This window comes from Dendrobates tinctorius, unplaced genomic scaffold, assembly GCF_039654945.1.
Source record: "Dendrobates tinctorius isolate UK_male_01 unplaced genomic scaffold, ASM3965494v1 ptg000226l, whole genome shotgun sequence".
NCBI classification, from domain to species: Eukaryota; Metazoa; Chordata; class Amphibia; order Anura; family Dendrobatidae; genus Dendrobates; species Dendrobates tinctorius.
The window spans coordinates 1567901-1810037 of record NW_027361893.1 but is presented as its reverse complement, the minus strand read 5'-3'; the positions used below and the strand labels follow the sequence as shown (position 1 = coordinate 1810037).

Sequence of the window (242137 nt, the reverse complement as noted above, 5' to 3'; positions counted from 1 at the left end):
TTTGAGGCCGAAACCCGACAGTTCAGATCTGCCGGATACTTGAGAAGACTATCAGTGGCAGCAATGGCTTCCTGCTCCGTTCGTGCACACAACAAAAGATCATCCACATACTGAAGCAGTGTGACCTGGAGGTGATCTAACAGCCAGGGCAAAAGACACTCGCCCATGTTTTTTGCAAACTGGTTGGGACTGTTTTGGGCCCCTTGTGGCATAACTGTCCATGTTAACTGTCGCCCTGATAAGTGAATGCAAACAGAAACTGGCAATCTGGGTGTAACGGAATGCTAAAGAAGGCATTGGCAAGGTCAATGACTGTAAACCAAGCAGCATCCTGGGGTATTTGGGACAAAAGAGTATGTGGATTGGGCACCAGTGGAGTTTCCAGAACAGTAGCTGCATTAACTGCCCGTAGATCTTGTACCAGCCGGTACACAGGGGGCTGGCCAGGTGGGGTCTCTTTCTTAATGGGAAACAAGGGCATATTACATGGAGAAACACAGGGTACCAGAGCACCATTATCAAGCAACGTTTGTATTTGTTCCTGGAGGCCCTGCCCCTGATCATGTTTCAAAGGGTATTGATGGACTTTGGGAAAAGGGGCATCAGGTTTGAGAAACACTTTTACTGGTTCTACAGGCATTTTCCCTATAAGATATGGCCCTTTTGACCAAAGTTTAGATGGTATCTCTGAGAGGTATGGGGTGAGTCGTTGATCCTCAGGCAATATTGGGGGTGGATCTGGGCCTATCAGGGCCATCATAGCCGTGGGAAGGGCATGGAGAATACAGATTTCCTCACTGTCTTCATCTGCATAGGTATTATATAACGTAAGAACCATCTGACCATCATCTTGGAATTGTATCCTGGAGCGGAACTGTAAATCTGCCCCTAGTAAATTTACTGGACATGTAGGAGAGATCACGAACTGAGCAGTAACCTCAGGGAAGGGTCCCACAGGGATAGGTTTTGTAAAAGTATGTTTATTGGGTCTGCCATCTACTCCAATTAAAACAAGATCTTGATCTGAGAATTGAATAGGGATATCCATAAGTACATCTGATGACTTGATTATAGAATTGGCCACCCCAGTGTCTACCATGAACTTAACAAGGGTGTCCCCTACAGGGAGCGTGACAGATGAGCATGCCCCAGGTTTGGTGGAGGACATTGTGATGGCAGACCCTGGTTGGCCACACCTTCAGTATGGACAATTATCAGGATTTTGGGGCTGTCCGTATCCTCTAGGGTTCTCAGTATTTAGGTTACGATTGGAAGGGGGAACTTGAGGGTAGCATCTATCAGCGTGGGTGTGATATTCTCCCTGAAAGTGACCGAGTCGGCCACAGCGCCAGCATTGCAGATGAGAATTGGTGCAGCAGATCTGGCTGTGGACCTGGGGAGTAATGTTCCCAATCATAGGATTGTAAGAGATATTGGAGTAGGGAGCCGAGTTTGTGTATGGTTGGAGGGTGGAAGCTGGAGTTTGCTGTGTGGGCCACTGATAAGGTACTAGTTGTGTGCTCGCTGCTGTGGTGGGGGTTGGAGGCTGCTGTGTGGGTTGAAGGGCACACTGATAAGGGACAAGCTGTGTGCTTGTAGCTGGGGGGGGCTGTTATTGGAGGACCTGGAGCTGCTACAGCTGCAGCTGCTGGCTTGTTTTTTGCTTTTCCTGCTGATACAGAACGGGTTAAATTCTTCTGTAAACTTTTTACTACTTTTTTTTTTAAACCAGTTATTTTTATTTAGGTTTCAAAAGATTTTAAACAATAAACAGTGGATATCAATATACATGTAACAATTCACATATCTTGTAGTAATACAATCAAAGCCATCCCCCCCTCCCCCCTCCCCCAATACTCCTTATGCCGGGTATACTTGAGAGTCTTAGCAATCATATCACCGCCATCCAGGCGGACCATATTTTTTCGAAAGTGCTTTCACCATGCCTTCGCCTGTAAATGCTTTCCTCTAAATGCATTACCGTACGTGTCTGAGCAATAAATTCCCTCCTAGTGGGGGGTTCCGAATCCTTCCATTTTCGTGCTATTAGTTTGCGTGCCACATACAGCAACCTCGCTATTGCCACTTTGTAATGTTCTGAGACAGGTATCCCATCCACCTCCCCCAAAACACACAGCACTGGATTCCTGTCGAGCGTACATGCATAAGCTCCTTTTTACTACTTTTAATGCATCGTCCGGAGTGGAATTCTTAACGTCAGGTCTAACTGACATTATCACCTCTTGCAAGTCGGGTTTGAGGCCGGACATCAAAGCTGCCACAAAAAGTTGTGTATGGGCTTTATTATACAATGAGAATCCCAGATCTATAAATACCACCATAAGACGCCCATAGAACTTCTCAGCAGTCTCCCCCTTGTCCTGTGTGACATCTGTGAGAGAGGAAGCTTGACTCACTAGTCTATCTTGTGCCCAAACCTTTACAAAGCATTGCAGAAATCGACACCACTCTCATAGGTTCCCCCATCCAGGTTCACATTATACATTATGCCACCCTCAATAATTGGATGTGTAATAGATCTCTTCGGGGAGTGGAATAAATCTCTCGATTCGCTGCCATTTGCCTGTAGAAGGCTATGGGGGAAGTCTCTGGATTGAGTAATTGATTACAAATGGTGTCTATTTGGGATGGGGTAAAGGGGTTATACTTTGAGCTGTCAGGAGTAGTTTCCACATTATCCTCTTCAAATTCAGATATTACTGACTCGGGGGGAGGAGTTGGGGGTAGTACGGGCACAAGAGGCATCTGCTGTGGAAGCTGGCCAGGAGGCTCTGTTACAGTTAGAGATTGTATTGCTTGATGAGCTGTTAGGTGGCTGTCGAGGACAAATCGGACCTCCTCCAATTTTATGGGGTTTTCCTATATACACTGCTCTATTGCTGATACTATGACCATGGCAGCATCCTTCCTGGAATATTGAAAGATACCGGCAGAGAGTAATGGTATGGCCACTGTACATTGAGGCATCGTACCGGGGGGGACAGAGGAGGCATACAGGATTGCGTTCTGGACAGCCTCAGTAAGCAATTGTTGGGACTTAGGAATGTTGGTAGGATCATATCGTGGTCCCACTGCATGTATTACATATTGACACGGCAGCTGTCCTGCTCTGGTTGCTGCGACCTGTCGTGTTTCTACCTGGCCATACGTTTGTATATACGAATCAGATTCTTCCTGCATCATGGGTCCGCCTTTCTGTGAAATTTTTGTGGCCAGTCCTCCAGCATGGTGGAGTTGATTGTTTGCAGCATTTACTATGGCCCCAATGTGCTGCTCCGTGAGATCCCCTGTCCCTATCCTAAAGAGCACATCATGACGGTGGGGTCCAGGAATAACATTGGAATACATTTCCTGGAAATCTTCTATCTCTTCTGTGTATCCTGTCTCTGACCGAGTGACTAAAGTGGGAGGGGGTGGATACTCATAGCTAGCAATACTAGGCATAGCAGGGACTGAGGCTGGTGGTGGCTGATAATAGGTACCTGTTATGAATGGGAAACCGAGGAGGAAAAACAAGACAACAAGCTAAGTCTCAGAAAACCAGAGAAGTTGGTAACTGTGCAGATTGCAGATCCCTGATCTTAACCGCACAACTAGCAGCAGTCGTGGAGCGTTCCTACGTTGGTTCTAGACGCCTTGTCACAACTGGAGAACTACGTAAGCCTAAAGTAGGAAAAGAGGAAAACTAACTGCCCCAGAGCAGACCCCAAAGGAAATACAGCCCCCCACATGTATTGACGGTGAAACAAGATGAAAATACAAACAAAGGCAGGAAAATAGGCTGAGCAAACGATGGGGCCCGGCTAACTAAAAAGGACAGAAAAGACACTGTCTGCAATCTGCCAAAAACAACCTACAAAAATATTGTCCAACACTTCTGATAGCAAAGTTAACCCTGAAGTCACTAGACTTCTAAACCTATATCAGCACTCTGAAATATTCTGAGACAGAGCAAAAAATTGGCCAATCTAATAAGGGACAAAAAAGCAGATTGGCAAATACTGATTAATAGGAGTGGAATTTCAGCATAGCCCCAGCAGGGGCAGGCTGATTACACAACAAACTGAATTGACCAACAAGCGCAAGTGTGAAGAAGACTGGAAGAGAGCTGAAGTCCAGGACCTGAGAAGCAGACTGAATCACCAGCACCCGGATAGGGCGCCGGCTGTCTTATATCCAGTCTGATACTCCAGAGATCCAATCGTTATCTTCCTCATCAGGTGGCAGATCACTACCACTTAAACCAACCGCACTACCTCCTGTCACCACCTGAGGGAGAACGGAAGGGGAACTCTCAACTGGTGGAGCAGAAAATGAGTTCATGACAGGTACCGTCAGCGTTTAGCAAGGGAAAGGTGGGGGCTGCCGCGACTCTGGGTCTCCTCGCTCCACATTTGTAACAGACCTCTCTCCACTGAGGATTAGTAACTCCGCATACGGCACAAATCCACTCGGCAGGATCATAGGGTGGGGGCGCACTGACTTTTGGTAGCCCAGGATATATTGGTGCTATGGGGTTAAGAGGCATAGAGCTTACAGTCGGGAGGAGAGGCTTGATTTCCTGGGGAGGGACATTATCATCTAGCAGGGAGACCTCTTGTTCCAAATCATCATTTTTAACTGTCTTCCTGGCACATTACTGTCAATCACATTCTTAATTCCTTCTTCAATAATTTTCCCAGTTACTTCTTGCACCACAAAACATCCAGTCTTTGTCAGAGTGGTAGACAATTTGACTTTTTCAACATAACAATAACAAAAACAATCAGAATTTACTTCCTCTTCAACTTCCACATAACCTTCATCACACAATTCATGTGCCAAGCCACGGAATTCTTCAGCGTCTTTAAGTAATCCATCATCAGTCAACCTCCCTTTACTCTTTCTAATGCCTTCGTCCCATAGCGTAGGCTGTAGCCTCCTGGCCTTGGAGAATCCCAGAATCGAAAATATTTTTACTGCATTCTTAACAGATTTCTTTCCTCGTCTTTGAATCATAAGACTAACAGTATCTGATCCGTCACAGGAATCCAAACTCTTCTTTTTCTTCCACAGAAACATGATTCTCTCCTTTAGAGCTAAATATCCTTGCTTCAGTTGTGCACAATACTGGAGCGGCCGTACAGTCTGTTCCACAGGGTCTATCCCCCTCTGGGATGCCCAAAATTCCTACGCGGCACTCATTGAAAGGAGGAGGGCGTCTTAGACTATCCCTCCAGACACCTCTGGTTATATATATTTATATATATTCCTGAGTTACGTATCCTACCCAATCTTCGATTTCCTCACCACGCCTGATTTCAGGATATTTTGACGTAAAGAGAGCCACAATCACTGATCAATCCGGGGTGTCCGTCCCTTATGAGGTAAGGTTCGAACACTGGGCCCCCAACGGGACTACACCTCTATATGATTCCACCCAAGAATCACCCCACCATCGGGGACAAACCTCAGATCCTCTTTGCAGCAACAAGCACGGGAAAAAGCACACCAAGCGGTCAGTTTGAACAGTATAACTGCCAGCTTACCGTGGTTGTCGTGTGGGATGATCCGTCCCCATTTTCCAGCGCTTGTGTCCGGTCCGAGGGTCCTTTGTCTTGTTGTCCTCCGGGGCAGAGGCCTCCTTGTTCGGGGGCCTCACGTTGGGTGCCAGCTGTCGACGGAGGGCTAAATTAACCCTTCATGGTTGACCAAGTGATTTCCAAATTAATTCACAAGATGTTGCTAGCAACGGAGAATGACCAAACGGAGATGTATCTCTGTATGGGTGGATCAAAGCAGATCACTAACCCCGTTTATTGAATCTCACATTACATAGCATTCTGCTTAATTATGCAAAGTATACAGCTACCAATAGAATCGTAACACATTTACTTTATAAGCCAATAGTATTGCAAGAAAATGTCCTTAGCTACGTGACATGGAAAGTTACAGAACTTCATGAGCCAAGGTCACTATACAAGACCCCTTTCTTCATACTGATGCGAACTAGTCATAACAGCTAACAGAATTTATCTCGTAAGCACAAAAAGAATGAAGCCTTCAGTTTGATTTTTAGTTTAACCCTTCACATCTCCACAATGCTGCTTTCCACTTTCCTTCCTTTCCAGCACTTCACAGTCAGTGCTCCAGGCCAGCAGCTGCAAATCCTGTCAGACAATGGGTACAGTCCGCTTCTTTGATCCTATATAGCTGCCTTTCTGGTGAGAATAACTGGTAATTTTGCTGTGGCCCATAAAGTGGTCACAACAGTCAGCTTGCTTGTTGAGTTCGATGTACACTCCACTAGGCTAGGGGCTGAGACCCTTTTGCGACCTGGTTTTTCCTCCACCTGATGTCCGTTATCGTGGAATGAGGCCCACGGGGAGCATGTTTTACCCGTGCCTCTGAAAGAACCCCTTTCCTCCTCAGGGAGCTTTCTGTCAAAACCAATCCGTCCAGCAGCTTCTACTGCCAGGAGCTGCTCCAGACACGTCCTGTCTCCTTCCCTCCCTCTGAGGGAACTCTCTCACATCCTGCAATTCTCCTGCTCTTCCTTCCTACACTCCACCCACCTCCCAACACCCTTCGTGTACCAAGCAGGGGCCATAAAGGGTGCTCTGTTATTCTATGTGGGTATGGAATGCGGGTGTTGAATGTAGTCAGGTGTCTCCATCTTACCTGGTCGTGGGATACCACACCTCTGGGTGAGGTGCAGTACCTCTGTGGCGACTGAACCCTCAGGGGCACCACACCAGCAGATGCCCGGGCCCATCCGATGCCAGGGCCCACCGGAGAATTCTCTGATTCTCCGGTGAGCCAGTCTGACCCTGATGGTGCTGGATGAGGGGAAGTTTATGTGTGTAGTCAGGAGGGGTTTACAGGGGGGATGTAGCAGAGGCGTGTGTGTACGAGGTGTATGGAGCGGAGCCGTGTGTGTATGGAGCCCTGTGTGTGCAGAGCTGTGTGAGTGTGGAGCTCTGTGTCTTTACAGACCTCTTTGTGTACAAACCACTGTATGTGTGAATCTCTGTGTGTGTATGGACTCCTATGTGTGTACGGAGCTCTATGTGAGTACGGACCCCTTTGTGTGCGGAGCTCTGTGTGTCTGCAGAGCTCTGTATGTGTACGGACCCCTGTGTGTGTGGAGCTCTGTGAGTGTACAGAGCCCTCTGTATGTGGAGCTCTGTGTGTGTACGGACCCCTGTATGTGTGGAGCTCTGCGTGTGTACGGACCCCTGTGTGTGCAGATCCCTGTGTGATTAGCAAGCGTACATGCTACTGGTTTCCTCATTCCTGTCCATGTGCTTTGCATAAACCATTTCTCTACAGAAAAGAGACCTTTGTGAGACAGGATACATTTTAAACCACCACAGATAAAGTCTATGGATGCCAGACTGACTCCGCTCTGTGTTCAGAAGCATAGACTGCAGCGCCTCTATTCCCTCATCCTGAGGAATGTTCGTATAGAGGTTCTCCACGTCTATAGAAGCCAACGTATAGTCCTCCTGCCGGCCAATATCCCTAATAGAATTCAAAACATCGCCTGAATCCTTCATATATGAAGGCACGTCCTTCAGGAGCCAGGCCACATACTGCGACAGGGGCTGAGTCAGTGAACCCAACCCCAAAACTATTGGGCGACCCGAGGGGGGAGAGGGAAGTGACTTGTGCAATTTGGGGATGTGCTATCAATATGGGTTTTTTTTAAAAAGGGAGTAGATTTTCAGTTCTTTTTCTTGACAAGACTTCCAGTTGTACCTGCTGGCATAAGAAGGTGCAGTGTGGGGTCCTCGCTCAATGGCGTATATGTACTACTATCTCCCAATAGTTTTTCTGCCTCTTGAATATAATAATCCTTTCTCAAGAGGACAATATTGCCCCCTTTGTCCCTTTCACAGTTCACCACATCCGACCACTCACGAATTCTGTTTAGAGCCATAGGTTCCTCCTCAGAGAGATTTCTCAGGTTAGCTTGGTAAATTACCGCCTCTACATCCTTAGTCACCTGGTCACGGAAAGCGTCAATCATGTTAATGGGTTAAACAGGCGGCATGTAAGAGGAACATACACCACCTGTAATGGGGGAAAGGTTCTGTGCCCCCATCCTTTGGTGACTGTGGGATCCAATTTAAACTTAACAGGACCTCTGCATCATCACGAACATTAGAAATGGAAGTATCATCTACAGTGACTACCCTGAAACCCAGTGGGACGATGGTAAAAGGACTTTACCTTATGGTGGAGACCATTTACTTGTAACAGTGAAAATCTTGTACAAATGAGTTTTACAGACAGCCTTAAAGAAGTCACTTCTAAAGTCAACGTCAAATTTTCCAGAGAAATTACCAAAACAGAAAAAAACATTTAAAAATTGTTTGCGCTGCTGGAAAGAAGCCTCTTTCTGCGATATTCATTAGAAGATTCTTTATTGGTCACTACGCGTTTCAATGCCGTACTGGCATCTTTATCAAGTGTAAAAAAAAAAACAGGTTTTTGATAAAGATGCCAGTACAACATTGAAATGCGTAGTGAACCTTCTAAAGAATATCGCGGCACGAGTCTTCTTTCCAGAAGCGCAGACAATTTTTAAATGTTTTTTCTGTTTTGGTAATTTCCCTCTGGCGGATCATTCCCCGTTCATGGGACAGCGGCAGCCGCTTATCTGAACCTTTATAGGGGTTGTGTCTCCACACAACCACCTACGGTGAGCAAACCATTTTTTTCACTGTCTCCTATATTAGGGTTTTACCCTATTGTGTGTTTCTCCCTTCACTGTCAGTTTCTTCAGATTTTCCAGGGAGAAAGAACCCCAAACCTTTGGATAACACAGATACACAGACATCGTCCAGGGCGTGATCTGTGAGGTTGACTACTGTTTGGGAAAGGGGTTTCACCCTTTCTAATATCTACGTGAGACCTGTTTCTGACCTTGATTTCCCCACCCCTTCTGCCCCTCCATGTGCACCGTCTAATGGAAGCGTGACGTTGGAATCTGCATGTGGAGGCCTGTGGGTCGCGTCCATCATGAAAGCCTTTATCATCTGAAAGGCTTGAATCAGAATCTGTGGTTCAGTATTCACGTTGAGGTCTCCTGTTCTTGTTAGACAAATCACTTTTTGATCTAGGCAGCCTCTGTCTTTTTTGGTTGATTTTTATTTCATTATATGTGAAAACCTGTCAAGAATCAAAATCACCCTTGTCCCTGATAAATTGAGGGGGCACTGGAAGAAGGCGGTCTTGGCGAAACAGCGCAGTCAGGGTGGTAGTTGGTGTACATTAAGCCAAGTGCACACTGCTGTAAGTACATGGACAGTCATGTGTTGGCTTTGCAGTCTTTTTTTTTCTTCTATAATTTTAACACTTGCCTTATAACTTTTTCTACAGCATAGCACTTTGCATTTTGCTTGTAGTCCAGATTTAATACTGAGTATGTGTCACGCTCACGCCCTTACTGGTGGGAGTGAGCCAGGGGGTTGTGGCCCCTCTTTGTCACAAACCAGACTACCCTGGAAGGGGCGTGACTAAGACAGCTGCCTTGGTTTTCACTGGAGCCTCTGATGGTGAGATCAGACTTGTGTGGCAGGCAGCTGCCAGGATCCACTCCAGGGTGGTATGTTATGAATGGGTCACCGAGGAGAGCGCAATAGGCTATGCCACCAGAACACCAGAGAGGTTGGTCGCTCAGCGGATTGCAGACCCCTGATCTTATCAACACAACTAGCAGTAGCCGTGCAGCGTTCCTATGTTGCCCTAGACGCCTCATCACAGCTGGAGGACTAACTAAGCCTAAAGACAGAAAGGTGATATCTAAACAGCCCCGGAGCAGATCCCCAAAGGAAGAGACATCCCCAAACATATATTGTCGGTGAGACAAGATGAAGCACAAACACAGACAGAAAATAGACTGAGCAAATGATGGGGCCCACACTGACTAGCTAGGACAGGACAGAAAAGACACTGTCTGCAATCACGCAAAAACCCTAATAATTCCAACACGACTGTTGTACAAAAATACTGAGGTTTGAACAACCTCGCCCCCACTATATCAGCACTCAGGTGTAAACTGGCAGCTAGCAACAGGCTTATACAGCAGGGGACTGAGCAAACACAAGATACAAAAATACAGAGCAGGAGCCAGCAGCCCCAGGGGGAGCAAGCTGACCCCTGACAGCAAGGCAAAAACAGATGCAAAGGGTTTAGCAAATGACACTTGAAAGGAGTATCACCGGCAGTCATTGAGAGAAGTCTGCTCTCTTATGTAGTCCCAGTCACTACCACCACTCCTCCAATTATCTTCTGCAGCTGTTGGGTTAACATCATGTTGACCAGCACCACTACCAGCAGTATCCACCAGAGGGAGCCTTGCTTCAAAAGTCGGATCAAGAGACCAATTAGGCTGATGGCAACATATGGTGATGAACACCACAAGTGATCATGATCTTAGATAAGTATTTAGACAGCAAATAGTAAAGTTGTACCATAATATACCAAGAAGGATTACTCTAGAACATTGAAACTGCATTACTGCCATAGGAAATAGGAAAAAGAGCTATATAATGTACATATGAAATATTTATCTGCAAAATTTATCTGAAAAAAAAAGGAAGGTACTTGCGCATAGATTGGTCAATATATGTGAGCCCAATTGCCATGTCAAGGCGTCCTTCGTAAATTGGGTCCCTGTCCAGATAGGTCACATCTCCTGGGCAAAAAAATTACAATTTATGGGGAAGGAATGGACCAGCTAAAATCACCTGTGGCTAATGGGAGTGCACATATCCAAAAGACTATGATTCATTAGAAAAAAAAAGGACCAGCACATCTAAACTAGTGTGAATAGGCGCCAACCAAAAAAAGTATACAAGCTTTTTGGCAATTGGGCTCACATATATTGGCCAATCTATGCGTGAAATGTTTACATAGCAATTTTTTAGATAAATATTTCATGTGTACAATATATATTTTTCCTATGGCAGCAATGCGGTCTCAATGTTCTAGAGTAATCCTTCTTTGTACATTATGGGGCAACCTTACTATTTGTTGCTTATATGCTTTTCTTAGATAAGTATTGGGGGATCTTGAGCATTGATGAAGATCTAAAGGAAAGCGTCAGCACAAAACCTCAAATTACATTCCGATGGAATTGGACATTTGGGAAAAGAATAGTAAAAAGTCATTTTACTATGCCAGATGAGGACAAAATGTGGCTACCGGGAAGACCTAAAGGCTGCTTTATATGCAGTGGATGTGCGACCTGTCCAAATCTGAAAGTAACCAAGTCCTTCTCTAGCAGTGTTACAGAAGCTTTTGACATTGAGAGCTTTATTAACTATAGGACTAAGATTATCATTTACAAAGCCACGTGTATATGTCATAAACAATATGTAGGAAAAATGATACGGGAAATTAGAAGAAGGATAGGAGAACATCTGAACGACACTATAAATTAGAGAGAGTGGAGGTAGCCCCTTCTAAGGAGAGCTAATATCGGCTGAGATATAAACTATCGCCAATATCTCTGCCATTATTGGTTCAAATTAAAATGAAATATAATAAATACAATCTATCGGAGGCAAGAAAATCACACACAGCCAGTGTCCGTCAGTGTACAATTCTTTGCTGGTTCTCAGATGCCCAGTCACAAGTCTCTATTACAACCACCGAGAAAGTGGGAATTACTTCTCACATTTCAGTTGGGAAAAACAAAATTATGGATTCTGTCAAAATTCCTTTCTCACTGGTTCTAACCAGCTTACTATACTTTCAGAAATAAAGAGGAATGTTTAACACAAAGACACCTCTATCTCAGAGACAACTCCCTGTGTTATTGCTTTTATGGATAACACTTATAAAGCTAATACTAAAATACAGAATTATCCAAGATATATAGTTAGATTTAATTCAATAATAATGAAAGCAAAGTATAAACATTACATCTCCTCCCTCATTTCTGTCTATCGGCCTAACCGACCGCTGCGCTCTGCAAATGACTTTCGACTAACCTCTGCCCTAATCCGTACCTCCCACTCCCGACTCCAAGACTTCTCCCGTGCTGCGCCAATCCTCTGGAATGCTCTACCCCAAGATATTAGGACCATCCACAATTTGCATAGTTTTAGGCGCTCGTTCAAAACACATTTGTTCAGAGCGGCCTATCACATTCAGTAATCAAAGTCATGTTATGTTTGTGTGTGTGTAGCCCATTCACTATCTCCATCTAACCCCCACCCCCTGAAGATGGCTGGACCGTCATTGTAAATACATCATTGTAAATACAAACCTGTGCTTTGTATCTCCCCCACCTCATTGTAGATTGTAAGCTCCACGAGCAGGGTCGTCTTATTTTGCTTTAATTATTGTATTGTTAACGTTGTTACTTATGACTGTTGTGTTTGAAACTGTTCAACTGTAAAGCGCTGCGGAATATGTTGGCGCTATATAAATAAAGATTATTATTATTATTATTATTATTATAAACATTCACCATAACAATTCCTCCCTTTTTATTATTACAGACAATTTATCCATCAGCTACTTCCCCGTGCTATGAGAGCCTGGGGGGGGGGCGAATCCCATTCACCGACAGACACCTTGTCTATAAATCTCATCATATATGTTTAGCGGAGGAGCTCTGTGATATTTTGCAGATGTGATAACTGATGGTCTATGATGTCTGATCTTGCTCTCTTTACAAAGTGGTGATTTCGGATGTGTTCAATGAGCTCATCCAGAAGCACCGCGCATAAAGCAGGGGGCGGCGCTTTGGGCAGAGCGGGTTATCCCTCTCGACCAAAGCGCTAGGAAGACGGTACGTGGAAACGTACCCTTAAGCATCCATTGCATGGGTACCAAAAGACACAGTAATTAGCCCCCCCGGCGATTCTGTTGGCCACAATATCTACAGTCTCATCCTATCATTTCTGCATAAGGCAGGGGTGTCAAAAAGGATTCAAGATTTACATCAAGTACAAAGACTACAGGGGTCTCTGTGTTTTCATACTATCATAGATTACACACACAGTTCTATGTCTATATCCTTTGATTTATCTTCACGCATTGAGATACAGGAAAGATCTTTTTAGGCTGGTTTCACATTAGCGCTTTTTAAGCGCACGCACGGCCGGGGGTAGCTCCGCCCCCGAGCCGGCTCTCTGCCCGGCGTGCCCGCCCCTTGCTTGTAGCGCCGCCTCCTAGCGCACAGCGGCGCCTGCGATCAGCGCACCCTATCTTTAGCATAGGGTGCGCAGATCGTGCGCAGGCCGTGCGCTAGTTGCGCTTTGACCTGCGCTGCGCACTTTTGACGGTGCGCCGTGCGCGCCAAAATCGAACTTTTCGGATTTTGGCGCGCACGGCGCACCGTCAAGAGTGCGCAGCGCAGGTCAAAGCGCAACTAGCGCACGGCCTGCGCACGATCTGCGCACCCTATGCTAAAGATAGGGTGCGCCGATCGCAGGCGCCGCTGTGCGCTAGGAGGCGGCGCTACAAGCAAGGGGCGGGCACGCCGGGCAGAGAGCCGGCTCGGGGGCGGAGCTACCCCCGGCCGTGCGTGCGCTTAAAAAGCGCTAATGTGAAACCAGCCTTACCGTGTTAGCCAGTAGATAGAAAAATATTTAGAATCTAGAGTCCTCAGTGGTTGATGCCTTTTAATGGCTAACTCAAAATATAGTAACAAATTGCAAGCTTTCAAGACTACTTAAGGTATAGAATAATGCAAAATCTGAAGAGTCACATATTTATACACAAGACAGAAATAATGCAATAGATAAGACAATTGACGTGAAGCAGACCTATCATTATGGGAGAGGGAGAAATAGTTGTGGCCATAAATATTGGAACAGTTCATAGATAAGGAATGTAAAAGTTTTATTGTCCTCTGATTGTGGTCTGGTTCTGTGTTGTGATGCCTCCACAAGATCTGAGGAGCAAATTCTTTAATTGATGTAAAAAGACATAAATCCATGCGACACATTCATTCCTGCACTGATTGCCTCAAAGGTTGTCATGAGTTTATACTTCCAGACTCTTCTGTCTGAGATTTGAATACAAATTTAAAAAAAACTGACTGTCACATCCAAACAAATCTGAAAATTGAACTGCATTACTGCACTAGATATATGAAAAATTAAGAATGCTTAGTGCATAAATTGGCCAATTTATGTGAACCTGGAAGCCACGCTAAGGCAATTCTCATTTCCAGGACCTAACACTGCCAAACCTGTCTTAGAAAAAAGTCTTCATGTGTATGGGAACCTGTGAATCCTCTCTTGGACTGAAATCTATATCTCTGTTGAGGGGTAGGGTCCTGCTGTGATTAAAAATGCCTGAGGCTAAGAGGCGGAGTGCTCACTCAGAAGGCTAATGAATACTGACCGTCACATCCAAGCATAGACTAGGTGTGAACAGGTGCTTACCTACAGTCACCAACTCACATATAATACAATAAATAGGGCAGCACTCTGTAGCACTATAGCTTGCAAGCATGAAATATGAGAATTGAACTGCATTTTTTCACAAGAAATATGAAAAATTAAGAATGCTTAGAGAATAAATTGGCCAATTCAGTCGCCTTAACGTGGCTTCCAGGTACACATGAATTGGCAAATTTATGCGCTAAGCATTCCCAATTTTTCATATTTCAAGTGCAGTAATGCAGTTCAAATTTTCTTATTTCACGTTTGCAAGCTATAGCGCTACAGAGTGCTACTTTATTTTATTATCTCTGAGATTTGAAGTTACATTTTATTACAAGTAATTTCGTGCCCAGGCTTCTTCCCTGTGTGAGTTCTTTGATGTGTAAAAAGAGCTGATTTATCTGTAAAACATTTCCCACATTCTGAACATGAAAAAGGCTTCTCCCCTGTGTGAGTTCTCTGGTGGCTATCAAGATGCGCTTTCCTGTTAAAACATTTCCCACATTCTGAACATGAAAAAGGCTTCTCTCCTGTGTGAGTTCTCTGGTGCCTATCAAGATGCGCTTTCCTGTTAAAACATTTCCCACATTCTGAGCATGAAAAAGGCTTCTCCCCTGTGTGAGTTCTCTGATGTTTAAAAAGAGCTGATTTATCTCGAAAACTTTGCTTACATTCTGAACATGAAAAAGGCTTCTCCCCTGTGTGGGTTCTCATGTGCCTATCAAGGTCTGTTTTTAAGTTAAAACATTTCCCACATTCTGAGCATGAAAAAGGCTTCTCCCCTGTGTGAGTTCTCTGATGTTTAAAAAGAGCTGATTTATCTCGAAAACTTTTCTTACATTCTGAACATGAAAAAGGCTTCACCCCTGTGTGGGTTCTCATGTGCCTATCAAGGTCTGTTTTTAAGTTAAAACATTTCCCACATTCTGAACACAAAAAAGGCTTCTCCCCTGTGTGAGTTCTCTGGTGGCAATCAAGATGAGCTTTCCTATTAAAACATTTCCCACATTCTGAACATGAAAAAGGCTTCTCCCCTGTGTGGGTTCTCACGTGCCTATCAAGGTCCGTTTTTAAGTTAAAACATTTACTACAATCTGAACATGAAAAAGGCTTCTCCCCTGTATGGGTTCTCACGTGCCTATCAAGGTCCGTTTTTAAGTTAAAACATTTCCCACATTCTGAGCATGAAAAAGACTTCTCCCTTGAATGGGTTCTCTTGTGGCTATCAAGATGCGCTTTCTGGTTAAACCAATTACCACACTTGGAACAAGAAAAGCTATTCTTTGCCGTGTGAATTTTTTGATGTTTAAGAAAAGACTTTTCGATGGGAAAACTATTTCCACATTCTGAAAATGAAAATGGCTTCTTTGCTTTAGTTTGTTTTTGAATTCTTATTTTGTGACTTTGATTTTCCTTAGTAGTCGGTAATGAATCAGAAGACAGGACCTGTTTCAAAGGATCAGATGACAGATCTTTGCTGTGAATGGATGATGGTATATCTGGAGTAATAGTATTCAGTTCAATTGTATCCTGTGGAATCTCAAGATCATCCGATTTAAAAATTGAAGATGTCAGCTGTCCCTCTGATCTTCTGGTACAGTCATCTGCCAAGAATAAAACCAATATTTATTTTTGAATAAAATATCCTTAAATTTTATAATTTTGAACATTTCTGCTTAAACTGTCAGTAAAAATATCAAGTTATGTAAAAATATTGAATTATTCACCAAGACAATGGCAGTTTACAGTCTAATAGGAAACTTAATAGGATGAACCAGTAGGGCATGGGGTTCATCTTTGTTCATTCTGCCTCCCAAATATGGAATAAAAAGCCACAAAACAATGTTATGTAGGTGAAAATAATACCAATAAAATCTTGTACTCATCTCACAAAAAACAAGCCACCCACTCAGGTCCATCAACTGTAAGTGGAAAAACAGAGGTTTCTACAATATTAGTGGTTCAAAGGCTGTTGAAAAGCAACATGGCTTCCATAAATCAATCCAGCAATATCCGCTCTTTCAAAGTCTAATCTCCCCCTCACTTCTGAGCCTTGAATTGCGCCGAAACCACATTTAGCATCCATGAATTTGGCATTGCCATAGTGAGGAGAATCCACTTAATTTATGGTGTGTGTCTTTCTCCTGAAGCACAATCTGGGCACTATGTGTTGGGTAATAAAACTGCAAATGTGCAATTTTCACTCTCCAACATCTACTGATTGCTAATATGCGTAAAGTGTCTTTGTAGTCAAAATACTCCCTACCTCTAAAGATTAATTAATTCAAGGTTATAATTCCCAAAATTGCATCACTCTATGTGAATTTTGTCATGATCCTAGTGCAGGTTTTGGACCTGCACGTCAGGGGTTAATGGTTGTGGCATCTCTTTGGATCAGGGAGGTCTTCTTATAACCCTGAGAAGCTCCAAACGCTGTCAGTTATACTTTTGCCCTCAGCTGAGTAGTTTGACCCTTGTGTGCTTGTGCCTGCTCTGTGTTTGATTCCCTGTTGCAGATCCAGTCCGTCCTCCCATCTTGGTTTGTGTCTAGTGATTCTGTACTGTTTACTGCCTGCCTGGTACTTGACCCCTGCTCTGCTCTGACTGCCCGCTTCATCTTTCCCTCTTGTACCTCGTCTGCCCTCCACGGTTCTTACCCCTGGCCTGCATCTGACTCCTCTTCTGTTATACTCCCTTTGGTACCGTTGCTGCCCTCTCAGACCCTACCTCGGCTTGACTGACCTTTTCCTGCCAGCACTCTCGCCTGCCTCCCCATTGAGTCACGGCGGACTCCGCCCCAGTCCCGCCTCCTGCGGTCACGTGCCGCAGGTCCTGTGACCCTGTGGGTACGCTCACTCCCAGCAGCCTGCAGGGTCTTCTGCCCCGCTCGTCTCAGGCTTAACCAGATCCATGCTGTGTGCACATCACCGGTTAGTGCCCGTGACAAATTTCTATTGCTCTAGTTTTCTGCCCCTTTGTCACATTAGGTCTTCTGCACATAGTGTGTCCCATCTCCTCTTATCTGCTCTTGCTACGTCTGTTTCTGACACCAGGAGCCACATTATTCATTCTGCAGGCAGCGCTGGTAATGGAGGAGACATGGGAACCAGAAGATTCAAGAGAATTTAGGGAAGTGAGAATCTGGAATTCCTTGCCTGATGAGGTGATGATGGCAAACTCAGTTGAGAGGCTCAAGATAGGCCTGGATGTCTTCCTGGAGCGTACCAATATTGTATCTTACAGTTATTAGCTTCTTTAGAAGGACGTAGATCTGGGGATTTATTCTGACGGAATATAGACTGAACTTAATGGACAAAGGTCTTTTTTCGGCCTTGCTAACTATGTTACTATGTCCACTTGTTTCCTATTATTCTTTATGAAGAATTTCAAAGTTATCACCACATAAAGTGACACATGTCAAATTTGAAAAATGGGCCCTGATTAGGAACACACAACTGGCTGGGGGAAGTGGTTAAATCAGAGTATTTTGGACACTATTGCAGTCAAAAACAGTATAGACAACAACACAGATACTGAAATGATGAAACATATTAGTCTTAATCAGTAAAAAATGCTTAAGTAAGGCTCTCTCACCGATAAAGCCTGTAACTCCCCTACACGCCTTGCTGTAGATATGGCCACCAAGAATGCTGCCTTGCACGAGAGGAACTGGGGAGTACAAGACAGGGGCTCGAATGGAGGACCTGTGAGGCCCCTGAGAACCAAGTTTAAGTACCAAGATGGGACAACAATTTGTCTCGAGGGATATAATCTGATTGCTGAAACCATGAATCTCTTTATCCACCGATGGCCAGCTAGATCCTGGTCAAAAAAGGTATTTAAGGCGGAAACCTGAACCTTTAGCGTACTTGGTTTAAGACCCAGTTCTAGTCCCTTTTGCAAAAAGTCCAGTATTTTCGACATGTTTGGGTGGAAGGGATCAGGTGTATTAGGGTGACACCATGAGGAGAACTTCTTCCATACTTTATTATATATGGCATTGGTAACAGGTTTCCTTGACTTTTGTAAGGTGGATATTACCGATTGTGAGAGCCCCCTGGCTCGTAATACTTGGGCTTCAGTAACCTGGCCACAAGGTTCAGCATTCGAGGCTTTGGGTGACAAAGAGGACCCTGTAGAAGGAGGTCGTGTGACAGTGGCAAGTGAACTGGCCCGTCCAACTGGAGCTCTATAATGAGATTGGAACAGCTCCTTTTCAGCCATACCGGGGCATCCAGGATAGTCGGTACCTGATGGTCCCGAATCTTTCGAAGGGTCTTCGTGAGTAATGGTATCGAGGGGAAGACATATGCCAGCCGAAAACTTCATGTGTGGGCGAAGGAGTCTACTTCCTGAGAGGCGTCCCTGGGATTTAGGGAAAAGTAGGCCTCGACTTGTGTATTCTGGCTTGAGGCCAATAGGTCGACCTCTGGTAGGCCCCATTTGTCTGTCAATATCCTGAAAACTTCCTTCTTCAGGCACCACTCTCCTGGCTGGATCTCTCAGTGGCTTAGAAAGTCTGCCTGTTGGATTTCGGACCCCTTCAGGTGTACTGCCGTCAAGGAGAGGAGATGTCTTTTAGCCCAGCAGAATATCTGGCCTGAGAGCCCTCTCAGACTGTCGAATCTCATGCTCACTTGATGTTTGAGATGGGCCACAGAAGTCATATTGTCTGAGTAAACTCGGATGTGTTGCCCTGGAACGGAAAGTGAGATACCACAGCCCCCAGCCTCTTCTGCTGGCATCCGTGGTCACTGTCACCAGGGTGGATTGTACCCAACCTACGCCTTTGCGAAGGTTTGCTTGATTTGACCACCAGGCTAGGGAGGCTTTTACACTTCCTGTTGTTTGGGTCCTTCTGGCTAATGAGTTGGGATTCCCATCCCAGTTTTTTAGATTGTGTGCCTGCAGAGTTCAGGAGTGTGCCTAAACCCAAGACACCGATTGTATGCAGGCCGTCATTGAACCCAGGAGAGACATAGCTGTCTGTAGGGTGACCTTTGTTTTTTGAGGTTCAGTACCTTTTCTATCAGATTTTGGCGATGGTCCTCTGGTAAGAATGACATTTGCCTCACCGAATCCACAAGAATCCCCAAAAATCTTATCGACCTTGAAGGCTGGAGTTGGGTTTTTTTAGGTTGAGGACCCAACCGAGGTTTTGTAGAATGTCCAGAGTTCTGGCCACATGGTCTCTGAGGATCTCGGCGGAAGGACCAATAATTAGTAGGTCGTCCTGATAGGATACGATGGAAATACCTTGTCCCCGTATGTACGATACTGCCTCCGCAGTGACTCTGGAGAAGACCCTTGGGGCCGACGAAATCCCAAAGAGGAGCACATTGTATTGACAGTGCATTAACCTTTGGTTCAGCCGAACAGCAAATCTTAAATATTTCCTGTGTTGAGGGTGTATAGGCACATGGAAATAGGCGTCCTTTAGGTCAGTAGTTGCCATAAAGGAATGCGGGCCTATCAGGAGGATGGCTGATTTTATGGATTCCATCTTGAATTTGAGGTAAGTGATGAAACAATTGAGAGCCCTTAGGTTTATGATAATCCGGGCCTGTCCTGTGGGTTTCTTTACCATAAAAAGACAGGAATAATGACCTCTTCCCTGTTCGTTTTCTGGAACCGGGGATATCGCTCCTGACACCAACAGCTCCTGAAGCCCCGACATCATTAGGGCCTGAGACTATCGAGATGGAGGGGAGGTGACTCTCAAGATCTGGGGAGGGGAAGCCTCAAATTCTATTAGAAGGCCCTAATTGATGACATTGAGAACCCAGCGGCTGCTGGAAATGGCCTGCCAACTGTTGGCGAATCTCGAGAGCCCCCCCCCCACACCGGATCGGAGTCATTGCTTTTCCTGCTGTGGTTGCTGGGGAACGAGAATATTTTTGGGCTTCCCCTTGGCATAGCTCCATCTCCCAGTTTTTCCCTTTCCCTTGGGCTGGGAGGGCCGAGATTGGGAGGGCCGAAAAAAACGCTTCCTAGGTGGTCTTTGCTCAGAAAAGGGCTTTCCTTCTATCCGTGGCCTTTAACAGGATCTCATCTAGTGCTGGTCCGAACACATACTCGCCCTTAAAGGGAATAGAGCATAGTTTTATTTTTGAGGTTACATCTCCGCTCCACATCTTGAGCGAGAGTTCCCCTCTGGCCGAGTTAGCCTGGACCAATGGATTGACTCTATAGAAGTGTCTGCCAGGAAAACGGTCGCCTTCTGGAGAATCAGCAGCGAGTCTAGCAAATCCCCTCTAGGAGTCCCCTGGGAGATGTGATTCTCCAATGCATCCAACCAGCAGAAAAGGTACCTGGCTACACAGGTGGATGCAATATTAGATCTGAGAGCAGATGTGGAAGTTTCCCAGGATATTTTTTAGAAGACTCTCAATCTTCCTATCCATGGGATCTCTTAACTGGGAAGAGTCTTCAAAGGGTATGGCGGTTTTCTTTGCCACTCTTGCCACCTGATCATCCACTTTAGGGATACACCACTTAATACGATCTTCATTGAGAGGGAACCCGTTTGAAGTGTGAGGGGGTGGTTAGCCGCTTTTCTGGAAGCTCCCATTCCTGATTGGCTTTCCCATACATAAAAGTATTGTGGATATGGTCAATCTGTTTATTTACATGTAACCAACTAAACAATTCGTCCTGTATGGATTGAGGGACGGGTTCTTCCTCCAACCCCATAGTGCTCTGTACAGCACTCACCAATATGTTCAGAAGAAAAAAAAGATATTTCCTGACCTCAGAATTTCTATGGGCTACAAAATCTTCCCATCTCCCTGACGACGACTCGTAAGAGATATCTGAATCTGAATCAGAGGCCTCCACTTGAAACTTTCTCTTTTTTGGGAGAGATGGACCAGGCCAGGGTGGCGGTGGGGGAGGAGTAAACGTGGCCAAAGAGGTCTGCACCTCCTGTTTGACAAGCGTACGTATCTCCTCAATTAGAGAGGGGTGCTCCACTCTGATTACTTTATCTGTACAGGGCTGGCACAGCTTTTTCTCCCATCTTAGGGGCAGCTTTAGGTTACAGATGACACACTTGGTGGGTCTTTTAGTGGAGGCTTTATGGGTAGACTTGTCTCCCTAAATGGAAGTAGGGGAGCCTATAATACCCAGACCGATTGGCGCGTACAGGAGGGAGAGACGCCGGAGAGCTCAGGGAGGCCTCTGGGAAGGGGATCACTGGCCCGCTTTACCCCCGCAAGGGGACGCAGGTGGGCCAGGAAAAGGTCCCTGAATCCACCCGAAGGGGAGACGAGAGCATGAGGGAGGAGAAAATCAGAGCCCACGACCACCACTGCCTGGACGAAGGTCTAATCTCTAAGGTACTACTGCAGTCGCCGGCCACGCAGCATACCTGGAACCTGTCCATGCCCCATGGCGGACAGGAAAGACACTGGCTAATGGGAGATGGGATGTGTTTTTAACCTCTTTGTGTTTACTGTCCCCCATTAGGGTATGGAGACAACCTCCTACGCTGTCGTGGAAGGTGTCTAGAGAAAAAAAAATTTTTCCTCACCCTCCCGGGGCCAGTGCCGTGTCTTCGTGACAGTTCCTGGTGCCTGTCATTGTTTGCAGTGCTCAAGTCACGTCTATAACACTGCAGCCAGTCGGGGAACTCAATGGCCATGACGACTCATGGCGTCAACTCACATGAAGCTGCTGAGCTCAGGTATTGGATCCAGTAGTGTTGATATGACATCAAACAATAACAGGCACCGGAATCAGTGGCTGAACCTAGGATTGGAGAGTAAGAGCTAATTCAGATATACCGTATTTTATGCATTATAAGACGCAGTTTTTTCCCCCAAAATTTGGGGGGGGGAATGGGGGGGGGTCTTATAATGAGGATATACCTTACCGGTACTGTTGCTGCAGGCTGGGATGAGGGGGCGCCCGGCGGTGCTGCTGGGGTGCTTGGCGGTGGTGCTGGGGTCACTGGTCCAGCGGGTTGGCTCTGCCGACATTTTGTGAAAGGCCAGAGCCCCCCCGCAGTTCCATGGTTTCCTGTGCAGTGGACGCCAGAAAAATGGTCACCGGGGTATGGCGCACGCGCAGATAGAGATCTTGATGCGACGATCTTCATCAGAGCATGCGCCGCCCCCCGGCAGCCATTTCCCGGAGTCCTCCGCACAGGAAACCACGAAACTACAGGGGGCTCTGGCCTTTCACAAAATGTAGGCAGAGCCCCCCGCAGCACTGGAGACCCAGGCAGCAGCGCCGCACACCTGGGCAGCAGCGCCGGACATCCCAGCACCACCGACGGCCACACCCGCAGCACTGGACACCTGCAGCGGCGCACTGTACATCGGATACCCCCTCATCCCAGCCTTCAGCAGCGACCCAGGGACCCCGCTTCACCGCAGCCACCACCCCCGGTAAGCAATAAGATGCATGGATTATAAGAAACACCATAATTCTATTTAAATAAAAAGTTTTTCCTATTTTTCTCTTCAAAATTTGGGGTGCGTCTTATTTTCCGGAGTGTCTTATAATCCGAAAAATAAGTTTTTCTCATGTATCAGAAAAACAATCCTTGTTTCATCAGTGATTCTGTTCAGCATTTCATCAGATCTTCCGCAATGTCAACATCTCATTTGCGTTTGGTCTGAGATTCATCCATTTTATTCCAATGAGAAATAGGAAAAGGTAGAGAAACTTACTTATCTAGCAGCCGATGAAATTTGAGTGCTATCCGATTTTTCCAGGACGTCCCTCCTGACAGCACCAGGGACGACGTACCTCGCCTCCTTGCAAGGACAGGAAGAGCACACAAGAGGTTAAAAACCAGTCTCCATCCCCATTCCCTCAGTGTTTCTTCCTGTCCCTGCACGGAGGGACGCCCCCGCGCTGAAACCCTCCTGGGTGGGGATCCCTCAGCCACAGAGATCAGGGGAGGGACGAGCCCCCTGGGTAGAGCTGCTTCCTCCCGCAGCGGAGGCTCTCAGCTCCGACGCCAGCAGCGCGGGGACCGGAAGTCGCGTGCAGAGAGACCGCAACGCACTTCCGGTGACATCAGAGCGCTGCAAATACAGGCCGCCGGCGGGCGCGCTGAAGGAGCAGAGCTCGGCATCAGCGAGACAGGCAGCACCCGCCTGTCCTGATCTTGCAGAGGCTCACAGCAAGGATGGAGAACCAGGGCAGAATCGACCCGGACGGGGTAAGTGTGCATAGCGCATACCAACCGACCGAGACCCGGACTGCCCAGATCAGAGCCTGACTGTCCCTCTCTTGCACTATGCAGGAAAAGGCACAACCGACAGCGCCCACTCCCACGACCGCGGAGTAAGACCCAGGGAAGCCCAATAAGTGTCCCGTATGCAGGGTTAAGCTCCCCAGCAAGCACAAGAAGTTGCTGTGTGACACCTGTACGGCCAAAGTAATGAAGGGCGAACAGCCGTCCCTCCTATAGGAGATGAGATCGCTGCTTCGAGAGGAGGTCTAGGCTTCCGTGGCCACCCTGTCCCAGCCCCAGCCAGCCAGTCCAGGCCCCAGTGCTAAGCGAACCAGACAGGAGGTGGAGCCTAGTTCAGAGGAAGGTTCCTACTCCTCGGAGTTGGATCAGGAAGAAGGCGAGCTGGGCACTAGTGAACCGGAGTATGGGAAAAGATACCTCTTTTCCTCGGATGATACAGACAATCTGGTACAGGCGGTCAGAGACACAATGCAGATTGAGGAGGTCCAGAATCCTCAGTCCAGACAGGACATGATGTTCGGGGGCCTTAGGGCGCAGAGGAAAGTAGTATTCCCAGTGAATGACCATGTGCGAGCTATGGTCCTGGTGGAATGGGAGGCAGCGGAAAAGCGTCTCGTGATATCTCGGGACTTTAAGAGACATCTCCCCTTCGACCTGGAGGACATTAAAGAATGGGAGGTAGTTCCCAAAATTGATGTCAATGTGGCAAAAGTGGCCAAGAAAACAACGATCCCCTTTGAGGACGCGTCTAGTCTGAGGGACCCCATGGATAGGAAGACGGATAACCTACTAAGGCGGGCCTGGGAAACATCAGCAGCCTTAATTAAAACAAACGTAGCAGCTACTTCGGTAGCAAGGTCTATGTGTTTATGATTGGGGCAGTTAGAGGAACACTTAACTAATAAAACCCCAAGGGAGGAAATTATAGATTCACTTCCGATCATGAAATCAGCCACAGCCTTCCTAGCCGATGCATCGGCAGAATCCGTTAGAATTTCTGCCCGGAATGGCTTTTTGTCAAATTCGGCACGCAGAGCCATCTGGTTAAAGACCTGGACGGGTGACGGAGCCTCTAAAAACAAGCTCTGTGCCCTTCCCTTCTCTGGGTTAAATGTCTTTGGCCCAGCATTAGATGATATATTAGAAAAAGCATCTGATGTAAAGAAAGGGTTCCCAGAGGAAAAGAAACCTAGGGACCAGCCCTTTCGTAGACCTGGGGGATAAAGAAGACAGCAGTACTATAGATACCAGGGGAGCTCTCAGAGGGGTTCCTACGGTAGCACCCACTCTAGAGCTGGAAGATCTAGAGCCCACCCTTCTGGATCTCGTACTAGATCCAGAAGAACATGACTATACCAACATAGTGTGTCGACTCAGAGAATTCAGTTCCCAGTGGTCTCAGATCACAAAAACATCAGTGGGTACTGAGAACAATAGCAGAGGGTTACCAAACAGAATTTTCATCCCCTCCCCCCGAAAGGTCCATTTCTCCCCGCAGAATAATTAACGACTCCCAGATGTGGGTCGACGTGACAGAACTGGCAAACTCACGTGTGATAATTCCGGTTCCCCGGGCAGAAATTGGGGCGGGCCACTATTCGTCCCTATTTGCCATCGTGAAGCCATCCAGAGAATCCCGTACCATTATAAATATGAAACCCTTAAATGCCTGGGTCATGGACAAAAAATTCCGAATGGAGTCAATCAGATCCACAGTCCATCTGATAGACAAGAATGCCCTGATGTGTACCCTGGACCTGAAAAGTGCCTACTATCAGGTACCAATTCACCAAATGTCACAGAGATTCCTGAGGTTTGCAGTAAGACTTCAGAATCGGACCTGCCACTTTCAATTTCAGTGTCTTCCGTTTGGTCTGGCCTTCGCGCCTCGAGTCTTTACGAAGCTAATCGCGGAAGTGGTGGCGTTCCTAAGAAAATCGGGGCATAATCATCATTCCATACCTAGACTACTTCCTCCTGGTGGCGAGGTCAACAGAGGAACTGCGGCGACACAAGGAGAAGACAATAGAGGTTCTAGAGTTCCTGGGCTGGATCATAAACAAAGAAAAATCGGACCTAGTACCAGAAAGGAGAAAAAAAATTTTGGGAGTACTACTGGACTCCAGAAGCAGAACTTCCTTCTTACCACCAGAAAAACAGACAAAGATACGGGACAGCATGAAGGAACTTCAAAAAGGCCGCGTTTCCATCAGAGTAGCAATGCGCGCTCTGTGCCTCATGACATCCTGCATCCCTTGTATCCGATGGGCACAGTTCCATGCGAGAACCCTTCAAAAAGAAGTACTTGCCACCTGGAATCATCACCAGACCTCCCTAGACAAGAAAATGGCCTTGTCTCCAGCAGTAAAAAGATCCCTGGTGTGGTGGATGCAGCGACAAAACCAAAGGAAAGATGTCCCCTGGATCACCTCCCCATGCATCATAATCACTACAGACGCCAGCAAATGGGGCTGGGGAGCTCATCTAGAAGGCAGAATTCTTCAGGGAGAATGGCCGGCAAACATGCGGTCCACTTCCTCCAACTACAAGGAACTTTACGCCACATGGGAGGCCCTAAGAAGTAATCAGGACCGACTAAAAAACCAACACGTCAAGATTCTATCGGACAATGTGACAGCGGTATCCTTCCTCCGGCATCAAGGAGGAACAAGGCATTATGCACTCCAGGACCTGGCAAAAAAGATTTATTCCTGGGCAGAAAATACGGTTCTGTCAGTAACAGCCGTCCATCTCGAAGGATCACAAAATACTGTGGCAGATTATTTAAGCAGGCAGATGATCTGTCCCACGGAGTGGGAGCTGAACACGGAGATCTTCCAGAACTTATGCCAGCGCTGGGGAAGACCGCAGATAGACCTCTTCGCAACCAGAAAGAATACTAAGACGTGCAGGTTTTTCTCTCTGAATCCGCTGGACAATCCAGAGGGGGTAGACGCCCTAAGCCAGAAGTGGGGGCAGACTCTCTCATACGCATTTCCCCCGATAGCTCTCATTCCAGCCATCCTCAGGAAGATTCAGGAGGATCAGGCAAGAGTGCTACTGATGGCACCTTATTGGCCGAAAAGGAGCTGGTTTCCACTCCTGGGGATTATGGCAGAAGATCGACAACTTCTGCTGCCACAGAGGGAAGACATCATTCACCAGGGGCCGGTTCTTCACCAAGATCCAGGAAGACTTCACCTGTCAGCCTGGATCCTTAACGGCAGATCCTGAGGGCTCGAGGCCTGTCAGACCAGGTCATATCGACTAGTCAGGCCCGCAGAAAACCCGTAACTTCTGCGATATACCACAAAATTTGGAAAAGATTCTGTCTAGATTGTGGCAGGCCCGACTCAGCGGAAGGAAAACCAGACATCCCAAAGAAACTAGATTTCCTTCAGGCAGGCTTTAATAGAGGACTTAGGCCTAGCACACTGACGTTCCAGATCTCGGTATTAAGCGTCTTTCTTGATTACCCCTTGGCCTCCTATCCCTGGGTAATAAGATTCATCAGGGCAATTCAGAGGTTACGTCCCACAATCAGGAGGTCAGTCCCCCCCATGGGATCTTAGTCTTGTCCTGCGGTCCCTTTGCTTAGATCCCTTTATACAGAGCCAGGAGATGCCCATTTCACATCGAACCATGAAGGTAGCATTCTTAGTGGCGATCAACATCGCAAAACGGATAAGTGAGATACAGGCGCTATCTATCCGAGACCCATTTCTCCGAATCTGGGAGGATTGAATAATCGTGAGATTAGACCCCACTTTTTGCCCAAAGTTGCGTCAGTCCAAAACTTAAACCAGGAAATAATTTTGCCTTCCTTTTGTGAGAACCCATCAAATGACAAAGAAAGGGCCCTGCACGAATTAGATGTACACCAGGCAGTTATTGATTACATCAAGGCCATGCAGGGTTGGAGACAGGACCATAACCTGTTTCTACTCTTTGGGGGGGAAAAACAAAGGGAAAAAAGTCTCAAAAGCCTCCATCGCGAGATGGATAACATCGCTAATCAGTTTAGCCCATGTCTCTAAGGGGGTTCCTCCCCCAGAAGGGTTAAAAGCTCACTCAACGCGAGCATTATCAGTTTCCTGGGCAGAAAGGGCAGGGGCTTCAGTAAACCAAATCTGTAGGGCCGCAACCAAGTCCAGGTTGGAAACATTCTGTAAGCATTACAAATTAGATGTATTATCTAACCAACAGACTGCTTTCGGGAGAATGGTTCTCCAGGCAGTCATCCCACCCTAAGGGGATACTTTGGTAGTAATCAAGGTAGGGGACCACCAGAATGTCTGATTCACGCAGATGGGCCATAACCTCGGCTATAACCTTAGTGAATACCCGGGGGCAACTGCAATGCCAAAGGGAAGGGCAACATATTGGAAATGCTGAACTGACCCATATAAATGAACCGCCACTCTAAGGAATCACTGGTGAGCTGCATGGATGGGTATATGGTAGTAGGCGGCTTAACTCCAACACCACCATAAAGCAGTTTTCAAACTACAATTTTATCGTGGAATTGTTTCCATCTTGAACGGGCGTATGACCGGAAACTCATTGAGGGTTTTAAGATTGATTATAGTCCTAAAGGAGCAGTCTGGTTTACGGACAAGGAATAGAGGGGAGTGAAAACGTCTGACCCTTTCTGCCTCTGGTACTTCTGTCAGGACCTTTTTGCTGCATAGGTCACGGATTTCGGTCTCCAGGGCAGCCTGCTCCAATGGGGAAGACCTGAGTGGGGTGATACTAAATCTGTGTTGGGGGACACAGGAGAATTCTAACCGTACTCCTGAGGCTATCAACCCCAGGATAAGTGAACGTATATTTCCCTATAAAATTGAAATTTATTAATCTCAATTTAAAAAACACACCAACCCAGTGAAAAACTGGTATATAAAAAATACCATAGGATAAAAACCCTAGCCTAGAGGATACCCTACAATAGAACTAAGCTTTATTCCTCCCTGGCCGTGGAGGTTGGCACCATAGTAGGACAATTTTGGCGCCCCCACTCAACGTAGGCTTTCCCTCACTCCCCTATTTCACCCTAGCAAGAAAGGTGGGAAAACAATGTCCAAAAAGGGCAGAGGTGAAGTAAGCCTTGAAACTAGATGGGTACCCAATAGGTATAGCATAAACCAAAGTACATGACCATTTTTGTTTCCCCGTAGATGGTACGGTTCATCAGAAGGTAGTACTCAAGTGAATGCTGGCTGCCATAGTAGATGATGACGCGCCGCAGCCCCACACATGGTGGACTTAAATAACCACCACCAATTAGTTGGCCCCGATAAGCTCCGCCCACCCTATCGCGGGCAAATAGACCGGGTTACACATTATGCTGCAGACAGATGTCTCACCTCCCCCCCACCCCCCATAAACGAGCGCCGCTTTTTTCTCCTTCATTTCCGGTTACTCATACTGCCACGCTCAGATCAGCGTGGCTCGGGTGTCCAGGAAGTACCCTGTGCTCCCAGATAATGGGAGCGAATGTCACATCCGCCCACTCCACCGGAAATGTCCTGCGCTCCAGACAGTGGAACGCAAACAGCGCTCACTTCCTCATTGAGATCTCATACCAACAATAGAAACGGATCACATGATTTAATCCAAATAATGGGAGATCTCAAAAGCGCTCACAAGATGCAAAATCAATATTACACCTTCTTGGGGGATAAAGCAGCAGTTTAATGTATCATATATTAATATATCATAGAAAAATCAAACAAAGCAGAAAACATATTTGCATTAATCCAATAAAAAAGGCCATAATAGGGGCATGTACAAAACATGCATGTAGTGTGCTGTCTAAATCACATATATCCTATCATGTTGTGGACTCCATTGAAACACAAAAGGTATATATTTTCTCAAATGAAACATGCATAAGAGAGGCATTCATTTAAATCTTTTGGAGATCTGATAAATCCTCTCCGACTGTATTAGGTTTATCAGGTCCTTAAAAAGCATTGGGGGATCCCTCTTGCAGACCCAAGTGTCAATAAATTCATCTCAGCCAAACCAGGTGTGAAGTACAGGAAGGGCCGGTCTATTGGTGATCGTTTGGTCCATAGTCTTTATCAGAAACCCGCTGGGACTGGTACATGGCTTGACAGAAGACCTATTGGATTCTATAGATGTGGCAATTGCTCCAGATGTAGTATGATGGCTCAAGGAAAGACCGTCTGTAGTGCAGCCAATGGTTTTTTCAATTAGAGACTTTGGGAATTGCAGGTCCATAGAGATGGTATATAAGGCCACCTGTACCTGTCCCCTGGACTATATTGGAAAAACCAAGAGAGAGCTGAGTGTGGGGGAACACCGAAATGACATTAAACACAGGAGAGATACACCACTAGCCCGCCATATTAATGAGACTCATGCAGGCCGCTTATTGGAGTTATCTTTCACTATGGCGGAGCTTGTGAAGCCTAAAACGAGAGGAGGAGATTTGGACAGACTAATATTAAAACGTGAGGCTGAATGGATATTTAGGATGCAATTCCTCTCTCCTAAGGTTTAAATGAATGCCTCTCTTATGCATGCTTCATTTGAGAAAATATATACCTTTTGTGTTTCAATGGAGTCCACAACGTGATAGGATATATGTGATTTAGACAGCATACTACTTGCGTGTTTTGTACATGCCCCCATTATGGCCTTTTTTATTGGATTAATGCAAATGTGTTTTTTGCTTTGTTTGATTTTTCTATGATATATTAATATATATATGATACATTAAGCTGCTGCTTTATCCCCCAAGAAGGTGTAATATTGATTTTGCGTCTCGTTAGCGCTTTTTCTATTGTTGGTATGAGATCGCAATGAGGAAGTGAGCACTGTTTGCGTTCCACTGTCTGGAGCGCAGGGCTTTTCCGGTGGAGTGGGCGGATGTGACATACGCCCCCATTATCTGGGAGCACAGGGTACTTCCTGGACACCCGAGCCACGCTGATCTGAGCGTGGCAGTATGAGTGACCGGAAATGAAGGAGAATAGCTTAGTTACTCACCGATAACGGTGTTTCTCGGAACCCATGACAGCACCACGGAGAGAGGGGATCCGCCCTTCAGGGACAGGAACCTACAGATAAAAAGGGCGGTACCTCTCCTCCGCCTTCAGTTGGTTACAGAGCATCAGAGGGTCTCCAGGTTAGTTAGACAACAGAAATATATGCACAACATTATAATATTGCTTATCAGAAGCACCGTGCCTTAACAGAAACACTCTACTAACAGTAAAACGTGCCCACCACACTCGTGAAGGGGAGGGGAATAAGCGGGTGCTGTCATGGGTTCCGAGAAACACCGTTATCGGTGAGTAACTAAGCTATTCTCTCTCACCCATGACAGCACCAGGGAGAGAATTTCAGAGATTGGTAGCTTAGGGAGGGACCACCGCCTGAAGGACCCTTCTCCCGAAGGTCAGGTCAGATGTAGAGGCTAGATCTAATCTATAGTGCCTAAAAAAGGTCGAAGGTGATGACCAGGTGGCCGCCTTACAGATTTGTTCTTGCCAGGGTACTCTTGGATGCTTTGAGCCCCTTCCGAGGACCCTGGAAACATACAAAGAGAGAGCCTTCCTTCCTACACTTTTTGGTGGCCTCTAAGTACTGTACTAGGCACCTTTTAACATCTAAAGTGTGGAACTTTTCTTCCCCCTTATTTTTTGGATTTGGGCAGAAGGAAGGAAGGACTACCTCCTGGGACCTGTGAAAATGTGATGACACTTTGGGCAAATAGGCTGGGTCAGGTTTTAAGATAACTCTATCCTCTAGAATTTTTGTGAAAGGAGGCCCCGCTGACAAGGCTTGAATATCGCTTACTCTTCGGGCTGATGTTAGTGCCACCAGGAGCACCGTTTTAAGAGATAGGACTTTTAGGGGTGCCGAGTGAATTGGTTCAAACGGAGGGCCTGTCAGTGTTGAAAGTACAAGATTCAGGTCCCATGATGGTAATCTTTGACTGGCTATTGGCCTCGATCTGGTTGCGGCTTTAATAAACCGTGCTACCCAGGGGTCACCTGCCACATCATGGTTATAGAGGGCGCCTAATGCCGCTATTTGTACTTTTAATGTGTTGACCGCCAGACCCTGTTCTATGCCCACTTGTAGGAATTCTAGGATTTTATCAATCTGAACCCCGTCCTGAACCTTTGCCCTAGAGGTGGATAGAAATTTTTTCCATATTCTACCATAAGCTCTCATTGTAACTGGTTTCCTACTCTTTTGTAGTGTAGCTATCAGGTTTTCTGAAAAACCCCTGTCCCTCATCAGTGCCCTCTCAAATTCCATGCTGTTAAATGGAGGTTCGGTGCCTGAGGATGTAGCACTGGGCCCTGCGATAGCAGGTCCGGGAGATCCGGTAGGACCCACGGGTCGGTTACTGAGAGCATTCTTAGCCACGAAAACCAGGTTCTTTTGGGCCAGAAGGGGGCTATCAGTATCATTCTTGCCCTGTCCTGCCTGACTTTCTTTAGGACTGCTGGAATGAGCATGATTGGGGGAAAGGCATATGTTAGATTCTGTGTCCATGGGAGCATAAATGCGTCCAGAGTTAGAGGATTCCCCCTGGGATCTAGGGAGCAGAAGGCGTCTACTTTTTTGTTTTTGAAGTCGGCGAACAGATCCACGTCTGGGGTCCCCCACATTTTTACAATCTGCCGAAAAATGGACTGCTTTAGTACCCATTCCCCCTGTCGCAATTGGGTGTGGCTCAGAAAGTCTGCCCTTTGATTCTCTGTACCGCGGATGTGTAGGGCTGTCAGAGATAATAGGTTTGCCTCCGCTAGTTTGAGGATTTTGGCGGATGTGTCCATTAGGGTTCGGGACCTGGTTCCCCCCTGATGGTTTATATAGGCCACTGTGACCCGATTGTCCGAAAGGATACGGACATGGTGGTTCTGGAGTAGGGGTAGGAAGTGTGTTAGGGCATAGCCTACTGCTAGAAGCTCCTTTTGATTTGAGGAGGCTCTTAGTTCTTGATTTACCCATTCGCTCTGAGTCACCTCGTTGTTCATGTGCGCTCCCCATCCTGTAGGACTGGCATCTGTTGTCACTACGTGTGTTATCTTTGGTGCCCAGGGGATCCCTTTGGACAGGTTCTCCTGGTTTCCCCACCAAGCTAGGGAATGAATAGTGCTTGAATTTAGGGTAATGCGACCCTCTAGGTGTCCCCCTACTACTGCCTGGTTGGCCAATACGTCCCACTGGAGATTTCTCGTGTGTAACTGAGCCCATTGAACTGCTGGTAGGCAGGCAGATAGTGAACCCAACAGTGACATGGCCTTCCTTAGTGTCATGGAGGGATTTTGGATTGCTCTTGCTGTAATTTGAGCGATCTTCTCCTTTTTGTGGTTTGGGAGGCGACACTCCTGAATGTTTGAGTCTAGTGTTAGGCCCAAGAATTCTTTTACCCTGCTCGGCTCCAATCTTGATTTTTTTAGATTTAGAAGCCAGCCCAGGTCTTGTAGAGTGTTCATCACCCGGTCTCTCTGTTCCCTGCATTTTTGAGCCGAGCTGCCCGCTATTAGGAAATCGTCTAGATACGGGATTATTATTATATCTTGTTCCCTTATATGAGCCATCATTTCCGCTACTATTTTGGTGAATACTCGCGGGGCTATCGATATTTCGAACGGCAGGGCTCTGTACTGGAATTCTTTGACCTTGCCTTTTATTGAGACGGCTAACCTCAGATACTTCCTGGAGTCTTTGTGGATAGGGACGTGATAATAAGCGTCGCTGAGGTCCAACACCGTCATGTAGCAGTTTGGGAACAGGACTTTGGTGGTAGATTTGATCGACTCCATTTTGAAGCTCTGGTTCTTGACGTATTTGTTTAGCTTTCTCAGATTTATAATTGTACGAAAGGTGCCGTCTGGTTTGGTCACTAGAAAAAGAGGGGAGTAGAACCCTCTGCCCATATCCTGCAGGGGGACCTCCTGGAGGACTCCTTTTTTTACTAGGCCTAGAACCTCGCTTTCTAGCGCTTCCTGTTCTCGCATGCTGGATCTCAGCGGCGTTGTTACATATTTTTGAGGCGGGAGAGAGAAAAAGTTTATCCTTAGGCCCTCCTGGATTAGGTTTATTATCCAGGGGTTTGTTGAAATCCTCCTCCAGGCTGGAAGGAAAAAGGATAACCTTCCTCCCACCCTTGGCGTACTGTCACTTGGAGGGCTTTTTGTCCCGGGGAGAGTTATTAAAGAAGAAGCCTCTATCTCTTCTTTTATCATCCCACTTTTGTTCCCTTGGTGGTCTTCTCTGAAAAAACCTCCTATTCCAAAAGGGTCTTTTAAATGCCGCTGGCCCCCCATTTGGGAATCATTTTTTCTTGTCCCCTGCTTTCTGGAGGATGTCAGCTAACGTTTCCCCAAAAAGGAATTTTCCTTCACAGAGGATGGAGCATAATTTCATTTTGGTCTGAAGGTCCCCTGGCCAACTTTTAAGCCATAGTGTCCTTCGGGCCGCGTTTGAAAGTGCTGCTGTTTTGGACGACAGTCTGACTGAATCGGCCGATGAGTCTGCTAGGAATGCAGCCGATCCCCTTATTACTGGGATAGAATCTAGAATTTTATCTCTAGGTGTCCCTTCCTTCAGCTGTTTCTCAAGTTGGTCCACCCATACCATTAGGGCTCTTGAGGTACATGTGGCCGCTATCGCTGGCCTGAGGTTACCGCCTGCAGACTCCCAAGCCCCCTTTAGAAAAGTATCTGCCTTCTTATCTAGGGGGTCCCTGAGGGTGCCCATGTCCTCAAAGGGGAGGGCGAATTTCTTTGAGGCTTTAGCGACTGCCACATCGAGTTTCGGGGCTCTGTCCCAAGACGTGGATGCCTCCTCCTCAAAGGGATATTTCCTTTTAAGGGAAGGGACTGTAGTATTTTTCCTGTCTGGCTTGTCCCATTCCCTTTTGATTAGACCCTTGACGATTTCGTTTAGCGGAAATACTCTCCGTTTTTTCTGGCCTAGCCCCCCGAACATTATGTCCTGGACTGTGTTATCCGGCCTCGGGTCCAATACCCCCATGGTAGATCTTACAGCTTTCACCAGTTTGTCTACCTCTTCTAGGGGAAAACAATGTCATCCTCCTGTTTCCTCGTCTGAGGATGAGGAGCCGGATTCTGAGGATTTAGTCGAGATTTCTCCCGATGTGGAAGAGTCTGACTGGGAGGTTTCTACCGTGTCTTTTTTCCTCGTTTTATCCTTATGTTTAAGGGATTCGAGGGCACTCTGGACCTCTGATTTAATTGCGGCCCTTAGGTCAGATGCGAAATCCGGAGTCTCCTGACAAACAATTTCTTTTGTACAGGACTCGCATAGTTTTTTCTCCCATGATACCGGTAGGGGTTTAGCGCAAGTGGGACATTCCCTGTTCTTCTTTTTAGCCTTCTTCTTTCCCTAATAAGGGAGAGGGATTGCATTACAAGGGTGACATTCACGAAGATCACTTACCCCAAAAAAAGGCGCACGGCTGCAGGTACCGGTTCGGGAGATGGAGTCAGGTCCTGTATAGGCTGATCTCCTGGTGGCATTTTGCTCCTCGCTACTGACGTGCTACGCCGCGTGGAGTGACTGCTGGAACGGCACTCTGTGTTTCGTTCCTTTTGTCGGTGGTGGTGTTGGTGGTGCTGCTGCTGCTGTTTCAGCTGCTGCCTCTGCTCCTGCTGCTGGTCGCTATCCTCCATTATTAGGATCGCTTCCAGCCAGGAGTTTCTGCACCTCACCTTTTTTAAACTTGGCGCCGCGTGACGTCACCGCTCCCCCTGCACGCGCTGGTCGGGAAGCGCGCTCCTGCGCATGCGCCCGGTTCCGGGACCCGGAAGTCGTTGGTCTACTTCCGGGGCAGCGGCCATCTTGGTACTCTCCGTACCATGGCGCTGCCCACGCTCCACCGGGTCCCGCTGAGCCCCAACCTCCTTTCCGGAGCGGCGACTCCGGTGTCTCTCCCCCCCGCTCACTCGGCAGCCCGCATCGGCCCCGGCGGTGGCGGCTTCGGGCACCGCACCTGCCGCGACAGGGGCCTCCCCACTGCCGATACCCGGACAGGCCGGCCCCGGACTCCTCACAGGTACGCCGTACCGTGGGTCCCTCCGTCAGGGACAGGAACCCAACTGAAGGCGGAGGAGAGGTACCGCCCTTTTTATCTGTAGGTTCCTGTCCCTGAAGGGCGGATCCCCTCTCTCCGTGGTGCTGTCATGGGTGAGAGAGAAAAAAAAGGGGCGCTCGTTTATGGGGGGAGGTGAGACATCTGTCTGCAGCATAATGTGTAACCCGGTCTATTTGCCCGCGATAGGGTGGGCGGAGCTTATCGGGGCCAACTAAACAACGGTGGTTATTTAAGTCCACCATGTGTGGGGCTGCGGCACGTCATCATCTACTATGGCAGCCAGCATTCACTTGAGTACAACCTTCTGATGAACAGTACCGTCTACGGGGAAACGAAAATGGTCATGTACTTTGGTTTATGCTATACCTATTAGGTACCCATCAAGTTTCAAGGCTCACTTCACCTCTGCCCTTTTTGGAAATTGTTTTCCAACCTTTCTTGCTAGGGTGAAATAGGGGAGTGAGGGAAAGCCTACATTGAGTGGGGGCGCCAAAATCGTCCTACTAGGGTGCCAACCTCCACGGCTAGGCAGGAATAAAGCTTAGTTCTATTGTAGGGTATCCTCTAGGCTAGGGTTTTTATCCTATGGTATTTTTATACACCAGTTTTTCACTGGGTTGGTGTGTTTTTTAAATTGAGATTAATAAATTTGAATTTTATAGGGAAATATATGTTCACATGTTTGGTTTATCATTTCCTAAGAGATCCTTACTTGAGCTTTATCAACCCCAGGATCCATTTGCTATTGGAAAATTAGGGACGAGGCTGGGTAGAAGGCAGCTAGCCTACCTCCTACCGGAGCAGCTGGTCATTGGGGTGGTTTCTTAGCTTCACGAGATGCTCCTTCCTGGCGACCCCCTCCTCCAAACATAAATCCTGTATCTCTCCTTTTTTCATCCCATTTGCCTCGATCTCCAGACAACCTTCTACCAAAATATCTTTTCCTGGTGAAGGGACGTCTGTAAGAAGGGGTCAGCAGACTGGGAAATTTCTTTTTATCGTCCCCAGCTTTTTCCAAAAGTTAATCCAGAACTGGGCCGAACAGATATTCTCCTTCACACGAAGTGGAGCAGAGACGGGATCTGGCCTAGATGTCCCCTGGCCAACATTTCAACCATAGAGCCCTTCGTGCTGCATTTGACAGTCCTGCGGCCTTGGCAGTCATCCTTGCTGAATCTGCCCAAGCACCGGCTAGAAAGGCTGCAGCATTCTGAGTCATTGGCAGGGTCTTAAGGATGGATTCTCTCGAGGCTCTGTCTGCTAATTGGGATTCAAGCTGGTCCAGTCAGACCATCGTGGATCTGGCTATGCAGGTAGCAGCAACCGCTTAGGGCGCCAGCTGACATTTCCCAAGTGCCTTTCAGAAATGAGTCCGCTTTCTTATCCAGCGGATCCTTTAAAGAGGCCATGTCATCACAGGCATAGGTCTCATTCCTCCCGATTCCCGCGGGACAGACTAGATATCTAGTCCTTATCCCGCCGTCCCGGCTGGGAAGCTTTCTGTCCCGTGATCGCGGTGTATGACCGCAAAATACAGCAGAGGCCGCACACAGTGCGGGGATCGCCGCGTCACATCCACAGGGAGCACAGAGCTCACCTCCAGCCCAGCCCCAGGAAGCAAGAACCCGGAACTACAGCTACCGTATATCACCAAGGAGACGCGCCCCCATCCTGCCTCAAGTGTCCAGAGAGCGTGTGGTGCTGTGAGGACGCGGTCAGGCGCTCAGGTCCACGGAACAGGCTGAGTCTGGGGGGGGGGGGGGAGACAGTGGAGTCTCGGGGACAGAGAGGAGTCCGGAGGGGACAGAGGTCTGGAGGGGACAGTGGAGTCTAGGGGAGAGAGAGAAGTTCGGAGGGGACAGAAGGGACAGAGGACTATAGGGGTCAGATGAGTCCAGAGGGGACTGAGGAGTCTGAGGGAGAGAAAGGAGTCCAGAGAGGACTAGAGGGGACAGAGGAGTCTGGGGTGGACAGAAGAGAACAGAGGAGTCTGGGGTAGACACAGGGGTTTGGGGTGGACAGAGGAGTACAGAGGGGACACAGGAGTCTGGGGTGGACAGAAGAGAACAGAGGAGTTTGGGATGGACAGAGAAGTACAGAGGGGACACAGGAGTTTGGGGTGGACAGAGGAGTACAGAGGGGACACAGAGGTTTGGGGTGGACAGAGGAGTACAAGGGGGAAAGAGGAATCTGTGATGGACAAAGGAGTACAGAGGAGTCTGGGGTAGACACAGGAGTTTGGGGTGGACGGAGGAGTACAGAGGGGACACAGGAGTCTGGGGTGGACATAGGAGAACAGAGGAGTTTGGGGTGGACAGAGGAGTGCAGAGGGGACAGGAGTTTGGAGGGGACAGAAGAGTGAGGAAAAGGTGTGTGTAAATGGGTGTGGCTTAAAATGGGTGTGGCTAGGGGCATGGCCTAAAACTTGACGTGGCGCGCTAAGCGCGCCGCCGCCTTTATCCCTCTTTGCATTCTTCAAAAGTTGGGAGTTATGGAGGACTTTTTGGAGGCTTTAGCCACCGATGCATCCAGTTTTGGGGCTTTATCCCATCTGTTCACCAAGGGGTCCTTGAAGGGATATTTCCATTTGAAGGCCGGTGGTAGGGATCCCCTTTTCTCTGGCTTCTTCCATTCTCTTATTTATCAAGTTTTGCAATTTGCCATTTAGTGGGAAAGGTTTGCGTTTCCTTGGGTCTAGGCTGCCGAACATCAGGTCCTGAGCTGAAAGTTCCGGCTTCATGTCAGCTACCCCCATGGTAGACCTTACTGATTTGACCAATTTGTCCATTTGATCTAGGGCGAAGCAAAACCGGTTGGAGGAGTCTTCATCCAAAGACGATGCCGAAGAAGAGGCAGAGGCCTCTGAAGAATATTCGCCCTTCCTAGGGGCAGCTGAGGAGTCTGACCCCGAAAAACTTGCTCCACTTCTGCTTTTAGAGGATTCCCCTTGAGACAGGGATTTTAGGGAATCCTTTACTTCTGTCCTAATAATCTCCCTCAGGTTTGCTGTGAAGTCAGGGGTTTCTTCCACCACTACCGTTTCCCCCACTTTTTTTTTTACCCCCTACTGTCTGTCGCACACATGGCTGAGGCTGGTTTCACACTTGCGTTTTTTTGCGCAAAAAAAAGCATGCGTTTTTTTCCCCTATACTTTACATGGGTGCGCATACACATGCGTTTGTACACGCATGCATTTTTTTGTAGTGTGTGCTCGGTGCACAAAATGCATCTTGTTGCATTTTTTGTGCATCCAACTTTTCCCAAAAAAACGCATGCGCACGTAATGTGTTTTTTTTCACCCAAACACCCATTATAGTCTATGGGTGCGCGGACGTGCGCATGATAATGCGCACGTCAGCACAAAGAACGCATGCGTTTTTAAAAAGAAAAAAACATGCTCAAAACCGCAAAAAAACGCACACAAACGCATGATGCGTTTATGTGCGTTTGCACTGCGCAGTGCAAAAAAACGCAAGTGTGAAAGTAGCCTGACAACTTTTTAGGGTAGGCGTCTGGCAAGGGAAAACTGCAAAGGGCAAATTCCCTGTTTTTCATTTTACCAGAGCATTTCTTCCCCTAGAGAGAAAATATAAGGGTACATTCACAAAGCTCTCTTACTCAAGCAGTAGAAGTAGGTACCGGATCATGGGGTGGGGGTGGGGGGCGGGCTGAATCCTTTAGCCTGGAGGAACTCTTTTGGCTGGACTGACCACTTCGTCCTCGGTTTTTCAGCTGGGGGTTTGTACGGGGCCTCTCTGAGGTGCTCTCCTGCCCCTGCTCCTGTTCCAACTGGACCACGGGAGCTTTCGACTCATCCATTGCTGCAATGGGCAAAAAGCAGCCCTGCAGTGTCTCTGTGGCCTTTTTGTAGTCCTCCCCTGGAAATCCGGGTCAGCAGGGCTGTGGCCAGGTGCGTCCCCCCCCGTTCGGGGCGTCTCCTGGTCTACCCCACTGTGCCCCGCCCCCGCGCCGCCGCGACCCGGCAGCGCACACAGGAGAAAAGCCAGCTGCCATCCCTCTTCCGGCCAGGCGTCCCCGGTCGCTTGACTTCCGGCGCTCGAATGAACGCGCAGCAACGCGCCGGAGGACAGCGGCGTGCACCATGGCCCGACCCGGTACGACCCCAGCTCTGTGAACGCCATGCCGGCCAGTGCCAGGCAGAGGCCCGGACCGCAGGACAACCCGCACCAGGATGGACCCGGGGGGGGGAGAAAATACTTTCCGGCGCTGGCTCTGGAGACGGCCATCCTCCGGACCCCGCTCCGCACACCATCGTGGAGCCCTGCCCGGACCCACCGTGGCGCTTCCAGGGATCCTGTACTGAGACGAGGTAGGAGACCCCCCGCTACATGTGGTGGTCAGCTGGCCTGGGAATCCTGATAATCGAAGATGGACGATCTGTAGGGAATCCTGTCCTCCAGTAACAGGAAACCAACTGATGCCGCCCTTTTGTATCTGTAGGTTTCCTGTCCCTGAAGGGCAGATCCCCTCTTTCAGATGGTGCTGTCATGGACACTCGAATAAGTATTGCTGGAAGGTTGATTTTACAGCCATACAGGACACTACATAGCTAAACTATCTGAGTAAGGAAAAACTGCCTAGCTAAATAGCTAAAAACTACCGTAGCTGCTAACAGTGCCGGCATCAGGAGCAGCCGCTCTGCGCTGTTAGGCTACTGTCACATTAGCTTTTTTTAGCGCTGCGCTTCGTGCTCAATAGAAACGCATGAAAAAAAACGCATCATGCGTTTGCTTTTTTTAGGCGCATGCATTTTAACCAGTTTCTAGCCATGTTAACTCTTAAAATGCATGTGATTTTAAATGCAGGCGTTCGTTCCCATAGACTGTAATGTGCTTTGTCGCATTCCATGCGTTTGACACAGGTTGGACGGACCAAAAATGCAACAGGTTGCGTCCGGCGCGCCTAAGCATACACTACAAAAAACTCATACTAACGCGTGCAAACGCTAGATCATGTGCCCCCCATGTTAAACATGGGGCGCATGCGCATGGATGCGCACGATGCGCTGCACTAAAGACGCTAATGTGAAACCAGCCTTACAGTGTCAAAATGTTGCTAAAACAAGTTGGCCGCTATTGATATGCCGAGGGACATGTGATTTCAGCAGCTAATGACACAAGCCGTTGGGTCAGGACATTGTGGATGTTTCCGGCGCCATGATTGGTTAGCCACAATGTGCACACAAAGTTAGGAGAAAAAAAAAAAAAAAAGACTGTTTACAAGCACGCCGCGCCTCTGAGCTCTGTAAACCCCCTCCCCTCATCAAACACGTGCCCCACACTCATGATACACCACCATTATAGTTACAAAAGAGCTGAAAATACTTTTGTGGCAACACACATTTTCCTGCACTTTTTAATCACATGTTTCCAATTTTTTTTATATCTTATCAAATTTTGCTCACGTTTACGATCACGAATCCGAATGTTCCATATTTGTGCCGAATTTATGCCTGGCGATCGTTTTCTGAAAAAGTGTGTTCATCATTATTACTCACCTGGGTAGTCATATGTAGGAATCTCCTCTTCACACTGCTCATCATCTCTTACATATGTCTCTGTAGCATTAATATGGGTCAGATCTTCACCCTGAAACAAATATTATAAAAGTCACAGACAGATGGAGAAGTCACATCTATGATCAGCTCTAATCCTGCCATCTCCACAGCTCTCATTACACAAGTATAAAACATATAATACTGGTGGATAAAACAAGACTGAGCACAAGACCCTCACAGCCGTCTACACATCACAGGGGAGATCTCATGTCACCTTCTCTCCATCTACCTGATGATCCTGAGGAACATTGGGATCTCCTTGTTTACAGTCCTGTGGAAGAAGAGGACGGGGACATCTCTCTGGTGTTGTCCTCTTACTGGATAGATCTGGAGGAAACACATACAGGGACTGAATTCATTCTTTACATACAGATAATTATAGGCCATGTGTATTCAGTCCTGTCTATTACCTGGTGATGTGAGGGGCTGGGGAACCTCCATCATGACATCTTTGTACAGATCTTTGTGTCCTTCTAAGTACTCCCACTCCTCCATGGAGAAATAAACAGCGACATCTTGATACCTTATAGGAACCTGACACATACAATGATACCGTCATCCCCCCGATTCCTTCATAGTGTTACTGTATAATGTCCCAGCATTCCCAGCAGTGTCACCTCTCCAGTCAGCAGCTCAATCATCTTGTAGGTGAGTTCTAGGATCTTCTGGTCATTGATGTCCTCATGTATCAGGGAGTGAGGTGGAGGCCCTGTGATTGGGCTCAGGGGTCTTCCCCATCCCTCAGACACAGGGTCCTGACAGCGCTCACTAGAGGTCTTCTTCACCACTGTGTAATCCTGGTTATGGAGAGACACAGTAATAAATCTCACTACAGACATTTCCAGAGTCCTCACCTCTCCAGTCCTGTCCATCTGTTATTCCCATAGATAAGAATGATGTAATGTGACGTCATCAGAATCTCTCACCTCTCCAGTAAGCCGGAAGAGGATCTCTAGGGTGAGGTGTAATATCCTCTCCGCCGTCTTGTCTCTGTCCATATCCATCCTTGATGGGTAAATCAGGAAAATTTTCTTATGTAGAAGATCTTCACTGAGAGGATCCGATATTGTAGAGACCTGAATGAGAAGATGAGCCGATGTAACATCATAAAATCATGTGTAATAATACAATTACTGAAGATAATAAGGGGAACATATGAGGAGATTTATTATTTTACAGTATGTAGCGTAAAATAAAGACAACTGGACTTGAAGAAGGATTCATGGCAACTTTTGACGTCCAGGGCCAAATATATCACAAGATAGGTCCGATGCTTCCTGTAGCAAATCAAGACCCACTTTTACAAGTTTACTGTTTGGGAGATGAACAGATGCGAGCTGATCGACATTGTGAAGTTATACCTGAGACACAAAAGACATTGTTTTGAATTTGCAAAGATTTTTTTCTTCAACACAATCAGTTAGTAACCCTTTGTAGAGCGGCCTTAGAAAGAATGCCAAGTGCGGAATACCAGGCTATAATAACAGCAGACAAGACACCGGTTGGGGAGCACAAAAGGAGATTTACGTCTCACAGTTTTAACGAAGTAGCTACTGTAATGGTTGGATGGGACTTTCTAAGCCGAGATATAATTATTCAGCGACAAAGGGAAACTCTTCGACGTAGTCACATAGATCATATGATGCTCTGCCATATCCGATAATATTGTGGAATGTCCAAGATGGCTATCACTATAATCTAAAGCAGGCTGATCCCAACACTGCTAGGCCAACCAATAAAAAATATAACATCCAATGACGCATTATTATTATTATTTATTTATATAGCACCATTGATTCCATGGTGCTGTACATGAGAAGGGGCTACATACAAAATACAGATATCACTTACAGTAAACAAGCTAACAATCACAGACTGATACAGAGGGGAGAGAGGACCCTGCCTTTTCGGGCTTACATGCTACAGGATGGTGGGGAAGGAGACAGTAGGTTGGTGGGTTGCAGCAGTTCCGGTGTTGGTTGAGGTGATATTACCGGTAGCGGTGAGACAGAAGGAGGTAATGGGGTCATTGCAGGCTGTAGGCTTTCTTGAAGAGGTGGGTTTTCAGGTTCCGTCTGAAGAATCCGAATGTGGTTGATAGTCGGACTTGTTGGGGCAAAGAATTCCAGAGAATAGGGGCAGTTCGGGAGAAGTCTTGCAGGCGGTTGGGTGAGGAGCGAATAAGTGTGGAGAGAAGGAGGTCTTGGGAGGACCGGAGATTACGTGAGGGAAGGTATCGGGAGATTAGTTCAGAGACATATGGGGGAGACAGGTTAAAGATGGCCTTGTAGGTCAGTAGGTTATGAATGAGTCACCGTAGGAGGCAAAAACAGAAATACTAGCTAAGTCCAGAAAACCAGAGAAGTTGGCAGCTATCGGATTGCAGACCTCTGAACCCATCAACAACAACTAGCAGTAGCCGTGGGGGGTTCCTACGGAGCCCTAGACCCCTCGATCACAGCCGGAGAATTAAATAGCCTAAAGACAGAAAGGGATATCTAAACTGCCCCAGAGCAGACCCCAAAGCAATAGGCAGCCCCCAACATATAATAACGGTGAAGCAAGATGAAAAGACACTCACACAGATAGAAAGATAGGCTGAGAAAATGATGGGGCCCAAGCTAACTAAATAGGACAGGATAGAAAAGCTGCTGTCTGCAATCCGCCAAAACCCTATCAAAACAAGAGCCAACAGACTGATAGGGAAAAAAGCTCTGAAGACGCTAGGCTTCAAAAAGACTATCAGTACTCAGGTATTTTCTGAAGACAGAGCAAAAAGGAATTCAGCTCACCCCAGCAGGGAATGGTAGAAATCCAGAAAAACAAGGCAAAACAAAGCCAAAACACAAATGCAAAAAGCAGAGCAGAAAACTTAGCTTTTGAGAAGCAGGAATCAGACTGGTCTCCTAGAATCCGTCAGAGCAATTACTAGCAAGGCAGAAGGGCGTCGGCTGCCTTATATCCAGTCAGCAATTCCAGTCACCCAGTCATCATCCTGCTCAGGTGCTTGGTAATCAGCCTCACTACCTTCCTTCACCAGAAGAGGGAGTTCATCAGACCTCAATGGTGAAGGGGAAAATGAACTCACAACATCAGTATTAGCAATTTGAACTGGATACGCTGAGGGAATGGGAGCCAGTGAAGAGATTTACAGAGGGGAGAAGCGGAGGAGTAGCGAGGAGAGAGATGAATTAGTCGGGCAGCAGAGTTAAGGATGGACTGGAGAGGTTCAAAGGTGTTAGCAGGGAGACCACAGAAAAGGATGTTGCAGTAGTCGAGGCGGGAGATGAAGGCATGCACAAGCATTTTAGTAGATTGAGGGTTGAGGAAAGGACGGATTCTGGAAATATTTTTGAGCTGGAGGGGACAGGAGGTAGAAAGAGCTTGGATGTGTGGTTTGAAGGACAGGGCAGAGTCAAAGGTTACTCCGAGGCAGCGGACTTCCGGTACTGGGGAAAGTGTGAGGTCATTAATTGTTATAGCTAGGTCGGGTAAGGAAGATCTGTGAGATGGAGGAAAGATGATGAGTTCAGATTTGTCCACATTGAGCTTGAGAAAGCGAGAGAAGGAGGATATGGCTGATAGACATTCTGGGATTCTGGACAGCAGAGGTGACATCTGGGCCAGAAAGGTAGATTTGAGTGTCATCAGCATAAAGGTGGTACTGGAATCCGTGGGACTTTAAGAGTTGCCCCAGACCAAGTGTATAGATTCAGAAGAGTAGGGGTCCTAAAACAGAGCCTTGGGAGACTCCAACAGAGAGAGGGTGGGATGAGGAGGTGGTGTGAGAGACGCTGAATGTGTGGTTGGAAAGGTATGAGGAGATCCTGGATAGGGCAAGGCCTTTGATGCCGAAGGAGGAGAGGATCTGTAGTAGGAGGTAGTGGTCAACTGTGTCGAATGCAGAGGACAGGTCTAGAAGCAGGAGTAGAGAGTATTGTCCATTTGATTTGGCTGTAAGTAGGTCATTAGGAATTTTGGTCAGGGCTGTCTCAGTGGAGTGATGGGGGCGGAAACCAGATTGTAGATTGTCAAAGAGCAAGTTCGATGATAGGTGGGAGGAAAGTTCAGCGTGGATGTGCTGTTCCAGGAGTTTGGAAGCGAATGGGAGCAGTGATATTGGGCATGAGACGGTTAAGCCATAAAATACATAGCCTTTATTGATATGAAACATCCAAAACATTTAAAATGATTTAATAGGAGATATATGTCCAATATACATTTACAAGGTTCATATGTAAATATGCTACCGTTGTGGCCAAAAGTATTGACACCCCTGCAATTCTGTCAGATAATACTCAGTTTCTTCCTGAAAATGATTGCAAACACAAATTCTTGGTATTATCTTCATTTAATTTGTCTTAAATGAAAAAAAAACACAAAAGAGAATGAAGCAAAAAGCAAAACATTGATCATTTCACACAAAACTCCAAAAAAAGGGGCCAGATAAAAGTATTGGCACCCTCAGCCTAATACTTGGTTGCACAACCTTTAGCCTAAATAACTGTGACCAACCGCTTCCGGTAACCATCAATGAGTTTCTTACAATGCTCTGCTGGAATTTTAGACCATTCTTCTTTGGCAAACTGCTCCAGGTCCCTGATATTTGAAGGGTGCCTTCTCCAAACTGCCATTTTTAGATCTCTACAGGTGTTCTATGGGATTCAGGTATGGACTCATTGCTGGCCACCTTAGAAGTCTGCAGTGCTTTCTCTCAAACCATTTTCTAGTGCTTTTTGAAGTGTGTTTTGGGTCATTGTCCTGCTGGAAGACCCATGACCTCTGAGGGAGACACAGCTTTCTCACACTGGGCCCTACATTATGCTGCAAAATTTGTTGGTAGTCTAAAGACTTCATAATGCCATGCACACGGTCAAGCAGTCCAGTGACAGAGGCAGCAAAGCAACCTCAAAACATCAGGGAACCTCCGCCATGTTTGACTGTAGGGACCGTGTTCTTTTCTTTGAATGCCTCTTTTTTTCGCCTGTAAACTCTATGTTGACGCCTTTGCCCAAAAAGCTCTACTTTTGTCTCATCTGACCAGAGAACATTCTTCCAAAATGTTTTAGGCTTTTTCAGGTAAGTTTTGGCAAACTCTAGCCTGGCTTTTTCATGTCTCGGGGTAAGAAGTGGGGTCTTCCTGGGTCTCCTACCATACAGTCCCTTTTCATTCAGACGCCGAAGGATAGTATGGATTGACACTGTTGCACCCTCGGACTGCAGGGCAGTTTGAACTTGTTTGGATGTTAGTCGAGGTTCTTTATCCAACATCCACACAATCTTGCGTTGAAATCTCTTGTCAATTTTTCTTTTCCGTCCACATCTAGGGAGGTTAGCCACAGTGCCATGGGCTGTAAACTTCTTGATGACACTGTGCATGGTAGACACATGAACATTCAGGTCTTTGGAGATGGACTTGTAGCCTTGAGATTGCTCATGCTTCCTCACAATTTGATTTCTCAAGTCCTCAGACAGTTCTTTGGTCTTCTTTCTTTTCTCCATGCTCAATGTGGTACACACAAGGACACAGGACAGAGGTTGAGTCAACTTTAATCCATGTCAACTGGCTGCAAGTGTGATTTAGTTATTGCCAACACCTGTTAGGTGCCACAGGTAAGTTACAGGTGCTGTTAATTACACAAATTAGAGAAGCATCACATGATTGTTCGAACAGTGCCAATACTTTTGTCCACCCTCTTTTTTATGTTTGGTGTGGAATTATATCCAATTTGGCTTTAGGACAATTCTTTTTGTGTTTTTTCATTTAAGACAAATTAAATGAAGATAATACCAAAGAATTTGTGTTTGCAATAATTTTCAGGAAGAAACTGATTATCTGACAGAATTGCAGGAGTGTCAGTACTTTTGGCCACAACTGTATGATGTATTAGACAGGGACTATAAAAGGAGCATAGGGCATACATTATATGCAAGTGCTGAATAATATAACAGTAAAATACCCGTGCAGAAATAATGACCTGCTCAGCAGATGTGCACATAGCCTAAGTAATTTTTCACCATGTGCACATAGCCTTAGAGTTAAAACAGTGCCTTATATATACTCTGCATTGATGGCCAAAATAATGAGAGCACTTGAAGTATCAATAAAGTTTCCCACAAAAAATTTTATGATAATCAACAAAAATACACTAGAGTCTACACATGTAAAGCAGTGCTCACATAGAGAAAATATATATATAACATGTAGATGCCAAAATGAATCTTACACAGGGCTAGTATGATTGTATATAAACAGTAAAGTGCCTGGAAATACAGTTAGGTCCATATATATTTGGACAGAGACAACATTTTTCTAATTTTGGTTCTAGACATTACCACAATGAATTTTAAACAAAACAATTCAGATGCAGTTGAAGTTCAGACTTTCAGCTTTCATTTGAGGGTATCCACATTAAAATTGGATGAAGGGTTGAGGAGTTTCTGCTCCTTAACACGTGCCACCTTGTTTTTAAAGGGACCAAAAGTAATTGGACAATTGACTCCAAGGCTATTTCATGGACAGGTGTGGGCAATCCCATCGTTATGTCATTCTTAATTAAGCAGATAAAAGGCCTGGAGTTGATTTGAGGTGTGGTGCTTGCATTTGGAAAGTTTTGCTGTGAAGGAAACTGTCACGACTGCGGCTGCAAACGCGGCCCAGCAGGCGCCTCCACGCCGACGACGAGGGGGTGGGCGTCCCCTGGGGAAGCAATATGGACCCTCTATACCACAGAGGGGGACCCGGGCCTACCCGAACTAGGGAAGGGCAGCGACCGGGATTCTGTGGCAGCTGAGAGTGTGGACAAGGACACGTAGGACTTGATGACACCGCACAACTTCAGGTATAAAGAAAGTAAAGTTTTCTTAAAGTAAAGTCACAGTACGTAAACAAAACAGGGCTAAGCCAGGCTCCTGATTTCACACCTCCCAGAAGGGTACCACCCAGAGGACCCCAAAGCACTAACGGATCACCGAGGCACACATAAGCGGGACATCTGGACACAGGCCGGACATCGGGGTACACGAGGTAATCAAGACTCAGGCAGGACATAAGGATAAACGAGGTCATCAGGACAATCAGGGTCACCCACAGGACATCAGAGTCATCGGCAGACATCAGACAGGAGTCGTTTGGTTCCGGACATCCAACACGACCTACAGGCACCATTGCAGTCATCAAGCTACGGGCAGCGGTCATCAAGTTACAGACTGTGGTCGTCAGGCTCTGGGCATAGGATCTAGGAAGGAACTCAAGCGTGATGGTGCTAACACCGCAGGATTGCTGGGCCTGCATGGAGCTAGCACCGTGTGGTAGTCAGAGCACAGGATAGCAGCTGCTCAGCAGTAACACCGGTTACAAGAGTCTCAGAGTCACTGGTTGCGGGGCTCCAAACACAGAGGGATTCCAGGTACATAACACCGCAGACAGTTCAGACATGGTCAGGTACGGGACAGGTACAGGATCAAGGATTCAAGCCAGGATACACCGCCTCCAAGGCAGGGTGAATTTAGACAGGGTCAGGTACAGGACAGGTACAGGATCATTGATTCAGGCCCGGATATACCACCTCTGGGGCAGGGCGAGGGAACAGGACAAAGCAGGAATCAAGGCAGGAAATTTGATACCAAAACTGAGACAGACGAGATCCAGGGACACAGACACGAGACACACATGGCAAGGTTCAGGAGCTTTGTGAGTAGCTCTGGTCCCGCCCATAGTGAGGGTAAGTTTATAAAGGAGCTGCCCCTCAGGAATTGGCTGGGGACAGCATTTCAAGTACACACACTAACCCTGATAAAAGCAGGGGAGGTGTGGCCACGCACGCCCTAAGCACAAACAGAAACCATTGCAGCACAGTCCGTGCAGGAACTGCAGCTTAGAGCACCTGGCATCGTCTGCAAGCCTAGACACACGTGGAAAGTCATTCACCAGCTGCAAATGACCTCGCAACCCATGGACAGCTTCCACAGCGGCAACCAGGGACCGCACATGCGGATGGTCAAGCAGCAGGGCAAAGACCTAACAACACATGTGCAGCTACGCAGCAGAGCAGGGAACTGAGCAGGCTCTATACAGGTAACAGCCAGCAGTATCCCAGCTCAATTAGGAGGAAAGGAGCAAAGGGTTAAAAGCAAAGACATGCATTGTCACGCCGACAACCAGATACAGATAGAATGGCGTGACAGAAACATCGGTCAAAGGAGCTCTCCATGCTGGTGAAACAAGCCATCCTTAAGCTGCAAAAACAGAAAAACCCATCCGAGAAATTGCTACAACATTAGGAGTGGCAAAATCTACAGTTTGGTACACCTGAGAAATAAAGCACTGGTGAACTCATCAATGCAAAAAGACCTGGGCGCCCACGGAAGACAACAGTGGTGGATGATCGCAGAATAATCTCCATGGTGAAGAGAAACCCCTTCACAACAGCCAACCAAGTGAACATCACTCTCCAGGAGGTAGGCGTATCAATATCCAAATCTACCATAAAGAGAAGACTGCATGAAAGTAAATACAGAGGGTTCACTGCACGGTGCAAGCCACTCATAAGCATCAAGAATAAAAAGGCTAGACTGGACTTTGCTAAAAAGCCATCTAAAAAAGCCAGCACAATTCTGGAAGAACATTCTTTGGACAGATGAAACCAAGATCAACCTCTACCAGAATGATTGAAAGAGAAAAGTATGGCGAAGGCGTGGTACAGCTCATGATCCAAGATCCAAAGCATACCACATCATCTGTAAAACACGGCGGAGGCAGTGTGATGGCTTGGGCATGCATGGCTGCCAGTGGCACTGGGTCACTAGTGTTTATTGATGATGTGACACAGGACAGAAGCAGCCGAATGAATTCTGAGGTGTTCAGAGCCATACTGTGTGCTCAGATCCAGCCAAATGCAGCCAAACTGATTATGTTTTGGGTCATTGTCCATCTGTAGTATGAAACGACAACTAAAGCCAAAGAAACCCAGGAGTTTATTAAAGCAAAGATGTGGAATATTCTTGAATGGCCAAGTCAGTCACCTGATCTCAACCCAATTGAGCATGCATTTCACTTGTTAAACTTGTTTCTTAGACTAAACTTCAGACAGAAAGGCCCACAAACAAACAGCAACTGAAAACCACCGCAGTGAAGGCCTGGCAGAGCCTCAAAAAGGAGGAAACACAGCGTCTGGTGATGCCCATGAGTGCAAAACTCATTGCCAACAAAGGGTTTTCAACCAAGTACTAGAATTGAACATTTTAATCTGTCCAATTACTTTTGGTCCCTTTAAAAAGAGGGTGGCAAACCCTTCATCCAATTTTAATGTGGATACCCCTCAAATGAAAGCTTAAAGTCTGAACTTCAACTGCATCTGAACTGTTTTGTTTAAAATTCATTGTGGTAATATCTAGAACCAAATTTAGAAAAATGTTGTCTCTGTCCAAATATATATATGGACCTAACTGTATAGCCCTGATCTAACTCATGTGACCTAGGTATAGCACAAAGTGGCAAATAGTGCAGTCAGCAATGACCCTACTAGTGAACATCGCCAATACACATATGATAGGAATGGCAGCTGACAATAAAGTGCAGAGTGCATGTAAATGAAAAGCATACAACCTTGTAAAGCATTAGTCCCCGATGCGCGTTTCGCACTAGCTTCGTTTCAGGGGGGGTAAAGGTGATTCTTGTGTAGACTCTAGTGTATTTTTATTGATCATAAAAATTTTTGTGGGACACTTTAGTGATAGTTCAAGTGCTCTCACTATTTTGGCTATCAGTGCAGAGTATATATAAAGCACTGTTTTAAGTCTAACTGCTGAACAGGTCATTATTTCGGTCATTGTCCTGTTGAAAAAGAAATGATGGTCCAACTAAACGCAAACCGGATGGAATAGCATGCCGCTGCAAGATGCTGTGGTAGCCATGCTGGGTCGGTATGCCTTCAATTTTGAATAAATCCCCAACAGTGTCACCAGCAAAGCACCCCCACACCATCACACCTCCTCCTCCATGCTTCATGGTGGGAACCAGGCATGTAGAGTCCATCCGTTCACCTTTTCTGCGTCGCACAAAGACACGGTGGTTGGAACCAAAGATCCCAAATTTGGACTCATCAGACCAAAGCACAGATTTCCACTGGTCCAATGTCAATTCCTTGTGTTCTTTAGCCCAAACAAGTCTCTTCTGCTTGTTGCCTGTCCTTAGCAGTGGTTTCCTAGCAGCTATTTTACCATGAAGGCCTGCTGCACAAAGTCTCCTCTTAACAGGTGTTGTAGAGATGTGTCTGCTGCTAGAACTCTGTGTGGCATTGACCTGGTCTCTAATCTGAGCTGCTTTTAACCTGCGATTTCTGAGGCTGGTGACTCGGATGAACTTATCCTCCGCAGCAGAGGTGACTCTTGGTCTTCCTGTCCTGGGGCGGTCCTCATGTGAGCAAGTTTCTTTGTAGCACTTGAAGGTTTTTGCCACTGCACTTGGGGACACTTTCAAAGTTTTCCAAATTTTTCGGACTGACCTACCTTAATTTCATAAAGTATTGATGGTGACTCATTTTTCTTTACTTAGAATTTGTATTATGGCAAGAAAAAACAGCTAACAGTCTATTCAGTAGGACTATCAGCTGTGTATCCACCTGACTTCTGCACAACACAACTGATGGTCCCAACCCCATTAATAAAGCAAGAAATCCCACTTATTAAACCTGACAGGGCACACCTGTGAAGTGAAAACAATTTCCGGTGACTACCTCTTGAAGCTCATCAAGAGAATGCTAAGTGTGCAAAGCAGTAATCAAAGCAAAAGGTGGCTACTTTGAAGAACCTAGAATATAAGACATATTTTCAGTTGTTTCACACTTTTTTGTTAATTATATAACTCCACAAGTGGTAATTCATAGTTTTGATGCCTTCAGAGTGAATCTACAATTTTCATAGTCATGAAAATAAAGAAAACCCTTTGAATGAGAAGGTGTGTCCAAACTTTTGGTCTGTACTGTATATACAATAAAAAATATAATCCATGGACTTCTATGCCTACCAAATAATGATCAGATAACAATGTAGGCAACATTTTCATCAATTTATTTGATATGTATGCCAAGGTGGAAAGTGAGCGTGTTCTGTCCATACAGCTGAAGTAAGAAAAACGTAGAGCGGATGAACACATTAATGTAAGAAATGCGATTGTCAATTATGGCAACGTGGTGGACATTGGAGAAATGCCTATTTTACCGGCTACATTTACAGGAAGTCACAGACATATTCATGAGTATGCGCATGACAACATGACGTGTTCGGATATACGGCCATTCTGATTTGTTTATTACAGTTTCGTGTAATCCAACTTGGCCTGAGATAAGGGAAGGGAATTAACATTATTCAAAGTGAACCTGACAGCAGGATTGTGCACAGTAACCTACAGACAGTGTCAGGTCAGCGCCGTCATACTGATTACAGTGATACCTGGTGATGAAATCCGTCTTGTGGTTGTTTTATCTTTATTTGCAATTTTCAGGTAATGAGATTCTCGTGCTCAGGGGCGGGGCTGTGGTCGGATTGTGAGCGGGGCTCTGTATGTGCTGCTCTACTTACATATTCATCTGTATGGCTTATGACAGGTCACTGATCCCTCAGGGACCTGCCCCCTATTTTACATACTGAATATAATATGTTTTAAAAAAAAAAATATTAATTCACATTCAGCAGGCAAGTGCCGGTGGTGGTGCCTGCACTGTAGCATGATGATATCTATAATGTCTATTTAATAATTTTATTTGGTGTTCAGGAACACAGGACATACTCGGGTACAGGATCACACAGGTCCAGGTTTAGACTGCACTGGTGAGGGTAGCGGTATAGGTGCGCACAAGACAGATCAGGTTCTGTTAGATGCAGGATGGGGTCAGGAGTTGGTTACAGAAGAATACACATGATCAGGTTCAAACAGGGCAAGCATGATGAACAGGATCAGGTTAAGGGAGCACAGGTACAGGGACCTTACAACTAAGTAGCAGAAAGCACACTGATTACTACAATTGCTAAGGTACCTCCCAATAATGGAGGGTGCCTTAAATATCAAACAGCTCTATCATGTAACATGAAGGAAAGGCTAAGTGCAACATGAAGGGACAAGGGAAAGAGAACCAAACACTAGGGAAGGGAGGAGTGAAGACCCCTAGACAGATCTAGCATCACCCTGTCTGCCCTATTGTCCCTACACAGGTTCCGCACCTAACGCTGAGCAAGATACCTAATCCCTGCCTGACCCTGGCAATAAGCCCTGCATCGGGAAGGACAGGATGCGCGCTAGTCAAACCCCACTACCGCTAAAGACAGCTAGGATGCACAATACAAGGGGATACTTAGCTTGTGTAGACTCAGAGAGAAACACGGTCGTCCTTCAAACTCCAAAGAGGACGCTAGCTGCCTGCTGCAGCTCCAAGCCTCAACAGGGAAGTAAAAATAGAAAATATCACCCAGCAGCAAGTAAACCAACACTCAGGTCCAGGTGTGGCCATTGGCACCTGGGTAGGTGGCCACTCGTCTGCAAAGCATACTACTGAGACCTTCTGCAAATGGATGCAGTGCAATGGTCTGCTGCCTCTGACACATCCGTGACAGTCTCGCTGCTATTGGCTGAGGATGTTTTCAGACATGCAGGTGCTGCCCCTTTAATAGGCAGGGAGCGCGCGCCTGGAGCAGACTCCCAGGAGACCGGCGTCACACAACCGACTATAAAGCATCTCAGCATCCATCTAGAAAATGGACAAGTTTATTTCACTACCAGCAATGCAGAGGAAAGAGCGGCTCGACCACTTGACCCTACATAACTTTATATGGAGGCGGACGGCTCGATCAGCACGAGGATCACCCTGAATCTAGCGCTCCTGGAAACTCCCGTCTGTAAGATCACTGATGGCTCAGGGAAAGATAAAGGGTATGTGCACACGTTGTGGATTCTGTGCGGATTTTTCCCCATGGAATCTGCAGAATCCGCAGGTAAAATGACCTGCGTCCTGATTTACTGCAGAATTACTGAGAATTTTGTGTGGATTTGGACTGCGGATTCCTATAATGGAATTGTCATAGTTTGAACAGGGTTCTTGCCCTGCACTCACAGCGTTAAGTGTTCGTGGCCTCTTTCTGGATCTGGTAGGGGTATTTATGCTCACTCTTTACCAGGGTTGTCTGTCAACTATACTGTTTGGGTGTGCCTGACCCCTGGTGTGCGTGTATTCTGCGTTGCTTGTTTGCTTCTCGTGTATGACCCAGTCTGTTCCCTCACTCTGTACTCCGTCTCTCGTTTTGGTATTATTGTCTTTCCTGGTTCTGACCTCCTGGCTTGGCTATCGTTACTCCGTTACAGTTTGTCCCTGTTGTACCGTCTATTGCCCGTTCTGGTTTTCTGATCTATTGCTACGTCCTGACTATCCGCTCTGTCTAACCCTTTGGTACTGTATTGCCATCTTGTGCTTTGACCTCGGCTTCATCTGGTTTCTATCTCTGTCTATGCCCCTTGGTAACATTGTCTTGTAGATACTTTTCTAGGAGTTTCCCTGCAACTCCTGGCTCTATGGAGCTGAGGCCACACCCCCAGCAGTCACGTGCTTCAAATCCTGTGAGACTGGGGCATGCATTGTCACCACTGATGCCCCGCTCTGCAGATATCTTTGTGCACAGTCTTTGTACTCAGGACACGCGCATTGGCTCAGTGAGCAAGTGCAGTGCGGTGTTCTTGACAGGAATGGGTGTAAAAACCCTCACCCGCAGAGCAGCACTCCACAGAGAATAATGGAGCCTCTGGCACCGACCTCCACCCGCACTCCACATAGAGAATGGAGCAACCGGCACCGACCTCCACCCGCAGGGCCGCACTCCACATAGAGAATAATGGAGACTCCAGCACCTACCTCCACCCCCAGAGCCGCACTCCACATAGAGAATAATGGAGCCTCCGGCACCAAGCTCCACCCACAGAGCCGCACTCCACATAGAGAATAACGGAGCCTCCGGCACAGAGCTCCACCCGCAGAGCCGCACTCCACATAGAGAATAATGGAGCCTCCGGCACCGACCTCCACCCGCAGAGCCGCACTCCACATAGAGAATAATGGAGCCTCCGGCACCGACCTCCACCCGCAGAGCCGCACTCCACATAGAGAATAATGGAGCCTCCGGCACCGACCTCCACCCGCAGAGCCACACTCCACAGAGAATAATGGAACCTGCAGCACCGACCTCCACCCGCACTCCACATAGAGAATAATGGAGCCTCCAGCACCGACCTCCACCCGCAGAGCCGCACTCCACATAGAGAATAATGGAGCCTCCGGCATCTACCTCCACCCGCAGAACCACACTCCACATAGAGAATAATGGAGCCTCCGGCACCTACCTCCACCCGCAGAGCCGCACTCCACATAGAGAATAATGGAGCCTCCAGCACCGACCTCCACCCGCAGAGCCACACTCCACATAGAGAATAATGGAGCCTCCAGCAGCGCCCTCCACCCGCAGAGCCGCACTCCACATAGAGAATAATGGAGCCTCCATCACCGACCTCCACCCGCAGAGCCACACTCCACATAGAGAATAATGGAGCCTCCAGCACCGACCTCCACCCACAGAGCCACACTCCACATAGAGAATAATGGAGCCTCCAGCACCGACCTCCACCCGCAGAGCCACACTCCACAGAGAATAATGGAGCCTCCAGCACCGACCTCCACCCGCAGAGCCACACTCCACAGAGAATAATGGAGCCTCCAGCACCGACCTCCACCCGCACTCCACATAGAGAATAATGGAGCCTCCAGCACCGACCTCCACCCGCAGAGCCGCACTCCACATAGAGAATAATGGAGCCTCCGGCACCGACCTCCACCCGCAGAGCCGCACTCCACACACAGAATAATGGAGCCTCTAGCACCGACCTCCACCCGCAGAGCCACACTCCACATAGAGAATAATGGAGCCTCCAGCACCGACCTCCACCCGCAGAGCCGCACTCCACATAGAGAATAATGGAGCCTCCAGCACCGACCTCCACCCGCAGAGCCACACTCCACATAGAGAATAATGGAGCCTCCGGCACCGACCTCCACCCGCAGAGCCGCACTCCACATAGAGAATAATGGAGCCTCCGGCACCGTCCTCCACCCGCAGAGACGCACTCCACATAGAGAATAATGGAGCCTCCAGCACCGACCTCCACCCGCAGAGCCACACTCCACATAGAGAATAATGGAGCCTCCAGCACCGACCTCCACCCGCAGAGCCACACTCCACATAGAGAATAATGGAGCCTCCAGCACCGACCTCCACCCGCAGAGCCACACTCCACATAGAGAATAATGGAGCCTCCGGCACCCACCTCCACCCGCAGAGCCACACTCCACATAGAGAATAATGGAGCCTCCAGCACCGACCTCCACCCGCAGAGCCACACTCCACATAGAGAATAATGGAGCCTCCAGCACCGACCTCCACCCGCAGAGCCACACTCCACATAGAGAATAATGAAGCCTCCAGCACTGACCTCCACTCGCACTGCACATAGAGAATAATGGAGCCTCCAGCATCGACCTCCACCCGCAGAGCCGCACTCCACATAGAGAATAATGGAGCCTCCGGCACCGACCTCCACCTGCAGAGCCACACTCCACATAGAGAATAAAGGAGCCCACAGCACCGACCTCCACCTGCAGAGCCACACTCCACATAGAGAATAATGGAGCCTCCAGCACCGACCTCCACCCGCAGAGTCACACTCAACATAGAGAATAATGGAGCCCACAGCACCGACCTCCACCCGCAGAGCCACACTCCACATAGAGAATAATGGAGCCTCCGGCACCGACCTCCACCCGCAGAGTCACACTCCACATAGAGAATAATGGAGCCTCCAGCACTGACCTCCACCCACAGAGCCACACTCCACATAGAGAATAATGGAGCCTCCAGCACCGACCTCCACCTGCAGAGCCACACTCCACATAGAGAATAATGGAGCCTCCAGCACCGACCTCCACCCGCAGAGCCACACTCCACATAGAGAATAATGGAGCCTCCGGCACTGACCTCCACCCACAGAGCCACACTCCACATAGAGAATAATGGAGCCTCCAGCACCGACCTCCACCTGCAGAGCCACACTCCACATAGAGAATAATGGAGCCTCCGGCACCGACCTCCACCCGCAGAGCCACACTCCACATAGAGAATAATGGAGCCTCCAGCACCGACCTCCACCCGCAGAGCCGCACTCCACATAGAGAATAATGGAGCCCACAGCACCGACCTCCACCCGCAGAGCCACACTCCACATAGAGAATAATGGAGCCTACAGCACCGACCTCCACCCGCAGAGCCACACTCCACACAGAGAATAATGGAGCCTCCAGCACCGACCTCCACCCGCAGAGCCGCACTCCACATAGAGAATAATGGAGCCTCCAGCACCCACCTCCACCCGCAGAGCCGCACTCCACATAGAGAATAATGGAGCCTCCGGCACCGACCTCCACCCGCAGAGCCGCACTCCACACAGAGAATAATGGAGCCTCCAGCACCGACCTCCACCCGCAGAGCCGCACTCCACATAGAGAATAATGGAGCCTCCAGCACCGACCTCCACCCGCAGAGCCGCACTCCACACAGAGAATAATGGAGCCTCCAACACCGACCTCCACCCGCAGAGCCCCACTCCACATAGAGAATAATGGAGCCTCCAACACCGACCTCCACCCGCAGAGCCGCACTCCACATAGAGAATAATGGAGCCTCCAGCACCGACCTCCACCCGCAGAGCCGCACTCCACATAGAGAATAATGGAGCCTCCGGCACCGACCTCCACCCGCAGAGCCGCACTCCACACAGAGAATAATGGAGCCTCCGGCACCGACCTCCACCCGCAGAGCCGCACTCCACATAGAGAATAATGGAGCCTCCAGCACCGACCTCCACCCGCAGAGCCGCACTCCACATAGAGAATAATGGAGCCTCCAGCACCGACCTCCACCCGCAGAGCCGCACTCCACATAGAGAATAATGGAGCCTCCGGCACCGACCTCCACCCGCAGAGCCGCACTCCACACAGAGAATAATGGAGCCTCCAGTACCGACCTCCACCCGCAGAGCCGCACTCCACATAGAGAACAATGGAGCCTCCAGCACCGACCTCCACCCGCAGAGCCGCACTCCACATAGAGAATAATGGAGCCTCCAGCACCGACCTCCACCCGCAGAGCCACACTCCACATAGAGAATAATGGAGCCTCCGGCACCGACCTCCACCCGCAGAGCCGCACTCCACACAGAGAATAATGGAGCCTCCAACACCGACCTCCACCCGCAGAGCCCCACTCCACATAGAGAATAATGGAGCCTCCAACACCGACCTCCACCCGCAGAGCCGCACTCCACATAGAGAATAATGGAGCCTCCAGCACCGACCTCCACCCGCAGAGCCGCACTCCACATAGAGAATAATGGAGCCTCCGGCACCGACCTCCACCCGCAGAGCCGCACTCCACACAGAGAATAATGGAGCCTCCGGCACCGACCTCCACCCGCAGAGCCACACTCCACATAGAGAATAATGGAGCCTCCAGCACCGACCTCCACCCGCAGAGCCGCACTCCACATAGAGAATAATGGAGCCTCCAGCACCGACCTCCACCCGCAGAGCCGCACTCCACATAGAGAATAATGGAGCCTCCGGCACCGACCTCCACCCGCAGAGCCGCACTCCACACAGAGAATAATGGAGCCTCCAGTACCGACCTCCACCCGCAGAGCCGCACTCCACATAGAGAACAATGGAGCCTCCAGCACCGACCTCCACCCGCAGAGCCGCACTCCACATAGAGAATAATGGAGCCTCCAGCACCGACCTCCACCCGCAGAGCCACACTCCACATAGAGAATAATGGAGCCTCCAGCACCGACCTCCACCCGCAGAGCCGCACTCCACACAGAGAATAATGGAGCCTCCAGCACCGACCTCCACCCGCAGAGCCGCACTCCACATAGAGAATAATGGAGCCTCCAGCACCTACCTCCACCCGCAGAGCCACACTCCACATAGAGAATAATGGAGCCTCCAGCACCGACCTCCACCCGCAGAGCCACACTCCACACAGAGAATAATGGAGCCTCCAGCACCGACCTCCACCCGCAGAGCCACACTCCACATAGAGAATAATGGAGCCTCCAGCACCGACCTCCACCCGCAGAGCCGCACTCCACACAGAGAATAATGGAGCCTCCAGCACCGACCTCCACCCGCAGAGCCGCACTCCACATAGAGAATAATGGAGCCTCCAGCACCTACCTCCACCCGCAGAGCCACACTCCACATAGAGAATAATGGAGCCTCCAGCACCGACCTCCACCCGCAGAGCCCCACTCCACATAGAGAATAATGGAGCCTCCAGCACTTACCTCCACCCGCAGAGCCGCACTCCACACATATATGGCTGCTCTGTGCGCACAGGACCTGTGATGAGGTCACAGGAGGGGAGGAGTCAGGGGTCACATGATCAGGGGCCTCAGTGTGTGCAGGACTCTGCTGTGCTGGTTGTCATGGTGCTCAGTGTCGGACTGGAACACCTTGGACCCTCCAGAGAAAATCATTCTTGGAGCCCACTATGTAGCTACATAGAGATGAATACAAGACCACCAACTGTGCGGTAAAACGCGCTAATATCCAGGTATAATATAAGGTAGTACAAAGCTTAATTATGTAGCAGCAGTTGGGGCAGCCCCCTCATATAGTATAATGCAGCCCCCTCATATAGTATAATGCAGCCCCCTCATATAGTATGATGCAGCCCCCTCATATAGTATAATGCAGCCCCCTCATATAGTATAATGCTGCCATCTCATAGAATATAGTGCAGCCCCCTCATATAGTATAATGCAGCCCCCTCATATAGTATAATGCAGCCCCGTCATATAGTATAAAGCTGCCCCCCTCATAGGGTATAATGCTATATATAGAGATAGATAGATAGATATAAATATAGATAAATAAATAGATATAGAGATAAATGGAAAAAAATCAGGCCGCGCTCCAGTTCAAGGAAAAGTTGTGGCCTTTAATCCAGCACCAAGTGGGGCAACGTTTTGACCTCACAGCACGGTCTTTGTGCTTTACCACTTGGTGCTGCCTGATTTTTTTCCATTTATATTTTGCGTTGGACAACCGCATTACTCAGGAAGTATTGCCCCCAAAATCGGCTCAAGTTTGTGCTGCTGTCTGTTTTCTATTTAGATATAGAGATAGAGATATATATAGAGATATAAAAAAACAAACAATACTCACCTCTAGTGTTGAGCATTCCGATACCGCAAGTATCGGGTATCGGCCGATACTTGCTGTATCGGAATTCCGATACCGACTTCCGATATTTTTTCAATATCGGAAGTCGGCATCGGAATCGGAAGTTCAAAGTTGATTGACAGCCTGACGTCATCATGATGCGCCGTCATTTCGGGCCTTCCGGGGGTCTCTGCCGGCCTGCCGGGGGGCTGTGCCGGCCTGCCGGGGGGCTGTGCTGATGTCCGGGGGTCTGTGCAAGCATCGTCCGATGGGACTACAAGTCCCATCTGGCGATGCCTGCTACCATGACAGTGATTGACACATTAGCCAATGATGGGACAGTAGTAGTCCCATCATCCGGCTAATGTGTTAAATGTTAAAAAAAAAAAAATACTACATGCATGCTACATACATACTACATGCTACATACATACTACATACATACTACATACATACCACATACACTCACTGGCCACTTTATTAGGTACACCTGTCCAACTGTGTGTTAAGACTTAATTTCTAATCAGCCAATCACATGGCGGCAACTCAGTGCATTTAGGCATGTAGACATGGTCAAGACAATCTCCTGCAGTTCAAACCGAGCATCAGTATGGGGAAGAAAGGTGATTTGAGTGCCTTTGAACGTGGCATGATTGTTGGTGCCAGAAGGGCTGGTCTGAGTATTTCAGAAACTGCTGATCTACTGGGATTTTCACGCACAACCATCTCTAGGGTTTACAGAGAATGGTCCGAAAAAGAAAAAAAATCCAGTGAGCGGCAGTTCTGTGGCCGGAAATGCCTTGTTGATGCCAGAGGTCAGAGGAGAATGGGCATACTGGTTCGAGCTGATAGAAAGGCAACAGTGACTCAAATTGCCACCCGTTACAACCAAGGTAGGCAGAAGAGCATCTCTGAACGCACAGTGCGTCGAACTTTGAGGCAGATGGGCTACAGCAGCAGAAGACCACACTGGGTACCACTCCTCTCAGCTAAGAACAGGCATCTGATGGCTAATTTCAGCAGGATAATGCGCCATGTCATAAAGCTCGAATCATCTCAGATTGGTTTCTTGAACATGACAATGAGTTCACTGTACTCAAATGGCCTCCTCAGTCACCAGATCTCAATCCAATAGAGCATCTTTGGGATGTGGTGGAACGGGAGATTCGCATCAGGGATGTGCAGCCGACAAATCTGCGCCAACTGTGTGATGCCATCATGTCAATATGGTCCAAAATCTCTGAGGAATGCTTCCAGCACCTTGTTGAATCTCTGCCACGAAGAATTGAGGCAGTTCTGAAGGCAAAAGGGGGTCCAACCCCTTACTAGCATGGTGTACCTAATAAAGTGGCCAGTGAGTGTATATACTACATACATACTACATACACTCACTGGCCACTTTATTAGGTACACCTGTCCAACTGTGTGTTAAGACTTAATTTCTAATCAGCCAATCACATGGCGGCAACTCAGTGCATTTAGGCATGTAGACATGGTCAAGACAATCTCCTGCAGTTCAAACCGAGCATCAGTATGGGGAAGAAAGGTGATTTGAGTGCCTTTGAACGTGGCAAGATTGTTGGTGCCAGAAGGGCTGGTCTGAGTTTTTCAGAAACTGCTGATCTACTGGGATTTTCACGCACAACCATCTCTAGGGTTTACAGAGAATGGTCCGAAAAAGAAAAAAAAAACAGTGAGCGGCAGTTCTGTGGCCGGAAATGCCATGTTGATGCCAGAGGTCAGAGGAGAATGGGCAGACTGGTTCGAGCTGATAGAAAGGCAACAGTGACTCAAATTGCCACCCGTTACAACCAAGGTAGGCAGAAGAGCATCTCTGAACGCACAGTGCGTCGAACTTTGAGGCAGATGGGCTACAGCAGCAGAAGACCACACTGGGTACCACTCCTCTCAGCTAAGAACAGGAAACTGAGGCTACAATTTGCACAAGCTCATCGAAATTGGACAGTAGAAGATTGGAAAAACGTTGCCTGGTCTGATGAGTCTCGATTTCTGCTGCGACATTCGGATGGTAGGGTCAGAATTTGGCGTAAACAACATGAAAGCATGGATCCATCCTGCCTTGTATCAACGGTTCAGGCTGGTGGTGGTGGTGTCATGGTGTGGGGAATTTTTTCTGGGCACTCTTTGGGCCCCTTGGTACCAATTGAGCATCGTTGCAACGCCACAGCCTACCTGAGTATTGTTGCTGACCATGTCCATCCCTTTATGACCACAATGTACCCAACATCTGATGGCTACTTTCAGCAGGATAATGCGCCATGTCATAAAGCTCGAATCATCTCAGATTGGTTTCTTGAACATGACAATGAGTTTACTGTACTCAAATGGCCTCCTCAGTCACCAGATCTCAATCCAATAGAGCATCTTTGGGATGTGGTGGAACGGGAGATTCGCATCAGGGATGTGCAGCCGACAAATCTGCGCCAACTGTGTGATGCCATCATGTCAATATGGTCCAAAATCTCTGAGGAATGCTTCCAGCACCTTGTTGAATCTCTGCCACGAAGAATTGAGGCAGTTCTGAAGGCAAAAGGGGGTCCAACCCGTTACTAGCATGGTGTACCTAATAAAGTGGCCAGTGAGTGTACATAACACATATATACTACATACATACTACATACATACATACTACATACATACTACATATATACTACATGCATGCTACATACATACTACATGCTACATACATACTACATACATACTACATGCATGCTACATACATACTACATGCTACATACATACTACATATATACTACATGCATGCTACATACATACTACATGCTACATACATACTACATATATACTACATACATACTACATACATACTACATGCATGCTACATACATACTACATGCTACATACATACTACATATATACTACATGCATGCTACATACATACTACATGCTACATACATACTACATATATACTACATACATACTACATACATACTACATGCATGCTACATACATACTACATGCTACATACATACTACATATATACTACATGCATGCTACATACATACTACATGCTACATACATACTACATATATACTACATGCATGCTACATACATACTACATGCTACATACATACATGCTACATACATACTACATATATACTACATACATACTACATACATACTACATGCATGCTACATACATACTACATGCTACATACATACTACATATATACTACATGCATGCTACATACATACTACATGCTACATACATACTACATATATACTACATGCATGCTACATACTTACTGCATGCTACATGCATGCTACATACATACTACATACATACTACATGCTACATACATACCACATATATACTACATACATACTACATACAATACATTCATACAATACATACATAGACATACAGTACATATAACATAGAGTAATACTTACCAATACTTGTCACATTGTTCCCCGAAGCCATTGTCTTTTACGGAATAAATATTAACATAACAAACCACAAAAATACTCACCCACGATCCGAAGCAGTCCACGAGTGTGTCCCACGACGATCTTGAGTAGAGAACTGCAGCATCAGCTGTTGCTGCCATTCTCTACGGGCTGCAGGAATCCAATGACGGAAGGTAGGTATCCTTCCGCACTGTATTCCTCCGCCACTTAAAAAAAAAAAAAGTCCCTAGTCTCACTTTATGCCATTGCTGCGTGGGAATTTCCCACACAGCAATGGCATAAAGTGAGACTAGGGACTTTTTTTTTTTTAAGTGGCGGAGGAATACAGTGCGGAAGGATACCTACCTTCCGTCATTGGATTCCTGCAGCCCGTAGAGAACGGCAGCAACAGCTGATGCTGCAGTTCTCTACCCAAGATCGTCGTGGGACACACTCGTGGACTGCTTCGGATCGTGGGTGAGTATTTTTGTGGTTTGTTATGTTAATATTTATTCCGTAAAAGACAATGGCTTCGGGGAACAATGTGACAAGTATTGGTAAGTATGTTACTCTATGTTATATGTACTGTATGTCTATGTATGTATTGTATGAATGTATTGTATGTAGTATGTATGTAGTATATATGTGGTATGTATGTAGCATGTAGTATGTATGTAGTATGTATGTAGCATGCATGTAGCATGCAGTATGTATGTAGCATGCATGTAGTATATATGTAGTATGTATGTAGCATGTAGTATGTATGTAGTATGTATGTAGTATATATGTAGTATGTATGTAGCATGTAGTATGTATGTAGCATGCATGTAGTATATATGTAGTATGTATGTAGCATGTAGTATGTATGTAGCATGCATGTAGTATGTATGTAGTATGTATGTAGTATATATGTAGTATGTATGTAGCATGTAGTATGTATGTAGCATGCATGTAGTATATATGTAGTATGTATGTAGCATGTAGTATGTATGTAGTATGTATGTAGTATGTATGTGGTATGTATGTAGTATATATGTAGTATGTATGTAGCATGTAGTATGTATGTAGCATATATGTAGTATGTATGTAGTATGTATGTAGCATGCATGTAGTATATATGTAGTATGTATGTAGCATATATGTAGTATGTATGTAGCATGTAGTATATATGTAGTATGCATGTTGCATGCATGTAGTATATATGTAGTATGCATGTTGCATGCATGTAGTATGTATGTAGTATGTATGTTGCATGTAGTATATATGTAGTATGAATGTAGCATGTATGTAGTATGTAGTATGAATGCAGCATGTATGTAGTATGCATGTTGTATGTATGTAGCATGTAATTTTTTTTTTTTTTTTTTTTTTACATTCAACACATTAGCCGGATGATGGGACTACTACTGTCCCATCATTGGCTAATGTGTCAATCACTGTCATGATAGCAGGCATCGCCCGATGGGACTTGAAGTCCCATCGGACGATGCCTGCACAGACCCCCGAAGCCTGCACAGCCCCCCGGCAGGCCGGCACAGCCCACCGGAGCCTGCACAGCCCCCCTGGCAGGCCGGCACAGCCCCCCGGCAGGCCGGCACAGACCACCGGAGCCTGCACAGACCCCCTGGCAGGCCGGCACAGCCCCCCGAAAGGCCCGTACAGACCCCAGAGAGGCTGTACAAGGGAAAAACAGGATTTTTCTTATTCCGATACCGGAAGTCCCATAGACTTGAATGGGACTTCCGGTATCGGAATCGGCGATACCGATACTTTTTTTTAAGATCGGCCGATCCATTCCGATCCGATACTTTGAAGTATCGGACGGTATCGCTCAACTCTACTCACCTCTCCTCTCTCCCAAGCTGATTCCGGTGGCGGCTCTGCTTCAGTGTCAGGAGCTGCCGTCTGCCAGACACACAGCGGGTGCACTATGAAGTGACGTCATTGTACCGGCTGTGAGTCAGGAGCAGAGGGGACTGATGGGAGAGCTTCATCTGACGCTCTCTCTTCCATTACAATTGAGGGCAGCGTCGGCCCTGACTTACTGCCGCATATCGGCTGCCTGGTCTGGGGGAGTTGGGGGCCCTGGTCCCCCGGCCCTGATAGTGGGCAGTGTTAGCCGGCTGCTGCGGCCAACACTGTGTCACTGACCGGAGACCGCTAAAGTGAAATGATATTCACCCCTTTCCACGCCCATGTGGGAATGGGGAGCAGTGAATATTCATTTCTGTTTTGCAGTGGGGACCGGGGCTCCTGCCTCCTATCACCCGCTGCTGCTCCGCTGGCACAGGTCCCCCATAGCAGTAATTTTTCATGACGTTGTATAAACTTGTTATTCAAGGACGTTGGGGAATTTAGGCTGTCCCATGCGGTTACCAGTAGTAATATGGAAAATGCGAAAAACCAAAACATTATGCCCCCTTTATTTGTTATTGGCTTGTTTGACCAGCATGCAGTGCGATGCGTGGATCCAAGTCGGTTTTCCTTCTAGCTTCACTGATGTAGGGGTGTTGAGGAGGACTTGATAGGGACCGTCATACAAGGGTTCTAGTCCGTGCTTTCTGACATGCCTTTTCACGACTATCAAATCACCAGGCTATGACAGGTGTCGGTTTCTGCTGAATCTGGAAGGGAAGAGGAAACTAGAGCATGGGTGTTAGCAAGATTTTTACTAAGCTGAAGAACATATTGAACAGCACGTTCAGTTTCTTCTCATAACTGCTGAGGCTGGAAACTTGCAACTGGGGGCCTGGCACAAAACGATATCTCATATGGGGACAGGTCATATTTTGCAATAGGAGTAGTTCGAATGTGTTATAGTACAATGGGTAGGAGCTCTGGCCATGGAGCCGTAGTCTCCTGCATCATTTTGGTCAATTGTGCCTTCAGTGTGCCATTCAACCTCTCAACTTTCCCACTGGTGGATGTGGATGGTATGGAGTATGGAGAGCTACAGTGGATCCAAGCATTGTCAGAACTTCTTGGTACACATGAGAAGAAAAGGCCGGACCTTGATCACTTTCAACAACTTCTGAAACCCCATATCTGCATATGACTTCCATCACCAGTTTCTTCGCTGTGGTTTTTGCAGTCATGTTGGTAACAGGGAATGCTTCCGGCCAACTGGAGAACAGGTCAACAACATCCAAACAGTATTCATACCTTCCAGACTTAGGTAACGTGATATGGTCCACCTGGAGCCTTTGGAAAGGATAGTCGGGCTTAGCAAGGTGCTTCGGTACACATTGAAGTTGACCGGGATTGCAGGTCTGACAGATATTACAGGCACGGTTGAGCGCTGTCAAAACTGGAAATTCCCGGGGCCCAGTAGAATTTTTGCACCAGTGCAAGGGCCTGATTTTTTCCTCGATGTGTAGGTCCATGTGGCAATAGCAGGGTACATCCACTTAGGGAGACACACGAGTTGGTCCTTTTTCCAGAGACCATTATCCATACGTGCCCCATCAGTCTTCCATTGCTTCACCTCTTCCTTTGGAGACATTCTCTGCATCGCCATTAAGCGGTCTCGCGGGGTCCGACAGAAAACTTCAGTCTGTTGTAGATCATCAGGTTCTTGTAGGGTCAATGCTTCTTGTAACTGTTTACGCTGAGAGCGTGTTGTCACCATAGTTGGTATGGTTGGTTCAACGGGTAAGAGAGCGGCGGCTTTTGCTTGCATATCCGCAAATGCGTTGCCAATTGCCTGTGGACTATTCCTAGAACCGTGCGCCTTAACTTTGATAATGGCCACCTGAGTAGGTAATTTGATTGAGTCCATGAGGGTTTTAACAGCTTCAGCATTTTTCGCTGGGGTTCCGGCAGTAGTAATAAACCCTCGATTGGCCCATAGAGCCCCAAAATCGTGAGCAATACCAAATGCATACCGTGAGTCCGTATATATATTAAAAAAAAGAGAAATTAATCCAGCTCACCGCACTGCCTTGCTGGTAGGATCCAGATCCTGCGCACGGATTTGACTAGGCAGTCAATCAATAATAGGAAAAAAAAAAGAAGTTCCAGCGCCAGGAATGAAAAATTAAAAATCCATTTTATTGTGCCATTGCATATTAAAATTCCAGCAGGTACAGCATATCTGTCGGATGACTACAGAACAACGCGTTTCGACGCCTCAGGTCTTAGGCTAGTTTCACACTTGCTTTTTTTTGCAGCGCGTTTTTCCCGCAAAAAAACGCATTAAAAAAACGCATACAAATGCATACAAACGCTGCGTTTTTTTCAAGCATTTTTATGCGCATGCAGGAAAAAAACGCAGCGTTTTTGCGCGTTTGTATGCGTTTTTTGTGCGTTTGCGTTTTTTTACAGATTTTGGAAAAACCCCACAAAAATGAAAAAACAACCATTCAACAACACACAAGACCAATGGGACTTCATTGTGGGTGTGGTATGTTAATATATAGACCCTGTCTACAGTATTCTTCACATTTGCTTGATTCTTCTCGTGACCATGGATCTGCGCTGGAAGAGTTTTCACTTCAACTTGGATTTGGACATCGCGATGGCTCAGGCGTATGCAGTTGCTTGCCATGAACAAAGGAAGAGAGAGAGGCAGCGAAGACGGCGGCGTATGTGGATACATCCGATTGTTGAACTCCGGGAGAGCCGTGGGGCATACCACACCCTCTACAGCGAGCTACAGGCAAACCCGGAGAAATTTACAGATTATATCAGGATGTCCCACGAAAGTTTCATGGATTTGCTTGCTCGTGTCCAACAATCCATCCGGAGACAGGACACACAGCTCCGTCGTGCGATTCCTCCTGAGGAACGGCTACTGGTGACATTACGGTATGTTTTAAAAACCAAGGGGTGCGGTCTGATGGTTTTTTTTTAAATTTAGTATTCAAAACCTTGGGTAATTAGTTTTCGTGAATGTACTAATATTTTATTTTATAGTTTTTTAAAATAATATACATAAATATTAATTTTACTTCTTTGTCTGTTCACAGATTCCTGGCGACTGGAGAAACCCTATCTTCACTACACTTCCAGTACCGTATTGGAATCTCTACCTTGTCTGGAATTGTTGCTGACACCTGCCGGGCTCTCTGGAATGTTCTTTGCCCAGAATTTATGCCCCTGCCCACCGCTGAAAAGTGGATGGAAATTGCTGACAAATTCTGGACAGTATGCAATTTTCCCAACTGTTTGGGAGCTGTTGATGGTAAACACATACGGATCATCAAACCCCAAAGAACGGGATCTGAGTACTATAATTACAAAAAGTACTTTTCAATAGTACTCATTGCGATTGCGGATGCCGGATGTATGTTTGTAGCAGTGGACATTGGAGCATTTGGCCGTGGTAATGACTCACAGGCTTTTAAAAACTCAGACATGGGCCGGAGGTTGTATGGCAACCAATTTAATTTCCCTATGCCACGGCCTCTTCCTCACACCGAAGCTCCGCCACTGCCCTTTGTAATGGTTGGCGATGAGGCTTTTCAAATGTGCGGAAACTTACTGAAACCCTACTCCAGCCGGGACTTGGACCACACCAAAAAAATATTTAATTACAGGCTGACCAGGGCCAGAAGAACTGTCGAGTGTGCTTTTGGGATTCTTGTTTCCAGATGGCGAATTCTGGGCACGGCCATTAATCTTAAACTTGAAACAGTCGATGAGGTGGTGAAGGCCTGTGTGGTTCTACATAACTTTGTGATGGCTAAAGAGCACCCGACCTTTGAACTGGACGATGATGCTCCTAACCCATTGCCTGAATTCACTCAGCACACTCTCAGGTCATCCGTTGAAGTTGGCCAAATGAGGGACCAATTTGCGGCCTACTTTATTTCTGATGTAGGACGGGTGCACTGGCAAGATGAAATGGTGTAATGTTTTTGTTTGTTTATGGTAATAAAAAACCTTATTTGATACCATTACTGAGTGCAATATATTTTTGAAACTCCAATTTAATAAAAAACTTCCCATGTATAACTGAATTTTTTGATGTTCACACACCTGGGCAGGTAAATACACATATGAGTTAAAATGCAGCATTGCTAGTCTGCGTGAAATATATTGGAACGAGCAAAGCTGCAGGCCATGAATCAGGAAACCATTTTTTTTCAAGAGAAAATTGTGCAACTAGTTGAAAACAAAGTATGTGATTTTCTCAAAACACAACCCTCAAAACCCAACCCCAATGAAAGTCCATGGGGAATACAAGTCAGCATTGAGTGGATGAATGTAATCTGCTCCATGTAATCTGCTCCATTCCAACTTACAAGTTATTACACTAGGCCTTGGAATGACTATACTAGGCCGTGGTATTTCAAATATGAGTATAGTAGGCCTTGGGCCTACTAGTATAGTCATATGTGAAATACCACGGCCTAGTATAGTCATACCAAGGCCTACTGTAATAACTCGATTTTTAACAACTAGCATCTTGTTTCACAAAAAACAAACTGGTGAAACTAGAAAGAAACTTATTTTTAAGACAAGTTTCAACAGTTTGTTTTTCATGAAACCAGATTCTAGTTGGTAAAACTAGAGTTATTACACTAGGCCTTGGTATGACTATACTAGGCCGTGGTATTTCACATATGACTATACTAGTAGGTCCAAGGCCTACTATACTCATATTTGAAATACCACGGCCTAGTATAGTCATTCCAAGGCCTAGTGTAATAACTCTAGTTTTACCAACTAGAATCTGGTTTCATGAAAAACAAACTGTTGAAACTTGTCTTAAAAATAAGTTTCTTTCTAGTTTCACCAGTTTGTTTTTTGTGAAACAAGATGCTAGTTGTTAAAAATCGAGTTATTACAGTAGGCCTTGGAATGACTATACTAGGCCGTGGTATTTCAAATATGAGTATAGTAGGCCTTGGGGCTAGTAGTATAGTAATATGTGAAATACCACGGCCTAGTATAGTCATACCAAGGCCTACTGTAATAACTCGATTTTTAACAACTAGCATCTTGTTTCACAAAAAACAAACTGGTGAAACTAGAAAGAAACTTATTTTTAAGACAAGTTTCAACAGTTTGTTTTTCATGAAACCAGATCCAAGTTGGTAAAACTCGAGTTATTACACTAGGCCTTGGTATGACTATACTAGTCCGTGTTATTTCACATATGACTATACTAGGCCTTGGGTTGGTTTTTAACATGTATTTACCCATCAGTGTGTGTGAGCGGCGCAAACAACATTAATGAAACTTAGTAATGGTGAACCACAAATGTAAATTTATTTTTTATCACAAAAATAAACCAAAAAATTATTTTTTCCGGCGTTTGGGGGCAGATGGTTTCAATTTGGGGGTGTGCAGGGAATATGCAACACTTGCTGTTGAAGACGGTGTTTGAGGGGAAGGGGCAACAAAACTTGTGGGGGAAGGTAGTCCAGTTAAGGGAATCAAACTAGGAACACTTGGAGGAGAGGAAATCTGTTCAGGTACATTAGTTGTAATGGCATGTCGCCGTAGGCTTGTGTGCCTGGACCGACTTTGGCCCAATGCCCGCCTTGATAGATTTCGCCTTGAACTAGGGGCAAATATTGAGTGTAGGTCCCCCGTCTGCAGGTGTGGCTGCTGCTGCTGCTGAGGTGGCGGCTGCTGCTGCTGAGGTGGCGGCTGCTGCTGAGGTGGCGGCTGCTGCTGAGGTGGCGGCTGCTGCTGAGGTGGCTGCTGCTGCTGCTGAGGTGGCTGCTGCTGCTGAGGTGGCTGCTGCTGCTGAGGTGGCTGCTGCTGAGGTGGCTGGAGCTGCTGCTGAGGTGGCTGCTGCTGCTGCTCTTCGTTGTCAGTGCTCGTCCTTGCAGGAGGACTGGTGGCGGCAGTGATGGTCCAGGTTTGCAGAGTGGTGGTGGCAGGGCTACTACACGTTGTTGTAGCGGCAGGGCTGTTCCATGTTTGCCTAGTGGTGGCTGAGCTCCACGCATGCATGGGAGTGGCGGTGGTGCTCCAGACAGGAGCAGCGCTTGCCATGGTGGTGTCGGTGAAGTGACCAGCTGCACTCAGACTTGTGGTGGTGTAACGGTGGGTGTCCTGGCTTTGAATAGAGGTGTCCGTGCAGTGGTATGCAGCACAAGTCGGTAGTGAGGTGAAGCGAGTCAATGGTGGCACAGGTGGAAAGGACACCACTGACTGCTGACCGTACCGATTATGCTGCATAGCCTGCAAGAAAGCATTGTTGCAGGCCTGCAGCACATTCAGCTGTTGATCAGGACTAAGGTGTTCCGCCATGCCCTTTTCAATCTTACTAAAAAAATGGTGTGCTGGTCTGTTGAGGTCGGCCTCCAGACGGTCAAGGCGCTGTTCTACAGAATTGAAGCGGTGTTCAAAGTGGTTAAAACCACGTTCCATGAGTGCAAAACCGCTTTCAACTCTGTCGGACAGTGACTTGAGGCTGGAATTAAATGTCTCGCTCAAATGCATAAACTCGGGCAAGACATTCCTGTCCAAGGCCCTCTGCCGCTGGCGGGTAGTGCACGCATAACCAGTGGCAGAGACCTGGGACAGGGGAACACCTGATGGCCCAGCTTCCTGGTCACCAGCTGTGTGTGTGGTTGACCTGCAAGGTGCTTCCTGGCTGTCGGATGGCTGGGACGGGTCAGAGGACGTCCGAGGAAGGACCGCTCCAGGGCCAGGTTGCAGGGTGCTGCTCCAGGTGCTGTTGAAGAAAGGAAAATCATTACTACCATGCCTTTACAAGAAGCATCAGCTGTGGATTAGAAAAACACAGATTAATAAAAATAAAAACCCAAAATTTATAATACTTACGATCTCGTGGCAAGGACCGGTCTTAGGAACTGCAACGCGTTATAGTGACGGTATCTAGTTCTGGTCCTTGACGCAGATCCACTGCGAACCTGGCCCTCAGCACGAACATCACTGTTGAAGCGGTCCTTGATCGAACACCAACGTGTTCGGACTTTGTCCACTGTTGATAAAAAAAAAACAGTGCCGTCAAGGACAACAGTCACTGCGGCACAATGTAGCAATACAATACTCAAAGCAGTCACTGTAGACCCCGATGACACTGTTGGGTTTCCTGCTAGAATACACCTAGCACGAAACCCAACAGTGCCGTCAAGGACAACAGTCACTGCGGCACAATGTAGCAATACAATACTCAAAGCAGTCACTGTAGACCCCGATGACACTGTTGGGTTTCCTGCTAGAATACGCCTAGCACGAAACCCAACAGTGCCGTCAAGGACAACAGTCACTGCGGCACAATGTAGCAATACAATACTCAAAGCAGTCACTGTAGACCCCGATGACACTGTTGGGTTTCCTGCTAGAATACACCTAGCACGAAACCCAACAGTGCCGTCAAGGACAACAGTCACTGCGGCACAATGTAGCAATACAATACTCAAAGCAGTCACTGTAGACCCCGATGACACTGTTGGGTTTCCTGCTAGAATACGCCTAGCACGAAACCCAACAGTGCCGTCAAGGACAACAGTCACTGCGGCACAATGTAGCAATACAATACTCAAAGCAGTCACTGTAGACCCCGATGACACTGTTGGGTTTCCTGCTAGAATACGCCTAGCACGAAACCCAACAGTGCCGTCAAGGACAACAGTCACTGCGGCACAATGTAGCAATACAATACTCAAAGCAGTCACTGTAGACCCCGATGACACTGTTGGGTTTCCTGCTAGAATACGCCTAGCACGAAACCCAACAGTGCCGTCAAGGACAACAGTCACTGCGGCACAATGTAGCAATACAATACTCAAAGCAGTCACTGTAGACCCCGATGACACTGTTGGGTTTCCTGCTAGAATACGCCTAGCACGAAACCCAACAGTGCCGTCAAGGACAACAGTCACTGCGGCACAATGTAGCAATACAATACTCAAAGCAGTCACTGTAGACCCCGATGACACTGTTGGGTTTCCTGCTAGAATACGCCTAGCACGAAACCCAACAGTGCCGTCAAGGACAACAGTCACTGAGGCACAATACAGAGCAGGGAAATACTCACTAAACGCCTTTTTGGAGGATGCTGTGGCGCTGTCCCAGCCATCCATCAACGCTGCGGCCACCTCATTCCATAGCCGCCGGGTCACCACAATGTCCTTGTGCAGCCGGTCACGGCTGTCCCACAACGGCGAACGCTCCTGGACCAGGCTGATGAGCTGCTCATTATCCAGGTAGACGTCTTCATCCCGTTGTGGAACCTAGACAAAACACATTCATTAGAATAATCAAATTTAAATTGAATAAAAAGTTACAAAAAAAGAAACATAAAAAAGAGTAAAAATAGAAGATAAAAAATAAAGAACATTACAAATCATTTGATACTTACATTCCGTATCACCACCGGGACTTGGCTTCGCTGCTCCTGCTCTTCGCCCTCACTAGTCCCGTCCGCAGAAAATGATGATGACGATGTCTTAAAAAAGTTGAAAAAAACGTAAGAGATTTGGAGAAGCAGCAGATATACTTACCAGATGCACGAAAATAATCACCTCACGGTCTGCTTGCGCCAATTCCTGCCGCGATGGGGAATACTCTGATTCTGAAGACATACTGCATGTAAAAATAATAAAAATCATTAGTACATACATAATTTAAAAGGACAGGCATATAATGTAATATACTCACATTCTTCGCTGATATAATGGGTTCTTGGTTGACTGTCTGCTCTTCAATCTGTCAGTGTAGTAGTGGCAGAGTTTTGGCAGGCACCTCCTTTATATAGACTTTTTTTTTTTGACTTTAGAAGATTATAACTAGGACAACAAGTGGACACCACCAAAAAAACGCAGCGCTAAAAAAACGCATACCTGCGCATGCCAGTGCGCACGTATGCGCATCCATAGGCTATAATGGCCATTTTTAGCGCAAAACGTGCGCATACGTGCGCATGCGATTTTTTCAAGGGCCAAAAAATGCAACATGCTGCATCTGGAAAATACCAACGCACACCCCAAAAAAACGCAGCGCATGAAAATCGCATAATGCGCTTACCAGCGCGCAGGTATGCGCACCCATGTTAAATATAGGGGAAAAAACGCATGCGCAGGTATGCGTTTTTTTCCAGCGCAAAAAAACGCAAATGTGAAACCAGCCTTAATCATGTTCCGTATATATATTAGCCCGTCTGTTCTTGGCCAAAATACATGCATTAGACAGAGCCTGAAGTTCTGCTTCTTGTGCTGACTATGAGGGCGGGAACGCAGCTGCATGCAATACAGTGTCCTCTGTGGTAACAGCATATCCCGTGTGGAATCTACCAAACTAATCAGCATATCTTGTACCATCCATGTATAACACCAGATCAGGATGTGGGAATGGATTTTCGCTGACATTTGAAGGAGTAGCTGTTTCTTCAGTCAGAAGTTGGGAACAATCATGTTGGAGGTAATCCTCATCACTGCCATCTTTCTTGGGGACGGGCAGTAAAGTAGCGGGGTTGATTGTAGTACAGCGATGCAACTTGACATAGTCAGGCAAAAGGAGTAAAAACTGCAGCCGTGTCATGTGGGGCAAAAATATGCGTTTCATGTCCAAGAATTATGTCTGCAGTTTTGTCGAACAACGAGTGAGTGGCGTGAACTGCCCTCATGCAACTTGGTGATGCTCGGGCCACGGGGTCGAGGCGGGCCGAATAATAGCCCACTGGCTGTTGCCTATAGCCATGTGAAGTGTCAGGAACACCGCACTGCACTTGCTCACTGAGCCAGTGGACGTGACCTGAGTACAAAAACAGTGCTCAGAGATACCTGTGGAGCGGTATAGCAGCGGTGACGATGCGTGCTCCAGACTATCAGGACCTGAAGCACGTGACAGCTGGGGGTGTGAGCAAAGCTCCACAGAGCTAGGAGCTGCAGGAAAACTCCTAGAAAGGTAACTACGGGACAAGTTACCAAGGGGCATAGACAGAGACAGGAACCAGATCAAGCCGGGGTCAAAGCACAAGATAGCAGGACAGTACCAAAGGGTTAGACAGAGCGAATAGTCAGGATGTAGCAATAGATCAGAAAACCAGAAGGGGGAATGGACGGTACAATAGAGAAAAACTGTAACGGAGTAACAATAGCCAAGCCAGGAGGTCAGAACCGGAGAAGACAATAGTACCAAAGTGAGAGACAGAGTTCAGAGTGAGGGGACAGACCGGGTCATACACCGGAATCAAACAACCAATGCAGTATCCACGCACACCAGGGGGGTCAGGCACACAGCCAGAATAACAGTATAGCTGACAGGGAATCCTAGTCTGGAGTGAGTATAAATACCACTCCCAGATCCAAAGAGAGGCCGGCAAAAGTAAACCCTGTGAGAACAGGACATTAACCATGTCCTAACCATGACAGTAAGTACCCCATGCTGCGTGTCCTTCATTCTCAGACACATACAAATGGAACGGTCGAGTATAGTCCGGGATGCCCAAGGCAGGGGCAGAGGCAATGAGCCGCTTTAGTTCAGAGAAGGCACGATAAAGGCTTTCCATACAAACCGGTGATCTTTCCTTGTAGCTCATTATGCCGTCTTTCAAGGCGTCGTAAAGGGGTTGCATTATGAGGGATGCATCCGTTATCCACTCTCGACAATAAGTACATAGTCCAAGAAAACGCTGGAGTTCAGTTTCATCTTTTGGGAAAGGAAGGAGCTGACAGCTATTTTTCTATTTTTCTTTCTTCTGTGAGGTGTCTGACACCCTGAAGGAGACAGTGACCCAAGAATATCACTTGACCAAGGCAGAACTGAAGTTTTGAGGCCGAAACCCGACAGTTCAGATCTGCCGGATACTTGAGAAGACTATCAGTGGCAGCAATGGCTTCCTGCTCCGTTCGTGCACACAACAAAAGATCATCCACATACTGAAGCAGTGTGACCTGGAGGTGATCTAACAGCCAGGGCAAAAGACACTCGCCCATGTTTTTTGCAAACTGGTTGGGACTGTTTTGGGCCCCTTGTGGCATAACTGTCCATGTTAACTGTCGCCCTGATAAGTGAATGCAAACAGAAACTGGCAATCTGGGTGTAACGGAATGCTAAAGAAGGCATTGGCAAGGTCAATGACTGTAAACCAAGCAGCATCCTGGGGTATTTGGGACAAAAGAGTATGTGGATTGGGCACCAGTGGAGTTTCCAGAACAGTAGCTGCATTAACTGCCCGTAGATCTTGTACCAGCCGGTACACAGGGGGCTGGCCAGGTGGGGTCTCTTTCTTAATGGGAAACAAGGGCATATTACATGGAGAAACACAGGGTACCAGAGCACCATTATCAAGCAACGTTTGTATTTGTTCCTGGAGGCCCTGCCCCTGATCATGTTTCAAAGGGTATTGATGGACTTTGGGAAAAGGGGCATCAGGTTTGAGAAACACTTTTACTGGTTCTACAGGCATTTTCCCTATAAGATATGGCCCTTTTGACCAAAGTTTAGATGGTATCTCTGAGAGGTATGGGGTGAGTCGTTGATCCTCAGGCAATATTGGGGGTGGATCTGGGCCTATCAGGGCCATCATAGCCGTGGGAAGGGCATGGAGAATACAGATTTCCTCACTGTCTTCATCTGCATAGGTATTATATAACGTAAGAACCATCTGACCATCATCTTGGAATTGTATCCTGGAGCGGAACTGTAAATCTGCCCCTAGTAAATTTACTGGACATGTAGGAGAGATCACGAACTGAGCAGTAACCTCAGGGAAGGGTCCCACAGGGATAGGTTTTGTAAAAGTATGTTTATTGGGTCTGCCATCTACTCCAATTAAAACAAGATCTTGATCTGAGAATTGAATAGGGATATCCATAGGTACATCTGATGACTTGATTATAGAATTGGCCACCCCAGTGTCTACCATGAACTTAACAAGGGTGTCCCCTACAGGGAGCGTGACAGATGAGCATGCCCCAGGTTTGGTGGAGGACATTGTGATGGCAGACCCTGGTTGGCCACACCTTCAGTATGGACAATTATCAGGATTTTGGGGCTGTCCGTATCCTCTAGGGTTCTCAGTATTTAGGTTACGATTGGAAAGGGGAACTTGAGGGTAGCATCTATCAGCGTGGGTGTGATATTCTCCCTGAAAGTGACCGAGTCGGCCACAGCGCCAGCATTGCAGATGAGAATTGGTGCAGCAGATCTGGCTGTGGACCTGGGGAGTAAGGTTCCCAATCATAGGATTGTAAGAGATATTGGAGTAGGGAGCTGAGTTTGTGTATGGTTGGAGGGCGGAAGCTGGAGTTTGCTGTGTGGGCCACTGATAAGGTACTAGTTGTGTGCTCGCTGCTGCGGTGGGGGTTCGAGGCTGCTGTGTGGGTTGAAGGGCACACTGATAAGGGACAAGCTGTGTGCTTGTAGCTGGGGGGGGCTGTTATTGGATGACCTGGAGTTGCTACAGCTGCAGCTGCTGGCTTGTTTTTTGCTTTTCCTGCTGATACAGAACGGGTTAAATTCTTCTGTAAACTTTTTACTACTTTTTTTTTTTTTTTAAACCAGTTATTTTTATTTAGGTTTCAAAAGATTTTAAACAATAAACAGTGGATATCAATATACATGTAACAATTCACATATCTTGTAGTAATACAATCAAAGCCATCCCCCCCTCCCCCAATACTCCTTATGCCGGGTATACTTGAGAGTCTTAGCAATCATATCACCGCCATCCAGGCGGACCATATTTTTTCGAAAGTGCTTTCACCATGCCTTCGCCTGTAAATGCTTTCCTCTAAATGCATTACCGTACGTGTCTGAGCAATAAATTCCCTCCTAGTGGGGGGTTCCGAATCCTTCCATTTTCGTGCTATTAGTTTGCGTGCCACATACAGCAACCTCGCTATTGCCACTTTGTAATGTTCTGAGGCAGGTATCCCATCCACCTCCCCCAAAACACACAGCACTGGATTCCTGTCGAGCGTACATGCATAAGCTCCTTTTTACTACTTTTAATGCATCGTCCGGAGTGGAATTCTTAACGTCAGGTCTAACTGACATTATCACCTCTTGCAAGTCGGGTTTGAGGCCGGACATCAAAGCTGCCACAAAAAGTTGTGTATGGGGGGAGACTTCCGGTTCCGGCGCCCGCATGTGAGGAGCAAGGCTTCCAGCGCTCCCCAACCCCCTGCTAAAAGGCAGCATCTACACCGCAAACTTGATCCCCAGATTACCGGGAACGGGAGGAGAGGAAGCCCCGGACCTGCTGCACCGCTGCATGGACAGATACGTCCTCAGGAACAGCGGTAAAGAGGCAGCTCAAAACCGAGGGGGAGAGACACGCGCGCCTTCCAAGATGGCGCCGGCGCCGACCTCAGCGGCGGCAGCAGCTGCTTCAAGGCAGACGGTGAGGAGAGGGGAGCAGGGAGGAAGGAGAGACGGCAGGGCTGAGACACACAAGTCTGGGAAATCCGCGATTGAGAAGCTCAGGGAGACCCAGGGCACCCCTAAGCCATGTACTCTTCCTGACGCGATTTATGCCCCTGCATCCCCCACTGCTATGGAAGACTGCGGTGATTGTGAGGAGCGTGACCCCCCTGGATCGCACATACCTGAGATGGACTATAAAAAGCTGGCAGGGGAGGTGGCAGGTCATTTACTGCCTGAGATTACGTCAAAGCTGAGGGAGTACATAGGAACGGCCTTGCATGATATGCAGAAGCATCTAGATGAAACCGCTGAGAAGGTGTCCGCAATGGAGACACGTGTATCTACACTGGAAGACAATGTATATGATGATCAGTCAACAATATCTAGGCTATCTAAGGAAAATCTGATTTTGAGAGATAAAATTGATGATCTGGAAAACAGATCCAGACGGAGTAATATTCGGATTATAGGAATCTCTGAAAAATTCCCCATAAAGGACTTAAGAAATCTGTGCGAAAATATGATCCCCGAGGCTTTGGGGTTAGAGGCGGGGAAGATAATTGAGCGAGTACATCGCATTGGCCCCCAAAAGAACCCGTCTGAAATGGGCAACCGGATAAGACCTAGACAAATCATTACCAAGTACCTGAACTTTTCGGACAAAAATGATGTCATTCAGTCCTATAAAAGACTTAGACGACCCCTTGAAATTAGGTTGGAAAAAGTGCTCTTATTTGAAGACTTTTCTGCTGAAGTGACCAGGCAACGCAGAGCCTTCAGTGTGATATGCACAGAACTACACAAAAACAATGTGCGGTTCCAATTGAGATACCCGGCAACCCTCTACATTAGGCATCAAGATGGCTCTTCACATTCATTTTACAATCCCAAAGAAGCAGAGAAGTTCCTCAAGACCTTGAGAGTCGTTCACACAGAGGATGCAAGATCGCAGGGAAGCGCAAACAGTCCCAAAGAACATCTAAAGGACTGGCCGACATACACGGAGGACAGAAGCCCGAATCTAGTATCGGATTCACCGAAGGCCCAGAGAACGTCCAAACAATCCGGGAAGGTTTGAAGAAGGGTGTATGGGTCGCTACTAAGGACAGATTGGGGTTTTGTCGTATAGTTGTTTTCTTCTCTGATCACCTCTCGGACCGCCCGAGGGATTTGTATTCTATATGTCTGTTTATAACTGATCACGCAATAATGGGAGAGGGGAAAGGGGGGAGGGGAGCAAGGGAAGGAAAAGGTGCGGGGAAGAAGTGAAGTCAAAAATGGTATGCCAATCTGGACAAGGATCCTGGAGATGTTCTCCAGGCTCCTTAGGGGATAAAGGGGCAGGGAAAAGGTTAATTTTGGTTCAACTTGTTTGTGGGGGATGTAATTGTATTTTTGATTTTGAAATTGGCTCACATGGACAGAGAAGTTTTGCTCGTATCCCAGTGTTGGATGTCACTAAGTTAACCACAGTTGGCCCACCTAAAAAAAAGGAAAAAAAAAAAAAAAAAAAAAAAAAAAATATATATATATATATAATAAATAAGAATTTATGAGGATAGTTACCTGGAATGTAAGGGGCCTGAAGTCCCCACAGAAGCGGTTAATGATTCTCAGACATCTTAAACGTATTAAGCCAGATATAGCCCTATTACAAGAGACACATTTGGAATTGTCAGACTTTAAGAGGATGGGAAAATTGTGGGTGGGCAAAACATACGGGTCACCAGCTATTAATAATAAGGCAGGAGTACTAATGTTGATAGATAAAAATTTCCAACACCAGGTGGTAAACACTAAAACGGATCATGAGGGGAGGCTACACTCGATTACCATAACGACATCAGGCAGCACATACAAAATAATGAATGTATATGCCCCCAATGAAAATAATAAAGCATACTACCATTTTCTAGAACAGGAGATACTGAAAGATCCCATACATGACCTGATAATCGGGGGGGATTTCAACTCGGTGGTAAATGTCTCAGAAGATAGAAAAAACGAATCACAGGGGACACCGGGGCTGAGAGGCCAAGATAAAGTAATTTCCCCAATGCTAAAAAACACGGGCCTGACTGACACTTGGAGATATCTGCACCCGCAGGATAGGGAATTCACTTTCTATTCACCTGCCAAAAACGCGTGGTCGAGGATAGATCAATTCTTGGTCTCCCCGACTGTCCTTGGCAGGGTGTTGTCGTCTACAATACATGATCTGGTGATATCGGATCATGCGCCTGTGACAATAGAACTGGCAGATGCGTTCCCTAGAGGAACAGACTATTTATGGAGATTTCCTAGATATTTACATGGCAACGAAGATTTCGCATTAAAACTGAAGGAGTGGTGGGGAGAGATAAGAGAGGACAATAGGTCACACGAGACTAACTCACCCCTATTATGGGAAACAATTAAAGTAGTCATGAGGGGAAAAATAATTTCATACACGTCAGCTTTAAAAAGGAAAACACAGGAAAAGTACACACAACTCACGAACAGGCTCAGACAGGCTTATACCCTGTTTCAAAGCCACCCCAACAAAATAAATAAGGATAGCTGGTTAATGGAGCAAAGAGAATTTAATACTTGGATGGCTAAGAGGGAACAATTATTTAAATCATCTCATGAGGCCAAATTCCATAGATTTGGAAATAAAGCAGGAAAACTGATGGCCTCTATGGTCAGGAATAGATTCTTTGCACAAGGCCCTTTTCATCTAAAAGACCAAAATGGTAACATACAAATTAAACCAAAAGAAATAGCCAATATTCTGGGAAAATACTATAAGAACCTTTACATGGATAAGGTGGATCGGAGATTTCCGAAGACCACATTACTCGATCGACCAGATATCCCGAAGTTGTCAGATGAACAAAAACAATTCTTAAATACACTCATTACACAAGAAGAAATTAAACAGACAATTAGGAACTTGGGGAATGGGAAAGCCCCGGGCCCTGATGGCTATTCGGGAGAATTTTTTAAGATTTTACAGGATGAAGCATCCCCTGTTTTAGCAAAAATATTTAACGGGATACTAGAAGGGAAGCCCATGACGAGGCCCAGCAAATTAGCATATATCAAAGTTTTACCAAAACCAGGAAAGGATCCCCTGTCGCCGGGATCTTATCGTCCCATTTCCTTAATAAACGTAGATAATAAAATTATGTCTAAAATCCTGGCTGATAGATTGGCAGAAATATTACCAAACCTAATATCGGAATCACAGGCGGGTTTTGTTAAGGGTAGGTCAGCAACGAGTAACTTGAGAAAAGTCATGTTGGTCTTGGACAGGGTAAACCTTAATCCCACTCCAAGTGAAAAACCAGCATTACTAACAATCGATGCTGAAAAAGCATTTGATAATGTCAGGTGGGAATGGCTTTTCAGGGTGTTGGTAAAAATGGGTTTTGATGGCTCCTTCCTGACCTACATCACAGAGTTATATTCAAGGCCGGAGGCCCAGATCTACATTCCGGGTTTCCTCTCGGACAGGTTCCCATTGTCCAGGGGGACAAGACAGGGGTGTCCTTTGTCGCCTCTGCTATTCAATATAGCTCTGGAACCTTTGGTGAGAGAGTTGTCTGACCCGCAGCGATTTCCTGGCATCCAGATCGGTGGGGAGACAGTGCGTGCTACTTTCTTTGCCGACGATATTTTGCTTTTCCTTAGGGATCCCTTCGCGCAGGTTGAACCGGCTATAGAAACGATAAATACATATGGGGATTATGCGGGTTTTAAAATTAACAAGATTAAATCCGAACTGCTTCCCCTGGGAAGGTGGGACGAGACGAATAGACAGAAATTAAATAGAGCTCAATTGGGGGTGGGTATGGCGAAATCTTATATTAAATATTTAGGCATTAAAATAGGGGGAGAGCCATCTTCTATATACAAATTAAACTACCCTCTTTTAATAACAAATATAGTAAATGATCTAGTAAAGTGGAAAGATCTCCCATTAAATTTGACAGGGAGAATACAACTGATTAAAATGATGAGTACTTCGAAATTAATGTACCACCTTCAAACAATACCACTCCTGCTGAAACACACGGATGTAAAAGCATTGACTTCTGCGTTCTCCAAATTTATTTGGAGGAACAAAAAACCACGCATAAGTCTTAAAAAGATGATGAATCCAAAGACGGAAGGGGGCTTAAACTTATCGAGTATTAGAAATTATAATATAGCGTGTCTGACAAGGTACTTTTTAAATTGGTTGCATGGTGAGAGTAAATATTCGGCCTATGTCATAGAGAAGGAATATGCCCATCCTTGGGATCTTAGGTCCTTGTTGCATGCAAGATTAAAGATGCTCCCAGCCAAAATCAAAAATTCTTTGATATTCCGGGATACTATTGCCACCTGGAAGACGGTGAGAAAAAAATATAAACTTTCGTTCCGAATATCTAAATACCTCCCAATGTGGAACAACATAGAGTTTTTACCGGGAGTAGAGAATAAACTGTTTAAGGAATGGAGAGATAGGGGTATACAGGAGATAGCTCATCTGGTTCATCCTACAGAGAACAAATGGCTAAGTCAAAACGAAATAATAGAAAAATTTGATCTCCAAAAATTTCAAACGTTACAATTTGAACAGATTAGGTATCATATCATGTCCCACTTAGTAGACACGCAGGCGGAGTTCACGTGCAACGAGTTTGATAAAATGGTTGATGCAGCAAAAAAATTTTCGTCTATTACATTGCTATATAACACGATGAGAGGGGTGCTCTTAGATAGCACTGGTCAACAGCATTTTTGGTGCCAAAGATATTTCATCGAATTTAGGGTATTTTTGGGGTGCTGATTCTGAATATGTCATCAGTTTTGCCAGATTGGCTCAAGTTTTTGAGATTTTTGGTATCTTATTTATAGCACTTGTTGGTAAATGCGACGCATCATCTCATTAATTTCTTTGGATTAGTACTTGAACTGAGCAGTTCTCAATATAGTTTTGTGTTAATTAGTGTTCTAAAAGTTTGTTCATAGCTTGATTTTTGCACTAACTTTATGTTGTTGTCTGTTTTCCAGTGAAAAGCATGAACTCATCATGAAGAAGTTGTCTTAACGATCCAGACTCATTCTGTTACATTTGTGGTGAATACACACTGCCAAAACATAGAAGAAACATAACAGACTTCGTAAAAAAAGTGTATTTTGCCTATTTTGGGGTTATGCTTGGGGACCAAGACAAGTTTTGGGCACCACACATAGTGTGCAAAGCATGTATCGAATTATTACGAAAATGGAGCAAAGGACAAAGAAAAAGCTTCAAATTTGGTGTTCCAATGGTGTGGAGAGAGCCAAAAAATCATCATGATGACTGTTATTTATGGTAAACACAGGTACAGGCACATCTTCACAATGAGGGACAGGCCTTCTTGCAGATTCCATGTTACTCCCATTTTCGTTTCTTATGCTTATTGAATCCTTGCACTTGCACTGCACAGAAATAACAGTCATCATGATGATTTTTTGGCTCTCTCCACACCATTGGAACACCAAATTTGAAGCTTTTTCTTTGTCCTTTGCTCCATTTTCGTAATAATTCGATACATGCTTTGCACACTATGTGTGGTGCCCAAAACTTGTCTTGGTCCCCAAGCATAACCCCAAAATAGGCAAAATACACTTTTTTTACGAAGTCTGTTATGTTTCTTCTATGTTTTGGCAGTGTATATTCACCACAAATGTAACAGAATGAGTCTGGATCGTTAAGACAACTTCTTCATGATGAGTTCATGCTTTTCACTGGAAAACAGACAACAACATAAAGTTAGTGCAAAAATCAAGCTATGAACAAACTTTTAGAACACTAATTAACACAAAACTATATTGAGAACTGCTCAGTTCAAGTACTAATCCAAAGAAATTAATGAGATGATGCGTCGCATTTACCAACAAGTGCTATAAATAAGATACCAAAAATCTCAAAAACTTGAGCCAATCTGGCAAAACTGATGACATATTCAGAATCAGCACCCCAAAAATACCCCAAATTCATTAAAATATTTTGGACACCAGAAAAAAAAATTTTTTTCGTTGACCTGTGTAGTCATCCAGATACCTTCTATAAAAAATGGGAATCGCAGCTGGAGGACAGGGCTATTGGAGACAAAATAAGGAAGGGGTGGACTAAAGCTCGACAGTCCCTTATTAATGAGAGTTGGAGAGAAACTCAATTCAAAATAATACATAGGGCAATATACGCCTTCCAGTTTCCAAGGAGTTCTGATAAGCCAGATAGAATCACGCAGTGTCCCAAGTGTAATGTCCCATTTACTGACTTACTCCATGGCCTACTGACTTGCAAGCATGTGGCGGATATGTGGGGTGCGGTTAGAAAATATATAAAGAACATATGGGATTGGGGTGATGAAGTCCCGAGAGATTTGATCTTATTTCATTATTGGGAGAAGTCCCCCGTTGCTCATGAAGGGGGGGGAGGACCCCCAGATGTCGTCCATATAATCATAATGCTCATGAAAAAAATATTACTAACAAATTGGCTGCAAAAAGACATGCCCACCATAAAAGAACTCTCGGGTCGCCTGAAACATGTAATGCTAATGGAAAGGTTGGAAGCAGAAAAGAGGAAGTCTTGCGAAACATCTAGATTTTTTACAAAGTGGAGGCATTATATTGTGGAACATTGTAACAAGGAGGAAATTCAACGCATAGTTATTCCTTTCAGGGACACTACATGGTACCACAAGGAATCTTTGGGGGGAACACTGGGAAGATTAAAGCTTAACTGAGGCAAATGATTTCTGTGAGCCAATGAAAGTCAATTATGGAGAGTCATAGAGCCTGTGAGTGGGTAGGCTCTCCACAAAGCAAGGGAGGAAAAGGTTTTAGGGTGTTGGGGGGGGGGGGGGAGAGATTGTTGGGGAGGGAAGAGGGTAGCAGAGTTAAAGCTGTTCTTTAAATATGTAATCTTAAGGAAGAAGTGGACGCCATTGACTTTTGGAAAGATTGTTACTTGAGATACATGCTCTTGATTAGAGCCGTGATGGTGCGTCTCTCTGAAAAATGCAAATTTGTAACATGATATGCATCTGTATGGCTTTTCCTTTCTGTACTTTCTTTTGTTGTTAACAAAGAAAATTTCTAATAAAAATAGAGTTTAAAAAAAAAAAAAAGTTGTGTATGGGCTTTATTATACAATGAGAATCCCAGATCTATAAATACCACCATAAGACGCCCATAGAACTTCTCGGCAGTCTCCCCCTTGTCCTGTGTGACATCTGTGAGAGAGGAAGCTTGACTCACTAGTCTATCTTGTGCCCAAACCTTTACAAAGCATTGCAGAAATCGACACCACTCTCATAGGTTCCCCCATCCAGGTTCACATTATACATTATGCCACCCTCAATAATTGGATGTGTAATAGATCTCTTCGGGGAGTGGAATAAATCTCTCGATTCGCTGCCATTTGCCTGTAGAAGGCTATGGGGGAAGTCTCTGGATTGAGTAATTGATTACAAATGGTGTCTATTTGGGATGGGGTAAAGGGGTTATACTTTGAGCTGTCAGGAGTAGTTTCCACATTATCCTCTTCAAATTCAGATATTACTGACTCGGGGGGAGGAGGTGGGGGTAGTACGGGCACAAGAGGCATCTGCTGTGGAAGCTGGGCAGGAGGCTCTGTTACAGTTAGAGATTGTATTGCTTGATGAGCTGTTAGGTGGCTGTCGAGGACAAATCGGACCTCCTCCAATTTTATGGGGTTTTCCTGTATACACTGCTCTATTGCTGATACTATGACCATGGCAGCATCCTTCCTGGAATATTGAAAGATACCGGCAGAGAGTAATGGTATGGCCACTGTACATTGAGGCATCGCACCAGGGGGGACAGAGGAGGCATACAGGATTGCGTTCTGGACAGCCTCAGTAAGCAATTGTTGGGACTTAGGAATGTTGGTAGGATCATATCGTGGTCCCACTGCATGTATTACATATTGACACGGCAGCTGTCCTGCTCTGGTTGCTGCGACCTGTCGTGTTTCTACCTGGCCATACGTTTGTATATACGAATCAGATTCTTCCTGCATCATGGGTCCGCCTTTCTGTGAAATTTTTGTGGCCAGTCCTCCAGCATGGTGGAGTTGATTGTTTGCAGCATTTACTATGGCCCCAATGTGCTGCTCCGTGAGATCCCCTGTCCCTATCCTAAAGAGCACATCATGACGGTGGGGTCCAGGAATAACATTGGAATACATTTCCTGGAAATCTTCTATCTCTTCTGTGTATCCTGTCTCTGACCGAGTGACTAAAGTGGGAGGGGGTGGATACTCATAGCTAGCAATACTAGGCATAGCAGGGACTGAGGCTGGTGGTGGCTGATAATAGGTACCTGTTATGAATGGGAAACCGAGGAGGAAAAACAAGACAACAAGCTAAGTCTCAGAAAACCAGAGAAGTTGGTAACTGTGCAGATTGCAGATCCCTGATCTTAACCGCACAACTAGCAGCAGTCGTGGAGCGTTCCTACGTTGGTTCTAGACGCCTTGTCACAACTGGAGAACTACGTAAGCCTAAAGTAGGAAAAGAGGAAAACTAACTGCCCCAGAGCAGACCCCAAAGGAAATACAGCCCCCCACATGTATTGACGGTGAAACAAGATGAAAATACAAACAAAGGCAGGAAAATAGGCTGAGCAAACGATGGGGCCCGGCTAACTAAAAAGGACAGAAAAGACACTGTCTGCAATCTGCCAAAAACAACCTACAAAAATATTGTCCAACACTTCTGATAGCAAAGTTAACCCTGAAGTCACTAGACTTCTAAACCTATATCAGCACTCTGAAATATTCTGAGACAGAGCAAAAAATTGGCCAATCTAATAAGGGACAAAAAAGCAGATTGGCAAATACTGATTAATAGGAGTGGAATTTCAGCATAGCCCCAGCAGGGGCAGGCTGATTACACAACAAACTGAATTGACCAACAAGCGCAAGTGTGAACATTAGCAAAAAAAACAAACTTAACTTGAGAAGACTGGAAGAGAGCTGAAGTCCAGGACCTGAGAAGCAGACTGAATCACCAGCACCCGGATAGGGCGTCGGCTGTCTTATATCCAGTCTGATACTCCAGAGATCCAATCGTTATCTTCCTCATCAGGTGGCAGATCACTACCACTTAAACCAACCGCACTACCTCCTGTCACCACCAGAGGGAGAACGGAAGGGGAACTCTCAACTGGTGGAGCAGAAAATGAGTTCATGACAGGTACCGTCAGCGTTTAGCAAGGGAAAGGTGGGGGCTGCCGCGACTCTGGGTCTCCTCGCTCCACATTTGTAACAGACCTCTCTCCACTGAGGATTAGTAACTCCGCATACGGCACAAATCCACTCGGCAGGATCATAGGGTGGGGGCGCACTGACTTTTGGTAGCCCAGGATATATTGGTGCTCTGGGGTTAAGAGGCATAGAGCTTACAGTCGGGAGGAGAGGTTTGATTTCCTGGGGAGGGACATTATCATCTAGCAGGGAGACCTCTTGTTCCAAATCATCATTTTTAACTGTCTTCCTGGCACATTACTGTCAATCACATTCTTAATTCCTTCTTCAATAATTTTCCCAGTTCCTTCTTGCACCACAAAACATCCAGTCTTTGTCAGAGTGGTAGACAATTTGACTTTTTCAACATAACAATAACAAAAACAATCAGAATTTACTTCCTCTTCAACTTCCACATAACCTTCATCACACAATTCATGTGCCAAGCCACGGAATTCTTCAGCGTCTTTAAGTAATCCATCATCAGTCAACCTCCCTTTACTCTTTCTAATGCCTTCGTCCCATAGCGTAGGCTGTAGCCTCCCAGCCTTGGAGAATCCCAGAATCGAAAATATTTTTACTGCATTCTTAACAGATTTCTTTCCTCGTCTTTGAATCATAAGACTAACAGTATCTGATCCGTCACAGGAATCCAAACTCTTCTTTTTCTTCCACAGAAACATGATTCTCTCCTTTAGAGCTAAATATCCTTGCTTCAGTTGTGCACAATACTGGAGCGGCCGTACAGTCTGTTCCACAGGGTCTATCCCCCTCTGGGATGCCCAAAATTCCTACGCGGCACTCATTGAAAGGAGGAGGGCGTCTTAGACTATCCCTCCAGACACCTCTGGTTATATATATTTATATATATTCCTGAGTTACGTATCCTACCCAATCTTCGATTTCCTCACCACGCCTGATACTAACAGTGAACAGGATTTCAGGATATTTTGACGTAAAGAGAGCCACAATCACTGATCAATCCGGGGTGTCCGTCCCTTATGAGGTAAGGTTCGAACACTGGGCCCCCAACGGGACTACACCTCTATATGATTCCACCCAAGAATCACCCCACCATCGGGGACAAACCTCAGATCCTCTTTGCAGCAACAAGCACGGGAAAAAACACACCAAGCGGTCAGTTTGAACAGTATAACTGCCAGCTTACCGTGGTCCGAGGGTCCTTTGTCTTGTTGTCCTCCAGGGCAGAGGCCTCCTTGTTCGGGGCCTCACGTTGGGTGCCAGCTGTCGACGGAGGGCTAAATTAACCCTTCATGGTTGACCAAGTGATTTCCAAATTAATTCACAAGATGTTGCTAGCAACGAAGAATGACCAAACGGAGATGTATCTCTGTATGGGTGGATCAAAGCAGATCACTAACCCCGTTTATTGAATCTCACATTACATAGCATTCTGCTTAATTATGCAAAGTATACAGCTACCAATAGAATCGTAACACATTTACTTTATAAGCCAATAGTATTGCAAGAAAATGTCCTTAGCTACGTGACATGGAAAGTTACAGAACTTCATGAGCCAAGGTCACTATACAAGACCCCTTTCTTCATACTGATGCGAACTAGTCATAACAGCTAACAGAATTTATCTCGTAAGCACAAAAAGAATGAAGCCTTCAGTTTGATTTTTAGTTTAACCCTTCACATCTCCACAATGCTGCTTTCCACTTTCCTTCCTTTCCAGCACTTCACAGTCAGTGCTCCAGGCCAGCAGCTGCAAATCCTGTCAGACAATGGGTACAGTCCGCTTCTTTGATCCTATATAGCTGCCTTTCTGGTGAGAATAACTGGTAATTTTGCTGTGGCCCATAAAGTGGTCACAACAGTCAGCTTGCTTGTTGAGTTCGATGTACACTCCACTAGGCTAGGGGCTGAGACCCTTTTGCGACCTGGTTTTTCCTCCATCTGATGTCCGTTATCGTGGAATGAGGCCCACGGGGAGCATGTTTTACCCGTGCCTCTGAAAGAACCCCTTTCCTCCTCAGGGAGCTTTCTGTCAAAACCAATCCGTCCATCAGCTTCTACTGCCAGGAGCTGCTCCAGACACGTCCTGTCTCCTTCCCTCCCTCTGAGGGAACTCTCTCACATCCTGCAATTCTCCTGCTCTTCCTTCCTACACTCCACCCACCTCCCAACACCCTTCGTGTACCAAGCAGGGGCCATAAAGGGTGCTCTGTTATTCTATGTGGGTATGGAATGTGGGTGTTGAATGTAGTCAGGTGTCTCCATCTTACCTGGTCGTGGGATACCACACCTCTGGGTGAGGTGCAGTACCTCTGTGGCGACTGAACCCTCAGGGATACCACACCAGCAGATGCCCGGGCCCATCCGATGCCAGGGCCCACCGGAGAATTCTCTGATTCTCCGGTGAGCCAGTCTGACCCTGATGGTGCTGGATGAGGGGAAGTTTATGTGTGTAGTCAGGAGGGGTTTACAGGGGGATGTAGCAGTGGCGTGTGTGTACGAGGTGTATGGAGCGGAGCCGTGTGTGTATGGAGCCCTGTGTGTGCAGAGCTGTGTGAGTGTGGAGCTCTGTGTCTTTACAGACCTCTTTGTGTACAAACCACTGTATGTGTGAATCTCTGTGTGTGTATGGACTCCTATGTGTGTACGGAGCTCTATGTGAGTACGGACCCCTTTGTGTGCGGAGCTCTGTGTGTCTGCAGAGCTCTGTATGTGTACGGACCCCTGTGTGTGTGGAGCTCTGTGAGTGTACAGAGCCCTCTGTATGTGGAGCTCTGTGTGTGTACGGACCCCTGTATGTGTGGAGCTCTGCGTGTGTACGGACCCCTGTGTGTGCAGATCCCTGTGTGATTAGCAAGCGTACATGCTACTGGTTTCCTCATTCCTGTCCATGTGCTTTGCATAAACCATTTCTCTACAGAAAAGAAACCTTTGTGAGACAGGATACATTTTAAACCACCACAGATAAAGTCTATGGATGCCAGACTGACTCCGCTCTGTGTTCAGAAGCATAGACTGCAGCGCCTCTATTCCCTCATCCTGAGGAATGTTCGTATAGAGGCTCTCCACGTCTATAGAAGCCAACGTATAGTCCTCCTGCCGGCCAATATCCCTAATAGAATTCAAAACATCGCCTGAATCCTTCATATATGAAGACGCGTCCTTCAGGACCCAGGCCACATACTGCGACAGGGGCTGAGTCAGTGAACCCAACCCCAAAACTATTGGGCGACCCGAGGGGGGAGAGGGAAGTGACTTGTGCAATTTGGGGATGTGCTATCAATATGTTTTTTTTTTTAAAAAGGGAGTAGATTTTCAGTTCTTTTTCTTGACAAGACTTCCAGTTGTACCTGCTGGCATAAGAAGGTGCAGTGTGGGGTCCTCACTCAATGGTGTATATGTACTACTATCTCCCAATAGTTTTTCTGCCTCCTGAATATAATAATCCTTTCTCAAGAGGACAATATTGCCCCCTTTGTCCCCTTCACAGTTCACCACATCCGACCACTCACCAATTCTGTTCCTCCTCAGAGAGATTTCTCAGGTTATCGGTAAATTACCGCCTCTACATCCTTAGTCACCTGGTCACGGAAAGCATCAATCATGTTAATGGGTTAAACAGGCAGCATGTAAGAGGAACATACACCACCTGTAATGGGGAAAGGTTCTGTGCCCCCATCCTTTGGTGATTGTGGGATCCAGTTTAAACTTAACAGGACCTCTGCATCATCACGAACATTAGAAATGGAAGTATCATCTACAGTGACTACCCTGAAACCCAGTAGGACGATGGTAAAAGGACTTTACCTTATGGTGGAGACCATTTACTTGTAACAGTGAAAATCTTGTACAAATGAGTTTTACAGACAGCCTTAAAGAAGTCACTTCTAAAGTCAACGTCAAATTTTCCAGAGAAATTACCAAAACAGAAAAAAACATTTAAAAATTGTCTGCACTGCTGGAAAGAAGCCTCTTTCTGCGATATTCATTAGAAGATTCTTTATTGGTCACTACGCGTTTCAATGCCGTACTGGCATCTTTATCAAGTGTAAAAAGAAACAGGTTTTTGATAAAGATGCCAGTACAACATTGAAATGCGTAGTGAACCTTCTAAAGAATATCGCAGCAAGAGTCTTTCCAGCAGCGCAGACAATTTTTAAATGTTTTTTCTGTTTTGGTAATTTCCCTTTGGCGGATTATTCCCCGTTCATGGGACAGCGGCAGCCGCTTATCTGAACCTTTATAGGGGTTGTGTCTCCACACAACCTCCTACGGTGAGCAAACCATTGTTTTCACTGTCTCCTATATAAGGGTTTTACCCTATTGTGTGTTTCTCCCTTCACTGTCAATGTTTCTTCAGATTTTCCAGGGAGAAAAAACCCCAAACCTTTGGATAACACAGATACACAGTCATCGTCCAGGGCGTGATCTGTGAGGTTGACTATTGTTTGGGAAAGAGGTTTCACCCTTTCTAATGTCTACGTGAGACCTGTTTCTGACCTCGATATCCCTGCCCCCTCTGCCCCTCCATGTGCACCGTCTAATGGGAGCGTGACGTTGGAATCTGCATGTGGAGGCCTGTGGGTCGCGTCCATCATGAAAGCCTTTATCATCTGAAAGGCTTGAATCAGAATCTGTGGTTCAGTAGTCACGTTGAGGTCTCCTGTTCTGGTTAGAAAAATAACTTTTTGATCTAGGCAGCCTGTCTTTTTTGGTTGATTTTTCTTTCATTCCATGTGAAAACCTGTCCAGAATCAAAATCACCCTTGTTCCTGATAAATTGGGGGGGCACTGGAAGAAGCTGGTCTTGGTGAAATGGCGCTGTCGGGGTGGTAGTTGGGGTACCATAAGCCGGGTGCACACTGCTGTAAGTACATGGACATTCATGTGATTGCATTGCGGTCTTTTTTTTCTTCTATAATTTTGGCACTTGCCTTATAACTTTTTCAACAGCCTAGCACTTTGCATTTTGCTTGTAGTCCAGATTTAATACTGAGTATGTGTCACGCCCATGCCCTGACTGGTGGGCATGAGCCAGGGGGTTGTGGCTCCTCTGTGTCACAAACCAGACTACCCTGGAAGGGGCGTGACTAAGACAGCTGCCTTGGTTTTCACTAGAGCCTCTGATGGTGAGGTCAGGCTTGTGAGGCAGGCAGCTGCCAGGTGCCACTTCAGGGTGGTGTCTGGCTGTGGCTGCTGATCCCACTGGGGAACAGGAACACTAGGACAGGTGCGGGTGACAGGCACGACTGGCAGAAGAGCACAGCTGATACTCGGATGAGTAGGCAGGCAAGCACGGCTGAGACACTGGCAGGTGGGCACGGCAGAGACACAGGGCAGGCAGGCATGACTGAGACACAGGGCAGGCAGGCACGGCTGAGACAGAGCAGGCGGGCACGGCTGAGACACAGAGGCAGGAAGGAGTGGTGTATGGAATAGGTAGAGTCCTGTCCACTCAACAGGTGCAGGTACTGGTACTGGCAGGAAGGAATGGTGTATGAAGAAACAGGTAGAGACCTGTTCACACAGGAGGTGAACCATGTGGTTGGGGGTCGGTATTGGGGGGTGGGCCACTGCTTACCCTGTCCAGATGACACAGACACCAGGCGATGCAAGGACGAGGCGGAGACAGGTTTCAATAGTAACAGTTCCGGATTTATTCGTCATCCTCCTGACGACCACAACCACGCACCGCAGCCTCCTTACAGTTCTCTGTCTCCAGGCCCAGGTACCTGCACCTTTGCTCCAGTCGAAGTAACGTCCCTCGTGGATCTTTCGCTGGGGCTCTCCTAGACCAATCTACCGCCAGCGTTTCACCTGCCCGAAGTCATCATCCAATTGGTACCCCCGGGGCCTCGTCTGTCCTGTGGTCCGTCGGGTCAGGGCCACCCCCCCTGTCTCTTTGCTGTCCGTCCCCTGGTCAAGCTCTTCTCTCTTCACCGTCTTCTACCGAGTTCCTCCCGGGACTAGCCTGCCTGGAACTCTATCCTGTTCTATTTATCCCCTCTCTCACCGGGAATTCCCCTCCTGGGTTCCTATCTCCCCGCCCCCCCATGACTAAGCATTTCTCAAGCCATAAGCTGATGTTGAGTCCTAAGCTACTCCCCCTGCCATCTTGTGGTCATTTCTAGGTACTGCACTCTCCTATCCACCTTTCCCAGCTGTCACCCTTCTATCCTGTCAATCTCCGTCTCTAGTGAACAAACCGTCCCCTCCTGCTACCAGTCACGTCTTTCCATCAAGTCACCTTCCCCACACTCCCCCTCCCTTTGTCCATTGTCGTCCTGACAATTGTACTCCCTACCTACGTCGTTCTGAAGCTTGTCCACAGTCTGTTGTCGGACCGGTCGTTGGGCCAAACCCGCTGCCCACGGTGGCCGAACTAAACCGGGAGCACCATGCTCTGAGCAGCCTACCGCTACTCACCAGCGCGCACGCCACGTGACAACTTCTTTCGAGTTGGCGAGGTCCACCCGGACTACTCTACGGCATGTACCTCCCACTACTCTTCCCTTCTACTACCTTCATCTGTCCGGGACGCCATGACCGAGGCCTTTTGCCTACCGGGCCATCATTGGCGCCCGCCGTCCTTTTGGGGTGTCCGTAGTGTCGGGGACCTGACTGACGGACCACTGTCTGGTTCGATATTCTTCGTCTCTTCGTCCTTCACCTAAAAAGAGTCATGGTCAGCGTCTTCGTTACATCTACCTCGTACCCGGAACCTGTTACACACTTTTTTTTTTAAACACACTACTCATTAAATCAACTTTAACATACTGTTATCTATACCTTAATAACAATGTGAGTTACCCAACAGGGGTAACCCCTTTTCCCTTGTTTGTTTTTTTTTTGTTTTTTTTTGTTTTTTTTTCTTTTCTTTCAACATAACATTTTAAAACAGAACATAAATACTCCCCCTCCCTTTAACATGAGTACTTTCTCTCCCACATCCCCGCTATGCCAGGAGCAAACAACAATAAAAGTTGTCCCTTATCTTGGACGTCGAACTGTCCTCTTGGGGCCTGCACAACGTTGCAGCGAAATCCCAACAGTCTGGGCCATCTCCTGACGGCTGATGTTGCGCCAGTCCAGCAGGGGAACCCCACAGCCGTGAGGTTCCCGGGATGTCTCAACTGTTCCTGAGCCCTGAGTATTCTTTTTGCCCAGGGCTCAGGGGTCATCTCTCTCCTGAGAGATGAGTCAAAAGGGGTAGAAGGGGGCAGCCGAAAGTGATTCCACGGCGCGCGTCCCGCGCCAGTTCTCTGCTTGGGGACCAGCAGTCCACCACCGGTGGTGGCGTGGACGCGCTCATCTCTGTCGACGTGGTGGCTTCGCTCCATCTGGCCCCCAGCTCCTGCAGCTCCAACCGCAGGTGAGGGACCGGGGTCGTTGACCGATAAGAAGTAGAGCGGCGAAGCTGAGGCCTGCTAGTGTGGATGGCAGACGGCTCCGCAGAGGCGGTGGAGCCCGATGACCCGGCCGAAGACGCAATCCAGAGTGGGGCCGGAGCAGCCGCGGACCTCAATGGGCAGGCCGCAGCCGCGGTATGGAGTGCGGCAGAGGCGGCCCCAGACATGGGTGAGCAGGCCGCAGTGCACAAATGCAAGGGGGGTTCATTAGCTGGAAAATTCAATACCACTTGATGATGCAACTGGTGATATGGATCTTTGAGTATTGAGGCTGCTATCCGAAACAAGGGATGTGTGCTTATAAAGGCTATTGCATCATCAAGTGGTAATGAATTTTCCAGCTAATAAACCCCCTTTGCATTTGTGCACTGTATATTGTGATTGCGACTGTATGAGGGGTCTGTTACATTAATTTGCTACCCATATAGGCCACCTTTTGCCAAATGTGTTCTATTGTTTTTAACTTATAAGGGACATAGGGTCCTCTTTAGCGCAGGATAATCTCTGTATAGAAATTAGGGGTCCCTTTAGTTATCGGATAGAGGGTCTCCCTAGTGGCTGCAGGGTATATCAGGGCCCCTAGGGATAGTCATCATTGAGCGGGGGCACCACAACGTTCCCCCCTAGGGTGCCAACCTCCGCGGCCAGGCAGGTGGAAGCTCAGTTTGCACATTAGCGATTCCTAGTTGTTCCCTTTATGGGTTTTTGTTTGAACACTATTTGTTTTGTGTTTTTGTCACTTTGTTTGGTGTATAACCATTTATGGTTTTTTAATCAATAAAGTATCTGTTTTAGGGGATATTCATATGATTAGATATTTAGATCCTTTTTTGCATTATAATTTGATATTGTCATTTCTAGGTACTGCACTCTCCTATCCACCTTTCCCAGCTGTCACCCTTCTATCCTGTCAATCTCCGTCTCTAGTGCACAAACCGTCCCCTCCTACTACCAGTCATGTCTGTCCGTCAAGTCACCTTCCCCACAAACCGCAAGACTGCGGAGAGGAACTGCATTTGCAGCAAGAGGTTCCACAGCAGTGGAAGTGGGGCACAGGCAGAACCGCAGTAGTGCGGAGCACAGGCAGAGCCGCAAGAGTACTGAGCAGGCAGAGCCGCAAGAGTGTGGAGCATAAGCAGAGCCGCAAGAGTACGGAGCATGCAGAACATCTTCAGAATGTGGGAAATATTTTACAAAGAAATCAAAACTTGTTTGTCACCAGAGAACTCACACAGGGGAGAAGCCTTTTTCCTGTTCAGAATGTAGGAAATGTTTTAACCAGAAATCCGATATGGTTACGCACCTGAGAACTCACACAGTAGAGAAGCTTTTTTTCATGTTCGGAATGTGGGAAATGATTTAACTATAAATCAGATTTGGTTAAGCACCAGAGAACTCACACGGGAGAAGCCTTTTTCATGTTCTGAATGTAGGAAATGTTTTAAGCGGAAATCAACTCTTAAAAAACATCATAGCAGTCACACAGGGGAGAAGCCTTTTTTAATGTTCAGATTGTTGGAAATGTTTTAACTGAAAATTGTATTTTCTTAAAGGGGTTGTGCACTTCTATGGCAACCCCTTTTCATTCCTCATGTTTGGTTTTGTTAAATAAAGAAAACTTATACTCTCCTTCCATGCCAGTGCCTTTCCAGCAGTGTTGGCATTCATGTTCCTGGGGCTCATATGAGGTTGTTACATCACACGAACCCTGCACCCAATCAGCTTCGGCTTCACTGTCCCTGCCTTCGAACATATTGAACATCAATAGGAATCTAGGGCTGTGACTTCTCTGATTTCCTCTTATTGTTCAATTTGTCCGAAGGTGAGAACAGTGACACCAGCGCTAATTGGACACACGGTTCACATGACATAACAACCTTACATGAGCCCCCAAAACACAAGTGCTGGAACCGTGCCAGCATGGGAGGTTTATATAAGTGTTTTTATTTTAACAGGACCAAACTTGAGGAATGAGAAGTGTTGTCCAAGTAGTGGACGACCCCTTTAAAAGTCAAAAATCCCACACAGAGAAGCCATTATCATACCTAGAGTGTGAAAATTAATTACTGGAAAAGTGTACTTTGTTGACCATCAGAAATAACTCTGATGGGAAGAAGCAATATATGTTATTGACAAGTTATACAAAAACATATAACAGGCAGTCGTATAATTAAATGAAAAAGGGAAATTATTTCAGAACTTACCGTATTACTTGGACTATAAAACACACTTTTTTAATCAGATCATTTTTAATAAGAAAATTACGCAATAAAGTTTTTACAGAAAGACATCACAACAAAGATAAGGTAAGGAGATCTGCCCCTCGAAAAATCCAATGCGAAACACGCGTCGCGGTTTCCAGCCGACTTCCCTGAGGTAATGTGCGGTCACTGATCTGCCTATCTTCCCCATTCAGAGCTATCCGCCTGTCTATGACTTCGCTTTGCCTTGTGCTCGCACCCCTTGAATGTCATACCCATTACACATTACTCCAGTTCTTTATGAATAGCACTTTGTTTGCATACTCTTTTGTAATTCTTTCTAAATTGTATTGCACTGGCACTTTATCATTATGTGTAGTTTATTTTAAACCCTTTGCACCCTGGGCATGTGATAGGAGGTATTCATTAACCCCTTCATATTTGACTTAACACTTTTTTGCATTCTCTGTTTCTTGGGTTGCTTTCCGTGTAGGCGATTTCATATTGTCATTCTATGTACAATACCGTTAAGGGGCGGCTTGTTCTATTTTGTAATTGTGTTCACATTTTATATGTCAATAATTCTATTTCAATTTTTTTTTTAATTAATTCCAATAAAAGTTGAATCGATTTTAGGCATAGCTTCCTTTTTCATTTGATACTTTATTGTTTGAAGCTGTCTCCTAGGTACTTATTTTGTTTGGAGGTTACATTTTTTTTTAATTATTTATTTACAGCGCAGGAGCGTAGTCCCATCAGCTGACACCACTGACTGGTGGTAAACTTTGTACCTCAAATCACTACTGTGGGCTGACGCTGTGTTTTGATAGTGTGGGAGCTGTGGCTCTCTGACCGGCGGAGATGATTTCAATCACCGATCAGAAGCAGTGTTTGAGGCACTAACATGCACATCACAGCGTGGCAAACACTGGATGTTCAGGCTGCCCATTCAAGTGAATGAAGTCCGGGTTCGGTTACTGTTCTGGTACCTGAACCCAAACTTTTTGTAACTGTTTGGCTGAACCCGCCAGACCCGAACATCCAGGTGTCGCCCATCTCTACTCCGTACACCTCGTACACACACAGCTCTGTTCTGAACACCTCATACAGAATCACTGACTGGGTGGATCAGAGAAATGCTGTAGATATAGTATATCTTGACTTCAGCAAAACATTTGACAAAGTATCTCACACAATCCTTATTGAAAAAATAACTAAGTATGGAATGAACAAGGCAACTGTTAGGTAGATTCATCACTGGCTTAGTGATCGGACCCAAAGCCCAAAGAGTGGACATAAATGGCTGCACATCCAGTTGGAAGAATGTCTCAAGTGGGGTTCATCATCTTTATCAATGATTTAGATGAAGGAATTGAGGGTAAACTGATTAAATTTGCTGATGACACAAGGCTAGGAGGGATAGCTAATACTAGAGAAGAGAGAGAGGATTCAAAAATATATAAATAAACTGGAGAAGTGGGCAGCAACTAACAGAATGGTTTTTAACAGGGAAAAATGCAAAGTACTACATCTGGCCGATAAAAATAGAAAAAAACCTAATACAGAATGAGAGGAATAGGGCTAAGCAACAGCACATGTGAAAAAGACTTGGACATACTAATAGATCACAGACTGAATATGAGTCAACAGTGTGATGCAGCAGCAAAAAAGGCAAATGCAATTCTAGGATGTATTAACAGAAGCATACAGTCTAGATCAAGTGAAGTCATTATTGCCCTCTACTCCTCTTTGGTCAGACCTCATCTGGAATACTGTGTCCGGTTTTGGGCACCACATTTTAAAAAAGACATCAACAAACTGGAGCAAGTTCAGAAAAGAGCGACCAGAATGGTGACCGGTCTGCAAACCATGTCTTATGAGGAAAGGTTGCAGGATTTGGGAATGTTTAGCTTGCATAAGAGAAGACTGAGAGGAGACTTAATAGCAGTCTACAAATATCTAAAGGGCTTTCACATTGTAGAAGGATCATCTTTATTCTCATTTGCACAAGGAAAGACTAGAAGCAATGGGAAGAAACTGAATGGGAGGAGACACAATTAGATATTAGAAAAACCTTTTTAACAGTTAGAGTGGAACAGGCTGCCACGAGAGGTGGTGAGCTCTCCTTCAATAGAAGTCTTCAAACAGAGGCTGGACATACATCTGTTTGAGATGATTAGTGAATCCTGCTTTGAGCAGGGGTTGGGCCAGATGGCCCAGGAGGTCCCTTCCAACTCTACGATTCTATGATTCTACACACACAGCTCTGCTCCGTACACCTTGGACACACACGGCTCCACTCCGTACACCTCATACACACGCAGCTCCGCTCTGTACACCTCATACACACACAGCTCTGCTTTGTTGGGGTTTTTGTTGTCACTTTTTAAGAATCATAACATTTTTATTCTGTTGTCTGTAATAGATACATACGAACCAACTATGGAAGACAGGAAGTGAGGAAATGGATTGTTCTCATAGTACTGGGCTCCTTTCTTGGCTCTCAAACAGTATTATGTTCCCACAGTACTGCCATCCTCCCACATACAGTATAATGTTTTCACACTACTGCCATCCCCCACATAGAGTAATGTTCCCACAGTACCACCATCCCCCCACACAGAGTATAATGTTCCCACAGTACTGCCATCCCCACAAACAGTATAATGTTCTCACAGTACAACCATCCCCCCTTATACAGTATAATCTCACAGTACCACCATCCCCCCACACACAGTATAATGTTCCCACAGTGCTGCCATCCCCTCATTTTCAGTTGGAATAATCCCTCTGGAAAATGGTTTTACCTTTGCCTGCTCCCCTACACATATACCCTCGAGCATGTATACATGCATGTAGCGGAGCAGGCCTTACTAGATGCCAAGGTTTAGTACAGTAATATACCGCATGAGGATGGTATCAAAGGAGTAAGACATTTCTTGAAATGGAGATCAATAAAGTGTAGCAGACACAATGACTTCATGGAGGATCTTCCAAAATTCACTCTTAGGTTGGTTTCACATTTGCATCTGTGTGCGCAGCGCTTCGTCCGCAGCAATCTGCATGCGTCATGTGTACCTATCTTTAACATGTTGTACACAGGGGCATGCATTTGCATCAGTTTGCATGAGTCAGCGTACGCATGTGTCATTTTTTTTATGTGCGACGGGGTCCGGCGAATACACCATGTTGAATTTTTGGAAGCGGCAAAAGTTAGTCAAATATGCACAATCATGCGCATGCGGATGGGTGCGTCAAAAAACGCATTACTGTCCATGGGAATGCATGCATGCGCAAGGACATGCGTACGTACAGTATGCGTTCGATACGCATGCGTTCAAAACGTAAATAGAAATTCCATGAGACACGCCCATTTTTGTGTGATGTCATATTGAACGTATGCGCATAAACACAAACGCATGTAAAAACGCATACAAAGGCAGCATTTTTTTAGCGTCATGCGTAAGATGATGCGGATAAAAACAGCTGCGTAAACATGCGTTTGCGGATGATACGCTGCGGACTCAAACGCTAATGTGAACCTAGCCTTACTCATAACTACTTTTTGACAGGAAGTTCTTCCACCAGCTCAGGGGTTCTACGATGGGGAGCCCCTGTGCCCCCTCGTATTCTAACCTATTTCTGGGCTGGAGGGAGGAAAACACAATATTCAGGAATGATCATAAGTGGTGGCCTTCATATATTGGGGTATGGTAGATATAGATATATTAACATTTTTATCATCTGGTCAGGGACGAGTGAACAAAATTTCTTAAATTTGTCAGGGAACCCAACATCAATAGAGATAGAGTGGGCCTTAGATTTACATCAGAGTTTATCTGGGGAAGGCACCAGGTAGGAGAGACCTGAATTGCTGCAAAATAGAAGAGAGAAGAAAGTGTCTCTGTGCTTATAAAGGGCCTAGTTGTCAAACATATAGGAATCCTACAGTGGTGGGCATTCCTAAAGGGTGCAGAGTGCAGCCAGCCTTTTAGTCAGAGGGCCAATATATCAGGCTAAGGAGGAATTGCTCTACTAAGAATGAATTCATACAGTAAGCAAGGGACCTAAGAGATAGGATCCATAAGAGAGGACACCCAGATCTCACCGATATAAGATAGGGGAATAATACTTACTCCAGCTATCAAGGAAACAGCAGAGGGTGAGGGGAGAGAACCAATTAGGTTGATGGCAACATATGATAATGGAACACCACAAGTGATCATGATCTTAGATAAGTTTTTAAGCAACAAATAGTAAGGTTGCAACATAATATACAAGGAAGGATTACTCTAGAACATTATTATTATTATTTATTTTTATAGCGCCATTTATTCCATGGCGCTTTACATGTGAGGAGGGGTATACATAATACATACAAGTACAGTAATCTTAAACAATACACCTCATGACTGGTACAGGATGAGAGAGGACCCTGCCCGCGAGGGCTCACAATCTACAACGGGATGGGTGAGGATACAGTAGGCGAGGGTAGAGCTGGTCGTGCAGTGGTTTGGTGGATCGGTGGTTACTGCAAGTTGTAGGCTTGTCGGAAGAGGTAGGTCTTAAAGTTCTTTTTGACAGTTTCCATGGTAGGCGAGAGTCTGATATGTTGTGGTAGAGGGTTCCAGAGTAGAGGGGATGCGCGGGAGAAATCTTGTATGTGATTGTGAGAAGAGGAGATAAGAGGGGCGTACAGAAGGAGATCTTGTGAGGATCGGAGGTTTCGTGCAGGTAAGTCTTGGGAGACTAGGTCACAGATGTACGGAGGACTCAGGTTGTGGATGGCTTTGCATGTCATGGTTAGGGTTTTGAACTGGAGTCTTTGGGTAATGGGGAGCCAGTGCAGGGATTGACAGAGGGGAGAGGCCGGGGAATAGTGGGGGGACAGGTGGATTAGTCGGGCAGCAGAGTTAAGAATAGATTGGAGGGGTGGCCACAGAGCAGGAGGTTGCAGTAGTCAAGGCGGGAGATGATGAGGGCATGGCCTAGGGTTTTTGCAGATTCTTGGTTGAGGAATGTACGGATCCGCAAGATATTTTTGAGTTGAAATCGGCAGGAAGTGGAAAGGGCTTGGATATGTGGTTTGAAAGAGAGATCAGTGTCAAGGATAACCCCGAAGCAGCGAGCTTGTGGGACTGGAGAGAGTGGGCAGCCGTTTACTTTAATGGATAAGTCTGTTGGGGGGGTCACGTGAGATGGGCAAAAAATGATTAATTCTGTTTTGTCCATATTAAGTTTTAGAAATCTAGCGGAGAAGAAGGATGAAATAGCAGACAGACATTGAGGGATTCTGTTTAGTAGGGAGGTGATATCTGGTCCAGAGATGTAGATCTGTGTGTCATCAGCATAGAGATGATACTGAAAGCCATGAGACTCTATGAGCTGTCCGAGCCCGAAGGTGTAAACGGAGAAGAGCAGGGGCCCTAGGACTGAACCTTGAGGGACTCCGACGGATAGGGGGCGTGGTGAGGAGGTGGTGTGCGAATGGGAGACGCTGAATGTCCGGTCTACTAGGTATGACGCAATCCAAGATAGGGCCAAGCCTGTGATACCAAGAGATGAAAGGGTCTGTAGTAATAGGGAATGGTCCACTGTGTCAAAGGCAGAGGACAGGTCCAGGAGGAGGAGGAGGACAGAGTAGTGTCGCTTGGCCTTGGCAGCTAGTAGGTCATTGGTGACCTTAGTTAGGGCAGTTTCAGTGGAGTGGTGTGGCCGGAAGCCGGATTGCAAGTGGTCAAGGAGGGAGCAAGAGGAGAGGTGGGAGGATAGTTCAAGATGGATGTGTTGTTACAGTAGATTTGAGGCATAGGGGAGAAGTGATATAGGGCGATAGCTAGATACAGAGGATGGGTCAAGAGAGGGCTTTTTGAGGATAGGTGTGATGGAGGCATGTTTAAAGCTTGAGGGGAAAACACCAGTTTTTAGTGATAGGTTGAAGAGATGGGTTAGGGTTGGGATGAAGACTGTGGTGTGGTTTGGGATGAAGTGGGATGGGATCGGGTCAAGTGCACAGGTAGTTAGATGTGATCTTGAGAGTAGAGTGGAGAGTTGATCTTCTGTAATGGTGGAGAAGTTGGTTTTGGGGGAGGAGGGCAGGGCAGGTAGGAGGAAGGGCACTGGGGGTTGTTGACCAAAACTGTCTCTGATGTTATCAATCTTCTCCTTGAAAAATGAGGCAAAGTCTTCAGCTGAGATGAGTGGAGAGGGAGGTGCTGGGGGCGGAGGAGAGAATTGAAGGTGTTGAATAACTGTTTAGGGTTGTGAGACAGGGAGGATATGAGAGATGAGAAGTAGGTTTGTTTTGCTGCAGCGAGTGTGGCCTTGAAAGTAGTGAGGGACTGTTTGAATGCGATGAAGTCCTCATTAGAGTGGGATTTTTTCCATCTCTGCTCAGCAGCCCTGGAAGCCCGCCTCAGTTCTTTGGTCAGACTGGTGTGCCAGGGCTGTCTGTTGATTTTGCGAGTTTTGGTATGTTTGAGAGGGGCAACTGATTCCAAAGCTACAGCTATTGTGGTGTTATATAGAGCGGCAGCGGCATCCGCATTGTGTAGGGAACTTATGTCTGTAAGAGGGAGAAGGGATTCAGACAGTGCGTGTAGATCGAGGTGTTGAAGATTTCTGCGAGGGAGTGCGAGTTTTTGAGGTGGGGATTGTGGACCTGAGGAGGAGAGGGAAGAGAATGTAAGTAGGTTGTGGTCAGAGAGAGGGAGAGGTGAGTTAGAGAGGCTAGATAGGGAGCAGAGGCGGGTGAAGATGAGGTCTAGTGTGTGGCCATCTTTGTGAGTGGCTGCAGAAGACCATTGAGTGAGGCCGAAGGGGGAAGTGAGAGATAGAAGTTTAGTGGCAGCTGAGAGGGAAGTGTCAATGGGGATGTTGAAGTCGCCCAAGATGATAGTGGGGATATCTGTGGAAAGGAAATGAAGTAGCCAGGTGGTGAAGTGGTCAAAGAAGGTGGTGGCTGATCCTGGAGGGTGGTATATGACAGCTAGTTGGAGGGGGAGTAGATGAGCACAGAGTGCACCTCGAAGGAAGGGAGGGTAACAGAGGGCGGCAGTGGGATTGGGGTGAAGGAGCAGTTATCTGACAGGAGAAAACCAACTCCTCCACCATGCTTGCAGCTGGGGCAGGGTGTGTGGGAAAGGTGGAATCCACCATATGAGAGTGCAGCAGGAGAGGCTGTGTCAGAGGAGGTGAGCCAGGTTTCGGTGATGCGAGGAAGGAAAGTTTGTTATTAATAAAAAGATCATGGATGAAAGAAAGTTTCTTGCAGACAGAGCGAGCGTTCCACAGAGCTCCTGTTAGTGGTACTGGGGGAGCTGGGGCTGGGCGAATGTGTATAAGGTTGAAGTGATTACGAAAAGTTGTGATTGGGTGTGGATGGGAGGTAGAAATGACTGTGGGAATGTGGTGAGGAGGACCAGGATTTGGAGAGATATCGCCGGCAGTGAGGAGGAGCAGAGAGAGTGTTAGCAGGTGGGAGCAGGAGAGGGCATGAGGGGGCTGTCTGTCTTTGGAGACAGAGGATTGTATGTTGAGGAACAGATCTGAGGAAGAGGCGAGATGGATTGGAAGGATTGAAGAAGAGATGAACAGTTCCTTACTAGGTGTAGGGATTAGTGAGGTTATCAGAAAGTGAAGGATTATAGGGGTTAGAGTGGAAACAAACAGAAACATTGTTTACAGTGACTCTTTCCAGTTATCTTCTGTTCCCTTCTGGTTCAATTCTGGATTAATTCATATTTTCATATCTCACACTTTTAAGATAAACACTTCTAGGATACACACTGCAGACTAAAGTCTTAGAAGACTTGTGCTATGCACTATATGTGCTATAAAGTGCATTCAGGTGTGAAGCTGAGAGGAGTGGTCTGCGCTCCTCTTGGTCAGATAACTAAGAGTGGACCAGATGCATATGATCAAGCCAAAGTAAACAAGGTCATAAATAATACTGGGGTAAAGCATGGGGTTAGTTGAGAGACATACCAAGTGAATGCTATGAGCAGAAGTAAGAAGTCTTTGTGGAAAGCTGAGTGATGCACTTGTAGGGAGAATAGATAGACATGCTGGTTAGAGTGCGATGTGGCAGATGAGAGTGCACAGTCTGTATGCATCATTCTGGATTAATGCATATTTTCATATCATCTCACACTTTTAAGATACACACTTCTAGGATACACACTGCAGACTAAAGTCTTAGCAGACTTGTGCTATGCACTATATGTGCTACAAAGTGCATTCAGGTGTGAAGCTGAGAGGAGTGGTCTGTGCTCCTCTTGGTCAGATAATAAAGAGTGGACCAGATGCATATGATCAAGCCAAAGTAAACAAGGTCATAAATAATACTGGGGTAAAGCAGGGGGTTAGTTGAGAGACATACCAAGTGAATGCTATGTGCAGAGGTAAGAAGTCTTTGTGGAAAGCTGAGTGACGTACCAAGTGAATGCTATGTGCAGAGGTAAGAAGTCTTTGTGGAAAGCTGAGTGACGTACCTGTAGGGAGAATAGATAGACATGCTGGTTAAAGTGCGATGTGTTATGAGCTCATTTTCTGCTCCACCAGCTGGGAGTTCTCCTTCCGTTCTCCCTCTGGTAGTGACAGGAGGTAGTGAGGTTAGTTTAATTGGTAATGGTCTGCCACCTGACGAGGAGGATAGTGATTGGATTTCTGGAGTATCAGACTGGATATAAGACAGCCAACGCCCTATCCTGTTGCTGGTGATTCAGTCTGTTTCTCAAGTCTTGGACTTCAGCTCTGCTCCAGTCATCTCAAGTTAAGTTTGTTTTTTGCTAATGTTCACACTTGCTCTTGTTGGTCAACTCAGTTTTTGTGTGGTCAGCCAGCCCGGCTGAGCTGTGCTGAATTTCCACTCTTATTTATCTGTATTTGCCAATTTGCCTTTTTGTCCTTTATTAGATTGGCCTCTTTTTGCTCTGTCTCAGAATATTCCAGAGTGCTGATATAGTGGGAGAAGTCTAGTGACTTCAGGGTTAATTTTGTTATCAGAAGCGTTGGACATTATTTTTGGTAGGGTTTTTTGGCAGATTGCAGACAGTATCTTTCCTTTCCTGTCCTTTCAAGTTAGTTTGGCCCCATCGTTTGCTCAGCCTATTTTTCTGCCCTTGTTTGTGTTTTCATCTTGCTTCACCGTCAATACATGTGGGGGGCTGTCTTTCCTTTGGGGTCTGCTCTGGGGAGTTAGTTTTCCTCTTTTCTTACTTTAGGTTTATGTAGCTCTCCGGTTGTGATGAGGCGTCCAGGACCACCGTAGGCACGCTCCACGACTGCTTCTTGTTGTGTGTTAAGATCAGGGCTCTGCAGTCTGCATAGTTACCAACCTCTCTGGTTTTCTGAGACTTAGCATTTGTTGCTTTTTTCCTCCTCGGTGACCCATTCATAACAGAATCACCAGCCATACCGCAGATTCTAGGGTACTCAAAAGCAGGAAGGAATTGTTTAAGAAAAAAAGAAGGAAAAAGGGAAAGAAAAAAAAAGTGTCAGAATTTTTTTTTTTTTTTTAATATTTTTTCCTCTTTTTCTCTAGGGCTGTAGGATTTTTTTTTCTCTCTTAATGGAGATTAAGCAACTGTCTGATCATGTGGAGCAACTTGCTGCTGAAGTGCAGGGAATTTCTACCTACCTCATTCAGTCACATGTTGCTGAATCCAAGATCCCTACTCCTGATGTGTTTTCTGGGGATCGGTCTAAATTTCTGAATTTTAAGAATAATTGTAAATTATTTCTTGCCTTGAAGCCTAACTCATCGGGAAGCTCTGTGCAGGTTAAAATTGTCATCTCCTTGCTGCGCGGCGATCCCCAGGATTGGGCGTTTTCTCTGACACCTGAAAATCATATTCTGACTAATGTGGATGCATTTTTTCAGGCTTTGGGGTTGTTGTATGATGAACCTAATGCCGTTGATCAAGCTGAGAGAACCCTGTTGGCATTAAGCCAGGGTCAGGATCCTGCAGAGTTATACTGTCAAAGATTCCGAAAGTGGGCAGTCCTTACTACATGGAATGATAGTGCACTGGCAGCTCTCTTTCGGAAAGGTTTATCAGAAACCGTAAAGGATGTTATGGTGGGACTTTCTGTTCCCTCTGGTCTGGATGGCTCTATGTCATTAGCCATTCAAGTTGATCGGCATTTACATGAATGTAAGACTACATGGGAGGCGCTGCCACTTTCTGAACAAATGTCTGAACCTATGCAATGTGATGGGGTGTTGTCTAGGGTGCAACGTCAGGAGTTTTGAAGGCGTAATAAGTAGAGTTGAGCGACTTTGGTCGGATCGGGTTTCGTGAAACCCGAATGAAACAAAATAAGTTTCAGATGAAACTCGTCCGACTAGAGCAAAAAAAGTCGGAGTTTCGTCCGACTTTTATTTCCCATTGACTTGCATTGGGGTCGGGTTTCGGACGAAACTCCGACTTTGTTTTGCTCTAGTCGGACGAGTTTCATCTGAAACTTATTTTGTTTCATTCGGGTTTCACGAAACCCGATCTGACCAAAGTCGCTCAACTCTAGTAATAAGCTGTGTTTTTTCTGTGGAAACGTCTCTCATACTATTTCTGTCTGCCTTAAATGAGAGAAGCGTTTTGCACACACATTTGCTGTGGGCAGTGTACAACCTAAGTTCCTTTTGGCAATTACTTTGATATGCGCCTTGTCCACATTTTCCACAAAGGCTTTTGTGGATTCAGGAGCAGTTCTGAATCTGATGGATTTGGACTTTGAAACAAATAAGAAACTGGGTCTGAGCAGAAAAAGTAAATTAATGTGCATGCAAAATGTAATTGCATATGAACACATGACCTTTACACAGAGAAAACCAAAAGCAAAACACAAAACAAATATCCTGTAATAAAAAAGTAAAAAAATATATTGAAAAAATTGCATGAAGGTAGTAATAATAGTAATAATAAGGGTATTTAGTTAACATAATTTTGATCAAAATAATGTAGAAGCCATCCCGCCACGTCACGGCAACCCTTGTGGGACAGTCCTAACTCTTGTATTTAAAACCTTTCCACTTGTCAAGTGACGTAAATGTGAACAAGGACAGAGGGACTGAACCACCAGTAATAGTATAGGCCAGACAGGATGGATTTTCCAACTCAGAAACAGGGCGGTCACACCCTTATATGCACAGAATGCACATTGAAACAAATAAGAAACTGGGTCTGAGCAGAAAAAGTAAATTAATGTGCATGCAAAATGTAATTGCATATGAACACATGACCTTTACACAGAGAAAACCAAAAGCAAAACACAAAACAAATATCCTGGAATAAAAAAGTAAAAAAAAATATATTGCAAAAATTGCATGAAGGTAGTAATAATAGTAATAATAAGGGTATTTAGTTAACATAATTTTGATCAAAATAATGTAGAAGCCATCCCGCCACGTCACGGCAGCCCTTGTGGGACAGTCCTAACTCTTGTATTTAAAACCTTTCCACTTGTCAAGTGACGTAAATGTGAACAAGGACAGAGGGACTGAACCACCAGTAATAGTATAGGCCAGACAGGATGGATTTTCCAACTCAGAAACAGGGCGGTCACACCCTTATATGCACAGAATGCACATTGAAACAAATAAGAAACTGGGTCTGAGCAGAAAAAGTAAATTAATGTGCATGCAAAATGTAATTGCATATGAACACATGACCTTTACACAGAGAAAACCAAAAGCAAAACACAAAACAAATATCCTGGAATAAAAAAGTAAAAAAAAATATATTGCAAAAATTGCATGAAGGTAGTAATAATAGTAATAATAAGGGTATTTAGTTAACATAATTTTGATCAAAATAATGTAGAAGCCATCCCGCCACGTCACGGCAGCCCTTGTGGGACAGTCCTAACTCTTGTATTTAAAACCTTTCCACTTGTCAAGTGACGTAAATGTGAACAAGGACAGAGGGACTGAACCACCAGTAATAGTATAGGCCAGACAGGATGGATTTTCCAACTCAGAAACAGGGCGGTCACACCCTTATATGCACAGAATGCACATTGAAACAAATAAGAAACTGGGTCTGAGCAGAAAAAGTAAATTAATGTGCATGCAAAATGTAATTGCATATGAACACATGACCTTTACACAGAGAAAACCAAAAGCAAAACACAAAACAAATATCCTGGAATAAAAAAGTAAAAAAATATATTGCAATATACTGTATACTGTTTCTGAGTTGAAATCCATCCTGTCTGGCCTATACTGGTGGTTCAGTCCCGCTGTCCTTGTTCACATTTACGTCACTTGACAAGAGGAAAGGTTTTAAATACAAGAGTTAGGACTGTCCCACAAGGGTTGCCGTGACGTGGCGGGATGGCTTCTACATTATTTTGATCAAAATTATGTTAACTAAATACCCTTATTATTACTATTATTACTACCTTCATGCAATTTTTGCAATATATTTTTTTACTTTTTTATTCCAGGATATTTGTTTTGTGTTTTGGATTTGGACTTTGCTAAACGTTGTGGCTTGTCCATGACGACTCTGCAGACACCTTTTCCTTTGAGGGGTATTGATGCCACTCCTTTGGCAGAGAATAAACCTCAGTTTTGGACCTATGTGAAAATGCGAGTTGCACCAGACCACCAAGAAAATTGTAAATTTTTGGTTCTGCATAACTTACATGATACTATTGTTCTGGGTTTCCCCTGGTTGCAAACTCATAACCCAGTTTTGAATTGGAAATCTGTGTCTGTGGTGAGTTGGAGTTGTCAGTGTGTTCTTAGGGACGCTCCTGTTTTCTCCTCAGTCTCATGATATTCCTGATTATCTGGCTGATTTCTCTGATGTATTTAGTGAGAGTAAGTCTGCGTCTTTGCCTCCTCATAGAAGTTATGACTGTGCAATTGAGTTGATGCCTGGGTGTAAATTTCCCAAGGGTCGGCTTTTCAACTTACAGTATCTGTACCCGAACATGATGCTATGCGATCCTATATTATGGAGTCATTGGAGAAGGGTCATATTAGACCATCCTCGTCGCCTTTAGGCGCTGGTTTTTTTTTTGTGGCCAAGAAAGATGGTTCATTAAGACCGTGTATTGATTATCGTTCCCTTAACAAGATGACGGTTAAATATCAGTACCCGTTACCTCTGATGTCTGATTTATTCTCCAGGGTTAAGAGTGCCTGCAGGTTTACTAAGCTTAACCTCGGGGGGGGCGTATAATCTTATTCGCATCAAGCACGGGGATGAATGGAAGATGGCGTTTAATACTCCAGAGGGACATTTTGAGTACCTGGTGATGCCTTTTGGGCTCTCCAATGCCCCATCTGTCTTCCAGTCCTTTATGAATGATATTTTTCGAGACTTTGTAGATAAGTTTTTGATCATCTATTTTGATGATATTTTGATTTTTTCTAGTGATTGAGATTCCCATGTGGAACATGTCTGGACTGTGTTCTGGATTTTGACGGAGAATTCCCTGTTTGTTAAGGGATCGAAATGCCTCTTTGGCGTACAGAGGATTTCATTTTTGGGATTTATCTTGTCTCCATCGACTATTGAAATGGACCCGGCCAAGGTACAGGCCATTTATGATTGGGTTCAGCCTACTTCTTTGAAGGCTCTCCAGAAGTTTTTGGGTTTTGCTAATTTCTATCATAAATTTATAGGTAATTTTTCTAGTATTGTCAAACCACTGACTGATCTGACCAAGAAGAGAGCTGATGTGCTGAATTGGTCTCCTGAGGCTGTCTCAGCATTTCAGGAGCTTAAGCGGAGATTTACTTCAGCTCCAGTTCTACGGCAACCTGATGTCTCACTTGCATTTCAAGTGGAGGTAGATGCTTCTGAGATTGGTGCAGGAGATGTTTTGTCCCAAAAAGACCCTGTGACTTCTAAGATGAATCCCTGTGCCTGCTTTTCTCGAAAGTTCTCCCCATCTGAATGCAACTATGATGTGGGGAATCGGGAATTGTTGGCCATGAAATGGGCATTTGAGTGGAGACATTGGTTGAAGGGAGCTAGACATCAATTTGTGGTCCTCACCAATCACAAGAATCTGATGTATCTGGAGTCGGCTAAATGCTTGAATCCTAGACAGGCTAGATGGGTCTTGTTTTTCTTGCGTTTTAATTTTGTGGTCTCTTTTCTTCCGGGCACTAAGAATGTTAAGGCAGACGGCCTTTCTAGGAGCTTCTTTGCTGATTCTCTTAGTGTGACCGAGCCTACTACCATCCTAGGTGAGGGGGTAGTTCTTTCTGCCATTTTGCCCAATTTGAGACGCGCCCTGGAGGAATTTCAGGAGGATAAACCTGAGCGTTGCTCTATGGGAAAATTGTATGTTCCTGACCAGTGGAGAAAGAGAGTGATGTCTGAAATTCATTGCTCCGCATTGGCTGGTCATCCAGGTATTTTTGGTACCAGAGATTTGGTGAGTCGGTCCTTTTGGTTGCCTGCCTTTTCTCGTGACGTCAGGAATTTTGTACAGTCCTGTGGGACTTATTCTCGGTCTAAACCCTGTTCTCGTTCTAGTGGATTGCTGATGTCTTTGCCGGTGCCCAAGAGGCCATGGACCCATATCTCAATGGATTTTATTTCTGATCTTCCTGTCTCTCAGAGAATGACTGTTATCTGGGTGATTTGTGATAGATTTTCGAAGATGGTCCATCTTGTACCACTCCCAAAGTTGCCATCTTCTGCTGAGTTGGTGCCCTTGTTTTTACAACAGGTGATTCGGTTACATGGGATTCCTGAGAACACTGTGTCCGACAGAGGAGTCCAGTTTGTTTCCAGATTCTGGAAAGCCTTTTGTTCCAATCTGGGAATTCAATTATCCATCTCCTCTGCGTTTCATCCCCAGACCAATGGACAGACTGAGAGAACAAACCAGACCTTGGAGTCTTATTTGAGATGTTTATATCTGCTGATCAGGATGATTGGGTCTCATTTTTGCCCTTGGCCGAATTCGCACTGAACAATAGAGCTAGTTCTGCCACTTTGATGTCACCCTTTTTCTGTAATTTTGGGTTTCATCCTCGATTCTCTTCGGGGCAAGTGGAATCTTCGTCCGACCCAGGTGTGGACACTGTGGTTAAGAGAATGCAACAGATATGGGACCAAGTGGTGGATAAGTTGTCACTCTCTCAGGAAAAGGCCCAGCGATTTTCCAACCGGCATAGGACCATTGGTCCCCGGTTTAAAGTGGGTGATATGGTTTGGTTGTCGTCTAAGAATATTCCTATGAAGGTTGCATCTTCTAAATTTAAGCCAAGATTTATTGGTCCTTATAAGATTTTGGAAATTCTTAATCCTGTTTCGTTTCGATTGGCTCTTCCAGTTACGTTCAAGATCCATAACGTATTTCACAAATCTCTGTTGAAGAGGTTTGTTGAGCCAGTGGTTCCTATGGCAGCACCTCCTGACCCTGTGTTGGTCGAAGGCATTGTGGAATATGAGGTAAAGAAAATATTGGATTCTCGTTTGGTTAGACGGACACTGCAGTATTTGGTCAAATGGAAGGGTTATGGTCAGGAGGATAATTCTTGGGTCTCTGCCTTCGATATTCATGCCAATAGATTGGTTCGTGCTTTTCACTGGGCCCATCCTGATCGGCCTGGTGGCGTGGATGAGGGTTCGGAGACCCCTCCTCAAGGGGGGGTACTGTTGTGAGTTCATTCTCTGGTTCATCAGTTGCGAGTTCCCCTTCTGGACTCCCTCTGGTGGTGACGGGAGGTGGTGCAGCTGGTTTGATCGGTGGAGATCTGCCACCTGAGAATGAGGATGACGATTGGATCTCAGGATTCTCAGATTGGATTTAAGACAGCTGACGCCCTATTCAGTTGCTGGTGATTCCATCTGGCTTGTTAGCTCTTGGTTTTTCAGCTCTGTTCCAGTCATCTAAAGCTAAGCTTTTCTGCTAATGTTCACATTCGATTTTGTTGGTCTATTCTGTTTTTTGTGTGGTTTGCCACCCCCGGCTGGGGGCTGAGCTGAATTTCCACTCTTATTTATCAGTATTTTGCCAATTGGCTTTTTGTCCCTTACTAGTTCGGTCTCTTTTTGCTCTGTCTCAGAATATTTCAGAGTGCTGATATAGTGGGAGAAGTCTAGTGACTTCAGAGTTAATTTTGCTATCAGAAGTGTTGGACATTATTTTTGTAGGGTTTTTTGCAGGTTGCAGACAGTGTCTTCCCTTTCCTTTCCTGTCTAGTTAGTTTGGGCCCCATCATTTGCTCAGTCTATTTTCCTGCCTGTTTGTGCCTTCATCTTGCTTTACTGTCAATACATGTGTGGGGGCTATCTATTCCTTTGGGGTCTGCTCTGGGGCAGTTAGTTTTCCCTTTTCTTGCTTTAGGCTTATGTAGTCCTCCGGCCGTGACGAGGCGTCTAGGTTCATCGTAGGCACACTCCACGGCTACTGCTAGTTGTGTGGTAAGATCGGGGATCTGCAATCTGCATAGTTACCAACCACTCTGGTTTTCTGTGGCTTAGCTTGTTTTGCTTTTTTCTCCTCGGTGATGCATTCATAACAGTCTGACATACCGGGCCCCTGACTCCCCCCGGGCCCAGTCGCAGTGGCGACTGCTGCGACCGTGGTAGTTAAGCCACTGTGGCCACTGATGTGGAAGAGCAATCACAGTATACGGACAGAAGAAACGTCAAGTGTTACAACTGTGGCAGACTTGGCCATTTCTGGAACCAGTGCAGAGCACCCTCGCAACCCAGGACAGTGCTCAGAGGAACAGGCCAAGGAAGAAACTCAGGAAGCAGTCAAGAACCCCAACCATAGGACAAGGGCAAGCCAGGTCTACAAGACACCAAGCTCCTAACATGTGAAACCCCATCAGTGGGCCCAATATCTCAAATTACCCTGAAAATGGATGGCGTTGTCAGATCTTTTCTTGTGGACACTGGTGCAGCCAGAAGTGTGATGAGACATGTGGAACTCCCCGACCCCATCTGCCAATCAGAATCCTCTGTCTTGCGTGGGGATTGATGGTCAAATCAGACATCCCCAGCTTACAAGCCCCTGAGTGTGTGGACACAGCCAGGACACTCCATCCTCTCCCAGTTTGTGGTGTCAAGGACCTGTCCACTCAATCTGATGGGAGCAGACCTACTGCAGAAGCTGAAGGTGACCAAGATGTTCCAGGAAGATGGGACCATGACACGTTCTCCACCCTTCACCCAAAAAGAATCAACTCTTGCTGGCGACCCTACAAGAGCCTCAGACAATCGGTGCAAGCCTACCCAAGTGCTGGACATAGTACCAGAAAGTCTATGGTCCAAGCGACCCCAGGATGTGGGGAGACTTCAAGTTGCGCCAGTGCGGGTGTCACTCAAGTCTGGAACCCTGTACTCTCGTAAGGCCTAGTATCCCCTGTCCATCACCCGGAGTCAAACGGTCTCTGACCAATTGAAGGTCTAAGTGAACCCCCTGTTCGAGAAATGGCCTAAGAACTTTGGCATTGGCCAGGAAATTCAACCTGAAAGGAACCTTACCCACTTCATGAAATGGCTGCACTACATCCAGCACAAGCGCCAGAGGACCATCTTGTACAAGATTCTGAAGGTTCTCCCTGCAATCAACTGTGGAGAAGATGGCTCCCTCAACAACTCCAAATGATGCTGCAGGCCTTCCTTGGTCTTGTTTTGTATTGCAGAACTTGGATCCCTGATGCTTCAGTCTTAATGCAGCCTCTGTATGATTGCATCAATGCAACCCCAATCCACCTGTTGTATGCAGCCTTCATCTTGTTCAGGAAACTGAAAGACTCCAGAGTCTCCGCATCAGCTCTAGGCCTCCCTGTCTACGAGAAGCCATTCAGTTTTTACCTAATGGAAAAAGAAGGTCATGCTACTAGCGTCCTAACACAGATCCAAGGAGGAAAACAGAAGCCAAACATAGATGGCTCCAGATTTGCAGATGATGAAGGAAGATTCCACACGGGATGCACAGTGACCAGCAATCAAGAAACCTTGTGGTCCAAAAGTCTTCCGCCTAGCTTGTCAGCCCAAGAAGCAGAACTGACGAAGGCTTGCCAGACTGCAAAGGACAAAACTGCAAACATCTATACTGATTCCAAGTACTCGCATGGTATAGCACACAACTTTGGACCCATCTGGACTGCGAGGGACTTCATCACAGCAATCGGGACAACCGTGAAGCATCATGGAGCCATCAGGGACCTGCTGGATGCTCTCCAACTTCCAAAAGTGGTGGCATTGTTAAAGGTCAAGGCACACGGAAAACTGAACACAGTAGAGGCAAGGGGCAATAACATGGCAGACAAAGAAGCAGCCAAAGGAAGACAATATGGAGAAGTGGGAGCGGTCGTAGAGCAGGACAGCTACTACATGACAACTGAAGACAAGAAAACTGACAAGATAACATCCTGGGATCTGTTCAAGAAGTTGCAGGACCAGGCTCCAAAGGAGGAGAAGGAAAGCTGTATGTGGAAGGGGCAACATATGAAGGAAGACAGGCACAAGCATTGGCCTCCAAACCCTGTCTACCTCAAAGCTCTGGACTCCAAACCGTCTACCTCAAAGCACTGGACTCCAAACCCTGTCTACCTCTAAGCACTGGACTCCAAACCCTGTCTACCTCAAAGTATGAACTCCATGGTGGTTCAATAGGCACATGGGCCCATGCACAGATCGAAGACACAGATGAATGATCTGATTGGATTTCCACCTTAACAGCCAAATTTTCTATCAGCTGTTTGACCTGTAGCAAATGCAACCCTGAATGAGTGGAAAAAAGTTTCCTACATCATCTGGCCACAAGCTTTTCCAGTAAGGAACCAGTCGCGAGGACTACTGCAAAGAAATTACTCTCAGAAAGTGTGCAGATACGGGGTTACAGAAGTTATAGAGAGTGATCAGGGACCTGCATTCACAGCAAACTTGACACCAGAGATCTGGTCAGCAGTAGGTTCAGACTTAGGCCTACACACTCCCTACCATCCCCAAAGCAGCGGGAAAATAGACTAAATGGGACACTTAAGAGCAGCATGTTGAAAATTGCTCAAGAGGCAAGCAAACCATGGCATTAGACACTCCCAATTGCCCTGTTTGGTGTAAGGCACACTCCCAGAGGCCCAGAAAAGCTTTCACCAATATGAAATGTTATTTGGGCCTAGTCCCAGGTTAGGGGTACTCTTCCCTCAGCAACTGACTATGCACTATGATACCTTGTCTGCTTATATAATTGAACTCACCAAGAAACTTGCTAATGTCCGTTCTCGAGTTTTTTCTTCATTGCCAGCTCCAGAACCGGTACCTGGTATACATGCCCTGAAGTCAGGAGACTGAGTGTTGGTGAAAATGTTTGTAAGGAGAATGCTTGATCCCAGATTTGATAGCCCTTCTCCAAGTGCTGCTGACGACACCAACCTGGAGGGAAGACCCACTTGGATCCATGCATCACATTGCAAGAGAGCTCCCATACCAGAAGATAAACCCAAGCTGGAATGATGCTGTGGATGCCCTACCTGACCAAATAAATGACCTACCTGATGAAGAATACACACTACTGACTACATAGACTGCTAACTAAGACTATGATTGCAATAAACCCCCATTAGGGACAGATCTCCTGACTGCCCATTTGTGAAAGTCTGTACGGAGGGGGGTGTATGCACTAGGCATGCGTCAGCCCACTGGCAGCATAAAAGAGTTGCAGCGCTTTGGGACAGGAGGTTAGGATTAGGGCAAGTGATATCTAAGGGGGATTGTGATGGAAATATATATGTATTTCATGTAGATATCACTTGCATGCATACTCCTATATACTCATATATAATCACAGCTAACATGAACTCTATAATCAATTGCTCAGAATGACCAAATAACCCCTGTGAGCCTGCCAGTGGAAACCAGATTAGTAGCTCCTTGGTATTTTCTAGAAAAATATTCAGGATTGAGAGTCCTCAGTAGTTGATACCTTTTAATGGCTAACTGAAAAGATGGTAATACATTGCAAGCTTTCGAGACTACTCAGGTCTCTTCATCAGGCTAGACTAATACAAAATCTGAAGTCACATATTTATGCACAATACAGCCTAGAAAAAATGCAATAGATAAGACAAGTGACGTGAAGCAGAACTATCAATATGGGAGAGGGAGAAACATAAATATAAACATTGGACCAGTTCATAGATAAGGAGTCTGGATGTTTTATGGTCCTCTGATTGGGGTCTAGTTCTGTGTTGCCCTGCAAGGTTTTAAAAGGAAATTCCTTAATTGATGTAAAAAGACATAAATCCATGCCTTTTTACATCAATTAAGGAATTTCCTTTTAAAACCTTGCAGGGCAACACAGAACTAGACCCCAATCAGAGGACCATAAAACATCCAGACTCCTTATCTATGAACTGGTCCAATGTTTATATTTATGTTTCTCCCTCTCCCATATTGATAGTTCTGCTTCACGTCACTTGTCTTATCTATTGCATTTTTTCTAGGCTGTATTGTGCATAAATATGTGACTTCAGATTTTGTATTAGTCTAGCCTGATGAAGAGACCTGAGTAGTCTCGAAAGCTTGCAATGTATTACCATCTTTTCAGTTAGCCATTAAAAGGTATCAACTACTGAGGACTCTCAATCCTGAATATTTTTCTATCTACTGGCTAACACGGTACAAAGATATACATCTTTCCTGTATCAAAATGGTATTTTCTAGACATCGAAAACAAGAACTAACACCAGATGTTAAAACTTATGTCTCCATGTTTGCTGAATAGCAGGAAAAGGCATAGTTATTCATATATTGCTAAATAAGCCTTTTTGTTAGAATCCTCCATATACTCAAACAGCCAGTAGCATAGAAGCTCAACCTTATGTTAACTAACCACTCCATTCTATACGTAATTATAAAACCATGTATGTGCAATAAACCTTCAGAGTATTGAGGGAATGTTATCCTGTAACCATGTGTACAGAGTCATCATTCTTCGAGCGTTCAAAATACTCATTTTAATTGGGAACGGTCGCAGCACACATAGGGATAGATTTATCCCAGCCAAATTTCCATAACATAGGTAGTTGCGCTGCTTCCTTAGTCACCTGATCAGCCAAGGGATTCTATATTGCAAGGGGAGTTTGTTCCCGCGCGCCGATACTTTGACTATGGCTGCACATCAGGGAAGGGCGAGTAGCTGCTTTTCCATCTCATAGGTTTGCCAGTAGAGTCCAGAAAATTACAGCTCCGCCAAATGGCGCCAAAGTTATGTGCAACCCTTTAAAACATATCTCGAGCCTGACAATACATGAATCTCGTTACCTTTTCTCAGATTGTACGCTACAGTGAGAGCCTTCAACTCAGCCTCTGGCGCAGGGCAGCTGGAGGAGAGTGGTTCATATATTACTGCCTTACCATTGTGGACTATTGCAAACCCGGTGATGAACCGTCCTTGATCATTGATCCAAGCTCAGAAACCATCTACAAAATACTCAGAAGAGGAATTAGTGAGGGGACATCAGGGATATCTAACAAGCCCTATGTTTCTGCCTCCATCATGCCTGACAGTCTTGTTCATGTGTCAAAGTCAAACTCCGTTTCCTCTTCTGCTAGTTTACAGGTGCAGGTTTTGGCTCACAGTCCCATCCTTCCTCCCCATTCTGATATTCTCACTTTTCTAAATCCACTGATAGTAGTGTAGCTGGAGCTAGAACATGACAGCGTTTGATAGTTATATGGGGGCTGTTAAAGGGGGAGTTTATAGGAACAATAAGACCTCCTGTCTGGAGCTCTTGGATGTTATGTATCACCGCATTCTGGACAGTACTTATAGGGTCCGGCTTTATACAGCTGGTTGGAGACTTGGATTAAGTTTTACTTTCACCATGGAATGGGTAGTTGTCCTCAAAAAGTCTGTGATGTGCTACAGCTGGCTGGTTATGTTCTCGAAGCAAGTAGGTATGGAATGGGGTTCAGAGCATGTACTATCCAAGTCTGTGGGAACTGTCAGGGACAGAAGACTACACAGGGGACCTTCACATATGGGGCTGCTCATCTTGGGGCTATTTGGATTGACTATGCAGGCTCCAATTTTCTTCAACACGTCTGTCCCTAACAAATTAAAAAATACATCGGGGAAACGAAAACCTGGGTCACAATTGAAATTGAATCAATAAAATTCAGTCAGAAGGGCTGAGCTGAGTCACTTGTAATTTAGTAGATCGCCCCTCTATCCTTTCACAAGCTACATATTCGGGGGGACAGTATGTGCTCTGAGATGTGGTCTTACATTAATACTGTACGGGCTGCTCCAGTGTCTATCATGAATGAAATCAGCTTGTCTCTCCCCAGGAAATGAGGACAGTGACTGTGGGTCCCAGGGGGGTGACAACGGAGCATAGAGTGACATCTGGATGACCAGTTTCCTCTGGGGGGGTTCAGGATAGTAGCTATTGATATTGTAAAACATTTGGAAGAAAAATGTCCTTTTTGCCCACAATACCAACATTTACTTTCCTGCAGTCTCTATTTCTTCCTTGCTAGTTACTTCCCCCTCTCCCTCTTTCCTTTCTGGGCTGCACAGGTCCTAATTATCTCTTTGACATGCTTTCTAGTTCAGCACCCTGGGATATTTGCTTCAGAACAACCCATTGCATATTACACCACTTCAGGCGACTAGTACAGACTGCGGTCTGGAATAAAGGTTTAATACCTTTCATGAAACACTGCAGCAATAGTAAATGGACACTATAAAATGCCTGAGACTAGATCATCTCGTGGCCCGATATGTCTCCTCAGCACATTGGAGACGCATTCTAACTGTTAAGGTACTGTCACACTTAGCGACGTACCAGCGATCCCGACCAGCGATATGACGCGGTCAGGATCGCTGGTACATTGCTAAGTGGTCGCTAGTGGGCTGCCACACAGGCAGATCTCACCAGCGACATCGCAGGGGTCGGGGATCGCTACTTACCTGTCACACTAGGCGATCCTGCGTCCTCCCGCCCGGCTCCATGCGTCGCTCGTCTCTCCACAGGAAGCGTCGCAGGAAGCTGGCGAGAAAGTCCTGTACGTTCTCACGCGATCAGCGATAACCAGCGGGGGAGCGGGTCGTAGGTATCAGACACAGCGATGTCGCTAGCAATATCGCTATAACGTCACAAGTTATAGCGATATTGCTAGCGATATCGCTTAGTGTGACAGTACCTTTAGGGATCTGGGAGCTGGTAACGAGAGATAAGCTCACTGGGGGCCAGCGCAATGTTATGCTTTTGGCTATACCTGTGGCTGATCATGTAGCAGCAGGTTATTTTCTATCCCAGAAGGTAGAAAGTGTACATGACTCGTGGTCTTCATGGGGAGCAGAGGCATCTTAGGCATCCATGGCATGGGGACCCAAAAGACACAGTAATTAACCCCACGGCGATTCTGTTGGCCACAATATCTGCAGTCTCATCCTCTCATTTCTACATAAGGCAGGGGTGTCAAAAGGGATGCAAGTTTGACATCACGTACAGAGACTACAGGGGTCTCTGTGTTTTCATACTATCATAGATTACATACACAGTTCTATGTCTATTTCCTCTGATTTATCTTCAATCATTGAGATACAGGAAAGATCTTTTTCCCGTGTTAGCCAGTAGATAGAAAAATATTTAGAATCTAGAGTCCTCAGTGGTTGATGCCTTTTAATGGCTAACTGAAAATATAGTAAGAAATTGCAAGCTTTCAAGACTACTTATGTCTCTGTGAGGTATAGAATAATGCAAAATCTGAAGAGTCACACATTTATACACAACGCAGCACAGAAATAATGAAATAGATAAGGCAAGTCACGTGAAGCAGAGCTAGCATTATGGGAGAGGGAGAAATAGTTGTGGCCATAAATATTGGAACAGTTCATAGATAAGGAGTGTAAAAGTTTTATTGTCCACCGATTGTGGTCTGGTTCTGTGTTGTGAAGCCTCCGCAAGATCTGAGGAGCAAATTCCTTAAGTGATGTAAAAACATAAATCCATGTGACACATTCATTCCTGCACTGATTGCATCAAAGGTTGTCATGAGTTTAGGCTCCTTTACATTTAGTGATGCACCAGCGATCCCGACCAGCGATATGACGCGGTCAGGATCGCTGGTGCATCGCTAAATGGTCGCTAGTGAGCTGCCACACAGGCAGCTCTCACAGCGATGCAGCAGCGATCTAGCGGTCATTACTTACCTTTCAGACGTGGCGATCCTGACGTACTTCGTCCGCGTCCACGCGTCGCTCGTCGGCGCCAGCAGGATACGCCCGATGAGAAATGGAGCTGCGCGATCAGCGATGGACAGCGGGGGAGCCGGTCAGAGGTATCACACATAGCGATATTGCTGCTGCGTCACCAAATCGGTAATGCTTTAGCGATATTGTTAGCGATAACGCTATGTGTAAAATCCCCTTTTATACTCCCAGGCTCTTCTGTCTGAGATTTTATTTATTTATATAGCACCATTGATTCCATGGTGCTGTACATGAGAAGGGATTACATACAAAGTACAGATATCACTTACAATAAACAAACTAACAATCACAAACTGATATAGAGGGGAGAGAGGAACCTGCCCTTTCGGGCTTACATTATACAGGATGGTGGGGAAGGAGACAGTAGGTTGGGGGGTTGCAGCAGCTCCAGTCATGGTGAGGAGGAGGCAGCGGGGATCATTGCAGGGTGTAAATTTTCCTGAAGAGATGGGTTTTCAGGTTCCATCTGAAGGATCCGATTGTGGTTGATAGTCGGACGTGTTGAGGCAAAGAATTCCAGAGGATGGGGGCTATTCGGGAGAAGTCATGGAGGCGGTTGGGTGAGGAGCGAACAAGTGTGGAGGAGAGAAGGAGGTCTTGAGAGGACCCGAGATTACATGAGGGAAGATATCGGGAGATTAGTTCAGAGACAAATGGGGGAGACAGGTTTGGGGGAGATGGCCTTGTAGGTCAGTATTAGTAATTTGAACTGGATACGCTGAGGGAATGGGAGCTAGTGAAGAGATTTGCAGAGGGGAGAAGCGGAGGAGTAGCGAGGAGAGAGATGAATTAGTCGGGCGGCAGAGTTAAGGATGGACTGGAGAGGTGCAAGGGTGTTAGCAGGGAGGCCACAAAAAAGGATGTTGCAATATTCAAGGCGGGAGATGATGAGGGCATGTACAAGCATTTTAGTGGAGTGAGTTGAGGAAGGGACGGATTCTGGAAATATTTTTGAGCTGGAGGCGATAGGAGATGGAGAGAGCTTGGATGTGCGGTTTGAAGGACAGGGCAGAGTCAAGAGTTACTGCGAGGCAGCGGACCTCTGGTATGGGGGAAAGCGTGATGTAATTTGTTATAGATAGGTCGGGTAAGGAAGATCTGTGAGATGGGGGAAAGATGAGGAGTTCAGATTTGTCCACATTGAGTTTGAGGAAGCGAGAGGAGGATATGGCTGATAGACACTCCAGGATTCTAGACAGCAGAGAGGTGACGTCTGGGCCAGAGAGGTAGCTCTGAGTATCATTGGCATAAAGGTGGTACTGAAATCCATGGGACTTTATGAGTTGCCCCAAGCCAAGTGTATAGATTGAGAAGAGTAGGGGTCCTAGAACAGTGCCTTGGAGGACTCCAACAGAGAGGGTGGGATGAGGAGGTAGCGTGGGAGTGGGAGACGCAGAATGTGCGGTTGTAAAGGTATGAGATCCAGGATAGGGTGAGGTCTTTGATGCCAAAGGAGAAGAGGATCTGTAGTAGGAGGCAGTGGTCAACTGTGTCGAAAGCAAAGGACAGGACTAGGAGTATAGAGTATTGTCCGTTACCTTTGGCTGTAAGTAGGTCATTGGTAATTTTGGTTAGGGCTGTCTTAGTGGAATGATGGGGACGGAAACCAGATTGTAGATTGTCAAAGAGCAAGTTAGATGAGAGGTGGGAGGAAAGTTCGGTGTGGACATGCTGTTCCAGGAGTTTAGAAGCGAATGGGAGCAGCGATATTGGGCGATAACTGGACATGGCTGTTGGGACGAGGGTTGGCTTTTTAAGGATAGGTGTGATTGTGGCATGCTTGAACGCATGAGGGAAGGTACCGGAAGTTAGTGATAGGTTGAAGAGGTGGGTTAGAGATGGGATGAGTGGTGGTGATGTTGGGGAAGAGGTGGGATGGGATAGGGTCAAGTGCACAAGTGGTGAGGTGCGATTTGGAGAGAAGATAAGCAAGCTCCCCTTCACTGATGTTAGGTAGGGAGGTTATAGGGTTTGGGCATTGGTCTGGCGTGCAAAGGGGTTGTGGTGGCTGAGCAAAAAAGACTTGCTGTGTTTGGTCTATCTTGTTTTTGAAGTGTGCAGCGAAGTCCTCGGCAGAGATTAGGGAAGTCGGAGGGGGCAGTGGTGGGCTGAGGAGAGAGTTAAAAGTATTGAACAACTGTTTGGGGTTGTGGGATAAGGAAGATACAAGGGATGTAAAGTAGGCCTGTTTAGCAGAGGTGAGGGCAGATTTGAGTGCAGTGAAGTCGTCTTGCGAATGTTTTCTTCCAGCGCCGTTCTGCTATTCTGGATGCTTGACGAAGCTTTTTAGTGATGTTATTGTGCCAGGGTTGTCTATTGATTCGTCGCACTCTGTTATGCATGACAGGGGCGACCGAGTCGATATCTGATGCAAGAGTGGCATTGTAGAAACTAGTGGCAGTGTCGTGGAATGAAGCTATGGAGGACAGTGGTAGAATCGAGTCAGAGTGTGGGAGTGCCTAGATATGCAAGATTTCAGCGGGGGTGTGCATGTTGCTGGACATGGGTGACAGGTGAGGAAGGCAGTGATGAGAAAGTGAGTAGATGATGGTCAGATAGAGGGAGAGGGGAGGTTGTGAAGTTAGATACGGGTGAAGACCAGGTCTAATGTGTGTCCATTTGTGTGGGTGGCTGAGGAGGACCACTGAGTAAGTCCAAAAGATGAAGATATGAACACAAATTTCAAAACACTGACTGTCACATCCAAACATAGACTAGGTGTGAACTTGTGCTTACCTAGAGTCATCAACTCATATATAATAAAATAAATAAGGCAGCACTCTGTGGTGCCATAGCTTACAAACATGAAATATGAAAGCTGAACTGCATTACTGCATTAGAAATATGAAAAATTGAGAATGCTTAGTACATACATTGGCCAATTCATGTGTACCTGGAAGCCACGTTAAGGCAAATCTCATTTCCAGGACCTAACACTGCAAAACCTCACTTAGAATAAAGTCGTCATGTGTATGGGAACCTGTGAATCCTCTCTTGGACTGAAATCTATATCTCTGTGGAGGGGTAGGGTCCTGCTGTGATTAAAAACGCCTGAGGCTAAGAGGCGGAGTGCTCAGTCAGAAGGCTAATGAATACAAATTTAAGAAAACTGACTGTCACATCCAATTTTAGCCTAGGTGTGAACAGATGCTTACCTAGAGTCACCAACTCATATATAATAAAATAAATAAGGCAGCACTCTGTAGCGCCATAGCGAGCAAGCATGAAATATGAGAATTAAACTGCATTACTGCACTAGAAGAATGAAAAATTGAGAAAGCTTAGCGCATAAATTGGCCAATTCATTTGCCTTAACGTGGTATCCAGGTACACATGAATTGGCCAATTTACGCGCTAAGCATTCTCAATTTTTCATATTTCAAGTGCAGTAATGCAATTCAATTTTCATATTTCATGTTTGCAAGCTATAGCGCTACCTTATTTTATTATCTCTGAGATTTGAAGTTACATTTTATTACAAGTAATTTCGTGTCCAGGCTTCTCCCCTGTGTGAGTTCTTTGATGTCTAAAAAGAGCTGCTTTATCTCTAAAACATTTCCCACATTCTGAACACGAAAAAGGCTTTTCCCCTGTGTGGGTTCTCTGGTGGCTATCAAGATGCGCTTTCCTGTTAAAACATTTCCCACATTCTGAACATGGAAAAGGCTTCTCCCCTGTGTGCGTTCTTTGATGTCTAAAAAGAGCCGATTTATCTCGAAAACATTTCCTACATTCTGAACATGAAAAAGGCTTCTCCCCTGTGTGGGTTCTCATGTGCCTATCAAGGTTACTTTTTAAGTTAAAACATTTTCCACATTCTGAACATGAAAAAGGCTTCTCCCCTGTATGAGTTCTTTGATGTCTAAAAAGAGCTGCCTTATCTCCAAAACATTTCCCACATTCTGAACATGAAAAAGGCTTCTCCCCTGTGTGAGTTCTCATGTGCCTATCAAGGTCCGTTTTTAAGTTAAAACATTTCCCACATTCTGAACATGAAAAAGGCTTCTCCCCTGTGTGGGTTCTCACGTGCCTCTCAAGGTCCGTTTTTAAGTTAAAACATTTCCCACATTCTGAACATGAAAAAGGCTTCTCCCCTGTGTGGGTTCTCACGTGCCTCTCAAGGTCTGTTTTTAAGTTAAAACATTTCCCACATTCTGAACATGAAAATGGCTTCTCCCCTGTGTGAGTTCTCACGTGCCTATCAAGGTCTGTTTTTAAGTTAAAACATTTCCCACATTCTGAACACGTGTGAGTACTCTGATGTTTAAAAAGAGCTGATTTATCTTGAAAACGTTTCCTACATTCTGAACTTGAAAAAGGCTTTGCCCCTGTGTGTATTGTTTGGTGCTTAATAAAATCTGATTTCTGGTTAAAACATTTACTTTCCGAACATGAAAAAGACTTCTCCCTTGAAAGGGTTCTCTGGTGGCTATCAAGATGCGCTTTCTGGTTAAACCAATTACCACACTTGGAACAAGAAAAGCTATTCTTCGCCATGTGAATTTTTCGATATTTAAGAAAAGACTTTTTGATGGGAAAACTATTTCCACATTCTGAAACTGAAAATGGCTTCTTTGCTTTAGGAGCAGCTCGTTTTTTAATTCTTATTTTGTGACTTTGATTTTCCTTAGTAGTCGGTAATGAATCAGAAGACAGTATCTGTTTCAAAGGATCAGATAACAGATCTTTGCTGTGAAGGGATGATGGTATATCTGGAGTAATAGCATTCACTTCAATTGTATCCTGTGGAATCTCAAGATCATCCGATTTAAAAATTGAAGATGTCAGCTGTCCCTCTGATCTTCTGGTACAGTCATCTGCCAAGAATAAAACCAATATTTATTTTTGAATAAAATATCCTTAAATTTTATAATTTTGAACATTTTTACTTAAACTGTTAGTAAAAAATAGCAAGCTATGTAAAAATATTGAATTATTCGCCAAGACAATGACAGTTCACAGTCTAATAGAAAACTTAATAGGATGAACCAGTAAAGCATGGGATTCATCTTTGTTCAATCTGCCTCCCAAATATGGAATAAAAAGCCACCAAACAATGTTATATAGGTAAAAATAATACCAATAAAATCTTCTACTCATCTCACAAAAAACAAGCCTCCCACTCAGGTCCATCATTTGTAGGTGGAAAAACAGAGGTTGCTACAATATTAGTGGCTCAAAGGCTCTTGAAAAGCAACATGGCTTCCATAAATGAATCCAGCAAAGTCAAAACTCCCCCTCGCTTCTGAGCCTTGAATTGCGCCCAAACCACATTCAGCATCCATGAATTTGGCATTGCTATAGTGAGAAGAATACACTTAATTTATGGTGTGTGTGTCTCCTGAAGCACAATGTGGGCACTATGTGTTGGGTAATAAAACTGCAAATGTGCAATTTTCACTCTCCAACATCCACCGATTGCTAATATGCGTAAAGTGTCTTTGTAGTCAAAATATTCCCTACTTCTAAAGATTAATTCAAGGTTATAATTCCCAAAATGGCATCACTTTATGTGAATTTTGTCATGATCCTAGTGCAGGTTTTGGACCTGCACGTCAGGGGTTAATGGTTGTGGCGTCTCTTTGGATCAGGGAGGTCTTATTATAGCCCTGAGAAGCTCCAAACTGTCAGTTATACTTTTGCCCTCAGCTGAGTAGTTTGACCCTTGTGTGCTTGTGCCTGCTCTGTGTTTGATTCCCTGTTGCTCATCCGGTCCGTCCTCCCATCTTGGTTTGTGTCTAGTGATTCAGTACTGTTTGCTGTCTGCCTGGTACTTGACCCCTGCTCTGCTCTGACTGCCCGCTTCATCTGTCCCTCTTGTACCTTGTCCGCCCGCCACGGTTCTTACCCCCGGCCTGCATCTGACTCCTCTTCTGTTATACTCCCTTTGGTACCGTTGCTGCCCTCTCAGTCCCTACCTTGGCTTGGCTGACCTTTTCCTGCCGGCACTCTCCGCTGTCTTCCCGGTGAGTGTCGTGGCAGACTCTGCCCCAGGTCCTGTGACACTGTGCGTACACTCACTCCCAGCAGGCTGCGGGGTCTCCTGCCCCGCTCATCTCAGGCTTAACTGGATCTGTGCTGTGTGCACATCATCGGTTAGTGCCTGTGACAAACTTCTACTGCTCTAGTTTTCTGCCCTTTTGTCACATTCGGTTTTCTGTACATAGTGTGTCCCATCTCCTCTGTGATCTGCTCCTGTGACGTCTGCTTCTGTCACCAGGAGACGCCTTATTCATTCTGCAGGCAGCGCTGGTAATGGAGGAGACATGAGAACCAGAAAATTGAAGAGAATTTAGGGCAGTGAAAATCTGGAATTCTTTGCCTGATGAGGTGATGATGGCAAACTCAGTTGAGAGGCCTGGATGTCTTCCTGGAGCGTAACAATATTGTACCTTACAGTTATTAGGTTCTTTAAAAGGACAGATCTGGGGATTTATTCTGACGGAATATAGACTGAACTGGATGGACAAAGGTCTTTTTCGGCCTTGCTAACTATGTTACTAAGTCCACTTGTTTCCTATAATTCTTTGTGAAGAATTCAAAAGTTATCACCATATAAAGTGACATGTCAGATTTGGAAAATGGGCCCTGATTTGGAACACAAAACTGGCTGGGGGAAGGGGTTAAATCAGAGTATTTTGGACACTATCGCAGTCAAAAACTGAATATAGACAACAAGACATCTACTGAAATGATCAAACACAACAGTCTTAATCAGTAAAAAATGAGTAACTAGTGGTGAAACCTCTCGGGGTTAATTACAGTTTGGGGCTCGGTGGCTCTTGGCAATCTAAACTACAGCATACCTCCCAACTTTTGAATAAGGGAAAGAGGGACAAAGGCTGTGGCGCGCTATGGCAAATTTTAAGCCACGCCCCCAACCACACCCCAATCGCACCCATTTACCACTGCTGATCACACTGACTGGTACTGTTGGAACATTGACTGGTACTGAGGAAAATAAAGAACAGAGAGGGAAAGAGACGGAAAGAAAGAGGGGAAAGAACGAACAGAGAGAGAAAGAAAGAAGGAAGAAAGAAAGAAACAGAAAGAGAAAGAAAGAAAGAAAGAACAGAGAGAGAAAGGGGACAGAAAAGAAAGAACAGAGAGAGAGAAAGAAAGAACAGAGAGAGAGAAAGAAAGAACAGAGAGGGAAAGAGACGGAAAGAAAGAGGGGAAAGAAAGAACAGAGAGAGAAAGGGGACAGAAAAAAAAGAACAGAGAGAGAGAAAGAAGGAAAGAACAGAGAGAGACACAGAGAAAGAACGGAGAAAGAAAGAGGGGAAAGAAAGAGAACAGAGAGAGAAAGAAAGAACAGCGAGAGAGAAAGGAAGAACAGAGAGAGAAAGAAAGATGCTATAGATACTAGAGCAGCCCGGCTCCCATTATAGTGCCCACCTGAGCCTGCCGGTGCAGGACATATCATGATCCGCTCACATGGCCGACATCCCTGATTTCAAGGCAATTCCGCTGTCGGAGGAGGACACGGTGATGGATCTGAAGCATTCTGTGAAGTGCCTCCATGGTTCCATCACAATCTCCTCCTGAAATTACCTCATTTCTGGTCAGCTTCCAGCACGTCACGTGCAAATTTTAAAGTGCTCCTCGGGGCTCCGCCGTGTACTCCCGTGTCCGTGGGAAAAGTAACCTCCCGGCCGGGGCAGTGGGGCAGACTCAAAATCGGGACTGTACCGCTGGATCCAGAACGGTTGGGAGGTATGAATGCTCCCCATCATACACCGTGTACACGCATGGCTCCGCACACCTCATACACACACGGTTTAGCTTTGTATGCCTCATACACATGGCTCCGCTCCGTACACCTTGCGCACACACATGGCTCCATTCCGTAAACCTCGTACACATGCAGCTCTGCTCCGTACACCTTGTACACACATGGCTCCACTCCGTAAACATTGTACACATGCGTCTTTGCTCCATTCACCTCGTACATACCCAGTTCCACTCCGTACACACGCGGCTCCACTCCGTACACACGCGGCTCCACTCCGTACACACGCGGCACGCGGCTCCACTCTGTACACACGCGGCTCAGCTCTGTACACTTTGTACACACAGGGCACCGTTCTGTACACCTCGTACACACGCGGCTCCGCACACCTCATACACACGCGGCTCCGCTCCGTACACCTCATACACACGCGGCTCCGCTCCGTACACCTCATACACACGCGGCTCCGCACACCCCGTACACACGCGGCTCTGCTACATCCACACTGTAAACCCCTCCAGACCCCACAGAAACTTGACCTCATCCAGCACCATGACAGCCACACACACACGGCTCAGCACACTTCGTACACATGCGGCTCCGCTACGTACACCTCATAGACACACGGCTCCGCACACCCCGAACACATCCAGCACCATGACAACCACACACAGAGCTCCTCACACCCTGTACACACGTTGCTCAGTACACTTCGTACACACACAGCTCTGCTCCGTACACCTCATACACACACATCTCCGCTCCGTACACCTCGTACACACAGGGCTCTACTCTGCATACATGGTACACACACGGCTCTGCTACAGCCACACTGTAAACCCTCCTGACCCCACACAAACTTTACCTCATCCAGCACCACTGAGGCCCCTGATCATGTGACCCCTGACTCCTCCAGTCCTGTGACCTCATCACAGGTCCTGTGCCACAGAAGAGAACACAACTGTCAGGAACACCGCACTGCACTTGCTCACTGAGCCAGTGCGCATGTCCTGAGTAAGACAAACTGTGCTCAGAGATGCCTGTGGAGGGGGCAGCAGCAGAGAAGATGCGTGCTTCAGACCCACAGGACCTGAAGCACGTGACTGCTGGGGGCGTTGCCTAAACTCCAGAGAGCTAGGAGCTGCAGGAAAACTCCTAGAATGGTAACTACGGAACAAAGTTACTAACTGGCATGCACAGGGACATAAACCAGATCAGGCGGGGTCAAAGCACGAGATAGCACGACAATTACCAAAGGGCTAGACAGAACGGATAGTCAAGACGTAGCCAAGAAGTCAGAAACCAGAGAAGCAGATATACAGTACAGAATCAACAGGCAAACTCACAAGGGGGGACAGAACCGGATCAGAACCATATAAGCAAGCTATAAGACAACGAACAGGCACACAGGGGTCAAAACACTCGGCCAAAGGCAAAAGTATAACTGACAGGGATTGGAGTTTCTCAGGGCTATAAAAGCTCTCCCTGAACCAAAGAGAGGCCACAATAATTAACCCAAGGCGTGCAGGTCAAAGCCTGCACTGAGCTCGACATTAACCCCTGATGTGCAGGTCAAAAACCTGCACTGGGATCATGACAGTACCCCCCTCTCAACGGGGGGGCCTCTGAACTCCCAGGCTTCCCCGGGAACTTGGCATGGAAAGCCCGAACCAGGCGATCTGCATGTACAGAGTGAGCAGGGACCCATGAGCGATCCTCCGGTCCATATCCCTTCCAGTGGGCCAGGTACTGCAAAGAGCAGTGCACCCGCCGAGAGTCCACAATATGTCCGACCTCATACTCCAAGTGACCCTCCACCAACACTGGAGAGAACAACAGACTCTGAGTTCTCCTTGACAGACCCCACGGGTTTCAACAGAGATTTATGGAACACATTACATATCTTTAAGGAGGCGGGGAGACGCAACCTATATGCCACCGCGTTGACTATCTCCACAATCTCGTACGGACCAATGAACTTTGGTCCCAATTTAGCTGACGGTACCTTCAAATTGATGTTACGTGTGGAAAGCCAAACCTTCTCCCCCACCTGAAACATGTGTCCCGGGGCCCTCTTTTTGTCAGCAAAATATTTGTACCTCCACTGGGCCCGAGAGATATTACACTGGACTTCAGCGCAGAGGTTTTTTAACCGTTGGACGGACCCCTCTGCCCCTGGACAACCGGAATCCACCCGTGAAAACTCCCCAAAATGAGGATTAAACCCATAATTAATTAGGAATGGGGACATGTTGGTGGACTGACTCACCCGGTTGTTAAAAGCGAATTCCGTCAACGGTAACGCATCACACCAATCCTCCTGTCTGGCGGAGGTCAGACACCTGAGAATTTGCTCCAGGGATTGATTGGTGCGTTCCGTCTGACCATTACTCTCCGGGGATATGCCGACGAGAAGGAGAGTGAGATGCCCAATTTCATAAAGAATGCCCTCCAAAATTTGGCCACAAACTGCACACCTCTGTCAGACACCACATTCAGGAGTACCCCATGCAATCGGACCACATGCTGTACAAACAACCTTGACAATGTTTCTGCTGAGGGTAATGCTGCCAAGGGAATGAAATGGGCCTGTTTTGAAAACCTATCCACCACTACCCAGATCACGGTATTGCCCCTGGAAGGAGGAAGACTGGTAATAAAATCCATGGAGAGATGAGTCCATGGCCTATCAGGAACTGGTAAAGGTATGAGTTCCCCAGCCGGCCGGTTAGGCTATGTTCACACGTGGCGGTTTTTTCGCGTTTTTGCAGCGAAAAATAAGCATCCCATGCATTCCTATGGGATTCCGCAATGCTGTGCTAATGCTGCGGTTTTTACCGCGGTAAAAAACGCAGCATGCTCATTAATTTAGCGGAATCTCGGTGATCCCGCACCCATACGAATGCATTGTTCTGCTTACTTTCCGCATGTGGCTGTGCACACCATGCGAAAAGTAAGCAGAACATTTGCGGATGGTACCCACGGTCCGGAGGAGAGGTCCTCCGGGCTTTGGGTACCATATCCCTGTAAAAAATAGAATTTAAAATAAAAAATATTGTTATTCTCACCTTCCGGCGTCCCGCGCAGCCTTCCTGCCTCTCTCCACGCTCCCGGTCCCAGTAATCCTTTGCGAGCAATGACATCCGTTCTTGCGGGATCGCGAATGACCGCGAGACGTCGTGATCCCGCGAGAACGGACGTCATCGCGGTAATTCTCGCAAAGGATTACTGGGACCGGGAGCGTGGAGAGAGGCGGGAAGGCTGCGCGGGACGCCGGAAGGTAAGAATAACAATATTTTTATTATTATTATTTTTTACATCCTATCTTACCATTTTACTATTGAGGCTGCATTGGTTTTGAGAAAGAACAAGCTATTGTTCGAAACGCGTAATCTACTACTTGTTACTCATGTGAACACACCATTTTTTGCTCTGTTTTGGACTTGTTTTTAACAATAAATTGGACTTGAATTTGCAAAGCTGGACCTTTTTTCTTTTTCCTTAACAAAGGCGGTAGTCTGAACAGGACCATCACCAAGTTCCAGTTCCACCCGAAGCACAATTTTTGCAAGTGAGGAAAAAGGTACCTGAAGGTCTGGGTAGCCTCCTCGACTACTACCCAGACCTAGTCGTTTCCCGCCACCTTGGAGGATGATGGACAGGAGGGGCAGTCCTTCTTTCAATGTCCAGATTCCCCACAATAGAAGCACAACTGCTTCTCCCGGCGGCATCTTCTTTCCTTCTCATCACAGGAGACAGCGCTCACCTCCATAGCCACTGGAGGAGTCCGGGTCTCAACTCCACTGGAGAATAATGATGTTTCAAGTTGCATAACACCTCTTGTCCGCAGTATGCGATCCATGCAAACCGCTTGGGTCATGGCATCCTCCAGGGAGTCAGGTGGAAGATGGAGTGCCAGGGCATCCTTCAGACGTTCACACAAGCCTCTATGGAACAGCCCCCGAAGGACGGCATCATTCCAAAAAATCTCGGCTGCCCAACGTCTAAATTCAGAACAGAACCACTTGGCCGAGTGCTTCCCCTGACAGACACTCATCACCTTGTCCTCAGCCAAACGCACTCTATCTGGCTCATCGTAAATAAGGCCTCAAAAAACGCATCCAGTCATTCTCTCCGGGGCAGAAGAGGAAAGAGAAAATGCCCAGGCTTGTGGGGACCCCCTAAGCAGGGACATAACCACCCCCACCCTCTGTTTCTCATCCCCAGAGGAACAGGGTCTCAAGAAGAAAAAGAGTTTACAGCCCTCTTTAAACGCTCTAAATTCATTTTTGTCACCAGCAAATGTATCTGGTAACTTAACCGGGGATACGGGTGGGACTAAAATGACATCTCTATTCCCCCCAAACTTAGCTTCTGCAGCGACTGAGTCAAACATTTCACCTGCTCAGATAAGGCATGCATTGGGTCCATGCTGCAGAAGTGAAAGAAAAAAAAAAGTTCACAGTCAGTTATAATGTCAGGAACACCGTACTGCACTTGCTCACTGAGCCAGTGCGCGTGTCCTGAGTAAGACAAACTGTGCTCAGAGATACCTGTGGAGCGGGCAGCAGCAGAGAAGATGCATGCTTCAGACCCACAGGACCTGAAGCATGTGACTGCTGGGGGCGTTGCCTAAACTCCAGAGAGCTAGGAGCTGCAGGAAAACTCCTAGAATGGTAACTACGGAACAAAGTTACTAACTGGCATACACAGGGACATAAACCAGATCAGGCCGGGGTCAAAGCACGAGATAGCACGACAATTACCAAAGGGCTAGACAGAACGGATAGTCAAGACGTAGCCAAGAAGTCAGAAACAAGAGAAGCAGATATACAGTACAGAATCAACAGGCAAACTCACAACGGGGGACAAAACCGGATCAGAACCATATAAACAAGGTATAAGACAACGAACAGGCACACAGGGGTCAAAACACTCGGCCAAAGGCAAAAGTATAACTGACAGGGATTGGAGTTTCTCAGAGCTATAAAAAGCTCTCCCTGAACCAAAGAGAGGCACACAGGTCAAAGCCTGCACTGAGCTCAAGAAATTAACCTCTGACGTGCAGGTCAAAAACCTGCACTGGGATCAAGACAACAACCTAGTGACCTCTCTGCAGGGCAGGTTGTATGGGGCTGCAGTGGGTCTGTGCAAGGGCGAGAATTGGGTCAGTGCATGGGGGGGGCGTGCGGCTTATCTCCCTGCAGTGCGGGACAAATAGACTCCCGGACGGGACAGCGGAGCAAAAACGGGACTGTACTGCGGAATCCGGGACGCTTGGGAGCTATGCTACAGATCTGGGCATGCAATGGTCAGCATCCTTTTATTTCAGTAAGTAGTTGGATCTACCAGGTTGTAAGTTCTAGAGAAAAGGGCTTTCAATGCCTAAAGTCATTTGAACACTTTTGGATGGTTGAATATGTTGTGGTCAAAAAGCAAACTGGAGATCATATGATTGTGATACAGCCGGACTACATGACCGGTAAAGCAGACACAGCCAATGACTAAGAAGAATATTTGACTTCTTTGCATTTAGTGGTTACTACTCACTAGAGATGAGAGAATATCACTATTGGCTCTGACAAGTTGTCCCGCAAGTATGCAATTGAAAGGGCCCATCGTGTTCCTACACATCCCCTCCCTCCCTAGACGCTCTCCCAGACAAGTGCTGGTTAAGGTCCTGCACTATTGTGATAGAGATGCAATTCTTAGGCACGCCAGAGAACATCAGGATCTCAAGATAAACAACTTCAGGATCTCTATATTTCCTGACTTTTCCATAGAAGTGCAGAAACAAGAAGGTTAAATTTGTGAATATCAAGAGGAGGCTGAGGGAACTGTGCATCACCTCCTTGACGTTGTATCCGGCTAAATTGAGAGTGGTTGCTGAGGGGGTTGTACATTTTTTCACGGAGGATAAGGAGGCACTCAGATGGCTGGACAGCAATGAGCAACACTTGCGCCAGGCAAAATCAAAGGATTCAGCGGGTTGACGGCGTTGCTCCCCTTGCCTACTGCTACATTCTCTGGAGAGATCCCATGGCTCTTTTTTCCTTCTTGGTATTGGTATTTTTAAGTTTTTGGGATTGTGTTCATAAATCCCTGTTGGTCGTGAGACCCTTTTTTGGAAGAATTGGAAACTGTGGTGATTTACCTGGCTGCAATCTACAAGTCATGAGGAAGTCCTAATGGGTTGGGATAAGTGGCGGGACTGTTGGGTGAGACTGTTCTGGATAAAGTGCGCTCTCTTCTCCACATTAGGAGGAGATGGAAAGATGGGATGGGGTTTGCTGTTTGGGGGGTGGGAGGGGGAAAACATTTATACAATGTATGTCACTCTGATTATTGCTGTTATGGCTTCAGCTGCACGTGAATGAAAAAATGTGGGGCAATATGTTCTGAGGAAAGAAAATGACAGGAAGAATGAAAGTGGCCAGTTGGAATGTCAGGGGTTTGGCGTATGGGGTGAAGCGGCAAGCTGTGTTTAAGTTTTTGTGTGATGTCAAGCAGTCAGTGATTTGCTTGCAGGAAACTCAGATGATTAAAGACAGAACACACGTTTTAGCCAAGAGATGGGTACAGGCGGGATATCATGCCACGTATTCTACATACTCCAGAGAGGTTAGCGTTCTCATATGTGCTGGGGTACCTTTTGAGTGTCACAGAGTGATTATAGACCAGACAGGTAGATTTGTGTGCCTACTTTGTAAGGTGTATGGTTCCTTGACGTGGCTGGTCTCAATATATATTCCACAGCTATATTGTGGGAAACTGCTTTACAGAGTTCTAGAAATAGTGGAGGAGACACCAGAGGTATCATTTCTGATTACGGGCGACTTTAATAACATTCCAGACACACACTAGGACAGGGGCAGACGTGAGCCATTGAAACCGGGGGGTAACTGTACACCATTTTGAGCGGTCATAAAGGAAACTGCTCTGTATGATTTATGGAGGATTTCCCATCCTGGAGTGTATAAGTGTAGGGAAGTGGACTAACCTATGGACCTGTCTGCAGTATGAAGGTGAATGCAAGATGTACCGTATATGTACTTGACGTGGACTTGGGTATATATGTGGGGAGACAGCTAGAAAGTGAAAGATGGTAAAGTACTGGGTTTTGGCCACTAGGGGGAGACAAAGAACAGCAGAAAAAGGAGACGGTGCAGTACTAAGATTTGGCTACAAGATGGAGGCAGGGAACTGTGAGAAAAGGGCTTAACAGCAGCTTAATGATAGGAAACCACATAGTCATGGTGGGCTGAGTTATGGGAACTCAAGATGGGAATTCCCAGGGAGGGGAATAAATAGGGAGAGAGTTCCAGAAGGAAGCCAGTCCAGGAGGAGTTCAGCAGAGAAGGAGACTGAAGGAGGAAGAGACAGAGGAAGAGCTCCAGGAAGGACTGGAAGGAGAAACGGTCAGGGGGGTGGCCCTGACAAGAGAGCTGCAGAACAGAGGAAGCCCGGGGGTACCAGACGGACGGACTCAGACAGGTGAAGCGCTGTGATGGTAGGCCTAGGGCAGCCACAGCGATAGAACTGCGAAGGACGTCAATTTGAGGAAAAAGAAGGAGGTGAAAGGTACCCGGGCCCGTGTGTTCGGAAGCTGTCGTGCTGCTGTGGTCGTCGGGAGGACGACCAATAAAGACCTGTTGAATGTACATGGGTTTCTGTCTCCAGTTTGTTCGCGGCGCAAAGGGACCACCCCCCCATTCGGCGCACGTACCTACATAAGTATTCCTGTTTCTAGTCTTCCTTTGCATCTTTGTCGAGGATTGACCTGGCGTTGGGCACCACTTAGATGTTGGGCCTTGTTGGGGAAGTAACATACGTGGTTAGAACAATAATGGATCATTCCCCCATGAGTGTGACACTTGAGGGAGTGGGATCTGCGCCTGCTAGGAGACGCATGTGGAGATTGAACCCGTTCTGGCTACAACTTATTGACCTGGACGGACATATAGAGGGCGATATTAGAGAATATTTTAAAACTAATGCTGGGACGTCATCGGTTTTGGTGGTCTGGGAAGCTATGAAGGCTGATTATAGAGGGCTTTGCATTAAAGAGATATCCCAGATAAAGGCAGAAATTGGCAGGAAGGACCAGATGCTGATTAGAGAATTGGAGGAAGCACTAATCTATGATCAGTCCCCGGAGGCACAGGGGAGGTTGAAGGAGGCGCAGAATAGAGTGAGTGATATAGCAATGAAAGCGGCGGAACGCAAGAGAATGTTTCAAAATATTAAATACTTTGAGGAGGGGGACAGGGCGGGCCATGTCCTTTCAAGGATAGTGGTGGCACAGAGATTCCACACATATAGTTGTTCTGAGGGGAAAGGATGGGTGTGAACATACTGGTAGCAGTGAAGGAGGAGGGGTCCCCGCTGTGTGCCCGGGCCGGAACCAAGGGGACTGTCACCAAGGTTCCTAGGGGACTTGTTTCCGGGGGACAGTATTAGGAGACGGACCCGAGAGTTCCAGAAAGGTTGGGGGAGGAGCTAATATAAAAAGGGGTGAGGATGCCAGCAGACGGCAGACGACGGAGCAGGAGAGAATGAGCAAGGAAGCTAGAGGGTGCCAGAGAGCCAAAGTGAGAGCCAGAGACCAGAGAGGAAAGTTGCGACTACAGAGACTGAAGGGGGACTCACCTCGGACAGAAGGAAGACGGCACCGCGCCATCCAACAGAGGAATACCGACCGCCCGTCCGTGCTCCCCACGGCCGCCATCACCAGACTCCAGCCCACGGCTGCAGCCTGTCCGCTACCGCCCGCGGCCCCCCTCCAGCCCGCAGTTGCGGCCCTTTCCCCGCCACCGTCTTGCTTCAGCCCGCGGCTGCGGCCCGTCCACCGTCACCCGCGGCTGCCGCCGTCTCACTCCAGCCCTCGGCTGCGGCCTACCTGCTGCCGCCCGCGGCCACCACTGCCTCGCTCCAGCCTGCGGCCACGGCCTATCCGCTGCAGCCCACGGCCCCCGCAGCTCGGCTTCGGCCTGCGGCCAGTCCGCCGCCTCCTGCGGCAGCCACTATCTGTTCCCACCTCGAGGCTGCGGCCTCCATTGTCCAGTCCCCGGGCAACGCCACGGCACCCCTGCCGGGAGGCGCCACATAGGGGGACTCTCCAGGGGCCTGCTGCGCCTCCACTTCACCTGGCCGTATGAACGCCCGAAGTCTTCACCAGATCCTCGCCGGCTGGGCCCAGCAGCTGAAACGCCGAAGCATCATCGAAAAGCACCCTGCTGGACGTCAGAGAGGATAAGTAACACGTTATAGTTAACATTCAGGACCCGTAGTCGGCCATACTACGGCCCTATAGTGACCGGTCTTTGCCGGGTTAGTCGTGTTTGTATTACCAGTCTACTCTTATTTGATCGCTGCGAGGATAACTGCTGTTAGCTTGTTTGGTTGCTCGAGATATATATTATAATTATATATATATTATATAAAATTTACACCTTAAAGTTCATCCCATCTCCCGCCTCGTCACTGCATCCCGCGTACCTGCGATTACTACAGTGGGGCAGTGTTGGAGGTGATGACGGAGTATTATTCAGATTTTTATAAATCAAAGGTGTGGCCGACAGAGGAGATGGATAGTTATTTGGCAGAGCTGCAGCTTCCCAGACTCACGGCGACTGACTGGAGGCTTCTTGAGGAGCCATTTAATTTGGAGGAACTTGATGCCTCACTGACCTCTATGCCTAATGATAAGGCCCCAGGGGTGGACAGGATCCCAGGAGAGGTATACAAAAAATATAAAGAGACGCTACTTCCTGCTTTGCTGGAGATGTACGGTGCCAGTTTGGTGGAGGGGGGAGTTGCCACGGTCCATGCTAGAGGCAATAATTGTTGTCCTGCCGAAACAGGGTAAGGATAGGGCAGGTCCAACTTCTTATCGTCCAATTTCGTTGTTGACGACAGATGTTAAAATTTTGGCTAAGATGCTGGTTAACAGCTTAAATAAGGTGATAGTAACAGTAACAATAATACATAGGGATCAATCCAGGTTTATGCCCAATAGTTCTACTGCACACAACCTCAGGCGATTATTTCTTAATATGCAGGCAAAGGCAGATAATGTGGGTCGGAGGGTAGTGGTGTCTCTGGATGCTGCTAAGGCGTTTGATAGTGTGGAGTGGAGGTATTTGTGGGCGGTCTTGAGGGTTATGGGTTTTGGCGAGAAATTCATAAGTTGGATGCAGCTGTTAAACGCACCTCCAAGAGCTAGGGTACGAGTGAATGGCCTTTTGTCTGGGGATTTTCCCTTGTATAGGAGAACGCGGCAGGGGTGCCCTTTATCTCATCTGCTGTTTGTGATTGCTATAGAGCCTCTGGTGGCGCCGATACGAGAGGATAGGGGTATAAAGGGATATAGATATGGAAGGCAGGAAGAGAAGATAGCCCTGTATATGGGAGATGTATTGTTATTTCTGGAAGATGCGCAGGAGTCTTTGAGGGTGGCTATGCATAGTATTTCTAAATTTGGGGCTCTTTCGGGACTATCAACTGAGATAAGTCTGTATTGCTACCCTTGGACGTGATGGTTCCCCTGACCGTGAATCCTGTGATTCCCCTACGGGTGGGTTCGGAGTTGAAATATTTGGGTATTGTAGTTCGGCTAAGATAGAGGATTATGTGCGGCTCAACCTGACTCCTTTGCTTGGAAAATTTCAGCAGAAGATTGTGGCTTGGAAGAAACTATTTTTGTCGGTGGCAGGTAGAGTCAATCTGTTCAAAATGATACTTATGCCTCAGCTCTTCTATATACTGCATAATGCTCCAGTGTGGTTGGCGCAGAGAAAATTCTATAGAATTAATTCTCTGTTTAGGAATTTAATTTGTAAGGGTGGACGGGCACGCATCAAATTAGAACATCTGCAGAGATCTAAGGATGAGGGTGGTTTGGCGGTCCCTAACCCTGGGATATATTATATAGCGTCTCAATGTCAGCACATGATGGGCTGGGGAGAATCTAGCCAAAATACATCATCTGGAATAGTCACTGAATTTATAGTGGGGAAGCATCCATTGTTAGCTAGTTTGGAAGTGGGTAGATTTAGACTGAACCCAGAAAAATTTCCAACCATAGATATGATGGGGAAAATTTGGCAGAAAATTAAACAGTGTAGGGGGGTGACATAATTTACTCGATATGCATCAATTTAGTTTGACCCTAGAATGACAGAGCTCATGAGATTGTGGGGGTTTGGTCAGTGGAGGCATATTGGCATTTGGTTCGTGTCTCAGTTGTTCGATGGTGGTGTTATTAAGACGTTTGAAATGCTCAGGAATGAGTTTCCCCTGAGCCAGAAGATGCTTTTCCAGTATCTGCAGCTGAGACATGCCCTAAATAAACTGAACGAGGTGTCACGTGTGGTTCTGCAGTCAGATAGTTTGTTGAATCTCATAGGACCTCGGAGAGATACAAGGGGGTTCATTACCTTGATGTATAGGGGCCTGTTGGACACTTTTTTACTTAAACATCCATTAACGGTGAGGGGAAATGGATAGGTGATTTAGGTCCTTTATCGAAGTCTCAGTGGGAGTCCCTATTACAATATATTCCCAAGGTTTCACTGAGTGAGGCTAGAAGGGTGTCACAGCTATATTTAATCTATAGAGTATATAGGACCCCGCTATGGATGATGAAGGCAGGATTGAGAAGAGACTCAAAATGTCCAAGGTGTTCTGAGGAAGGAGCCAGCCTTCTACACATGATGTGGTCGTGTTCTCGTCTTCAGCCCTTTTGGGTGAAAGCAGGGCTGTGGAGTCGGAGTCTGAGTCGTGGAGTTGGAGCTCATTTTGGTGGAGTCGGAGTCGGTATAAAATGGTCCGACTCCTAAAATATATAATAAATTGGGTACAGTAGTTCAATGCAGAATGTGCTGAATATTTTTTCATAGGAATTTGGGAAAGTTATGAAATGTCCTATAAATGGCTGTTCTATTCCTGATCTAAGGCTACATTCACACACAGCGTTTTTGCTGCGTTTTTTGAGGATACGTTTTTCAGCTGCAAAAGCAGATCAGCTTTTTAAAAAAAATCGCATCACCTGAAAGGTTTTTGAGCTCATAGATAATGTTTTCAATAGCAAAAGCAGATTAGAAATCTGCTCTATCCATTTATCCATATCTGTCTATCCATATCTTATCTGTACCAAACAGAATGAAAGCCGGGTAGCACACAGACTAACACTCCTTTTTTTTCTTTTTAAGCACCAGTCAGGTACACCTCATAGCTGCCCAAAAGGACGCCCAGGACAGGCATTGCTCGTCTTCAGTAATACATCAACATCAATTGATAGTTGGAATAAATAGACTGCATTCATCACCAGATCTTAAGGTGCATGCTTTTTTTTTTTTTTTCAAGTGTAGGGGTATGCAGTATAAGGTTCTGCAGCAGCTGAGGTGTGCAGTATGAGATTCTGCGGAACAGTATGAAGTTCTGCCCCCCCTAGTTTTGATCCTGGTTAAAACCGTTTCTTATAGATATGGCGAACCCTCAGGTAACCCTAAATGAAGGTCAATGGATACAGGTGGCTGAATTGAAGGAATTGCTTAATCACCTATTTACCGTGACTAAAAAATTACAAGCTGAGGATTTAACTCCTGGCATTTTCATAAGGGAGTGGAAGAACTTGCTATTTTGCCTGTCCCAAAGAGGAGATTTAATCGCAGATGGCATTTCTGCTTCAATGAAACAGAGAGAGACACAGCTATTGGAAAATAAAATTCTTCTGGCAGCTGTTCATGTGGACCCAAGTCATCGTATATTGCTTGATGATCAACAGCTTACTAAAGGAAAAGAAGCTCTGACTGAGGTAGCAGTTAGGATGAGTGGCCTACAGGAGGACTGCCAGGCGCAAGAGGACTTGGGTCCTGACAGTGCTACTGCTGCCATATCTTCATCCTCATCAGATGAGGAGTTTGACTTTGACAAGTATTTGGATGATATGGAGCAGGCAAAGCGTTGCTGCAAGGAAAAAGATTTCACTCAGTCCCCTATAGCAAGCATATATTTCACCATATTGACCATATTTCAGCAAAATGTTTCACTTGCTCTCAAAGAAAAAGAAAAATTTATCCTTTCATCAAAACTGACTATGCATGAGGCAATTCCTTTATACTTGGAAATTGCTAGAGATGTTGCCCATGTGGTTACGGCTTTGCCTCCAACCCAAAATAGTGTAGAGAGGTTGTTCTCTGGCCTTAAAATTATTAGGTCAGATTTTAGGTCATCTATGAAGGAGGATCTGATGGAGGCAATTCTATTTCTTAGAACAAATTCATAGACTGCACAAATGTTATTTAATATGTTTTTGTTGAAAACTGTTTTTTGCCACTTATAGTTTATTACATAGTGTTATATATATATATATATATATATATATATTCGATATCACATAGTGTGTTATACATTTACAATTTATTACAGTTTTTTGCGTTCTAAAGTTGTATTCCAATAAATAGATATTATGTTCTATCTAAAATGTCTTGATTATTGTATCATAAAAATGATTAAATGTCTGATGTTCACCACATTGTACTACAATAAATTTTTTAATTAAATATAAGCAATATATGTTGGAGTCGGAGTCGGTGGAAGGGAAATTGAAGAGTCGGAGTCGCAGGTTTGGCTTACCGACTCCACAGCCCTGGGTGAAAGTGCTCAATCTGATTCAAGAAGTGACTGGGGTAAATGTTGTGCGAGACCCGCTGACTTGCCTTTTGGGTTGCATGGAAGATATTGCCACAAATGAATGTGGGAACTTGGCCATTGCAAGATTGCTTTATGCCGCTAGGAAGCTTATTGCGATGCATTGGTTAGATAAGAAACCACCAACGAGAAAAGAGTTTGTGAAAAAAATAAACTTTATTGTCCTAATGGAAAGGAATATATATGTCAAGAGAGGTCAACATACACAATTTGAAAGTGTGTGGGGTGGATGGATGGAGTGTCTGGGTGTGGCGTCTGCTGGAGCTATTGCAGACAAGGATGGTAGCCGGTTAATTGCATCAGTAGGAATCGTACTTGTGTGGCTGTGTTTAAAATTATCAAGAGGTGATGTATTAGCTTGACAATGAAGGATATGGGAATGGGTTTGGGGGGGGGGGGGGGTTGGATATTGGGTAAAGGGGCTAGTTCATGTTAAAGGAAAATGTATTAATCTGCTTTGTTATTTTGGTATATGTCTGGAGTTGACATTTTGTATATATGCCTTAATAAGTTGATTTAAAAAAAAGATGAGAATATTTTGATGTTTGGCTTGGATTACGATTGCCAAATTTGCAATATTCACCGTTTTATTCATCCTATATTTGCTGAACATAACCGAAAGCCATTCAAGTCAATGGTAGACAAAAACAAACGCATGCACAACACCTTTTAACGGCCCCATAAGCTGCCAAAACACATCAAATAGAGTGCTGACACCAGGAAAGCGGCCTCAATTCACCCACAGTACAAATTGTAGCATGGAACTGCAGCAATCAGCCATGCATTTACAGCTTTCAATTGAATGTCAAAGTAAGACGAGGTGGGTGAGGGATTGGTGTGGGCCTCCTGTGGTGGGAGTCCTGATACCACATACAACAGCTCAACCTGCTTTCATGCTCAGCCACTCAGGTGGCTCAAATATCAGTTTTGTAGACTACCATTGTAAGAAAAATCTAAGGATAGTAGTAACACGGGTAGGTGACTCCAATGAAGTGGAGATCTAACGGTCACTAAAGCCTACTGCTACATGCAACACGCATGACCCAACCATGAGTCTACACATTTACAAAAATTAGTGGCAGACACCAATAAAGAGGCATCAATTGCAATAGAGTAGAACTAGTATAGCGAAGACCAACACCTCTTCCACTACAGCCAGCCCAGCAGAAGTATGCTGTAACAGGCAAGGTGGTGGAAGCACTGTGTGGTATCCTTCTGAAAGCCTGGAGTGGCCTAATTGGGTGGCTTACCAAATCCAAACTCAGGTAAGTGGCAACAGGCGAAAAGGTAGACCCAAGGATGTACAAAGAGGTGGCACCAGTTGCTACTCCATGGCTGACCTACAAAATGTGGCAATTGACCCCCTACAGCAGGTAGTCTGCTACAGCCCGAAGGTGGGATGAAGAATGCAGGCATGCACTGTAGGAACACTGGAACCACGGGAGCAGATGGGACCGGCTGAGGAACACAAAAGCACTGGCAGGTGCGGGCTAGAGCAGCTGATAAACATAAGAGTACAAACAGGTACGAGCAGATGGGCACAGGCAGGTACGAGCAGATGGGCAGACTTAGGAAACCTGACAACTAGCAAGCATGCATGGCAAACTAACAACATAGCTCAGGCACATCCATATTGCAGGAGAAGCATTCAATAGAAGGTGTCATCCAGCTATAGGCTGGGAATACCTTAGGTTGATGCGGGAGGCGAATCCCTTTAAGCAGGAGTGAGTGAGCATACTAAGCATAGTGCCCAGTTCTACAACTGAACCTTGTTGGTCACTAACACATAGGGGGCGAGATGAGGAGGTGGTGTGTGAGTGGTAGACACTGAATGTCCTGTTAGGTACACGGAGATCTAGCAAAGGTCCATGTTTATAAAGTCAACAGATCACAAAGTCTGTAGTAAGAGGGAATGGTCCACTGTGTCAAAGACAGATGTCAGGTCCGGGAGAAGGAGGACAAACTCATGTAGTTTTCATTTGGCATTAGTAGGTCTTTGTGACTTTATTCAGGGCAGTTTCAGTGGAATGGCGCGGTCTAAAGCCAGATGGTAAGCGGTCAAAGAGTGAGCAAGAGGAGAGGTGAGCACACGCACCTCTCGTACTTAGTTCCATGTTTGCACCATGTTCTTTGTGCGCACTTGCGCTCTTCTCAGATCTGCCTCCGGGCCTGTCCTCTCTATGGTATTGGAGGACTTGAACCGGAAGTCCTAGTGATCATGTGCTATATCAGGCTACCTCTTCCTATGGGAGGTGCCTGATTATTGTTGTGCTTCCTGGCTTGGCGTTTGTCCTTGCCAGGCTGTGCGCAGGTTTCAGGACCTCTGCCTTGTGCTCTGGTACATGCTCGGTTCCTGTATTTTGACCTGTGCTCTGTTGTACCTCTGGGAACATGCTCCGTTCCTGTATTCTGACTTGTGCTCTGTTGTGCCTCCTGGCACATGCTCCGTTCCTGTATACTGACTTGTGCTCTGTTGTGCCTCCTGGCACATGCTCTTTTCCTGTGCTCTGTTGTGCCTCTTGGCACACCTTCTGCCTAGCCTTGCACACCTTCTGCCTAGCCTTGCACTCTGACACACTTCTCTGCGCACATTCTGTCTAACTCTGTACTCTGATGTGCTCCTTTGCACGCGCCCTGCTTTGCTCACACCCGGGCATGCTTATCTGTGTACGCCATATGTGCTCTCGTGTACCCGCCTTGCACTATCCTGTATGTAGCGCACTCCCGTATACACGCCTTGTGTTCTCCAGTACTCTCCGTGCCCTCGCCCTGTATCATCCTGTACCCGGCGTGTCGCTGTGTCCACGCTTTGCACGTTCCTGCAGACACACTCACTCGTGTCTCCTGTGAGCCGGCCACCTGGTGCCAGGAGTTGTGTTAACTCACCCCCTTGGGCTTGCCCCTGACACCCCCTGTACAGGGGGGTGGTCCTCACTAGGTCAGCTCGCCCTGTGAGGGTTGGTGCCACGACCCAGAGGGTCGGTCACACATCTGCACCGATACCCAAATTTTTCTCAGTTTTATCCAAAGCTGGACGAAGCTGGGTCCAAGCAGAATCCAAATCATCGTCAAAAGACGTTTACCCTGTTGGGTGAAGGCGATCTATTTGTGAAGAGACTCAGATATTTGGGGCGTCCACGGACTGTACTGTGCTGTCAGGGCAGGAAGAGGGTGACTCTCAGGGTGATAAGTGGGAGAACAGAGAGGATGACAATGAAGTTGTAGATCACACTTGGTGTAAACCCAAAGGCATGCAGCCGAGTAGCTCAGCAGAGGAGGAGGAAGACGAGGAAATTATGTAGACACAGAGTTATGCAACCACCATAACCAATGCATCCTGAGTAGCAACTCTGGCAGTGGACAGCAGCGTTCGTGGTACTGCAGTTGCTTATCTTAGGTGATTTTTCAGGCCGACAACAATCAAAAAAAAAAAAATCACGTTATCTGTCAACATTTTTAAAAACAGAGCTTAAAAATAATGAAATAATTTGAGTACTACATGCATGAACTGGCACAAGCGAGATCAACATGCGTTAATCTGGGAATGTCACTGTGCTAAAATACAGACTAGCGGGCCTCGTCAATTATCGTCCACCCCATCAACCGCATCTTCCGATTCTTCCTCCTCCTTCACCGTGGCAAGTGTTGTCACACAGGTCTCCGGCCGCAGAACCTCCACTTGCTTACCTCCTACAGTTGGGGTGACTGAGAGCCTGTCAGCTGATACAGAAGTGGACATGCCTGCTGTTTTTGTCTGATCTTAGATACCAAGCATACCCCATGTTTCTCAATCAATCGTAACATCTCTGCCTGCACCCCTTTCACAGTCCAACAGCTTATTGTGTTCACTGTTGTGAATTCTCTTGATCTGACTTCTGAGTCGGGGCTCCCTCTGGTGGTTACTGCGGGTAGTGGAGCTGGCCGGGTTGACAGACGTCTGCCACCTGACGACAATAATTGAAAGTCAGGGGTTAATGACTGGGAGGATATAAGTGAGCAGGATTCCCTCAGTTGCTGCTGGTGATTGTTTCTTCCTGTGCATTTTGAGGTCTGCTGTCTCCTGCCTGATCCTGCATTTTTCAGTTAAGTTGTTCCATTTGCTAATCCTTTACATCTGATCTGGTTTTGCCTCTTTCTGCTTTGCTGTGAGGGTTCAGCGTGCTCCCTGCTAGGGCAGTGCTGGACCCTGCTCCATATGTTACAGCTTGTGTCAGTTTGTTCAGTCCCCTGTTATAGTAGTCTCTTTTGCTTTGCTGCCAGTTCACACCAGAATGCTGATATACTGGGGAGAGGTTGTGAGACCTCAATGTTTTTTGTATATCAGACGTGTTGGATGTTTTAGGGTTTTTGCGTGATTGCAGACAGTGTCTTTCCTATCTAGACAGTTTGGGCCCCATCATTTGCTCAGTCTATTTTCTGCCTGTGTTTGTGCCTCATCTTGTCTCACCGATAATATGTTTGGGGGCCATTTCTTTGGGGGTTCTACTCCGGGGCAGTTTAGATTTCACCTTTCTTACTTTAGGCCAGGGGTCCCCAACCGCCGGTCCGCGGCCCAGCACCGGGCCGCTGCAGTGCCCTTGCCGGTCCGCGGACACAAGGGGAGCCAGGGGCGGTCAGTGGCGTAGCGGGGGCAGGGGCGGCGCGCAGCAGTTCTTAGCGGCGGCCAGGGAACGATCCAAGCAGCTCCGCTGCCTGCAAGGGGGAATAGCAGGAGCGGAGCTGCAAGGACCCGTCCACTGCGTCCAGCTTCCTGCCCGCCGCCCGCGCTTCCTGTCTCTGACTGACACAGAGAGGAGTGCGGCCGCTGCTGTGTCAGAGCGAGGAAGCGCGGGCGGCCGGCAGGTGAGAGGAGAGAGGTGGTGTGTGTATGTATATGTATGTGTGTGTCTGTGTCTGTGTGTGTGTGTGTGTGTGTCTGTGTGTCTGTGTGTCTGTGTGTGTGTGTATGTCTGTATGTGTGTGTGTCTATGTATGTGTGTGTGTCTATGTGTGTGTGTGTGTGTGTGTGTGTGTGTTTGTGTAGCCTGGCCCTGGAGGAGATGGGGACATGAGGAGAAGGCCATGAGGGGAGTGATGGAGAGACGGCAGTGATGGGGTGAAGGCAGTGATGGGGAGAAGGGAGTGATGGGGAGAAGGGAGTGATGGGGAGACATCAGTGATGGGGTGAAGGCAATGATGGGGAGACATCAGTGATGGGGTGAAGGCAATGATGGAGAGACATCAGTGATGGGGTGAAGCCAATGATGGGGAGAAGGGAGTGATGGGGTGAAGGCAATGATGGGGAGAGGGGAGTGATGGGGTGAAGGCAATGATGGGGAGAAGGCAATGATGGAGAGACGGCAGTGATGGGGTGAAGGCAATGATGGGGAGAGGGGAGTGATGGGCTGAAGGCAATGATGGGGAGAAGGGAGTGATGGGCTGAAGGCAATGATGGGGAGACAGCAGTGATGGGGTGAAGGCAATGATGGAGAAACGGCAGTGATGGGGTGAAGGCAATGATGGGGAGAAGGGAGTGATGGGGTGAAGGCAATGATGGGGAGAGGGGAGTGATGGGCTGAAGGCAATGATGGGGAGACGGCAGTGATGGGGTGAAGGCAATGATGGAGAGACGGCAGTGATGGGGAGAAGGGAGTGATGGGGTGAAGGCAATGATGGGGAGAGGGGAGTGATGGGGTGAAGGCAATGATGGGGAGACGGCAGTGATGGGGTGAAGGCAATGATGGGGAGACAGCAGTGATGGGGTGAAGGCAATGATGGGGAGAAGGGAGTGATGGGGTGAAGGCAATGATGGGGAGAGGGGAGTGATGGGGTGAAGGCAATGATGGGGAGAAGGGGGTGATGGAGCACTCATTCAAAACCTATGGTGAGTTGAGTCACATTATAAATGTTATTTAATTATAAGTATTCACTGCTACACTACAACCATGTCCATAGCCCCGCCCCCTTATGACCAAAGCCCCGCCCCTTCCACACCTCCATCCCCGCCCTGCCGGGCCATGGAAGAATGGTCTTGCTTGAAACCGGTCCCTGGTGCAAAAAAGGTTGGGGACCACTGCTTTAGGCTATGTGCCCACGTAGTGTTTTAAACCGGACACTCAAAGCCGGACTCCTTCCCAGAAAGCACGAGTTTTTTTTCCCGCGCGATTTTACCGCGATTATGTTCGCGATTTTTGCGTGCGGAATTCAAGCACTTTCCAAGCGATTTGAAGCATCGCTTGGAAAGTGATTGACAGGTTGGTCAGACTCGTCAAACACAGTGTTTGACAAGTGTGACCAGCTTTTTACTATTGAGGCTGCCTATGCGGCATCAATAGTAAAAGATAGAATGTTAAAAAAACAAACAAAAAAAAACGGGGTATATTTATCTTCCGACGTCCCGCGCAGTCTCAGCGACGCTCCCGTTCCCAGCAATGCCTTGCGAGACCTGTGATGACGTTGGTCTCGCGTTGCGATAGTGATCTCACGAGACCGCTAGAGTAACGCGAGACTACGTCATCACAGGTCCTTGCCGCAAGGCATTACTTGGAACGCTGAGGCCCGGGAAGGCTGCGCGTGACACCGGAAGGTAAATATACCCCGATTTTCTATTTTTTATTCTTTTTTTTTCACAGGGGTATGGTACCCAGGGCCTGGAGGACAGTCTCCTCTCCTCCACACCGTGGGTACCAACCGCACATGAGACGCTTACCTTTGCGCATGGTGGGCATAGCCACATGCGGGAAGTAAGCGGTTCTCATGCATTCCTATGGGTGTGGAATCGCGGCAATTCTTTGCGATTCCGCAAAAAGAATGAGCATGCTGCGTTTTCCGCGATGCGATTCCGCCACGGAAAAAAGCGCAGCATTAGTACAGCATGTGCAGAATGCCATAACAATGCATGGGGTGCGTTCTGTCCGAGTTTTTTTTAACATTTTCGCGCCGAAAATCATGGCAAAAACGCTTAAAAATCGCATCATGGGCACACAGCCTTAAGCTTAGTTAGTTCTCCGGCTGTGCCGAGGTGTCTCGGGCATCGTTGGTACGCCCCACGGCTACTGCTAGTTCTGTTAGGATTAGGGGTCTGCAATCCGCTAAGTTACCAACCTTTCTGGTTTCCTGGTGGCCTAGCCTATTCCTGCCATCCTCCTCGGTGACCTATTCATAACAGTTCACCCTACTTGAACCTGTGTCAGCACAGCAGCGAACCCTCATTTGTGCAGTTGTGCTCACATAAAATATTCTTTCCTCCTACACATGGCAAAGCTAACAGCTTGAACGTCACCATCTTCAATCTACTAATTATAATAACAACAACCTTTCTTTTATATATATATATAGCAAACATTCGGCAAAGCTTTACAAGTCAGTAGTTCACATAATTACCAAGTTTAAGATAATCAGACAATGTAAGCAAAAATAATGACTGCTCTTCAGAGCTTACAATCTACAAAGAGGTGGTGGGGACACAAACTACAGTGTTATGAGCTCATTTTCTCCTTCACCTTTGATGTCCGATGAACTCCCTCTGCTGGTGAAAGGAGGTAGTGAAATTGATTTGGATGGGAAAAACCTGCCATCTGAACAGGTGGAGTGTGATTGGACATCCGGAATCTCTGAGTGGATATAAGGCCCCCGACGCCCTGCTGGGTTGCTGGTGATCCTCTCTGCTCTGAGCTCTGGCCTCCAGTTTAGTCCTGTCTACTAAAGCTAAGTTTTTGCTCTGCTATTGTTCCATGAGATTTTGTCTGGTTTACTTAGTGTTTATGTTCAGCCAGCCCTGGTTGGGACTGGCTGAACTCCATTTTTGTCTCTGATCAGTTGATCTTTGCTCTGTTTTCAGAATATACCTGAGTGCTGATATAGTGATTTTGAAGTCTAGTGACTTCAGGGCCTTTTCTATCAGACGTGTTGGACATTATTTTTGGCAGGGTTTTTGCGTGATTGCAGACAGTTGCTTTTCTTTCCTGTCCTATCTAGTTAGTGAGGGCCCCATCATTTGCTCAGCCTGTCTGTTTGTGTTTTCATCTGTTTTCACCGTCAATACATGTTGGGGGCTTTCTATTGCTTTGGGGTCTGCTCTGGGGCAGTTTAGATTTCCCCTTTCTTTCTTTAGGTTTATTTAGTTCTCCGGCTGTGAACGAGGTGTCTAGGACCACCATAGGAACACCCCACGGCTACTGTTAGTTGTTGTGAATAGGATCAGGGGTCTGCAATCCGCTAGCTACCAACCTCTCTGGTTTTCTGGACTTAGCTTGTATTTTTGTTTTTTCCTCCTCCGGTGACTCATTCATAACAGAATCACCAGCCATACCACAGATTCTAGGGTACTCAATAGCAGGAAAGAATTGTAAAAAAAAGTGTCAGATTTTATTTTTTTTTTATGTATATTTTTTCCTCTTTTTCTCTGGGGCGGTAGGAGGAATTTTCTTAATGGAGATTAAGCAATTGTCTGATCGTATGGAGCAGCTGGCTGCTGAAGTGCGGGGAATTTCCGCCCATCTTGCTCATTCACATGCTTCTGAACCAAAAGATTCCTACTCCTGATGTGTTTTTTGGGGATCGGTCTAAATTTTTGAATTTTAAGAATAATTGTAAATTATTCCTTGCCTTGAAGCCTAACTCATCGGGGAGCTCTGCGCAGCAGGTTAAAATTGTCATCTCTTTGCTGCGCGGCGATCCCCAGGATTGGGCGTTTTCTTTGACACCTGATGATCCTATTCTAACTAATGTGGATGCATTTTTTCAAGCCTTGGGGTTGTTGTATGATGAACCTAATGCTATTGATCAAGCTGAGAAAGCCCTGTTGGCATTGAGCCAGGGTCAGGATTCTGCAGAGTTGTACTGTCAAAAATTCCGAAAGTGGGCGGTCCTTACTACCTGGAATGATGGTGCCTTGGCAGCTCTCTTTCGGAAGGGTTTGTCAGAAACCGTAAAAGATACTATGGTGGGATTTCCTGTTCCCTCTGGTCTTGACGATTCTATGTCATTAGCCATTCAGGTTGATTGGCGTTTACGTGAACGTAAAAAATACACGAGAAATGTTGCCACCTGTTGAACAAATGTCTGAACCTATGCAAAAACCAGGGGAAGAGTCTTGAGGAGATCATTTGCATATTCCCAGTGCCTTCTGGGATAAGTGAAGAGTCTCCGCGAGCTCAACGATCACTGGGTTTTGGCCGTTGCAGCTGAAAAGAGGAAATCGGAAAACCAGGGGAAGAGTCTTGAGGAGATCATTTGCATATTCCCAGTGCCTTCTGGGATAAGTGAAGAGTCTCCGCGAGCTCAACGATCACTGGGTTTTGGCCGTTGCAGCTGAAAAGAGGAAATCGGAAAACCAGGGGAAGAGTCTTGAGGAGATCATTTGCATATTCCCAGTGCCTTCTGGGATAAGTGAAGAGTCTCCGCGAGCTCAACGATCACTGGGTTTTGGCCGTTGCAGCTGAAAAGAGGAAATCGGAAAACCAGGGGAAGAGTCTTGAGGAGATCATTTGCATATTCCCAGTGCCTTCTGGGATAAGTGAAGAGTCTCCGCGAGCTCAACGATCACTGGGTTTTGGCCGTTGCAGCTGAAAAGAGGAAATCGGAAAACCAGGGGAAGAGTCTTGAGGAGATCATTTGCATATTCCCAGTGCCTTCTGGGATAAGTGAAGAGTCTCCGCGAGCTCAATGATCACTGGGTTTTGGCCGTTGCAGCTGAAAAGAGGAAATTGGAAAAACCGCGCGCCGATAGAATTTGGGCTCATCTTTCATCGTTTTTAAGAAATCTCAAGATGGAAGAGGCCAGGAGCCATTTGGTGAGCTGCATTTCTTGCTACATGTTCACAGACTTACCAGTGGAAAAGCCAAACTTCACATGCCACAAATGCAAGCTTGTGTCCCTGTTGGAGGAAAAGTTGCAAAATCTCGAAGAGAGGTTTGCTACGTTGAAGATCATTAAGGAAGGTGAAGAGTTCTTGGACAGAGCAGAATTATCTCTTCATGTTACAGAAAGAGAAGAAATTCGAAGTGCACCTGAAGAAACAGAGGAATGGAGACATGTGACCCAGAGAAGCAGGAGGATCAGGAGGCAGTCAGCACCCATACTGCTCAGAAACCAGTACCAGGCTCTCACGCAGGAAAACAATGAAGAAATACATCAGGATAAGACTTTGCCAACAAGCAGCAACCTTGTCAAGGTTAGATTTCAGAAAGGCAGATTTTAAGGGATTCAGAAAGAGAATTGGAGGGATCCAATGGCTGGATATCCTTAAAGACAAAAATGTCCAGGAAGGATGGGAAATCTTGAAAAATGAAATTCTCAAAGCACAGTTGTTAACAATTCCGAAAAGAGGGAAGAATAGGAAGCAGTTAAGGAAACCAGGATGGATGAACACAGAACTTAAGCACATGCTAAAAAGGAAGAAAAAAATGTTTATAAAATGGAAAGAGGGAGGCATATCTAAAGAAGAATATAATGCTGTCTGCAGAACCTGCAGGGCACAAATCAGATTAGCTAAAGCTGAAAATGAATTGAGGCTTGCAAGAGATGTCAAAAGCAATAATAAAGGATTTTGGGGATATGTCAAAAGTAAAAGAAAAGTCAAAGATGCTATAGGATTTTTACAGGATGAAAATGATGAAATGGTAAGACAGGATGTTGAGAAGGCTGAACTTTTAAATTCCTATTTTGCATCTGTTTTCTCTCAGAAAGGAAATGTAACATCAACTGTTATTCACTGTCCTATTAAGGGAATAGAAGAATCCAGGATATCTATAAACAGAAAGATAGTGAGGAAACACTTAGCTAGCCTAAATGAATTCAAGTCTCCAGGTCCAGATGAATTACACCCCAGAGTACTGAAGGAGATAGCAGAAGAAATTTTTGAACCCCTCTCTATAATCTTTGAAAATTCTTGGAGAACAGGAGAAGTGCCAGAAGACTGGAGAAGAGCAAATGTTGTTCCTATCTTCAAAAAGGGGAAGAAGGTGGACCCAGGTAACTATAGGCCGGTGAGTCTGACTTCTATACCAGGAAAGATCTTTGAACAAATTATTAAACAACATGTATGTCAATACCTGGATAAGAATGAAGTGATTAAACAGAGTCAGCATGGGTTTGTAACTAATAAGTCATGTCAGACTAACTTAATTTCCTTCTATGACGGTATCACTGATTGGGTGGATCAAGGAAATGCTGTAGATATAGTATATCTTGACTTCAGCAAAGCATTTGACAAAGTCTCTCATACAATCCTTATTGAAAAAATGATTAAGTATGGAATGGACAAGGCAACTGTTAGGTGGATTCATAACTGGCTTAGTGATCGGACCCAAAGAGTGGTCGTAAATGGCTGCACATCCAGTTGGAAGAATGTCTCAAGTGGGGTACCACAGGGCTCTGTCCTGGGCCCTGTATTGTTCAACATCTTTATCAACGATTTAGATGAAGGCATTGAGGGTAAACTGATTAAATTTGCTGATGACACAAAGCTAGGAGGGATAGCTAATACTAGAGAAGAGAGAGAGAGGATTCAAAAAGATTTAAATAAACTGGAGAAGTGGGCAGCAACAAACAGAATGGTTTTTAACAGGGAGAAATGCAAAGTACTACATCTGGGCAATAAAAATGGAAAAAGCATATATAGAATGGGAGGAATAGGGCTAAGTGACAGCACATGTGAAAAAGACTTGGGTATACTAATAGATCACAGACTGAATATGAGTCAACAGTGTGATGCAGCAGCAAAAAAGGCAAATGCAATTCTAGGATGTATTAACAGAAGCATACAGTCTAGATCACGTGAAGTCATTATTTCCCTCTACTCCTCTTTGGTCAGACCTCATCTGGAATATTGTGTCCAGTTTTGGGCACCACATTTTAAAAAAGACATCAACAAACTGGAGCAAGTTCAGAAAAGAGCGACCAGAATGGTGACCGGTCTGCAAACCCTGTCTTATGAGGAAAGGTTGCAGGATTTGGGAATGTTTAGTTTGCAAAAGAGAAGACTGAGAGGAGACTTAATAGCTGTCTACAAATATCTAAAGGGCTGTCACATTGTAGAAGGATCAACTTTATTCTCATTTGCACAAGGAAAGACTAGAAGCAATGGGATGAAACTGAATGGGAGGAGACACAGATTAGATATTAGAAAAAACTTTTTGACAGTTAGAGTGATCAATGAGTGGAACAGGCTGCCACGAGAAGTGGTGAGTTCTCCTTCAATGGAAGTCTTCAAACAGAGGCTGGACAGACATCTGACTGGGATGATTTAGCGAATCCTGCTTTGAGCAGGGGGTTGGACCAGATGGCCCAGGAGGTCCCTTCCAACTCTACGATTCTATGATTCTATGATTCTAATGTGATAGAGTTTTGTCCAGGGCGCAACGTCAGGAGTTCAGAAGGCGTAATAAGCTGTGTTTTTTCTGTGGAGATGCCTCTCATATGATTTCTGTCTGCCCTAAACGAGAGAAACGTTTTGCACACACATTTGCTGTGGGTGGTGTTCAACCTAAGTTTCTTCTGGCAATTACTCTGATCTGCTCCCTGTCCACATTTTCCGCTAAGGCTTTTGTGGATTCGGGAGCGGCTCTGAACCTGATGGACTTGGATTTTGCTAAACGTTGTGGGTTTCCTATGACACCTCTGCGGACGCCTATCCCTTTGAGGGGTATTGATGCTACTCCTTTGGCGAAGAATAAACCTCAGTTTTGGACCCAGGTGGTAATGCGGGTCGCCCCAGACCATCAAGAAAATTGTAGATTTTTGGTATTGCATAATTTGCATGATACCATTGTTCTGGGATTTCCCTGGTTGCAAATCCATAATCCAGTTTTGGATTGGAAATCTGTGTCTGTGGTGAGTTGGGGTTGTCTGTGTGCTCTTGGTGACGCTCCTATTTTCTCCACCTCTCCCCAGTCGCATGATGTTCCTGACTATTTAGCTGATTTTTATGATGTATTTAGTGAGAATAAGTCTGCGTCTTTGCCTCCTCATAGGACTTATGACTGTGCAATTGAGTTGAGCCCTGGGTGTAAATTTCCAAAGGGTCGACTTTTCAATTTATCTGTACCCGAGCACGAGGCTATGCGATCTTATATTAAGGAGTCGTTGGAGAAGGGTCATATTAGACCATCCTCTTCACCCTTGGGTGCTGGGTTTTTTTTCATGGCCAAGAAAGATGGTTCATTAAGGCCTTGTATTGACTATCATTCTCTCAACAAAATTACTGTTAAATATCAGTATCCGTTACACCTGATTTCTGATCTATTCTCCAGAGTTAAAGGTGCTTGCTGGTTTACCAAGCTTGACCTCAGGGGGGCGTATAATCTTATTCGCATTAAGCATGGGGATGAATGGAAGACGGCGTTTAATACTCCAGAGGGACATTTTGAGTACCTGGTGATGCCTTTTGGGCTCACTAATGCCCCTTCTGTCTTCCAGTGCTTCATGAATGATATTTTCCGGGACTTTGTGGATACATTTTTGATCATCTATCTGGATGATATTTTGATCTTTTCCAGGGATTGGGACTCTCATGTGGAACATGTTCGGACTGTGTTCCAGATTTTGAGGGAGAATTCCCTGTATGTTAAGGGATCGAAATGCCTTTTTGGTGTACAGAGGATTTCATTTTTGGGATTTATTTTGTCTCCGTCAACTATTGAAATGGACCTGGCCAAGGTACAGGCCATTTATGATTGGGTTCAGCCCGCTTCTTTGAAGGCCCTCCAGAAGTTTTTGGGTTTTGCTAATTTTTATCGTAAATTTATAGCTAATTTTTCTGGTATTGCCAAACCATTGACTGATTTGACTAAGAAGGGTGCTGATGTGCTGAATTGGTCTCCAGAGGCTGTTTCTTCCTTTCAGGAGCTGAAGCGGAGGTTCACTTCTGCTCCGGTTTTGCTGCAACCTGATGTCTCACTCCCGTTTCAGGTAGAGGTGGACGCTTCTGAGATTGGTGCAGGAGCTGTTTTGTCCCAACAAGATCCGGTAACATCTAAAATGAATCCCTGTGCTTTCTTTTCCCGAAAGTTCTCCCCATCCGAACACAACTATGATGTGGGGAATCGGGAACTGTTAGCCATGAAATGGGCATTTGAGGAGTGGAGACATTGGTTGGAGGGAGCTAAACATCAAGTCGTGGTCCTTACTGACCACAAGAATTTGATTTACCTTGAGTCGGCCAAACGCTTGAATCCTAGACAGGCTAGGTGGACCTTGTTTTTCACACGTTTTGATTTTGTGGTCTCTTTTCTTCCGGGCACTAAGAATGTCAAGGCAGATGCCCTCTCTAGGAGTTTCTTTGCTGATTCTCCTATTGTGACCAAGCCTGCTACCATCTTAGGTGAGGGGGTAGTTCTTTCTGCCATCTCGCCCGATTTGAGACGTGCTCTGGAAGAGTTTCAGGAGGACAAACCTGAGCGTTGTCCCATTGGAAAATTGTATGTTCCTGACCAGTGGAGGAAGAGAGTAATGTCTGAAGTTCATTGCTCCGCATTGGCTGGTCATCCAGGTATTTTTGGTACTTGAAATTTGGTGAGTCGGTCTTTTTGGTGGCCCGCCTTGTCTCGTGATGTCAGGAATTTTGTGCAGTCCTATGGGACTTGCTCCTGGTCTAAACCTTGTTCTCGCACTAGTGGGTTGTTGATGCCTTTGCCGGTGCCCAGGAGGCCATGGACCCATATTTCAATGGATTTTATTTCTGATATGCCTGTCTCTCAGAGAATGACTGTTATTTGGGTGATTTGTGATGGACCATCTTCGAGAATCTATCTTGTACCACTCCCTAAGTTGCCATCTTCCTCAGAGTTGGTGCCCTTGTTTTTGCAACAGGTGGTTCGCTTGCATGGGATTCCTGAGAACATTGTGTCTGACAGAGGAGTTCAGTTTGTTTCTAGATTTTGGAGGACTTTTTGTTCCAAGCTGGGAATTCAGTTGTCCTTCTCCTCTGCGTTTCACCCTCAGACCAATGGGCAGACGGAGAGAACAAACCAGACTTTGGAGTCGTATTTGAGATGTTTTATTTCTGCTGATCAGGATGATTGGGTTTCATTTTTGCCCTTGGCCGAATTTGCTTTAAATAATAGAGCTAGTTCTGCCACTTTGATGTCACCTTTTTTTTGTAACTTTGGGTTTCATCCTCGATTCTCTTCAGGGCAGGTGGAGTCTTCTGCCTGCCCAGGTGTTGACACTGTGGTGGAGAGAATGCACCAGATCTGGGACCAAGTGGTGGATAAGTTGTCTCTCTCCCAGGGAAAGGCCCAGCGGTTTTCCAACCGGCATAGAACCATTGGTCCCCGGTTTAAGGTGGGTGATATGGTTTGGTTGTCAAAGAATATCTCTATGAAGGTGGCTTTTCCAAAGTTTAAACCTAGATTTATTGGACCTTACAAGATTTTGGAGATTCTTCATCCAGTCTCGTTTCGATTGGCTCTTCCTGTTACATTCAAGATCCATAAGGTGTTTCATAAGTCTCTGTTAAAGAGGTTTGTTGAGCCAGTAGTTCCTGTGGTGGCACCTCCTGACCCTGTATTGGTTGAAGGTAATGTGGAATATGAGGTTGAGAAGATACTGGATTCTCGTCTGGCTAGACGGAGACTCCAGTATTTGGTTAAGTGGAAGGGTTATGGCCAGGAGGATAATTATTGGGTTTCTGCATCCGATATTCATGCCGAAAGATTGGCACGTGCTTTTCATCGGGCCCATCCTGATCGCCCTGGTGGCGTGGATGAGGGTTCGGTGACCCCTCCTCAAGGGGGAGGTACGGTTATGAGCTCATTTTCTCCTTCACCTTTGATGTCCGATGAACTCCCTCTGCTGGTGAAAGGAGGTAGTGAAATTGATTTGGATGGGAAAAAACCTGCCATCTGAACAGGTGGGTGGAGTGTGATTGGACATCCGGAATCTCTGAGTGGATATAAGGCCGCCGACGCCCTGCTGGGTTGCTGGTGATCCTCTCTGCTCTGAGCTCTGGCCTCCAGTTTAGTCCTGTCTACTAAAGCTAAGTTTTTGCTCTGCTATTGTTCCATGAGATTTTGTCTGGTTTACTTGTGTTCAGCCAGCCCTGGTTGGGACTGGCTGAACTCCATTTTTGTCTCTGATCAGTTGATCTTTGCTCTGTTTTCAGAATATACCTGAGTGCTGATATAATGATTTTGAAGTCTAGTGACTTCAGGGCCTTTTCTATCAGACGTGTTGGACATTATTTTTGGCAGGGTTTTTGCGTGATTGCAGACAGTTGCTTTTCTTTCCTATCTAGTTAGTGAGGGCCCCATCGTTTGCTCAGCCTGTCTTTCTGTCTGTGTTTTCATCGTCAATACATGTTGGGGGCTTTCTATTGCTTTGGGGTCTGCTCTGGGGCAGTTTAGATTTCCCCTTTCTTTCTTTAGGTTTATTTAGTTCTCCGGCTGTGAACGAGGTGTCTAGGACCACCGCAGGAACACCCCACGGCTACTGTTAGTTGTTGTGAATATGATCAGGGGTCTGCAATCCGCTAGCTACCAACCTCTCCGGTTTTCTGGACTTAGCTTGTATTTTTGTTTTTTCCTCCTCCGGTGACTAATTCATAACAGTACAGGTGCTTATTTATAATGATGGCACAACCATCGTGAGGAAATGGGGGATAGATAATTGCTGCATGAGCCTTTTGGGTACGTTTGAGTTTGATGGCGAATTATGTGCAATGAAAAAGAGAATAGGCTAAATAGATATATAAAAGAGTTAACATAACATAGTAACATAACATAGTTTTGAAGGCTAAAGGAAGACCTTATGTCCATCTAGTTCAGCCTATTTTTAGTGCAGCTGTTCTGCATTGTTGATCCTGGGGAAGGCAAAAAACCCAAAGAGTAGAAGCCAATTTTCTCCATAGGGAAAAAAATTCCTTCCCCTAAGCTGGGTCAGGATTAGGAAACGTGATAGACATTTTAAGGTGCTTCCTAAAAAAATCTCTCTTTAGGGCGGCCTAAGTTGTGATTATACTCCTAATTTCATGGGGAACAAAGGGTAACAGGTGAGTTATCTAGGTAAGGGATTGGACTAAGTCAAGATTAGGGGTGTTACCATCTTTGTGTGTCTCAGAGGTTGAAAGTTGCGAGAGGCCACAAGAAGTGGTTAGAGATAGAAGCTGGGATTCAGTTGGGGAGGTGGGACTGTTGAAGTCTCCCAGGATAAGGGTTGCCAAATCTGAGGACATGAAGTGTGGCAGCAACGCATAAAAGCAGTCAAGGAATTGGTTGGGTGAGCCTAGGTGCTGGTATATGACTGCTATTCTGAGGGAGAGGGGAAGGAAGACCCTGATGGGGTGAAGCTCAAAAGAAGAATGACGTCTAATTGGCCTGTATTTATTGGGTTAAAAACAGGATTGTTGGCAGCGAGAGTGGTTATTGTGGATTTAGCAGTGATCATACGGTGGGAAGCGGTACGTTCGCTATTACTTTTCAGAGAACTAATTATTGTGAACAGCGTGCGGCCTCCTCGGATGATTCGTTGCCCAATCGCGTCATTGTCTGGACGATAAGAGCCAGCTGAGAGCTATTCTCTCCAAAGATCACAGCGCTTGTTTCTGCATAACTCACGGCCTGTGATCTCTGTGATTATTGCATGGCCACTCCAATCTGTTGGCCACAGAAATTCAGCCTTTCCGCCTTGTGGATACAGATTGTTTCCAAAAGCTGATGGCCGTCGCAGTCCCCCAGTACCACTTGCCCAGTCACCATTACTTCTCTAAGAAATATGTGCCTGTGCTACAGCAGCAAGTTGCAGACATCAATAAATAAAATTTGCGCTTAATAATGAACCCCTTTAGATTGTAGTGACCTAAAAAATACACACAAAAGAATTGGATTGCTCCAAGTTAGGTAGTTATTATCTGAGCAAATGTCTGGACTCCAGAGGACCAGTAAAGAGCGCTGTGTGTCTTGATGTGAAGTCAGATTGAATGATGTTTGCCAGATAAACGTGGGTTAATACCACGGCTCTTCAGGAGTGCTGTCCCGGCCGGTGACAGACACTCCACGCTCCCTTCTTCCTGCGGCGCGCCAGCGTGCAGGAGGTGAAGCTGTAGCGTGAGATGAGCCAACAGGACCTTCGTGATGTCTCCGACTAGTTTTGGAAAAAACACGGTTTCCTTCATCAGGGATAGTCCAATGGAGGAATTGGTCACCTTAAATATCTTCTGGTACAACCCTTAATTGAGTCCAAATAATTCAACCTCACAGTTTAACCCCTTAGGTGCAAGACTGTCCGTATTAAAAATCCACTGACTCACCACGCGGGACATTTGCTTAATATAGTCTCCTTTTCTCCAACATTTGCGCACAATTTGGAGACCTGTGATGGTTGTTCCCATAGGGGATCCCCCATGATATTCGCAATACTGTTTAGACAAGGGATGTCCTAGGAATTTTTTATTTATATTCCTAAGGTGCTCATTCACCCTTACTCGTATTGGACGCTTTTCTACAGTTACTAGCGCCACCTACAGTCTATACTAAGTTGCAGACATCACCCGTTCCCTGAAAAAAATTCTATGTCTTCCAGAATGCATTTCAACACGAACACCTGAATGAGCAAGCATGAACATGGGAGTTACATCTCGATGACTGAAAAAAACTGGGAGGAACAAGACAGCGCAATAGGGTTTTATCCAAGGGAAGTAAAAGGTGTTTAAATATGGTTATACTAACCTGATTTAGATGTGTATACAAAACATTTCAATCACTTATACATCCAGCTGCTGCAGGTCCAAGGGGTCTTCAGACCATGAAAACACAGATAAGGAGGGTTTGTGGATAATCTGCGCTGCGGGTATCCCATATAATAAATCCAAATCCAGACAGAAAGTACATGCGGCTATTTTTCATTTACTTTACGTGTTTCGAAGTACTACAGACTTCTTCATCAGCACAAGAAAAGCCTGTTGTATTTCAAAACGCATAGACTAAAGAATAATCGCATGTACTTTCTGGATTTGGATTTATTATATGGGATACCAGCAGCGCAGATTATCCACAAACCCTCATTATCTGTGTTATCTTGATGACTGGACACTGGGTGACTCTGGTGGCTGTCGGGGAAGGGGTTGCTACACAAGTCTTGCAATCTCCAAGGCTTGCAGGGAGCGTGGGGATGGAGAAATAAACCACTACACACCATAAGATGGATAACTAAACTACTAGACAACAGGGGATGGAGAACTAAAGTACTAAACTAGTACACATCAGGGGATGGAGAACTAAAGCAGAAGACACCAAGGTGTCACTAGAAACCAAGTCAGGTTTTAGTCCTGATGAAGAGGTCCTGCGTGACCTCCAAACACGTTGACTTTTAAACACCTTCACAATAAATCTTTCCAAGTACATTCTGTTTGGATCCTTCATTAGCAGCACTTTGTATGACACCTCATTCCCATCTCTAACATCCAGTAATACAAGTTGTCAGTGGTCTTTGGATAGGATGTCACGTTGTTGGTTCACTAGTGCTTTCAGAAACATTAACACCTACCCCACATACACCTTGAACACCAAGCCTAATCCCCCTTCCACCATGACCTCACTTTTTCCCAGTCATACACAGCTGAATTTCAGCGGCACAAAATGAGGTGAAATATGGCGTGATGAATCAGTTTACTCACAGACAAAAGAATTGTTTCAGTATGGATGAGGCCTGTATGACAAAATCTCTGCTCCAAAAAATTTCAAAGTGAGATGTCCCCAACTGTATGACATTAGTAATCAACAAAATTTTGGGGGGGCATGTCGATGAGGCCTGTTTAACATTGACTAGATGTTCAAAACCATTTCAAACTGAGAGCACCCCTTCTGTATCACATTAGTAACATAAAAAAATAATTTTTATTTTGGATGAGGCCTGCATAATCTACAACAGGGGTGGGCAATTAATTTTTCAAAGGGGCCACATAAGAAACTGGGACTGCTGTGGTGTTATGATTAGGTCACCGAGGATAGCCCGGGAATAAGCTAGGCAACCAGATAACGGGTACGTTTTTCTCATGTATCAGAAAAACAATCCTTGTTTCATCAGTGATTCTATTCAGCATTTCATCAGATCTTCCACAATGTCAACATCTCATTTGTGTTGGTCTGAGTTTCATCCGTTTTTTACCCATTGAGAAATAAGCAAGTTTCTCTACCTTTTCCTATCTAGCAGCCGATGACATCTGAGTGCTATCCGATTTTTTTTCTCAGACTTGCATTGCTGATTTTGATAAGACACTCGGATCAATACCAGACATGTGTCTGTGATTTTGCAAAGACCACTCAGTATGCAAAAATAACAATATGAAACTTGGACATGTGAACAGCCCCCCACATATGATACTAGGTATGAGTGCTGTCTGTGAAAAACAAGGATAGAACTTGTACAGTTGTGGCCAAAAGTATTGACACCCCTGCAATTCTGTCAGATAATACTGAAAATGATTGGAAACACAAATTCTTTATTATCTTCATTTAGGCCGGTTTCTTTCACATTTGCGTTTAAGGCCGCAGTGTCGGTCTGCGCATGGCCACCGCTAAGCCCCGCCCCTGCCACGCCTGTCGGTAGCTCCGCCTCCGGGCGCATGACGCTGCAAGCGTCATGCGTCCCCTATCACTGAGGACACAGGCCGTGCGCAGTATGCGTTTAGCGGCGCCTGCGTCCTTTTGACGGTGCGCCGAGCGCAACCAAATTGCACAGGTTGCGTTTGGCACTGGTCGGCGCACCGTCAAAAGGACGCAGGTGCCGCCAAAACACATACTGCGCACGGCCTGCGTCCTAAGTGATAAAGATAGGGGACGCATGCAGCGTCATGCGCCCGGAGGCGGAGCTACCGGAAGCTTGGCAGGGGGCGGGGCTTAGCGGCGGCCGTGCGCAGGCCGACACTGCGGCCCTAAACGCAAATGTGAAACCGGCCTAAATTTGTCTTAAATGAAAATACACAAAAAGAATTGTCCTAACGCCAAATTGGATATAATTCCACACCAAACATAAAACAGAGGGTGGACAAAAGTATTGGCACTGTACGAAAAATCATGTGATGCTTCTCTAATTTGTGCAATTAACAGCACCTGTAACTTACCTGTGGCACCTAACAGGTGTTGGCAATAACTAAATCACACTTGCAGCCAGTTGACATGGATTAAAGTTGACTCAACCTCTGTCCTGTGTCCTTGTGTGTACCACATTGAGCATGGAGAAAAGAAAGAAGACCAAAGAACTGTCTGAGGACTTGAGAAACCAAATTGTGAGGAAGCATGAGCAATCTCAAGGCTACAAGTCCATCTCCAAAGACCTGAATGTTCCTGTGTCTACCGTGCACAGTGTCATCAAGAAGTTTAAAGCCCATGGCACTGTGGCTAACCTCCCTAGATGTGGACGGAAAAGAAAAATTGACAAGAGATTTCAACGCAAGATTGTGCGGATGTTGGATAAAGAACCTCGACTAACATCCAAACAAGTTCAAGCTGCCCTGCAGTCCGAGGGTACAACGGTGTCAACCCGTACTATCCGTCGGCGTATGAATGAAAAGGGACTGTATGGTAGGAGACCCAGGAAGACCCCACTTCTTACCCCAAGACATAAAAAAGCCAGGCTGGAGTTTGCCAAAACTTACCTGAAAAAGCCTAAAACGTTTTGGAAGAATGTTCTCTGGTCAGATGAGACAAAAGTAGAGCTTTTTGGGCAAAGGCATCAACATATTGTTTACAGGAGAAAAAAAAAAAAAGAGGCATTCAAAGAAAAAAAACACGGTCCCTACAGTCAAACATGGCAGAGGTTCCCTGATGTTTTGGGGTTGCTTTGCTGCCTCTGGCACTGGACTGCTTGGCCGTGTGCATGGCAGTAGTCTGAAGACTACCAACAAATTTTGCAGCATAATGTAGGGCCCAGTGTGAGAAAGCTGGGTCTCCCTCAGAGGTCATGGGTCTTCCAGCAGGACAATGACCCAAAACACTTCAAAAAGCACTAGAAAATGGTTTGAGAGAAAGCACTGGAGACTTCTAAGGTGGCCAGCAATGAGTCCAGACCTGAATCCCATAGAACACCTGTGGAGAGATATAAAAATGGCAGTTTGGAGAGCACCCTTCAAATATCAGGGACCTGGAGCAGTTTGCCAAAGAAGAAAGGTCTAAAATTCCAGCAGAGCATTGTAAGACACTCATTGATGGTTACCGGAAGCGGTTGGTCGCAGTTATTTTGGCTAAAGGTTGTGCAACCAAGTATTAGGCTGAGGGTGTCAATACTTTTGTCTGGCCCATTTTTGGAGTTTTGTGTGAAATGATCAATGTTTTGCTTCATTCTCATTTTGTGTTTTTTCATTTAAGACAAATTAAATGAAGATAATAATATCCAAGAATTTGTGTTTGCAATCATTTTCAGGAAGAAACTGAGTATTATCTGACAGAATTGCAGGGGTGTCAATACTTTTGGCCACAACTGCATGTGAAAAACTGATGTATGATCAAGCCCTAAAAGGGGAACAGAGAGTTTTCTGAATCTGGAAAGCCCCTTTAAGAAAAAAAATTAAGGGCATTCAAAAAAATTAATTGGTCACCACTAGAGATGAGCGACTTTGCCTTTTTTCGGGTCCAGTCGGGTTTCATGAAACCCGACTTTTGCAAAAGTTGGGTCGAACGCAATCGGCCGATTATCGTGAAAAGTCGAAGGCCGACTGAAACACGAAACCCAATGCCAGTCAATGGGGGAGAAAAGTCGGCAGGGAGTGGAGGACAGGAAACACACCTACAGTGCCCATTTTAATGCCAAAAACATCAATTCTTATTACTTAAGCTTGTCAACCTTAATTTACTTTATAATAATAGTTAGGCTTTGAAAACTGGGGGTTATTTGGCTAAAGTTGTTGGGGGGGTAGGGATTTCCAGATTTTCGTGGGCCCAGGGCCAAAGAGTGTCACTGGGCTCCTTTAACACATGCCACAATTCATGATGCTCCGATACGGCAGAGAAATAGCAGTATAGAACAATGAAAAATACTTCACTTTTTACATCACATGACTGATATCCATTTAAAATTCTCCAATAGCTCCAAAAACGGACAGTATATTACTCCATACAGTATTATGGCCACCGCATAGTGCGCCATACAGAGTAATGAGGCCCATATATTTCTCCAGAATCATTGGTCCCATATAATGTTCGATACAGTATATGATGAGCTCCACATAATGCTACAGTATATGTTGTTCCCCATGGATGAAGCTCCACTGTCTTATGGGTCCAAATAATGCTCCATATATAATGGGCCCCATTTCTAATGCTCTAGTGTATAATGGGCCCTGTAAATGCTGCTCCAGTGTCTGATGTCCACCTTTGGAATGCTCCAGTGTATGGTGGGCCCCATATAATCATTCTCCAGAATATAGTGCTCCCCAAAAATTGCTCCTAACCTTTAAAACAATTAAATAAGTCTCCCTGTTCTCTGGACTCCTCCTCGTCCCCATCTTCCATCTCTCTGCACTTGGACTGTTTATCCAGAGGGCGTACAGACGTGATGTCATCGCGCTCTCTGACCAGAATGTCACTGTCAGGAAACGCAGAAGACGTCACGGTGGTGGAGCAGGGAGAGGTAAGTATTTCAACTTTGCAAGTGCTGTGATCCTGAGCAAGCAGGGGGGGCCCACTCGTTGGCGACGGCACTGGCACAGGGTCCCTCATAGTACGGCGGTGTGTCTGACGGCGGGTGGGTCTGACGGGACACTTTTGCGTACTATGAGGGGCCCTGTGCCAGAGCCGTCGCCCATGAGTATGCCCCCCCCACACCTGCTCAAGGAACCTGCACTTTCATCTGCACCTTCCTCTTTGTCACCGTGTAAGGTGGTATAGTATGCGGGAAGGGGAACCTGAGTTTCATCTGGGTCAGATTCTGGCTGTGTAGAGTGCGAGGGGAATGTAGTGGTCTGGTTCAATGTACCAGCAGAATCATCCAGCAGTGGCTGGGCATCAGTGCACTTGTGGCGCCCCCAGGAGTACCGTCGCCACAGTGGCATTACCTTTCTCCTATGGAGTGTGATGTCATGCTTGGGAGCAACAAAGGATCTCTCTAGCAGTGAAACCAACACACAACACAGTTCCAGCTCCAGGCCAGCAGGGAGAGCTCTGAACCTGACTGCTGAGAAGCTGCTCTCTGTGGTTGGGAGGAGGGAAGTTAGGGCAGTCTGTGAAGGGAAGGGGAAGTGTGTGGATGTGAGAAGGGGAGCTGGAGGATGAGCAGAGTAAAGGCTCACTCCTAGCTGGAGCGCCTGGTCCGGATTCCGGTCTCCGAGTTTGTAGGGACACTGACGGTCCTGCAGCAGAAACCGGTAGCAGCTGTAAATGCTCTGTTCCCAACTAAGGCTCGGAGGCCCCAGCAGCGACGTGTGTGAGCCAGAAGGAAGAGGCTACGGCTGCCTGCCATACAAGAAAGTTCCAAAAGAGAGTCAACAGGGGGAACTTCAGTGAACTCAGTACTGCGAGTACCTCAGATAAGTGCTAGAACAGAGGCCACACTGCCTATCTGCAGAGAGAGAATTCCTAATTTGCTTCCACGCTGACCAACTTCTTCTCCATCTGTAATCTGTACTCTGGGTCCTGGACGGCACTTACCAAGTACAGGTAAAGGAACTGCACGACTGTGCCTGTCATCTTTCTAATGCGCCTGGCGCACGGCTCTGCTACATCCTGCACAGCATACCATCTACCAACTCTTTCATCTGCCCTGCGACTACGGCCCTACCTGTGCAGGGCTTCTACATCTTAGCTGCACCACAACATCTGTCCCAGAGAAGCGACACTGCAGCGCTGGTCAATCTAATCAGAAACCACAGGTGGTGTCACGTATCATTCACCTATAAACGTTATTCACCCCTTTGCATGGACGCACAGGGACACGGACCGGGTCACCACCACTGTGACACATCCCTCCGAGACACCGGCCAGGTACAGATTAACCCCACTGCCCTGGCTGGCGACCCACACTCCATGTCAGATTCATCTTGGACTGGGGAATTCACGATTTGACTTGATAACCCAGGTATGGTATGTGAGAAAGAGCTACATGGACTATTGTGAAGTGTGGCCTGCTGCATCATTCACTTTTGGTTGGGGTGAAGGACACAAGGAAAGGGGTTCTTCCTGACGAGGAGCCAGCACTTGACGACTCAGTGCTTGCATTTTCTGAAACTTCAGAAGAGGAGGGCATATTAGCTGGAGTCTGTTTCGGCAATGTAAGCCAAAACCAGTTCCTGATGCTCCGGCTTTAAAAGCGGTTAACCTACTCCCAAAAAAGGTAGCCTTCCAGGCCTTCCGGAGCCAGAGCATGACGCAGGCTCAACACCTCCTGCCTTAGCTGCTATTGTGCTTTTGCCACTACCAGCAGATGCACCACCACCATCAGTACCAGCTGCCCCCCCCCATGCCCGCGACCTCTTCCACCATACTTCCAAATTTTGGAGAAAATGGACCCAAAATAACATCAGATATATGGTACTGTATCAGAAGCGTACAGCTGTATACAGTCAAAGGATAATTGTAAATCTCCTTATATATTTCATGAGTCACACAGACGCTCACAGGCTCAGTATGGATTAGACAAGACTATAAAAAGTAGAAAAAGGGTACAGTATCATCAGATAGCAGGTATATATAGTATAGTTTAAACATTCTAAATCTCCATATATATTTCAGGAGGCAGACACAGACGCTCTCAGGCTCAGTATGGATTACAACACAATATAAAAAGCCGTAAAACGGTAATGGATCTGAAGCGTACAGCTGTATACAGTTTAGGGGTCATTGTCAATCTCAGTATTTATTTCCAGAGTCAGAAACAGACTCTCACTTGGTCAGTTTGGATTAGACCAGAATATAAAAACCAGTAAATGGGTAATGTATCATAAGCGTAGAGCTGTATACAGTGTTGGGGTGATCTTTAAATCTACATATAAATTGCAGGAGTAACCCACAGACTCTCAAACGCTCACGATGGATCACACCACAATATAAAAAGAAGATCCGCAAGAAATAATCACACATGTGGGCCAATGTTCTAGGTGTCAATGATACACTAAGAGTGGTGGTTGGAGGATGACTTTCTGGCAGAAAGGGTACAGTATCACCAGATACCAGGTATATATAGCATAGTTTTAACATTAAAAATGTACGTCTATATATCAGGAGTAGTGCTGAGCCACCCCGCTAGTGATCGAGTTCGGTTCATCGAACAGGAGGCAAGTTTGTCGAATGTTCGTCGAACGTTCAGCGAACACCGTCGAACCCCATTGAAAACAATGGCAGCAATGGCATGTCCTTATAAAGTCAAGAAAGGATGGAATAAAAATCTAAAATACAAAAAAAATTCTAAAATCGAAGACGATCATATACCGTCGGACATCCCACCATAAATTATGCCAACTGCCGATCGGGAGGAGTTATTCCCACGACCCTCCGAACAGCGTCCATGAAGGCAAAGTGTTTGGTTTACAGGGGCAGTATGGTTGCAAAGCTGAACCTTAAAGGAATGTCCAGAAGGGCACCTCCACAAGGAGTGGAGTCTGCGGCTTAATTGGAGGGCAACCTCAACCATGCCAGCAACGGAAAAGATGGACAGATTGCAAGCTTTCTCGATTCTGTGGGTGGTGGTGCATGGCCGTTTTTAGTTGTGCTAGCGATTTGTCAGCTTAATTACGTTAACGAACGAGACTCCGGCATGCCCCCCGCGGTTCGCGTCCAGCTTACTAGAGGGACACGCGAGGCTCTGCCACGCGAGATTGGGCAATAACAGGTCTGTCATGCCCGTACTTGTCCGGGGCTGCACGCACGCTACACTGAAAGGACCAGCGCGCTACACTGAAAGGACCAGCATGTGTCGCTTACAGATGCGGATAACCCGCTGAACCCCGTTAGTGATGGGGATCTGGGATTCCAATTCTTCCCCGCGAACGAGGAATTCCCAGTAAGTGCAGGTCAGCCGGAATTCCGGAATTAGGCCTAACCGGCATTCCAGAAAGAATTAAAAAATTAAGTGTCAAAACCACAGGTGCTGTAGCTTGCTTAACAGCTGGGCTCCTCTGCTGAGTAGCATACAGTTCTTACATAAACAGACGGCACAGCTTGGTTCACGGGTGGGCTCTTCTGCTGAGTAGCCGACACAGTTACTAGGCCCAAAGTATTAACTGGGCTAAATGCAGTCAAAAACTGGTTCTTTCATAAACAAGCGGCATAGCTAGGTTCCCGGGTGGGCTCCTCTGCTGAGAAGCAGCCAGTGCTACAAGGCCCAAAAGGATTTTCTGGCCAAGATGCGATAAAAAATTATTAGAAACACACACGGTGTAGCTCCTTGACAGGTGTACTACACTGCTGGCTACCAGACACCGCTACTATGCCATGAAACTGTCTATTAGCATTGAAAACCATTATTAATGTGAAAATAAAGTTACGCTTTTGGTGAACGAACCATTCTCGAACGGAAACTCGAAGAGCCGAATTTTAAGCAAAGTGTTCGAGTTCGATGAACGGCTCGAACACCGCCCAAAACAGCTCAAATTTGAACTTGGCGAACAGTTCGACTCGAACACCGCTCATTTCTAATTAGGAGGCAGACTCAGACGGTCTCAGGCCCAGTATGGATTCGACAAGATTGTAGAAAGTTGAGAAAGAGTACAGTATCACCGGATAACAGATATATATATAGCATAGTTTAAACATTAAAAATCTCCGTGTTTATTTCCGGAGTCCGACAAAGACACTCACAGCCTCAGCATGGATTAGACAAGAATCTAAAAAGTAGAAAAAGACTAATGTATTCGAAGCGTACACCAGTATACACTGTTGGGGTATTTTTAAATCTTCATAAATATTTCAGTCTCAGTAAGACAGTCCAGACTCTCCGCAAGAGGAAACGAGATGGATAAAAGTACAGACGGAAAGTCGAGTGATTGCAGAAATTTGGGAATTAATAATCACGGGAAAAACTCCCGGGAGAATTCTCAGAGGCCATGCTGACCCTCAATTACTTTGTCTGTGGAGACAGCGAAAACAGTTGTTTGTGAAGAAAGGGTTGCTGTATCGCAGTACCGTTGAACCGATCACCGTTACTCATCTCCATCAAATTGTGATCACAGGGAGAGATGTAGATATGGTCCTCACTGCCTATCATGATCTGTCAGGTAACTTTGGAGTGCAAAAGACAGAAGCCACAGGCCGTAGGCGATTCTATTGGATTGGCATGAGAGGACATTTAAAAATGTGGGCAGGAAAGTCACACGTCTGAGTAGGAAAACTGTGAATGCTGATGATAAACCACCACTGCATCTCATTGCGAGTCGACGTCCATAACAAATGGAAGCCATTGATCATCTGAAGATAGAGCCCAGCAGGACAGGGCATAGCTATGTCTTAACCATCATCTATCAGTTCACCAAATTTGTAGTGGCAGTCCCAGTGAAGGATTTAACAGCCCAGACTACACAGCAGATGAGCAGGGAGAGGTAAATATTGCAAATGCTGGGGCCCTGAGCAAGCAGGGGGGGGCACACTTGTGGGCGGCAGTACTGGCACAGGGCCCCTCATAGTACGCCGGTGTGTCTGACGGCAGGTGTGCACCTCCACCATCAGAGACACTTGATTGTACTATGAGGGACCCTGTGCCAGCGCCGTCGCCCAAGAGTCGGCCCACCCACCTGTCCAGGGCAACGGCACTCATACGTGTGCGTGCGCTAGGTGGTGACCCCAGCCCGGGGGGGGGGGGGGGAGGCAGCCCAGTTAGGAAGGTTGAAAAAATGGCATATGTTGATGTTGGACATTCAGCAGCTGCAGATGGAGGAATTGGAGAAGAGGACAAAAACGAGCCATTTTTCTGTCAACCTATGTGTCATCAGGGGAAGTGGGACAAAATCCTTTGAAACCCATGCATGGTTCATTTTAATGAAGGTTAGATCATCAACATTTTGTGTCATCAGACGGGTCCTTTTTTCTGTCAGGATTGATCCAGCAGCACTGAAGACTTGTTCAGATAACACACTAGCAGCAGGGCAAGCAAGCTCCTGTAAGGCATATTGTGCCAATTCAGGCCAGGTGTCCAGTCTACAGGCCCAATAGTCAAAGGGGAATGACCTGTGAGGGAGAACATCGATATGGGAGAAGTAGTTTGTAACCATAGTTGACAACTGCTGTCTCCTGTCACTTTCAATTGATGCAGTATTACCAGTCGTGTGAGCGGTACTTGAAAAATCAGTCCACAACATGGTCATGAAACCCCTATCTCCAACACCACTTCAGATGTGTGCACCACAAACACCTCTTCCATGTTGCCCCCTACGGCTCGTGGGAGAACCATCACCGCTGCTGTGTGCTGGAAATGCCTCAAACAAGCGGTTTACCAGAGTTGCTTGTTAGCCAATATTAGCTCTAGGTTCTCCTGTGGCATGATGTTTTGGAATTTGTCTTTATAGCATGGATCCAGGATGCTGGCCAACCAATAGTCATCATTCATCATTTTGGCAATGCGGGGGTCCCTTTTTAGGATCTACAAGGTATAATCACACATGTGGGCCAATGTTCCAGGTGTCAATAATGCACTGCGAGTGCTGGGTGGAGGAGCACTTTCTGGCAAATCCACATCCCTCCAGTCACACACAAACCCTGTACCTGACCTTGCCACGCCAACATTTTCTCTTGCCCCCCTAGAAGCATCCTCCTCCCCTAAATAATCTTCCCCATCATCCTCGTCCAGGAGAGTTCCCTGAGCAGACAATGGCTGAATGTCATCAAGGCTTCCCTCCTCCTCCTCGGCTGCAGACGCCTGCTCCTTAATGTGCGTCAAAGTTTGCATGAGCAGACTCATAAGTGGGATGCCATGCTTATGATGGCGTCGTCTGCGCTTACCAGCCTGTTGTGAACTCATTTTCTGGTCTACCAGTTGTGAGTTGTCCTTCCAGGCTCCCTCTGCTGGTAACAGGAGGTAGTGAGGTTGATTTAATTAGTACATATCTGCCACCTGATGATGAGGATAGCGATTGGATCTCTGGAATATCAGACTGGATTTAAGACAGCCGACGCCCTATTCTGGTGCTGGTGATTCCTTCTGGCTTTTCAGGTCTTGGTTTTCAGCTCTGTTCCAGTCATCTCAAGCCAAGTGTTTCTGCTAATGTTCACACTTGATTTTGTTGGTCTATTCAGTTTTTGTGTGGTCAGCCAGCCCCGGCTGGGGCTGTGCTGAATTTCCACTCTTATTTATCTGTATTTGCCAATTTGCTTTTTGTCCCTTATTAGATTGGCCTCTTTTTGCTCTGTCTCAGAATATTTCAGAGTGCTGATATAGTGGGAGAAGTCTAGTGACTTCAGGGTTAATTTTGTTATCAGAAGTGTTGGACATTATTTTTGTAGGGTTTTTTGGGCAGATTGCAGACAGTGTCTTTCCTTTCCTGTCCTTTCTAGTGAGTTTGGGTCCCATCATTTGCTCAGCCTAATTTCGTGCCTGTGTTTGTGTTTTCATCTTGTTTCGCTGTCAATACATGTGTGGGGGCTGTCTATTCCTTTGGGGTCTGCTCTGGGGCAGTTTTCCCCTTTTCTTGCTTTAGTCTTATTTAGTCCTCCGGCTGCTGCTAGTTGTGTGGTTAGGATCAGGGGTCTGCAATCTGCATAGTTACCAACCTCTCTGGTTTTCTGTGACTTAGCTTGATTAGTTTTCCTCCTCGGTGACCCATTCATAACACCAGCCATGTGCATTCCTCAAAACACTGAAGGACTTTACAGAGGTCTTTCAGCTTCGACCACTGCACACCCAACAACTCCATGTCTGCCCTCAAACGGCCTGCCCTGTATCCTCCCACAAATGCATTACAGCCTGCCTCTGTTCGCACAGCCTCTCAACCATGTGCAGGGTGGAGTTCCACCTTGTCGCAACGTCGATAATTAGGTGGTGCTTGGGAAGGTGGAGCAATCGCTGCAGCTTCTGCATACGACTGGAGTGTACGGGCGACCGGCGGATGTGCGAACACAGTCGCACCTTATGGAGCAGGGGTGTTAACTCCGGATAATTATTGAGGAAGTACTGCACCACCAGGTTCAAGGTGTGAGCCAAGCAAGGTATGTGTCTGAGTTTTGAAAGGGCTATGGCTGCCACAAAATTCTGGCCATTATCACTAACTACCTTGCCTGCCTCAAGATGTAGACTGCCCAGCCATGACTCAGTTTGTCGCTGCAAGTAGTCGGCCAGTACCTCTGTGGTGTGTCTGTTGTCGCCCAAACACATCATCTTCAACACAGCCTGCTGCTGCTTACCACTAGCTGTTCGATAGTGGGACACCTCGTGTGCAACACTGGCAGCTGCGGATGGAGTGCTCGTGCGACTGCGCTCTGTGGACGAGCTTTCGCTTCTGGAGGAGGAGGGTCGAACGCCTACAGCTAACTGTTTCCTATACCGTGGGCTAGGCAGCACTGTCCCACCGCCGCTGTCCCCTGTGGACCCTGCATCCACCACATTAACCCAGTGCGCAGTGATGGACAAGTAACGGACCTACTGGACCATGCATCTGTTGTGAGGTGCACCTTTCCACTCACTGATTGCTTGAGTGCATGGACAATGCGGTCTTTCACATGCATGTGGAGGGCTGAGAAGGCTTTTCGTGAAAAGAAGTGCTGACTGGGTATATCATAGCGTGGTACTGTGTAGGCCAGGTCAAACACAGTGTACGTGGATGAGAGGATGAGTACTTTCTTGTCCTACTCAGAGTCTCTGGTAGGGTTAGCTGGACTTGAGAGCTGCATATGGTGGAACTAGCGGTGGACATGGCGGACTGAGAGAGGGTTGGTGATGGCGATGGTGTTGGTGGTCTTGCTGATGGCCTAGATTCAGTCTTTCGTAGCAATAACATTGTGATTCCCTGGCTGCTTTGGCCTTGCGATGACACCTCAACATTTGCTGTTGGTGGTGTGCTAACAGGTGGAATTACAGTGGGGGAAGCGATGTAGCGTTGCTGACTACCTTCATTCGGAGCAGGTGCACATGCGGTACGTGGGGTTTGGTAGTCCGTCCACGCTTGCAAGTGCATGGTGGTTAAATGTCTAAGCATGTAACTGGTATTCAAATTTCTCAGATTTTTACCTCGGCTAAAGGTCTTTGTGCACTTCTTACACATAACCTTTGCCTGATCATTAGGATTTTGTTCAAAAAAGTGCCACACTGCACTCTTCCTACTATGGAAGACATTTTGAGGCCTTGCACGCTGTGCTAATTTGACCGTCTGGCCAAGCTGTCCTGCAACTCTTTTGGTTTTTGCAACCTGTTTTTGGACTGCTACGGGCCTGCCAGCCAACAGCTGTTGCGCTGTCGATGCCTGCTGCAGATCCTCCTTCTCCTCTTCTGAGCTATTGGCAGCGGCACCCTCTTCCCCCAATGGATGCCAATCTGGGTCAACAACTGGGTCATGCATCACCTTCTCTTCAATTTCATGTGCACCTTCCTCTGGGTCACCGTGTAAGGTGGTGTAGTATGCGGGAAGGGGCACCTGAGTTTCATCAGGGTCAGATTCTGGCTCAGTACACTGCGAGGACAATGTAGTGCTCTGAGTGAATGTACCAGCAGAAAAATCTAGCAGTGGCTGTGCATCAGTGCACTCCATGTCAGATTCATCTTGGACTGGGGAATTCACGATTTGACTTGATAACGCAGGCATGGTATGTGAAAAGAGCTCCATGGAGTAATCTGTGATGTGGCCTGCCGCATCCTTCACTTTTGGTAGGGGTGAAGGACACAAGGAAAGGTGTTGTTCCTGACCAGGAGCCTTGACTGACGACTCAGTGCTTTTATTTTTTGAAACTTCAGAAGAGGAGGCGATAGAGCTGGAGGCTGTGTCAGCAAAGTAAGCCAAAACTTGTTCCTGAAGCTCAGGCTGTAAAAGCGGTTTACCTACTCCCAGAAAAGGGAGCCTTCGAGGCCTTGTGGAGCCAGACGATGACGCAGGCTCAACACCTCCTGCCTTAGGCTAGTTTCACACTAGCGTTTATTCGACGCAGCGCACGGCACCGCTAAGCCCCGCCCCCTGCCGGCTCCCTGCCCGCCCCATCCGGTCATCGCCGCCTGCTATCGCACATGGACGCTTGCGATCGGCGCACCCTATCTTTAGCATAGGGTGCGCAGATCGTGCGCTGGCCGTGCGCTAGTAGGATTTTGGCGTGCACTGCGCACTTTTGAAGGTGCGCCGTGCGCGCCGAAATGCAACATGCTGCGTTCGGCACACACGGGCACACCTTCAAAAGTGTGCAGCGCACGCCAAAATCCTACTAGCGCATGGCCAGCGCACGATCTGCGCACTCTATGCTAAAGATAGGGTGCGCAGATCGCAAGCGTCCATGTGCGATAGTAGGCGGCGATGACCGGATGGGGCGGGCAGGGAGCCGGCAGGGGGCGGGGCTTAGCAGCGCCTTGCGCTGCGTCGAATAAACGCTAGTGTGAAACTAGCCTTAGGTGCTATTGTGCTTTTGCCACTAAAAGCAGATGCACCACCATCAGTACCAGCTGGCAACCCCCTCCCACTTCCACGGCCTCTTCCACCAAACTTCCTCATTTTTGGGAATATGTACCCAAAAAACCACCAGCTATATGGTACTGTAAAACAAGGTACAAGATGTATATAGTATTGGTGAGAATTTGAATCTCCCTAGAGATTTTAGGAGGCTGAAGTATTATCTCAGGCCCACTATAGATTACACCTCAATGTAAGAGGCCGAAATTGGCTGGTGTATGACAAAGTACAAGGTGTATAGAGTATTGAGGAGAATTTGAATCTCCCTAGAGATTTTAGGAGGTTGAACTATTATCTCAGGCCCACTATAGAATACACCTCAATGTAACAGACTGAAATTGGCTGGTCTACGTGTAGAGGTCGGTCGAGTTGGGGGGGTGGTCCCTCTCTTTACCGCGCAGAGATGTAACAGAGACAAGATGGAGGCAGGTTCTGGGTGCAACAGGTCCAAGATTATTTTCGCTTGCCGTCCGCCTGACGGCCTCAAAAGCACACTGCACTTCTTTCAACTCACGGCCCTCCGTTGCCAGGGCCGCTTCTCACACACCGTACGTTACACTGGGGATGTGTATGCATACACCGTCCCCTCTTCGCTCGTCGACGCTCCTGACAGGTCCGTCACTGTGGCCGCCTTAGGCCCATAACCAACAGCACTTCCACTGATCAGTCGTCGTGTCAAATACGGTGTCTCACACCCAGTGCCTCGTCCCTTCTGCGGTTCTTCCTGTCAGGACCACCCCCCTGACGTTCTCTCTGCTCAGTCCCCCTGGTTTAGATTTTCCTCACAGCGCACAGACTGTCGCAGTCCTCCTGTCACTGGAGCTCCCCCTGGGGACTGGAACTTTCTGGAACCCTCCCTCAGTATTTATAGCACTCCCGATCCCCTGTCACTGTAACTCCGCCCCCCCATGACCAACGGTTTCTAAAGCCCTATGCTGATGTCACGTCCTTTGCTCACACTCCTCCCTGCCATCTAATGGTCAACCCAAGGTACTGCACGTCCACTACACTTTCCTAGCTGTTTCCCCACTGTAATAACTGACACCTACCTACACTGTGCAAACCTTTCCTTCTTCACTCTGACTAGTCCGTCCGTCCGGTCACCTTCCCTACATATGACAAAGTACAAGGTGTATAGAGTATTGGGGAGAATTTGAATCTCCCTAGAGATTTTAGGAAGCTGACAATGATGCTCTCAGTCTAAGTATGGCAGCAGGCAGCCTAATAAGCAGGACTGCTGCACACAAAAGTGTGGAAAAATGAACGCATGGTAACTGTGCAGAAAAGAGGAAGAACAGTATTTTTGCTTTTAAAAAAGCAGTTTGCACAGCAGTGTGCAAAACAGCAATGCAGCTATCAGGGAGCCTTATAAAGCAGCCTAATAACCAACAGAGCTGATGCACAAAAATATAGCCTCCCCTGTCACTGCACACAACACTGTTGTGTTGCACAGTGAAAAATCGCTACCAGCAGAAGCAGTTTTTTTGTTCTTCATCACTGCCTAACACTCTCCCTTATTCAGAATCATCAGCAGCAACCTCTCCCTATGCCAAGATCGGCAGAAGTAAGATGGCGGTCGGCGTGCACGCCCTTTTATACCCCCTGTGACACCACACAAAGCAAGCCAATCACTTGCATGCCCTTCTCAAAGATGGTGGTGACCGCTGCCCATGTCATCGCGTTGCCCACAGTGTGTGTCCTCCATCATTGGCTGAAAAAGGGCGCTGGAAGCATCATTTGAAACGCGACTTTGGCGCTCTGGTCGCCAATCTCACGCTATGGTCGGATTTTGTTTCATGAAACCCGACTTTAGCGAAAGACAGTGACTTATGAATTTGACCGACCAGTTTCGCTCAACTCTACTCACCACTCATATCTGCTGAGAAAGTGACAGACAATCGGTAAGAAGTCTTCCTTTCAGTCCATGGAGTGGAGAAGAGGCAGACACACAGACCAGCCACCAGAGAACATAGGGCACACAGGCACAGACAAGCCACCAGAGTACATGGGGAGCACATGGGCACACACACAGACCAGCCACCAGAGTACATGGGGCACACATGGGCACGCACACAGACCAGCCACCAGAGTACATGGGGCACACATGGGCACGCACACAGACCAGCCACCAGAGTACATGGGGCACACATGGGCACGCACACAGACCAGCCACCAGAGTACATGGGGCACACATGGGCACGCACACAGACCAGCCACCAGAGTACATGGGGCACACATGGGCACGCACACAGACCAGCCACCAGAGTACATGGTGCACACAAGAAGAGAAATTTAGGAAGCATATTTCATTACAGAAGGATAGAGGGAGGTGACAACAGAATGTTAGATTTCCAGGTTGCATATAGTGAGGCTGAGGGGGCACTTCACTATTGGACACTGTATACTTGGCCCAAGTGTTTTATCTCTTATCAGCCTCATCCCTGAGATGCAAGAAGTTGCCAGGGAGGGAGAGAATGGTGCAGCAGATAATAATTAGCTGCTCTCCCTCCAGTTTGATTTCAAAGTTATGATCCAGCAGTTGTGGGGTTAAAAGGACACAGCTCTGCCGGTCATCATTTACACAGCACAACTGCCTCCTAGTTGAGGAGGTAAAAGTGGCTGGGACCCTAGGAGGTAGCGACCATGCCATTTCAGAATTTTGGATAACTAGAGGAGGAAGACCTGTGAAGACTCAAACGTCAAGGTTAGATTTCAGAAAGGCAGATTTTAAGGGATTCAGAAAGAATTGGAGAGATCCAATGGCTGGATAACCTTAAGGACAAAAATGTCCAGGAAGGATGGGAAATCTTGAAAAATGAAATTCTCAAAGCACATTTGTTAACAATTCCGAAAAGAGGGAAGAATAGGAAGCATTTAAGGAAACGAGGATGGATGAACACAGAACTTAAGCACATGCTTAAAAAGAAGAAAGAAATGTTCATAAAATGGAAAGAGGGAGGCATATCTAAAGAAGAATATAATGCTGTCTGCAGAACCTGCAGGGCATAAATCAGATTATCTTAAGCTGACATTGAATTGAGGCTTGCAAGAGACGTCAAAAGAGATAATAAAGGATTTTAGGGATATGTCAAAAGTAAAAGAAAAGTCAAAGATGCTATAGGATTTTTGCAGGATGAAAATGATTAAATGGTAAGACAGGATGTTGAGAAAGCCAAACTTTTAAATTCCTATTTTGCATCTGTTTTCTCTCAGAAAGAAAATGTAACATCAACTATTCTTCACTGTCCTATTAGGGGAATAGAAGAATCCAGGATAGCTATAAACAGAAAGATAGTGAGGAAACACTTCGCTAACCTAAATGAATTCAAGTCTCCAGGTCCAGATGAATTGCACCCCAGAGTACTGAAGGAGATAGTAGTAGAAATTTCTGAACCCCTCTCCATAATGTTTGAAAATTCTTGGAGAACAGAAGTCCCAGATGACTGGAGAAGAGCAAATATTGTTCCTATCTTCAAAAACGGGAAGAAGGTGGACCCAGGCAACTATAGGCCGGAGAGTCTGACTTCTAAACCAGGAAAGATCTTTGAACAAATTATTAAACAACATGTATGTAAGTACCTGGATAAGAATAGCTTAGTTACTCACCGATAACTGTGTTTCTCGGAACCCATGACAGTACCACGGAGAGAGGGGATCTGCCCTTCAGGGACAGGAACCTACAGATAAAAAGGGCGGTACCTCTCCTCCGCCTTCAGTTGGTTACTGCTTATTTATCAAAAGCACCGTGCCTAAACGGAAACACTCTACTCACAGTAAAAACGTGATCAACATACTCGTGAAGGGGAATAAGCGGGTGCTGTCATGGGTTCCGAGAAACACCGTTATCGGTGAGTAACTAAGCTATTCTCTCTCACCCATGACAGCACCATGGAGAGAATTACAGAGATTGGTAGCTTAGGGAGGGACCACCGCCTGAAGGACCCTTCTCCCGAAGGTCAGGTCAGACGTAGAGGCTAGATCTAATCTATAGTGCCTAAAAAAGGTCGAAGGTGATGACCAGGTGGCCGCCTTACAGATTTGTTCTATTGATACCTCAGATCTTTCAGCCCATGAGGTCACCATTGCCCTTGTGGAATGAGCTCTCAGCCCCTCCGGTATGGTATTTCCACTGGATGAGTATGCCAGGGCAATCGCATCCCTTATCCACCTTGCCAGGGTACTCTTGGATGCCTTGAGCCCCTTCTGAGGACCCTGGAAACATACAAAGAGAGCCTTCCTTCCTACATTTTTTGGTGGCCTCTAAGTACTGTACTAGGCACCTTTTAACATCTAAAGTGTGGAATTTTTCTTCCCTTCTTATTTTTTGGATTTGGGCAGAAGGAAGCACTACCTCTTGGGACCTGTAGAAATGTGATGATACTTTAGTAGATAGGCCGGGTCAGGTTTTAGGATGACTATCCTCTAGAATTTTTGTAAAAGGTGGCCCTGCTGATAAGGCCGGAATATCGCTCACTCTTCGAGCTGATGTTAGTGCCACCAGAAGCACCATTTTAAGTGATAGGATTTTTAGGGGTGCCGAGTAAATTGGCTCGAACGGAGGGCCTGTCAGTGTTGAAAGTACAAGATTCAGGTCCCATGACGGTAACCTTTGACTAGCTATTGGCCTAGATCTGGTTGCGGCCTTAATAAACCGTGCTACCCAGGGGTCACCTGCCACATCATGGTTATAGAGGGCACCTAACGCCGCTATATGTACTTTTAATGTGTTGACCGCCAGACCCTGTTCTAGGCCCTTTTGTAGAAATTCTAGGATCTTATCAATCTGAACCCCATCCTGAACCTTTGCCCTAGAAGTGGATAGGAATTTTTTCCATGTTCTGCCGTAAGCGCTCATGGTAACCGGTTTCCTACTTTTTTGTAGTGTAGTTTATCAGGTTCTCCGAAAATCCCGTTCCTCATCAGTGCCCTCTCAAATTCCATGCTGTTAAATGGAGGTTCGGTGCCTGAGGATGTAACACTGGGCCCTACGATAGCAGGTCCGGGAGATCCGGTAGGATCCATGGGTCGGTTACTGAGAGCATTCTTAGCCAGGAAAACCAGGTTCTTTTGGGCCAGAAAGGGGCTATCAGTATCATTCTTGCCCCGTCCTCCCTGACTTTCTTTAGGACCGCTGGAATGAGCATGATTGGGGGAAAGGCATATGTTAGACTCTGTGTCCATGGGAGCATAAACGCGTCCAGAGTTAGAGGATTCCCCTCTGGGATCTACGGAGCAGAAGGTGTCTACTTTTTTGTTTTTTAAATCGGCAAACAGATCTATGTCTGAGGTCCCCCACATTTTTACAATCTGCCGAAAAATGGACCACTTTAGTATCCATTCCCCCTGTCGTAATTGGGTGCGGCTCAAAATCTGCCCTTTGAATCTCTGTACCCCGGATGTGTAGGGCTGTCAGAGATAGCAGGTTTGCCTCTGCCAGTTTGAGATTTTGGGTGGATGTGTCCATTAGTGCTTGGGACCTGGTTCCCCCCTGATGATTTATATAGGCCATTGTGACTCGATTGTCCGAAAGAATGCGGACATGGTGATTCTGGAGCAGGGGTAGGAATTGTGTCAGTGCAAAGCCTACTGCTAGAAGCTCTTTTTGATTTGAGGAGGCTTTTAGTTCTTGATCTCCCCATATGTTCTGAGACACCTCGTTGTTCATGTGTGCTCCCCATCCCGTGGGACTGGCATCCGTTGTCACTATGTGTGTTATCTTTGTTACCCAGGGGATCGCTTTGGACAAATTTTCCTGGTTTCCCCTCCAAGCTAGGGAATGAATAGTTCTTGAATTTAGGGTAATACGACCCTCTAGGTGTCCCCCTATTGCTGCCTGGTTGGCTAATACGTCCCACTGGAGATTTCTCGTGTGTAAACTGAGCCCGTTGAACTGCTGGCAGGCAGGCGGATAGGGAACCCAGCAGTGACATAGCCTTCCTTAGTGTCAGAGGGATTTTGGATTGCTCTCGCTGTAATTAGAGCAATTTTCTCCTTTTTGTGGTCTGGGAGGCGACACTCCTGAATGTTTGAGTCTAGTGTTAGGCCCAAGAATTCTTGTACCCTGCTGGGCTCCAATCTTGATTTTTTTTAGATTTAGAAGCCAGCCTAGGCCTTGTAGAGTGTCCATCACCCTGTCCCTCTGTTCTCTGCATTTTTGAGCCGAGCTGCCTGCTATTAGGAAATAGTCTAGATATGGGATTATTATTATGTCTTGTTCCCTTATATGAGCCATCATTTCTGCTATTATTTTGGTGAATACCCGCGGGGCTATCGATATTCCGAACGACAGGGCTCTGTACTGGAATTCTTTCACCTTGCCCTTTATTGAGACGGCTAACCTGAGATATTTTCTGGAGTCTTTGTGGATAGGGACGTGATAATAGGTGTCGCTGAGATCTAACACCGTCATGTAGCAGTTTGGGAACAGGACTTTGGTGGTGGACCTGATCGACTCCATTTTGAAGCTCTGATTCCTGACGTATTCGTTTAGCTTTTTCAGATTTATAATCGTTCGAAAGTTGCCGTTCGGTTACTAGAAAAAGAGGGGAGTAGAACCCTCTGCCCATATCCTGCAGGGGAACCTCCTGGAGGACTCTTTTTTACTAGGCCTAGGACCTCGCATTCTAGCGCTTCCTGTTCTCGCGTACTGGAACTCAGCGGCGTTGTTACATACTTTTGAGGTGGGAGAGAGAGAAAGTCTATTCTTAGGCCCTCCTGGATTAGGTTTACTATCCATGGGTTGTTTGAAATTTTCCTCCAGGCTGGAAGAAGGAGGGTTAACCTTCCCACCACCCTGGGTGTACTGTCACTTGGAGGGCTTTTTGTCTCGGGGAGAGTTATTAAAGAAGAACCCTCTATCTCGTCAACCCACTTTTGTTCCCTCGGTGGTCTCCTCTGAAAAAAAACTCCTATTTTGAAAGGGCCTCTTAAATGCTGCTGGCCCTAAGTTTGGGAATCCTTTCTTCTTGTCTCCTGCTTTCTGGAGGATGTCATCTAACGTCTCCCCAAAAAGGAATTTCCCTTCACAGGGGACTGAGCATAACTTCATTTTGGTCTGTAGGTCCCCAGGCCAACTTTTAAGCCATAGTGTCCTTCGGGCCGCGTTTGAAAGTGCTGCTGTTTTGGACGATAGCCTGACTGAATCGTCCGATGAGTCCGCTAGGAATGCAGCCGCTCCCCTTATTACTGGGATAGAATCTAAGATCTTATCTCTTGTGTCCCTTCCCTCAGCTGTTTCTCAAGTTGGTCCATCCATACCATTAGGGCTCGAGGTACATGTCGCCACTATTGCTGGCCTGAGGTTACTGCCTGCCGACTCCCATGCCCCCTTTAGAAAGGTGTCCACCTTTTTATCTAAGGGGTCCCTGAGGGTGCCCATGTCCTCAAAGGGAAGGGCGAATTTCTTTGAGGCCTTAGCGACTGCTACACAGAGTTTCGGGGCTTTATCCCAAGACGTAGATGCCTCCTCCTCAAAGGGATATTATCTTTTAAGGGAAGGGACTGTAGTATTTTTCCTGTCTGGCTTGTCCCATTCTTTTTTGATTAGGCCCTTGACAATTTCGTTAAGCGGAAATACTCTCCGTTTTTTTTGGCCTAGTCCGCCGAACATCATGTCCTGGACTGTTTTATCCGGCCTAGGGTCCAATACCCCCATGGTAGACCTTACAGCTTTTACTAGTCTGTCTACCTCTTCTAGGGGAAAACAGTGACGCCCTCCTGTTTCCTCGTCTGAGGATATGGAGCCGGATTCCGAGGTTTTAGACGTGATTTCTCCCGACGTGGAAGAGTCTGACTGGGAGGTTTCCATCGTGTCTTTCTTCCTCGTTTTATCCCTATGCTTAAGGGACATGAGGGCACTCTGAACCTCTGATTTAATTGCGGCCCTTAGGTCGGATGCGAAATCCGCAGTCTCCTGACAAAGAATTTCTTTTGTGCAAGACTCACATAGTTTTTTCTCCCATGATACAGGTAGGGGTCTAGTGCAAGTGGGGCATTCCCTGTTCTTTTTTGCCTTCTTCTTTCCCTAATAAGGGAGAGCAATTGTATTACAAGGGTGAACATTCATGAAGATCTTACCCCCAAAAGGTGCACGGCTGCAGGTACCGGTTCGGGAGATGGAGTCAGGTTCTGTATAGGCTGATCTCCTGATGGCGATTTGCTCCTTGCCGCTGACGTACTACGCTGCGTGGAGTGACTGCTGGAACGGCCCTCTGTTTCGTTCCTTTTGTCGGTGGTGGTGTTGGTGGTGCTGCTGCTGCCTGGCATGCTGCTCCAGTTGCTGGTCGCTATCCTCCATTATTAGGATCGCTTCCAGCCAGGAGTTTCTGTACCCACCATTTTTAAAGTTGCCGCCCGTGTGACGTCACCGCTCCCATCCTGCATCGCGCTGGTCGGGGAGCGCGCTCCTGCGCATGCGCCTGATTCAGGGGCCCGGAAGCCGCTCCTCTACTTGCGGGGCAGCGGCCATCTTGGTACTCTCTGTACCATGGCGCTGCCCGTGCTTCCACCGGGTCCCCACGAGCCCCTATCTCCTTTCCGAAGCGGCGACTCCGGCATCTCCCCCGGCTCACCCGGCAGCCTGCATCGGCCCCAGCGGTGGCGGCTTCGGGCACCGTTCCTGCCGCGACAGGGGCCTCCCCGCTGCCGAATACCGGACAGGCCGGCCCCGGATCCGGACTCTTCCTTTGATACACAGGTACGCCGTACTGTGGGTCCCCCCGTCAGGGACAGGAACCCAACTGAAGGCAGGAGAGATACTGCCCTTTTTATCTGTAGGTTCCTGTCCCTGAAGGGCGGATTCCCTCTCTCCGTGGTGCTGTCATGGGTGAGAGAGAATGAAGTGATTAAACAGAGTCAGCATGGGTTTGTAACTAATAAGTCATGTCAGACTAACGTAATTTCCTTCTATGACAGAATCACTGATTGGGTGGATCAGGAAAATGCTGTAGATATAGTATATCTTGACTTCTGCAAAGCATTTGACAAAGTATCTCACACAATCCTTATTGAAAAAATGGCTAAGTGTGGAATGGACAAGGCAACTGTTAGGTGGATTCATAACTGGCTTAGTGATCGGACCCAAAGAGTGGTTGTAAATGGCTGCACATCCAGTTGGAAGAATGTCTCAAGTGGGGTACCACAGGGCTCTGTCCTGGGCCCTGTATTGTTCAAACATCTTTATCAACAATTTAGATGAAGGAATTGAGGGTAAACTGATAAAAACTTGCTGATGACACAAAGCTAGGAGGGATAGCTAATACTAGAGAAGAGAGAGAGAGGATTCAAAAAGATATACATAAACTGCAGCAGTGGGCAGCAACTAACAGAATGGTTTTTAACAAGGAAAAATGCAAAGTACTACATCTGGGCAATAAAAATAAAAAAAAGCATATACAGAATGGGAGGAATAGGGCTAAGCAACAGCACATGTGAAAAAGACTTGGGTATACTAATAGATCACAGACTGAATATGAGTCAACAGTGTGATGCAGCAGCAAAAAAGGCAAATGCAATTCTAGGATGTATTAACAGAAGCATACAGTCTCGATCACGTGAAGTCATTATCGCCCTCTACTCCTCTTTGGTCAGACCTCATCTGGAATACTGTGTCCAGTTTTGGGCGCCACATTTTAAAAAACACCAACAAACTGGAGAAAGTTCAGAAAAGAGCAACAAGAAAGGTGACTGGTCTGCAAACCCTGTCTTATGAGGAAAGGTTGCAGGATTTGGGAATGTTTAGCTTGCATAAGAGAAGACTGAGATGAGACTTAATAGCTGTCTACAAATTTCTCAAGGGCTGTCACATTGTAGAAGGATCATCTTTTAAGACTAGAAGCAATGGGATGAAACTGAATGGGAGGAGACACAGACTAGATATTAGAAACTTTTTGACAGAGTGATCAATGAGTGGAACAGGCTGCCACGAGAGGTGGTGAGTTCTCCTTCAATAGAAGTCTTCAAACAGAGGCTGGACAGACATCTGTCAGGGATGATTTAGTGAATCCTGCTTTGAGCAAGGGTTTGGACCAGATGGCCCAGGAGGTCCCTTCCAACTCTGATTCTAATTTCAAACATCCCCCACAACAGCAGCCAGAACTGCTCTGCTGTGAGTGATCTCAGCAGCTCCTCGCTTCCTCCGGCAGAAGCTGCTTCACCAACAGTAAGATAGAGGGGCTGGGCTAATACCAAGCTGTGAGCTCACATCTGTGTTCCTGCCCTTTCGGTGTTTCTGTCTGCGGGCCGGACAGGAACAACCAAAGGGCCAGATGTGGCCCGCGGGCCGCCATTTGCCCACGTCTGATCTAGAAGATTGCCCGTGGCATTGGAAATCCCTCTTTCCTACAGTTCTTGCTGGTAAGCTTGCCGGAGACATATGGCCGACGTGTTAGGTGAACTGTGTAAAAAAAGGGTTATGACGGCGGAAGGAATGGGAATGAACAACAGGATCAATAACAGGGCGGCTATGGGAGGTATGAGATCCAGCCTACAACTATTACTCATCTGCCCAACACCAATTACCAGAGAGAAGAAAAAGAAAAAGAAAAAGAAAAAGAAAAAGAAAAAGAAAAAGAAAAAGAAAAAGAAAAAGAAAAAGAAAAAGAAAAAGAAAAAGAAAAAGAAAAAGAAAAAGAAAAAGAAAAAGAAAAAGAAAAAGAAAAAAAAAGAAGAAGAAGAAGAAGAAGAAGAAAAAGAAGAAGAAAAAGAAGAAGAAGAAAAAGAAGAAGAAGAAAAAGAAGAAGAAAAAGAAAAAAAAAATAATGATGTGCAACAGCTCTGCACACAGAACAACTTCAACACCATTAAATGAAAAGGTTGCAGACGGCTTTATATCACCATCACAAAATGACAATGTGGAATACAGAGGGCTGTTATTGCATTTAGCAACTGAAAAAAATAATATTATTAATATGCACACTGTGGAATATCACCGCCACTAAATAACAAGGTGAGATATGGCATGGTGAATCAAGCTAGCAACTGCCCCCAAAAATATTTCTTCATGGACAACAGCTCAAATCACAGAACAAGGTCACCACAGCACTAAATGACAAAGCGGGATACGGCATGCTGTTTCACATTTAGCTAGTGAAAAAATATAAGATTTAGAATGCTATTGTGGCACCCCTGAGGCTTCAGTCGCCACAGAGGTGCTGCACCTCCTCCTGAGGCGTAGTATCCCACTCCCCAGGTAAGATGGTAACACCTGACCAGACTCCAGCACAGACACCTTAGAACAGCAGAGCACCCTTTATGGCAGCTGCTTTGGTTCATGAAGGGTGCTGGGTGGAGCTTAGAAACACTAGAGGGGAAAGCTGAAAGGAAGTTAGGTCAGTTCCCCACAGGGGGAAGCAGAGAGAACCTCTCTGCAATTGGATTCCTCATAGAAGGGGAGAAAGACAGTTCCCCTCTGGGGGAAGGAGGGAAAGGACGTGTTGCAGCAGCCTCCTGTGAGCTGGAGCTGCTGGGCAAGGAAAGAGGAAGAAACAAGGATCAGTTGTTCAGAAGGAAGATAGATAAGCACAGAACGTGAGGAGGAGAGAGACTGGGGACTAGGGCTAGTGCAGAGCCCTTTAACTTTAATGCGCCAAAGGCCGGGCGCCAGTATCCGAGGCTGTGCGTGATACTAATGAACCTACAGCAGAAACAGGAGGAATAGAAGTTGTGACCACTTTATTCCCACCTAAGACTCTAAGACACAGCAGCAACGTGTGAGAGCCGGGACATGACTGTTTGGAGTCCCCGAAGCAGGCTACAGCTGTCTGTCATACGAGTGGAGTTATAAGTAACATCAAGAGGGAGGAACTTGAGTGTAATTCATAACTACAAGTACTTCAGACTAGCGCTAGTAAGGAGACGCTCAGAAAAGACACACGGAAGGGAGTGCTGGAAGGGTGCATTCCATCTGCCTGGGAGTTGGCTGAGCCCCTGACCTGGAAGCTGCAGCACTGAAGCGAGCACCTGTCTGTGCCAGAAACGTCAGTAAAAGCATTGGAACTGCACTCAGCCGAGTCATTGCCTTCTTCCACTACATCTACTACTACTGCCCTGGGACTACAGCTCTTCCTGTGGGGAGGTATTACATCTCTGCTGCATCCCACCATCTGTCCCAAAGGATCTGCACTGCAGCGCTGGTCCCCTTCTGACCAGATAAGACAGGTGGCGTCACAAACTATATACCTACAAACTTTATTCAGCTTCATTCCATCTATTTTATATGGACACCCATGGCCACGGAACGGGTCACTGCCACCGCAACACTTCCCCTTTAAGGCCTCATACCCATTTGCAATTAAAAAAACGGTCTGTTTTCGGTATGGAAAAAACGGACCGATTCTATGCGAGTGTCATGCGATTTCAGTATGATTTTTCAATATGACATGAGTATGACATCCGTATGTAATGCGATTTTAACATGAGGTTTTACATAGAGCAGTTCTCTCCATACATAGAGCAGTTCTCTCCATGTAAAAACTCATGTTAAAATAGCATTGTAAACTAACACTGTACACATAGGTTATAAAAAAAAAAAAAAAACACCTTCAACACACATATATGAGAGAGAAAGATAGCAGAATAGCCATTAATTAATTTGTTGGCTTTTGTAAAATAATTGCAAAAGCCGACAGGATATAAGACATGGTTTACATACAGTAAACCACTTTATTTCATTTATTTTTTTAAATGTACATATAGAGTACATTATATATATACAGTGGGGCAAAAAAGTATTTAGTCAGTCAGCAATAGTGCAAGTTCCACCACTTAAAAAGATGAGAGGCGTCTGTAATTTACATCATAGGTAGACCTCAACTATGGGAGACAAACTGAGAAAAAAAAATCCAGAAAATCACATTGTCTGTTTTGTTTTCATTTTATTTGCATATTATGGTGGAAAATAAGTATTTGGTCAGAAACAAGCAATCAAGATTTCTGGCTCTCACAGACCTGTAACTTCTTCTTTAAGAGTCTCCTCTTTCCTCCACTCATTACCTGTAGTAATGGCACCTGTTTAAACTTGTTATCAGTATAAAAAGACACCTGTGCACACCCTCAAACAGTCTGACTCCAAACTCCACTATGGTGAAGACCAAAGAGCTGTCAAAGGACACCAGAAACAAAATTGTAGCCCTGCACCAGGCTGGGAAGACTGAATCTGCAATAGCCAACCAGCTTGGAGTGAAGAAATCAACTGTGGGAGCAATAATTAGAAAATGGAAGACATACAAGACCACTGATAATCTCCCTCGATCTGGTGCTCCACGCAAAATCCCACCCCGTGGGGTCAGAATGATCACAAGAATGGTGAGCAAAAATCCCAGAACCACGGGGGGGACCTAGTGAATGAACTGCAGAGAGCTGGGACCAATGTAACAAGGCCTACCATAAGTAACACACTACGCCACCATGGACTCAGATCCTGCAGTGCCAGACGTGTCCCACTGCTTAAGCCTGTACATGTCCGGGCCCGTCTGAAGTTTGCTAGAGAGCATTTGGATGATCCAGAGGAGTTTTGGGAGAATGTCCTATGCTCTGATGAAACCAAACTGGAACTGTTTGGTAGAAACACAACTTGTCGTGTTTGGAGGAAAAAGAATACTGAGTTGCATCCATCAAACACCATACCTACTGTAAAGCATGGTGGTGGAAACATCATGCTTTGGGGCTGTTTCTCTGCAAAGGGGCCAGGACGACTGATCCGAGTACATGAAAGAATGAATGGGGCCATGTATCGTGAGATTTTGAGTGCAAACCTCCTTCCATCAGCAAGGGCATTGAAGATGAAACGTGGCTGGGTCTTTCAACATGACAATGATCCAAAGCACACCGCCAGGGCAACGAAGGCGTGGCTTCGTAAGAAGCATTTCAAGGTCCTGGAGTGGCCTAGCCAGTCTCCAGATCTCAACCCTATAGAAAACCTTTGGAGGGAGTTGAAAGTCCGTGTTGCCAAGCGAAAAGCCAAAAACATCACTGCTCTAGAAGAGATCTGCATGGAGGAATGGGCCAACATACCAACAACAGTGTGTGGCAACCTTGTGAAGACTTACAGAAAACGTTTGACCTCTGTCATTGCCAACAAAGGATATATCACAAAGTATTGAGATGAAATTTTGTTTCTGACCAAATACTTATTTTCCACCATAATATGCAAATAAAATGAAAAAAAAAAAAAAAACAGACAATGTAATTTTCTGGATTTTTTTTCTCAGTTTGTCTCCCATAGTTGAGGTCTACCTATGATGTAAATTACAGACGCCTCTCATCTTTTTAAGTGGTGGAACTTGCACTATTGCTGACTGACTAAATACTTTTCCCCACTGTATGTGTAATATTATATATATATATATATATATATATATATATATATACACACACACATACATACACACACATTTATTTACATACCGTATTTTTCGCTTTATAAGACGCTCCGGATTATAAGACGCACCCCAAATTTTGAGGAGAAAAAAACTTTTTTTTAATAAAATGGTGGTGCTTCTTATAATCCAGGCATCTTATTGCTTACCCATCTGTCCCCGGGGTGCTGTCGCCACCGCGCTGAGTCCCTCGGTGCCTGCTGCCGGGCTCTGTCCCGTGCTGTGTCGAGGGCTCTGCCGTTCCATCCATGCCTGTGCGGTGGATTGCTTCCTGGAAAGATGGAGATCTCGGCACTCTAATCTCGGGAGATGAGATTTCAGCGCTGAAATCTCATCTCTCGAGATTTCAATGCCGAGATCTCCATCTGCGCGGCGGCCATTTTCCAGGAAGCAATCCACCGCACAGGCATGGATGGAACGGCAGAGCCCCCGACGCAGCACGGGACAGAGCCCGGCGGCGGCAGGCACTGTGGGACTCAGCGCGGCAGCGGTAGCACCCGGGGGACCCAGCGCGGTGGCACAATAAAAGGTACATTTGCATTGTAAGACGCACCCCTATTTTCCCCCCAAATTTAGGGGAAAAAAGTGCATCTTACAAAGCGAAAAATACAGTAATTAGACAGATATATCTATCTCACTATCTAATAAATATATATATATATATATATTAGACATGTTAGTGACAAATAGAATTATTCTAATATTGGTTCTAAATTATGGACATGTATTTAATACATGGTTATTTCAAGGAACAAAATGGTGTGGGGTCCCCCTATTATTTATAGACAGCAACACTATACTACGGTAATTGTATATGTCTCTGATATAAAACAAATATACATGTATAGAATATATTATGTATCTTATATATGAAATGTATGTATGTGTATAATATATATATATATATATATATATTGCATAGTAAGTGTAATGTAAAATGTCTGTAAGATCTGTATGTTAAAGTAAAGTATGATATTTCTAGAACCTTCTAGAAACCCCCCATTGCTATACACTGAGGAGACGTAGCCTGTCATAAGCTTGCAGCATCCTCTTTCCCCTCTCCTCTTTTCGCCCACAGCTTACACACACACACACACACACACACACACACACACACACACACCAGTGCCCCCCTGCTTGCAGCTCTGTGAAATCTGAACTCACACCGAGGAATTCTTCCCTCACCTCCCCCTGCAAGGGATGTTAATTAAGCTGAGTGAAAAAGAATGGCTTTGCTTGAACCACGCGGGGCAGGCATATGAATGAGAGATATTAAAAGAAGCCTAGCATGGGCTGTGATCGCGACAGAAAAACAAAACGGACATTTCTGTGATCTGCGCGGACCCTGCTTCCCTACGGTGGCTCTTGCAAAGTTCTATCACTGCCAGAACTGGGATATGGATTGCTCCCAAACGGAGTGTCCTACGTACGGCATGCTTGGTGTCTTCAGATTCTATTCGGTGAATCACAAACAATGATGCTCTATGTGTGTTGGTACGGGCTTTTCTCGTTTGGATATAGTTATTCTAAGTTTTGTAGCCAAATCATAACTTGGAGAGAGAGAGGTTGGACCTCTCCAGACCGCCCATTTCGTGAGGTCACAGATCCTAGTCTATAGGTAGTCCTTAGCAAATTGTAGTCAGTTGGAGCTGAGTTTTGATGCTGAACAGACCTACCCCCATATCTTGGAATGTCTGGCCCCTCCCCCCAGCCACATGGGTTGCCTAACACCAACTGACCACATGTAAGTGTACTTTGTTCTTTCATCCATTTTGCATTATACTTGTATTTGTACATATTTTATGTCTCAACTTTATAGCAACTTTTATCTGTATAAATCACTGCCCTTTTGGGAATAAATCGTAAAATTATCAGTTTGTCTCCATGCTCTAAGAAATGAACTATGCGCCTCTTTTAGATAATCGCTACTGATTTCAGGGGTTTGCCATGGACCCTCTTAATTTAACTCTGTGAATTAAGAAAAGCGTGGATGGTGGCAGCGTGGTGTGTGCGATTGGACAGGCTAGTTGGCAGGACAGAAGGGTCTTCTATTGCTAAAGGGGGGCTGCAGCCACAGCATTGATAATTCCTTTACTGCGGTAGCCTAATTGCCCGTGCACAACATGCAGCCCGTCCGGCGACTAATTATCCTAGGTGCAGTTCCCTGACTGACCTGAGGGTAAGGGGGGCGCCGGAGAGCTGCGAGTTCCAAAGTGGAACTGAGAATGTGGGATATACATAAATCCCCGCAGTTCTTGGAAGGTTGTTAGCAGTGGTGGTGCATCCAAAATAACCCCCCTGCGGTAAATTGTAAGAGCAAGGTTAGCTTGCTGCATTTTTGTCACATGGTGCCAGTGGTGGGATAACTAAGATAAGCCCCACTGTGCCTGTGATAGCCGTGTGCCGGCAGTGTGTCGCGTCCCTCCATCCGCTGATACGCCCGTGTCAGTGGTGGGATTGTGACATATTGGTGACACAGGGTCCGCTGTCCGTTGCATTTTGGTGGCAGCGGGGACCCCCGTTCGTCACATATTGGTGTCAGAGCGGTGGGATAATCCTAGAGCACTAGTGATTTGGTTTCTGCAATCATTCCTCTCACTAAAGACCTGCACGGTTCCTGCGGGAATCCTGCATCATAGGTTTTGGAGAACAGACTCAGTGGTTACTAGTCCTAAGACATTTTTGTGTACTTGCAAGTATTCCCTCCCTTTTTCTTTGTTTTTCTTTTCTATCTTATTTGGCAACCATGGCGGCGATGGGAGCAGAGTGGTATAAGCAGCAGAAAAAGGAAACTCTTGCTGGGTTATGCACGTACCGGGGCCTTGTTGCCACGAACCAGAACAAAGACCAACTGATCGCAGCTCTGGTGCAGCTGGACAACACCCAGAGCCCAGCGGGCGCAGGAGCCGGCCCCAGCCAAGGTGGTACCGCAGCTGAGGTCCAACCACCATATGCCGGTCCCACCTGTATCCAGGCCAGGCTGGACCCCTACCTGCATGCGGCCTTGGATGCATTCCCTGCCGAAGACCGTGACGTGACCGTGATCCAGCAAGCTCAGGAGAGAGCTGAGCACCAAAGAGAGGCTGAGAGAGCCGAGCACCAGGCACAGGCTGAGAGAGCTGAGCGCCAAGCAGAAGCTCAGAGAGCCCATGAACTGGAGATGCTCCGACAAGGGTGGAATGCCCCCACAGCCCGAAGCAGTGAGCCCAGCAGCGTCCAGACTCCTAAACCCCAGCCAGAGCATTTTCCCGTGATGGAAAAGGACAGGGACTTGGACACGTTTCTGCGAGCCTTTGAGAAAGCCTGCAGACAGTACCAGCTGCCTAGAGACCAATGGGCCAGGTACTTGACCCCAGGGCTATAAGGCAAAGCTCTGGAGGTGTTTGCTCCTCTTCCGTCAGAAGACGACGACGACGATGACATAAAGCAGGCCCTGATCACCAAATACCGGCTGACACCTGAGGTATACCGAAAAAAGTTCCGGAACCTCCAACGTGGCCCACACGATAACTATAGTGATGTGGTGCATGGACTCAGGACCCACTTTGACCAGTGGATCCATGGACTGTCAGTGAACACCTTTGAGCTGCAACAGGACCTGATGATCAAAGACCAGTTCCTGCATCTCTGCCCAGCTGAGGTCCGACAGTTCATCCTGGACCGCGAACCACCGAATGCGGACAAAGCGGCGCAGATCGCCGGCAACTATGAGGCCAACCGGAAACCAGAGACGCGGAGGCCAGTCAACACGAGCTGGAGAGGGGGTAAGCCTGCAACCAACCCCAGTGCCCCAGCTAGCCGTCACTCCGGAGGCCGTGTCCCTGTTGCCAACACCAGGCCTACTACTGACAGTCGCCTGTGTTTCAACTGCAATCGGACTGGTCACTTCCGTTCCTCCTGTCCGGAAAAGCCGAAGAATCCCCCAGCCAAGGCCTCTGGGCCCAACGCCTCTGTTCTTTTGGTGGGAGGTGTGGTTGGGAGGATTGATGACAACGTTCAACCTGTTCAGGTGGGGGCCTGTCTTGCTACAGGCCTCAAGGACACCGAGGCTGAACAAACCCTCATCCGTCCTGGACTGGCTGCCCCTGAAGTGTTTGTTGAGGGGAAAACCCTGACTGTCACCAGGATTGGAGGCACCCGTTGTCCCTTGCCAGTGGCCCGGGTTTTTCTTGACTGGGGTGCTGGGAGCAGGGTGAGGGAAGTGGGAGTGTCTGAAAACCTACCCACTGATGTTCTATTGGGGAGGATGGTTGCATACTATGTGCCTGACACCCTTCCCCAATCTGATAATAAGGGTAACGTTAAACCTGGTGTTGATGATGATGGGAAACGGAATGTGTTACCTGCTAATGCCTTGATGAATAATGATGCAACTAACAACCATTCTTTCCCCAGGTATGATGCTGATGGTGATGTGAATGTACCAAAGCAATCTGATAACCATTCTTTTCCTAGGAATGGTGATAATGATGATGATGTATCTGTGCCTATTGAATCTGTTAACCCTTTCTTTGAAACGGTAGATGTGTCCACAGGTACCGAAGTGCTCAGCCCCGTCACTCTGCGGAGTGAGACGGCTGAGGAACCCCTGGCAGGAGCAAGCAACGGTGCTCAAGGAAATGGGGAGGTGCATAGGGACCATGAGGAAGGTAATGCCATGCAGCTGACCAGTGCCACCAAGGAAGGTAACTGGCCCATAAGTAGAACTGCTCCTGAAGTGTTGGGGGTGGATGGGGAGGTAGAGCCCATAGCAGCACCGACTGGTGGGTCTGTATAAATCCCCAGTGAGACAGCATACATAGCAGATGTCACACGCAGTCAGAGTGCCCAGATCGCAGGTAGCGCCCGGTCTTCTGGACCCTCTTCTGCTACAGGAGACACTGAACCAGAGGTGACCCCAGAGCCAGTTCCAGAGGGTCCCAGTAAGGAAGGAACCCTGACGTCACTTCTGGCAGCCTCCAGCAAGGAGTTCCAGGCTGCTCTGCACTCAGATGCCAGCCTGGAGAAATTGAGACACCTCGCCCAGACGCCCACCTCCGAGCCTGATAAGGAGAAGGTGTTCTGTGAACGAGGAAGGTTGCACCAGGAGACAGTACCCGGAGATCCCCAAAAGGAGTGGTTGAGGGAAAGACAGCTAGTCGTTCCCCCTACAGTTCAGAACTGAGTTGTTGCGGATTGCCCATGAGATTCCACTCGCTGGACACTTGGGGGATCAGCAAAACAAAGGCACGGCTGTCTCAACACTTCTATTGGCCCAAGATGGGGACAGATGTAAAACATTACTGCCGCTCCTGTAACACCTGTCAAAAAGTGGGTAAGGCAGGCCCTGCTCTTAAGGCTCCCCTTATTCCTTTTCTGGTGATAGAGGAGCCTTTCCAGAGAGTCGCGGTGGACATTGTAGGCCCGCTGGCCGTCCCCGGCAGCTCTGGAAAGCGATATATTCTCACTGTGGTAGACTACGCTACCCAGTACCCAGAGGCAGTAGCTCTGTCTTCAACCAGGGCAGATAAGGTGGCTGATGCACTGGTGACCATCTTTTCAAGGGTAGGATTTCCCAGGGAGATGCTTACCGATCAAGGGACCCAATTCATGTCTCGCCTAATGGAGGCTCTCTGTAAGAGAATTCAGGTGAAACACCTGGTATCGAGTGCGTATCACCCACAGACTAATGGTGTGTGTGAACGCTTCAACGGTACCCTCAAACAGATGCTCCGCATGCTGGTTGAGACCCAAGGGCGCGACTGGGAGCGGAACCTCCCACACCTGCTGTTCGCTTACAGAGAAGTTCCGCAGGCCTCAACCGGGTTCTCCCCCTTCGAGCTCCTGTATGGCAGGCGAGTCCGGAGACCCCTTGGGTTGATATGAGAATCCTGGGAAGATGAGCCAAACCCCACAGAAGTGTCTATCGTGGATTATGTCATGTGCTTCCGTGACAAGATGCAGACCTTGACGCAGGTGGTGCATGACAACATTACGCAGGCTCAGGCTGACCAGAAGCACTGGTACGACCAGAACGCCCGGGAGCGGACCTACCAAGTGGCTCAAAAGGTGTGGGTGCTGGTCCCAGTACCAACAGATAAGCTTCAGGCAGCCTGGGAAGGCCCATACGTCGTCCACCAACAGCTCAACCCGGTCACATACGTGGTCACGCTTGACCATACTCGGGGTAGGCGCAAAACCAGGGGAAGAGTCTTGAGGAGATCATTTGCATATTCCCAGTGCCTTCTGGGATAAGTGAAGAGTCTCCGCGAGCTCAACGATCACTGGGTTTTGGCCGTTGCAGCTGAAAAGAGGAAATCGGAAAACCAGGGGAAGAGTCTTGAGGAGATCATTTGCATATTCCCAGTGCCTTCTGGGATAAGTGAAGAGTCTCCGCGAGCTCAACGATCACTGGGTTTTGGCCGTTGCAGCTGAAAAGAGGAAATCGGAAAACCAGGGGAAGAGTCTTGAGGAGATCATTTGCATATTCCCAGTGCCTTCTGGGATAAGTGAAGAGTCTCCGCGAGCTCAACGATCACTGGGTTTTGGCCGTTGCAGCTGAAAAGAGGAAATCGGAAAAACCGCGCGCCGAATTTGGGCTCATCTTTCATCGTTTTTAAGAAATCTCAAGATGGAAGAGGCCAGGAGCCATTTGGTGAGCTGCATTTCTTGCTACATGTTCACAGACTTACCAGTGGAAAAGCCAAACTTCACATGCCACAAATGCAAGCTTGTGTCCCTGTTGGAGGAAAAGTTGCAAAATCTCGAAGAGAGGTTAGCTACGTTGAAGATCATTAAGGAAGGTGAAGAGTTCTTGGACAGAGCAGAATTATCTCTTCATGTTACAGAAAGAGAAGAAATTCGAAGTGCACCTGAAGAAACAGAGGAATGGAGACATGTGACCCAGAGAAGCAGGAGGATCAGGAGGCAGTCAGCACCCATACTGCTCAGAAACCAGTACCAGGCTCTCACGCAGGAAAACAATGAAGAAATACATCAGGATAAGACTTTGCCAACAAGCAGCAACCTTGTACGCCTTCAGAGTCCTCCTGGATGGAGAAAGAAAAATGTTGTGAAGAAGAAACGGAGAGTGGTGGTCATGGGGGATTCCCTGTTGAGAGGAACTGAGGCCGCTATCTGCAGACCGGATATAACTTCAAGAGAAATGTGTTGTCTTCCAGGTGCAAACATTAAAGATGTGTCTGACAGGATATCAGGACTCTTCAGACCTACAGATGACTACCCATTCCTGCTACTACATGTGGGGACAAATGACACTGCAAGAAACGACCTGGAAACCATCTGCAGAGACTTTGAAGACTTAGGCAAGAAAGTGAAAGAACTGGGAGCGCAGGTGGTCTTCTCTTCCATCCTCCCAGTGGATGGCCATGGAACAAGGAGGTGGAATAAGATTCTGCAGGTGAACAACTGGCTACGTCGATGGTGCCGTCAGCAACGATTTGGATTTCTGGATCACGGAGTGAACTACTTATACGATGGACTACTTGCTAGAGATGGGGTGCACCTTACGAAGACTGGTAAGCATGTATTTGGAAGTCGCCTTGCTACACTTGTAAGGAGAGCTTTAAACTAGAACAACATGGGAAGGGAAGCAAAAGACCAGAAAAAGCCATACACCTGACAAATGCTATTGAGAACTCTGCTATTAGAAGTGGAAAGGAAGAACAAAGACGAAAGAATCTAATTAATAAAAATATTGGAGAAAGAGAAACCAATCACAAACTAAAATGTTTCTATACTAATGCACAAAGCATGGGCAACAAACAAGGAGAATTGGAACTACTAACACAGGAAAAGAAATATGATGTCATTGGAATCACTGAAACTTGGTGGGACAATACACATGATTGGAATACAAGACTAGAAGGATACAACTTATTTGCAAGAAACAGACTTGATAAACGAGGAGGGGGTGTCGCATTGTATGTTAGAAACGCGTATATCTGCACAGAGATTGAAGCTTCAGAGACTGGGAGTTCTGTGGAAACTGTTTGGGTAAGAATACAAGGACAGAACAATGGAAAGGACACCATTGTAGGCATTTACTACAGGCCGCCTGTGCAAGCTGAAGCTATGGATGAACTCTTTATGCATCAAATGGCCAAGTTCTCCAAAAAATATGACATAGTTGTCATGGGAGATTTCAACTATCCAGACATTTGTTGGGAATCTCTCTCAGGCAAAACTAACAGGTCAAGGAAATTCTTATCCTCTCTTGCTGACAACTTTATCTTCCAAAAGGTAAGGGAGAAAACAAGGGGAACTGCTACCTTGGATCTAATCCTTATAAACAGGGAGGAAATGGTTGAGGAGGTAAAAGTGGCTGGGACCCTAGGAGGTAGCGACCATGCTATTTTAGAATTTTGGATAACTAGAGGCGGAAGACCTGTGAAGACTCAGACGTCAAGGTTAGATTTCAGAAAGGCAGATTTTAAGGGATTCAGAAAGAGAATTGGAGGGATCCAATGGCTGGATATCCTTAAAGACAAAAATGTCCAGGAAGGATGGGAAATCTTGAAAAATGAAATTCTCAAAGCACAGTTGTTAACAATTCTGAAAAGAGGGAAGAATAGGAAGCAGTTAAGGAAACCAGGATGGATGAACACAGAACTTAAGCACATGCTAAAAAGGAAGAAAAAAATGTTTATAAAATGGAAAGAGGGAGGCATATCTAAAGAAGAATATAATGCTGTCTGCAGAACCTGCAGGGCACAAATCAGATTATCTAAAGCTGAAAATGAATTGAGGCTTGCAAGAGATGTCAAAAGCAATAATAAAGGATTTTGGGGATATGTCAAAAGTAAAAGAAAAGTCAAAGATGCTATAGGATTTTTACAGGATGAAAATGATGAATTGGTAAGACAGGATGTTCAGAAGGCTGAACTTTTAAATTCCTATTTTGCATCTGTTTTCTCTCAGAAAGGAAATGTAACATCAACTGTTATTCACTGTCCTATTAAGGGAATAGAAGAATCCAAGATATCTATAACCAGAAAGATAGTGAGGAAACACTTAGCTAGCCTAAATGAATTCAAGTCTCCAGGTCCAGATGAATTACACCCCAGAGTACTGAAGGAGATAGCAGAAGAAATTTTTGAACCCCTCTCTATAATCTTTGAAAATTCTTGGAGAACAGGAGAAGTGCCAGAAGACTGGAGAAGAGCAAATGTTGTTCCTATCTTCAAAAAAGGGGAAGAAGGTGGACCCAGGTAACTATAGGCCGGTGAGTCTGACTTCTATACCAGGAAAGATCTTTGAACAAATTATTAAACAACATGTATGTCAATACCTGGATAAGAATGAAGTGATTAAACAGAGTCAGCATGGGTTTGTAACTAATAAGTCATGTCAGACTAACTTAATTTCCTTCTATGACGGTATCACTGATTGGGTGGATCAAGGAAATGCTGTAGATATAGTATATCTTGACTTCAGCAAAGCATTTGACAAAGTCTCTCATACAATCCTTATTGAAAAAATGATTAAGTATGGCATGGACAAGGCAACTGTTAGGTGGATTCATAACTGGCTTAGTGATCGGACCCAAAGAGTGGTCGTAAATGGCTGCACATCCAGTTGGAAGAATGTCTCAAGTGGGGTACCACAGGGCTCTGTCCTGGGCCCTGTATTGTTCAACATCTTTATCAACGATTTAGATGAAGGAATTGAGGGTAAACTGATTAAATTTGCTGATGACACAAAGCTAGGAGGGATAGCGAATACTAGAGAAGAGAGAGAGAGGATTCAAAAAGATTTAAATAAACTGGAGAAGTGGGCAGCAACTAACAGAATGGTTTTTAACAGGGAGAAATGCAAAGCACTACATCTGGGCAATAAAAATGGAAAAAGCATATATAGAATGGGAGGAATAGGGCTAAGTGACAGCACATGTGAAAAAGACTTGGGTATACTAATAGATCACAGACTGAATATGAGTCAACAGTGTGATGCAGCAGCAAAAAAGGCAAATGCAATTCTAGGATGTATTAACAGAAGCATACAGTCTAGATCACGTGAAGTCATTATTTCCCTCTACTCCTCTTTGGTCAGACCTCATCTGGAATATTGTGTCCAGTTTTGGGCACCACATTTTAAAAAAGACATCAACAAACTGGAGCAAGTTCAGAAAAGAGCGACCAGAATGGTGACCGGTCTGCAAACCCTGTCTTATGAGGAAAGGTTGCAGGATTTGGGAATGTTTAGTTTGCAAAAGAGAAGACTGAGAGGAGACTTAATAGCTGTCTACAAATATCTAAAGGGCTGTCACATTGTAGAAGGATCATCTTTATTCTCATTTGCACAAGGAAAGACTAGAAGCAATGGGATGAAACTGAATGGGAGGAGACACAGATTAGATATTAGAAAAAACTTTTTGACAGTTAGAGTGATCAATGAGTGGAACAGGCTGCCACGAGAAGTGGTGAGTTCTCCTTCAATGGAAGTCTTCAAACAGAGGCTGGACAGACATCTGACTGGGATGATTTAGCGAATCCTGCTTTGAGCAGGGGGTTGGACCAGATGGCCCAGGAGGTCCCTTCCAACTCTACGATTCTATGATTCTATGAAGGCCTTTCACGTCAACATGCTGAACGCGCACCACGAACGTGAAGCTTGCATCCTACCGGTCTGCAACCTGCCAATGGATGGGGAGGAAGATCCCCTCCTGGACATGCTGGCCCAAGCAAAGGCCGATGGGTCCATTGAGGACATGGAGATAAGTGGTTTGCTAACCGTATCCCAGCGGTCGCAGTTGGTGGAAGCCTTGGAACCCTTCCGGGCAGTGTTCACCAACCGACCCGGAAGGACAGAGTTAGCGGTTAATAAGGTGGACACCGGGAATCACGCCCCACTACGAACCCCTTATCGGATCTCTGAGGCGGTGCAACAAGTCATGCGCCAAGAGATCGATGAGATGTTAAGGCTGGGGGTGATTCGACGGTCAAAAAGCGCGTGGGCTTCACCTGTAGTCCTCGTGCCTAAAAAGGATCGAACCGCTACAGGGGGCTCAACGCCATCACAACCTTTGATGCCCACCCGATGCCACGCATCGAGGATCTGCTTGAGCGGTTGGCGAAAGCAAGGTACATATCCATCATGGATTTGAGTCGGGGATACTGGCAGATTGCCCTGAGGCGCAGGAGAAATCCTCCTTTATCACCCCCTTTGGGCTGTACGAGTCCACAGTGATGCCCTTCGGCATGAAAAATGCCCCTGCCACTTTCCAGCGGATGGTCAACCACCTGCTTCGGGGACTGGAGGAGTACGTGGTGGCGTACTTGGACGACATCGCCATCTTCAGTTCCACCTGGGAGGAACACCTTCAGCATCTCCAGGAGGTGCTCAAGCGTCTTCACCAGGCAGGCCTGACTATCAAGCCGGGAAAGTGCCAGATGGGCCTGAGCGAGGTCCACTACATGGGGCACCGGGTAGGCGGGGGTTCCACGAGTCCAGAGCCAGAAAAGGTAGACGCAATCGCGTCCTGGCCCACCCCCAGGACCAAGAAACAGGTGAAGTCATTCTTGGGCACTGCAGGGTACTATAGGCGGTTTGTTCAAGACTATAGCGTCCTTGCAAAACCCTTGACTGACCTCACCAAGCAGAGACTACCCCAAACAGTCAACTGGACAGATGACTGTGAGGTGGCCTTCCAAGTTTTGAAAGCAGCCCGGTGCAACTCTCCAGTCTTGAGAGCAGTCGACAGTAGTTGCCCGTTTCTGGTACAGACCGACACCAGCGAGTTTGGCCTTGGTGCTGTGCTCAGCCAGGTCGACTCGAGGAACCAGGAGCACCCCGTGTTGTACCTGAGCCGGAAACTTTTGCCGAGGGAAGTGGCATACTCGACCATCGAGAAGGAGTGTCTGGCCATGGTGTGGGCACTGCAACGTTTGCAGCCCTACCTGTACGGGCGCACCTTCACGGTGGTTACCGATCACAACCCTCTGAGCTGGTTGCACACAGTGTCCGGAACCAATGGAAGGTTGCTCCGCTGGAGCCTTGCCCTTCAACAGTACAACTTTACCGTACAACACAAAAAGGGCAGTGAACATGGCAATGCCGATGGGTTGTCCCGCCGAGGCGAACCCGCTGAGGTGCATATGGCCGATTACCGAGAGGTAATGCCTCCATAGCACCCTATAAAAGGGGGAGGTGTAATGTAAAATGTCTGTAAGATCTGCATGTTAAAGTAAAGTATGATATTTCTAGAACCTTCTAGAAATCCCCCATTGCTACACACTGAGACGTAGCCTGTCACAAGCTTGCAGCATCCTCCCTCCCCCTCCTCTTTTCGCCCACAGCTTACACACACACACAGACAGACCAGTGCCCCCTGCTTGCAGCTCTGTGAAATCTGAACTCACACCGAAGAATTCTTCCTTCCCCTAACCCTGCAAGGGATGTTAATTAAGCTGAGTGAAAAAGAATGGCTTTGTTTGAACCACGCGGGGCAGGCATATGAATGAGACATATTAAAAGAAGCCTAGCATGGGCTCTGATCGCGACAGAAAAACAAAACGGACATTTCTGTGATCTGCGCGGACCCTGCTTCCCTACGGTGGCTCTTGCAAAGTTCTATCACTGCCAGAACTGGGATATGGATTGATCCCAAACGGAGTGTCCTACGTACGGCATGCTTAGTGTCTTCAGATTCTATTCGGTGAATCACAAACAATGATGCCCTATGTGTGTTGGTACGGGCTTTTCTCGTTTGGATATAGTTATTCTAAGTTTTGTAGCCAAATCATATCTTGGAGAGAGAGAGGTTGGACCTCTCCAGACCACCCATTTCGTGAGATCACAGATCCTAGTCTATAGGTAGTCCCTAGCAAATTCCAGTCAGTTGGAGCTGAGTTTTGATGCTGAACAGACCTACCCCCATGTCTTGGGACATCTGGCCCCTCCCCCCAGCCACATGGGTTGCCTAACACCAACTGACCCCATGTAAGTGTACTTTCTTCTTTCATCCATTTTGCTTTATACTTGTATTTGTACATATTTTATGTCTCAACTTTATAGCAACTTATATCTGTATAATCACTGCCCTTTTGAGAATAAATCGTAAAATTATCAGTTTGTCTCCATGCTCTAAGAAACGAACTATGCGCCTCTTAGATAATCGCTACTGATTTCAGGGGTTTGCCACGGACCCTCTTAATTTAACTCTGTGAATTAAGAAAAGCTTGGATGGTGGCAGCGTGGTGTGTGCGATTGATCAGGCTAGTTGGCAGGACAGAAGGGTCTTATATTGCTAAAGGGGGCCTGTGGCCACAGCATTGATAATTCCCTTACTGCGGTAGCCTAATTGCCCGTGCACAACAAGCAGCCCGTCCGGCAACTAATTATCCTAGGTGCATTTCCCTGACTGACCTGAGGGTAAGGGGGATGCCGGAGAGCTGCGAGTTCCAAAGTGGAACTGAGAAAGTGGGATGTACATAAATCCCCGCAGTTCTTGGAAGGTTGTTAAGCAGTGGTGGGGCATCCAAAATAACCCCCCTGCGGTAAATTGTTAGAGCAAGGTTAGCTTGCTGCATTTTTGTCACATGGTGCCAGTGGTGGGATAACTAAGATAAGCCCCCACTGTGCCTGTGATAGCCGTGTTCCGGCAGTGTGTTGCGTCCCTCCGTCCGCTGATACACCCGTGTCAGTGGTGGGATTGTGACATATTGGTGACACAGGGTCCGCTGTCCGTCGCGTTTTGGTGGCAGTGGGGACCCCCGTTCGTCACAGTAAGATTGAACAAAAGCCGTCAATTCAATTGCCGGCTTCTGTAAAATCATTCCCCAACCCGACATGAAATGAAAAATGGATTACATAAATAATAAATAATCTTTATTTTTATATAGCTCTAACATTCCGTAGCGCTTTACAGTTTGCACACATTTTCATCACTGTCTCCGATGGGGCTCACAATCTAAATTCCCTATCAGTATGTCTTTGGAATGTGGGAGGAAACCGGAGTGCCCGGAGGAAACCCACGCAAACACGGGGAGAACATACAAACTCCTTGCAGATGTTGTCCTTGGTGGGATTCTAACCCAGGACTCCAGTGCTGCAAGGCTGCAGTGCTAACCACTGAGCCACCGTGCTGCCCATTACATACAGTAAACCATTTAATTTCATGTTTTTTTGTATATGTCCCTGACTAATAGTTAGATTATGATTTGTGTGTAAAATTTGGGATGTCTAGGTGTTAAATTAAGGGGTTAATTAATTGTAAAAAATTGCGTGGGCTCCCGCGATAAAAATCGCAACCAGAGAGGTAAAGCAGGTGAGTGAGGGCAGATTTTAATAGCCATGAGAGGGACCATTGTTTTTGGCCCCCCCCGGCTTCAAAAATCTGCCCCCAGACACTCCAGAAATGGCGCATCTATAAGATGTGCCAATTCTGGCACTTATCCTCTCTATTCCCATTGCCCAGTAGGAGTGGGGAATGGGTTAATATAACAAAGGGTTAATGTCACCATTCGACTGTAAGGTGACATTAAGCCGATTAATAATGGAGAGGTGTCAATTAGACACTGATCCACTGTTAACCCTAGACATGTAAAGGGTAAAAAAAAAAAAAAAAAAAAAAACACAGACATTAATGAAAAAGTCTTTTAATGAAATATAGACACTTAGTTTTTGATCACATTTTATTCCTCTGGTAATCCATAAATAAACCATGACCTGCAAAAAAAATATAACAAAAAAACCCATATCCTTACCTCTCCGCCGTTCAGTAATGTCCCACGCTGCAATCCATCAGAAGGGGTTAAATAGTTTACAATGAGGACCGGTGCTAATTCGACCAGCCCCATTGTAAACCACTGCCAGAATGACTTAGTTCAGCTCTGTGCAGCCTCACTGGCTGCCTGGAGAGGAACTAATTAGCGTGTGAAAGTTTCTGACTTTTTTCCCACGGTAGTTCATTCACAGATCAGCCGGGGACTCCCCGCAGCCTCAGTGACGTCAGAGGGAGTCCCCGGCTGATCTGTGAATGAATTAATGACCGTATATAGTTGCTTTTTTATGTTATTTTTTTGCAGGTCATGGTTTATTTATGGATTACCAGAGGAATAAAATGTTGTCAAAAACTAAGTGTCTATTTCATTAATGTCTGTGTGTTTAACCCTTTACTTGTCTAGGGTTAATAATGGATCGGTGTCTAATTGACACCTCTCCATTATTAATCGGCTTAATGTCACCTTCCAATTGCAAGGTGACATTAACCCTTTGTTATATTAACCCATTCGCCACCACTACAGGGCAATGGGAATAAAGAGGATAAGTCCCTCTCATGGCTATTAAAATCTGCCCTCACTCACCTGCTTTACCTCTCTGGTTGCGATATTACCGTGGGAGCCGACGCAATTTTTTCCCATTAATTAACCCCTTAAGTTTACACCTACACCTCCCAAATTTTACATACAAATCATAATTTAGTCAGGGACATATAAAAAAAAAAAATACATGAAATGAAATGTTTTACTGCATGCAAACCATGTGTCATTTCGTGTCGGGTTGGGGAATGATTTTACAGAAGCCGGCAATTGAATTAGCGGCTTTTGTTCAATCTTACTGTGCCAAATACCACCATGGTTACTTACCGGTAGCCGGTTTTTCCGGAACCCATGACAGCACCACATGAGAGAGGGATCCGCCCCGCCAGGACAGGAACCTACTGAAATATAAGGGGCAGCACCTCTCCCCCGCTTCAGTTGGATTACAGAGCATTGAGAGGACTTCCCGGTTAGTTACATGTTTATCCAACACCACATCACACAAATACACCCGACTATTGTGCACACCCATACTGTGAAAAAAGGGGGGGGAATATACGGGTGCTGTCATGGGTTCCGGAAAAACCGGCTACCGGTAAGTAACCATGGTGGTTTTCCCTTCACCCATGACAGCACCACATGAGAGATTTTTGGAGACTTCGAAACACCTTAGGGAGGGACCACCGCTTGCAGCACCCTTCTACCAAAGGTCAAGTCAGCCGAGGAGGATAGATTTAATCTATAGTGCTTAAAAAAGGTTGAAGGTGAGGCCCAGGTAGCGGCCTTACAAATTTGCTCAATTGATACCTCTGCCTTTTCAGCCCAGGAGGTCGCCACGGCTCTGGTGGAATGAGCCTTGATGCCATCAGGAATCGGAACACCACTAGCTGAGTAGGCTACACTAATGGCCTCCCTAATCCATCTGGCAATAGTCCCTTTCGATACTCCATAACCCTTCCTGGCACCCTGGAAGGCTACAAATAGGGACTGGGACCTCCTCCACTGGCTGGTTACTGATATATACTCTAAGAGGGCTCTTTTCACATCTAGATTATGGAATTTCTCCTCTCCTGGGTTTTTCGGATTTTCACAGAAGGAGGGGAGGACGATTTCCTGGCTACGGTGAAAATCCGACACCACTTTCGGTAAATAAGCAGGGTCTGTTTTTAGGACAATTCTGTCCTGGTATACCTGGGTATACGGTGGACTAACTGATAGGGCCTGCAGGTCACTTACCCTACGTGCCAATGTAAGGGCCACTAGAATAACGTTTTTTAGGGTAAGATATTTCACTGATAGTTGCTGTACTGGTTCAAATGGTTCCTTTGTGAGAGCTTCTAACACAAGGTTTAAATCCCAGGGAGCCATTTTTTGCGATGGGACTGGTCTAGACCTGTGGCAGGATTTAATAAACCTAGCTATCCATCTATTTGCCGCTATGTTACAATTATATAGAGCGCCTAGCGCTGAAACTTGTACCTTGAGTGTATTTACCGCTAGGCCTAGCTGTAGACCTGCCTGTAAGAACTCTAAGATAGTCTTGATCGGGGGTTCTTGGTCTAATGGTTTCCCCAGAAACTGCAGAAACTTATTCCATATTCTACCGTATATATTAGTTGTTACTGGCTTCCTACTTTTCATCAGTGTAGCCACCAACCCAGGGGAGAATCCTCTATTACTTAAAAGTGACCTTTCAAATTCCACGCCGTCAGATGGAACCCCTTGACTTGCGTGTGGAATACCGGACCCTGAGCTAGCAGGTCTGGAATCTCTGGCAGTACCCACGGATCTGAGAGGGACATTATCTGTAGTAGTGAGAACCATGGCCTTTTTGGCCAGAACGGGGCTATTAAGATCACTCTGGCCTGATCTTCCCTTATCTTTTTCACTACTACTGGGATTAGAGCTACCGGAGGAAAGGCATAACTTAGCTTGAAATCCCACGGAATTTGCAAAGCGTCCACTGCCCATGGCTCTTCCTTTGGGTTCAGTGAACAGAATCTTTTTACCTGCCTGTTGCTTCTGTTGGCAAAGAGGTCTATTATTGGCTCTCCCCAAAGATGTACTATCTCTTGGAACACTACCCGATTCAGGGTCCATTCCCCCTGTTTTAGTGTGTTACGGCTTAGGAAATCGGCTTGTGTGTTTTCTACCCCTCTGATGTGTAGGGCTGATAGGGAGTGTAGGTGTCTCTCTGCCCTGTGAAAGATCTCGTTGGTTTTGAGCATTAGGGAGCGTGACCTTGTCCCTCCCTGGTGGTTGATGTAGGCTACTGTTGTGCTGTTGTCTGACATAATCCGGACATTGCGGCCTTCTAGAGTGGGCATGAATTTCCTTAGGGCTCTGTTTACTGCCCGTAGCTCTCTTAGGTTGGAGGATGCGTTTTGCTCTAGGTGTCCCCAGGGTCCCTGGGCTACCTGTCCCCTTAGGTGCGCTCCCCACCCCGAGGAGCTTGCGTCTGTCATTATCACGTCGGACACTGGCTTCTGCCACGATGTCCCTGTTAGTAGGTTTGCTCTGTCTAGCCACCATCTGAGAGAGCCTTTGGTTTTTACGGAAAGTTCCAGCCTTCCTTCTAAACAGCCTTTTAGCGACTTCTGTGCTGATAGGACCTCTGCTTGTAGTTGACGGGTATGAAATTGTGCCCATCTGACCGCTGGGATACAGGCTGTCAGAGTGCCTAACAAGGACATTGCCCCTCTCAGGGTCGTGTGAGGTTGATCTATTGTTGCCAAGATCATATCCCTTACCTTTTCCACCTTGGCGTCTGGTAAGAGACAAATTTGTTGATTTGAGTCCAAGATGAAACCTAAGAACATTTGCCTTTGTAAGGGTTGTAGCCTTGACTTCTTGACATTCACCATCCAGCCGAGATTCCGTAGGGTATCTATCACTCTTTCTACTTGCTCTGTACAGTGACGTTCTGAGTTGCCCACAATTAGAAAATCGTCTAGGTAGGGTATTATAATTGTGTTGTGGATGCGGAGGAATGCTGTCATCTCTGCAACTACTTTTGTAAACACCCTCGGTGCTATGGATATGCCGAATGGAAGGGCTCTGAACTGAAAATGTTTGAGGTTGCCCCGAATGTAGAGCGCTGCCCTTAAGTATTTTTGGTATTCTGAATGGATCGGGATGTGGTAGTAAGCATCCTTTAGATCGACTACCGCCATAAAACAGTTGTGGTGTAACAGCCTTATAGCTGAAGTCACTGACTCCATTTTGAAGGTTTGGTTCTGTATCCAACGGTTGAGGCCTCTCAGGTTTATAATCGTCCTGAACGAATGATCCGGTTTTTTTATTAGAAAGAGGGGAGAGTTGAAACCCCTTCTTTCCTGTCCTCTTGGGACCTCGATCAGGACATGTTTGTCCAGCAGGCTTAGGATCTCTGCCTCTAAGGCCAACTGTTCTTCTACCCCTCTCCTGACGGGGGTCACCACAAACGATGCTCTTGGCTGTTGAAAAAAGGAGAATTTTAAACCTTCCTTTATGATGTTTAAAATCCAAGTATTGGAAGATATAATTTCCCAGGCCTGACCAAACAGCATCAGTCTCCCCCCTACGGGGATGCCGGCGTCATTGAGGGGACTTTTTTGCGGATGAAGCGGCTCCCCCGAACATGAATCCAGACTCTTTCTTCCTCTTGTCTTCCCATCTTTTCCGATCTCCCGGAGGCCGGCCTCTATTGAATTTCCCCCTCCGAAAGGGCGGTCTTCTTTGATCTCCCTGAAACCTGGGGAAGCCCTTCTTCTTATCACCCGCTTTTTCAAGGATTTCGTCCAGATTTTTTCCAAAGAGAAATTGTCCATCACATGGAAGGGAGCATAATTTGGCTTTTGATTGTAGATCTCCCGGACACCCTTTAAGCCATAATGCACGCCTTGCAGCATTTGATAGTCCCGCTGCTCTCGCCGTCAACCTCATGGAATCGGCCGAGGTGTCGGCTAAAAAGGCGGCTGCTCCGTGTAGCAGATACATGTCTCCTAAAATTTTCTCCCTAGACATCTTGGAAGCAATTTTTTCTTCTAGCTGCTGTAGCCAGATCATTAAAGACCGGGCTGTACAGGTACCGGCTATCGCAGGTTTTAGTCCCCCCGCTGTTGCTTCCCAAGCATGCCTTAAAGGGGGTTTTACACTAAGCGATATCGCTAGCAATATCGCTAAAACGTCACTGGTTTTGTGACGTTATAGCGATATTGCTAGCGATATCGCTATGTGTGATACTTACCAGCGACCGGCTCCCCCGCTGTCCATCGCTGATCGCGCGAGAATGTCCGGCTCCATTTCTCGTCGGGCGCTTCCTGCTGAGACTTCCTGCTGTGACGTCCAGCGACGCGTGGAGGCGGGCGGGAGGACGCTGGATCACTGTGTGTGAATGGTAAGTATCGTGTGCTGCGTCGCTGCTGCATCGCTGTGAGGTCTTTCTGTGTGAAAGCTCACTAGCGATCATTTAGCGATGCACCAGCGATCCTGACCTGGTCGGATCGCTGGTCGGATCGCTGGTGCATTGCTAAATGTAAAAGGGCCTTAAGGTAGGAGTCTGCTTTCTTATCTAGTGGATCTCTTAGTACTCCTGAGTCTTCTAGGGGCAGGGCCGACCTTTTGGATGACCTGGATACCGCCGCATCGATTTTTGGGACCTTGTCCCATATTTCCGTATCCTTAGGGTCAAAGGGATATCTCCTTTTTGAGGAGGAAGGAAGGCTACCTGATTTTTCAGGCTTCTTCCACTCCCTTTCGATGAGCGCCTGGACTTTTTCATTAACTGGAAAGGTGCGTTTCTTCCTTTCCTGTAACCCACCAAACATTACCTCTTCTAGGGATTTGGTCGCTTTTTCCTCCTGAAGGCCCATAGTTGACCTAATGGCTTTAAGGAGACTATCAGTATCCTCAACCGGAAAACACGGTCTACCCCCTGTGTCACTATCCGAGGAGGAAGAGGACATGCGCTCAGCCTGATATTCGGACGAGGAGGAGTCTGATGAAGAACTTGGGCAGTTTCTTCTACTTTTTTTCTTTTTCTTTAATAATAATTTAAGTGAACCTTCCACCTCTGATTTTATGACAGATCTGAGGTGAGTTGCTAGGCTCGGCACTTCCTCCGCCACTGTTTGCTGTATACAGCTAGCGCAAAGGTTTTTTTGCCAATCTTTCGCTAGGGGGTTCTGGCATATCGCACACTCCCTATTATTTCTTTTGCTCCCTGCTTTTTTGCCTTTCACCTAAGGAAGCAAATAACACACAAAAAGGACCCTATTAATAATGGTCTAACATTCACGAAGATCCACTCACCACCCACAAAATCGGGTACCGGGCTGGAAGGCTGTGCTGGAGCATGTGGTCTGTGTTCTCTCGATCTCGAGGAATCATTTGATCTGTGGCTCGGACGGCTGCTGCTCTTACCGCTCGAACGGCTACCGTGCTTCCGTGCCGAGGTCTGCGACGGGGGTAGAGACAGTGGGGACGGTGAGCGTTCCTGCTGTGACCCCATTGTAACAGCCCGGCCGTTCTGCTCCTTGCCTCCTTTAAATAGGCCCCGGTGAGCGATCCTTTTGAGCCTCCCCCCTGCGACCGCCGGCCATTCTTCTCTTTTTTCCTTCTTTTGTGGCCGGCGCCGCACTAGGCGCCATGTCCGTGACGTCAGCCGGCGCATACCCAAGCTGCACCGCGCCGCTGACGTCAGGCGCCGGAAGTCGCGCCCGGCTTCCCCTGTCCCAGGGAGAAGGAGCGAGCGGGCGCGCGCGCAGGGGGAGGGAGGCACGGAGGAGCGCCCCGAATGGAGGCCGCCTTACCGCACCCGCACGAACCCGGGGCCTGCTGGAGGAACCCCGGGGACTGCGCTTCCAGGCGCCGACGGCCAGCGCTGCAGGTAAGCTGACCTGCTCTTCCCGCTCCGGGACGGCCCTGGGTCCATGTCTTCATCCATGGCAGGCACCGCCGCTGTCAGCCTGGGATCCCGCTCCTGGACAGGAACCCAACTGAAGCGGGGGAGAGGTGCCGCCCCTTATATTTCAGTAGGTTCCTGTCCTGGCGGGGAGGATCCCTCTCTCATGTGGTGCTGTCATGGGTGAAGGGAAAATATATATATATATATATTTATATTTACACACACACATAAATTATATATATATATATATATATATATATATATATATATATATATATATATATATATATATATATATATATATATATATATATATTATATTATATATATACCCTTTATCCAAGTACAGTTTATCAAAGTACTGGCAGTTATAACATGGCAGTTAGACAGGGCAGGAGACAGGCGAGACATTTATATACATCTACTCCCTATACATTTGGAGTACAACAAATATATACCATATGCATTTGTGCAATTTTAATCCTGGCCGCTGCATTCACATACATCAACCGCCCTGGCATTAACTCTCTACACTCCATCCACATTGGCCCCTCGCTTCTTTCCTCTCCTATGTATAGCACTCATGCTCTTTTCACGTTGTTAAACTGCACAGATCCAGTCAGTCCCACCATTCAACATCAGAGACGCTCTCACAAATCACTTAACCATCTGCTCACTCTTTCTATCCTCCTTCTCCTAGTCGCAGGAGACATTGCTCCCAACCCTGGTCTCCCATGTTATAGAAAGTCAAACCTCCCGACTGCTACACTCAGAAACCCCTCTAATCTTATTAATATTCCCTGCATGCCATCTGTCTCTCTTAATTGTGCACTTTGGAATTCTCGCTCAGTGTGTAACAAACTCTCCTTCATTCATGACTTTTTCCTTTCTAATTCTCTTAACCTCCTGGCTCTTACTGAAACCTGGATCCAGCAGTCAGACACTACCGCTGCTCTTTCATACGGGGGGCTTCACTTCTCTCATACCCCAAGATCAGACAATAGAGCTGGTGGAGGCGTTGGTCTGCTCCTATCACCAAAATGTACCTTTCAGGTTATCCCTCAAGTACCCTCACTTGTCTTCCCTTCTTTTGAGGTCCATGCCGTCAGACTCTACACCCCCTTCTCCATGCGAGTGGCGGTGGTGTATCGTCCTCCCGGCCCCTCCCATCAGTTCCTGGATCATTTTGCCACTTGGCTTCCACATTTTCTCTCCTGTGACATCCCTACCCTCATCATGGGTGATTTCAACATCCCCATTGCTCTTCCCCTCTCCCCATCTGCTACTCACCTTTTATCTCTAACCTCCTCATTTGGCCTTTCGCAGCTTACTAATTCTCCAACGCATGAAGACGGAAACTCCCTCGATTTGGTCTTCTCTCGGCTTTGTGCAGTGGATGATTTTGCAAATTCCCCTCTCCCGCTCTCTGACCACAATCTTCTTTCATTCTCTATCAAGAACTGCCAGGCTGCTCAGGTCACCCCCACTGTCCATACTTATAGAAACATACAGGCCATTAACACCCAGAAACTTATGAAGAACTTGCAGTCTTCATTGGCCCCTATCTCCTCCCTCTCATGTCCTGATTCTGCATTGAAGCATTACAATGAAACACTTCAAAGTGCCCTGGATGAATTTGCACCCCCTATAAATAGAACACCACAACGCAGACGGCGACAACCCTGGCACACGGTGCAAACACGTTTCCTGCAGCGGTGCTCCAGGTGCGCCGAACGTCTGTGGAGAAAATCCAATCTACCCGAAGATTTCATCCATTTTAAGTTTATGGTTAGAACATACAACACTGCCCTTCACCTCTCCAAACAAACCTATTTCAACACCCTCATCACCTCACTGTCCAATAACCCGAAACGTCTCTTTGACACTTTTCATTCTCTACTCAATCCAAGAGTACAGGCCCCAACCACGGAGCTCCGAGCTGACGATCTGGCCAATTACTTCAAAGAAAAAATTGACCAGATCCGACAGGAAATTATCTCCAAATCCCCTCATACCATGCACCGTCCTCCCTCGCCCACTGCATCTAACTCACTCTCTGATTTTGAACCAGTCACAGAAGAAGAAGTAAGCAGGCTCCTTGCATCTTCTCACCCAACTACTTGCACCAGTGACCCATTTCCGTCACAGCTCCTTCAGTCCCTTTCCCCTGCTGTCACCCCTCACCTAACTAAAATATTTAACCTCTCTCTCTCTTCTGGTATTTTTCCCTTCTCATTTAAGCATGCCATCATACATCCACTACTTAAAAAACCATCCCTCGACCAAAACTGTGCCGCTAACTATAGACCTGTCTCTAATCTTCCCTTCATCTCTAAACTCCTGGAACGCCTGGTCCACTCCCGTCTTATCCGCTATCTCTCAGAAAACTCTCTTCTCGACCCTCTCCAATCCGGTTTCCGCTCTTTACACTCCACTGAAACTGCCCTCACTAAAGTCTCTAATGATCTGCTAACAGCTAAATCAAATGGTCATTACTCCATGCTAATTCTCTTGGATCTCTCTGCAGCATTCGACACTGTGGATCATCAGCTCCTCCTCACTATGCTCCGTTCCATTGGCCTCAAGGATACCGTTCTCTCCTGGTTCTCCTCCTATCTCTCCGACCGCTCCTTTACTGTATCTTTTGCCGGTTCATCCTCCTCTCATCTTCCCCTTACTGTTGGGGTCCCCCAAGGATCGGTTCTAGGTCCCCTCCTCTTCTCCTTGTACACTGCCCCTATTGGTCAAACAATCAGTAGATTTGGTTTCCAGTACCATCTCTATGCTGATGACACCCAATTATACGCTCCTTCTCCTGACATCACGCCAGCCTTTCTAGAAAACACCGGCGATTGTCTAAACGCTGTGTCTAATATCATGTCCTCACTATATCTGAAACTGAACCTGTCAAAGACTGAACTCCTGGTGTTTCCTCCCTCTACTAATGTACCTATACCCGACATTGCCATTTCTGTGTGTGGTTCCACTATTACTCCCCAGCAACAGGCCCGCTGTCTTGGGGTCATACTTGATTCCGAGCTTTCCTTTGCCCCCCACATTCGATCACTGGCTCGCTCTTGTCATCTGCACCTCAAAAACATTTCTAGAATTCGACCTTTTCTTACCTTTGACTCTGCAAAAACTCTTACTGTTTCTCTTATTCATTCTCGTCTCGACTATTGTAACTCTCTTCTAATCGGTCTCCCTCTTACCAAACTCTCCCCCCTCCAATCTGTCTTGAATGCTGCAGCCAGGATCATATTCCTCACCAATCGTTACACTGATGCCTCTACCTTGTGCCAGTCATTACACTGGCTACCCATCCACTCCAGAATTCAGTATAAACTTATTACCCTCACTCACAAAGCCCTCCATGGCTCAGCACCACCCTACATCTCCTCCCTTGTTTCAGTATACCACCCTACCCGCGCCCTCCGTTCTGCTGATGACCTGAGATTAGCATCCTCAATAGTCAGAACCTCCCACTCCCGTCTCCAAGACTTTACACGTGCCGCACCAATTCTTTGGAATGCACTTCCCAGGTCAATACGATTAGTCCCCAATCCCCACAATTTTAAGTGTGTCCTGAAAACGCATTTATTCAGACTGGCCTACCACCCCAACACATTAACCTAATCTATCCCTGTGTGGCAGAGCCAAAAGTTTTACCATAACCAGGTTCCCCGCATCATGTTCCTACATGCTTTATGCCTCCATTAGCCCTCTGTGTCTGTACTGTTACACACTTAACATTATGACTGGTCCATACAATCAGGGTAACTGTTACCACCCACCTTTCGTGTCTCCCTCTTTCCTCATAGACTGTAAGCTTGCGAGCAGGGCCCTCTTTCCTCTTGGTATGTGTTATAATCTACTGTATGTGATTATTGTTATGCTGTAATGTCTATTGTCTGTACAAATCCCCTCTGAAATGTAAAGTGCTGCGGAATATGTCGGCGCTATAAAAATAAAATTTATTATTATTATATATATAAAAAAAATATATAAAGAATATAAATATATAGTATATACTCGAGTATAAGTCGACCCCCCTAATTTTGCCTCAAAAACTTGGTAAAACTTATTGACTCGAGTATAAGTCTAGGGTGGGAATTGCCGAAGATACGCTCCGTCCAAATACCGTAATGCTGCACAGTGAATAATGGTGGCCCAAATGCTGACAGCTGCTCCTGAGCGTTACCGGCTCTTCAGTGACTCAGGCAGAGGGCGCGTGCTATCCACGTCATCGCGCCCCCTGTACGTCACTGCTAGAAGACTGACAGGCTGCAGGGGACCGCAGACACATACCGGGGAACGCGGAGACGACGGGGACCAGGTAAATTTGAACCGTGACCCGAATATAAGTCGAGGGGGGGGGGGGGGGGGGGTCTTTTTCAGCCCAAAAAGGGGGCTGAAAAACTCGACTTATATTCGAGTATATACGATATAATTAGATGTGTATAATATAATCTAATACATAAAGCGTGTGTGTGTGTGTGTGTGTGTGTGTGTGTGTGTGTGTGTGTGTGTGTGTCCAGGATTGGCATCGCAGCTACAACCACAAAATTTGGCACAGTCACACGTCTGGACCCCGAGAGCGTCCTAAGCTATGTTGAGAGGCGATATTTTAACCCCGCGCGTTCCAATTCACCAAACAATTTTGCCCCTATCTACATAATGGGGAAAAAGTGTGTGTGTGTGTGTGTGTGTGTGTGTGTGTGTGTGTGTGTGTGTGTATCAAGCCCCGCCCCTCATTATGATGTCATAATGGTTGACGGGTATATGGGAGATAGATAGGCCGGCTATTCATATGCAGCTATAATCACACTGACAGCTCAAAAAAGGATAGAATAGATAGATAGATTTTTCTAGGATGCTGCGATTTTTTTTCTCAGTCCGATTTCGGCTGAGGAAAAAAAAAAAAAAAAAAAAAAAAACGCAAATGAGATGTCACCCATTGAAAAACATTGCACTCATCCGATTTTCGCACCAGTGAGTATGAGCCCTAAGACACCTGCCCGGTACCAAATAAGTGAACCCCACTTGCCCCTGGGTGTTCCCTGCTGTCTTTGTCTGTGGACCTCAGTAACGGCAAAAAATAAAAATATTGCTGGAAGGTCGATTTCACAGTCATACAGGACACTACATAGCTAGAATCATAGAATCGTAGAGTTGGAAGGGACCTCCTGGGCCATCTGGTCCAACCCCCTGCTCAAAGCAGGATTCGCTAAATCATCCCAGTTAGATGTCTGTCCAGCCTCTGTTTGAAGACTTCCATTGAAGGAGAACTCACCACTTCTCGTGGCAGCCTGTTCCACTCATTGATCACTCTAACTGTCAAAAAGTTTTTTTATAATATCTAATCTGTGTCTCCTCCCATTCAGCTTCATCCCATTGCTTCTAGTCTTTCCTTGTGAAAATGAGAATAAAGTTGATCCTTCTACAATGTGACAGCCCTTTAGATATTTGTAGACCGCTATTAAGTCTCCTCTCAGTCTTCTCTTATGCAAACTAAACATTCCCAAATCCTGCAACCTTTCCTCATAAGACAGGGTTTGCAGACAGGTCACCATTCTGGTCGCTCTTTTCTGAACTTGCTCCAGTTTGTTGATGTCTTTTTTAAAATGTGGTGCCCAAAATTGGACACAATATTCCAGATGAGGTCTGACCAAAGAGGAGTAGAGGGAAATAATGACTTCACGTGATCTAGACTGTATGCTTCTGTTAATACATCCTAGAATTGCATTTGCCTTTTTTGCTGCTGCATCACACTGTTGACTCATATTCAGTCTGTGATCTATTAGTATACCCAAGTCTTTTTCACATGTGCTGTCACTTAGCCCTATTCCTCCCATTCTATATATGCTTTTTTCATTTTTATTGCCCAGATGTAGTACTTTGCATTTCTCCCTGTTAAAAACCATTCTGTTAGTTGCTGCCCACTTCTCCAGTTTATTTAAATCTTTTTGAATCCTCTCTCTCTCTTCTCTAGTATTAGCTATCCCTCCTAGCTTTGCGTCATCAGCAAATTTAATCAGTTTACCCTCAATTCCTTCATCTAAATCGTTGATAAAGATGTTGAACAATACAGGGCCCAGGACAGAGCCCTGTGGTACCCCACTTGAGACATTCTTCCAACTGGATGTGCAGCCATTTACAACCACTCTTTGGGTCCGATCACTAAGCCAGTTATGAATCCACCTAACAGTTGCCTTGTCCATTCCATACTTAGTCATTTTTTCAATAAGGATTGTATGAGAGACTTTGTCAAATGCTTTGCTGAAGTCAAGATATACTATATCTACAGCATTTCCTTGATCCACCCAATCAGTGATACCGTCATAGAAGGAAATTAAGTTAGTCTGACATGACTTATTAGTTACAAACCCATGCTGACTCTGTTTAATCACTTCATTCTTATCCAGGTATTGACATACATGTTGTTTAATAATTTGTTCAAAGATCTTTCCTGGTATAGAAGTCAGACTCACCGGCCTATAGTTGCCTGGGTCCACCTTCTTCCCCTTTTTGAAGATAGGAACAACATTTGCTCTTCTCCAGTCTTCTGGCACTTCTCCTGTTCTCCAAGAATTTTCAAAGATTATGGAGAGGGGTTCAAAAATTTCTTCTGCTATCTCCTTCAGTACTCTGGGGTGTAATTCATCTGGACCTGGAGACTTGAATTCATTTAGGTTAGCTAAGTGTTTCCTCACTATCTTTCTGTTTATAGATATCCTGGATTCTTCTATTCCCTTAATAGGACAGTGAATAACAGTTGATGTTACATTTCCTTTCTGAGAGAAAACAGATGCAAAATAGGAATTTAAAAGTTCAGCCTTCTCAACATCCTGTCTTACCATTTCATCATTTTCATCCTGTAAAAATCCTATAGCATCTTTGACTTTTCCTTTACTTTTGACATATCCCCAAAATCCTTTATTATTGCTTTTGACATCTCTTGCAAGCCTCAATTCATTTTCAGCTTTAGATAATCTGATTTGTGCCCTGCAGGTTCTGCAGACAGCATTATATTCTTCTTTAGATATGCCTCCCTCTTTCCATTTTATAAACATTTTTTTCTTCCTTTTCAGTATGTGCTTAAGTTCTCTGTTCATCCATCCTGGTTTCCTTAAATGCTTCCTATTCTTCCCTCTTTTCGGAATTGTTAACAACTGTGCTTTGAGAATTTCATTTTTCAAGATTTCCCATCCTTCCTGGACATTTTTGTCTTTAAGGATATCCAGCCATTGGATCCCTCCAATTCTCTTTCTGAATCCCTTAAAATCTGCCTTTCTGAAATCTAACCTTGACGTCTGAGTCTTCACAGGTCTTCCGCCTCTAGTTATCCAAAATTCTAAAATAGCTAAACTATCTGAGTAAGAAAAAACTGACTAGCTAAATAGCTAAAAACTAGCTGCTAACAGTCACATGTCCCTCTGCATGTCGGCATCAGGAGCAGCCGCTCTGCTCTGTTAGTGTCAAAATGGCGCTAGAACAAGATGGCCGCTATTGATATGGAGAGGGACATGTGATTTCAGCAGCTAATGACACAAGCCGTTGTGTCAGGACATTGTGGATGTTTCCTGCGCCATGATTGGTTAGCCACAATGTGCACACACAAAGTTAGGAGAAAAAAAATGACTGTTTATAAGCACGCCGCGCCTCTGAGCTCTGTAAACCCGCTCCCCTCATCAAACACGTGCCCCACACTCGTGATACACCACCATTATGGTTACAAAAGAGCTGAAAATACTTTTGTGGCAACACACACACATTTTCCTGCACTTTTTAGTCAAATGTTTCCAATTTTTTAATATTTTATCAAATTTTGCTCACGTTTACACTCACGAATTCAAATGTTCCATATTTGTGCCGAATTTATGCCTGGCGATCGTTTTCTGAAAAAATGTGTTCATCATTATTACTCACCTGGGTAGTCATATGTAGGAATCTCCTCTTTACACCGCTCATCACCCCTCACATATGTCTCTGTAGGATTAATATGGGTCAGATCTTCACCCTGAAACAAATATTGTAAAAGTCACAGACAGATGGAGAAGTCACATCTATGATCAGCTCTAATCCTGCCATCTCCACCGTTCTCATTACACAAGTATAAAACATATAATACTGGTGGATAAAACAAGACTGAGTACAAGACCTTCACAGCCGTCTACACATCACAGGGGAGATCTCATGACACCTTCTCTCCATCTACCTGATGATCCTGAGGAACATTGGGATCTTCTTGTTTACAGTCCTGTGGAAGAAGAGGACGGGGACATCTCTCTGGTGTTGTCCTCTTACTGGATAGAACTGGAGGAAACACATACAGGGACTGAATTCATTCTTTACATACTGATAATTATAGGTCGTGTGTATTTAGTCCTGTCTATTACCTGGTGATGTGAGGGGCTGGGGAACCTCCATCATCATGTCCTTGTATAGATCTTTGTGTCCTTCTAAATACTCCCACTCCTCCATGGAGAAATAGACAGCGACATCCTGACATCTTATGGGAACCTGACACATACAATGATAACGTCATCTCCCCGATCCCTTCATATTGTTACTGTATAATGTCCCAGCATTCCCAGCAGTGTCACCTCTCCAGTCAGCAGCTGAATCATCTTGTAGGTGAGTTCTAGGATCTTCTGGTCATTGATGTCCTCATGTATCAGGGGGTGAGGTGGAGGCTCCGTGATTGAGCTCTGGAGTCTTCCCCATCCCTCAGACACAGGGTCCTGACAGCGATCACTAGAGGTCGTCTTCACCACTGAGTAATCCTGGTTATGGAGAGACACATTAATAAATCTTACTACAGACATTTCCAGAGTCCTCACCTCTCCAGTTCTGTCCATCTGTTATTCCCATAGATAAGAATGATGTAATGTGACATCATCAGGATCTCTCACCTCTCCAGTAAGCCGGAAGAGGATCTCTAGGGTGAGGTGTAATATCCTCTCCGCCATCTTGTCTCTGTCCATATCCATCCTTGATGGGTAAATCAGGAAAATTCTCTTTCATAGAAGATCTTCACTGAGAGGATCCGATATTGTAGAGACCTGAATGAGAAGATGAGCCGATGTAACATGATAAAAATCCTGTGTAATAATACAATTACTGGAGATAATAAGGGAAACATATGTGGAGATTTAGGCTGAGTGCAGACGGAGTTTTGAGCCCTGCGGATTTTTCCCTGCAGAATGGAAGAAAACAGCAGGTCAAATGACCTGCATTTTTCCTGCGGATTTCTTCCATTTTTTCACGCGGTTTTCATGCGGTTTTTGTGCGGTTTTCCATTGCGGTCTTCCCCCTGCGGATTTGGTGACAGGGGAGATAGAAAACCGCACAAAAGAAGTAACATGCTGCGGATTTTGTACCGCAGGAAAACCGCGCGGAAAAATCCGCAGCGTCTGCACAGCGTTTTTTTTTTTTCCATTCATTTTAAAGGTACTGTACATCACAATGCGGATATGCAACGTTTCTGCGCGGTAAAATCCGATGCGGAAACGCTGCAAATCTGCATCGTGTGCACATGGCCTTATTATTTTACAGTATTTAGTCTAAAATAAAGACAGGCTGAATCAAGGAATTTGGAAACATCTGAACAAAAGGATGAACGTCATCAAAATGACCTAGGCAGGCTGACCTGAGCTCGGAAGTGTTTCACTACGACCCAATTCAGGACTATAGGTCACATCGGAAAGTCATAATAGGCAAAATGGATGTAATATGAGAACATTGTCAAACAAAGAAGTTGAACTGTAAATCGCCTGGTATGTGGTGGTCAGTGGTAAAGTCAGTTTGTCACCTTCATCTCTACCTCCTGAACCACTTTTTTCATACATGTTGGGAACAACTCATGAGTCTAAGCATTTACTACAAATTATTAGGTGATATAATTCATCTTTCCAGGTGACATCCTCTGGTACGAAAGCTGGACTTGAAGAAGGATTTATGGCAACTTTTAGGCTAGGTGCACACATGCGGAATTCCCGCGTAAATTTCCACGGCAATTCCGCAACGCCATGCCACGGGAAATATGCAAGAAATGCGCATGCGCAATTCCCGCGAAAAACTAGCGTTTCGCAAGCGTAATTAGCTTGCAGAATGCTAGTGCTTTCCAAGCGATCGGTAGCATCGCTTGGAAAACTGATTGACAGGTTGGTCACACTTGTCAAACATAGTGTTTGACTAGTGTGATCAACTTTTTACTATGAGGCTGCCTATGCAGCATCAACAGTAAAAAGATATTATGTTAAAAATAATAAAAAAACATAAAAAAATGTGTAATTCTTACCTTCCGGCGTCGCCCGCAGCGTCCCAAGGCCTCAGCGATGCTCCCGGCAAGTTCCGTTCCCAGCGATGCCTGACGCTGGCAATAAGCCCTGCATCGGGAAGGACAGGATGTGCGCTAGTCAATCCCCACTACCGCTAAAGACAGCTATGATACACAATACAAGGGGAACCTTAGCTTGTGTAGAATCAGAGAAACACCGTCGTCCTTCAAACTCCAAAGAGGATGCTAGCTGCCTGCTGCAGCTCCAAGCCTCAACAGGGAAGTGCAAATAGAAAATATCACCCGCGCTTGCCAGGAGCAAGTAAATCAACACTCAGGTCTAGGTGTGGCCATTAGCACCGGGGGGAGGTGGCCACTCGTCTGCAAAGAAAACTTCTGAGACCTTCTGCTGACGGATGCAGTGCAATGATCTGCTGCATCTGACACATCCATGACAGTCTCGCTCCTATTTGCTGAGGATGCCTTCAGACGTGCAGGTGCTGCTCCTTTAATAGGCAGGGAGGGCGCGCCTGAAGCAGACTCCCAGGAGATCGGCATCACACAACCGACTATAATTCATCTCAGCGTCCATCTAGAAAATGGACAAGCTTATTTCACTACCAGCAATGCAGAGGAAAGAGCGGCTCGACCACCTGACACTACATAACTTTAGATGGAGGCGGACGGCTCGATCAGCACTAGGATCGCCCTGAATCTAGCGCTCCTGGAAACTCCCGTCTGTAAGATCACTGAGGGCTCAGGAAAAGAGGAAGGGTAAGTGCACACACTGTGGATTCTGTGCGGATTTTTCCTCGTGGAATCTGCAGAATCCGCACAGGAAAGAGATTACAAATATAGAGAACCCAATACTTAGAGCTTCTATGATTTGCTGGTCACACATGTGCAGGAGGAAATTTAATGCTTACACTCATTCGACTAAAAAGTTGAGAATTCCTTTTTTGTCGCCTGTCAGAATCTCTTTGAGACCATTGTTTGACAGCTGGACAAAATTCTCCATTATGTTTGTTGATGATTTACTTGATAACAATAGAGTATACCTTTTGAACTGGTTAAAACCAAGTATGGAGTCCCCAATACTGAATACATGACATATCTCCTGCTCAAAGAGGAGTATGAAAGGTATAAGAAAAACTTCTGTGGAGTGATCATGATTAATCATACTATTTACAATTTTTTAATTAACACACCTCCCAGCCACAAGAGTTCCTTAAAACCCTTATACACTACTCTAACTAATAAATATACCTTTTCCAATAAAGGATGCTTTGAGAAGTGGGAAACCACTTTACAGAAACAAATACAAATTCCCCAATGGACAACATCATTCAAAATAGCGGCAAAAGTATAACAAAATGTATGAATATTCTTGAGACTCATTATAAGCTGGTCCATAGATACTATCTCACTCCAAATAGACTCAGGCACTTTGGAGGAGGGGGGTCTGGTCTATGTTGGCGCGGATGTGGATCACAAGCTGACTTGCTTCATGTGTTCTGGGGATGCCCTATTCTAAAGGTATATTGGCTCAAGGTTTTTCAATTAATCTCGATTATATGTAACTGGCGTGTCCACCCACACCCAGCTCTAGCCTTGTTACTCATTGGAATCTACAGGTCTAAAAAAGAAAAATTTTTGATCGCTCATATCCTCATGTCTGCTGTGTATCTAATAGCGAAAGGTTGGAACAACATGCAACCACCTGATGTTGTTACATTGATTATGTTGGTCGATAAACATTATACAGTGGGGAAAAAAAAGTATTCAGTCAGTCAGCAATAGTGCAAGTTCCACCACTTAAAAAGATGAGAGGCGTCTGTAATTTACATCATAGGTAGACCTCAACTATGGGAGACAAACTGAGAAAAAAAAATCCAGAAAATCACATTGTCTGTTTTTTTTTCATTTTATTTGCATATTATGGTGGAAAATAAGTATTTGGTCACAAACAAAATTTCATCTCAATACTTTGTGATATATCCTTTGTTGGCAATGACAGAGGTCAAACGTTTTCTGTAAGTCTTCACAAGGTTGCCACACACTGTTGTTGGTATGTTGGCCCATTCCTCCATGCAGATCTCCTCTAGAGCAGTGATGTTTTTGGCTTTTCGCTTGGCAACACGGACTTTCAACTCCCTCCAAAGGTTTTCTATAGGGTTGAGATCTGGAGACTGGCTAGGCCACTCCAGGACCTTGAAATGCTTCTTACGAAGCCACTACTTCGTTGCCCTGGCGGTGTGCTTTGGATCATTGTCATGTTGAAAGACCCAGCCATGTTTCATCTTCAATGCCCTTGCTGATGGAAGGAGGTTTGCACTCAAAATCTCACGATACATGGCCCCATTCATTCTTTCATGTACCCGGATCAGTCGTCCTAGCCCCTTTGCAGAGAAACAGCCCCAAAGCATGATGTTTCCACCACCATGCTTTACAGTAGGTATGGTGTTTGATGGATGCAACTCAGTATTCTTTTTCCTCCAAACACGACAAGTTGTGTTTCTACCAAACAGTTCCAGTTTGGTTTCATCAGACCATAGGACATTCTCCCAAAACTCCTCTGGATCATCCAAATGCTCTCTAGCAAACTTCAGACGGTCCCGGACATGTACAGGCTTAAGCAGTGAGACACGTCTGGCACTGCAGGATCTGAGTCCATGGTGGCGTAGTGTGTTACTTATGGTAGGCCTTGTTACATTGGTCCCAGCTCTCTGCAGTTCATTCACTAGGTCCCCCCGCGTGGTTCTGGGATTTTTGCTCACCGTTCTTGTGATCATTCTGACCCCACGGGGTGGGATTTTGCGTGGAGCACCAGATCGAGGGAGATTATCAGTGGTCTTGTATGTCTTCCATTTTCTAATTATTGCTCCCACAGTTGATTTCTTCACTCCAAGCTGGTTGGCTATTGCAGATTCAGTCTTCCCAGCCTGGTGCAGGGCTACAATTTTGTTTCTGGTGTCCTTTGACAGCTCTTTGGTCTTCACCATAGTGGAGTTTGGAGTCAGACTGTTTGAGGGTGTGCACAGGTGTCTTTTTATACTGATAACAAGTTTAAACAGGTGCCATTACTACAGGTAATGAGTGGCGGAAAGAGGAGACTCTTAAAGAAGAAGTTACAGGTCTGTGAGAGACAGAAATCTTGATTGCTTGTTTCTGACCAAATACTTATTTTCCACCATAATATGCAAATAAAATGAAAAAAAAACAGACAATGTGATTTTCTGGATTTTTTTTTCTCAGTTTGTCTCCCATAGTTGAGGTCTACCTATGATGTAAATTACAGACGCCTCTCATCTTTTTAAGTGGTGGAACTTGCACTATTGCTGACTGACTAAATACTTTTTTTCCCCACTGTACATATGAAAAAATTCATTATATTAATAATCTATCAATAAAATTATTTGGAGATAGATGGAATAAATGGATTGAACTTAAATCTAAAATAGAAGATGTATTCATATCTTGAACCCTTTTTCTCCCTTCTCCTTACTCACATCATACTCAAAACTTCATATTTCCAGATGCCTGCCGGTGCTTATACACTTGCCTATTGGTTCGATTTGTTTATTGTTCACATTCATCTCTAGTGTCCATGTCTTTGATACATGAAAGAAAATTGTATTATATTGTATAGCTTTGATACACAATGTTCAAATGCCATATGGAAATGATTCACACTATATGAATGTATGTTTTATATTTCTGGTTTTTTGAAAACTCTAATAAAAACATTGTTTAAGAATCTGCAGAATCCGCAGGTAAAATGACCTGCGTTTTACCTGCGGATTTACTGCGGAATTACTGAGAATTTTGTGCGGATTCCTAAAATGGAATGGGTGTAAAAACGCTGTGGAATCCACAAAAAGAATTGACATGCTGCGGAAAATAAGCCGCTGCGCTTCCGAACGAAATTTTCCACAGCATGTGCACAGCGGTTATTAATTTCCATAGTACTGTACACCGCGCACAAATCTGCAACGTATCCGCAGGGCCAAATCCCGCTATGGATCTGCATACAAATCCGCAACGTGTGCATATACCCTCCACCCGCAGAGCTGCACTCCACATAGAGAATGGAGCCTCCAGCACCGACCTCCACCCGCACTCCACATAGAGAATAATGGAGCCACCAGCACTGACCTCCACCCGCACTCCACATAGAGAATAATGGAGCCTCCGGCACCGACCTCCACCCGCAGAGCCGCACTCCACATAGAGAATAATGGCACCTCCAGCACCGACCTCCACCCGCAGAGCCGCACTCCACATAGAGAATAATGGAGCCTCCGGCACTGACCTCCACCCACAGAGCCGCACTCCACATAGAGAATAATTGAGCCTCCAGCACTGACCTCCACCCGCAGAGCCGCACTCCACATAGAGAATAATGGCACCTCCAGCACTGACCTCCACTCGCAGAGCCTCACTCCACATAGAGAATAATGGAGCCTCCAGCACCGACCTCCACCCGCAGAGCCGCACTCCACATAGAGAATAATGGAGCCTCCAGCGCCGCACTCCACATAGAGAATAATGGAGCCTCCAGCACCGACCTCCACCCGCAGAGCCGCACTCCACATAGAGAATAATGGAGCCTCCAGCACCGACCTCCACCCGCAGAGCCGCACTCCACATAGAGAATAATGGAGCCTCCAGCACCGACCTCCACCCGCAGAGCCGCACTCCACATAGAGAATAATGGAGCCTCCAGCACCGACCTCCACCCGCACAGCCACACTCCACATAGAGAATAATGGAGCCTCCAGCACCGACCTCCACCCGCAGAGCCGCACTCCACATAGAGAATAATGGAGCCTCCAGCACCGACCTCCACCCGCAGAGCCGCACTCCACATAGAGAATAATGGAGCCTCCAGCACCGACCTCCACCCGCAGAGCCGCACTCCACATAGAGAATAATGGAGCCTCCAGCACCGACCTCCACCCGCACAGCCACACTCCACATAGAGAATAATGGAGCCTCCAGCACCGACCTCCACCCGCAGAGCCGCACTCCACATAGAGAATAATGGAGCCTCCGGCACCGACCTCCACCCGCAGAGCCGCACTCCACATAGAGAATAATGGAGCCTCCAGCACCGACCTCCACCCGCAGAGCCGCACTCCACATAGAGAATAATGGAGCCTCCGGCACCGACCTCCACCCGCAGAGCCGCACTCCACATAGAGAATAATGGAGCCTCCGGCACCGACCTCCACCCGCAGAGCCGCACTCCACAGAGAGAATAATGGAGCCTCCAGCACCTACCTCCACCCGCAGAGCCGCACTCCACATAGAGAATAATGGAGCCTCCAGCACCGACCTCCACCGCAGAGCCGCACTCCACATAGAGAATAATGGAGCCTCCAGCACCGACCTCCACCCGCAGAGCCGCACTCCACATAGAGAATAATGGAGCCTCCAGCACCAACCTCCACCCGCAGAGCCGCACTCCACATAGAGAATAATGGATCCTCCAGCACCGACCTCCACCCGCAGAGCCGCACTCCACATAGAGAATAATGGAGCCTCCAGCACTTACCTCCACCCACAGAGCCGCACTCCACATAGAGAATAATGGAGCCTCCAGCACCGACCTCCACCTGCAGAGCCGCACTCCACATAGAGAATAATGGAGCCTCCAGCACTGACCTCCACCCGCACTCCACATAGAGAATAATGGAGCCTCCAGCACCTACCTCCACCCACAGAGCCGCACTCCACATAGAGAATAATGGAGCCTCCAGCACCGACCTCCACCCGCAGAGCCGCACTCCACATAGAGAATAATGGAGCCTCCAGCACCGACCTACACCCGCAGAGCCGCACTCCACATAGAGAATAATGGAGCCTCCAGCACCGACCTCCACCCGCAGAGCCGCACTCCACACAGAGAATAATGGAGCCTCCAGCACTGACCTCCACCCGCACTCCACATAGAGAATAATGGAGCCTCCAGCACTTACCTCCACCCGCAGAGCCGCAGTCCACATATACGGCTGCTCTGTGCGCATAGGACCTGTGATGAGGTCACAGGAGGGGAGGAGTCAGGGGTCACATGATCAGGGGCCTCAGTGTGTGCAGGACTCTGCTGTGCTGGTTGTCATGGTGCTCAGCGTTGGACTGGAACACCCTGGGCCCACAAGAGAAAATCATTCTTGGAGCCCACTATGTAGCTACATAGAGATAAATACAAGAACACCAACTGTGCGGTAAAACGCGCTAATATCCGGGTATAATATAAGGTAGTACAAATCTTAATTATGTAGCAGGAGTTGGTGCAGCCCCCTCATATAGTATAATGCAGCCCCCTCATATAGTATAATGCAGCCCCCTCATATAGTATAATGCTGCCCCCTCATATAGTATAATGCTGCCCCCTCATATAGTATAATGCAGCCCCCTCTAGAATATAATGCTGCCCCCTCATAGGTTATAGTGCTATAGATAGATATAGAGATAGGTATAGATAGAGGAGATAGAGATATAGAAAAACAAACCACAATACTCACCTCTCCTTCTCGCTCCCACGCTGATTCCGGTGGCGGCTCTGCTTCAGGGTCAGGAGCTGCCGTCTGCCAGACACACAGCGGGTGCATTATGAAGTGACGTCATCGCGCACCGGCTGTGAGCCAGGAGCAGAGGGGACTGATGGGAGAGCTTCATCTGACGCTCTCTCTTCCATTACAATTGAGGGCAGCGCCGGCCCTGACTTACTGCCACATAGCGGCTGCCTGGGCTGGGGGAGCGGGGGGCCCTGGTCCCCCGGCCCTGATAGTGGGCAGTGTTAGCCGGCTGCTGCGGCCAACACTGTGTCACTGACCGGAGACCGCTAAAGTGAAATGATAGTCACCCCTTTCCACGCCCATGTGGGAATGGGGAGCAGTGAATATTCATTTCTGTTTTGCAGTGGGGACCGGGGCTCCTGCCTCCTGTCACCCGCTGCTGCTCCGCTGGCATGAGACCCCAATAGCAACTGCTATTAGTGACACGCCACTGGCTGGGGGCCCCTGGAGCAGCGGGGGCCCTAGGCAACTGCTGGCCCTGTATGCCAGCAGGTGCCAGGGCCCACCCTATTACAGGGCCCACCTGAGAATCCTCTGGTTCTCCGGTGGGCCAGTCGATTAGGTTGGTTCTGGATGAGGGGAACTTTATGTGTGGGGTCATGAGGGGTTTACAGGAGGGATGTAGCAGAGCCATGTGTGTATGAGGTGTATGGAGCGGAGCCCTGTGTGTGCAGAGCTGTGAGTGTGGAGCTCTGTGTCTTTACAGACCCCTTTGTGTGCAAACCACTGTGTGTGCGGAGCTCTGTGTGTGTGTACGGACTCCTGTGGATGCAGAGCTCTGTGTGTGTACGGACTCCTGTGTGCACGGAGCTCTGTGTGTGTACAGACCCCTGTGTGTACAGACCCCTGTGTGTAGGGAGCCATGTGTGTACAGACCCCTGTGTGTGTGTGTGGTACTCGCAGGTACGCAGGATGCAGTAACAAGACGGAGCAAGCTTAAATTCAAACTTTATATATGGGTTATATGGATAACTGGTAAGCTGACAGTAGCTTTCCTCGCAGGGATTTAGACAATAACACACACCAGTAACACGATATAACTACCGGGCTGGTGCCGGTAACTATATGGTTAACAACGGAGTGTCAGTTATCTTTCTCTGATGTCCTGCAGAGTTGTTGTCCGGGAGGTGTCCGTTCGGCATCTCAGCCGCTGGGCCCAGCCGATAAGGAGCTGTCGCAGGCTTCTGGCGTTCCTACGCTCTGGTGTAGAGAAGGCACAACAGGCCCCAGGAGAGTTCCTCAATGTTGGGCCCCCTTGCGAAGGCGAGACGGTGGCAGCCGCGGACCTGAACGTATAGGCCACAGCCGCGGTGCGGAGCGGGGCAGGGGTGGCCGCGAGTTGCAGCGGGTAGGCTGCAGCCTCGGGACGGAGCGGTTCAGTGACAGCCGTGGGCTGGAGTCGGGCAGTGGCAGCCGCGGGTGGCAGCGGGCAGGCCGCAGACGCGGGCTGGAGTCAGGCAGTGGTGGCCGCGGGTCTCTCTGTCTGGGGTGCAGCCGCTGGTGTCCAGTCTGTGTCACTCACTCGCGCTACTCGGGGCCGTCCCCTCCTTGGATCAGATGAGCCCTTGTCCTGTCTCTCTGGCAGACGTCGACTCACTACAGCTCTCCAGCGCCACCTAGGTTCCTGCTGCTTCTGTCTCTCCCTGCCCTGCCCCCATGCTTTCTGGAAGAGTCTCTGTCCCACCTGCTTATTCCTTCCCCCGGAAACAAACCCCCCGGGAACCTTCGTGACAGCCCCCTTAGTTCCGGCCCGGGTATACAGCTGGGGCTCCCACGCCTACATGTGTATAGACCCCTGTGTGTGTGGAGCTCTGTGTGTGCAGACCCCTGTGTGTGCGGAGCTGTGTGTTAGGCTAGTTTCACACTTGCGTTAGGAGGCGCAGCACACGGCCGCCGTGCAGCTCTGCTCCCTGCCACGCCCCCTCTGGTCAGCTCCTATGGGTGCATGGCGCTGCATGTGACCTGCGTACCCTATCGTTAGCATTGGGTGCGCAGGCCATGCGCTGGTATGATTTTGACGGCGCATGCGCCCTTTTGACGGTCCGCCGACGTGCGCCAAACACCCTGTGCTGCATTTTGGTGCGCTCGGCGTACCGTCAAAAGGGCGCATGTGAAACTAGCCTAAGGAGCCCTGTGTGCGCGGAGCTGTGTGTGTATGGAGCCCTGTGTGTGCACAGAAAGCAAGGGACCCAAGAGATAGGTTGCATAAGGCTGGAGTCACACGCAAGGTAGAAAAATACGGACCGTATTGTACGGCCGTAATACGCATAAATGGTCCCTAAATAGTGCTCCGTATGTCATCCATTGTCAGGGTGTGGCCGCGTATTTTTCACACGTAAGCATCCGTATGTAATCCGTATGGCATCCTTATACCGTTTTTTTCTCGCAGGCTTGCAAAACGGACATATAACGGAGCCCAATGACAGGTTTTCAAATCCAAACGAAAGAATAGACATACACACATAGAATACATATATATATATTTATATATATATATACACACAGTTGTGGCCAAAAGTACTGACACCCCTGCAATTCTGTCAGATAATACTCAGTTTCTTCCTGAAAATGATTGCAAACACATATTCTTTGTTATTATTATCTTCATTTAATTTGTCATAAATGAAAAAACACAAAAAGAATTGTCCTAAAGCCAAATTGGAGAAATTCCACACCAAACATAAAAAAGAGGGTGGACAAAAGTATTGGCACTGTTCGAAAAATCACGTGATGCTTCTCTAATTTGTGTAATTAACAGCACCTGTAACTTACCTGTGGCACCTAACAGGTGTTGGCAATAACTAACTCACACTTGCAGCCAGTTGACATGGATTAAAGTTGACTCAACCTCTGTCCTGTGTCCTTGTGTGTACCACATTGAGCATGGAGAAAAGAAAGAAGACCAAAGAACTGTCTGAGGACTTGAGAAAACAAATTGTGAGGAAGCATGAGCAATCTCAAGGCTACAAGTCCATCTCCAAAGACCTGAATGCTCCTGTGTCTACCATGCGCAGTGTCATCAAGAAGTTTAAAGCCCATGGCACTGTGGCTAACCTCCCTAGATGTGGACGGAAAAGAAAAATTTACAAGAGATTTCAACGCAAGATTGTGCAGATGTTGGATAAAGAACCTCGACTAACATCCAAACCAGTTCAAGCTGCCCTGCAGTCCGAGGGTACAACAGTGTCAACCCGTACTATTGTCGGCGTCTGAATGAAAAGGGACTGTATGGTAGGAGACCCAGGAAGACCCCACTTCTTACCCCGAGACATAAAAAAGTCAGGCTGGAGTTTGCCAAAACTTACCTGAAAAAGCCTAAAACGTTTTGGAAGAATGTTCTCTGGTCAGATGAGACAGAAGTAGAGCTTTTTGGGCAAAGGCATCAACATAGAGTTTACAGGAGAAAAAAAGAGGCATTCAACGAAAAGAACACGGTCCCTACAGTCAAACATGGCGGAGGTTCCCTGATGTTTTGGGGTTGCATTGATGCCTCTGGCACTGGACTGCTTGACCGTGTGCATGGCATTATGAAGTCAGAAGACTACCAACAAATTTTGCAGCATAATGTAGGGCCCAGTGTGAGAAAGCTGGGTCTCCCTCAGAGGTCATGGGTCTTCGAGCAGGACAATGACACAAAACACACTTCAAAAAGTACTAGAAAATGGTTTGAGAGAAAGCACTGGAGACTTCTAAGGTGGCCAGCAATGAGTCCAGACCGGAATCCCATAGAACACCTGTGGAGAGATCTAAAAATGGCAGTTTGGAGAAGGCACCCTTCTAATATCAGGGACCTGGAGTAGTTTGCCAAAGAAGAATGGTCTAAAATTCCAGCAGAGCATTGTAAGAAACTCATTGATGGTTACCGGAAGCGGTTGGTTGCAGTTATTTTGGCTAAAGGTTATGCAACCAAGTATTAGGCTGAGGGTGCTAATACTTTTGTCTGGCCCATTTTTGGAGTTTTGTGTGAAATGATCAATGTTTTGCTTTTTGCTTCATTCTCTTTTATGTTTTTTCATTTAAGACAAATTAAATGAAGATAATAATACCAAAGAATTTGTGTTTGCAATCATTTTCAGGAAGAAACTGAGTATTATCTGACAGAATTGCAGGGGTGTCAATACTTTTGGCCACAACTGTACATGTCATTGAGACACACACATATATATATTTATATTTCACAGAGTTCTTCATAGCAGAATAGCCGCTAATTCAATTGCCGGCTTCTGTAAAATCATTCCCCAACCCGACATGAAATGACACATGGATTACATACAGTAAACCATTTCATTTCATGTTTTTTTATATGTCCCTGACTAATAATTAGATGAGGGTTTGTGTGCAAAATTTGGGAGGTGTAGGTGTTAATTTAAGGGATTAATTCGTTGTAAAAAAATGCGTGGGCACCCGCTGTAATTTGTCAACCAGAGAGGTAAAGCAGGTGAGTAAGGGCAGATTTTAATAGCCATGAGAGGGATCATTGTTTTTGGCCTCCCTGGCTACAAAAATCTGCCCCCAGACACCCCGGAAATGGCGCATCTATAAGATGTGCCAATTCTGGCTCTTATCCTCTCTATTCCCATTAACCTGTAGTGCTGGCTAATGGGTTAATATAACAAAGGGTTAATGTCACCATTCGATTGTAAGGTGACATTAATCCCTTCACCCCCAAGGGTGGTTTGCACGTTCATGACCGGGCCAATTTTTACAATTCTGACCACTGTCCCTTTATGAGGTCATAACTCTGGAACGCTTCCATGGATCCCGGTGATTCTGACATTGTTTTTCTCATGACATATTGTACTTCATGATAGTGGTAAAATTTCATTCATATAACTTACATTTATTTGTGAAAAAAACAGAAATTTGGCGAAAATTTTGAAAATTTCGCAATTTTCCAACTTTGAATTTTTATGCCCTTAAATCACAGAGATACGACACACAAAAAACTTAATAAGTAACATTTCCCACATGGTTTACTTTACATCAACACAATTTTGGAACCAAAATTTTTTTATGTTAACCAGCGATTTCTCATTTTTACAACACCATTTTATTTTTACGGACCACATCACATTTGAAGCCACTTTGAGGGGTCTATATGATAGAAGATACCCAAAAGTGACACCATTCTAAAAACTGCACCCCTCAAGGTGCTCAAAACCAATTTCAAGAAGTTTATTATCCCTTCAGGTATTTCACAGGAATTTTTTGAATATTTAAAAAAAAAAATAAACATTTAACTTTTTTTCAGAAAAAATAATTCAGGTTCAATTTTTTTTATTTTACCAAGGGTAAAAGGAGAAATTGGACTGGAAAAGTTATTGTGCAATTTGTCCTGAGTACGCTGATACCTGATATGTGAGGGGGAACCTCTGTTTCGGCGCATGGCAGAGCTCAGAAGGGAAGGAGCGCTGTTTGACTTTTTCAATGCAAAATTGGCTGGAATTCTGATCGGACGCCATGTCACGTTTGGAGAGCCCCTGATGTACCTAAACAGTGGAAACCCCCCACAAGTGACCCCATTTTGGAAACTAGACCCCCCAAGGAACTTATCTAGATATGTGGTGAGAACTTTGAACCCACAAGGGCTTCACAGAAGTTTATAACGCCCGGGCGTGAAATCATATTTTTTCTCACAAAAATGATATTTTTGCTCCCAATTTTTTATTTTCCTAAGGGCAACAGGAGAAATAGGACCCCAAAAGTTGCTTTGCAATTTGTCCTGAGTAGGCTGATACCCCATATGTAGGGGTAAAACACTGTTTGGGCGCATGGCAGAGCTTGGAAGGGAAGGAGCACCATTTGACTTTTTCAATGCAGAATTGGCTGGAATTGAGATCAGACGCCATGTTGCATTTGGAGAGCACCTAATGTGCCCAAACAATGGAAACCCCTCAATTCTCACTCCAACCCTAACCCCAACACACCCCTAACCCTAATCTCAGCCCTAACCCTAGCCCCAACCCTAACCCTAGTCCTAACCCTAATGGGGAAAATGGAAATAAATACATTTTTTTAATGTTATTATTTTTCCCTAACTAAGGGGGTGATAACAGGGGGTTTGATTTACTATTTATGGCGGTTTTTATTTTTGGCAGCTGTCACATGCTAAAAGACGCTTTTTATTGTAAAAATAGTTTTTGCATCACCACATATGGAGAGCTATAATTTTTCTGTATTTTGACCCACTGAGTTATGTGAGGTCTTATTTTTTGCGGGACGAGTTGACGTTTTTATTGGTATCATGTTCGGGCACGTGACATTTTTTTGATCGCTTTTTATCCCAATTTTTGGGATGCAGAATGAACAAAAACCAGCGTTTCATGAATTTCTTTTGGGGGGGTGCGTTTACACCGTTCCGCGTGCGGTAAAATTGATAAAGCGGTTTTATTCTTCGGGTCAGTCTGGTTACAGCGATACCTCATTTATGTCATTTTTTTATGTTTTGGCGCTTTTATGCAATAAAAACAATTTTATATAAAAAATAATTTTTGCATCGCTTTATTCTGCGAGCTATAACTTTTTTATTTTTTCGCTGATGATGCTGTGTGGTGGCTCGTTTTTTTGCGGGACAAGCTGACGTTTTCAGCGGTACCATGGATATTTATATGCGTCTTTTTGATCGCGCGTTATTGCACTTTTTGTTCGGCGGTATGATAATAAATCATTATTTTTTTGCTTCGTTTTTTATTTTTTAAGGGGTTCGCTAAAGGGGTTAAATAATGGGACAGTTTTATAGGGCAGTTCGTTACGGATGAGGCGATACCAAATATGTGTACTTTTATTGTTTTTATTTTTTTATTACCAAAAAATGAATTTATTAGGGAATATTTTTTTTTTCTAATTTATTTAGCGATTTTTTTTTTTAATTATTTTTACACCTTTTTTTTTTTTTTAACTTTATTAGGTTGTCCCAGGGGGGACATCACTGTCCTGTGACAGATCGCTGATCTGTCACATCACAGATCACTGTGACAGATCAGCGATCTGTCACAGGCGGTGCAGAAGACTTCCTCATGCCTGCGCTTTGCAGGCACTGAGGAAGCCAGGTCCCTGCAGGCCCCCGAAGGTCCCCGTTGCCATCTTGGATCGGGGGACCTGCAGGGAAAGAGCCCCCCGCAGCAGCGCTGCACATTGCGCTGCTGTGGGGGGCTCAGGGAAGCACGGTGGGAGCCCCCTCCCTGCCGATGCTTCCCTTTAACCCCCGGTACGCCAAGATCATGTTTGATCGCGGTGTGCAAGGGGTTAACGTGCCGGGTGTCAGCTGTGATAATCAGCTGACACCCGGCCGCAATCAGCGGCGCTCACCACGTGGGCGCCACTGATCGCGCTAGACGTACTATCCCGTCCATGGGCATAGGGGCCCGGGTCCCATGGACGGGATAGTACGTCTGATGTCAGAAAGGGGTTAAGCAGATTAATAATGGAGAGGTGTCAATAAGACACCGATCCATTATTAACCCTATACTAAGAAAGGGTTAAAAACCACACCCAGGCATTAATTAAAAAGTTTTTTAATGAAATAAATTCACTAAGTTTTTGACAAATTTTCATTAGTCTGGTAATCCAAAATAAAACCATGACCTGCAACAAAAATAACATAAAAAATCACCAATATCCTTACCTCTCCGCCGTTCAGTCATGTCCCACGCTGCAATCCATCAGAAGGGGTTAAATATCTTACAATGAGGACCGGTGCTAATGCGACCAGCCTCACTGTAATCTACTACAAAATGAATTGATTCAGCTCTGCGCAGCCGCAACGGCTGCCTGTAGATGAACTAATTACCGTGGGAAAGTTTCTGACTTTTTTCCCACGGTCATTAGTTCATTCACAGATCAGCCGGGGACTCCCCGCAGCCTCAGTGACGTCAGCAGGAGTCCCCGGCTGATCTGTGAATGAACTAATGACCGTGGGAAAAAAGTCAGAATGCCAATGCATAGACTTGCGGTTGGCACGGACCATAAAATATATGCAAGGAAAATACGGCTGATGGGAGCTACCCCGTAGAGAATTATTGCTCCGTGTGCAATGCGTTTTTTTTAACGCCTCTCACTCGTCTGTATTCCTCTCTAGTGTGACGCCAGCCTAAGAGAGGACACTCAGATTGGGTTCTGAGAAGGGCGTACCAGTTGTCACTGATATAAGATCGGGGAATCCTACTTACTCCAGCTATCAAGGAAACAGCGCAGGGGGGGTACCAATTAGGCTGATGGCAACATATGATAACGGAACACCACAAGTGATCGTGATCTTAGATAAGTATTTAAGCAACAAATAGTAAGGTTGCACCATAATATACAAAGAAAGATTACTCTAGAACATTGAAACTGCATTGCTGCCATAGGAAAAAGCACTATAAATGTACACATGAAATATTTATCTGCAAAATTGCTATGAAGAAAGGAAGGTATTGTGCATAGATTGGCCAATAGATGTGAGCCCAATTGCCATGTCAAGACGTCCTTCGTAAATTGGGTCCCTGTCCAGATATGTCACCTCTCCTGGGCAAAAAAACCTACAATTTATGGGGCAGGAATGGACCAGCTAATCTGCTTAAAATCACCTGTGACTAATGGGAGTGGGAGTGCACATGTCCAAAAGACTATGATTCAATAGAAAAAAAGGACCAGTACATCTAAACTAGTGTGAATAGGCACCAACGAAAAAAAGCATATAAGCTTTGGCAATTGGGCTCACATATAGTGGCCAATCCATGCGTGAAATTTTTACATAGCAATTTTTTAGATAAATATTTCATGTGTACAATATAGCGTTTTTTCCTATTTCTTATGGCAGCAATGCAGTTTCAATGTTCTAGAGCAGGGGTCTCAAACTCGGCAGAGTAAATGGGCCGCACATAAAAAAAAATTTGAGCTGGCGGGCCGCATTCCTTTCAAACTTGATACACCTCGTACACACTCGGCTCCTCTCCGTACACCTCTTACACACGCGGCTCCGCTCCGTACACACGCGGCTCCACTCCGTACACCTTGTACACACACAGCTCCGCTCTGTAAACCTCATACACACGCGGCTCCTCTCTGTACACCTCGTACACACGCAGCTCCTCTCTGTGCACCTCATACACATGCGGCTCCGCTCCATACACATACACACACGGCTCCGTACATCTCATACACACACGGCTGCGCTTCATACACTTTGTACACACAGGGGCTCCGCTCCATACACACATGGCTCTGCTACATCCACCCTGTAAACCCCTCCTGACCCCACACATAAACTTACCTTCATCCAGCACCATGACAACCAGCACAGCAGAGTCCTGCATACACTGAGGCCTCTGATCATGTGACCCCTGACTTCTCCCCTCCTGTGATCTCGTCCTGTGCAGTGTGTGCACACAGAACAGCCATCACTCACTCCTTTTTGAATAACCATATTGAATTAGGAGCCCCATAGAATGCTCCATACAGTTCATGATGGGCCCCATAAGATGCTCCATAGAATAATATGCCCCATATGCTGCTCCATAAAGGTTATGGCTGCATAAGATGCTCCATAGAATGCTCCATAGATTAGATTATGTCCCATATGTTGCCTCATTAGATGCTCCATAGAAGAGACCCCATAAGATGCGCCATAGAATATACCCCCATATGCTGCCCCATAAGATGCTTCATAGATAATGCCACATATGCTGCCCCATAAGCTGCCCCATAAGATGCCCCTTAGATTATGCCCCCATATTTGCTGCTGCCGCTGCTGCTATTACAAAAAACCCCAAAATGACATACTCACCTCTTGTCGCTGGGGCCAGGTGTGCAGAACAGGCGGAGACACTGGTACGCTATGGGGGCCAGGTGCCGATGTCGCCGCTGGCTCAGGACCCGGCCCCTGAGATATTCACCTGTCCCCGTTCCAACGCTGCTCGCCGCTGTCTGCCCGCCGGGTCCCTCTGTCATTGAGTGTTCAGGCAGCAGAGGGCGTGGCATGCACTAACTACGTGATCGCGCCCTCTGCTGCCTGAACGTCACTAACAGAGGGACCCGGCCGGCAGACAGCGGCGAGCAGCGATGTACCGGTGACAGGTGAATATCGCATATACTTACCTCCCCCTGGCGCGTCTCCTGTGCCTGCCTTCAGCGGTCACGTGGTACTGCTCATTAAAGTCATAAATATGCACATATTCATGACTTTAATGAGTGGTACCACGTGACCGCTGAAGACAGGGACAAGCAGGGAGGCTGCAGAGATGCGCCAGGAGGGGTCAGTATGATCTGACACCCCAGCTCCCCCTCCTCGCAGACCCCCTGGCATATATGACTCATGTTTAAGCCGAGAGAGGGACTTTCAGCCCAAAAATATGTAAGTCCTTCTCTAGCAGTGTTACAGAAGAATCTTTTGACATTCAGAGCTGTATTAACTATACGACTAAGTTTATCATTTACAAAGCCACGTGTATGTGTCATAAACAATGACACGGGAAATTAGGAGGACAGGAGAACATCTGAACGACACTATAAATAAGAGAGTGTGGAGGTAGCCCCTTCCAAGGAGAGCTAATATCGGCTGAGATATAAACTATCGCCAATATCTCTGCCATTATTGGTTCAAATTAAAATGAAGTAAAATAAATACAATCTATCGGAGGCAAGAAAATCACACACAGCCAGTGTCCGTCAGTGTACAATTCTTTGCTGGTTCTCAGATGCCCAGTCACAAGTCTCTATTACAACCACCTAGAAAGTGGGAATTACTTCTCATATTTAAGTTGGGAAAAACAAAATTGTAAATTATGGATTCTGTCAAAATTTATTTCTCACTGGTTCTAACCAGCTTACTATACTTTCAGAGACAAAGAGGAATATTTAATACAAAGACACCTCTATATCAGAGACAACTCCCTGTGTTATTGCTTTTATGAATAACACTTATAAAGCTAATACTAAAATACAGAATTATCCGAGATATATAGTTAGATTTAATTCAATAATAATGAAAGCAAAGTATAAACATTTACCATAACAATTCCTCCCTTTTTATTATTACAGACAATTTATCCATCAGCTACTTCCCCGTGCTATGAGAGCCTGGAGGGGGCGAATCCCATTCACCGACTGATACGTTGTCTGCAAATCTCACCATATATGTTTAGTGGAGGAGCTCTGGGATATTTTACAGATGAGATAACTGATGGTCTATGATGTCTGATCTTGCTCTCTTTATATAGTTTCGCCAAAACAAATATACCAGTTCTAGCGGTTACACACCCTAGTAATACCAACATTTATGCAAGGAAAGGGTAAATGAATCTCCTCTTATTCCCTGGCCCCATTTCCATTATATGAGGTCTACCATTTGGTCTGGGGCAATTGTCTGCAGCTCATTTATACTCGGAATGTTTGGGGACAGCATCTATATCTAGGTCACCATGCGGAAGTATGAAGGTAGCAGGCTTCACTTAAGTTCTTTTACTGGAATCTCACCTACTGTAAACTTTTGAGTCCTGCGAGTTATAAATTTACCTTGTTCTAGGTCCAGCTTATACCGACGTTCTAAGCTACCTGTAAGACTTATCTGTAACCATGAACTGTCCACCCACCCACAATCTGGACCAGAAACACATGGCTACTGGTGAGGTTTCCTCCATCACAATGGTTAAAATCAAAAGTCTCTTCGTGGAAACAGATACAGTAGAAAGCCTCATATGGGTTTAGGGGCACTGCGAGATATGGCATACTGTAGTATTAGAGGATATTGGGGTATGAGTGCATATCCAGCAGTTCTTAGGAATGTGTTTAGAAACTATGTGTCGCAGAAGGACTTAGTGATAATTATCAGTTTTTTGCCTCAGTCCTTCTTTAGCACCTAATTGTGGGCTAGGGCAATGGATGTAACCACCGTCAGCATGCTCCAGAGGTGCAGGGTCATTATCTTTGCTGGTGTCAGGGTTCTTGACCTTTTTCATTGACCGGCATGGATGCAAGTGTTTTTGCATTGTAGCTTGACAGAAGTGGCAGTGGTCAGTAGTGCTTGAAATGGCTCACTGTATCTGGGTTCCTGTGGTCACCTCATGTGTCTCTTGACCATGACCCAGTCTCCTGGTACCAATGTGGGACAGCTTCTCTCTACACCTTGGAGCGGTCATCGCTGAATGCAATGAAAAGCAATCTACTCAGAAACAGTGTGTTTCTTCCATGACCTTCTGGATTTTTATTTCAGAATACCATTAAGTCGTTCCACCTTCCCACTACTTTGTGGTTGTAGGAAACATGGAAATGCTGCTCTATCTCAAAAGTGACCATGATTTGTTTCATTAATTCTCCAGTGAAGTGTGTGCCTCTGTCACGCTCTATGGATTGGGCTCCCCATATCTAAAACCACTCCACTGATCAATTTTTTTTATTTTTATTTT

General features: G+C 46.4%; 1 protein-coding gene across 1 annotated transcript; it reads right to left on the bottom strand.

Annotated features, from left to right (window-relative positions):
- Positions 1 to 13631: 13631 nt before the first annotated feature.
- Positions 13632 to 229241, bottom strand: LOC141059293 (uncharacterized). Its single transcript, XM_073555623.1, has 11 exons — positions 229155 to 229241; positions 221807 to 221956; positions 221498 to 221677; positions 221291 to 221414; positions 221110 to 221207; positions 42236 to 42385; positions 41927 to 42106; positions 41720 to 41843; positions 41539 to 41636; positions 41250 to 41340; positions 13632 to 16018 (listed from the first exon to the last, which is right to left on the bottom strand). Exons 2-11 carry the CDS (start codon positions 221882 to 221884, stop codon positions 14736 to 14738), a joined length of 2406 nt encoding a protein of 801 aa, XP_073411724.1. The 5' UTR covers positions 221885 to 221956; positions 229155 to 229241; the 3' UTR covers positions 13632 to 14735.
- Between the last annotated feature and the right edge of the window lie 12896 nt (positions 229242 to 242137).

What these genes read in the sequence shown, in the direction of transcription:
- LOC141059293 (XM_073555623.1), bottom strand. Translation starts at nt 221,884, where the DNA reads ATGGATATGGACAGAGACAAGATGGCGGAGAGGATATTACACCTCACC. An exon ending in CCAGCCCCTCACATCACCAG is followed by an intron (nt 221,208 to 221,290) that starts GTAATAGACAGG and finishes TGTTTCCTCCAG; the next exon opens with TTCTATCCAGTAAGAGGACA. An exon ending in CCAGCCCCTCACATCACCAG is followed by an intron (nt 41,637 to 41,719) that starts GTAATAGACAGG and finishes TGTTTCCTCCAG; the next exon opens with ATCTATCCAGTAAGAGGACA.